At 38.6% G+C, this 288,358-nt stretch overlaps 4 protein-coding genes across 4 annotated transcripts in view; 2 read left to right on the forward strand and 2 right to left on the reverse strand.

Annotated features, from left to right (window-relative positions):
* The first annotated feature begins 303 nt into the window (after positions 1–303).
* Positions 304–27,225, forward strand: WDR36 (WD repeat domain 36). The gene is made up of 23 exons (XM_088530800.1): positions 304–450; positions 641–668; positions 3,148–3,248; positions 3,672–3,789; positions 4,645–4,777; positions 6,333–6,387; positions 7,227–7,359; positions 8,907–9,082; positions 9,633–9,753; positions 10,344–10,409; positions 11,936–12,019; positions 12,731–12,885; positions 14,008–14,122; positions 14,519–14,684; positions 15,006–15,114; positions 15,939–16,018; positions 19,504–19,611; positions 20,747–20,844; positions 22,011–22,150; positions 22,828–22,944; positions 23,108–23,189; positions 25,108–25,295; positions 26,731–27,225. The coding sequence occupies exons 1-23, from the start codon at positions 304–306 to the stop codon at positions 26,878–26,880; spliced, it is 2,670 nt and encodes an 889-aa protein (XP_088386926.1). The 3' UTR covers positions 26,881–27,225.
* A 22,080-nt stretch (positions 27,226–49,305) lies between these two features.
* On the forward strand, positions 49,306–203,755 carry CAMK4 (calcium/calmodulin dependent protein kinase IV). The gene is made up of 11 exons (XM_088530801.1): positions 49,306–49,582; positions 114,836–114,914; positions 132,467–132,529; positions 133,148–133,230; positions 144,641–144,713; positions 181,603–181,693; positions 183,830–183,904; positions 190,149–190,224; positions 197,112–197,238; positions 199,356–199,508; positions 202,312–203,755. The coding sequence occupies exons 1-11, from the start codon at positions 49,395–49,397 to the stop codon at positions 202,474–202,476; spliced, it is 1,173 nt and encodes a 390-aa protein (XP_088386927.1). The 5' UTR covers positions 49,306–49,394; the 3' UTR covers positions 202,477–203,755.
* A 13,692-nt stretch (positions 203,756–217,447) lies between these two features.
* On the reverse strand, positions 217,448–224,017 carry STARD4 (StAR related lipid transfer domain containing 4). The gene is made up of 6 exons (XM_010223237.2): positions 223,998–224,017; positions 223,760–223,880; positions 221,254–221,303; positions 219,624–219,750; positions 218,245–218,359; positions 217,448–217,682 (listed from the first exon to the last, which is right to left on the reverse strand). The coding sequence occupies exons 2-6, from the start codon at positions 223,862–223,864 to the stop codon at positions 217,456–217,458; spliced, it is 624 nt and encodes a 207-aa protein (XP_010221539.1). The 5' UTR covers positions 223,865–223,880; positions 223,998–224,017; the 3' UTR covers positions 217,448–217,455.
* A 46,513-nt stretch (positions 224,018–270,530) lies between these two features.
* Positions 270,531–288,358, reverse strand: part of NREP (neuronal regeneration related protein) — a 20,340-nt gene continuing 2,512 nt past the window's right edge. Inside the window, exons 4-5 of the mRNA XM_088530802.1 lie at positions 275,885–275,962; positions 270,531–272,224 (exon numbers count right to left, since the gene is read on the reverse strand). Coding sequence (XP_088386928.1) covers positions 272,099–272,224; positions 275,885–275,962 — 204 coding nt within the window. The 3' untranslated portion in view covers positions 270,531–272,098. The remainder of the gene's footprint in view (positions 272,225–275,884; positions 275,963–288,358) is intronic.

Here is a 288,358-nt window from a genome sequence, read left to right on the forward strand (position 1 = left end):
GAGTTAAATTAAAAAAAAAAAAAAAAAAAAAAAAAAAAAAAAGGAGGGGAAGGTCAGAAAAAGGAGACCGGGGGGCGCCCTAGCGGGGCGAGGCTGCAGCCGGCGGGGACTTGGCGCCTGCCCCGCCGTGTCCCCGCGGCCGGTGGCAACGAGAGAGCGGCCAGGGCAGGACCCGACGGCGCCCGGGGCGGCGGAACCTTGAGCGCTGCCCGCGCGATCCGGGGGGAAGGCTAAGGCGTTCCGAGGGCGGGGAGCGCAGTCGCGGCCGGCTTCCGCGGCGCGGCGGAAGCGGCGGGCGGCAGCATGGCGCGGCAGGGCGGCGGGCTCTTCGCGGGCTTCCGCGCGCTCGGCCGCTACTCGGGGCCCGTCGCGCACGTGCTGCGCTACCACGGCCGCCACCGGTGCTTCTACGTGGCCGCGGCGGCCGGCGCCAGCGTGCACACGTACAACGTGAGTGCGGCGGCCGCGCTGGGCGCTGCTGCGGCCCGGGGCGCGCGCTGTGCTCGCTGCGGCCGCCGTTGGCTGAGTGCTGTGTCTGGGCAGGATCCCCGAGTTTCTGTTGGAAGTAGTTTCGGAGCCACAAACAAGGAAAAACGCATTTTCATCTCATTAATCTTCTTTTTTTTTTCTGTCTTCTTAGGTGAACAAGCTTGGTATTGTTGCCGTGAGTAAGTATACGCAGCTCGTTCGAACTCTTTTTGTTTGTTTGTTTGTTCAGGTTAAAAATATGTGTAGGCAACCTTGAATTCAAAAAACGAGAGTTGAATTGTCTATATAAATACATACCCTGAAGTATGTGGAAAAGAGCCTTAGAATGAAATATGAGGATTGGTAATGCCAGTTTGGAAGTAAGGTTGTATTTTATGACCGTAACTTAGTTCTCTTAGCGGTATACTTTGTGGGCTTTTTCCCATCTTACAAAAAAAAAAAAAAAAAAAGGTTTTAGGAAGGGGTGGTGAATAAAACAGTTAGTTCCAGATCTCTCTCTCTTTTTCTTTTTCTTTTTTTTTCTGTTGCACTTATTGGAAGCCTTTGTAATAAGAGGAAGGTTTGAGTCTCAGAAGGCTTTACAGGGGGTTAGAGATGGGCTGTGTTGCTGGACAGAGAACAGGATCTGCTGGCTGGATGTGGTGCCCTGCATGTTGCAGAGACGCCCGTGTCGCTCGGTTCTTCCCTGCCGCTGGGGCACGAGCCCCACGGTGCTGCCAGGCAGAGGCTCCAGGCAGCACCACCCACAGCCTTGGGAAGGCAGGAACGTCACGGAGTGCCAAGCTGCTCCGCTGGGGAGCAAGGGGCTGTGCTCGAAGCTGGAGCGGACCCGGAGCCCCCAGGACAGGCGAGGTGATCCCCGTTCCCGGCCTCCCGGGAGCGGTGTGGGCAGCAGGTCCAGGACTGTTGTGGCTCCCTGCCTGGCTGGCGCACCCAGCTGTCACCTCCTTCCTTGTGGGGAAGCTGGAGGGGATGAGGGCCGTACTGCACATGGCTGGAATAACTTGGCTTGTCTGGTCTTGTGAAGGCTAAGAGACAGCCTAAAACCAACCCATCTCTGCCCAAAGAGCAGTTACCAGGGTGTCAGAGGGGGCTTTGGGGATAGTGGCAGACAGTAACGAGAGACCACAACTGCAGGCTGCAGCTGCAGAAGGGAAACTGGGGAAAAGACTTTTCCCAGGAGAGAACTGCCATGCAGCAGAGGTGGGATCTGCCTTGTGTGGGACCTGGCTGAGTGCACCGTGGCAGCCACCCTCACTGACAGCAGGGACCATCCAGTTTCTGGGGCTGGTGGGATGCTGCGCAGGTGACATCCAGCCAGCGGTCTGCAAGGTGTACACTGCCTTCAAAAGTTGGATTTTACTTCTGTGTTCCACAAAATTCCTGCACAGATCTTGAAAAATAGATACTCTTGGTAGCTGAGCATCTGGAAGCTTAAGAATAGTCACTGTTACAGAACAGACACTAGATTTAGAAGTACTTAGTGAATGCTTAACTTATTGTTGTAGACAGATTAATAGAAGTTCTATTTTGACAATACAGTCATGAAAATGATGCATATTCCGTTAAATCTTAAGCCTTTTGAAGAATGAAGACACTGAAATGCAAAATCTCGGTTGAAAAAAAAATGATGTTCTTTTCTATGTGATGTTACGAGTTTAGTGATGATATGATTAGTGCTCTGAATTTTAATCTGGACTAGTCTGTAACTGTCTATCTTAAGCAGGCTTGCACAGCAGTTATGTGCAGTATCAGACTTGAGTACTGTGATTTTTTAGACATAAGTCCCTTCAGAGGTGTTATCAGAAGAACTCCTAACATGTATAAACAAATGAAATCTCTCAAAGTGCAGCTTTTCTTATTTTGTTTAATTCTTCCCCTTGAAGATGTATTGCAGTATAGGATTCGTTGTATCACATAATTCATGTTACAAAGCAATATCGAAATGCATCCTGTGTGATCGTGCAAGTTTGCAGGTGAATGACTTAAAGTTGCACAGATGATTCTTGGTCTGATACTTTTCAGACAACGTACAATCCCCAAGTACTGTGCTTTTTATTCGTGTACTTTCCTAGGTGTAGGAGTGTTCTTCCAGGTTTCGATCTCATGAAACCGTATCAGTGTCTCAGTGTGGTTTGGAGCTTGGATCTGTAAAATGCTCTTTTACTACTTGAGCTAGTTCAGTAGCTGATTGCAGGAGTGGATTTACTTTCTCAGTCAGTCACTGGGTGGGAGATTATATTTGTTCTTAAAGCAGTAAGTTTGCTGTCCTGAAAAAGAAACAGATGTGGCAGTGATTTCCCAGCTTGTGGAATGGCGTAATCTAACAGGCATTTGCTAATTCTCTGTTTATCATCTGTTTCAAATCCAGTAGGCTGTGGGGCGAAGTATTTGTCTTTAGAAGTGTTATTTTGTAAAGTTTAGGAAATTAATATTTGCCTTTACTTACAGTGTAAGTTAAGTATTTTATTATTAAGTGTTTCTCAGAAGAAGATCCACATTCTGTTTTATCAATGTGTTTTTCTAAAATGTACACATTTCTTCTTTCAACAAAACAGCTTTTTTAGTTGATTACTGTGCTAGAAAAATACACTGATAGGCTTACTCTTTGACTGTGAACTGGAAATGTTTTTAACCTCACTGTCTTTTCATTAACAGGTAATGCTTTGCCACAAGACATTACATGTTTGGCCGCAGATCGGATGTTGGTTTTTGCTTCATATGAGAATGTTTTCCATGCTCTTGCCAGGAACAAAGAGGTTTATATCGTTTTGAGCTTGTTGCTTGGTGTAATATGAAACAGATGAGTAGTTTGTAGTTGTTTTCTAGGCAATCTTCCACACTTAAGTTTCCATGGATGTTTTATACACTAAATTTTAGGAAAAAATAAACAAACAACAACAACAGCTTCTGCAGAAAGACCAATACAAACTTAAAATAGGAAAATGTAAGGACAAATTCTGTAATGTCTGACCTGTGTTTTTATGTATTAATCAAAGTAACTTGCAAACACCTTTTAATAACAAAGAAAACATATTTTTTTCTTTGAAAGATTTGTCATCTTTCCCTGTATTTCACTTAAATTTATTTTTAAGGGTGTATTGGCAGCCGTTGATCGGTAGGATAACATGGTATGCCATCTGAACAGATTATATTGAAAAAATGTCTATTTGAAATTCTAGGTAGTTCATACCTATGAAGGTCACAAGGGAAGGATACACCTTCTACTGCCTTTTGGTGACCATGTCATCTCTGTGGATACTGCTAATGTTCTTATTGTTTGGGATGTACAATCAGAAGGTGAGACATTTTATTGTTACAAGTCTAATGTCATGTGTTGTAAAACAATAAGTAATTTAAGAAGGGTTCCTTAGTGTGCATATTAGAGATTAGTTTACTCTAAAAGAAGACTTAAACAATGTTACTTAAACAGTAATTTGAATTTGTAATGCCGCAATAATTTTTCATGCATGAGTTCTGCACTGCGTGTAAAGCCACAGTGAAGATCCAGATGGGCCTACAGAAGTCTGCTGCTACAGAAATTATGTATTAAAACTCCTTTTCCTGGTAAAAAGTGTGTTACAGCAGTTTTGGCATCATCCCTAAAATCCTGTAATTCTTTGATTGTTATTAGTCTGGGTAAAATTAAGTTCCTATGAATAATGTTTGTCGTGTCAGCATCTTCTCATGCCATTGGAAAGTGTCTTATGGGATCTTGTATTGGTAGCCTGAGTCTTCTTTAGAAAGCATTCTCAGACCGTCATTTTCTGCATGCTGGCTCCACATGTGGCTGCAAACTGGCATTAGTGATTGGAAGTTGCTACTGCAGGCAAATGGTATGCTGATCAGATGAGGTGTTTTGCTCAGGCAGGAACAGGAATCTTTCAGAAAAATAAATCACTACAGTTTTGACAGCATTGTTGTAATCAGTAGGTTTATAGGGGAAAAATATACCTTCAGGCAAACAGATGTTATAATGCAAACACATTTGGCCTGTCCTGCTATATGTTAGCTAATCCTTTCATGTAAGTAACCCCAGTTATGGGATTCATACAAAGTAAACATCAGTTCTGCCTTTTGCACTTGCCAAGGGATCATGAGCCTGCAGATTTGTAGAGGTGGCCAAGACTAACGTTATTTGTAACTTTTTTGCAGAGGAATATCTTCGACTGGATTTTGATAAGGCTGTTTTTGCAGTTTCTGCAATCCTGCATCCAAGCACCTATTTGAATAAAATTCTCCTTGGTAGTGAACAAGGGAGCTTGCAGCTGTGGAATATAAGATCCAAGTAAGGTTCTTAATAACTCAGATATACTTTGTACTCCAAGTAGTTTTGTTTGCAGCAGCTGGTATTTTTACGCATGGTAATTTTCAAATGTGGAATCTTTTACTGAATCCTTTGGCAGAAGTTTTCAGTTGGTCCGTCTCCAGAACACAAGAATGCTGCTGCACCCTTAATGCTGATCTCTTTCAAGTTGTGTGTTGTTTTTCCTCTTTCTTCTGTCAGGGAACGTGCAGGAATTTTTTTATTATGTTATCTTTTTTTTTACTATTTCTTGGAATCACTTAGCTTTCCCATGAAAATAATTAAAATGATACTAAGTGCATGTTCAGGCCTTCTGATTCTCTTTTCCAAGTTTGATTTTATGGTTGGTGCTGGTCCAAGGAAGTGGCAGCAGGTAACGTGGAGGCAGTTAGTATCTGATACTTAGAGTTTGTTGAGAAGTGTGTTGGTATGCGGTTGTCTCTGAGCATATCCTAGTAAAGCAGAGTCTGTAATGACAGTATTTCGTGCTTACTGCCATCTGCTGTTTTTTAACTCCTAAAAGTTGGGGGAAATTCGCTATTGCTGTATATAAATATACATAATGCAAATATGCGTTGGTACAGATTGCATAGTTAAGTGTATTATTCTCTTAACTGCTGTTAAGAGTTATTCTCTTAACTTTCAGTGATGCCACGGACTTTTTTTGTTGTATATTTAATATATCGGGTGCACTGTATACATACAGAAAGTAAGAATGACGTAGTGTAAAATACAAACGCAGAAGAAGTATATGCCTGTACTTACCCTACCCTTGTTTCAATCTTGAATGCCTGCCACAGCATCTCAGATGCAGTACTTCAGAGACATTAGGTAATCTTCCTTCGGTGGCTTAGGTTTTTCCTTAAGAAGAACTTAGGACATTGTTGCTACCCCCTTGTTACGTAATTTCTCCAGTGTCTTTCCTCTGCGTGGTATCACAGATAGATGTGAGAACAATCTGCCAAGAAAAAAAAATAGGAAAAGAAACAAACAAACAAAGACAGAATGGGGGAAAGGGTTGATAACCTGTGGCGAGAAAGGAAAGTGAGAGGAGGGAGCAGATTGTTATTGTCAGTCTTGTAAGAATAGCAACTTATATCTGTGGCTGATGGAATTTTTTTTTAATTGCATCTGTTCTTGAATACCATTTTCTTATTTACACCCTTCATTAGCATCTGAAGTACTGTGTGACTACTTTGATGACTTTGTGACCATTCTTGCATTACATTTTGGCTGTTAACACCTTTTTGAAGAAGAAAGAAGAAAGAGTATACTTCAAAGACAATTAGTGTCTTTGTGCAGTGAAGTTACTCTGCAAATAAGGAACTTATTAGTTGAACCACCTTGTTGTGTGGACAGTGAAAGTTCTGAAGAGGTCTGCTTAGAGTAGAAATGCATAGGGAGCAACTGGCTTGGAATGAGTTTTTCTCCCTGTTTAAATTATGTAGCTATGTAAACTTTATTAATTTTGAAGTATTAATGCATGATACTAACTTCTTTTTTCTTTTTTTTTTTCTTTTAATTTCCCCCCCTCCAGTAAACTCCTATACTCATTTGCAGGATGGGGCTTAGGAGTCACGACTCTTCAACAAGTTAGTAATTTTTTAGTATCTTAACTATCTTATGTAACTGGTTGAGAATAGCAGGGAAAATATTCTTGTTTAACCGTATAGCCATAAAGTTTATATTCTTTTAAGTCATGTTAATAAGCCTCCCTAGATTTTCACACATTGAAAAGATAAGACTTGAAAGGCTTGAGGCCTTTGCCCTAGTCCTGTCAGTTCTATCATACTTTGCATCTTAGCCATGTGCTATTTGTTACTTCTGTAATCTCTATTTGCTGAGTGACGTAATGATTTCACAGAAACAATCTATTTGCAAGATGCAGATCTTATGATGTGTGACATTTGTTACACTGATTGTTTGTTGCTGTTTAAAATTATTTTTCCTTGGACATTTAGAAAATGTAGGTTTGATGATATAAGAAGAGATTTTATTATTGTGTTTAGTTTTATTAAAATATTGATAATAAAAAATGAAAACTAACTGGTAGCATTTCAGACATTGGTGACAGCTCATAATGGTCTGCAGTTGTCCTTGATAAAACTTGTAGATGTGAATGTGTGAGACAGGGGTGTATAATGGTCCGCCAGAAATACTGGTGGACTGTTTTTCTGGGAAGTTCAGTCTTCTGAAAAACAGAATAGTTTTATTCTGTGAAGAGTAAATGCAACTTTTTGCGTGTCTCTGTTTTTTTGTTTAGATTTATCAAATGGTAAAATGTAGATGGCTTGCAAGGAACCTTATTTGATTATTCTGAACAAATTGTGTTCAACTTGTCCCTAGACTTAGATGTGTTGCCTTGTACCTACCAGTTTGCTAGTGTAGCTTCTTGTTCTTCTCTTTAGCTACCATGTAATGTTTCTTGCAGGCCCCAGCAGTGGATGTTGTTGCAGTGGGTCTGGTATCTGGTCACATCATTGTACATAATATTAAGTTCGATGAAACTCTGATGAAATTTCAGCAAGACTGGGGTCCCATCACAGCAATATCTTTTCGGACAGGTAAATCTTTGCACTTTCAGTGAAAATACTTACGTAATTAAAATACAGTAATGCTTTCGTAAAAGCATTTCAGACCCAAAGTTTGGGGGCAGTGTTGAGAGTTTTAGTTGTCAAAGGCTATAAATAATCTAGAAAAGTTGCCAAAAAGTTAGAGAGCTTGTGCATCTTTACCATGCTTGTTGTTTTATAGTGTTTTCTTGTGTGCACACTCGCAGTGCACAGGAATCATGAGGCATGGTGTTTCTTTTTCACATTGAAGTGAGTCAGTTAGTATTTATAGCATGCCAAGGGCTGTCACCACAGGAGTTAGTACAATCAGTACCCTCTGTGTTTGTACCAGGCTTACTTTTCAGCAGTGTCTTCCCAGTTAAAACAAGTCAGAATATTGATATATTCTGGTTTCTTTTATGTAGATGGATTATTCCTGAATGGGTGTTACTGAGGATTAGTGAATATACATGTGTGTGTATATATATATATATATATAAATATATATATATACACACACACACACATACACACACATATATATATACATATATATGATCCTATTCTACAGCATTGTGATCCTGAATCTCATTTCTCATTAGTTAAGACTAACTTTAATATCTTAACAGAATATAGATTCTCCCTCCAATCTGTTTGTCTCTCTTCTTGTCTTTACTTTTGTGAAATATAATATAACAATGATTGGTCCAAAGAATCATTTTAGTTGTTTTGAATTCATGTACTCATTTCAGGCTTTAAGTAAATTACTATCTATTAAAACTAAAATGAGCTATTGACCAATTTCACAGCACTACAGAAGAAAGCGGCCCTGAGGCTGTCTATTTTAGATGTCCATGGTGTATATAATCATAAATTGGAAGCTGGCCTTTTCTTTTCTTACATCTAAAGCAATTTGTCAGTTACCTAGGAAATGGACAACTGTTTAACCTTGACATAATGTCTCACTTACCTGAGTGTTTGTAGTACATTTATGGAAGCTATTATGACATGTTAATCTCCTTAATATTAGATGAAATAGAAAAGTAGAGCAAAAATTAGAAAGCCTGTGAAATGTGAATTTTAATTATTAATTCAATAAATGTGATCAGTTTTAGAATTTTTTGCCAGATGTTGAGCCACAAACCTAACAGGATTAAAAATAGAGAGAGTTAGCTTCTAAAGTGGTGTTAAAGTAGCTGTTATATTCTGAAACATGAAGACTTATACATTTTGGGGAAAAAGAAGCAGAATAGAGATTTTTCTAAAAATGTTGTAGCAAAATTTTAAGTCTTATCTATTGTATCAGAATGCTGCAGTTCAGCATACCTGGTGTCATCTGTTACGAAGATTCCTGTTTTTATTGTCGGTTACCTTTATTTCTTTTCTGTTTGAAAGATTGGAATATTTTGCTAAAGCATATTTTTAGAGTTAGCTTGAGAATTTTTTTCTTCTTCACATTTGTGATGTATATCACTTTCTTGCATTGGTTTTAGCCTAAGAGAAATAAATATGGTTGTATTGAAAGTCGAGAAACGAGCATTGTTTTATTTTGTGAGTAGATGGACACCCAGTAATGGCAGCTGGTAGCCCTGTTGGACACATTGCCCTATGGGACCTAGAGGAGAAGAAAATAATTAGTCAGATGCGAAATGCCCATTCCACAGCAGTAGCTGGTATGTCGTTTGTCCCCGGGGAGCCGCTTCTTATTACTAATGGTGCTGATAATGCCATAAGGGTAAGTTGTTGCTGCCTGCTTTTTAATTTTCTTTTTCCCTCCCATAGTCATCCAAAGTGTGAGTATTTAGTTTAGGTTGAAGCAGTCATTTTTAAAATGAAACAAGACTTAAGATAGCTGAACGTACTCTCTCTCCGTTTCTGTTGATTTGTAGTGAAGTGAATGAAGGGTCTGCTGCTGCGATGAGAACATGGTAGCCTTGAAGAACTAAGTTCTGGATCCACTCTTCTGGAACAGCAATTTATAGCCTAGTTCACTAACCCAAATCTTCATCTAGTTAGATTTTGTTAGTGTTTAGGGCTATAAAGTGTTGTGTCTGAGAAATACCGCTTGTGTCATGGGTTCTCTGATGCCAGTAACCTCAGGTAAAGGGGCAGAATGAATACCTGGGGAAAATCAAGTGCTCTGGCACCTATGAAGATTTAGGATCAAGAGTAACAGCCCACGTGTGGATTTTTTGCTGGCTGCTAGTTTACCATGCTGCGAAGAGCTGTTGTTATTGTCACGGTGGTGTTTAGGAGTTTCATTTTTCTTCATTGTCTGGGTCCAGGTGTGGATTTTTGATGGACCTGGTGGAACTGGTCGTCTGCTGAGGAGCCGAATGGGACATAGTGCACCTCCAACAAAAATCAGATACCATGGGCAAAATGGAGAGCAAATTCTTAGTGCAGGTATGAATTCTTGTTAATGTTCTTCAGCTGATCTTCTACTAGGATGGTGAAACGTGCAGAAGTCAATGTTTTTGTTTTGTTCATGTAGTAATTTATACTTCATGTATTACAGATTACGTGTTTTTGTGAAACACAGGAAGTAATTAATCTAGCTAGTGTCATTATTGTTGTAGCAAACTCCTTCACAGTTGCCCTTTGTTACCCTAAGGAATGCACCTTTTGTTTCAGACCAAAAAATGGTTACAAACTGACAGGCTTAGGAGTTGCTTTTGCTGTACATACTCATTTTATCTGCTTTATTTTAAAGCAGACAATAGAGAATTGAAGTGTTTTAGGAGAAGAAGAATATGAGAAAGAGATGTCACTATTATCTCTGTGGGGCAAAATAGAGGGAATGGGATATAGGCCATAGAAATCTAGGCTTCATTAGTTTCATAGTTTATAGTGTATCTGCATTTATCCTTGGAACAGAATTTTTATTAAATATTTATTGTAATTTTGTGGTTTCTGAGTACTTATGTTTCTTGTTTGGTAAGATTGTGCATAATATAAAGGTGTTTGTTTTATGCCCTTCTCTGATATTTCATCAGGTCAAGATGGAACATTACAGTCATTTTCAACAGTGCATGAAAGATTCAATAAAAGTTTAGGACGTGGTAAGTATGTTGGTGAAAGTACAAATAGTTGTGACAGAACTTGAGGAAATACTTATGTAGAAAGGTGCTAAAATATTGGGCCTTATTTTCATTAAAACTGTTGCATGAGAGCTCTGCACCTCAGTTGCTCAATAAATGTAATTGTTTCTGATGTGTAAAGTACACTCTGATATGCTTGCCTTGTTAAAATATCTAAGCAAGCTAATTTCTCTAGCCCAAGAAGTTAGTTTACTTTGAGAGTAAACTCGAGTGACTAGAGAAACTAGTTAGTTATTCTAACTGATGTGTTAGTTTACTTCGGGAGAAGCTGAGTGTGGTTTTTATATTAAGAGGGTGTAAAACAGTAGGTGACATTTTATTTCATTTTACATACTTGACTCTTTTTCTGTATGCTCTTCTACTGAATTAGCTAAATTAACACAACTAGGGCATTTTTCTTGTCTCCAGTACCTTGGATTTAATCACAAAGCTTAATTAAAAAAATATGTTCCAAGCACTGCCATTGTTATGGGGCATTTTCTTACCCAGTTCAGACAAACTGAACAGAATAACTTCTGTTTTTAGATATCTATATATATGGAAATCTAGGTATTTCAGCAGATTCAAGAAGACAGGTGTAGTTTACTTCATCTTTTACATACTTTGGACATTGAATTTCGAAGTCCTGAGTTTTTGATAATAAAAGGTGTGTGTTAATATATTGCTTTATGTAGTCATGCCTGCATGACCATCTTTTTATTTCTGATGGTGGCATCTCTGCTTCAGGATGTCAGCACCAGATCCTGGAAGAAAAGTTAGCTATGTGACAGGAACTCTTATTTATGCTCTTAACTCCTCAAACCCTTGGAAATAACAGTATTATTTCACTGTAGAGATAAATATTTTCCATTGATGGATCATCCTGGACTTAAGATCTGTTACACAGAAGCTTGTCAATTAAGCTAAAATAGTAATCGATTTCCTTTTCTTTCTTATTCATGGATTTGTCACATATTCTACTAGAGAGATGTTTGGATAGTTCCCATAAAACAAGGGGATGTTTAGATAGTGAAGATGACAGATTGTGTTTCAGGAATGAGTATATATTAGCCATTGACTTAGTATGACAAATGCAAATATTTTCCTTTTTTTAAAAATTCTGTTTAAAAAAAGAGAAAAAAGACAAATCCATGACACTAACACAATCCACTTGCTCTTTACATTACTGATAATTTTCAGAAACTTAAATCACATTATGGGGAAGCTATAATTTATTATTTGGAAATTTCTGTAAGTTTATTTGAATGTATTATTATAACCTGAAGCTTGTGTTAAAAGCACCTGTAAAGAGACCATGAGGACTGAGTAGTGAAAAGCTTAGTTTCAGTTAGTTAATGAGTCTGTTACATAGAATAATAGTTTCAAAATATATGTCAGTTTCAAAAAAAAATAGGCCAGAGTTTTCTAAGTTTTATAGAAACTTTGTTTAGCGAATTGACCATTTTAAAGCAATACTCATTGTTTTGTTTTTTACTTTTTATTTTAAGGTTCAATTAATAAAAAGAAATCAAAAAGGAAAGGTCTTAAGAATGATACAATGGCACTTCCACCCATTACAGCCTTTGCTTCAGGTAAGCAATCTTATGGCAGAGCTCATCATGTTTTCATTACTATCTCTTCAAAAAAATGATGGGTTGAAAGTCTGCATTGTACTGATGAGATGACTGGGATTCTGTGACCCTTCGAGAGCTGTGGAGTGTCCGTTTAAAATGACATTTTACATAACAAATTCTTTTCTTACAAAAAAGCTTATAATATATATATATATATATTTACATTTCCAGTAAGAACATTTCACTTCACATTCCTTTAAATTCAACCAGCTTTTGGCTGAAAAAACTACAATATGGGAATGAGAGTGTTCTATCATACATTTTGTTCCAGGCTGGAGGATCAGCAATAAGGTGTTGAAGATCTTAAGTTGCTGAGGAAAGTTAGTTATAGAGGATGACTGATTCCTAAATACTGCTAATTTAAGTGTAAATATGTTTTTCAAACCACATTGACTCAAGTATACATAGATATCAAATGTATCGTCATGTACCAGAGAAGTATTATTTGGTTTTCTTTGGAATTTCAGTTGCAGCAGCAACTGGAATTGTATTAGTGTTTGCCAGGTATGCTTTTTTTTTTTAATGTTAGCTCCTTGACTCTGTCCAAAATAAATCATCGATGTAAATTGTTTGAGTAAGGTTGTTCAAAAATGCTGCTACTTTCATGTAAGAGAAGTTTATTTCCCTTCGGAATTACTGTTTCTAAAGTGAATATATGTTGCACTGCAGAAATAGCACATCAGAATGACTGGGATGGTATCATTGCCTGCCATCAAGGGTATATAACCTGTACAACGTGGAACTATCAGAGATGTTCTATGGGAGCTCATAAACTGATGCCGGAGGAATTTAGCAATTATAAGCCTCTTGATATATATGCAACAGTAAGTTTTTTTTCATGCCAGTGTTTCTTCAGAATTACAGTGTATGTCATTTTGGTTTGTTGTATAGAAACAGAATTTAGATGTAGAAAGTACGTTCTAGAGATGTTTTATTTAGTTGCTTTGCAGTTTTTTCTTCAAGTTTCAAGAGTGTCCTACTTACTTTTTTGTAATGTGAATGGTTTTAAGAAAAATGCTGAATGTGCAAGTGAACTGCAAGTTCTCTTTTATGATTCGGTCACTTAGTATTCCATGTTTACATTTAATTTTTTTTAATGGTGTCAAAATGATTATATGCCTCCAATGGCAAACTCTCATACTTGCTCATGTGGGCAAATTGCTGCTTTGTTTTTTAATAGGAAAAGTGTATTTTCAAATTCCCTTTAAAATGTCTTGCAAGCTAAGCACACAGTGAAGTCAAGCACTCTCTTAAAAGAGGTTTAAATGTTTGCTGTAACTTAAGAGCTTGCAACACAAGTATTTACTGTGCCACAGCTGTTATGCTATGAGTTATTATTTTATTTTGTGATAACTTCTTTTATCTTATGCTTAGCACTTTGGTAAATTCGTAAGTTCTCTTGCAAATATGTGGTTTCTCTTAACAGATTGTTCAGATTTTACATTTTCAAAAACACCTAGACCATCGTTTCTCTGTTTCTTAGAACTTAAGCTCTGTGTGAACTTGCAGTGTTATGGTGCCATTGGCAGTACTGGCACATAAGGGGAGTGGTAGCAGGCAATTTTAGCTTTTATCTTAGGGATTGAATTCATAGAACTCACAGTTTTAGGAATATAGGCTATTTAAGTTATAGGAGTTACATTATTACAGGAATTAAATGTTAGTAGTCCGGAATTTCATTACTTGCGAGCTTGTGTTGTCCCTTTTTTTGTTTGTTGCCAATTTCCTCATTTTAAAGTCTTCTTTCTCTGCTTTTCTTTTTTTTTTTTCAGAATGATAAACTGTTTATTTTGTGCTGCTTTGCTTTAAGAAGTTTAATAAGTTTTTTTTTAAAAAAAAAAAAAACAATTGTATTCTTTAGATGAATAGTTTGTATTTTAACATCTTTCCTAATGAGGAATATACTTTTAAGATTTTTTTCTTGTTTGTGTTTTTCTTCTCCAAAGGCAGTTGATATTACCACATGTGGAAACTTTGCTGTAATTGGGATGTCAACGGGGCAGGTAGATGTGTATAATATGCAGTCTGGCCTTCACAGAGGGTGTTACGGCAAGGAAAGAGGTAAGGATATCACCTTTTATTAGAACAGCAACCAAGTAGTAGTCCAGTAATCCAGTTATTTGCAACAATTAAATAACAGTGTATGCAAACAGAGCTCTTGAACATAAGTGATGGTGTTCATGCTTTCTCTCCAAATAATTATGTGAGTGTGTATTTTATGTCATGTATCCTCATGTGCTATGTTTGTTGCTGCTTTGTAAGTCTTGCATGCTGTGAACTTGCAAGCAGCGTGCTTTGTGGATTTGGTTTCTCTGCTCATAAATTAACTGAGCTTGAATCTTACAAGTTTATTAGGTGGTTTTGTAATTTTTGTCATATTCTTTACTGCTCATGTAATAAACTACGCTTATGGAACAGTATGTTTGAATTCTGAAATACAAATCCTTTTGCCTTTAGCACATGAAGGGGCTGTTAGAGGGGTGGCAGTAGATGGATTAAACCAACTGACAATCACAGCTGGAAAAGAAGGATTAGTTAAATTTTGGAAATTCAAAACTAAAGACCTGGTTCACTCCACTGATCTTTCTTCTTCTCCAAGTGGAATTCTGCTTCATAGAGATAGGTAAGAAACTAAAGCTTTGGTTATGTGTTTTGTTTTGCTGTAATCGTCTAAGCTGAGTTCAGCAATCAAAGATACCTAAAGATACTAACATCTAGTTCAGCAACCAAAGATACCTAAAGATACTAACATAGCTTAGACTTCTGATGCTTCAAAGTACAGCTGTCTTATTAGGTTGATAAAATTTCTTGTAAAAGTAGTAGACAGTTGCACTTCAATCCTGTTTCTCTGAGATTATCTCAGGATAAAAGTCTTTGAGCAAGGTTAGGACGTTTTCCTTTGTCTTTGAATGCTCTTTGTCAAATGTGCTATTGGTTTTGGCAGCGGTATTCTGGGAATTGCCTCTGATGACTTCAGTATTAGTATTTTGGATATAGAAACCAGGAAGATTGTCAGGAGATTCTCAGGACACCATGGACAAATTAACGACATGGTAATTGTTAACTTTTCACAATAGAAAGTGATGTATACAAATACTTAATTATTTTTAAAGAAGATAAAATTGCGTAGATATACTATTTCACTAAGTATTGTGTTCAGCTATGAACAATAAAAGTACTATGTCAACTCTGTTGCAGCAGCGATTTGTCAGTTTGCAACTTAAGATGTACGGTACTGAAAAGATAACGTTTTTAGCATGATTTGGGATTTTATTAAAATTTTACAACAAACTATAATTTTAGGTTTAACACAAAAACCTAAGTATTAGGAAAACTTAAAGTCACACTGAGGTGTAAAGTTGTGCAGCAGTCTTAAAACTGTTTATGTAGATAAAACATGTCAGTTAAATACAAGAAGGAAGCACTTCTGAAGTTGTGTAACACACTTGTGATTTCTTTACATCTTGTTAAATAACACTTTGCAGTGGTCATTGACATACTCTATTTACTTAATACTCTGATTTATAGTTTCTGACTTAGATTTAAGTACTAGGAAATTAGTATTTTGGGGATTCGGGTTTTTTTTTATTGTTTTTCAGTTTTATGTTTCATGCTTTAATCATAAATGCATACACTAGGCCTAAAATGTGTACCCTAGAACCGTATGTAATCTTTGTTAGAATATGCAGACTTATTCTGGAATAGCTTGTGTTTTTTGACTTTTTTTGTCTAATAGTAAAATATTGTTAGGTTTCTTTTTATGGCCATTCATTTTATCCTGATCTTAGAGAACAATTTATTCTTGGACCATGTAACACAAGACTTACTGTATTGACTTGCCAGTCTTGACTTTAAATTGAGTTTTTTTTTTTAATAGACATTCAGTCCTGATGGTCGTTGGCTAATAACCTCATCAATGGATTGTACCATAAAGACTTGGGACCTTCCTTCTGGATGGTGAGTCAATTTAAAAAGCTATTGCACAGAGCTCTTTTAATTCCCATTCTATGTGTTAAGTGGTGAAAAGCCCCTGGCTTTATCATCTGTCAAGAACTTGTAGTACACAAAATTTGAAGTAGGATGTAGCCGGTGTTGTGTGATGCTAGCAACAGGAGCTTTTTGCTGAAAATATGGAATCTTGGACAAGTGGTGTCCTGCAGGTCTGATGATGAAATATGGAGTAAAAGTGTGAATTCATTCTTAAGCAAGAAGCAGCACTGTAATATAAATGGCAAGAGGTCACTGAAAGAGGTATCTTGTGATAAATAGAAAATGTGCAAATAGAAAAATAGAAACCATCATCTCAATTGCTTTTGTATTAGGAACACAGTAGGGTTTTAGTTCAGTTATATTTTTAATTTGTGCTTGCTTGTAACTGCCAAAAATGATGCTTCCTGCTTCCTGGTGTACTATTTTTGCATGCTGTGACAGCTTTCATTTTACTACGAAGTGTGTGATGTATGTCATCTAGCACTTGACCTATATTTGCACGAGGCATGGCAGTAGTCTGAAATGGAACGGGATGAGAGGAGACTGTCATCCAGCCAGTCTGAATGGGGGGAGAGTTTACATTCCACTAGGTCTTCTTGGTATTTGTTAACATATTTTTCAGTTTCATTTGTTTCACTCTATTTTTATTTTGTTGTTCGAACAACCTAATCCTATGTTAAAGCAATTTCTGTAATGTGTATCCAACAGTATTATCAAACTCTTGCGAGCATACAAGAATTCACTTTTTAAAGCAAATGGAAATTTTTTTTTGAGGTTGAAATAACAGGATCAGGTGAAGATATATAGTGCATATCTGTTATGGAAGAAGTTTTATATGGTATATTTAAGGTTATTTAAAGAAGCTAAGTAGAAATCAAGTTTGTCCAAGAAATACTCGTGTTCATTTTCTAAGGAAGATGGGAACTCTAGGAAGTTAGCTCTAAAATAATGTTAAAAATCATTGTATTCTTTCATTTATATTTCGACTTGAGTTTTAGTGTTGTTTGAGTAAGAAAAGAATTTGGGTATTGGGTGTAGTGTTATAGTTCATACATATTAGACTTAATTTTTTATTATGGTGCATTCATATCAGGGTGCATGGTACAAACACACATAGTTGAAGAGAAATTTGGCATAATGGTTAGGAAATTTGTGTACATGGTTTGCTTCTGAGTTTCCATGTTTGCTTAAGTATATCTTCTAAATGCTAAAAATGTATTATTGAAAAAATGTCTTCTATATTCATACAAATGCACATCAGTGTGTTTGCAGCAAGAGAAATCTGTAATTCTTGTTCTTTAAGAAGACATCGCATAAACGTTCTTGAAATTATGTTATGAAAGTTTGTTTCAAACCCAAAGAAAGGAAAAGACAGCCAAAAGTTCCCGGCCAACATAACTTTTCTTTCCTGCCTTATTTGTGCCTATTGTAATGTAACGTTCAGTTGCACAATAGCAATTTTTTTCCTTCCAGCAGCACGCCTGTTCTGTGTGTGAGATGAACAGTACTAAGAAGAGGAAAAAGCAGTTGGTTCCATCTATTAGTTTATCTCCTTAGTGACCCTTTTTCCTCTGACTTAACAATTACAACATTTTCTTTTTCTCTTTTTCATTACTACCTGGATGATAATACTAAGTTCGCTAACAGTGAAAATAGTACTGGAATGTGCAGAAATGTAGCATTGCCAATTCACAGAGTAACTGATGCAGAGTATCTCAGATATTTAGCATTTCCTCGGCTGCTGACTGTGCGTGGCCAATGAGTTGAAAAGAAGTAGAGAATGATCATTTATTACGAAAAAGCAATGCAAGGATGGTGAAGATGAGTGAGGTTAAAAGAGAATGCTGGATACCTGTCTTTCTAAAGCCTTTCAGTTTATGCTTTGGATGAACGTCTTGAGACAGAGTTAAAAAGGAAAACCTTTTGCCATTCCTATAACCTGGTAGTGAAAACATACTTTATTTTCCAGCAGCCTCTTATTTTATCCTTTCCATGGTCCTATTTTTTAAGTCAGTGTAAACATGAACAACTTCAGTCTAGGCAGGGTTCATTTAGCAAGTATTGTACATTTTTGCATGAGAATCACAGGCATATGTCTCGTTGTTCTTCCATTAATTTTTTTTTAAATCTGTAATTCAAACCATGGTTTAAGATCAGTAAATAGGAAAAGTTGGTTTATTTCGACTTTTAATGTTGCATTTGTTCTTCATGGTTACTTTAGTGAACAATAGTTCTCACTTTATCAGTAAGATGGATTTACAAAAAACAACAACAGAAAACAAAACAAAACAGCCATCCTTCTGGTAAATTTTTTAGGCAGCATACCCTACATTAATGCATGTTCAGGCATTTATGGCTTTAGTGTTCATTTATTTTACACTGGAAGTGGTGAATTGTGTACCTATTACTTTACCTTTTAACTTTTAACTTGTAATTTACATCTGACAGCATTCATAAGGAATTTTTTAAATCTTTTTGATGCGTAAAGGTGGGACATTTAACTTCATTTGGCAAATCTTTGCAAGATTGCTGAGTGCCATTAAAATGGGAATATATTTTAACTGCTTTATGAAATTAACATTTTTCTCTGTAGTTTGAATGGAATAAATTGTTATTGTTCTGTCCTCCATAATTGTAGCACTAACTGCAGTTAGCCCTTCTCACTTTACTTTTGATTTTCGTCTGTAATTAAGACCAAACCATTCATACTTCGCCTTTTCTTTCCGCTGTTTCTGTTAATGACCTGGTCATCTAAATCAACTAGCTTGAAGATTAGAAGTAACTGAAATGTATGTGTAAGCAAGTGACAAGAAGTGCTAAGAATTGTAGATTAGAAGGAGGTCTCCTGTGGTGTGCATCACCCAGGGCTTTCAACAAAGACTGGAACTCAAAAGTGACTTACTCTGACTCGGTAGTCATAGACTTCAATATATTGTATGTTTTTATTTCTTAATTTGTCTTTTCTTTTCAGTAGTGAAAGGATTGATCAGGGAATGGTATATCATGCTGGAGATGCCAGCTTGATGTACACCAAGACAAACTCCTGCAGATAATCAGATTTTGTAGGGTACATTTCATTTTGCGCTTTAGGATCACACTTGGCGCCGAGTGCATATGAAATGTCTTGAGGGAGCTGACAAGTAATGGTAGAGAATTAACAGATGAGATCACAACAGCTTGGGGCTTGTTGGAAGTGTAAGATCTGTTGCCACTAAAGAGGTTAGTGCTGGGCCTGAATGTGGACAGGCGAGTCATTGTATTTTCCACACAACATCCATGCTAAGGAGGTAACCTGGATGTACCAGTTCTAGCTGATTTTAGAGAGTTCCAGAGAGGTTAGTGAGTAACTGATTGGCCAGTGCTATTCATTTGTTAAGTTTACATATGTAGTATTTGAACACTTTCAGTGTTTTGGTTGGATTCATTTTCTGTGTTGTGCTTTCTCTCCGTAGCCTCATAGATTGCTTTTTGGTAGACTCTGCAGCTGTGAGCATTACTATGTCACCTACAGGAGATTTTCTAGCTTCGGCACATGTGGATGAGCTTGGAATTTATTTGTGGTGAGTATACGTTTATTTCTATAGAGAATTTGTGAACTGCAGAGCAGTTCTTGTAGAGAACTCAATGGCAAATAAAGAATCATATAAAGTGTCGCCCTCTAGAGTTTTGTCTTCTCTCTTTCTAAATAAGACTGAGGTACCGTCTGCTGCTGAGATCTGCAAACCTTGAAATCTCTTATGATTAGGACTTTTTCTTATAATTAACTGAACCCTTTTTTTCCTAAGTGCTTCTCTCACTCTGAAGAATTCCTGTTATAACATTGCTGAAATATTTTTGTTTGACTCTACTAATAGTATTTTTGCCCTTCAGAATCTTTGTCACTAATATAGTATTACTTTCTGAAAGCTCCTCTTTTTGTCCTGCTGTACAATGTTATGTAAGACTTTTGCGTGTAATTTGGAAACTGCTCAAGATCAGCATAGATGAAAACAAAAATGCATTTTAGCTCAATCTACTGATATGGCTTTGAAACAAATGACTGATTAGGTTTCGGATGGAAGTAAGATGATTTGATTTAATTGGTCTGATTTTGTTCTTCGTAATAATAGATTTTTCAGTTTATGGTTATTGGCAGTGAACTTTTGTTAAGTTCAGGTTTTGTTCAGTTTTCAAACCTCTCTATGTTTAAGTAAAATGTGCTTCCTTGTCCGTAAGACAGATGGTTTTAGCTATCTCTGGTTAATATTGACAAACAGTCATTTGGCAACATGATTTGTGTGCATTCTCTTTACAGAAAACTTCCTAGTGGTTCCAACCTACAAGGAAGTTTTCCAAGAGTACCCTTCTGAAATTCTGTGAAAGAAGAATAAATCATTTTTATTTGAATAATGCATAGTATATATTGAGTATATAGCAAACTTTCTTGGTAGGCAATTTTGCCATTTCAAATAAGCAATAAATCTTACTTCATAGTGGCATAAATATTAAATTTTGACAGTAATGCTTGAGCATAATTTTCATGTTTTAGACTTTTAGAAAACGTATAATCACATTTCGTTTCTTGTTTGCCTTGCAGATAAGGAAATCTAATTTTGAATAGAACTTGGTGATTTGTCATAGTGTGGTAGTATCAGACTGCAGTAAAATCTTTTTCTACCTGAAAATTGCTTTTAAAACGTCCATCTTATTTTTCAGGTCAAATCGTTCTCTGTATTCGCTTGTCTCTTTACGGCCCCTTCCAGCAGATTATGAACCTGCTACAGTAATGCTTCCTGGAACGAGACCTGTGCAAGGTAACCTTCAGACTAAGAGTATTTTTGTACTGAAATTCTATTAGAAGACACACAGCTTTCTCCGTGAAAAATCAGTGGGGGAATTGTTTTTATTCCTCTTTCCTCTGACTTTTTTCCTGCTTGTATTCCATAGGAGGTTTGGTAGTGGGTATTGTCATTGTGGCAAGACAACTGGGTTCAGCCTGCCTTGCTTGAATTCTTGTTGGATTCCCGGTGGGAAAAAAAGGTCTAAATTGTATTTCTGAGACAATAGAAATAATTGTGCTTTTGAAAGCCTCTAGAGGGAGATCTTGTCTGCTCAAGTCTAGCAGCTCTAAGATAAGTGCCTAGTCAAGAAATTAATTAGCCATGACTGCTTCATTAAGCATATGTTTAATTCAGATCCCTGAATTAGGGAGAGAAGAGTTCATCCCAATACTTTGAATGGTCTAATCCTGTAAGCAGTGCCTGGTTCTGCCAAACACATGAATTCACTTCTTGTCTTCAGCATATGTTAAGCAGTGCCTGGTTCTGCCAAACACATGAATTCACTTCTTGTCTTCAGCATATGTTAAGCAGTGCCTGGTTCTGCCAAACACATGAATTCACTTCTTGTCTTCAGCATATGTAAGGCTTCTGTCTGGCTGCTCTAAGCTTTTAATGTTTTAAGTTTCTTTGTGGCATTAGGCTTTTCTGTGGTATTCGTAGTTTCAGCCATGTGTAAACTAGTTAATTTTGCAGATAAGGGGAAAGTGAAAATGGTCAAGACCACATAGAATTCTAGAGCAGATTTAAGGGCAGAATCCAGATTTTTACTGTGTGACATCGTGCTATAATATTATGATTTTCATCATTTTTATATGCAGCTTCAGTCACAGCTGTGAACAGGTTATGAATATTGTGCATACATGAGTACCACAGAACTAAGATCGCTCCATACATATTTTAAAATCATTCGGTAACAATTCTTTTAAGTATTTTATTATTCTTCCTGTTGGCCTTTATTATCTAGGTGAAGTAATTTATTTAAGATTCTGTAGTTTACCCACTGTATGTTGTGCTAACACCAATTCATATGTCTGTTGTGATACACATTTTTAAAAAATCGCAGAAGAAATGTCATGTTTTAATTAAAAAAAAAAAAAAAGTGAAGTACATATGTTAACAAAGATACTTGTTCTTGAAAGATGAAGAAGCAGGAGATGAAGAAACATTTGATAAAATGATAGAATATGATTCACCTGAGCAGCTGGGGGAGCAGCTGGTAACCCTCTCCTTATTACCTGAGTCACGGTGGAAGAATCTCCTCAATCTTGATATCATCAAGGTAATAATATAGGCATGCTATCACTTACCTGGTGTAGTATGTGGGGTGTGTGCGTGCATGCATGCGTGAGTGCTTTTTATTGTTTGGTTTGCTTTGGTTTTTCAAAGTAAGTTAAAAAAAAAAGTTATTTCTCCTATAATGTAAAACAGATGTCTCGACTGTTTCTATAATACTCAAAAAGTGCTTAAGAAGGAAGGACTGTTCAGTATTTTTGTATATTATTCTACAAGGCTTAAATAGCTATCTGAAGGAACATATTTCAGTGTCAACGTAGTTTAATAAGTTCCTGTGAGGTTGTTTTTGGTTGTGCTTCCAAACCACTGTCAGGCATTCCCATAACTTAGATGAGGATGGGAAAAAAACATGGCGTACAGCCAGATATATTTGGCCATATGAGTTGCATTTTTCTGTTCAAGACTGTATCCCGCCTTTCTTCTGTTGTTTAGGATTTTGCAGTAGAAGACTTGCTTTTCACAGTTTCTGGGGTTAGGGTGGGGAGTTGTTCAACTAAATATCTTCATAGTAAGTGGTAAAATGTTTTTCCTATCTTTTAACTTTTCAGTCAGTCCTTTCACTTTTCACAATACAGATTTTAAAAGTAATTCTTTTAATAACAGCAAAAATCCTGTTTTTTCTTACTATGACGATGAGTTCTAATTCATGTTTCTAACTAACAGAAAAAAAATAAGCCAAAAGAGCCACCGAAAGTTCCCAAATCTGCTCCCTTCTTCATCCCAACCATTCCTGGTCTTATACCACGGTATGCTACTCCAGAACAAGAAAATGATATTCAGGTAAAAACAGGACTTTATGTGATACTGAATGCCTTGTGTATTCTTCCAAAGTAATTTTGACATTTGATGTCTTCAAATCTCTTGTTCTGTCAGTAAGAAAATAATTGGTATATAAAATTATGTTGCATATTCATATACACTCTGTTATACTTTCACAATCTAGTCAAAGGTAGTAAACCTGGGAGTACTGGCACAGAAATCTGATTTCTGCATTCATCTTGAAGAAGCCCTGAGCACTAATGAGTGTAAGTTAACAAGTTATTTCACTGAAAATGTATTTCACTAGTATTGTGATGAATATTTGTTTTTAAAGGCAGAGTTGAGGGAAAAAAATGCACAGTACAGTAGCAAAAGCAAAGAAAATGAGTTGTTATGCATAGAACTGAATAATGTGTATATAGCCAAACTAGATCAAAGAGTGGTGTTTGTCCAGCTTGCCAGCAGTGTGAAGCCTAGCTCAAATGAAAAAATGTGTAGAGAAAGCAGATAACATTCCTGAGATAGACATTTTTGAGATTGTGATGATGTTGCCCAGAAAAGGTGCTGTGAATTATCTGTAGAGTCAGAAAGGAAGGGAAACATCTGAGAAGTCATAAACTGGTGGTCTAGTGAAACATGAAAAAGGTAGTTTTCCTAAAAAGTTCTGTTTCAAAGGCTATTTCTCTAAAGTTTCAGGAAGACTGTGCATTTTGATTGTAATTGCTTTACAATTTAAATCCTAAAAAGAAATAATTAATTATAATTACCATGTGCTGGATTTCTTGATTTCTTTGAAGTTTGGTCTCTTAAACTGCCTGTGGAAATGTATATACTTGCTATTAATATAATAACTAATATAATTTAAAAATCTGTATGTATTTAACAATCAATGGCTGTCCCTCTGGGGAGCAGGTCTACCCAGGCACCATGTGTTGGGCTTCCCAGGGCTGCCCTCAGGCCAACTCTGCTGCAAGGGGGATGTGCTCCAGACTCTGTGCTCTGGTCCCAGGCCCAAGCACGTTGGTCCAGACCCAGGAAGCTGCTGGTTGCAATACAGCTCTGAGCTGCCCAGTTTACAAACAGCTCTTCAAAGGCCGCTAGACATAAACAGATAACGTAGTCAAAGCCATGCTGGTGGGGCACCATTGGGGTGGAAGCATGGTTTGCATCTAGGAGCAGGACAGTGGGACGTAGATTGTGCTGGAGACATTTCCCGTGTTTCAATTCCCATGTGTATTAATTCCACAGTGTGTTCCCTATTTTTTTAATCTCCTGTGGTACAGAAATTTAAAAAATGAGTATTATCAGTACTATTAATGTTTCAGTGGCACTAATGATTTTCTCAGCAATCAAATATTCAGAGGTAGAATTGAATATATCGCCTAAGGAATATGCGTCAACATCCAGTGCTGTTAGTTACAGTTTCTTCTTAGCAACCCCAGAAACTGAAGTGCTAATCAGAAGATAGGTTTTGAAAACATTACAAACAGCTGCGTTTGTGACCATGCAAAATTTCATTTCTGTGTTTATAAAGTACATGAATGTAATTCTCAAAGTGCATGCGGGATTGGAGAAATACTGAATAATATGTTTACAAAGCAAAAGAAAGAGTTATTTGTAAATTGTGCCTATTTCTACAAGGAAAATATTTTTTTCCAGGGAAGACTAGAGAAATGTATTTAATAATACCAGTTGTGCCTTAGAAGGGCCAGATTATTCTTAAATGAAGCTTGATACTAAGAGCATTAAGTTTAAAAAGGTTCTTGGCAGAAGTACTAAGCAGTTTTTCTCTTCTGATAATAATAACAGCTTGAAGTCCAAGTGAATCAATTTTTTTTTGCTAAGGAGCAATGCAACATGACTGTTATATGGTTAATTAGAAATTTTGTACAACTTAAAACACAGAATTAATAAAAGGAATACAGATTTGAAGATGTTGATTGTATTTTTTGAGCAAACTTGTAAATAGAATACATCTATCTTACTAGAGCTACGCTTCTTTGTAGTATGAGATGAGGAAGTAAAAATAGGATGGCATTTGGGGTAAAAATAAAGTAGGGAAACAAAATGGATTTGAGACATGTTGTTTCCAAATAACTGCTGAAGAATCGTTGGCACGAAGAGTTTCTGGGGTGCTTTTCTGCAAACATTGCCAACTGTTTATCCTTCAATACTTTAACATAGATACAGCTCCACTTAATTTACTGAAAGACCTGGGACCGTCCAACATTGAGGTAGAACTCAGGGGCCTGGCCCCGGAAGGCGGCGGCTCTGTGGAGGTGATGCTGAGTTTCTTGAGGATGATCGGCATGATGCTGACCAAGAAGTACAACTTTGAACTTGCTCAAGCATATCTTGCACTGTTTTTAAAGGTAATGTTTTTCTATTAAAATTTGGTGTCGGTCACAAAATGATCATTCCCCAGTAACAGGATATAAATTGCCTGTGCAGATTTTCCACTTTGAGGAATTATCTTAAATGTCTTTTTGGTCAGAGTCGTTTAAAAAAAAAAAAAATCCTAAAAAAAAATCTAAAATGTCTAAAGACTAAAAAAGTCTAAAAGTCTAAAGTCTAAAAAACAGATGTGGTAAAAAGAACAAGCTTTATTCTAGTATTGGTTACCAGTGATGATATGATTGTTATTTTCTTTTTTGTAACATATTTGGCATTCTGACATACTCTAGTGCATGAAACTGTAGGAGAAGATAACTACAACTTAATAGGAAAAGTAGTGATAAGCATTGAGACACATGTGATAATGTCTGATTAATGTACACTTACTAATAGTGCTACTGCAGGAATTGGTTTTGAAAGTATAGGGAGTGTGATGCCAAACAAATATGACTATTATTGTCCTTTTTTCCTCTCTTTGGGTTGGGCAGAGTCCCTGGTCTGTGTCCATAGAGCAAGTAGTTCAGAGCAATAGGAGTAGATTTGTAAAGCGAAACAGTTGTGACTGAGAGGTCCTGATACCTACAGTGATTTTTTTTTAATTTTTTTTTAATATAGATTATCTCTAGACCATTAGTAGCTGAAACCTTAGGTGCCAGGGTTCATCTTGTGGATTAGTTTCATACTGAGAGATACACTGCTGCTCTGAAGTACTAATATAAACTTAAACTCCTGGAATACCTGAGCACAGATAGCTTTTGTTGTAGCAAAATTCCTAGATTTGAGTTGAGGCAAAGGAAATAACTAGTTGATCCATTAAGTGGTAAAAAGTATTGCTTCTAATAAGAGTTTTTTTTTAATTATGCTTTTTTGCAAGATTTTTATTCTTTGGAGGCATCTTCTCCCTGTATCAATTTAGAGTATGCTGGCATCATCCTCCTTGCATTATGCAACACAAGTTATTTAAATAATGAATTTTGGTGACCTCAGGGCATATGTTTAGCCTTTCTAGTCTGAAGAGATATTCATTATGCAAATTAGAAAAAATGGAAAGTTGCTCTCTGGAGAAGTGTGTGATGAGGATACATTTAGTGGCAGAAGTGTAACTAGTAGTTACTAGTTACTGCTGCATTACTTCAGCAGCAATGTGCTAAAGACAACTTGCTGCTGTATCCTATGTAGTTATACATGTTGGAGTAAAATGATTAAAAAAGTCTTCTGGTAAACTGATGGCAGCATTAAATGGAGGGAATCAATTGCAAGTAAATAGTCTGTCTTTTTTGGGGGGATTACTGAAGGCAAACCTGTGGAAGTAAACGAGGAAGCTGATGCTCTAAATTTTGATCATCTGAATTTATTTCACAAACTTCTTGTTTTTGTCTGAATTTTTCACTTACTCCTCCTTTTTATTTTCAGTTGCATCTTAAGATCCTCTCATCAGAGCCAAAGCTGCTAGAAGAAATATCCAGATTGTCAACACAGCTTGAGGAAACTTGGATTCATTTACGGACTCTTTTCAATCAGAGTCTGTGTGTGTTAAAATATGTGAAAAGTGCATTGCTGTAAAATACATTTTCTAAGCATTTTCCCTGCATTGAAATCTCCTTGGATTAATAGTACCATTTATTGTTGAAAAGAGTAGGTTCCAAGAATTATACTTGGAGTTTGGATGCTGTATTTTACAGTTTACAGCAAAGTATTGTAGCCAGTGCATAACAATACTTAAATTCATTTTGGTATGAGAGAAAATATGTGCAAGTTAAATGTGCATATTGTATTTACAATATCTTGTTATTAATGAACAAACAGTTAAAAGACTGTATGCAATACACCTTGCTATTTTATGCTTTCAGGACCAAAGATGTGTATCAGAACAAAGAAGTGAGCAAAGTTGAGTAAGAATGTGTTTTCTGAGAGGAGACAGAAACCTATATTGTGCTTAATAAATGAGTGTTTTTGACTTAAAAATAAAACACAGAAAGCAACTGAATTAACAAGTTATTAATATCGTCTTAAAGCAAGTAATATAAAAGTTGTATTTCTCTGACATCAGAAGCTGTTCCATATAAACTGTTTATAAAAGGTAGTTTTCTTCTCTCTTTGGCAAACTGTTCACTATTTTGCCCTTATCTCTAAAAGCAAGGATTTCTATCTGCACTGCACATCATGAAATTAATTTTTTCCAACCAAGTTTTCTTACTTTAAATTTGGAGACATTATTTCCAAAGAAAGTGAGCGTTTTGTTCTGCTTTTTCATAAAGAAAATATTTTAGAAATAAAGTTTTGAACTGCTGGGAATTTATGTGAGTTGAATATTATTTTTATGAATTGGTATTTACATTTGGAATAATAGGGCTTGGGAGAAGTTGGGAACTCATGAAAGGAGTTATCTTAAAATTTCATTTTTGCTGGTTGAGAATACTGCTTTACAGAAGAAAAATCCATTGAATAAGAAAGATGCTTTTTGTATTTCATATGCATTAGCCTTTTTGTATTTCATATGCATTAGCTGGAGGCATCGATTGACAGAGTGAGTGATACATTTTGAATAGAATACTTGAAAGATGGGTTTTCATTTCGCAGAAGGCTGAAGCAATAAGGTGCTAGTTTTGTTACACTGTCTGCATAATTCTTTCAGTGGAGCTGCATCCTGGAACACTTTTTAGTGAGTGATGTATCCTGAAACAATTTATCTGCCTACATGTAAATGTAGCATAGAGTGTTGAAATGTCCGAAATGTCCACACGTGGCCTGAGATCATCATCATTTGAGCTACTCAAATGTACAGGAAAGGTTCTTAGGTTTATTAGAGGTGTGCAGGGGTGATGAAAAATCAGCTTTTTTAACATCTCTGTGTTGTTCTGGCTGTTCTTTCTGCATAGCTTTGAATCCTATTAAATATTGAAGAGAAAGGAGAATATTGCAGTTTATACTCTCCTTCACTGTAGCAAATAAGTTTTGAGAATACTAAGTCAGTGGGAGTCAGTCATGTGCACCTGAGTGTGCGTATTTACTTTTTCTCTAAATCTACTACGCCTTCCTCAGTGAAGGAAGGGGCAATGCCAAATTCTATAGAAAAGGGACTTTCCTCCTGAGTCAGAACAAAGATCCCTCTAGCCGTCTGTCTTCCCTCCTGCTGGAGCAAGGAATGGATGCAAATCCTGCCATCAGGTCGTGTACCAAGTGATGGTTTTCCAAGCACAGCACGCCTGCTTTCAGCAGCCAGCTGTTCAGATACTTCCTGAGCCAGTTGTATTCTAAGAAATATGTTTAATAACATGTGACAGACCTGTACCCTGTGCATTCCTCTAATCGCTTGTAGTAAGCACTTACTCTCGACAGTGTCCTGTGACAGTGGATTCTATAATTTAATTAGTGGTTATCAAGAAAATATATTTCTCTGTGTATATACCTGACCTGCTGCCTGCTAATGTTGTATGCCTTTCCTGTTTTTTGAATGTGAGACATAACTGGTTTCCTGCCTCTCTGCAACAAAGAAACTGAAATGTTTTTCTGTTGGTGAGGAAGAGTCCTAATAAACATTCACTGGAATCCTTTTTATTTCAAGCAAAAGTAGAATTGTTAAGAGCAAAAAGATGCAAATGTGAAGTGAGAATAAATTAATGTCAATGTTTGTGCATTCGCCTGCGTTCACTGTAGAGCACTGACTTGGAGTATCGTGAAGCACTTTGTATATCTCAGGGTTATTAATTTTTGCTTCTTGAATTGTAAGGAAAGGTCACATGTCAGTGCAAATTACTGTAACGGAAGTGTCATTGTACCAGACTAAGGCAGTTGGAAAATGCTTGTGTGCGTTTTCTACTCTTATGTGAAGCATAAGAAGATGTAAAATGTTTGTTGGCCTGTGGGCTTTGTTGCTGAAGCAGTTTAGAATTGTTTAAAGATCACCAAGGTATAATAGTTTCCCCTCTTGTCTTTTGACATCGTCCTTGACAAGCATCCCTTCGGTGTCATTGGATTTGAAGTCGTCACCTGTCGTAAAGTAGCATAGTCCTGACTTATGTGGGGCCCGTTTTAAAGCCCAGGTTTTATTCTGAGAGTGGCAGGTTACATTTGTTGCTTCTGAGGCTTGATTACACACATAGGGTTATGCGGCTAATTGTCATTTGCATTTGAGATTAACCTATACATTAGCTGATAGCTTTGGGTTGGTGAAAGGATGAGGAACAACTGCCCCATTCTGTTTGAAGGATACTATTCTGATGGGATCAAAATAAATATAAGACAATAAATGTAATAAGTTATTCTGGCAGTGCTTACATGAGTATTTTGTCCAGAAGCTTTATTCAAAGTAGTCGAATAAAACATCCTCTGTCCAGAAATCTTCAGCTGCCCTCAAAAGATAGAGGGGCTTGAGTTTAGTTTCTTTGGCTGTTGTTGAGGGTCAGTAATTCAAGGAATCTGTAAGAAGCAGAAGTCCTGGCGAAGCATCCCTGAAGGGAAGGGTGCCTAGCATTCCTAGTTTTAAAACTTGATGAGAACCCAGGAATGAACAATTCTGTTATGCAAGAAAATGAGTGATTTTTGTGTGAGAGAGTGCTTGACTTAAGAAAGAAGCTTCTCAATGAATTAAGATGGAAAAAGAGAACATACAAAAGACAGAAACAGAAGTGGGCAGTAGTGGAGAAATATAAAATTGTTGCTCCAGTACTTAGGGGCAAAATCAGAAGGACCAAAATCCCATAAGAACTAAGACCGTCAAGAAATGTAAGCAACAATATGAAGGTATTTTAAAGTTAAATGAGTTACGAAAGGAAGTTCAGATAAAACGTGATGATGGTAGAGGAAGAGCTTTTGTGGTAAATGTGGAGTAGGTGGAACTCTTGATGCTTTGGGGTTTCTTGGCTATCAGTCTTCACAGGCAAAGCCTGCATCCACTCCTCTGTACGTACCAGCAGCCTTTGGGTAAAAGAGGAGCAGCTGCCACCAGGGGAGCAATATGTTAGAGAGACTTTGAAGAACTGAGTGTATTCAGATCCTTGGGACTGCATAGGATTCACTTAACCATGCTAGAAGAACTGGTCAGTGTGATAGCAATGCCTGTTAGCTATGAAGACAAGAATCTGGAGAACTTGTACCCATCTTCAGAACAATTGTGGACCATGTGCTCTTGGGATCTACCTCCAGGCATGCGAAGGAGAAGGTGATACTGGCAGTTGCCAGTAAATATTCACAAGGACAATTCAGGCTTGACCAGCTGCATTGCGTTTTAGGGTAAAATGACTGGTCATGTGGATGAGGGAAAAGCAGTAAATGTAGTAATACAATTCATTATAGTAGTATTTAATTACTTAATAGTCTATTAAGTATTGCCAATTACTGGGATTAATGACATGTATGCTGTCAATCAAGACTTTGCAAAGTCTGAAAGCTTGTCCATTGTGCGATGTAACCTATATACTGTTAGTTGGCTTGTGGGTGACATGGTCTGCAGGCTAGAGTTGTGAATTATTTTTGCAATAACTCAGTAAAACTGGCATTACCAAGATTTGTCAAGTTCTAATCATGTCCAATGCATGATGTTACTTTTATCCCATAGCAAAGAAGTTCAATGTAGCAACAATGCTACTAGCATTAGGAAAATTTCAACGAGGCTTGGAAAAATCTAACTACAAAGCAAGTGCAAAGTATTTCAAGTGAATATCCGATAAGAAAAATGATTCTAAAATTGGTGAGTGTCAAAGCACCCATGACCATCTTATAAATTGTTGCCCTTTATTGCTGGAGGTGATCTGATAATAGAAAATATAGAGGAATTGGTTTTCAATCTCATGCATCATCACCAGATTATGCCTTCTGTTTGCAGCAGCAGGACTTATTCTTTTTATGATTTGAGCTTCTACAGCCTGAATACTTCCTGGCCATTTGATAACAAAATAAATGCTCGAGCAAAACATTCTTCCTAGCAAACAAGGCACTTTGGGAATGGTATTCTGAGAAGTACCAAAAGAGGCTGTAAAAGCTGGAAGAGGGTATCTAGAGAAGACTTGCTGTGCCCCTTAGGCCTGTGGGCAGAAAAGAGACTGGGATGAATCTGTTAAGGAGCTAGAGAATTGCTGCAATTAAATCTCACCTCTTGGCAAGAAAAAGCCCAAGATTTTGTAAAGCAATGTGCACAGCCAGAAGTGAGAAACATTGTCAGCCCTTGGGATGGGAATGGGCTCCTAATGCAGTGGTACCTGACCCGAGAAAGGATGTTCTCTTAATGATGCTGTCCTCTTTGCAGCATATCCCTCATGCTCTAATGAAAATATCAGAGCAGAAAGAGGTTTTGTCTGGAACCCTTTCTGCTCTAGATGAATTTCCTACCATTTTTCTGTAGTAAAAATGCTGTGTTATTTTGAACGGTTTCAGAGAAAAGCCTTAAGTGAGATTTTTTGGTAACTTAATGAAGATGACCAAATAAGCCCTTGAATTTTAATCATGATTGAGAAAAACATCCAGAAAAGCTAAGTGAACATTTTACATGCATTGGAAAATATTAAATGAAATAGGCAATTTCCTGTAAATAGAAAGGGAGACTGACAGAATTCTGTGTAATGTTCCAATCCCTGTTGTTCTCCTGAAATGAGACTGACTGGCTGTGGGCTTTGCACAACTCAAAGTAGAAACAGGACTTGCAAGGAAATAACTGCCTTCTTTCATAAATCTTAACCTAACTAGGTATCAGAAATAAGCATAGGTAGTAACAGTCAGATGAAAAGAGATTTTTAAATACTGTAAAATGCAAATATTTGTACTTAAAAGAGTTACTATTTTTCCCTGTTTCTTACTGGCTTTTAATATATTCTCTCTCTCTCTTTTTTTTTTTTTCCAAAAGATCTCCCTGTGTCTGTCTTGACAGAGAAGATGTCTGTCAAGATCTTCCTCTTAGTTATAGTTATGATATTCCTAAAGCCTGTAAAGCAAAATTGTAAAACTGAGGAGCTTTCCAATTGTTTCTTCCAATCCCCTTTCAATTTCTGTGAAATTGTTCGTGCAGCATTCACCTCAGTGTTTCGATATATCAGGTACAGAAATTGTAAGAATAGTTGAATAAAAGCTGAATAAAACAGTGTGAGAACATCTGGTCAGTTCAGCATTTTCTGATCTATGTTCCAAGTTTCTAAGCAAGACTCCCCTTTTGTGTTGCTCAGTTAGGCTTTTCTCCTTTAAATAAAAGACAGACAATATCTTACTAAAACAGGGATTATTCCTCAGACTGTAAAGTGATAAAGGAAAAATCATACTCTTCCATTAAGCTTTTTAGTTTCCACTCTAGGATTCAAACTGTAACAATTATCCTTTGTTACAGACTTCCTCTGTTTCTGTTAGAGACTAAGTTGAAAGACAGATGCTTATTTTCCCATTATTATTTGGTTAGCAACCAAGTTAGGAAGAGTCAGTTCCCAGCCTAAGCAGCACACACTTATTCTGTAATGGTGGTAATTTCCACTTGCTCAGGCAGCAGCAAACTGGAAACAGAAGAGTCCCATCTCTTGGCTCCCCATCCTACCACTCAGCGTTACTCCTCTTTAGTGGGGCAAGGGTGGGAGTGAAGAAGAGGTGCTCTGTACACACGGTAAGCTTGACAGTAAAATACCCCATCGTTTAGTTTCTGTGTTGTAATCCATGGTTCTGAGGTGCTGCTCAGGCATTTATTGTTCCCATTTGTCTTCTCGATCTCTGGCAAAAACCTCTAGTGCTCACCTGTGTTAACTGCAAGCAGCATTCTGAGTTTATAAAGAAAATGGAGATTACTGTAAGAGCATTAGGCAAAATAAGTTACTAGACCAGCCAAATGCTTACAACCTTTAACTTAAGCCAGTTTTGCTAGAAACAAAATGCTTAAGTTAGGCTCCTAGTAAAGCAAGTATGTATAATAGCATCCATGCTGGTAGGTGGATGGATGATAATTTCTGTATTTGATTCTTCCCACAAATGAAATTAATGACAAGTTGGTCTAGGATTTCAGATCGCTTCAAATGTGTGAGTTTGTGTCGTGTGAGTTCTGACAGATCTAGGTGTAACACTGTCCTCCTCCTCCTCCATCCATGTCACTATCTGCATAGCTAAGGCGGTAGAAAAGAATGTGTTTGTATCTGCCAGCCAATCCAGGGTGGCGCTTTTTTGTGTGATAAAGGAAGTTAGTATTCAAACACCTTCAGATTGAGAACTGAAGTTGAAGTGTAGGCATGCGTTTGCTTTACTGGCTGTGCTGTGGGGCAGGAATGAGAGCTGCAGGGTAATAATACCTTAAATTGCCCAGCTCGCTTCAGAGTACCCATATCATATACCTGCTAGAAGGTATGTCTCTGTCATATCTGACCTTTTAGCGTCGTTGCGTTTTCAGGACACTCATTATCTGTAGAGCTCTTCGTGTGATGTATTACTGAAGTGGCCTAGCTTTCTGGTTTTACTTGCAGATGACTTTAGCCATACGCAACTTTAACCATGGCATTAGAAACCCGCATGCAACTTGTAAGCCACAATAAGGCACCATATGGAGTTCGAAATTTGATGGGTCTCAGGATATGTGCATAAACAATTAGTAGCTTCCTAAATAGCCGTGCAAATGCCTTACAGTGACTCAAAAACAACAGTCTCCACAAGTGCCCACGTATATCAGCAGATCGTCTTGGCCCAGACATTTATGTCACAATGAACTGGAGAAGTTATTTAGGAAAATAGTGGAAAAAATACCTCAGTGAGATCATATTTTTCTCCAGGCTTGCTATATAAGTTTTAATTTAAGCTAACATGAAATTAAAAAGGAGAGCTGCAAAGATGATCTTGTAATGTAAAACAAAAGCTTCTACCTAAGCAATGTAGACAGAGGCATATCTAAAAGTTGAGAGCAGTGTAGATGTTCTCATTTTGAAAATGAAAAATAATTTCTATGTAACTTCATATTCTGGTTCTCAGAAAAACATGAGAACTACGATTTATTTTATTTTATTTTATTTTATTTTATTTTATTTTATTTTATTTTATTTTATTTTATTTTATTTTATTTTATTTTATTTTATTTTATTTTATTTTTTGAGTTGTAAGCAGCTTGGGACAACTGAAGCATCATCGAATACACCACCAGATGTGGTAACCCTGTTAGCTAACTGGCACTCTTGGAACGTAAATGCAGATAAAATTCAGCAAAGGTCTAGGTAAACAAAAGTGAAGTCCTATCCTTGCTTCTAAATGTATCTCAAAAATTAATTAACGAAGCAACAAATTGGAGACAAAGCATATGGACAGCAAAATAATACAGCTGTTTTTGGATGCTTAGTAAATGAAAAAGTTCCCCTTCTCAAAAAAAAAAAAGAGAAAAAAAAAATCTGAATCAATCAACACTTTGTCAGTAATATGTCCTAGCTTGTCAAACTCTAAAATCTCCATTTCATTTCGTTTGCGGGAAAGAGCATTTCACAATAACGTTGGCATTCCTTGGGTGTTTTATAGTAAACAATGCTTTGGATGAGCTCCTGGCCCAAGGGGGCATGCCTTCGTGTTGCACAGACCCTCTGAAAGAGGAAGACTGTGTCTTTGTGCAGGCAGTTTGCAGTGCACGGAGTCATTACCAGTAATGGTGGATAGTCCCATCTGGAATACAGTGATTAAAGCACTCTCTGCCTTGGCGTTTCCGCACTGCAGAGGAGTCAGCTCTCCTAAGTGGCTGCTGATGAAACGCGTTTGGAGCACCAGTCCTATAACATAATGCTTAACACTCGGACAGACAGAGAAATCACTGAGAAAATAAGTAATTTATTGTATTGTCTTTTACATACACGTTTAAATATTTTGTTATCTTAATGGCATCATTTAGAGCATTAGAGAATCCAGTAACTTCTCTGCTGCTATACAGAAATTATAAAAAGCACGTTAAATCAAGTACAGTCAATACTGGATATTGATAAACTACCTATGACATTTATTATGCTGGATTCTGTGCCATGGAAGCAGAGCTGGTGGAAGATGCATCTGTTTTGTGTCAGAGCACAGAATATGGCTTTTATTTGTATTTGTTCCTATGAAGGGTGCTGGTTCACAATGCACTTCTGCCTGTTCTCATCTGATCTTTTTGCTTGTTCAGGGGTTTGAGCTGTCTAAAGTTTTTCTAATTTCCATGATCAGTCCCAGTCCTGAAAGGACAAATCCACCAGTAGGGATCAGTATGCTTTAGTTCCTTCAGCAGTGAGGCAATGCTCCGTGTGTTACTGTTACCAGAAATTCAAAGGAAATTTCAAAAAGTGAGCAAAACAAAGTGGCAGACTAGAAAGGAACATCCTGCTCAACACGCAAGTAGTACTTTGGCACCTAAAGCCTGCGGCCTGCTCCGTGCCAGAGTATCATATTGTGCTTATACATGTCTTGTTAGAACAGTTGCATTTAGCTTTCACAAAATCTTTCCAGCAGTTGGCCTCTCATAACCGTCAGAATGATTGAGTAATTTGGATGCCTTCCAAGATGCGTCCTTTCCCAATAGCCTAGATTATTTCAGATTGAGTGTGTTGTGGAGACAAGCATTTGCCAAGAATTTCTGTTACAGGAACCAGTGGAAACCTCACTGGAGTTGACTGAAACCAGGCAACCATATGGTTTGCTGTGAGTTTGTCTTGGTAGCTCTTATTCATGCATCAAATATAGCAGTGTTAAGATTCCTGAACACTTGTTTTTGTTCATTTGTTTGTTTTGTTTTGGCCTTTTGCATTATGGACAGTGAAATAATCCCTCTGTGAAGTAAAGCTAAAAACATATGATAGCAAGTGGTTGAGAGACTGGCGTCACATGCCTGTGGGCAGAACATGAAAGAAAATTGAAATTCAGTTCAAATATGGAGAGAAAGTGATGGTCCTAGCCATGCGAGGTGACTATGGGAGCTGCCAGCCTAATGGCCAGAGAGAGGTGTGAGTGTAAGAAAGATGTGAAGGGTCAGTAGAGGCATGTAATTTTTGTTTGATGTAATACATGCTTCAACTGGAGAAGACATACAAACAAAGCAACAGTCTGGGGCAAAACAATCCTATCAGCACTATTTTGAGTAGAACTACATTGTATTTGTCAAAGCCCAGGAAAAATACTTAGGTTAAAGTTTTGGTTGCATAGATAGATAGGAAAAATACTGTCAGAAACAGACTGTCTGGGAAGAATCTGAAAGACTTGGATACAGCCTGGTTTCTGACTGGGGAGATCAGTCACAACTGAGACCCAGATGGCAGACAGATGTGACAGGGATATTGAAAGAAGGTATTTGAGAGTCGGACTCGGCTTAAATGCTTTGATCAGTAGAAATCAGATGACTAAAAATCATGGCCACTTCCTAAGCCAGCTGTTAAAAATGTCTTTTTCTTTTTTTAAAATCAGAACATATTTCCAGGAACTTTGCTACTTCAGGCTCTTGAATAATTTTTGCTAATTTTCTGTGGTCTGTTATTTGGTCCTCGTTTGGGAATAGAACTCCTTGATGGCTAGCACTCCTACAAAATGAGGGTGTGCTGTCTATGGTAGCAATGATGTGAGCATTAAATGTATGTTTTACAGATTCTCTGAGGTTAAGCAGGCTGGAAATACAAATATGTAAATTCGCTGAAGATTATCAGATTTTATTGATAAAATATGTGTGTGATAAATTCATCAGAAAGCTCCAGAAAGGGAAGAAAAAAAAATAAAAGGAAATATTTATTGCATATAACTAGTGATACCCTCCTTGCCTTGCCAGGAGGCAACAGATAGTTTTGACCTACCATTTAATGAGAAAATGAGATGTTAGTGAAAGATAATTTAGTAACTCATACATATTCATTGGTATCCTGCTTTCATCTGCTAGTTTGCATTCTGGTTGTGTAATTCTTGGAGGTATTAAGAGTAGTTTAAGAGAAAACGAGGGAGAGGGACACTGGGAGTTGCTGCCAGGGATGAGTGTGGCCCAATAAGAGGACAGCAGGGCCCAGCTTTGCTCTGTCATGTTAACAGTTTTGTCTCTCAGGTCCCTGGTGAATAATGCTCCTCTGGAGCTCATGGAAAGGGCTGTGGGATCTCAGCCACAGTCCTAAGGCCGGTGCCCATTTACAGCTTCTCCAAGGAAGAAGCCCTCCCTCCAGCCATGTGGAGGCCTCCTTCCCAAGCTTTCAATCTATATCCATCCATTAAGTCTGCAGAGTAGTAGCCTTCTAAATTAAAATGCAGTCGATGTGGCCCACACAATGTATCACATCACCACTATGACTGCAAAGAAAAAGAATTGTTTTGTACTAATGTGCTGAAAACACCACACTACATTTGGCACCATCCCTCAGTTTTCAATAATAAACACAAATGACTCAGCTGCAGAAGCAACTTTCTATTTGCCAATTTTTTTTTAATGGAAAAAAATCAAACTTGCCTGATCTTCAAACATGTGGATTGGGGTTGATTGTTCGTAAACATAATTTATTAGTCTACTCTGAAGTAATTAAATCATATTGTGTAGAACTTCTGTCTAGCAAATGTCTGATAGGTTGTAGAGCAAATCCCTGGAGCACTTCTTCACTACAGTTTATCTGCTGCTGCTGCTGTCCTATTTAGGGGCTGACAGTTCCTTCATTTTAAGATCAGTCATTTAAGAATTCTGTATTTAGGTAAGATTGTGGCTAAGAGATGGGTTATATAGAGATGATCTAGGCAGAGGAGCTTTTTCTTCGTCTCTGGATTTCAAAAAATATATGCCTATCCCTCCCCGTTTTTTTATTTTAGGTTAAGAAAATACAGTAGAGACAGCTGGTTGTGGGTGATGCTATTTGTAATCTACGAGTAAAAACTTACTGTTTGTATAGCTTTTGTTTAAAAAAATCTGGGTTTTTTTTTTATGAGTTTACTGAGGGAACCTAGGTGATCCAGTAGTATGGAGCCAAATCTTGTTTATCAAAATCTGAAAATTTTGTTACTAACTTCTCTAAGGATCAAGTTTGTATTCACTAATCGGCTTACTCTTTGTCTTTGTTCAGCAGAATGTGCACATGCACTTTATTTCCCCTAAAATCAACAGCATGAGTTGAAGCCTGCTTTTTATGACTCTCTAAAGGAAGATATCAAATCTTAGAATCAGAGTCAGTTTACCAGGACGAGTAAGCAGATGTGAACTGGAATCAAAAAGGATCTCCTTTTTGCACTATTCTTGCTGTGGTACATGCTATTTACACACCTATAATGATTCAGAAGCAATTGAAAAAAAAATGGTTTCCTGTTTTTTCATGAAGAATTTTAAAGAAACATTTCTGAGAAGGCTGGGTCATTGTGCATTTACCTGCATTTACAAGGTAATTGCACTCTTCCCATATACAGAGCTGCGATCCAGTTTCAACAGAATTGAATAAATATTGGTTCAATAAGTTAGTACAGTCTCTTGCAGTGCCCTGATAAACCTGAAAGTAGGTGGGCTGTTCACAAGAGCTAGACACATGATCTCTGTTTATGAAACTGTGCCTTGTTTGTGTGTATACCCTCTCTGTGTGTCATTGTGGTGTTAGCCCATGGCAATAAATTCCACTGACGTGAGTGGGGCCAGGTATTCAGCATCACCGTAGCCAGTTTGTGCATGTAATTTGTCATGAGGATCCATTGAATGTGGTGTTTGAGAAGCTCTCTTTATCTTTGTTATGTCCGTATTTCCAGTCTCAACTTGCCTCTGCTTCCAGCTCTTTGTTTTTAACCTTTGTTGATATTTTTTTTCTAGATTCATCCAAGTAGTATAAAATGTATTTTATACTTAGGAGATGATTCTTGGACTTAAAGGAAACATTGTTACTCTGAATATTTATTACTAGTCTAATGTCAGTGGTCACAAATATCTTTAAAAATATATATATCATGCTGACTAGAATTCTAGAGGGGTAAAAAAGGCTTAAGATGAAGGAGAGTTTGGGTTCAAACTGCTGGGTTTTGCCAAGATCTAAAAAACCTTTGAGTTCTGCAGAGATGTATTGCTACAGGTGTAAAAACTCTATACTAAGTTACTCTATAAAAACAATGTGTTTAATGACCAAATTGTTAGTGTTTTACTAATCAGACACTAGTATCACACAGTAATTAAATGCTTTAAGAGAAGCCAATCAAAAACACAGTAGGCATTTAAATATGCATTTAAAACTGTATCTTAAAGCTGCTTACCACCATGATCCAGTTATATATTAAATAAAGATTATCCTATTCTTCAGGCCTGACTTTTTGCTTAGCTTAAAACATTATCCAAATGTCATATTGACTTTCTAAAGAAACTTCCGTTGTGGTGCACTAGATACAAGAAGCTCAGCCTTCAGTTTGGAGGTTTGGGAAAAACATCCAGTGTAGGACTGACAGAGTTGCTCTAAAGCCCAAGATGCCTAATTTTGAAAGTCTAATTTGCCTAGCTCTTTTGCTTCTAACAACCAGGTGGCTGATGTGGCCTCTAAGTTATTAAATTTTAATTTTCTCTTTTTCCCATTCCCATCATTTACATACAGCTAGGGAAAGTGCAGGCCAGCAATTGTAGAAATTATTTTTCATGAAAAAGCTGCACATAGAATCACTGTGAAAGAGATCTCCTGCAAATACTTTAATTTTAGCTAGGAATGATAGCAGCGCCATCAACTGTATAGATAAAACTGAAATAATTTATAATGTCATTAGCAACCAGTGTAAAATCACAGATTAAAGACCATGTTTCTTATGAAGACCATGACTTTTTATTAGATCTAAAGAAGAGTCTGCATGTTTTATAAACCCATGGCAGTAGCATTAATAAAATGAGATAGTGTTTGTTACATGTGAAAATAATTCAAGCAGTGGGCAGTTTTAAAAGAGCAAAGGAGATACTGTTTTATGCAGAGGATAGAGGAAGAAAAATATTATGGATAAGAATACTGACAGTTATACTGTTTGTTGTTTGCCTGCACGTGGTGTTACTTGGCCAAATCTTCATTGTTTCTATAACTGCAAGAGTAAGAGATGCACAATGAACAGTCACGTGCCTTTATATTCCGATAAAGGGAGATGGAAGGAGAATGGATAGAGGAGTGCACCATGAGACTTCCTTTCTATGCAGATCCATTAGGTGCATCAGACATACTTGCCCCACAGTCTCTGTCTTTTCATGTGTTTTTCATGTATCAGATCCCATGGGGCATTAGATCCCAAGAGAGGCTATTGAAGATTGGTATAAGGAGAAATATACAATTTAAATGCAGATTTCTGAGAATGAAAACTCTTCCTGCTGTCAGTGTATTTCAGATGTGCCTGTAAGGACTTCAAGATTTGGTTTGAAAATTTGAATATTGTTTCTCCTGTAGAGGCAGAGGCAGACTTGAAGGTGTAAACAGCAGGCCAGGATATAGATGACCTGCGCCATTTCCAATATATGAAACCAATCTCCAACTTAATAACTGCAGATCTATTGAGAAAAATAATATTTGAGGAAATGGCATTTATGATGATACTTTAGCATTTGCTTTACGGAGTCTCTCTCAACACAAGGTGCTAACTTAGCTGTGATGTCCTTTCTGAAGCACACGACTTTTGAAAAATATTCACATAGCAGTGCTTGTATCTGTGTTTTTTTTTTCTTTTATTAATTCTATTTATTTGAATGTTCCTGTTATGGATGGTGGCTTTCTTGGTCTTTCTTTACTCCTGATGATATTCTGACATGGAAGAAGTACCAAGAAAAGAGTTGCAAATGCTAACCAAAAGCATGTTGTGTTTTACCATGGTAAGCTGACAGATGTAACTCTGATAGATGTTACTCTGATAGATGTAAAAAGCTATAGCAAAGATAGATGTACTGAACAGATGGTTCTTTTTTTTCCTGCCTTTTAAGCTCTACATTGCTGAGAACAGGGATGCTTTTTGTTGTTCGTACTACTGCTTGTCTGTTGTAAAGGTGGGGATTTTTTTAACTAAGAGCTTCTTCGAAGAAAAAGGCATATTTGGTAGGAATCCAATGTACTCTCTGAGTGAAACTCAGCAAATAATTTTGTCTAAAAAATACTAGAAAGAATCAAATGTTTTGTATAAGCATTTTTAGTTAAACCTTTTGCTTCAAAATTAACTTTTATTCTAAAAGTCTCATTCAAATAGATATCAGGACTAAATGAAGCACAGCATTTTGTGGACCTGCAATAAGTTACTTGCATTTCAGTGCAAAATCCCAAAATGCTAATTTCAAGTTGAACTAGTTTGTGTAGGGTTCAGTCAAACAGCTAAAAAGTCTCTTGCACAGCTACTCTCTTAGACAAAGAGCAAACACACGCGCTGGCTTTGCTCTTTACTGTTACTTTGCTCTTTTTGTTACTTCTTGTTTTCTCTTCTTTCGAAATGAAAGTACATCTTTCCAAATGCAGGCAGCAAAACTTAATGAGCTCTGCTGTTCTTTGGCTTGCTTTAGATAACACATTTCCTTCCCCATATAAGAGAAGATGCTTATCTGCATAACTGCAGACATTTCATAAAAGCATCCCCTAAAAGTCCCAGAAAAATTTAAACATGGCAAGTAATTGTAAGCATTTAATGCTGTCAGAGCACTCATTTTTTGGAAACTTTGAGTTTAAAATATATATATATATTGTTTGGCAGATATGTATAAAAATGTTTTCAACTGGTATTTGTAGAAAAGTAGTTCTTCAGTTTTGTCCTATAACGTAAGATGGCTTTCCAAGTATTGTTTCATTTACTTTTGCACAAAGAGTTCATTATTCTTCCACCTGAGCAATGCCAGACCAGAGCAATACTTTCTCTGTAGTCAAATTAGACATTTCATCGGCTAACCCTTTACAAGACAAAAGAAAAAAAAAAGTATATATTTAGTTTCAGAATCCTCAATGTAAGAGCAGAAGGCAAGAAACATGGAGAAACATGTAGAAGGAATAGTTTAGAGAATGCTTTATTATTTTGATTTAGTAATTTTAACCTATGCCTTCCTGCACAGGAGTTCTGTGGAAGCAAAAGGATTATTTTGTATGTACTAAAGCTTGGTGTACATGTACAATACTTGTGTGCAGATCAGAATTCAAATTATGCCTTAATTTGTGCATATACAAATCTTGTCATTTATTCTTACTAGTGTTAAAGGATCATTTTTATTCTCTTGGTGTATTCATCTTCACCATCAATACCTAGCACTATGACTCTTTTTTTTTCCTTCTTTTTGAACATCAATGAATATTTCTGAAAAAAAAGAATATTTGAACAGTATACTGATTTATAATCATAACGTTTTGTTTTAGTGCATAGGTCTTCAATGAATTCTTCAGTATTCAATATTTGCTGACTGCATTTGAGTTTAAACTGTAAAGAAGTACAACTCTGAGGAAAACAGAATGCTCCTCATTATGTCTGCAAATTTGTAATGTCAACAAAAAGAATTTGTGAATCTGTAGAAGTGATTTTTAACAGGTTGGATGTTACCAAAGCTTTTAGATACATTACATAAATCAAAGGCCTAAACTATGCTAAGGATATATATAGTAGCAAGCCTCCCAAGTGAGAAATAAACAATGAAAACTGTTTACATAACCAGTGAAAGTGTTCTGCTTTTTTGCTTGTGACATACAGAGGGTCATATTGGGACATGAAGGTGGAGATATTGAAATACAGTCTATATACATGACAACCACCTAGTTTTAGCAGAAATTCTACCAGATTGCTTTATAATCCTTCCTTTAATCCCTATGCAATTTTACTGGAAAAACAGTAGTTTAAAGAACCAGTATAATAATAGAATCATACATTCTCTCAGTCTGCACATGTGGATATCATTGTTAATTCCCACTACTGTAATTAGTAATTAGGGACAGATTTTTTAAATTTCATTCATCCAAGAAGGTGAAATTACCTGTAGGTGATTTTCAGAATTAATGGACAAATGCAACTCATCACATGTTCTTGAAAATTCACAGTTGTGTTGGTGAAAAAAGCCCTTATATGGATGCTTACCAGAAAACAGATGAGGTGTTGTTAGTTCTTTTCTTTCTATATCTAAGAGTAAGATTACTTGTTCTTAAGAATTAAATTAATTAGTAAACGTTTAGGAATCAAAAATGAATGGTTTTGAATATTTTTTAACAGTGAGGGTGACAGAGCACTGGAGAGGTTGTGGAGTCTCCTTCTCTGGAGATCTTCAAAACCCGCTTGGATGCAGTCCTGTGCCACGTGCTCTAGGTGACCCTGCGTGTGCAGGGGGTTGGACTAGATGACCTCTAGAGGTCCCTTCCAACCTTAAGCATTCTGTGATTCTATGATTCTATGTCCAAGGTGAAGCAGATAGTGAAGGTGATGATAGTGAAGAAAACTTCATCCTGAAGCCCCAGACCTTTTGCATGGGAATGGTTAAAGAGCTGAGAAGTATCTAAGTCTCTGAGGAAACAAAGTAGAGGTGATATGGAGTCAGTCTCTCTCTATTGACTCGAAGCCAGCACCATGTTTAGGTGGGACAATATGACTTTATGATTGTATTGTCCTAAACCTTTCCTCTGCACTTATCTGGAGATAACTTAGAAGCAGTGCGCTGTGCCACTAAGATGATCTTCTGCTGTGTATCTCTGGTCAAATCACATCAGAGAGAAATCAATAGCAGCATCTAGGGCCAAATGGATCCAAAGAGTCAAGGGACTTGCAAAGAAGAGGAGGCCATGGGCATAGCTGATTGTCTAAAGGGGAGTAAATGGGGGAATTCCTCTCTGAGGAGTGCAGGCAGAAATTTAACAAGACATTTTGGATTCTTTTGGCTTCCTTGCATTAGCTTTTTTTCCACCACTACCATCTCATTCCTCCTTGTCGAAGCCCTGAACACAAGCAATGAGTATGACACTTGAAATTGTCTTGTGAAGGTCAAAGGCTGAGTTTGGTGCTGGACTATAATACATATCTAATTAGTTCACTTTTAAATGGAAAGGTGTTGTAATGTTTGCTATTTTTTTCTCCAGAGTTCAATCTTTTCTAGATAGATTTTAGCTAAGAAATAACAAGTCTGTTATCTTCAACGTCTGGCAGAGCACTCTTAGAAATCAGACTGCAATTAAGCAAGGCCAAAACTGTTTGTTTAATTGGAAAGATGTATGAAACAACAAACCACAGCTATTTCCTTGCTTATAAAAGCTGCAATTTTCCAGAATTTGCAGAATTGGCAACTACCCAATCAAAAATTGCTGAAGCAAATTAAGATGGCCATTTTTCTGCTATGCACCACATCCTGGGTAAAAGTAGTTCCTGTTTGCCACTCATTAACACTAACACCACAAGAGACCTCATCAGAGCTACAAAGCAAGGGCAGCTCGGTCAACTTTTAGCTACTCAAATATGAGGCAAATGACTAAAATGGAAAAAAAATCTATTTCATACTGGACAGCAACAACCAGAACTGACGGGTTGATATTTTTTTTCCACAACTGCACCGTTTTGTCTATTTTGCTTGATATGACAGGAGTTTGAGATGTGTAGGAAGCAGAACTTCTAGAAAGGCAAGCGTTCTGTGATTATTGGCTAGATGCTGATGGGTGTCTATCTATAAGAAGCTCCTGTTCAAGCGATAAGCCTTGAATTATGGCCATGTAATTATAGCCATGGTTATTAACTTCTCTGTTAATGAACCAGCTATGGAACTCACTTTACTGGTGGATGAGATGCTGAAATTCTGAGAAAGGAGAGTCATGGGTTTCCTTTACACCCCTAGCAAGGAACTGGCACTACTGAATCCAGAAAGAGGTAAATAGGAAAACCAAGCAGTTAGATTAGATTGCTTCTCTCTGATCAGCAGTGTAACAAAGATGGGTCTGCTGAATTCCCTTTGTGATGAATTTGCTTTAAAGTTGACCAAAATAAAAACTACAGCATCTAGAAAAGCTTTTTTTCCCCAGGTTTCCCAGTTCTTCTTTCTTTGCATATCCAGCTAAACTAATAATGCTCCTGTGCTCCTTCTAACTTTCCTCCAAAACAACTGCTTTGCTACTGCATAGATTCCAGCCAACCCCGTGAAAGTGAGTTTGCCTCGAACAAATGGCCATTTCTCAGAAACTGCTGCCTTACCCTTCCTCTTAGTTTTTCATAACAATTTCCCATATCTGGATATCTTTTCCCAAGTGTGGTAATGATGATGAATTTGGCTCTGCCTTCTTGAAGGAAAAGCATGGAGACTTTGCATCTCTTCTTTTAATAACCTTTTCAGTCTTTCATCTTTCCATAATGCCAGGCATGACCTTAGGCCCCAGTGGAAAGTTTGTTTTTCTGTTCTTACTAGAGTTTGCTACTTTTTTTTTTTTTTAACCATCTAGTGACCTAGCGTGTTTAACCTGCATTCTGAAAAGGGTAAAAACAAAACAAACCAAAAAAAATCCTGTGTTAAGAAACAAGTTAGAAAGGCAGCTAACTGAGCTTTATTCAGGGAGGTTGATGTGGAATTTCTGTGAGTTCTACTGGCTGGCTTTTGGTTTGTGAATTCTGTTAGCAAGTGGTTGGTTTGTTTATATTTAATGACTCACAAGGGCTTATGGATCAGCTTTATTTTCTTTAGAAAACCAGAGGGATGCTCTTTGATCCTGAAAGTGAAAGAGAACACTTCAAGAATGCTTCTCTGCTCCAGAAATCAAAGGTTTGATTGAATCACTTAAAGGGGGACAGGAAAGATATGTGTCATGCCTCAGCTGCAAAGATGTTGTTCTGTGTATGCTCCTACAATGACTCTGAAATGATCCAGTTGATACCTGTGGTCCACATAATGTGGTCCAGGGATGGCTGGATCACATTGTTTTCTAATAGCCCTTTTTCAGGCAATTACTCTTTTTATCTCTACTTGTGCATTTGCTTTTCCCAGACATCGGTAAAAATTGGTCTCCACTGTAAAGTATGTTTTACAGTTCCAGGAAGAAGGGCATCTTGCTACTGAGTCTTTTCCTTCCCTGCTGCCACTCTCAAAGGATCTCATGAGACTTTTTTCACCTTCTTTGTTCTCCCACACAAATACAGGTCCTCTCACCATAACTACTTTTCAGGTGCCCTCTCCCTGTACCCAGTGCTCATTCTTTTCCAATTCAATCTTTTCAGATGCAGCTGATGAAAGAATCCATCTTTATCCAGCAGCTCTATAAATCACTGAGAAGGCTCAGATTTACATTTAAAACAGCATGAAATATGATAAGTTAAGAGACTGTGATGAACTTGATATGAGTCATAAAACTTTCTCTACACAAATACAGAAATTAGCAGAGGTTTTGGCATTCTTAATGGATGGACATTCACTGGAGGCTTGCATAATTTGCTGGAGGTACTGGAAGTTGAGTGCAAGAAGGAAGAAGTTGCAGGAAATTAAATGTAATGCAAAGCTTGGCATTCAGTTGGGAAAAGCAGTTTCAGGGAAAGGAAGCAAAAACTTCTGGCATTTGCCACGATCTGAACTTTCTTGACTTGTGAATGACATGGTTTGAATAACTTCTGTCTCAAAAGATTTGATTTACATTACACACATAGCACATAAGGCCCAGATCTAGGGAGTGTGCACATGTGGAATACATGCTGTACTGTCTACGCAGAGGCATGCTAGTCCAAGGCATTGAATCCAAGAAGAAATAGCAGCCTGACCTGGCAAGGGATCATCATATTATTTTTTTTCAAATGATGCCCATAAATTATGACATATTTATGCAAAATTCTGAACCAAATTTGCTTTTTCTGAAGTTTGTACCCAAGGTTCTGACTTCTAGAATTGTATGGAAATGGCAGAAGCTACTCTTGCAAGGTTCTCATCCCGCCTCATCCTAGATTTGATTTTTTTATTTTTTTTTTAAGAAAATACCAGAATGTGTGGGTGGACTGCTTGTATCTGTTGCAGTGATGATGGTGTAAAAGGAAAAGCGCATTTATGAAACGAGACTGCAGCCACTAGGACACAAAGATTACCAATCCCATTTTCACCAACACAGCGGATGAGCTCCCTGCTCTGGGTTTTAATTTATGGATGACATATGAGTGAGATGCGCAGGAGGTTGGACATCTCTTGCCTGGGCTTTTATCATTATAAAAAACCTAGTTTGCAAGAGCTGGATGCCTTCTTGACCTGTGTTTTCCCTCTGAGTTTGTAACCCGTGTTTGGTAGAGAGAAAAGTATAGTAGTTGTGACTTCAAGATAAAATTTCACATGTAGTTTTGTCACACATACATTTATACTATGAACCTTTCAGTTTCAAAATTAAGTTTTACCTGTGACAGTGGTTCTGTCTCATGTCCAATAACGACCGTGCAAATCTTCACGCTGCTCATGTGGATCAGGTGCAAGCCGAGCAGCGCATGCTCCCAACGCTGCCTTTGGCCCTCTGGTTCATGCGCTCGTTACGTACAAAGCTGCCTGGAAGATTTTCCATGATTTCACATGGCAATCCCTGGATATGGCACTTTAATTTTCCAGGGAAGTGAAGCTTCTGGGGAAAGAGGTGCTAGTCAGTCCTACAGAACCAGGTTGTCACCATGGTGTGAACCAGTCCACACTGAGACAGGGTTTTAAGGGAGAGACTAATGCACTTCAGATAGATAGGTGAAAAGTATGCACGCGTGAAAAAAAATCTACTGTATGCTGTGTCATATAGCAAGGAGCACACAGAGGCCTGTGATAAGTCTGACTGAAATATTTGAGGGGAGAATCCGATTATATCAATTATATCCAATATATATTATAATCAGGAGTATCTGGATAAACTTGATTTTATCAGAAGTAACGTAAAGGAATGTATGCAACCTTTGGGTTACAGAGTGCATCAGATGCCTCACCAAACCAGGCTATAGTGTGTGAAGTGCCACTGTCTCCTGTGTGCACTGCGCGGCTTTGCGTGCCTCCTCCCAGGAGAAGGGCTCACAAGGAGGAGGAGAACATCAGCTGGCGCTGGAAGCTTGGGGCAGAAAACTTCTGAAGTCTCCTGGAGAAGGAGCGTGGCTGGAGCGGAGGCAGGAGGCTGGGCAGGCACTGGGATGGCTGCTTGTCCAGGAGGCGCATCCTGAGCCCGTAGGAGCCCCGCGCGGGGGACCTGTCCCAGGGGGTGCTCAGGGCCTCTCTTCACAGAGCCCAGGTTACAGAATTGGTCTGGGGGTCACTTCTGCTGTGACTTTCTGATTTGAATTGGAAAGATCTTAAAATGCAGATTCCCCACCATGCTTTAATTTAAAAACAGCAAAAAAGTAAACTTCTGAGGAAAAGGCACTATTCCTCTTCTATCTATATCATTTATCTCTTTCATCCCTTCCCACTATGAGCAAAGGCTAAATCCGTAGCTTTTCCTTCCTTTATCTGGTTGAGCAGAGAGAGACACTTTATTTTTCACCTATGTTTTTGAGGCGCGAGGGGCCCAGAGCAGAGGTTACCGCCCCGGCTCCCCAAGGCAGGGGGCAGCAGGAAGCCCAGTCCCTAGGAACGGGAATGCGGAGGGGGCTCGGGGAACACCCCTACCCCAAGCCCTGCAGAGGAAGGCGCGCAGGGCTCTCGCGCAGCGGGGCCGGCGGGGTGCGCGAGCCCGCAGCGCGCGCTTTGCCGCTTTTCCCGTTCGCCGGCCTCTCTTCCCGGGAGCTCCTCCGTCCCCGCCGGGATCGCGACGCCCCCGGCGCGGAGCCCCCGCCGCCCGCGCGCGCGCCCCGCCCCGCTCGCTGCCTTATGACGTCATAGCGAGGAGCCCCGGGGCGGTGGCGCGGGGGGGGCGGGGCCGGCGGGCGCACGTGCGCGCGCGGCGCGGGGCTCCCGCGGCGGGGCCGCCCGCCCACGGCGGAGGAGCCGCTCGCGCAGGTGCGTGGGGACGGGACGGGCGCGGGGACGGGGAGGGGACGGGACGGGACGGGACGGGCGTGGGTGGGCGGTGCGCGCGGCCATGGCGGCGGGTGTCGCTGCGGCGCCGCCCCGCCCCCCCGGAGCGTCCCCGGGCGCCGCCGCCGCCCCCCGCCCCGTCAGACGGCGCCGCCGCCGCCGCGCTGGGGGAGCCGCCGCTGCGGCGGGGCGGGAGGCGCGAGGGAGGCGCGGAGCCGCCGGCAGCGCCGCTCCAGCGCCGCTCGCTCTGCTCCCCGCAGCGCGCGCCGAGGAGGGCGCAGCCCCCGGGCGGCGTCCCGACATGCTGAAAGTCACCATGCCCTCCTCGTCCTCCTCCTCCTCCTCCTCATCGTCCTCCTCCGCCGCCTCCTCCGCCGGCCCGGCGGCCGCCGCCCGCGCCGCCGCTGCCGCCGCGCCCGACTACTGGATCGACGGCTCCAACAAGGACACGCTGGCGCACTACTACGAGCTGGAGGGCGAGCTGGGACGGTGAGGGCGCGCGGGGGGCTGCGCGGGCGGCGGCGCGCGGGGGCTGCGCGGGCGGCCGCGCGCGTCCCGGAGCGGGTCCCGGTACAGGTGCCGCCGCGGCCCTGGGGCGGGTCTCGGTGCCGGTCCCCGCGCGCTCCCCTCCCAGCGCGGGTCCCCTCCATCCCTGCCGCTGCGTCCGCGGGATGCTCCGCGCCGCCCCGGTGGCACCAAAACGTCCCTAATTCTCTGCCTCACTTTTGTGCAAGGCCTCCTGCCGCCCCCCGGGTGCCAGCGCCGCGTGGGCAGAGCCCCTGTGAAGAGAGCGGGAGCCCCGAAAGGCCTCCCCGCGCGGCACCTGTCCCCTGGCGCGCGTGAATCGGGCAGGTTCATTCATGAATCTTACACTGATGCTGCTGCCAGGTAACTTAAAGGTCCCAAGGGTCCTTTTCCTTCTTCCTTTTTTTTTTTTTTTTTTTCCCACCACCTGTCAAGCTGCAACCCAGTACCAAATGGCTTCACCTTTATCTAATGTGTAGTTTTTGCTCTCCAGATACAAAGGCTCATTCATATTGAATCCATGGGTAGAAAATAGCATATAAAAAGAAGAAAAAGGTCTTGCAATAGATGACTTTACAGATAGCGAAGTTAATAATAGTTGTTAACTTTAACAGCAATAGACTGTTAAAATGATGGCTAGTAGTGAGAAATTTGCAGATAATAACATGGTTGCCTTGGTACAGTATTTTTGCAGAAAGGACATGTGCGATGAAAGATACTGCTACAAAGCATACCTGTGCTTGCTGTGCTATAAGGGCAGGAAAGGCTGCAGAAATAAAGCAGTATCAGTCTTGGTTCGCCAGCTTGGTCCAAAGCATCTACTACTACCTATTTGCAGTGATTTACATATCCTTACTACATTTATGTTTTACTTTAGTGTACACCTACACAGACATGTAAAAAAGCATAATGCAGGAAATATTGCCAGGTATAATGTCCAGAATTGGCACAGAAGTGTGTACTGATGACCCAAACCAGTTGTTATCAACTCTATCACCTGTATTTATGCTGCTTTTTTTTTTCTCTGTAATGTCACTCAGCGTTTATGTTAGTGACTGTAGGCTTAGTTTGCTAATGGTCTGTATTGAAGGTACATGATATATTTTTTACATTGCCTGGAAAAGGGCTTTAAAGCATGTGCTGTCCTGCGTGAGGAAGGAGAGGTGCAGTGTAGTTGGGTATGCTGCCTTGCAAGGCAGGACAGTGGGGGATGCTGAAACCCAGAAAAACCTTTGAGTAGGAGGGATAACCACATGCAGCTAGTGCAGAGATGCGATCACCAAGGCTGCGCTGCCGTTGGGTAGAACTAGGAAATCAGGTTAAAAATAAAAGCAGAAGTAAGGTAGGAGATAGGAGCCATCTTGAACAAAGACCCTGTGGTAGGGAAGGGGGAGAGAAAACCTCAGAGAGGAGAGTGCATGAAAGGATATAGCAGTGAGGTCTTGGTCCTTGGCTCCCAAGACTCATGCTTTGAGATGAGTTCAGGGGTGCTGATGGGTCTCTCAGCCTCCCTTTCATAGCTTTGACATGTCTTAGCAAATTGTCAGAGAGAGACAGCAAACGTTTTTCTTTAACAAGGATCATGTAAAACTGCATACTGTGTTTTGTTTTAACTTGGTAACCTCATCTTCGTTCTGTCAGTTTTGGAGATGACTTTGAGTACCTCTGTAAGATATATTCCTGGCCTAACTTGGTGGTGAAGATGTATGAATTAAGCCGAAAAAGGCTGAATAGATGCAGGAAGCCCAAATAACACTAAAGGAAATGCCAGGAGACTTTACCCTAAAATATGTTTAACAAACACAGATATTGGAAGAGGCCTTTTATCAGAGTGGAAAGACCTGTATATGATGGACAGCGGTTGTATAGGAGTTCCCTTTGGAAGAAATGCCTTTCCTGCAAAGCGTGCCTGACAGTTCCCTCAACATTATAGTCAGTAATTCCTGTTTGTATGACCAACTGTGGTGCCATTGGGAAGGGAGGGAAAGACCTCTAACAAAATAAAATGTCTAAAAGCTTGGCTAGCAGTAAGCAGTTTTCAACACTGGAGTTCCACGGGGATCTGTATAGAGGTCCATACAAATGTATGCAAAGGTAAAGGGGTTGCATAGTGAAATTTGCTGGCTTTACCAAATTGCCGAGGGTTTGAAAGACAGTGTTGCCCATGAAGAATTGCAGGGCCAATTCTGGGCTGAATGGGCATTTAAGCTGCAGGTGCAATTCAGGTTAGGTGAATAAATGCCCATTGGGGTGGGGGAAAAACCCTGTGTTGCACATAAACTAATGAAATCTGATTGAATCTTTAGGTCTGTGAAGATACCAACTCACTGCACGCTAGTGCTCAAAAATCACCCAAATAAAATGTTAGCCTGTTTTCCTTTCCTACAGCGAATCCCATAGCAGGGTTAAGAGGGAGATCTCTGAAGTCGTGTGAGGTGCAGGACACCTTGTGAAGGGTGTCCAATCTGCTGTGTCATCTTTGATGCATGCTCTACAGGGCATCAAGTGAAGCTAGCAAGTTCAAAAATGAACATCAGGAGATAAGACTTTATTTTCTTTTGTACTGTGGGGAACTGTTCAATGGGGTAGAACTCCTGGCTGCAATATATTAAGGGTGGTAGAAGCTAAGATGGGTTTAAGGGACAAGTGGGCAAGTTCACATGAGGAAATCGAGTAAGACTAATAAAATACAAAGATGCTAATTCTTGAACCAGAAATTCTTGAATCTTCTGAGCATATTCTTTAACAGTATTGCTTTAGGTTTGCTCTCTCCTTGTATTCTTAAGACACAGGGTTTGGTCACTGTTAGAGACCGTTCTGGGCTTGGCAGACCCGGTGGAGCTGCTTGGTTAATTCACCTTGCTTTTAGTCCATTTCTGACTGGATGATTTCTCTGCATGCCATATTGGAGTTCAAAATGCTGTAAAGATGAAATGTTGGTCATCTTTGTTTTACCAACTGTATTTTTTACTTCTCTGAAGGTGGCAGCATTGGTGAGTTGTGAATTTTTAATCTTGTTCTGAATGAATTTCAACTAAAAGCTTATTTTTCACACGATCTTGAAAAAAGGATTTTTAATAATATTAGGTATTAAACTTAAATATCCCTTAAAGCTTATGATTCTTTGTTAGCCTTATATATCTTCCTCTTATATATATTTTGATAAAGATTAGTATAGTGTAGTGATGTTTTTTGAGGTGAGGAGGAATGTCAATAACATTTTTTTTGATATTTGGCAACATCACTAAAAAGGACTTTTACTTTGCTGAAATTTTAGCAAATGTTTTACTTAATTTCATGCAGTACCTTGTGTCTGACTGTGCCAAAATGCAGAATGGTATGAGTTGAAACTGTCCGAAGTAATTATTGTAGGTATATTGCAAATCCATTAAATGGGCAAGAGGAGGTAGTAATATTTTCTACCAAATCCTTAGGGCTTATTTCCATTTTCCAAAAACAATAACAACAACAACAAAAACAACAAAAAATACAGGCTTTTTTTTTTCTTTCTTTTTTTTTTCCTTTTTTTTTTCTTCTTTTTTTTTTTGGTATGAGGATGATCAAGGGTTTTACAAGGTTACTTTTTCCATTCTGGATCCATCTTTCAACTATGTGGTCCTTGTTGAAGACCTGAAACTGAAAGATCCTTGGAACTTTCGTCTTACCTTGACCAGACAGTGTGAGCTGAATCATAGGGGATTCCTCTCCTTGAGGAGTTCTTATCTCAAAGAGTTTGAATTTGAAGTGTGGTTCGAACTCACAGTCTCTGTGCAAAATGGTATTTCTTACCCTGTCAACGCTATTTAGAAGTGCTGCCATAATATTGTTTACTTTTAGCAGTAAGTGAAATTGGTAGCAGTAGATGAAATTGGGTAATTACTAGTTACAAGTGTTGTTTTATAGAAATTGATTAGTTTTGCATACTAGACTTTAAAGTTCAAACTGTTTTTACTTTGAAAGTATGTCAGTTATTTTCTCTTCCATTCCTCCATATTAAAAAAGAGCCTTTTTTTTTTCTTAAATGTATATCTAAATAATAATTTGTCATACAAAATGTTTGCCATTTTTGCTTTGCGGCACATTTGAAGTAGGTCGCTCCCTTCTTTAACATAGCATTTACTTGCATGCATGTGTCTTTTAATGCTGGGCCTGAGCATTTCCCAGGCGGCTACGTGCATGCTGCTGATGGTGCATAGTGTTATCTGCTTAAATGTGAGTGTGGGTGCTTAGCTGAGCTGAAGCGAGTAATTCCACATGGAAGATGATCTTTGAATGGTAAGTGCCTGCATAGTTTGCCTGTCTCCAGATCGTGTGGTGCCACCAATTTCTCCATGCTGCGTTCCCCAGCAGCTCAGCTCACAGACCCACAGGCAGTGTTCTTGTACAGACAGTTCCTGCTGATCAGCTGAAGGGGAGGTGGATGAAGGGGTGGGTCTGAGGTCTCATTTGGGGCAGTTTGTGCTATGTTGGGTTTTTGCTTGAGGTAGGAAGATAGGAGTCAGAGGGTGCCCTTGTGTGGGCTTGGCCAAAGCGTTCAGAGGTAGTCGGACATAGTCCACCTGTCTCCTTCCTTCACTGCACCCGCTGGCAAAGGTCTAGGTGAGCCTTTTTCGTTCCATTTTTTTGGTAGAAGGAGTGTTGTTCATCTCATCTTCACCCCAGGAAAAAACGTCCTAAGTGTCTGGCCACAGGTTCCTCTGTGGTAAGCATGTTCTTTGTTCCTCTCTTGAATCTGTGATGTTATGAGAAGACAATTCCATGTTTGCTTATCCAGAAAGAGGAAATCGGAAAGAGTTTGGTAAGTAGGGCATCCACCTATGAGAGGATCTGCATGTCACTCCTCATTAAAATGCATGTCCTTCTACAAAGAATCTTAAATAGAAACTAATGCCAAGCAGTGATATTTTTTGATGTGGAAGTTGTATATCTTCACAGCCCACTGCTCTGGAAGAAATTTCTGGCTTGGATACTAGGAACCAGAACTTGTCAATGTAATAATCCAGCTTTTGACAACTAAAGCTTCTATACTCAGTGTAGATTTTTTTTTTCCATTTCTGTTTGGTTCAGTTCCACAACTGCTCTATTTAGAGCTGAAAAACTAGGTGTTGGAAAAAGCAAGTGAAGAAATTTTCCTCTACCATTCTGTACATAGAAAATGGGCCTAGACAAACCATTTCACTTGAAGCTGCCTAATTGTGGAGAGAGGTGGACTTGTAAGGTAGGTACTCTGAACCTTGCCATGAAGGATTATGTTGACTATGTTGTTCAGGTACTATGTTGAACACTAAGTTACTTGCCTAAAGAGTGACTCTGCATGCACATTTTCTTAGGGAAAGAAGAGGCTCTTTTTGGAGCATCCGTTGGCTTATTTGTTGCTTCATTCTTATTTTCATCATAAAAGGTATTTAATTTTTTTTCAGACAGTTGTTTAAATTCCTTTGTAGCCGGGATTTGTGGCAAAACACTTGTTCCATTGCAGCCAGTTTTGTACTGAGCTGCAAGCTTGGCATCTGCATCACTGAGGGTCATAAAACATATGCCAGAATATTTTTCGCAATGGCTTATGCTTGTATCTGATTCATGTAAATACCGTGATTGAGGCATTGCTTCGTGTTTTATAACTGGTAGAAAAGAGGATTGTTGATTCGTTCTTGTGTTGGCAAGGGAGATTAGATGTCAAAGGTTGCGGACAGTCACAACAGAGAACCTAACGCCCCAGTAGTCATCTTCTTTCAGATACGTGCTTGCCGCTCTTTTTATGGAAGAAACTGCTCTGCAAACTTTGTAAATAAGCAGGTAATTTGTTTTTTAGTACAATACCTTATCTAAGTCTGTGGTGTATTATGGCAGAAAAGGTTTATTTGAAGCAAGTGTTTTATCTTCTACATAGGAATCAAATCTAGATAGATTCCTGGTAAAGGCCATACATCTACATATTGTCAATTACAGAAGCATTTTGATTTTATCTATAACATTATATTACACCATATCTATTTTCAAAGGGTGAATTATGAGTGTACCTACACTGAAATTTAAATCAGGAGTGAGAATTTTCTGAATGTGAATATCCCAATTACCCTCTTGCTGTGCTTTGCTTTGAATCAAGGAGTGATTGATCTGCACAGAGCAGACTGAATGAAATCGAATCAGAAGATACAGTTCAGATGCACCCCTAATCCACTCTAATCTGTTGTGAATGTTCATTTCAAAGGACCAGATTAGAGCTACTCTGAAATAAAACTTGCAAAAAGTTTCTATGTTGATATTGGCTTGTTAACACCATCTGTTCTGCAGGTGGGCTCCTATTGCACTGCAGTGTTTGCTTGTGTATACGTAGCCTGCATACCCAAGTGATAATACATTTAAATCTATCTGTATTTGATCTGCAAGATAGTAGCCAGATGCTTACAATGTCACGCATTCAACATAATGCCAGGTTAATGTCTGTCTACTCAAGTTTTAATTAACTTGTAAGCTAGAGTGAATATGTATATATATTATGCTAATAAAAATTTAGGACTAACAATGGGCAATGAAAGAGTAGTTGCTTGCAAAGTATCACGGTGTCTCTGTATCCTTATTAGTCTGTACCCCGAGAATAATAAATGGACACTTTTTTCCTACTAGATGATTGCTGAGATAGCTTTGAATAGCTGTAATGAAAAGGTGATAATTTTATGTAATTTTCACAACTTGCCAGCATTTAAGGCAGAGCTATAAATAATGAAAAATACGATGCTACAGAATGGTTATTTCTTTATTTCGAAAGTATTATTTCTGCCAACTGTTATGCGTTTTGCGGTTGAGTGTTTTTTAAATTTTAAAGATCACATTTCTATTGAAACAACTGAAAGAGGAGCTCTTGAGGTAAATGCTGAAAATGTTTGAATTTTTAGGAGTTGAAAGCAGTGGTATCAGTTGTGTCAACACAAAAAATGCCATATTTGAGTAACATTGTATTAGCTTGCAAGAGGCTGAATTAAATTAAGTTCAAGCTCAGTTGAGAGCATTTCTAAGTGTGGCTGTGCAATAAGCTTTTATGATTGTGTATGGAGGGCAGGTAAGTTTACCGAAGCCTTGTGGTACAAGAAGTAAATACCTACTCCTTGTTCCACCACCTTGCTGTAATTGTGTGTCTGTGCAGGCATGCATGCTATTGTGTAAGGTGTTTAATGACCACAGCTACATGAAGAGAAATAGGCAGAATTCTAGGAGTAACAGATGTTTAAATTGTTGCTTTCACAGAAAACCCCAGTGTTTGAAAACACCACAAATTATGACTGGTGGTCAGTGAAGGAATACTCACTGTTTGCTGTAACACAAACCCCATCTGTGGAAGTCTAAATACTTGCTAGGGAAGCCTCATTATCTTCTTCAGTGATTGAAAGGCAATCAGGGAAATTTTATCTGAATGTTGTTTCAGAAGGTCAATCAGGAAATGAAAACTAGGCATCCCCAGCTCTTGCTTTGTGCATAGCCCAATGAATTGAACCGGCTTTACCACAGCAAACTGGAATGATCTTTTTTCTGTGGTAGCCTGTTAGCCAGAAGGTTGATCTGTCTTTATAACAGTAAATTGTAGACACTAAATGTTCTGTGGAAGAAAAAGTACAAAGACTTGAATATGGTTTTTGTCTATGTATACGCAATACTTATGAACCATAAGTAGAAGTTAAGAATGTGTGAAAGAACTAATATATATTCCCTTGTGCCTGCATAATGAGGCAGAATTTAAGCATATAAACTTACACTTTTACTGCCAGAAAGGTATTTAGGAATTTTTATTGGTTCTGCATTCTGACTTCACAATAAGTGGACTTCTATTTGAATAGTCGTTAACTTCACAAGAATATGCATGTGTATATTTAATGCAGGGATGCTTATTTTGAGTAAAGTTAATCAAATATGCCATTTGCTTCCAAAAAGTGTTGTTGTTTTTGGTTCTTGCTTTGTCTAATGTGATATATGTATTTTCCATGTCTACCCCATTTTAAAAATAAATAAGAATGGCAGCAAATAGCTGCCAATACTGTGAAAATACTATTGCATTCATTGTTAATAATTCTTTCTATGTCCTTGCACTGTCAGCATTTTAAGCCACTCAATAATCACCAGAAAATGCATTTCAATTACTGGTTCCAGCTTTAAGAAGCAATAACTTTGTTTCATATATAAGTTCGTTTCCTTGTTCTTTGGAGTCTGAGCTAGTAGCTCTGTGAATCTTCGAGATTATTAATTAATAATCGAATTCAGGTATTTTTGTGTAGTAGATGCATGTGGTCTCTGTATTGTTACCTTCACCTTACCCTTTTACCTCAGCAGAGTGAAAAAGTGACCTTTCTTTTGGCAAAAGGGCGGAGGCTGTGTTTTCCAAGAGTCTTTCATGTTGCTTCTTAAACTTTGAGAAACTCATCGTGACCCTGTACCCCGTGCTCTAGGTGTCCCTGCTTGAGCAGGGGAGTTGGACTAGATGATCTCTAGAGGTCCCTTCCAACCTCAGCCATTCTGTGATTCTGTGCGATTTAAACATGGCAAGAAAAGAATACTTCTGCTTTTCTCCATTCCAAGATGCTAAATTGTTGATGGTAAATCTTTCCCAGCTCAAGAGGAAGATAGGGAATAAGATCTTTGTTAGAGGTCAATTTTTTTTTATTTAACTTTAACCTGTCTGAGTGGAGAGGGTTTGTCTAGGACGATCCCTTGGAAGAACACTTTGGACCAGTCCCAGTGTAGTGCACTACTGAAGATTATACATCTTCACGTCGGAATACCTGAATTTCACCTGAGTAAACACAGAGCAGGAAAGTGATGGTTGTCTCCTTTCGATTTTCCGTGTGGTTGTGGTTTTTAAGATTTATCAGTATAATGCAATAGAAAAGTTCATAGAGCATGAGATGTCTGAGACTGGTTTCAAGTAGAGGATGTTTGATAAATATATATTGAATTATATCACCTTAATTTCTTAGACGATGTAATTTTAAAAATGGAAAGATGGGGTTCTGATGGCACACTATACCAAAAAATATAGCAAATGTACATTTTTGTGATTGAGGTAAAGCAAAAATGTTATAGCTATTGTCATTGGTGGCAATTGCTTAAAACACACTAGCTTTTGAGGAATGGATCCTCAGTGTTTTATCTGTTCCTCTATTACCAGATTTGTGAGGTAGTGTTGCTTTTCTTGTAAAATCATTCTAAATTAGGAGACACTAAAACTCTACAATGTTGGAAAAGACCTTTAGTCATGGCAGATGATATATTCTCTTTCAGTTTCCTCTGCAGGAGATAACAGAAGAGAAATTGTTTCACACACTAAATTATATGCTCAGAATAATTTATTAATTCTAAACACAACTAAAATAATTTTCTGAACAACTTGCTACTGTAACTAATGTTGTCCACTTTTCACGTGAACAGCTGTACCTGCTGGAATTTCAAAACCCACAAAACATCAATTAAAAGACAAGGAAATGTAAATCCATGGGAGGAAAAAAAGCTCTCAAGTATACTGCCCTTTAACAGTTTATCTACTTTGTCTTTTGGGGATAAAATAGCACAGAAACAAGCTCAAGATTCACAATGCACAGTCTCAAAAATAATATGAAAATTTAAGCATCCATTCTACTCTCCATTCAGACACCTACCTCACTGTGAGCACCTGTGTGACACAAATGAGAGATGCCAGAATTGCAGCTTTACCTCAGAACTGACGTAATCTCTGCACTCCTTTTTCCCTAAACTCCCTCCCCCAGAAATATGTGATGCATCTCTTCTGTACTCATTTTCCAGAATTTGTGAAGAAGGGGAAAAAAAAAAAAGAAAAAAGAAAAAAAGTTTTTCAGCTTTACGCAGGAGGGAAGAGGCAGCCTTCAAAAACTGTGGGTTTTTTGTTTATTTGTTTGTTTTTCCTCCCCACTCAGTAATTCTTCCTTTTTTGCAAGTATTCACACACTTTCTTCTGGATTGAGACATGTTTGTTACCGTACATCTATCAATACTATTGCTTATTCTTTTTCTTTAACATATAGTCATATCTGTAGTCATATCTATCAAAATATTAATGAATATCCATGGAATTCTAAGCCTTGTATTATTTTAAAGTACTTTCAAAATAATATTGATTTCCTTTAGAATAATCCTGGTTAGCAGAAGCACGCTGCCAGTATCAAGGAATATTGCTATCATTTTATTTTGTGTTTAGTTGGAAAAAAAAAAGCCTTGCTCTGAAATGCATCTTCAGACCTCTTCTGTGGTAAACTGGACATCACTCACACAACCTCAGTAGAGTATTGAAGCATATTAGGTATTTGTACTTTATGTAGACAGTTTTGAATTTTATTCAAATGTCAGCATGTTTTCAAATTATCTAAATGTGCAAAATGGTGGTTGCCATTTCTAATTTGTTAGGTGCTCTGCACCTGTGTAACATTGTGATCTGGTGAGAGTATTTTAAAAACATACTTCGGGCCAGAAATTATTAAAAAAAAATCACATAATTAAAAAAAAGCTGCTCTTTCATACCTTTTGATGTGTTTTATAGATTAACAAATCACTGTTCTGCCCTGTATTATATCAGTACAATACCCTGCAGTTGCATGTTTTCGTGGTGTTGAACATTCGCTTGCCAGCTTTCCATGTTGTGTCATAATGATTAGCTTATGAAGTTTAGCAACAAGACACGCTGAGGACCCTTAATGACATTATCATAAACTGAGTTGTAAGGTATGGGTGCATGGAAACGTTACCTGCCAGCTTTAGTTGATGCTCCCTGCTTTTTGTGCTGTAAGGGAACTGAACAGTCCAGCTCTATGTACTGCTTTCAGATCTTCATGCTTTTCTGGCTGATTAATTTGATAAAATTAAGAAGAGGAAAGCCACAAAGTTGATTTTGTAATGAGAAGCAGCAGTTTCATGCTGGAGATATGGGTGACTGGTTAGAAAATACATCTTTTTCAGTGACTTCAGGTTTTCAGTATTCGGGTTAACAAACGTGGTAGCTTGTTTTTTCTGGGTCCCTTTGGTGTAAATTGCAGATGCTTATCGAGTGTGGCATTCATTTGTCTGTTAGCTAATTGACAGGGAATTAATTTGAGTTGGAAGCATTATAGACCCAGTAATATTATTGCAGTACCTCGACACTATAAATCTTGAAACTAGAAAAGAAATATTTAGTTTGCTTGGAGCAGAAGGCAAGTAAATTTATTGGGCCTGATTCTCCTTTTTCAGCAACTTATTTCAAGAATATCTCAACTGCAAAGAAGAACAGTTTTGGATTTGTATTTGAAGTTAATAATTTGTGACTGCTCAATAAAATCAGCAATCCATGTCCAGATAGAATCAACATGAATTGCAAAATTGTGATATCATAAAATTCAGTGGCATGTTTTCTGCTCTTATAGTGACAAAGCCCTTCTCCAGCATAATCAAGATGCAGAATAAATATTTTATGTCATAGATATTCAAAAGTAGGTGGAACAGGAGTAAAACTGAGGGGAAAAATGCATTTTATTCATTATTATAAAGATGTGTTCATAGAATTGTTTTGATCAGCGCTGCTATAAAGAGAATATGCTTTTATTTCCAGAGGATCATTCATTTCATGTGGCACAGCAACCTTGGTCATCTCCTCCTCTGCCACCTCCTTCACAGAAAATGATCTTTTTGACCATTTTGTATCTTTGGCTTGGCCAGCGGAAAGACAATAACCCATATTTCTGTAAAGTAGTTCCAGTTGACTTAAGCTATGCTAGTCTATTTCTGTTGTTGTAGCAACATTTACATATATGTTTTAATATCTTCATTTTTTTAAACATAGGCTTGTGTGAGATTAAATACCTTTTTGAGGGAGTAATGGTGTGTGTGTATATATATATATATATATATATATGTATTTTTTTTTTTCCAGATGGCTGTCTAAATTGCTAAATTGAGCGGGTGAAATTTATTTTATAAATAAGTTGCCCAACAGATCTTTGCTTCTTTCTCTTGTCAGTCTATGTTTTGTAAATAAGCTACATTCATTGTTGCAAATAACAAATATTTACCATATGGCATGTTTACATAGTTTTCCGTGGTGTTTCTTATGAGCCATGTACTTTTAACTGGTCTTAGTATCTTAAAATAATATTTCATTGCTTTTCTTCACCGTAGTTGCAGCTGTCATGAACATATGAAGCAGAATGATAACAAATAGCAAGATGCACAAAGGCGTGTGGCCATCAAAAGAATATATTTCACCTTGAATAGCCATGTATATTGGAGCTTGTTTTATGAAGACATTCACATCCCTACAGTAGTGAATGCCTAGACCTGAGAAACAACAGAATTTCCATTCCATGATTGATTTCAATGTTTCAGCATTTGTTTTTGCCTTGAATTGGAATGAGTAGTTGATGGACAGTTTTACAGCATGGAATTTTTTAGTAATTTTGACTTAAAATTCACAAACTTTTTAACACTCCAAATTTAGTTTTGATTGAAAGCATTCCTGAGTCAAAACAACAACTAACTTTCAAGAACAACTGTTTCAAGAACAACAGACACCATGACTCATGGTGTCGAATGACAATTTTGATGCAGCTTCCTTCTTTTCCTCTTTTCCCTTTCTGTCTGTGGCCTTGCTTGGGCTGTATTTTACATACTGTACCAAAAGTGGTGCAGTTTGCATGTGATGTATTCTCCTACTGGAACAGAGTGAGGCTGCAAAGGCTGCATTTATTCTCTGAAAGAAAATGACTCCAGTTTAAAATTCTCGGCCTTTTCTAATACAGAAGATAAACATTATTGAATGGGACAGGATCAAATTTGCCTCTTTAACAGCTGTTACCTCAGTAGCTGTTACCTCAGGTCTATTCATTTGCTGCCTAAACTGCATGTGTTCCATTTTCCTTCCCTGTTTGCATTTGATGAGACTCCTAATTTATACCAACTGATATTTGTCTATAATGCATGACCTTGCATTTAATGCAGCTGAACCCTTTTATGTGTTATTCCAGTTCTTCAGCAGTTCTTCCTTTCTGATATTGCAGCCTTCTTCTCTGTTGCCAGTGCCTCCCACCTTTGTCATCAGCAAATTTAATTAACGCAGGCTCAAGTTTGTGCTGAAGCCATTAATGAAAACATTAAGTAGGACGTCTAACAAATGAAAGAGATGCTGTTCAAACACACATGTCAGAACAAACTAGATAAACTGAAATAGAGAGGAGCAGTATGCTTCTGGCAAGCTTTTGAAGGTAAAGACTACACAGGCAAATTGCCTTGAGGAAGAGCATACTTTTCCTAAAAAGAATACTTTTCCTAAAAAAGTATGTTTTATAGAACTGCTTCTCTTTTTACCGCTTTCTCACTTAAAAATGAGCTATTTGCAAAGTAGAATTCTTGTAAGATTTCCCATATACTAAATCTATGAGTTTTTTTTCCATCTTTGGGGACTCCTTGCTCTAAAGGCTAAGGAAGTCTGGGACTTTTCCCCTGTCTATCCCACACCTTGTACTTCTTTCAGAAAATAGTCCCAGTGGCCATTAAGCAAAGTGAAGAAATACTGAATTCTTCACTGCATTTTACTGGTACCTTTTCAGACCCTGAGACGATTGGGCTTTCTACACCTTTCTTTTTATGATATTTGCTGTGCTAGTCAGAAAACGACAGAGGTTTTGATGTTTTGGGGGAAGTGAGGGATTAAATTTAATTATGCAGATAGTGCATAATGCAAATAGCTGGTGTCTACCAGCCTCCCATCTTCCTCCTCTCATTTTTGGAATGTGGACTAAATGATAAGTTTAATGATTCTTGAATGCAGAAAGAGTCAGCTCCAGTAATGCTCTGAAACAAAAATGAAAAATAGTGTGTTTTTAAATCACACTTGAAATTTATATGGGTCTATGAAATATAGATCCTGATTTGTCATCACCTTTTATTCATAATAATAATTGCATCTGTGAAAAATGACTGCAACTGTAGAAGAAAGTGCCATCCTTTATATATCTATAGGGTATAAAAATCATTTAAACTCATTTGCAGATTTGATCATCTCTAGAATATAATCCCAGTAATTAAAGGAATAGTGACTGATCTAAAGCTGATTAGGTGGGGAATATTAAAAAGTTTGTGATAATTATCCCAGTTATTAATAAAGATGACAAACACAAGTAGTTTTGTATATTTTTTGAAAAAAAATATGTGAAAGATATCCAAAGTAGTATTGGTTCAGCTAAAGGCCTACTGGTTTTTAATTTGGTGGATAAATGGGTAAGCAATTTAAATAACAATAGCTCAATACTTTGGGTTACCAATTTGGAAATTGAATAAATACATTAGTTGAGATATTTACAACGTATGTAGAGAAATACTAATGCCCTTGCACAAGGCTTTGAACTACGAAGTCTGCGAGGAATACTGTGTTTGGTTCTAAAGCCTACATCCTATAAAGTCAAGCTTTTAGTGGGAGCTCTTACTACCAGAGAAGGGGCCTTGGGATGATCAACACTGTCTTCCCAGTATGTGCTAGGGGCCTGTTTATAGAGATGTTGGCTTCTCTGTCCATACATTGCTCAGGTTGCGTGTCAGCTACCTTGTGTTCAGAATCATTTTGCTCTGAGTTTGCTGGTTCAGGCATAGCACTAGGGTCTCTCTGCAGTGTGGCTCCTGGGTGCAAGCTGGCAGGGACTCTACCCCAGTGTGGGCAGAGTAACGTCGCACTTGTGCAGACGTAGCGTGCAGGAGTTGGTTTTCTTTCCTTTAACAAAATGATGCTGGGGAGAGGAGAGGAGACAATAGTTCCCCAGCAGTATATCAAAGGGATAATAATCTGTGCAGTGGAATAATTTATGTAAATTTAAGGACTGTTCCTTCATGCAAAGAAGCAGTGGGGATTGCTTGGTCATGCTTACAGTAAGAATGTAATTTAGAAGAAAATATCTAACCATCTGCAGTTATAACAGACTCTTCAGTAGGAGCGGCAGAGACAAGAAAAGGGCTAAAATTGGTATGTGATCATTTTGCAAAAGAGACTGTATGACGTGGTTCCCCATGATATCAGGGGACTGTTTTGATGCCTCAAGAGAGATCCTCCCACTTACATTCAGAATAACTGCATTGATTTTTCAGGTTCTACTTATTGATAGCAGCAGGTTCAATATGAATCTGCTGCCTTCTGTACAGGATCGGCCTACTTTTAGTCATGTTCTTACCTTGAATTGAAATCAAAATCTCATTGGAGGCCCATGGTATTGCACTCTTTTACATTGTCCTGGTCTTGAGTAGCAGAAAATGGGTCTAAATGGAGGCTGTGCTCATCAGCAGTTAGTATGTAATGCACTGAATATGTGTTTAATGGTGTTCAAAGGAAACGTAAATTTGTCTTACAGTGAGTAATTCTGGAATAATAGAATGGATAAATTTTGTTCTCCGCTTGGTGGTGAATATTCACTGAGGCATCTTGTTTGGAAGCACTGGGCATGTGTTTTCAGAACTTTCGGCCTTTCAAAATTTCAGAACATAACATGTAAGAATACTTATTTTGTATATATTGAGTAATGCATTCATATATACTTGCTGTGCAACATATTGACAATTTGCAGATTGGCAATCCTAAACAATTTGAGTCTTTAAGATGTATGAATGTTTGCACTGGGTCAAATCAAAGGTGCGTTTGGGCTAATACTCCATCTCCAGCTGTAGCAAGAGGCAAAGACTGGGAAGGCAGTATAAGAACAGGACAAGCGTGTACAGACACTTGCCAGGAATAGTCCCTCAGGCTTCAGAAATCTAAGCTTCAGCTCTGTTTCTTCCAACAGAATAAGAATAATAATGTAGATTTGCATGCAGTACTTAAGATGTAACACAGTGCATTTATACAGGGGTATAATGCTTAACAATTCACAGCAGTTGTTTTGATTGAGACTGGGCATTCAGCTGATACTTCACGGAACTATTGCTTAGATTTCAGGATGTCATAGCTTGTGCTAATAGGTAATTGATCTTTCTTTTGTATGTGAAAATAGAATTGTGTTTTCCTGTGTGCATAATTCTATACTTTTTACAGTGAATTTAATTTAATTGAATGCCACATAGTACCACTTCTTGTAGAGTCCTTTTTCAGTTAACCATCTAGACAGCACCCTTACGATCCTGAAGAAATTTGATGGCCAAAAAACTTCGTCACTTCATTTCTCAACTCAGCTCCTGTAAGAGCTCGTTTACAAATATCCTGAGCAGCAAACATGGCCAGCTCTGGTCCCTGTCAAACTGCACTGATGACCTCAGTGCACTGTGAGGACTGAACAGTTGTTCTTTCCCTGTATCTCTTAGACAGCTCTTAATACGTTTCCTCTTTCCATGGCATCTGTAAATGCCTTTCCAGAGACACTTTGCCAAATTTTGGAAATCTAATGGCACAGCAGCTCTTCACTGTGCTATGGCTGTTCAAGGCTGCAGGATGCTGTAGAGATTTTCTCCAGAGCAGAAAATCTTCATTCGGTGAAATACAAGAAAAAGGTGCCTCTCTTGCCCCTTGTGGGAAATGGCTGTACATATTAAATCTGAGGGGAATGTGAAGCAAAAACAGATGATATCTGTCTGTCTTCGTGAAATTCCATCCTATGCATCTTTCCTTACTTGCAATGCAGTTCAGCACAGCTTGGGCAAAGTGAAGCCCTTTACATGTATTTATGATCTTGCTTCTTAGGTTCATATGACATTAGTTCCTACGACTTCAGGCAAGTAGAAATCAATATGACTAAAGATATGCAGAGACTTTGTGAAATTATTATACTACATCCCCATGCTGTGTCTGATTAGTTCATTTGTCTTTTTGATGAACTGCTCAAGGGATAGCACAGATTGGGAACTTGAAAGTTAGAAATTGAATTCTTAGTTGTTAGAATGAGAAAGTGTATTTGCTGTTACCTGCTTATTTTTTGGTACAGGAAATAGTGAATAAGAAGTCTTGCATAAAATCTGTTTTTCAGTGGTACTGGAAATGATTCAGGTAATTTTTTTTTTTTTTCTTTTTGGTATAGTGTATCAAAGACCTGTGTGTCTGAACGCTGGAAGAAAATCCTATCATTACTGAAGAATATAATTCAAGCTTAAATTACCACCATTTATCTTGGCTAAATTGGGGAGGGGGAGTTTCAGTGTTTACTAGTTTGAGATTGCTAGCTTTTTAGCATGTCAGTTCCTTCTGTCAGCTTCAATTCTGTCAGTAGTCATTTGTGACCCTACATTATAATACCATTTTTGTTGCAGAAAAAAACTCATTTTTTTTAACTGATTGAAAATAAAAAAATGATAGTGTTGACTGAAGCTAATAGTGCAAGACTTCTTGACATTGTCTCTAATAACTTAACAATTGCAATTGTAAACTCAGTACAATTCATGTAAGTGCCTTAAAGAAATACACACACATTCCTCACAGGCATGAGAAGATAACTTGCCAGTTTTTCATGTGTAATGACTTTCATGGTTCCCATGTCACATCAGTGAGAACCACCAGAGACTTTGCACTATTGAAAATGAAATGAATGACATGTATCAAAAAGCCTGTTATAAGAAATAACTTTCTTTTGAAATGTTGGTCCCAGCTTATATCAGCAAGGAAATATGAAGCATTCTGTATTTAGGTTAAAAAAAATCTACAAAAAAGTGCCTGAAACTGTAGGTCATAACAGTCCCAAGTTCCCTTAGAGATGATAGAAGGAGCATTTGCCTAGAGAACAGTTCTGATACAAGCCTTCTTGTACCAGCCTTTGGGAGATGCTTGTGTTTCCTTCAAAGGCCTGTGGCCAAGGGCCTCATCGTTTGGAGTGCTCTGAAGATACATTGAGCTCAAAGGAGCATGCATGTCAGCCTCTCGCACTGTCTTCTATACTTTATCTCATACCTAGGATATTTCAGGCATCAGAAATTCCAGTGGCACTGTCATCTGTCCCTCTGCTCCTCTGGGTACTACCTTTATCACCTGATACGGAGCTGTTGTGATATTTAGAAAGAGATATTTAGAGAGTTAATTAACTCCTCCTTTAATGTCTGTGCGTTTTGCTGACTTCGCATTTTTGTTCACACACTGAAATTTGTATCCACTGCAGTTGCATGTAATTGCTAGGAAATATAAGTTATGTGCTTATTTGACTATTTCTCATATTTTTCCAATCAAACTCTCCTTTGGTGTTTCTTCTTAGAGTCCCACTTCTATTAACAGGCTCTAGAAGAAAAGTCCTCCTTTCCTGGTTTTCGCAAGATATTTCTAGGTTGTTGAGACTGAGGAAAAGAGTGCAGCTCCATGGAATGTAAGTGGACAAGTCCAAAGAAGAGTTATTCATGTAAATGAACTACATTGACTTCAAAAACGTGGGCATCTGGCAGACGCAGTCAAAACATCCTCTGGCTGTCAGTGCTTGACCATATGTATACAGAAAATAATAATCATGTAAGTTATGTGTGCATGCATACGTATACCATATTCCCCCCTCACACATACTGAAGTGCTATTAAATACAGTATTATTTCAATGTTTTTTTTGCACCCCACCTGCAAGGTTATAATTCTGTAGAGCTGTACAGTGCAGAGGAAGGCCACTGAAGGGGTATTGCTCCTTTCTCACTTTAAGTTGTATAAAGAAATTTAAGAAGTCCGCTATGCCTGATTTTGCCTTTTCTGCATTGCCTTGAATTTTGCTAGAACTTTCTGCTACTGAGAAATGATGCATTTCGATGTGATCCCTTAGTTATTCAGAAACAAACATTTCTTTTCACTCAGAAAAAAAGTTCTTCCTGTGAAATGAATTGACCTCAAAAATTTGAAGAGGAGACTGGAAAACAAAACAGGCATTACATAACTCAGAAAGTGTTCACTTATGGTGTGGTGTCAGACTTCCTAGAGGACTCTATCTTGCCTGGGCACTCGTGTCAGGATTTGCCCTGTAATGTAATTAGAGTGAGATAATGGTATTGCGTCCTGGTGATGGCTTGAATTCAATCTCCAGAGCAAAATGAATTTTGATAATGTACCTTTCTTTCATATGGCTCTCATGTTTCAGGCTCTCTACCAAAGCTGAACTTGAAGCCTAGAGTGAATATGAAAATTACTATGCCATGCAGCGTTTTGCATCTGGATTTCGCAAGGCTGAACTTGGACAAGATAAGGGTGACTAATATGATTGCTGTTCATTGATCTCCCCTACTCTACAGTATTATTTTCTGAAATTTAAGTCTGAAAAGTAATGGGTAGCAAAATATTCTTTCATCTACAAAGAGAGAGCTTTTCATGCCATACCAGACATCATTAGAACCGTCAGGGAGGAAAGAGATTTATTTTAAATTATAAAGTCATTTAGCATGAAAACTGATATATTTAAAAATGCAAGAGGGAATCTTCTGTAAGAAAACAGCTTTTGGTTTCTGTTTAAGAAATTTTGCCTACAATGCAATAAGCAAAGTTTTGCCATAGCAAAAGCAAATTTTGCCATAGCAAAATTAACATAATGTAGTAAAACAGTCATCACCACATAACATCAACTTTTCTAAATACAATTCTCTGCAAACTGGCCTCAGCCTGCTTTTTCCTTCCTTCCCCATGAGGGAGTGAAATAAATGTTAGATTGGAAGTGTTCTTGAGTTAGTTCAAATGATTGCCTGGGTAGGCACAGTGGTTTTAGTTAGTTGCTTAAATGGAGTTATAGTAGTACAGCCCATTTTTTTTCGTAATCATAATGCAGTTAATCTACAGTAAGTTCATTGCTCACCACTTCAGCAAATATGGATTTTATTGTACTGTCTGCATGTCAAAATTATGAAGTTTTTTCTTTTCTGGGCATTGTTTCTGTTGCAATGTTCTGGGAATTGCTTTCCTCTGTCTTAGCAAATTTTCCTTCAGAAATGAACACTGAATTTGGAGAACCAAGTTAGTCTACAGCACAAATACAAACGTGAGTATAGTGCAACAAGGATAGCAGTGATAATTCCAGGGAAAAAAAAAAAAGAGTAAGGACAGAGTAAGGTGAAGTAAGGTGAAGCTCCCACTGTTTTATGATTGGCAAAGAGCTACAGTCATCCTGGAGCCTGTGAACATCTCTGTGGATAGCTGTCTTTCACTGAAGTCATTCCTGTTACATTACCCTCGTAGTAGCTACCTTCTTAAGTTAAATTAAAGCTGTCATCAGTGTGTCCATGCATGCTTTGCTCACATCTACTTAGAGATCCAAAGATGCACGTATGAGGCTGCACTAGACCTCTTTTTGCAATGTGGTTTGCATGTCTGTTGGTTTTGTTTATGTTAGCGGTGGTGGTTTTTAAGTGAACAAGTATGTATTGTCATTTGTATGGAACTAATGAAGTCAGATCTTTAACTCGTCTTTATAGCTTAACAACATAAAAGGTCTAAAGAAATCTGTAGCACCTTTCCATGAACTATGCTGTAAAACATGTCTGGTTGGATGAGTTCAGTTTACTTGGCTAGAGCATATGTATGAGTGCAGTTTATGGATCTGTTTCTAAGAATATCAATAAAAACAAATCAGGCTAGCTCACCTGGGTTATTGTTTCATCTTGAATAATATAACAGATTGTACTTAATAGGATAAAAGACCTAAATAAGCTATTATGGTTGAAAATGAAGGATTAGCATTAAATTATTGAATAATAGAGCTTACATAATGTTTTTTATGTAGATTGTGTGGCTTGGCTTGCTACCAAACAGATGAGTTTCTGCTTAGAAAGTGGTGTTGAATCATTTAAATCTGACCAGAGAAGTCTTTTAGTGGATCTATTTTTAATGAACTTTTTCTATTTCTAAATTATTTTTTATTAAATACATGTTTCCAACTCTATCAAAAATTTGTCATTCATAATGAAAGAAGCTGGAAAGCCCTAATAAAGCACTTAAGTGTGGGCTTGAAGTTCAGCATCTGAGTAATCCAGGTGATTACACTTCTGACTAAGTTTCTTAGAAATGGCTTTTGAAACCCCAATTAGGAAATATACAAATCCTAATGCATTAGGTAGATTAAAGTAACAGTAGAGAGGCACTATTGCAGTTGCTATTTTTCTTACAGCAGATCTGCAGTTAAATATATCCACATCAAAACACCAACCAGAAATTGAATTAAAATGTCAAAATTTGTCTAGCTCCAGCAAAGTGTCTTTTTTTATTATTATTGTTCAGACTTGAATTTAAGCATATATGTGGAGTAAGTGACAACTTCTATTCTTTTCCAAATAGTTTGATTTGGTAAGGGATCAAAGAGCTTTTCAACTTCATGTGTGTTTCTACATACAAAAATATATTACCCAGAAAGTATTTTTGCAAATACCACTAACAGCAGTTTCATTCCCTCATTTGAAATGTCTCGAGGAAGCAATTTTCAAAATATAGCAGACCCTCAGAATGGAATACACATACACTGTACACTTTGTTCTTTTTTTTTTTTTTTTTCCTCCCTGTTAGCTTTCAGGTAAGTGAATTTTCAGATATTTGTCATAGGAAATGTTTTCAACCTCCTTTCAAACTTACTCATTTAAGTCATGATCAGGTAAATCTTGCAGGTTATTTTGTTGCCATACATCCAGATCCTTATGGAGATGACTCCTTATCATTTCCCTCTGCAATCAGTAGATATGTAATAATAAACAAAAGCTGATTGCAAGAAGCAGGATAAATAATTTGTTTAACTTACAGTAAAGAAGATTTAAATGAGCTATTAAGAAAGCATTTCTTGATATGGATGTGGATATGTTTCATGAAGAGGTCCAGGGATACAGGTCATATACCTCTGCTGGAATGATCCTGGTGGACCTGTCTGCTGCTTATCATCTCCTCCTCCTGCTCTTGCTTCTTTTGTTTGCTGTCCCCCACATCCCTCAGCCTTTTTCTCCTTGGAGTATTCTTCAGCCTTTGGATTCCCGACCACTTTTCGTCCACTTACATGACTTAGGAGGGGGCTTTTATTGCTCCTCTCCTCCTTCTCTTCCTGTCAGTGTCAGGAATAGGAGCTCTGGGGGTTTGAAGACTGACTGGGAGAGCACTACTTGAACCAAACTTGATTAAGAAAAATAAAACCTTTAAGTTTGTGAGGATTACTCTTTATGACTCTTATAAATATAAAAAAGTTCAATCTAGAACAAACATCTGAAAAGTTGATTGTAAATTCAAGGCTAAGACAGGCATGGTCTTGAAGAAGGTAAGAAACATAATCTTCACTGTCCGCAGTGCTACTTAATATTAGTTGGTATTCTGAGCAAATATCTTGGTATTTTTGGCAAAGAAGAAAACTGCAATAACACTTTTCTTCTTCAGTTTGGCAGGATTTTTGAGGACTACTCTAATTATGGAGATAAGCTCTAAAGAACTTTAAGTGCAGTTTTTAATTTAAAACTTTTTCATTGGTATGCTTCTGTAAGCAATTCCTGTCAGGTCCTTACTCTCTCAGACTTTTGCAGACCTTTCTATAATGTAAGCAACTGGGGTTTCATAGGGGCCTCTCTGATTTTCTGCATACAATTTAATTTATCAGGCTGTCGTATGCAGTCCTTTGCAACAGTACATCTTCTGTCTATCTCATTGCAATTCCAGGAATTTTTAATTATTATGAAAAGCACTTGTGGTTTTCAATAATGTTATGTTTCATGTAGGTTACTGTAGCTGCGCAGGTGCACAGGTAAGCCTCTTTTACATTCTGTTTTGCATAACTACAGTTTAAGTGATGTTGAGGATGAAAGGATCCTCTGCTCTGCCTTACAAGCTTGACAAAATGGCATTTAATCAGGTTGTCTGTTGAGAGCCTCAGTAGTTAAGTGATGTTTTGCATCGTGATGTTTTGTCCACTTTAGAGAGGCAAAGGGGTATGCTGTTATTGCCTCTCAGTAGTGTTTTGCTTCTCCATCAGCAGCAGGAACTTGAACGCTCCTTGTATGCACATGCTTTAAGATGCACTTATCGAATATTCGAATATATAACTTTGGATATATATATTTTGGCAACCCATAGTGTTTGCGATATTTATCAAATATTATGTTTGCGATAATTATCAAATAACTTAAATAATTATTTTTGAGTGAAACAGCGTCATACAGGCATGTTTGCTTGTTAAATACTCCAAGTTTGAAACATCCAGGATATGGTCCCTGCTATTGTCTTCTCATGGTTGGAAATAATTTTTCATGGTGCGTCTAGGTGTAGTGGTTGTCCTAGAGTACTTCAGAAACATAAGACCGTTTTTCTTTTCTGGAGTAGCTTGCACTGTGATATGTGTGACAATTTTCATGAGAACCTTGTACCAAAGCCTACAAGATATTTGCATTTACTTCTTGAATGCATGGTCTGTTTCTGTTTGTTTTTTTTATACTGTTGTTTATCTCCTCCTGAGAGGAGACCTGATCAGTGTCTATAAGTACCTCAAGGTGAATGAGGAGGATGGTGCTGGCCTCTTTTCAGTGGTGGCCACTGATAGAATAGACAGAGGAAACGGCCAGAAACTAAAGCATCAAAAGTTCCACAGAAACTTAAGGAAAAAATTCTTAACAGTGAGGGTGACAGAGCACTGGAACAAGCTCTAAACCAGAGAGGTTGTGGAGTCTCCTTCTCTGGAGATCTTCAAAACCCACTTGGACGCAGTCCTGTGCCACGTGCTTTAGGTGACCCTGCGTGTGCAGGGGGGTTGGACTAGATGACCTCTAGAGGTCCCTTCCAACCTTAAGCATTCTATTCTATTCTATTCTATTCTATTCTATTCTATTCTATTCTATTCTATTCTATTCTATTCTACATTAATTAAAGCAAGCATGATCCTTGAGGTATCATATTATTTGAGTCTCCTCCTTAAACTTTTTTATACTGTTATTTGGGTCTCCTTCTAGCATTTCTGTTAGAGGGAGATTTTTTCAAGATGTATGCTTCCCAGGCCTACATTCACAGAATCACAGAATGGTTAAGGTTGGAAGGGATCTCTAGAGATCATCTAGTCCAACTAGACTCAAGCAGGGTCAAGCAGGGACACCTAGAGCACGGGGCCCAGGGTGGCATTCATGTGGGTTTGGAAGATCTCCAGAGAAGGAGATCTTCAGAACCTTTCTGGGCAGCCTGTTCCAGGATTTTGTCACCCAGTTCCCTAGCTCTTTAGCAGTAATTTTTATTCAGTTGTTAACATTTATATATATTTACAAGTACTGAAGAACAAAAGCCAAAGTGATCACATGTATCCTCAGATATGCGTACAGGTTTGGTTGGAGACAAGGGCTTTACAGAAAAAAAACATTTGAATTTCACTAGGTGAAAAGCATTTGTAGTAGAGCTGCACTACTTTAAATCAGTTGAGTACTGTGTTTTTGCTGGCCAATTGTCTCTAATGGGCCAAACTATTCTATACTGTGGCTCCAATGGTTCAGCAAGTTGCTTATGAAGAGTGTATGTGTAGTGCCAGTGACAACATCTAAGCTCCATTCTTTAAAGAATGTAAATATCTGTCCTCAGATGGGTCTTACTATGAACAAGGGGATAGGAAAATATTAATTGCCCCTTCAGAATTAATTTCTGACACAATCAATAAATCATGTTCAGCAGTCTGCTTTGGATCCCTTTTCAGATGCTTGTTCAGGAAGAAGAAAAAGCGTGTTGCTGTATGCCCGGGAGACTTAACTGATTTCTAGAGAATAAGGGATAAATAGGAGCAGTGTAGAGTTCTTGGAGCTCAAAGAGCATGAGTATACAGCATCAAATATTCTCTCTGGTTATTTTGCAGATTTCTGATAGGAAAATACATTTTGCAGGGAGCTCTTGAGAAAAAGGTAAATGTAGATGTTGTGGGACATATTTTTCCTCTCTAGGTGTGAACTAACAGGAAGTGTGTTCACATGCGTCCATATTTGTGAGGATTTGTTGATGAAACAGGCATGTGGAGGTAGAGAGGCTGACTGGGTAAGGGAACTCAACGTGGAGAACAAGGATTAGCTTTGGATCATGGCAATGTCTGTGCCTTTTAATGTTAGTAATTTTGGAAGGGGTCATCTTGGCTGAGTTTCCCCAGTTTGTTAACATTAATTTTAATTGTTGTGTATCCTTCAGTGTACATTCCCACTTTTGTCACCTCCATATTAAAAAGGCATATGTTTTCACAGCACCTAGCAGTACCAGATCTAGGAGCAATTCTATTAGGAATTAGTGGTAATATGTCTGTACATGTGGGCAAATGATATCCGTGCTTAAGTATCAAACTATTGATGGGTATTTTTCAATACATTTATTGAACTTATTCTAGATCATTTCCCTACATTATTTCCGAGAATGTCATTTGAGAGCATGTCATAAGCTTCACTAAAATGCCTATGATAAGACTCTCACTAGTAGCCTGGGTTTTTCTGAAGTTGTCCATTTAAGCTCTTGCTCTTCTTTCACACTCATTCTTCTTCAGAGGTGGCAGGGAAATAAAGGTTTTGGCTTTTCTTGTTTTGATATTTTTCAGTTCTATTTTGTTTCAGTGTGGTCAATGAAAATGCTTGATTTAGCCATGTTGTTATACTTCACACTCCTGTGAACTCCTGTTCTGCATTGCAGTAGTTTTGCTGCTCCATATAGCTGTGTTTTCTTGTCAACTCTCCTAAATGCTTTTCTTCTTTAGATTTGCCTGCCTTAGGTCTAGCTTACCAGTTCTGTGCTTAACTTCCAAACAGCATATCTAATATTCAGCTTGTGATTTATTATAACCTGTCCCATAGGATTATATAAAGTATACCTTTTTTGAGAGAGAGATTTTTTTTTCCGAAAACCATGCAAAATTCATCAGTGAACTAATGTGGGTTGCAGACAAAATGCTCTAGTGTTTATTTCTCTTCTGTGCTCCTCTCTCTTAAGTTCACACACTATTTTTGTGTGGTGTTCCTGTCAGAAATACTGGATACAGTAGTAATTAAGTTACGTAGTATTTGTGATTCATAGCTCTCAAAGGTTTTTATCAGGAAAAGCATGAGGTGCAATTCCTATTTTTCATCAAGAGATGGTGGGGACCAAAAGTAAATCTTGGTCATCTCCTGGGGAAAGTCAGTGATAGAGGCTTGAGCAGCCCTTGGGTTTCCCGACTTTTACAGTTGTTCATTGCTGACCCATTCCTACTGCACCACCTCTGTGTGCTTGGAATTGTTCAAACTCACAGACTACAGGGTTTTGACTGCTTTTGCTAAAGTGCTATTTTTATTATTCGCTGGAGTTTGCTGATAAAGCAAAGGGTCACAGAGTATCCTTGAAAATTGCACAAATGTGCTATGTTGCAAAACTACAAATATCAGTAATGTTAAAAAGGCTTTTATTTAGTCATGTACATTCTGTACCTTCTCTCAGAAGTGGGAAAGACACTGATTATAAATATGGTGCTTCATGTGGTACAGCTATAAATGGCAAATAGATTATGTATTAGCTGGATTAATTTACCGGGAATAGCTTTTGATTGTAATGCCTAGATAATTAGTAGTGAAGATTTCTTGTAAATGTTTCTCATGACTGAACAAATTCAGAGTTGGTGAGGATTTTTCATTCACAAACGGCAGAGTGCAGCTCTGACGACTTTAGAAACGCCCTTTTCCATTTATGATGTCTTTTATTGTTTTTGTATTTGTATTGTTTTATTAGTTCAGTTCAGCCTCAACAACCTTATGTTTCTTTACCACATGATATTGGGTGCAAATGTATTGCTTTCCCGAATGGAGACATGGACAGATTTCTTTGGATCTGTTAAAAAATAATTCCTTAGGCAGTATTGGGGGGAGAGGAGTACACAAGCAATTTTACCCAGCAGTGTTTAGAATAGTAGCAGATCTTTCTACTAGCTCAAAACGAAGAAAAATCTGAATGAAAGCCTAACATGAAACTGGGTTCATCTGGAGCTTACCAGGTATAACTGTATTTTGTTTCATAGTTCATTCATGTCCTCTTCAAGGTGTTCTTATAAGCATTGGTGTTTAGTGTGTCTTAATAGCAAATTGCTGTTTTCAACTAATATCCAGCTTGGGGATACTTAAAAGCCAGAACTGTGAGGCACTGAGCCAGATCTGCTCAAAGTAAACATGCCAACTAATAGCTAGCATTCTCGTCTTACAGTCTCTAACCTTTTTCCATCCTTATTAATTGATGTAAGCATTTGTGTTTGCTGTTTCTTCAATGGCAAGAGGAAACATAGAAATATAATGTTGATAGTGTCTGCTTTCATACAAAATGCATCATTTTTGGGGAGGGGAAGAGAGAGGGAGGGAACAGGTAGCAACTTTTAACATCTCAGAATGGACATAGAATTAGTAATCTGAGTTTTTTAGTTTATCTGTTGCTTCTGAATATTAGATTTTTTTGATCCCTATCCTATATACTATCTGGAAAATGATTTCATTTCTGTTTGTTTCACTACCTTGAGATCAGTCCATTTAAAGTTTTGTGAGTCTTCCTTCTTTTTAAGTATGCACTGTCTCGCAACTCCTCAGGAGATCCTGTGTCAGAAATGACAAGATGACCTTTGAAGTTTCACACTTTTTGAATGAGAGACAAACTATCCAAATATCATTTCATAGTGGTGTCTGTTCTTAGAGTTCACATACAAATTTACCATGACTTTCAGAATATTTATTAGTGATTTTGATTTAAATTTGTCTAATGAGTTGTTAACTTTTCTTCTAGATATTAGGTGGAGGGAGAATCGTGTATTTTTTTTTTTTAGTAAAAGTTGATTAAAAACACTACTCTGCTTGGCAATAGTTTATTGTCTCATTTGCATTTCTAGAGGAGAGGAAAATCCTCAGTACTGAAAATAATTGCTTTCTGAAGAAGCTATATCCTCCAAAATATGATATAATAATTTTGATATGGTCATTAGAAGTTTTTGCTTTGATTTAAGGCAATGTTTCTATCTCAGCCTTTAAATTTAAGGTTTGGGTTTCTTGAACTTTTAATACAACTTTTCCTCAGTCGATCCAATTCCCTGGATATTGAAACAAACATGCTGTTTGTAATTCAGAGTAAGCAAGCCTTTCCTGATTTTTTCCTGTTTTAAATGTTAGGAAGGAAAAAAAATCCAGGTTGTTATTCAGTAGCATTTCTGCATTAAATCTAAATGAAAAAAAATCTTAACAAAGAAATAAAAAAGAAGAGCTGGGTTACCTTCAATGTTTAAAGGAAAATACTCATGTGGAAGCACATTAGGAAACAGCAAGTGATCCTAATGACAGAGCAGTGGAGGTGCTGTATTAGCTGTGAAGTTCACAAACACATTATGAAGTTGCTAATGCAGTGGTTGCCAAAATGAAGCTATCATTGTGTCTTAAGTATATTAACCTTAAAGGTCACTTTTGTTCATTTATCTTTCTGTGATTTATATTGCTGCTTTGCAATATAGTTTCCAAAGAAAAGGCTATTTGAAGTCTGGAGAGCATGTTCACTAGTCCTATATAACTTTATTATTTGGCGTGTGTCAGTGATTCTGCTTCCATCAAGAATGAATTCAACATAGTAAAATAGTGTCTGCTTGTACCAACTTCTAAGAGCTAACTTTCTGGCCTGTGGGTATCATTTCTATTACTCAAAGCTTACACTTCCATATGAAAAGCACCACAGAAGTTCATTATATCAACTTTCAACTTCAGCAGTTTCTGGTTATGTCTTATGCAGCAATAAAACCTCACTGGTTTATAATAGTAGAGTTCATTTTTTGATAAATTGCTGAGACCTGAGTAACAGTCTAAATTTGATTCCAGGTAGTACCTTCTGTTTTTTTTTGTCATATTTCTCACCTTACTGGTAAGATTCAGTTACAAATTAATGACTACACTCTGAAGTAAGTTCTGCCAAACTGCATGTGTTTGCACATCCAGCATTTTCCTCAGGAAAATAATTTCTTTAATCTTGCTAAGTCTTGCAAGTTATTAAAATTATTAAAGTTATAAAAAGTTTTAAAAGTTATTAAAATTTATTTACTTGCAAGTAAATAAATAATAGCAACTATGAGCTAGAAGGGTTGTTTTGTCTCTTTCCCATTCCATGATCAGTCTGTGGCAGTTGCTGTGATGCCTGGAACTTATCAAGCATGCCTGGAACAAATTAAATGTAAAGCCAGCATCTGTTGCAAGGTCTACTGATGGCCGAGGCACAGAGTAGGTGCCCTTTATCCAACAGCCAAGTCATCTGAGATGAGGTGTGGTATGCAATAGAAGTGTTTAGAAATTTGGATGGTGATACCTTAAGATGTAGTTTTTCCTTTGTTTTTATAAAAAGTATAGCACCAAAAAGATGAGATATACACTTTAAGCATTTCAATAAAATAAATGATGGTGGTGAAGCAAAAGAGCTAATTCAAACTATAAATGAAATACAAGAGTAATCCCTAGTGACTGTCCAGTTTTGCTGATACAAAAAGCAGCTAGCTACACAATGAAAATTACCTTCTAGGAGAGCATCAGGAGCACATTTCTTCAAAGAACAAAAAGCTCTAAAACATCCTGAATTTATACTGAGTATTTTTTTTCAAATAAACCCAATAATCAAAGCAAAAAATACTAAATACTCTAGGATTACAGTTGTCCATTTAATGAGAGTCTCATCTTAATTGTGAGAAGGAGGTATATAACTCTTTATTGTTCCCATTCCACACTTAAAGAATGTTCAGAAAGCACAGTTAGCAAATAGGAAAGCAAGTTAGCAAATGACAGACATTTGCTCTCAAAATGCACTTCTTTCTTTGGACCAGGATACTGAATATGGCTTTAGTAAGATCATCAGTGTTCTCAGTTTGTATTTTCCTTATAATGATCTGAAAATGTTTGGAGCAGAGTAACCCCAGATGGCAAAGGATTAAGAAAGGGTTTACTTAGAGCCTAAGCCAGTTCATGTTCACACCATCAAATTTATCCAGATTTACTTTCAAGCAGGTTTTGAACTTAACTTGAAAAGAGATGGGTTGTAGGAAAGATACAGGACTGTAGTGTTTTTCAGACTCCGTGTAGCCTAGAAAATATAGAAAATACTTCTCTCTCTGAGTAGTTGTATGGCGAGTGGGGAGCTTTTTCTAAAATAAGATTTGGAGCAGACTCTGAAATATTTTTCTGCAAATGAATCTTTTTTCCTCCCCTCCTTTAAATCCTATTTGATTTATTAGAAGTTTATGTAAGTGTTCTTAACTGCTCTAAATTTGCAACAAAGGAAAAAAGGTTTCAGATTGATCATGGTTGTGAAAATTACCGGTTTGCTGTGAACCAATACTACTTAGTTGAGGAAATTATGGAGATTTGGGGGATTTAAATGACAAAATAAGCTTCTTTATAAGAGTGAAAGGCTTTGCAGATAGGAGGATAGTATAAAAATAGAAACCTGCAAGAAAAGAGAGAGAACAAAAAGATGTGTTCTTCTCTGAAAAGCAGTACTGTGAATAGCATTGCTAAGTTTATATACAGAGAAAAAATCTTTTTGTAGTCTGTAGACGCACTGCTTAGATGTCATGATTTTATAAAAGAGATTTTTTCCTGCCCTTTTGATAATGTGGACCAGTAATGAAGATTTCGCAGCCTGAACTGAAACCTCACTGGAAGGCTGAGCTTCATGCTTTTGTCCCTGAGTTTAAAATTAAGCCGAGGTTTAAAGGCTTTACTAGGTCATGCTGATATGTGCGGCTGATGCTCACGTGGAGAAGTAAGAGCTCGCTGTCCCTTCTGTTCTGACTTGCACTGCAAAACTAGCATGTAAAAATGCACTCTTTCCTTGAATCCAATAAATTCCTTGAATCTAAGCACAATCTCCAGTGTCAGCACCTCTATGTGGTGAATTATGTGCAAGAAGAGTGGCCTCAGGTATCGGTTTCGTTAAAGTCTGTAAGATGCTATAATGTTTAGTAAAATGTAGTGAAGTAAGCCTGTTTTTCAACACAGAAGAGTAGCACATAGGTATCTGATTGGTAAGTGCAGCTCACATAATTCGTGTACAGGATGTACAGAATGAGGTGCCACTCAAGCAATTGCTACTATCTGATCAGACAATGAATTTGGAAAATTTGAGGCCTCTGCTGTGTGAAAAGCTGTAATCATATTTCCAAAACTATGCTTTATTTTAGAAGCATGTTATTTTTGTTTTCAGAAAAACTTTAAATGGAAGTCTTTTAAATACATGTCAGCTGGAGCTGGAGCTACAACTTGTGATTTTGCTGACTGGAAATTTAACTATTTGTTTCTGTGCATTATTTTTTTTGCCTAAAGAAGAAAGATAATTTCCCTTATTTGTGAACTCAATTCTAGGTCTTAAAATAGGCAAGAAAATTAAAAAGCCAGAGTAACTGCAGATGTGTCTTGCTGACAGAACAGTTATTTTAGAAAGCTGCATGGAGGAGGGCTGGAGGCTGAGTAGCAACTGAGGTCCAGAAAATGTGTTATCTGAAACATAGCAGCATTTATATACCTGTCATTCAGAAACCATGCAACCTTACTAAATCTGAATACATCACCAAAGATAACTGTTAAAGTTGCCTACGTTTTTCTTTTAATAAAACAAGAGGGAGTAGGATGTATTAATGCAAGTTTTTGCTGCCTATTGAATGGCTTTCTTTCCGATGTTATTAATTGAAGTTGTGCAAAAATCAGCTTTGGCAGAAGTAAGGCTTCCCTCCATAAAAGGCAATGTCAGCAATTTGTGTTTGAACTAGAGAGTGATCTGATTATTAATTATTACTATAACATAGTATATAACATTGTACTTACATAACAATTTGTACATTCATATACAATATAAATATACATTCACATATCTGGAACAGATGGTTCTAGGCTCTCCAGATGCTTTTCCCAGGGGGATTGTTTTTAGAGTGTAATGAAATTTGAACATATCTTGGAAAAACAGAGACTGCAAATAATTACAGCTATGCGCAACCGAGGTCAGTAGTTGCTTGTCTGCGGCATCATTTTATAGAGCAGTTCCTGCTTATAAAAAACATTTCCCCTGGAAAATTTTCTTACTGTGTACTGTGGTGTCGTTCAGTAGCAGGAACAGTTACTTTGAAGGAACACAGCACTGGGGCACCAGTATCTTATTAATGAGCGTTTTCTCTACCAGCAAAGAAACAGAAGGCAAAGACAAATGATTTCCTTTTGATATCACTATTTCATTAGGGCAGACCTCCTCCTTGCATCCACAAAGTATCTGCTAACTGGACAGTCGCTGGTGTAAAACTGTTAGGAGAGAGCAGCTAAGGTCCTGCTTGGGGACTGATGGTGGAATTATTCTGTGCAAGAGCTCTCTCTTAACTTAAAAAAAAAAAAAAAAAAAAAAAAGGTGGTTGGACCTCTTTGTAATTAGCATGTTCACAATATTATGAATTCCTGATGGGCCAGGGCATGACTGGCACTGTCCAGGGTGCTGAGTGCTGAGTGCCAGGGCTGGAGCAAAAGGAAAATCACAGTTTTTGCTAGGTGAAAACCAGGAAAGGTGACTATAGTGAAGAAAATGAGAAAGACGTCAAAAGATGACTTTATTTTTCTTTTCCTTTGTAGTGTACTTAAAGATAGAAGTGCTATGCAGAAGAATTCAGAATCGGAAAACTGGAAGGACTTTGTTAAACTTTATGGGCAAAAAAAACTTCATTTAAATTTATACTATGTTTTGATCAGGCTTGCTATGGAATTATTAGTGTGATAATCTTGACTGTGACCTGCATGGTTACTAATGGCAGAAGGAATCAGTGGAAACTGAGAAGAGTCACGGAATTTCACCTAGTTAGGTAGCGTGAAGTGCTGAACTTCTTGAAGCACTTGCAGTTTTGTACTCCTTCATAGGCTGGAGAACAAATTTATTATGATTTTTTCAAATTAAATATCAAAATGACATCCATTAACACCTTTTTTTCCTGCTTTCCTAGAAAATTTAAACAGTCCTCTATGCTGACCTGTTTTGTTTGTAAATCAAAGGCAGTTTTCTTTCTCACTGTGAAGCGTTAGGGGCCAACAAGTTTGTTGGTGATAAGAAATTCTGTATTCTCTTTAACAAAATAAAAAAACATTTTGTTTTTCCTCCCCCTTGCATGAGAAGGCTCATCTTAAAAGTTAAGCTTTTACTTGCTCTGCAGCATTTGGAGAAGTCCCATTTCATTGCATCTGCACATTGCTTGAACAGACAGGTTCAAGCATTTTGGAAGAACTTACCCTAGCAACATGTCTGCACTTGCCAAGACTGCACTTAATTTCTCCCGCATGAGTGAATTAGTAGTCAACATTATTTTTTGATATCCATCTCTGCAGCCAGCCATCTGTGGTAGAAGTCCTCCCCCTTCAAAGCTGCTCCAAATTGCTTTTCTGTTTATATTAGAAGATCTGGATGATCAAGGCTTTTTTTTTTTTTTTTTTTTTTTTTTTTAACTCTAGGTTTATTTTTTTGGTGTTGTAGCTATTAGCAAATCTCTTCTTTGTGAAATTAGAAAACAATTGATTTGGATAAGCCACAATGAATTATTCATTTTCTTTGGTTAAGTTTTGAGAAGCAGAATGATTTTCATGAATGTGTCAAATTAAAAATCAATTGCAGAGAGTTGTTCGGTTAACTGTTCTGCACTGGTTAGTTTTGATTGTATTATTGATAGCTTTAATACAGGGGAAGGCCACAAGGTATTATTACATTATCTAATCTGACCTCCTGGCTAATCCAGATCATTAAATATCAAGGAGGTACTGAGCCCTATATTGAAGAAACTTTAAACATTACTTATGACATTGAAATTGTATATATGTCTTTAAATGGACTAGCAGGACCTAGGATGTGGAAAATACTAATTTCATTTCAAATGCAGGAATCACAGCTAGTGTCGGATTCTGTCATCCTTACTTTCAGGAAGCAATGTTGCTGAGTCCCTTGCTGAGATGAAATACGCATGTACTGCTGACCATGAGCAAAGTAGCACAAATTGTCAACAGTAAGTATTGTTTCAAGTACACACTGACTATTTCAAGATATTTTTGAAAGCTCTATAATGTTCAATGGGAAAGATTTGGAAAATCCTATTTCCCTATTAGAAAAATAATTTCATATTTTTACTTGCCACAGAGCTTGCAAGTGTACAAATTGACTAGTTTTCTTTTTTCATGAAAATACTTATCAGTTTCTACGCAGCTGGAAAAGATGCTCATGATTCATGGCAAATCTTCTAACATTCCCTGTGTAGATGCAAAAATATAACCGCTGATCTCTACAGGAATCACAAGTGAACAGTCCCTGTATTAAGACAGAAAGGCCAGTGTTTTCTGGAGTGGGGGGATAGTTTGTTTTGTTTTTTATTTTAAGCGTGCAAATATTTAAGAGTGATATAGAGTTAGATAATCAGCTTGAAGATGGAAGGATTAGTTTTGTATATAAAATCTGATGGACTGTTATGAAAAACCATTCACACAGAGAATGTAGAAAAGTGAACACATGATCTCCTCTGGTTCTGGTAGTTTTAGTTATTTCAAGGTATCTAAAGTGTGACTGCATTTGGAAAAAACAAATGATAGAGTCAAACTTTGGAGATTTTGTTTTGTTCCAGTGAACCAGGGAAATCTGGATGAGCTTTCAGAGAAGAAACAGTGCTTGTGAAGCTGTGAGCCTCCTTCCAGTGAACAACTAAGTGAGGAGATTGGTGAAATCATTTACTTGCTTATTGACTACATGAAAATGTCACAGAATGGCCAGGGCAGGCAGAGAGAAAAAAATCTGTCGTGTTTTGTTTCTCTGCCTGTACATAGATTTACAATGAAGTTAAAGAGAGAAAAATTATCTAGGAAACAGCTGAGTTCCAGGAACTGCAGGGTATCCACGTCATGATGGATGGATGAAGAGTCAGAACCTGAAAAGGAAGAAGCATCTGGAAGAGCAGATAGGAAAAATGCTCTTTTAAGCGATTCTTGGAAACAAAGACTAGATTTTCAGAGAGGATGAATACAAAATAATGTTGAGAAAAGAAGTATCCTAATAACTAATTTGCTTAATAGCTTGAGCTATAGTAATATATTCTGTCACACTGATGTGCATTGCATAAGAACAATTCTGTTCTTATGCAATAGAATGGAACAGAGCATCATTAGATCTCACTGTTTTGGTATTTTGAGTTTTCTGAGAGTGTTGAAAAATGCTGACCTCTGGAGCTCTAGACCCTTTTCTTTGGATGTAACAGACGTTTTGTTAGCAGGAAAGCCAAATAATAGTCCTAGTTGTGAGCAATTGTCATATATACCTTTAAATTTTCTTATAGAGATAATGTTTTGTTAGATGCTGTCTTGAAGTGATATGCAAAGTAGTATTAATGTTACTAGTTTGTGAAAAAAAAGAAATGGTTTCTATTCTATTGGTGATATATTCATCCATTGATTTAACTGAGATTAGATCTCATTCAAAAAGTGCAACCAGAGATGATGAATGAAATCCAGTGTGCTATGAAGAAGAATAAACTAGGTAATACGCTCAGTCTGCTATAAGGTCCTCCTACTCCACTCTTCATTTTTCTAAAGAGTTTCCATAAGGAATGTGTTTTATCTTTACCTTTCTTTATATCTTAGTTTTGAATAAACCCATCTGCAGATAAGGTCACTCATCACTTCACTGTTGACAAGTAATACATCTAGCTCTTTACTTCAAGTTGTTTGTCACATTACCTCTCTTCTAGTCTCCTCTTGCTTACTTGTTTTTGCTTTTAAGGACCTTAGTTGCTTATTTTGATCATAGCTAGCAGGATGTCAGCTCAGGCCTCTGACTGCTCTGTGAGGTTACTCTCCTTTGCCTACTTCTCTTACATTCAATCAGTTAACCTTAGTGGCTTTTCTCATGCTTTCTTAAAATTAACTCTATAATGAAATGATATATATTTTTCCCTAACATCTCTTTCAATTCTTTTCTCATGTAACTAAATTGCTGTTTCTCTGAGATTGGCCTCCAGTCATTTTCTTATTCTTCTTCATGAATTGCTCACTACTGTCTGGTTTTATCAACTTTCTTCTGTCTCATTCTGGAAACTGAATTCAGCTATGAGACAGGGACTATGCTTCTGTGTATGTGCAGCATGTTTTTGAAAGCTGATGAATGATGGCTAGTTAAGGTGATATATAGTAATACAAATAATTAGACTATTATCCCCTTTAGAATACAGTTAGAATACATGAAAGCAAAGTTCACAATCTAGAGAGAGATCTCAGGACACTAAGTGATAGTGAAGGAAGGACAAAATTAAGGCCCCCTGAAGTTCATTGCAAAATTACAACCTTCAGGATATGTGAGAAAGAAATCTGAAAGCTGGAATGCAATCTGGGAAGGAATGTTTCCTATTGTTTTCTCAGCCTTGCAGGTCCTCCTTCTACCTTCACACACCATCTTGCATTTTGAATTTGAAGTCAGCTTGAGTGGGCTTGAGGTTAGAGACAGATTTCAAATGGTGTTCTTCATCAGCAAACAAAATGTAGTAAGGCTTTATTACACAAACAGAAGCACTTTAAGATTGCTTTGGTTCTGCTCTTTCTCCTCTGGAGTTGCTTTCCTCTTTCCGTTTTTACTCAGAGAGAACATTTTCAGAGCGCTTATTGAAATAAAGTCTGCTTTCTTTCTCTAATGCTTATCTGATTGCAAACACCGCTAATGTCCAAATGTTCAGTTTCATCTGGCAGCAGCAAAATCAATTACTGATTCCAGATCCAATATACTGGGCACTGTAAGATTAAAAACATCTTGTCTTCAGAAATATATTTTTACACATCAATCTAAGCCTTTTCCCATCTTGCCTTTTCACAACAGTAAAAATGGGAAAATCATTGTAAGGGTATGAAATCTTTCAAATACCCGTAGAATAAACAGTAAATCCTTCTTGCTTTTGAATATACATATGCATATGCAGATGATGCAGAGAGGAAATTTCAGTGTTGACAGAGAAATTTAATCTTGCAAGTTGTTTATGTCTTTCTGAAAACAGTTATTTACAGCACTTACATGGTAGAGTCTTTGCACTCTGAATGTGCCCATATTGGGATCAGAACACAAACTTCTCTTGGCAAGTTAGGAGATTTGTCAAGAGGAGAAACAGATTTGGCTGCTACTGTTTTAATTTGGATTTACTTCATTAACACAATCAGGAAAATATATCTTTGCCTCATTGGGACATTATTTGAATATGAGACTTTCAATTTAGGAGAGTTTTGTTCTTTTTCAAGTGTATCTTGTATCTATAAAGTCGTGTATTACTTTCTCTCTGGAATGCTTTTTTTTTATTCTTTTACACTAGTCATTTGGTATGTCAGTTGCTCCGCTATAGATGATTAATATCTACCTATGTGTATTCAGTGAATTTTCACCCTTTCAGTTTAAGGATATATGGTTTCTTCTAATCTCTTTTCTGAAATTCATCAGGTGCTAAGTTGACATAATTATTTCTGATGCAAGCTCATTTGTGTTTGCATAACTGTGAAAGAAAATCTAAGGAATGTTACTGTTTTGCATTATCATCCAGAGTATATCTGATTTATTTATTTCCCTGGTGTTTTTACTTGTCTGTGTTTATTATTCTGTGCATCTATAATAGATGAATAGGAAATACAATAAAATGACATCTATCCCAATTCTCAAACTGCGTCACTTTTCCTTGAGGGAAGGTTAAGTGAAACCACCTCCTGTTGATGTCAAGTACCATACCCTACTGTTCTTATTTTTGTGACTAGCTTTTGACACGGCTTTCCTAAAATTCGCGTTTTTTTGAGGTTGACTTTTGAGGGCTTTTTGTGGAGGATTTTGCACGCACTTTTTTTTTTCTTTCTTTCTTTTCTTTTTTTTTCATACAGGCTATGATGGTTGTTTGAATCCTTACAAAATACGTGTTGTAATCAACTGTCCAAAGCATTTGTAACTACAGGGCATGTGGCTATGTAACATGTGGCTATGTAACAGCTTCATGACTGCCTGTATCCTCTGAATTTCTGCTTCATAAAACAACTACTTTTTCCTATGGATTTCCTATCTCTCAGAATCTGAATGCACTGTTCATGACTTCAGTGGGTTTTTTTCTGCCATAAGTGATTGTTAAGCAGAATCTGTCAGATTGTCAAAATATGTGTTACCTTTATACTTTAAATAGGTTTCATGTCATCATATTGGAAAATGGCATCTGGAAAGTGTTACGTTGTCAGATCTACTAATTGAATTAGTATTAAATAGTATCCGCAGATCTTTTTGAGGGGTGGGGAAAGACATGTTGAATCTGTAAAAGCTTATTGATGAGGTGAACTTGTAGAAGAATGGTGTGTAAAAAAAGAAAAACATTCAACATTTTGGAAAAAAACAACAGATTAATACAACAGGTATTAATCCAGTATCTTTATATTATAATTACTCACTGACAAAGTTACAATCATATACTGTTCCAAATGTAGAACACATTTAAAGGGACTTTAAAGCATTACAAGACAGCTGGGAAACTAGCTGGCTCAGAGAACTGACAATGTGATCTCAGTCCTGTTACCTTTAACTTCTTAATTAAATCCTGCTGAGTTCTGGGCGTGTTTGAAAGTGCTAATCATCTGGTGCTTTTGACTGCCTGTTTTTTTGCTGCTTCAGTCTGTTGTCCTCCATAAAGAGTACACTTATTTGGAAAACATTAACTGTATTAAAAATGAGATTTGATAACGTTGCTGAGCTTTGTGGATTTTATTGGACTGATAAAAAAGCTTTTGGCTTGAGAATGCCATATTCTTTTTTGAATCTCTATTAAAAATAAACCCTGTTAAAAATGAACATCAGATTATAAAGTCTAATGATTCTTTTTTTTTTTCGTACATTGTCTGGGACAAAAAATGTAAAAAAGTGTCAGTTATTGCTAAAATCCCTAATGTTTAGGAAAGATGCATCCTATCTCAATCACAGATGCTACATAATATGCTCCTCGTTGAGTGTGTTGAATCATTTTGTTCAGAAATGGATGATTTCTGATAACAATTGAGCAGTGACCTGGACTTGACTTTATTAGAAACAGAGTGTAAATAGGGGAGAGACTATGAATATGAAAGAAAGCTTATTTAAAAACAGGTTCCTGCACTCAAAAAGGAGCCTCATAAAAGCTACTTTCTGCAGACTGGGAGTTGTAATGCTATCTCACATGATGATGGTTTCCAGAAGCTTTACGAACTTTCTTTTTAAAAGAAATTTACCCATGAAGAATCCTTATAAGTAGGTTCCTAAGCTAGAAAGTATTGTGACATTAAGGAAACATTAAGGAAAAACTGACTGAATTAAAATCTTTTACCTACTTCTGTGTTACAATTTTCTTGAGTCTGTGGATGGTAGATTGTCAAATCTGAACAATTCATGTTTATAAAACTATATAATCTAAGGGAACTGTAAAATCTTGCAAGTTTAGCTTCAAAATGGAGGAAAAAGGATAAATGCTGATAGCTTACAATTGTCAGATTGCCTATGAAATGTATCCAGAGAGTTTGGATAATGATACATTCTGTAAGTCTTGGTAGTTCTAAGCGTTGTACATAAATATGATGTCATATATCTGAGCAAGCATCCTTATTGTATTTTATTTGCAAGCTCTTTTAACATCCCAGATAATTATATTGAGCACAGGTACATGCAGAAATAAACACTACAGTTCTTCCTAGTGATGAGAGAAATTTGTTTTGCTGAATCAGAAAAGATGACTGTACTATTTAGATCCGACAACCCGCACTGGATAGCTCATGGAGTTTCACCAAGGCTTTCCTTTATTTACTTCAATAACATATGATGAAACCACAGAATATGTCCTAGAAAGGTGTGATTTAAATATTCTTACAGGAAAATGTGACAAAATGAAGGAGAGAGAGAATTAAAATATCTCAGAGCCAGCTTCTTTGAACTGGAATTAAAAATCTGATGTCGATATAGGCTTTTAGTCAAATTAGCTGCACACCTGGGTGGTAATATCTTATTGTATCCTTCAAGTATTTTCGTGGATTTTGTTTCATACTGTTACATATAACACAACAGGAGGAAGATGACTGCTGCTAAGAAGCAGGTATAAGCAGTGTGAGAAAGGAGACAGAGTCTGCCCTGGAGCTGCTGGAAAGCAGCACCCACAAGCACATTTATGTTCTTCAGACATTCTGTTTTAAGTGACCTATGACATGTAATTCAGCAGCTTCTATTCTAAGTTAAATGTAAGTTTCTTGCAAGCCATTCATATGTTCCAGCTTTAAAACTGTAAATGGCACCCGGGAGTCTGTTCTTAGAATAGTAAAATTAATAAGTCCATGCTTAGAGTTAGCAACTGTGGCTTGTTTACCCCTGGAAAGCATGTGTAATTGGATTGGAGATACAGGATTGTTTCATCTTTTCCAGACCTTCGTGTAACTTCAAGGTAAAAGTGCTTGACTCCCGTAGCCAAATGTGAAACTGCTGTTCTTTTCCCATGTCAAGCACAAGACTAAGTTCCAAACCTGAGACTTGGTATAATTTATATTTGCTTCACATCTTTTGTAGAACAGTCATCATCTGAAGTGATAGACCATATCTTAAATGACGTGCAAAAACATATGTTCTGTAAAAGACTTCTGTGTCTCCATCCAATGCTCTGCCATTTTTTTTCATTCACATCATATAACCTTTCCCACTAGATAGCTGCCAAGGAGAGCATCCTTTCAGTGCTCTCTATTTCTGGATCTTGTTTGTCTGGTAACACTGATCTTGTAATTTCTACTAATCCTTATACTCTCACAATTAACTAATAATTTTCAATGAATTCTAATTCTTCATTGAAGTCTGTAGAGTTAAATCTGCTGTATTTCTTGCATCTGGATAATTATGTACCTCAAAATAGAAAAGCGTTAGCCCTTATTAAATTTAAATTACATTTTATTCCATGCTTCACTGAGTACTATGTCTTTAATTATTCTTTCCTTCAGAATGCTGCAGAATATATATACAGATATATACAGGCAAAGATGCATTTGTCTAATGAGTGTACTGAAGTATTATTAAAAAGAAGATGGTTAATAAATTCCTTTTGATGGCATACCTGCAGTTAATGTGCTATTTTTACCTAAATATGTTGAGTTATCTTTTAGATTCAGAGACTAAATAGTAACTATTTAAATGCTACTGAAATGACTGAGCTTAATGTAATTGGAAGGATGCTTATACTGTCATTTCAGTGAGTGACAGTTATGGACCTTAAGAAACAGTACAGGTCTGTTTCATCTGTGTTAGGTAGTAGGTAGTTAAAGGAATAGGACAATATTCTTAAAATAAATGACTGCTTTTTACCATTGACAGGAAATTTCTGTTTTCTTTACTACTGAGTTACATAAAACTTCCAGTACTATAGAGTATACGGAAGCAAGAGAAACACTGACCTTTGTCTGAAAACATAGCAAAACTCCAGTCTCATGTCAGGAGTTGTTGTACAGTTGGAATCTCGTGTCATTCATAAGAAATGCAATGGATCTAAATAAGGATTTGGTATAGTATTTATTAATTTATTATGTTTAAAACAGAGGTATGATTAATATGTCATTGAATTCAAATGTAGACTCTATTTATTTCTTAGATGCCTGATGCCATCAACAAGGAATTTTAATAATATGTTAAACAAAGTTTAAATACGAAGTGGGCGACAACCTCAAATAGATTTTGAAGAAAAATTGTTTAGCACTAGACTCCAAGTAATATATAAGAAGGTTGGTCATTTTTGTTAACCCACCCTCACCGCCCCCCACCAAGAAAGATTAAAAACAAAATGTTTCTTCTGAAGTCTAAGAATCCTTGTGTTTGAAGAATGATCTGAAACACAGGCTCCTAAATTTGTGAATTTACTGGGTACCATTTCTTGGCATTTTTCCAGTTGCTCTGCAATATCCTTTCTGAAGCAGAAAGACTCTGCTTGGACTATGGAATTGAATTCTATCTTGTTGCATTTTCATGGTGTTCTGTCAACCTGCATGTATCAGTGCCCCTGCTGGAATTCTCCCCTAAAAACTCTGCACAACTGCTTGAGACATGCAGAGAATTTATAACCTAGTGGATAAGAGGTTGCAAACACTCATCAGTCATCTAATTAGCAATGAACAACATTCATTTAAAAAATGTGTTCTGATGATCTGGTTCAATTCTGCTCTTAAATATCAGAGAATGGTTATGGAAGAAGCCCTCAGAAACTATAACTACTATCGCGGTAAATATTTCTTTCTGGTTGGTTTGTTTTGTTTTGTAATGAGAAAAACACGAGAAAAATTGATTGCTATAGAGAATACTATTTTCTATTTAAAGTGGATCCAACAATCAGAGCAATCTGACAGCTAATCTTTTAAAAGTACTTTACTTTTAAATGGCTAGATGTCAAATTTGAAAAAGATGGAAAATGTTTCTGAGAGAATAGTTATTATGGATATAAGAAAGCTATACATCAAGAATTCTTTCTTAACTGGAAAGCAAATGCATATATAAAATTTTGCATACTATTAATTACTTAAGAGACTGATGTGTCTTTGTGCTGCTTTCTATGTATTATGTTTGCCATGAGTAAATAAATGAATAGCAAAAGTGTGTTTTTCACTGTTTTCTTTTCCTATGGCCTTTTCCACACTTCAGTTTAATAATGGTGAGTTGTTAAAATAAGCTTCTGTCTAAAAAGAAAATTATCTGGAAAAGAGTAGGTCAGTAGAAATACAGTGCTTTTCCTGTTGAATTGGGGAAGGCTAATGAGTTGACTAATGAGTTTGTGAATTTAGTGACAGAAGAGAATTATGTGTCAGGCAAAATAATGCTGATTTAGTAAGTAAAGACTTAACTGGTAGCAAAGCATGGAAACCATGTAATAGTGATATTATTTACTAGGTGATTCAGTGACTTGCCTCTGCATTGAATGACTTGTGCATTGAAAAAGAAATAGAGAATTCTGGTGTTTTTCTCCCTATCCAGCTTGGGGAAAATGGTTTCTTGCTCAGGTAGCAAGCCTCATCTTCTAGCTACAGTAGCTAGAGTTGAGAAAGAAGAGTAGGTGGTTTGTCAGAATAAATCAGGTCTTCCCTTTTTCCTATGAAATAGTAAGCATAAATATGCATAACAGGAAAACACATAATGAATTACTCTATTTTTTTTAAATATATTGTGAATTGTAATATGTGGTTGAAGTAGAGATGGAGCAATTTTGAAGTTTCTATGCAACAGGTTAAAATCTTTGTTGGTATCTTAGCAGCTTGTAATTTTATACATGGAATTTTGCTATTCTAACAACCAGTATTATGCTTATTTAGGTCTATTGCATGGTGTTTTTCAAGCAGCAACTTCCTGGTTTCCAAATTAGCTGTTTGTACTTTCTATCAGCCTATTAGTATGTTGGGTTAACTCACAAAAAACGTCAGGAGTATATTCAAATGACTTGCTGATAAGTCTAGGTTTGTCCAGAATATTTCAGATCTCCAAGAGTGCAATTAGAGTGTTCCCAATTAGCTTTAACCACGGAAAGCTTAGCACATATCCTGCCAGCAAGCTGGCACTGCAAAGAAATATGGAGAGCTACAGTATATTTTTCTAACTGTGTGCTTAAAGCTAAATCCATGTTTTCCCATCTGTGATAAATAACTAGTGTTTTTATTTTATTTTATTTTATTTTATTTTATTTTATTTTATTTTATTTTATTTTATTTTATTTTATTTTATTTTATTTTATTTTATGTATGAGTTTGGCGTACTCTGCATATTCCCCCTGAGGTCATCTATTAATGAATTAACTAGAAGATAGTATGTAGGTAGCGAGTATGTAGCTTTTGACTGGGGTTACTGTATTTATTTCTGGAAATACAAGTCAAAGTAAAACAATGTGAATAGAGATAATCCTTCTTTAAACATGGTATCTGTCATTGAGCTACATTAATAGAACAACCACAAAATGAAAATGTGGATGTTCTGCTGCTTTGCAGCCTTTATTCACCTAGTGCTAAACTGGTAGTGCCTGATTCTGAAAGTTTTTCAAATCTAGTCATTTTGAAATTGCTTCCCTCCACAATTTTTTTTTTGTAATTTCTTTCCTTTTTCTTTTTCTTTAGCTTATTTTTCAAAAATTGATCCCACTTCACTCTAAAAGCACAAAACTGAGTTCTGATACTCTCTAATAACTATTTCCTTGTGTAACAAGTTTCTTGAACCTTTAATAATTACCGGAACATTAGAAATGTTTATATCCCACTGTAAGAAGTGGTAGAAAAAATAATATCCTTTACCTGCCATTCAGTTCTTGTATAAGTCATTCTTTAACGCTTTGGTGAACTTTGTATCTACAATATATATTTTACTGTTAGGAAGGGCAGTATTTTTACTAGGATTAAGAAGTATTAAGTTTCAGCAGTGACATAGGCCCACAACTGGGCCTGCTAAGAAAGAATGAAAGTACTTCCAAAATACCTACCTAACGGATTGGCTCAGTGACGAATGGATGTCTTTTTAATAAACCAGTGCAATTTAATTTTGTATGTTTACCCTGTAAAAACTCAGAGCTGTCTTAATTTATCCAGGTGTTGTGCAATTTCAGTATAATTTTTCAAAATTCATGACACTTTATACTTAGGTTTCTGTTATAAAAATGAACTATTTTTTTTTAAGTAGAAAGATTTGAATAGTGCACAATTTTATTCCAGACTTTGTCTCTAGATTATTTGTCTTGTGCTTCAAAGATTTACCCAGAATCACTTGACTTTAGTCTTCCAGTCATGTCAGGAATTAGCAGAAAAAATGTTCTTTCATTACTATGGTAGGAAAGCTGTAATTGAGCAAGAACAACAGTAACACTTGTAACAGCAGTTACCTTTCTATTTAAATGCTAAGTGTTATGCTATAAGTGCCCTTGAAACTAAATCGTAAAGTTGATATAAAAAGCTGACATTTATGAAATGCCAGTAAGTGGGTAAAGACAATGCACAAGGACAAAGTTTGATAACAAAGTCAATTGTTAGTAATTAGAATATCAAATTAAAATCATTTCTTTCTGTTTTACATTTGTATTTGGGAGCACAGGAAAACTGTGGTAGTTCTACAAGACAGGATGGGTTTGAGGGGCAAGAGGAGATGCAGTCTGTTAAAGACAGATTAGTAACACTGCTTCTTACAGTGCTCTGTAGCAGTTGGGTTTTGCAGCTTACAGGATGTGTTTACTTCTGTGTGAAGAGCAGGTGGCCTTTTCTAAGGATGATTTTCAGGCTTGTTGATTGAGACATATCTGGCTTAAAGAAACTTGTCTGCTTTAAATTAGCCACAGTAGCATCTGCGAGGCCTCAGACTGCGAGGCTGTACAACAGAGACATAGAAATGGTTTGTAAATCGACATCATTCCGTTTAGACCGTGTTTTTGGTCAACATGCCAGTAGTTATGCTCACAGCCTGAGGTTTGATACTTGAACTGGATGCAGGTGTCACAGGGAACAGTTTGTATGAAAATTTGTTTTCCAGTTGCTCTATGTGGAAGGGTTGAAAGAGCGTTACTGTTTAACAAGTCTATGGCACTATTTTAACAACACTTTTGCTGATGCACAGAGCTTTTAAAAATTGGCATAACAACACATTCCCTACTGAATATTCTCTACCATATTGATGATTGAGTTAAATTGGAAAAAAAGCAAGCAAGCAGAATAGAAAGTGATTTCTTCCTTTATTCCTTGCTTCTCTTTTTGGCTTCAGCTGTTTATCCATTCTTCATTTTATTCTTTCCTTTCTCGTCTTCGTTTTCTGAACTTGAAAACTAATACAATTGTTTCTATCATACTCTGCAATTTTCTTTCTCACTCTTGTTTCCCTCCATACTTGGTTATCGCATATTCTGAAACCACAGATCTTATCTACATCTCTTCTGTTTGCCCCTACCACCCACTCCTCTCACCACTGTATCCCCATTCTCCTCTCACTGCTTCATTCTTTCTTCAGACTGTCACTCTCCTGGTATGTCTCCTCTCCAGATACAAATCCCTGTCTTTCCCCATGCAGGAATGGCTTCTCCTTTGCTTTCAAAGGGATTCTTTCCCAGTGTTCGTTCACCTTCTGCTTTGAACGCTATTTTGCTGTGAAGTGATTCCCAGTTGCATGTTCTGCTGCTTCTTTATTCTGGTTTCATGGCTTGCGTTGGGCTGCACTGGTCAGGGTCAAGCTCAGGGGAGGGAGCAGATGAAGAAACGGAGGAAGTTGTTGGTGCTGGTTATGTCAGAATAGTCCAAAATACTGTTCTCTGATGAGAAACTGGGGATTTGTAGTGAGGTTTCTGCTGCTGCCAAGAGTCTTTCACCATGGTGCTGCAGTACAGGCTGCAGTACTTATACGGGGGGTGGCATGATCTCTCCTAACCACAGACAGTTACTATTACAGCTGCCTGTATAAAGCTTCGTTGGTGGTCAGAGAACTTAAGTGCTTTCAGAGTGTGTTTCATCTGACACCTGTCAAATGTCTTTAGACTGAATAGAATTGTGCTATAGAATTGTCCATTTCTCACTGTTATCTGTAAAGACAATTTAGAAGATTATCTTGAAAGGAAATGCCAACATTTGATCAAAAGAGATTCACTCACTGTTTTTGTACAGACTCAGACAGAAAGAAGAAAATTGTATCTTGAGGCAGACAAGTAGTTTGACAGTTGAGGAAAGGTTTTCAGCATCACAGACTGTTCAACAAATGGGGAGATAAAGCCAAGGTAGAGCAAAGCTGTTCGTGCTAATGAGACACTGATGAGTCCACTGATAAGGACACATCACACTAAATTCTGCATTTTAACAACAGGTAATGTAGCGGGAAAAACAGCTAGAGAGGTTTTTTAAACCTCATGTCTCAGCTCACAGTTTTACTCTTCAATGGCACGTCTGTCTGCCTGCATTAGCTGGATGCATACGAAAAGGGAACCATGTTGTCCCACAGTTTTGAAGACCCCAGTTTTAAAATGCAGTTTCTTTTGCTAGCCTTTTACAGTAAGTGATTAAGAGGATCTTTAGATTGCAAGATGGTGTTTGCTGTTTGTCATGACCACCTTGACCTTCAATTCCGTATTCATGCACTTCTGGAAATATCCACTTATTAAAAGATTTTCATCTCTTCAAGTTCCACTTTGGAGTTTTGCTCCCTTCTTGCTGTGTGTTTATTTTTTTTGTCCAATGTAAATTCCCTTGAACTGACATTATTCACTTACTGCTCTTATCGTGCTCTTTGAAGAGAAATAATTCCCTCAGTGAAACATCCTTTAAATGAGGTTGGAGGAAAATTTATCTCAAAAGAGTACAGCTAACTTTGAGGAAATTCCATTGATACTCATTAAATTTTTTTAAGGATCTGTCAGAATATATTGTGCTGATGGCTGTCATCTTAGGTGCTTTGGGCCACATTCTTCCCTGTTGTATAACCTCTTCAATCCCTTTGACTCAATGAGAAAGTTAAAAGTTGGTTCATTCCACAACTAAAATGCACTGGAAAAGTAAACTCTTTAAAAATCAGTAGGCCAGCCAATTCAAAAATGTTGATGTGTGCTGAGTTCTTTCCAGTATTCAGCAAAATAGTTTATCAGTCTTTATTAGGAAACTGGGCATTTCCCTCACACACTCAGACCGTGTGTGATGGTTACAAAGAAAGAACTGAAAGCTTGTTCACTTTTCCAAAATATCAGTACACCTAATAAGATAGCTTGCCCTATTGTCTTAGACTATCATGGCTGTAATGAAGTTGTTATTGTTATGGTCATTGGAAGGGGTATGACATGCTTACTTTACTGTATAAACATTACTTGAAGTAGCTATGCAGTGATTTATTTTTTTAATGCTTCTGTGTATAATATTTTGAAGTGGAATCAGAACAACAATTTAGATTATTGTGCTCTTAAGCACTCCAGCAATATTTGAATAAATGGAAATGATTCAAAATTACTCTAGTGTATTGCCCATTTCTAGTACTGTGGAGTATGTGGACTTTTCTTGTCCATTCAAAATAATCCTTAGGAAATGAAGTGAGGTAAATTGCAAAAGCAAAACCTTACAAATGCTGAAAAAGAAAAAGACTACACTAAAAGCCGAAAAGCCTGTTATAAATGACTGTATCTCCAGTAGTTATGTTTACTATGGTTTCTGTAACTGAAGTGATTGTGTTTACAAAAAGATAACTGAAGCAGTAAACGTTTAGTAATATCAAGAAGTTATCCTTTGGAGATTTCTAGTATAATGCTTCATTATTTTATTTTACTGCTATATTCTGCATTTTAAACTTTTAAAAATGTCCTTTATTCAAGGCACTGTACATCTTATCATCATATTTTGCAGGTTTCTATCCCTGTTGGCCTGTTGGAATTAGATATTTTGAGTACTAATCATCCTGTGTCTCTGGCTGTGGTTACGGGAATAAAAGGATACCACTTGTCATCACTCATGGTAACTACATCCCGTCTCGTAAAGAAATGAAGTCCTTGAGGTCTACACATTGCATAAACATAAGGTTATCTGTCACACTCCTGTGCTTTCCAGCTCCCCAAGGTTCATAACTGTTAAACCACACAATCATTTTATTCTCCTCTTCTCTGCATTGGGGACTGATGAGGTTTGCTTGCCAGATGAGCTTGCCCTCCTTTTCAAATGTGATATGCTAGGCAGCGCTTACATCTCAGAGTAATGGGTGGATCTTTCTGATCATGGAGTAATGCAATTACAAAACCAGATGTCTCTTATTACTAACCTCCTTTCTTTTACTTAGCTAGAGACAAGGGGCTTTCATTTATCTCAGCCAGTGTTTTCCATTATTGAACAAACTGCATTGTTAGGAACTAAGCAGCCAGTAATCTTTATTTATGGATAATGACTGTTCACTCATTGCAAATTAAATTCGCTGTGATGGACAAACTATGAAACATCGTTAAAGTTGATGGGAGTAAAATGGAAACTTAAGGGGATTATGTCAGAGTTCCAAGCTCTAGTCAAGTAGAGTAATGGAGCAAACTTGGAGAAAACAGAGGTTAGCTGTTGAGCTTATCGATGAGACTGTCATTGGACCTTTCTGATAACCTTTAAAAATGCGTTGAATGCTGATTTATGCCTTTGCAAAAAAAATGTGGTGTCCTTACAAAGTTGCAGAGGGTTTTGGTGGGATAAGGGGCATGCAGATGGAGTTAGGATGGATTAGTTGATGTGCTAAATGGGAAGTTTGATTTGGTTTATTTTTTATTACTTATCAAAATAAAGTTATGTTGCATAGAGGGTTGGCAGTAGATTGTTAACTTCAACGAACAGCTACATACTTTTTTTGAGATATTAGAAATAAGAAATTGTTAACATCTTTCTTTCCAAACACAGTTTACTTAAAAAAAAAATTTAAAAAAATCACAGAAACGATGCCATTTCCCAACAAATTACAAGTGAGTCTAGAGATTCCTCCTAACACAGGATAAGTTTTGCTGTGTCCATTACTACAATGAATGTGTACATTCAACCAGTAGGTATATTGAGCCATACCGTTACTAATTTAGGATAGTTTCTATAGCTGTTGTTACAAGTAAATCCATATAAAATGCACCATATATGCAAATGCAAATACTAATCCATGTGCTTTCCATTTTCTCTTCTTGACATCCATTGTTTATTAAAATAACTTTTTGGTAGCTTTATAATGAGTATTATCTGAATGGCTAATGGATTTTCTTAAAGGATGTCTTCTTGCTTACTTGGTTTCTTAGTAGTCAAAAATGTGTTAATGTCAACTCTGAATAAGTTACTGAGGTGCTCTGGCCTCAGAGAGCCCTGCAGCTGTCTAGTCGTGAGGGTAGCCTGGGTTTGGCAATAGGTTTCTCATTTTCCATTTCATACACAGGCAAAAAGCAAACAAAAATGAGAACATGATATGACTGATAATTACATTTTACACAATCCCAGAAGGGTTGGGGTTGGAAGGGACCTCTAGAGATCATCTAGTCCAACCCCCTGCTCAAGCAGGGACACCTAGAACAGAGGGCACAGGGTCACAGCCAGGTGGATTTGGAAGATCTCCAGAGAAGGAGACTCCATGGCTTCTTTGGGCAGCCTGTTCCAGGGCTCTGTCACCCTCACAGGAAAGAAGTTCTTCCTCACATGGAGGTAGAACTTTCTATGTTTCAACTTACACCTGTTACCACTCGTCCTGTCACTGTCCACCATGGAGAAGAGCCTGGCTCCATTCCCCCTACATTCTCCCCTCAAGTACTTACATTTATTGATCAAATCTCCTCTCGGTCTTCTCCAGGCTAAACAGGCCCAGCTCGCTTAGGCTTTCCTCGTACAATAGATGCTCCAGGCCCTTAATCATCTTTGTTGCTCTCCACTGGACTTTCTCTACAAGCTCCACATCCCTCTTGTGCTGGGTAGCCCAGAACTGCACCCCATACTCCAGGTGCGGCCTCACCAGAGCTGAGCAGAGGGGCAGGATCCCCTCCCTTGACCTGGCAACGCTCCTCCTCATACAGACCTGGATCCTATTCGCCTTCTTTGCCACAAGGGCACATTGCTGCTTCATGGTTAACCTGTTGTCAACCAGGACTCCCAAATCCCATGTCCTGTCCAGGTCCCTCTGAATGGCAGCACTTGCCCTTGGGAGTGTCGATCACTCCTCCCAGTTGGGTATTGTCTGCAAACTTGCTGAGGTTGTTTAGCTACAATAGAAGTAATTCAGTTGATTATAAACTGCACTCACAGCAAGCACTTGTATGCAGAATACTTATTCTTTTGCAAATATTTGATACAGTAGATAAGGAAATTTTAGAGAAGATGAGGAATAATCCACAAACAGTTACCAGATGTAAAAGGGAGGTTTTTAAGCATAAATTCAAATCTGTTAAGTAGGAGGCAGTGGGCTGTGGGAATTGCCAGCATCGAGGATACCAATTGGATTCCTAGAAATAAGGGCAGTTGGGAGATACTAACTAACCTCTCACTAAACCGAATGGAAAACTTGCTGTAGATTATTTTTGAGGAAGAATTTGCCAGCATTTAAAAGTATAAATGAAGTAAGTGCATAATATACACTTTGGGTAAGTCACACATTTTTATGTTTCTATTAAAAACTACTAGCCTGTTCTGTTTCCCTCTTGTGGTACACACTACCATTTTTGTTCCAAATAGTAGCTGATGACGCAATGTAACATTCGTTGCATTCTGCTAAATGCAGGATAAGAGATAGTCTGGCACCTAGGTTTTACAGTGCTGCCTCCACTCTTTCTGTGTTGTGAGTTGTTTTAATTTTCACACTACAGTGAAGAAAGAATTCGGTTTCTTGCAGGGTCTGGAATTAGCTGTTGTATTTTATGCTCTTAACTATATGTCAGTGAAGTGAAAGGATTCATTTAAGCTTATGAGCAGTGAATGATGTAGTGGAACCTCATGAAGCTCAGCAGATTAATAATACAGCCCCATAGAGGAAATATGGTAAGGGACCATTTAACAAAGTAGTAATCTGACTTGATAGAGAGGCTGCGGTTCAACCTTCAATGATGTGGACTGTTGAAAGAGATGTTTGAAAACATACCTCGATTTTCCTGCTAATAACTCGTGCTGATAAATGCACCAAGAATATCCTAATTCCAGCTGTCCATTTGCTTTCTTCCTTCTGAGAAAAGGGCAAACATTTGTAATAAATATTAAGAACATTGTTTGGAATGGCTACTAGGTGAAGTGTTGCTGAGTTGTAACCTTGTAGTACTTGCCCTGCACACTTTTCACTTGAGAGTAATCCAGTGATCAAAACTAAGAGCAGTTTCAATACCCAGATCAATTTGGCAGAGAAATGTTGGTCTTCTGAGTCAGGGTGACCTTTTCAGAATTTCCTTCCCTCCTTCTCTGCATAGAGTTTCACCATATGGCCAGGCTATCTGAGTATTTCTGCAGTAACGACGTTTTATTTCTCTACCCATAACCAGCCCACCCTGCTGAAAAACTAACAGATGGACTCTGTCAGTAGCTAGTGATTTACACTGGTGATGCTATGCATGTATTTTTGGTGATATTTAAAAACCTTGGTTTTACCTTTCAGAAAGGCAGGTATGCCATTTCTAAAATGTTGACGTAACTTGCCTTCCACTAAGGATGGAAATGAAAGAATAATATAGCACTTGCAAGTCAGTCTCTCGGATAATCATGTTCCCGACAAAGACTAGCTGTTCCTGGCACAAAATATTTAAATTTTAACAAGAGGAAGAGATTTTGCCTTTGGGGAATTCTTCAGCTCATTTACTTAATTTAGATAACTTGTGTTCTGCTATGGTATCTCAATGCTACAAAACAGCACAGTAGTCTCAGGTTTGATTGGGGCTATTTGTGATGCCTGTGATGGGTTTTTCAACCTTTGATAAAAGCTAAGAGGTATCTGAACTACATGACTGATATCTTTTCCATTTCTCCCTCCCATTATTTTTTTTAAATGCATCAACAATTCCATGTTAGAAGAATGATTCTGTTAGAGAAAGACAGCTTTTGGTTTTTGCTTTTAGAGAAAAGAAAGCAAATTTAATGCTGCAATTAGCCATCTCCACAGTTAGGTCTTAATCCTGCTCTGATTGCTGTTGATGGTGAGTTTGCCTTGCAGGCAAATTTTGCATTTATGCTGTTTCAGAAAGGCTTATCAAGGATATGAGATTTCAAAAAAGTGCTTTAATTGGCTAAATGCAGCAGTAGGATAAAATCTAGAGATACTGGAGAAAAATGTAGGATAGCAGCATATTGTATGGGTACAGGGCTTTTTTTTTATCCTAAAGGATTGGACCCAGTGGTTTTGAAAGATCCTAACCGGAAATGAAAAATATATAAAAATGAAGTAATTATTTTGAAATACATGATCTGACCTTAAGGGACTTGTGGTAGCATGTTACTAGCTTTAGCCAAGAACAAGAATGTATAACGGCCAGCAACATTTTTTTATTACATTTATTTTGAAGTGAATTTATTGCTTATAAATATGAAAGGCTAATAAACACACCTAGACAGATGTGGCATACTTTGCTACACTCTGGTATGTGAGTTTTGGCTCTTGAGCATTAGGCTGCTTTGACTGAGTTTTGCACTTTAACTGACATATTTTTTCCAAATTGTGTGATCATTGTCTATATGTATAACTGCATGACATCATTGCCATATCCCACTTTTGACCCAAACTATGTTTCAGACCTACATCACATGTCCACTGAAAGGCTGTTGTATAACTCACCTGTTCTTCAGTCTTATATCCTCACTCAGCTTTCTGCTGTCTTTGAATAGAAATATGCAGTGTTTCTAACCTTTTAGAGCAGCAGTAGAGTAGGATATGTTTGAGGTTGTCCGTAACTCTGAATACTTAAACTTTTTTACTGGAAAAAGAGTGTCTGAGAAAATTGCTCATATTTAAGCTTGTGCTTACTTGAAATTACTAGAGTAACATCTTTGCAATGTCCTCCTGAAGGTTCTCTGTTGGTTGTTTTTGTTTGCATGATATTTGTTGGTGTTACTGGCCTCAGGGTAGTATAGCATTACTCAGCCTAGCTCAGAATCAGCACTTCTAGTGGATTTACTGGGGAAGGAAGACAGCTAAAACTTTATTACTGCCAGCTTATATATTGTGCCTGTTCCACTATCAGTCACAACTGAAGGACTGTGTAGTCCCACTGCATCCCTCAGGTGCTATTGTGGATACGTTCAATGCTTCCTCTTGCAAGGGTTAAACATCTTCAGGTATGGGAATTAGTTTATAGACATATTCCAGCTTCCTCAGTCTGAACCATATCTTTGATATAGGGAAACCACACCTTTGACAGAGAAATAATAAAGATTTTTTTAGGTATAACCTGAAGTTGTAACATTTTTTCAATGAGGCATTTGGTGTTTTAAGTTTTGTCTACTTATTTTTCATTGGCCCTGAACGGGAATAGAATAGTAGCTGAGATGAAATGATGTACAGTCATTTCCAAAATATGGAGGTTTGTAGTGGATAAAAATGTAAACCATAGGTCGTAAGATACAGAATTGATGACATGCAAATCTTCTGTAGGAAAATAGAAAAAGCAAGGGACTGTAGGGAAGCAAGGACCAAGAGCACAGCCTTGAATGTCCTTTGGAATGTGTTAGACATTGTGTACAACACTTTGTGGATCCTTGAAAATGTAGTATGAATTACTCATGCCAAAGGGGAAGGCTGTGTTAGGTATGATCATTAATATTTTGTCAGCCACTTCCCTTTATTATCAAGACAAGACATATTCCTCCACCAAATTTTGTAGTCTGTCTGCTTGCAACAATTTTTCAAGTTTGTGAGCATATTTTCAGTGTGTAAAAAACATCAGTGTTGCTTCATTAAAAATACCAGCTTTCTGACTGAATTCCCAAATTTGCCATTTTGAACAAGTTTATTATAGAGTAATAAACTGGTGGGGGAGAGAGACTAAGAAGAAAAGAAAAAATCTGAGAATGTAAAAACACATAAACTTCTCTGTCAGCATTAGTAGCGAACCTTAAGGAATATGCTTTTTTTTTTTTTTTCTCAGAGATAAAACAAATCCTTTAAATTTATAACATACTTTGTCCTTCTTTTGAAGCCAAAGCTTAGGCAGTTTGACCTTACTGAAGGTCCTTAGGTAATTGACATATGCTTATATATATATATATATATATATATTCAAGAGAGAAGTATTGTTAACTAAATACTTATGAAAACTTACACATATGAAAATATCATAAATTCATAAAGCAAGCAATCTGGATGCATGACCTATTGTTCACAATAAGAACTAAACATACTTTCTTAAATCTTTAAGAAAGAATTGTTTATCAGTTTTAGTCCAGTCTTAGTAAATCAGGCTCACAAAAACTCATTCCAGATGTTGCAGTTCAGAACTTGTGAACTCCACCGAGTTTGCTGAAAAAAGGGCTTCACATGTTTGACACACTGATATCTTTGAGCTCACTCAGGATATCTGTTTTTCAAACATCAAGAAAATTAATGGTAGGAGACAGTGGCAGGAATATGTGATACCTTTTCATAGGCTGGTTCTCATTCTTGAGCCCATCTCTGAGATTATACTTTTCTGCAGTGTAAGATCATGAAAAATCTCTCCTTCCTCTTTGGTTTCTTCTACCTGATGTGCTTAACAGCAAGATTTGTTTGCTATATAGAACAGTCTGTGATGAGAGGCCCGCACTGGATACTGTTGATAGAGCCATTCTTTTGTTGGTGGTTGCTGTTCAAAGACTTCCTTGAGATGTGGAGGTACAATTGGCCTTTGCACACTTTTTCTGTCCATGTTCAGCTGTGTAAGTGGCCCTGTGATGCCTGGTAGCAGAGTTGGAATTAGCTGGGCCTGTTTGTTGTAGTAAGTTCCTTCTCCTTGGTCTCACTTTTCTCCATGTGCATAGGGACACAGTGCTAGACATGTGCTAGACACACAGTACCATAACCTTGCTCCCTGACAGGCCTTACCGTGAGTTATAAAACTGAACAGTAATTCTACTTTGAGGATACACTGGTAGAACAGTTATTTCTTCCTGTTATTGTAAGATGCTTAAATAATCTCACATATCTAGGCTAAGTGAGGAAAATGCTATAAATGCCAAGGGAGTGCCTGATCTTCTCACTTTGAGATACCAATTGTTGTACAACTTTGCTAAACAGCCCTTAATACCTGCTTATCTGGCAGCAGCCATCAGAAGCATGTATAGGTCTCTGACGAAGACTTTCCTGTGCATCACGGCTCATAGCATCAAGCTGTGGGCAGATAGGCATGCTGAAGCCCAGGCTCAGAGTGTACTTTCCAAGCAGTGTCATCAGCTGTCAACATGCACAAAGAACTAATGGTATTGTCATAATCCGCCAGAGCCTGTAAGTGCATGAACTGGTACATGGGCATAAGTGAGTTCATATTTCATTCCAAGTCTTCCTCTGAAAGTATTAGGCAAACATTTTTATTTTGTTTTTAAGTATATTTGTATATTGTATATGGGGTATGTTGCAAGCACTGCTTAAGTGTGATTTTATTTTGCGTTGTACTGAAGACTGAAAATACCAGTCTTTAAATGTTTCATTAGCATATTCCGTCCTTGAAGTTTCAGTACTTTAGGGAGAACATGGAAGAATTAATTTAGTTTTAAATCTGTAATGCACGATAGTGCTACATTCTTTCTATATAGCAGTAGAGACCTACCCATATTAGATTAGAAGTGTTGTCCTGTATTACATCACATCTCTAACATCTAAACCCCTTCAGTCCTTTAAAAATGGAAATTGCAATCACTGGAAACTACAATCTTTCCTTTACATAGCCCAGTAAACATTGCTTACTCACAGTGGCTGATTCAGGAAGCTTTAAGAAAACAATATGTAGAGATATTTATGGGGAGGATCTGGAATCTTCCCCTAGAAAACAGTAATTTTATTTTTGTATTTACAAAATCTTCTTCATTTCAAGCGATGAATAGCAATGACAGATTCTTGAAAATATAATTTGTTGACATGCACTTGCTTGTGTCTGTAGGATTGTCAGTTATCTCGATCACTAAGGTTGGATTCTATAATGTTCCGAATGTCCTTTTAGTTCCTGTTAGAGTATGTGTCTGCACTGAAAGCAATTAGACAATATGGAGATTAAAAAAGGGAATGTCACAAAAAGCAGGAAAAAACAATGCAGAACAGAGGACACAGCATTAATTCTGGGAATAAGAAAAGCTGAGGGTGTAAAGTTGATAATGTTTTCTAAAGAATAGATCTACGAAGAGGAGGAGGAGGGAAAAAAGTTATTTATGTAATAGGGAAGACAAGCAAATAAAAGATTAGGCAGAGAAGGATGAGGCCTTCATGAAAGGTTAACAGTAGCCAGGTACATTTTTAACACATTTTTGCAGTGAAGTAAGTGCAGGCACATATACAACAGATAAAAGAATATTTAGGTAACTGAGAAGTGCTCATGTTAGTAAGAAGTGGGTCATGTTCACCCCAAATGCTGAAGAAACTCTCTGGAACATATCCCAATACTTAGCTGGTATCTGTGTGAATAGAGAACATGCAAGAGAACTCCCACATGACTAGTAAAAAGGCAAATGCATAGGAGGGAAAAGGGGATGCAGATGATGATCAGTAAGTCTTTGAATTGTAAATCTGATAAGGCTGTCATCAATACCTAGAAAAATACTAAAACAAATTATTAAATGAATAGTTTTTTAGAGCTTAGAGGGCAATAAAGGAGAAGCAGACAATATTGGTATGACTTGCTTATTTATTTATTTATTTATTGTGTATGATAAATGAGTGTTTTTGGCTTGTTTTGGTTTGCAGAGGGTCAGTGGCCCAAGAAGTGATATGGAAGCGGTGAATAACGTGTTTTGAATTCTATTTTCAGCCCATCATGTGTGACCATCTTGTGATTACAGTTGAGACGAATGGGTGAAGGACAACACATACAGGAAATCCAGCATGTGGGGAAGTGCTAGATCACTTAGCAGTGTTGCCTTTCCGAGAGCCCCTGGGTGCAACATCTGCCTGGTTGGAAAGCTTGGGCAGTAGTAGCAGACCTGGCCTGTGATTTTAGTTTATCATTTTACTTCAAGAATATAGTATTTCTAAAGGAGAGTATAGCATTAATAAAATGTAATGAATTGCTTCTAATTCTTTCATATTACGCAGCTTACACTCTTCTCTCTTAGTCTGAAAAAGGCTGTCCCACTTAATTCAATGAAGAAAATAAACCGAGGAGACCCGAAGAACTTTAAATTATGTCACGTTAAAGTTTTGTGTGTCCTGTCGTGGTAAAAGAATCATGGGTTGACATCATACATAAACATCTTGGGGAAAAATAAGCAGACAAACCAAAAATCAACTTATTTCACAGAAGCGTTGATACAGCACAAGGTGCAGAGTGTGGTATAACTTAACTAAATGAGGGCTGCTTGTGCCCTTCAAATCAGCATGGGCACCAGAGTTTGCAGTTTTCCAGAAATGCTTTAGCCTGAATTAGCTGGTGAAAAACTTTGTTCAAAGCTTGGTTTAGACGTGCAGCGATGACTAACAATTTTCTATGTGATTTCAAAAGGTTTTGTTTGTTTGATTGTTTTTGTGTTTGTTTGTTTATTTTCTTCAGAGAGAAAGCTGCTAATAATCAGACTTCTGTAACTCCTTTTCTGGTTCTCTTCCTAGTCCAGGAAAATTTGTTAGCCTTTAAGAACTACTGGGTTGTATGAAGCTGTTTATGCTATCATTTTGTTGTCATTTAGTGCAAATATTGACCTGTATTATGTACCTGGAGAACATAATGAATCAGTGATGCTGACTCCTATTCAAAATAAACACTGTTTAAAGCACTTCCTGGAACATTTTCCAGAGTAATGAAAGAGTTTGAGGGAGAAAGAACAACAGGCTGTTCTGAAACGGTCCATGAAGAAAGGTCTTGCAAAGCATTTTGGAAGCCTTTAAAAAGTTTTTGTTGCTATCTCTTCTTGACCATGCTACTTCATGAAGATTAAATAAACGACAAGAGTGGAATAGTTACGCATTTATGCTTCATTAATGCCTCTTAAGAGGAGGGAAACATGAAGGAAAGGGCTGCTTCTGAGATAATGGATTAAACATTGTTTAAAACATGGTGTAGAAGCCATGTTCATTGAAATATTGCAAGTTATGATGGCTTCATACACTGTTCAGAGAGGAATGACAGCAGCATCATGCGTTACAGAGGTAGCAAGTACATACCAGAGAACCAGTAGCCATGAGAATATATATATGAGGAGATATATATATATATGTTATGCAGAGATTTGGTGCATCTGGTTTTGAAAATTTGCTCTGGAGTTTTCAAAGTTCAATATTTAAAATGAAACCTGCATTTTGTTGGAAGCATTGGGAGCTCAGTGGTTCAGCTTTTACCTCCTATTTCTGGTTCTGCCTTTTTCATTGAGTTGCTTAAAAATGAGTAGATAAGTCTGTCCCTGAAAAGGGAAGAAAAGTTTCAAAGGGAAACTGTTTTAAATAAAATATTCAAAATCATTTCCTCATTCTATTGAACTTAAAGCTTCATGTGGAAAAGTAAATTTGACACTATTGCTACTTGGTTTTCAGGCACCTATTTTTTTTTCCCAGGCAGCTTTCAGTTGAAAATATTTTTCAGACTGGATAGAAAGAAATTGTTTTACTTCCTATTATAAAGCTTCCCTGCTGTTTTAGAAATAGAGCTGTTCTTATGTGAAGTCTAACCCAAATATTTGAAAGGGGCCAAATGAGATAGGAGAAAGAATGATCCCCTCTATTATTTTCTGTATGTTTTTCTTCTAAAGTGCTGTATGGCTTAAGCGCACTAGCCTTCACCTCCCATCTGCATTTCAGAATCTTACTAAATGTGTTGCTCAGGAAGCACCTTTATAAACGTGAGTGACACCAGGCCCCTGAGTGAGTAACATAGCCCTTAATAAAGTGGTAACCTCTGATAGTCACACCAGTTAAGATTTTGCTTACATGCTTTCAAATGAAGGTATGAGATGAGATACTGTTAAAGACATTTCTGCCAAGTTGAAATACAGGAACTTTAGCCTCCACATGAGGAAGATTTTGAGACTGACAGAGCATTGGACATAGCCCTGGAACAACCCGCCCGGATGCCACCCTGTGCCACGTGCTCTAGGTGTCCCTGCTGGAGCAGAGGGGTTGGACTAGATGGTCTCTAGAGGTCCCTTCCAACCTCAGCCACTCTGTGATTCTGTGTGAATGGCAGTGAAGCCACTTATTCAAATTTCCTCCACTTCATAATGTGAAGGGAGAGTCCCACTGGACAAATGAGCCACTGCAGCCCCCTCAAGGTGCTGCAAGGTCAGCCCAGACTCTACTCCCTGCTCCTTCTCCATGCAGATCCTGGTCCATTCCTAGTGCTTCGTGCTGCTGCATTTTGGTTAGCCTTTCACCAGCAGACCTAACCCACATCGAAGGCATTACAGTTCTATAAATTGTTATATGTAGAAGATATTAAATGTATTGTTAAACATTCTTAAGAATATTGGCAAAAGCTAGTTTGATTGCTGTTCATTTACTGATAACATAGGCCTTTTACAGGGAGTATTAGGAAGATGCAGCTGCTTAAAATGTTAGAAAAAAAGTGTATGTTTCTTTTAAGAAACTTGTTTGACTTCCTTTTTTATCCAGGTGCTTCTGTTAGGGTCCTTTGCATTTGTCTGTACAGCACAGTGAAAAGTCTGCATACCTATACTACCTTATTGGTCTATTGCCTTTACAGACCAAGATAAATAGGAGTAGATTTCTATAATATCCTGTCACATCAGATGCTAGAAAATTAATGCGGAAAGTAGAAATCATGGAATGAAATTCTGAAAGGGCATCAAATTTCTTTCTTGTCAAAATCAAACCAGATAAAACTCTGAAATATTATGAAATTACATTTTTTCCTTAAATTATCTATGTTTTTCTATCATCAACTTTGCCTTCTTAAAATAGTGACTTTATATTTTCTAGAATGTTGCCTTCTTCAAATAATGATTTTATATTTATATAAATTATTTTATTTAAGATTTCAAGCTGTTTTTTACAATAACTTGTTCGTTTTGCAGAATTTTCTAATTTATTTACTACTTGCAATATAGTGAGTGGGGAGGGCTGCAGTTCCACAGAATTGCATGTAACTCACAACATGAAGTGACTAATGTTTAGAAGCTTTTAGGAATTGTTGAAGTTTTTTCTAAAGAATTGGCATTAAATTGGAAGAGGAGGAAGAATAACAAGGAGGAATAACATCCACTTATATAGTCTATACTTTCTTTAAAACTCTCTTCGTGCTTGTATTTAGGAAAGCAGATTGTATAATACTTTAAAAATTGCTTATGAGTTCACAGTAGAAAAGAAACTTTGTTCTGACAAACTTTCTGCTTTCTCACGATAGGTGTAAGAATTTCTGAATTTGCACATATGTGTCTTTTAAAATGAAAGTATGCTAATACCATGGAATATGTATTTTTTTCAAATGTAATTTTCATTTGTATGGGGATCAGTGTTTTTTTTTTTTTTAATAAGTTTTCTTGTTCTTTCTAAAAACAGTCATTTTGTTGCTTTAAATCCATTTTAACCTCTGAGTGTGAATGTAAGAGAGTGGTATGTTTTATTATGGTACTTCTATAAACTGTATAAACATTGAATTTTTTTTTATGGAAACCAATATTGGATTCATGCCTTTAATCCAAGAGCAGAGATTTCTGTGGCTGTGTGCTGTGCTCAGTCTTCTTGGGCCCATTCACTTTGTGCGTGATTTCATTGGACAAACTAGATTGTGTAAGAAGTCTGTGACTACTTGAAGCACAAACTAATTTATTTTAAAAAAATCAATTCAGGACTTAAGGAATTTAATCTAAATGAAATTTAGATGAGATTATATTGAGGAGGTATTTGTACTGAGTTGATTTGAAAGGCATTATAAGCTGGGATGAGTGAACATGGTATGGAGATGCTGTGACCTACTTTTGTGAAAGGCCCGATTTCTCTACTTGTAGAGAAAGTGCTGTCAGTGACTGCTTTAAATATTTTATTACAGAAACTGTAGCTCCAAGATTTCACTCCTCCTGCCTACCAGTGACCAGATAATGTGTGACTGTGTTTCATTTTTGTTCCCCTTCTTGTTCTTGCACTTGTTCTTGTTCTTCTCGTGGGAGTGAGGGAGAAGACACTCCTTCCAACCGAGCATCATTTCTTGCCTTGGCTCTTCACTCTCTCTCTCTGTCCATTTCCACAGTGGCTCCATGCCTGATTCTGCAGATTCCATTTTGTTCTGCATTGCCTTTATTTACAAATTCACAGTATCGCTTCCATCTCCTTATGGACGTTCCTGCCTTCATTCCATCTGTGCTGACACCCTTATTTTTGACTTCATGTTCTCGAAGTGTGAACCTCCCTTTTCCCTTGCCTTTGCAGTCTTGGCTCCTTAGCATGAGCAGAACTTATCATGTTTTCTTCCTCTGCATGCAGGGAAATTCAGCTCCATTGTCTGCTGATCACACAGGTCTACCTGACATGGTTGGTCCTGTTTTACCTCAGATACTCAGGTAGTGCATCTTTTCTGCAATGTGCAACTGCAATATCTTTGAACTTTAAAATGCAAGTGTCATTCTCTTTAAATACCATTTTTTTTTCTGACTCCTTGTTAATTTTAGGATCCATCTACATTGTTCTCTTCATTTTTACCAACATGGATACACATTTTGCACTGCTTTTTACTCTTGTCTCCCTCTGTGCCTTATCTGCAGATGCTGTGAATCTTTCATAGCTTGCAGCTATGGAAGCAGCGTCTTCAGCTTACCACTCATGTTTCTTGTTTGGAAAATCCCTGTGCAGTTCATGGTGTCAGCACAGATGTCTGCTTGGCTCTCTCATTTTAGTTCACATCATTTGTGAGCATTTACTAAAATACTGTCTGTAAGCTGCTTGTTATTTGGTATGTTTATATTCAATGTAGTATACAAGTAATGCTCTGCTGATCTTCTGATCTGCTTTTTTAAAATATTTAAAATACTTCCTTCTCTAAACTAGTGTCCTAAAATCAGTCAGTAGAAGTCAGTAAAGCACTGTAAGCAGAAGAAACATCAAAATGTTCAGCAAAGTGCATATTAAAGGACAAAAAATTTGCACATACACATTTCTGTTTAAAAAGGTCTTTCAAATTTACATTTAGAGCAACACATGCAGAGATCAATGATCGGAAATTAGTCTGATTTAATGTATTAAGCAGTTTTAATACTTCTAATACTTTTTAATACTTTTAATAATTTTTATTGTTGTTATTTTTTAGTATATTCTCAATTACTTGTGGACTTATAAAAATAAATCTTAACAGAATCATTAAGCATTTTTCTGACAGAAAAACCTAACATATCTCTGTGAAAACCTTCCCAAATCTTGTTTTGTCACTTGTTTTTTTTTGACAGGAGAGCAATTTGTCCCCAAATTATGGCTCTGGGGGTTCTTTATCATGGAGGATAATTTCTAAATTAGACTTTCCAAGTGCATTTTGAATGGTGACTAACAAACCTAATTGCATACTGCTCATCTGGACATTCCTTCTTAAATTCCTTTCTCTGGGTGCAGTCACATACCTCTTTCTAGGACTGTGCTGCCCCTTTTCCACTGGTGCCATGCTAACCAGCCCTGCATAATGAGCTCTTCATTTCATCATTAAGACAATTCTGTAAAATCATTGAAAATGTTGTAATGTTTGGGATTTTTGTTCATACGGAAAACTTCTCAATTCCAAATTTCAAACTGGTAAAGCAAACACTGCAAACAGAATTACTGAGACAGTGACAGCCTTGCATCTACTATAACTCATTTGGTTGTGTTCTCAGTTAAATAAAACTGTAAAATATTGTTTGTGTAATAATTTCAAGAAAGTTTGATACTTACTTAACAAAAACATATGTAGACTAATTAGTTTAACTGCTTGTATTCCACTCTGAGAATGTGAAGCACAATAGAGAAATGATTTGTAGTTCAGGATGTTCCCGCTTGCAATACTGTAGTGAAATAGGGACCTGCAATGATAAGGTTTTTACCTATCTTTTAGCATTTTCTGTTGTGTGTAAAAGATGGGTATTTTGTTGCTTGTTTGTTTGTTTTCATGCATGTGGTAGGGTTTTTGGCCTAGGAGAAGAAATCTAATTAAATTTGTGTAATGATTCTGGGACTTACTGAGGCTTCCAATACTCCCACACATTTTTCACTATGCTATTGTACGAGACAAATCATTTTTGCGTTTGAGCTGAAGAGTACTGTGTTTGCGTTTGATGCACACTAGCCCTTGGGTGACTGAGCCTTTTGGGCCTTGCTGTAGGTGCTGTCAGTAACATTTCCTGATGAAGAAGTCTTTCTGTAATGTATATTCTCAGTCAAGTACCAGTTCTTGTGCTCACTCAGGTATTCTGAAGAGTAAGGGCATATCTGCATAGGGTACCATGCATCGTGTCTGGTGGTGCTGAGGAGAGGCAAGTGCAGAACATGCATGCAGGCCATGCATAAACCAGTTTTGTACTGTTCTGCAGCCCAAATAATCAGCCTTGTAGCATGATTGAATGTATGTATGCAAACTTGGCTAAATGATTCTTTTGTTAAAAAACAAGGAACATGCCACAGCCTGTGAGTGTTTCTTACAGGCAGAGCAGCTTGGGTGTCCTCTGATTCAGAGGTGTCTGCAGTGCATTTACCTGTGTGGTGCATACGGCAGTCTTTCACTGCACAACTACCATCTCTGTTGTTCAAAGTATACAATAATGGCAGTTCCTTTATCATGAAGATCTGTAGCTATTCAGAATTGCTAAGTCCTAAAGTAAGTGAAGGAAATGGAAATCTCCTGAGGACAGATTTGCCTGCTATGTTCCACATGCTTACTGCTGTTGCTCAGTTCAGAAGTGTCTTAAACTCAGTGCTCATTTGCAGCATTTAGTGCATCTGTTGATGGTGGCTGGCTAGCCTAGATGACTAGGATACTCAAAGACATCTAACAGTAAATGTGATGGAAACTACCTGGATTGATTGTAACCTTTACAATTTTGTCAGATATTTTTCATTCTTTTAGCTATTTCTTATAGAACCTTCCTCGCAAGTACCAAACAGTGCATAGTGAGTTACCCGAGCAGCAGTGATTTATATTAGGTGGCTGGAGGTCATCTAGTCCAACCACCCACTCAGAGAAGTGCCTTACACCCAGCAGTTCTGTATTTCTACATTATTAGTGCTCAACCCTGCTGCATTCAAATGAGAGCAGCATGAAGGCAGCTGGGAAATGTGAGCCCACTGCAGTGAACAAGCTGTGAACGAGCACCACCAGTTCCCATGGAATTAAACAGGTTCTGCTTGCTTGGGCTGGTGTTGAATTTGGGCATTTGGGCACTTGGGACTCTGTCCTCCTCTCCATTACCGCCACAAACGTTATTTAAGAAAACTCACCTAATGGTTGCAAATGAATTGCATTAGCAGGGGAAGATAGGTTGGTATGGATTTGGGGCCAGTTTATTTCCCTCACTGTCTTGAAGTGACTTCCAGAAGGTGTGAGGAGCCAAAAAAAGATATGACCCAAAAAGTATCTGGACCTTTTGCAGTTTCTGTTGGCTGAATAACCACTGCAGTTCACTATTTTTCGTTGCCCTCTGTGGGGAGAAATTGAGATCTCTTTGCTTCCAAATAGGAAAGTAGGAAATGTAATTCCAGCTGTGACCATATAAAGAAGTGTGTATGTACAACTATTCTTCCTTTTTTTTTTTTTTTTTCATTTAGTGGGGCTACATCCATTGTCTACAGATGCAGGCAGAAAGGGACCCAGAAACCTTACGCCGTCAAAATGTTGAAGAAGACAGTAAGTTTTCCTTATTTTTGTTTGGGGATGTGGTACAGGGGTGTGGGGGGTCTCCTTTTCTTTGGATGTGGTTTCTTTGTTGGGAGGGGGCAGATTAGACTGAGGACACCTCTGAGATTTGTATTTCTGCAGCTGAACTTTTTGTGTTCCTCAAGGTTAAAATAGCTTAGAGGTAGCAGCACTCTGTTGACAATGTCTTATCCCTGTGAATCTTGCTTGTACCTTCATCTGGCATCTTCTGTATAGACCTGGATTTGGGCAAAATGTTCATTTGGAAAAAAAATTATTTTATTTTTGCCAAAGAAAAATGCAGAATTGTATTTATTTAAACATTCTGTAAATTCTTTTCACTTTAGTACATTCTTTTCATCAAAAATATGATTACTTGACTTGACTTTTTCAGAAACTCTTTAAAGCATCAATTCAGAAAGTAAATTCATTTGGACATTTGTTTCAGTTCTACCCCAAAGTATTTTTTTAGACTCCAGTAGAATTAAATATTTTTAGAGGTACTTTTTTTTCTTCTCTTACAAAACTCATAAGAGAACCAGTTGAGATGTCAGTTATTTTTGCAGCTCTGTATATATCGCGCTTCTACCACAGTTATTTCTGTGTGTGCTGTGAAATGGTTAGTGAAAAGCATGAAGACAGCCTCAAGAGGAAAGGCTGGTACTGGCCTGAGAGACCTTAAGCAGCAGGAGAAAGAGGCAGCTAGGGAAGAGCAATTCCTGTTTCTAAATTGAAGGGAACAAAAATTTGAGAGGAAGCTGGCAAGTAGTGAGGCATGGACATAATTTTTATTCATGAGTCATATTGATTCAGTTTATTCTAATGGTAAATTATCCATTATTGCATAAAGTTCGGCAGTGTTCACATGTAGCAACGTAATGATGGATGGGTAGGCGTAAACATGTCTAAATGTTGAATGGTCTCTGTGCAAGACATAATGAGCAGGTTCCACATGAGTAAAATGTTAGCATTAATTTGTCATCTTTGAAAATAAGCCAAATTTTAAACTAGCTAAGAAATTTAGTTCTGTATGTTGCTTTTGAATCTGCATCTGGTGCATTGGAGGAAGCAGAGTATATGTGAGGAGTTTGCATTGCTTCTGCCTAAATTCTGTTATCCCTATGGAAATGCAGAGAACTTCAGTTTCAAGCTTTTGTGTGTTCCCTATGCCAGTGATTCCCATATTGTTTTAGGAACATGCTCCGATGATTCTCACTCTGAAAGACACTAAGAAAAACGATATTATTTAAAAATATATCTTTGCCATTTTTTGTCTTTGTAGAGAGATTAATTCACGTTCATAATGGGCATATTCATACTAGATCCAACTGTTTGTTTTGGGGAACTATTTAATTCAGATTTTTAGCGTATTTTTGGAGCATATGAGTTACGAGTTTAATGATAAAAGTGTAGGAAAAGTGATGAACAAGGACATAAGAATATGCCTATGGAAATTGTTTGCACAGCAACAGTAAAAAAACTCAGTTGGGCCTTGATTGTATCAGTAATATGGGTAGTGTGAGCACAGTGTGTATAAGCAGTGTGCTACCCAGTGAGTATAGTTCATGAAATAGGATGTTTGGGATATTTTGCTGCCTGTTGAGAACAAGAGATACTACAGCAATAACGGTGTTAAACAGTGCTCTCATAGCAGATATATCATCTTTGCACCGTTACTCAGTATAAAGTGTGGGCTTAATCATGTACTAACATTTTGATTAGTTTAAGTTTCTTGTTATTTTAAACATCAGTTATAAAGAACAGAATGACCCAATAGTGGGAAAAAAATAATGGAGAAAAAAAAGAGGAAGAGGAGTTGACTGTTTATTTTTGATGCACACAGTCCCACTTCTATGGTTCCTGTTTCCAAATGCACATGCAAGAGATCTGGAGCGCAAAGAGAAATTAAGAAGAGAAGACTAAGTAAAATAGTGAAAGAGCAAATTCCTCTGATTTTCCCTTAAAACTGTCTATCTTTCCATGCTGCTTAGGACAAGACTAACTGGGGGAGGAAGAATGTCTATAGAAACATGAGAGGGTCAGGGAAAGAGACAGCTAGTTCTGGGGAAGGTTACAAGTCATCTGTGAAGAACAGTCTGGTACTGACAGACAGCTCCAGATCTGTCCTTGCTGGTCACTGTGGTGCTATGGTTTGAAGAAAAGCCTCAGGAGTCATTATTTTTGTCCCTTGGGAACAGCTTAGCCAAGAAACAAAACGTCCTTTGTGAGTTGAACTAAGTAATATATGAGGAACAGATTGCAAAGAACATAAAATGCCTATCAATGCTCTTTTTATTTAGATAATAGGACTAATTTTTCATTTTGGCTGACCAACGTTTTGTCATTTAAAAGAAAATATAATTTTGGATAAGACATATTAGCCATTTCTGAGAACAAATGAGAAATCTGGGTTCCTAGGAATTCCTGTAACAGCTCTCATATTATCTAAGTTTTTAAAAATAATATTCTTAGATTATTTGCACAATTCTGTTTGTTTTTTCTAACTAAGTGCTTCAACAAAAAAATGAGGGAAAACTTGGATAGAAAATACAGTTTTATAAGTGAAATGAAGTAATAATTTGGGAATATTTTATTTCAGGTTAGAGGTGTAATCGTTTGTAACTGTTAAGTAAAACTGTATATTGTTTCCAAAGGAGAAAACTCCACCATCTTTTTTATTTGTCTGGAACAGATGAAATAGAATGCTTCGTTTTCCTCCTCTGTTTTGTTTTCCTTAAATTCAGCCCCTTCTGATGAATAAAGTATAGATCAAGATTCACATATATTACTGAAATTCCTTACTGTAAAATGCAGCAAACAAAATCAGGACCATAATTTCCAAAGCACCTGAAAGAGGATAAGAAAGAATGTTCTGTTAGAAAGGCTAAAGAAGCTAAAAGAAAACTTGATATGCCTAGTATTGGAAAAAAAAAGAGATAATATATAATAAGTTAGATCTGTGACTGTTCTTAATGTATGTAAAAAGAAATATGTTTATAGAACTATGTTTATGGAACCAGGTAGCTGAATATGTTAAGTCATTTGTCTTTGGTTTGTGCATATAACTTACCAAACTGTCATGCTCTGTCTCTCCTGAGAAAACATAATGTTGTATATTATATATTCATTATTTGATCTTTCCTGTGTTTGTTTATCATATCTCTTTAGTTCTGTACAGATAATATATTTAAGGGATTGAATCCTCCTTATGGGGAGGTCCATTTCATTAGACAACAACAACAAAAAAAAGCAGAAGCAGGCAGTTCCATTTGGCACTTCAGAAAAACTCATTAAATAAGCTAAATGCAATAAGGAACTGGTAACTGCTTGCTATACATTTGCAGTTGCAAATATAAGGCTATTTAGCTTTTCACTGCAGAATTTACTTCTGCATGATGACTCAGTATTCAAAAAGTATGAAGTCTCTTTAGGATAAACTTTACAGAATGATTATTGCTACCCTAAGGAGGGAGTTATTATGTGAAATTTATAATCAGTCATTCTAGAATGTAAGGCAAAAAACATACATGACATTGGTCCTATGAGAAAATTTTCCTTAATTTCCTGTGGAACTTTTGATCCTTCAGTTTCTGGCCATTTCCTCTAGTTCTGAAAAGAGGCCAGCACCATCCTCCTCACTCCCTCCCTTGAGGTACTTATAGACACTGATCAGATCCCCTCTCAGCCTTCTCTTCTCCAGGCTGAACAGGCGCAGCTCCCTCAGCCTCTCCTCATAGGGCAGATGTTCCAGGCCCCTGATCATCCTTGTGGCCCTGCGCTGGACTCTCTCCAGCAGCTCCACATCCCTCTTGTACTGTGGGGCCCAGAACTGGACACAATACTCCAGATGTGGCCTCACCAGGGCTGAGTAGAGGGGCAGGATCCCCTCCCTCGACCTGCTGGAGACGCTGTTCTTAATGCACCCCAGGATCCCATTGGCCTTCTTGGCCACGAGGGCACACTGCTGCCTCATGGTCAACTTGTCCACCATGACACCCGGGTCTTTCTCTGCAGAGCTGCTCTCCAGAAGGTCAGTCCCCAGCCTGTCCTGGTGTCTGGGGTTATATTAAATAGAGCAAATGATGCTATTTATGGAATGAAGCCAAAGATATACAGCCCTTTGCCTCTTCTGGCTGCATGGTAAGAAGGCTGAGTAACATGAATTAAACCTAGTCTGGAGATCATCTTGGGCAGGTAAATGCCATCTTTTAAAATTAAATCCACCCCTGCCTTAAATTTCCTGCATGAGTCTGGAAAAGTTGTTTAAAATATATGTTAATGAGTGTCACTGTTGAATAGAGTAGATGGCCTCTGTTCTGTGGTTTCCAAACTGAGATACTGAGGGCCTACGTCTTAGATCTACCAAGTGCTAACAATTGTATCTGACATAATTTGGGAGCTGTTGTTGCAATAAAACTTTGAAGGAGGGAGCATGAGACTGTGAGTCAGATGATCTAGATTTGCATCCTACTGTATTCCTACTTCACTGTGCCATTGGCACAATGTAGTCTTTTAAGAGAAAGTTATTTACTCTTTTTGTTTCAACTTCTTCACCCATAAAATTGAGAGTATTTACTCATTTTGCTTTACAGCAGTGCTCTGAAGGATAGACTGCTTAAAATTCCAAGTTTTAATTAATATATATTTTCCCATAAGTGTTATTAACTATGATGAAACATTAGGCCCCCTGTGTATGAGTCAATGAGGCATCCAAATACAAAAATTATTTTGGAGAATTCTCATTTTGACTTCATTATTTTTTCCCTATGTGAGCATCCTCCCTCACAGGATTTGTAATGTTTAATTAATATCTGTGAGGCACTTTAATTAAAATCAATCTTTATGAAGTAGCATTCTTTTTGAAGACTAGTTGATGTAGTTCAAAATCAGACAAACTTTTTATCAGATCAGAAACAAAACAGCTGTTTTCAGGCTATGCATATGTTGAAAATAGTATGCAAATGTTGAAAATAATTATAGTAATTAGTTAGACAATTTGAGAACACAAACTAGTTTACACCTGTGGAGCGGAGAGAAGGATGAGTAAAGGAAAAGGTAAAGAACTTCTGTCCCTTCCTCCTGGACCTGTGTATGATATCTACAGGTAGGGTCTGAAGGAAATTATAGTAGGCTGTGGAAACTTATATAAAAAGTCTAAACTGAGTGCATGCTTTTCAGTGTTCAGTAGAAAACTAAAAGTGACTTTCTAACCATAACAGGAATGAGAGGTGTGGGGGCATCTAAGGCGAATGATTATTTTTGTTGTGAGGGACATTGACTGTGGCTATTTGAAACATTAGGGTAGCAAATGTTTAACTCTGCAAGGGCCCATCCATCTGCTGTTTATTGGTAAGTTTCTTACTGGTCATGAGGATCAGAGGGTCTTTGAGGCTCTTGACCATCACTTTGTACTACAACTCACCGCAATGCAAAATGAAAAGACCAGTCAACCCTGCTTGTCATATAATATCCACTAAAGAAAAGCATTGAAAAATGACTATCTACATCAGCAGCTAATTATGCATTGGGGAAAAAAGAAATTGTTCGAATTTCAAAGACCTTCTGATCCTGTTTAACTGTTAATCAGTTTTGGAAGAGTGTTGCTCTTGGCTTAAGCTTGCAGTTGACTGAGGAGGCAAGTGTCACAGATACTTGCTCTGAAAAGTGTCCAGGGACTGTGTATCATTTAGTGATAATCACTATTAGAATTAATAAAATGGGACCTTTGATTTTTCGAGAAAAAACTGTGGCTTTTTGTGGCTATGAAATGAAAAAAATTATCTTCTGGCCTTACGGGAGCTACAGTTTGAATATCCCTGAATCCATGTTCCTCTATGTTCTATCTATGTTCTATCTATGGGCTCTCTAACTAGACCATGTGATACTGTAATTGTGAGTACTCTTTCTAGACTGCTATATGAGGGAGAGGAAGTTTAGCTGAGAAATGTGGTCCACAGAGCAAAAAGAAAGCTTGAGATAAAAGCTCTTATTTGCAGGAAGTACTATGGCAGTAGTTCTTTTTTTTTCAGTTTTATAATGTTGGAATATCTCTCTAAATACATATATGTGTATATGTATATTTAAAGTAATTGTTTCTCACAAAACTGGCAGTCTTCATTAAAAAAACCACAACAAAAAATTTAGTTCTCAATTAAAAAAATATATCAGTTCTTAACTGTTATGCACAACTGCAATGTAGCAAATAGGTTTGAGTAAGCAGTCACATTTTTCATGGTTAGTATTTTCTGCGTACTCTTATTTGCAGTTTTGGTAGTTATTTCAAGCTACTTCTAAATAAAAATTAAATCCATCAAATGTACAGTGTACAAAGAAGCACAGAAATGTTTCTTTATATTTACACAGGAAAAGAATAGTCAACTAAAAGGATATTTGTTCTGCAGCAAGATACCAGTAGTTTTTGTCTTATAAACTGTCAAATTAGAACCCATTTAATGAAAGTGGAAATGTTAATGAAAAAAAAAAATCTTTGTAATATGCTATTGCAGACCTTGGAAAGCAAAAAAACAGTTTCTGTCTATATTTCATCGTTCAGAAAAAGAAAAAAAGAATCTTATTATGCATCTGAAAGAAGTGTTCTGTGTACAAAAGGTTATTTAGCAGTTTATTAGTTATTTAGTAATTTAGTTATCATAACTGGCACTACAATGTAGTGTACTGTATTTCATTACAATGCAGATGATGCTTAAAAATCCTTAATGTAGAAGATTTTTTATCTGTCACCACTTAGATGAAATGTTCTTCATGAGTAAGTCATCCCTTAGGGGAAGTCAAAAGTAGAGAGTATGTATTATGTCTCCCTTTTTTTTGCACTGCATTTAATTTACAGGTAACTAGCCAATTCATTTCTGGCTTTCACATATTACATTTCAGGAGTAGAAAGGCAGATTTCTAAAAAGAGGATGATAAAAAGCTCAACACCCTGTGCAGTTCAAGGAAGCTTAGCCTACTGCGTACTTTGCATTGCTGAGCAAGTCCTGAGAGGCTACATAATATCCTTTAGATTATTACTTCAGTAAAAAATGAAATAATTGTCACATGCACATGTTTAGGTTTGAATAACTTCAGGAGAACTTTGTTGTAACAATATGAGCTGCATTTCTTCCTTCATCATTGCTATTTTACTCTTGACTACAATGTTTTTTTCTCCATGGATTTAAGCATGTCTAGAGGAGCTGTGGATGTCTGGTTTCTGCATAACTGTAGAGCAACAAGAGTGGGAAATGGCATGAAAGATGTTAGTGCATGATGGCATATTTAACACCAAAACCAAAGCTTCAGTCCTGCAAAAGGGCAGAGGTAAATATTAGTCTCTCCAAAGCACAGGCAAATATTAGTCTATCCTGAGATTATAGTCCTTTTCTTTAGAAACCCTTCACTATTTACAGCGTATTAAAGACAGTATAGTAAAATGCCTTTGGAGCTGTTCTTCAGGGAAGACTCTGTTCATGTGTAGGCAGCCTCTCCACAGGATTTGCTCTGGGGAGGGAATCTGAGAACATCTAGAATGTGTCCTCCTCTCGCTTTTGAGGATGACATAGTTTTTGAGAAGTATGTGCTTCCTGTAGAATGGATTACTATTAATATTAGGGAAGAGAGACTGAGTTTCCTTGTTCTACACCATCAACCAAATAAAAAAAAATAAGGGAAAACTAGATGCATGCATAAAAATGAAGAGAAAAGAGCAGAAGATAAATGACAGCATTCTCTACTGCTGGAAGTTCTGTCACTGGAGTAAAACAAGGACAGCATATGACTTGCATCCTGGATTCATTCCCCTATCCTGCAGTCAAGTCCTTCTCTAGTCCCTCAGAGAGTCAAATTGAGTGCAGTTTTATAAGACAGCAATTATTTTAATAAGAACTCCGTAATCATCATTTACTTATTTTTCAAACTGATCGAACACACTGGTATATTTCAAGATAAAATATATCATCTTTGGCTTAGCTGGACTTCTTTTATTTTGTGTCCTGTAAAAAAAAAAAGAGCATAGGTAGGCAGGAATAGAAATGTGGAGGTGGAAGTTGAAACAACAGTACAGACAGCAAGACTTGTGGGTACAAGTAACAAAAGAGCCTTCAAAAAATAATGAAGCCAGCATCACTCTCTGATCTCTGTGGTGTGTGTCATGTGGTCAAAGCATCTCTTAAGACTGGAACAAAAGTTCAGTACAAGCTGAATATTTGATGGTGTTGGCTGGATGGCTGCAGGGTTACAACATATGGGTGAGGATTATCATAACTTTTTGCCAAACTGAACTAGTTCTCCATTTGAATTAACTAGTACTTGCCTACGAAAAAATTAAAAAATGAATAAATAAATGGTTTTCCATGAATATATTTCTTTTTAAAAAAGATTCCTTCCCTTTCTTTGTAAGCAGTCTCCTAATACTATTGTTTGTTTGCAACAAACTATTCCATTATACCTTGCATATTTTGCATGAACAGACGTTTGAAACTTCAACTGGGCTTTTTTTAAAGAACCAGAATGCGCTAATGCAAGTACTGTTGAAACCAGCTGGAAGCCTTTCCATAAAAAATAAGTAACCTAAATAAGATTCTTTGTTTCGCTTGTTAGTCCTGTGATATTCAAAGTTGCATTGATTTATAAGGCTTTTGAGAGAATTCTGAATTGAAGTTTACTTAAGCAATTGCAGAATGAAAAAAAAAGACATGCCAGTATCTGAGAGACTTCTAAGCAGTACTTATTACTTTCAGTAATATAAACCTACAGAAATTTAAATTATCTGCAAGATGTGTAACTCATATTCTTTTTTAGCTATTTAGACCCCAATAAAGCAATAATGATAAAAGAAGAAATAGTGTGAAAAGTAATTGTGATTTTTTAGACTGAGTAGCACCTGTATTAAGCATCTACTTAACTGTAAAAACGTGGGAGCATACAAAATCCGATGTACTAAGTGGTGTGGCTTTCAAAAATTTATGGGAAAAAATCTAATTCCTGAAGGACAAGAAAAATGAGAAGCCAAAAATCTGTTTAACTGCACTCTAGGGAAATAATTCCTGTTACTGTTATGACTCATTTCCTTTGTTCTTTTTGAGCTATTACTATCTTAAGAGATGTGACACCAGTGAGAGAATCCAGTAACAGGTCTGTTTTATGGATGGGGAGAACATGTGATGCTAAGGCAAAGGGCTAGTCCATAAGAGATTTGTATTCAGCCAAGCCGTTTTTGTTATTTTGTACATCTTCTGCATGCTCGTCTTTACAGATAAATGCATATGGGTAAATTAAGCATGGGCAAGGCTTTGGGGAAGGCTATCTGCCTCTTGCTTTGGTTGATTAAGAGAACCAGAACAGAGGGCTGAGCAGTAATGTTGTGTGTTATAGCTCAGCTTTTCTCCAGGAGGCAGATGTCAATCACTGGTGCAAGGAGCAGATAAAGGAAATCTTCAGAGACAAGAGTTTATAGTTAAAAGATCTAAGAGAGCTGAAGTCAGTTCTTTCAAAGACGGACAAGGATTGAGATGCTGGTGACCCCAGTGCACTTCTGTGTGTTAGTTCTGTGATAAAACACCCTTTCAGGAATAGGAGATCTTGTTTACTGCCCTCCGTTTCATGGGAGATTTGAACCAAAGCAGAAGGTCTACAGTACCAGAAGAATGTCATTATCAGCTATAAGCTCTTCCAACCACTCTCCTTCCTATGAAAATGGTGCTAGCAGGTAGAAACAACACTGAGAAAAGAACACCAAAGAAGGCATGACTTTGCATTCAATTGATAGTTCTTCATTCTTTCTGATTCTTCATTTTGTTTGTGGATATTATATAATCAATGGAGAAAAAGGTATAGCATTGGTGGACATATAAACTGTGTATTATGAGCCAGGTTGTCTTCCTTCCATGTGGTGGATATGTGAAAGTGTCCAGAGGAGGACAGTTTTATTAGCTCTGAGCTTCATGTAGTGTTTGTTAGTCACAAAACTTACGGGAGCATGTTTGGAGTATAACTGTTTGTAATGGTGACCTCAAATGGAATAGTCCCAAATGGAAACTTAGTTTGATGGCCTCCATTAGTTCTCAGCCCTGACCAGTTGAATCTCTCAAAGCTAAATTGGCCAAAGTAACGTAAGAACTGAAGGAGTCTTCAGGGTTTGCGTTCTTTGGTTTAGGTACTAAAATTCCATTCCAAAACACACTTCATGTGACAGAGAGATTTTAGCTCCAGCTCTATGCGAGCTGCCAAATCTACATGTGAATTTGGTATTAAGAAAGAGGGGTAGCTGGATCTCCTGCAGTTCAAATATTTCTCTGCTGTGGTTCAGCTCACACAGGTTGTGCTTGTCTGCTTTCAACTTAATCTTCTTCATCTGCTGCAAAGCTGTACAAAGCATCAGGAAACACAGCATTAAATATGGAAGACACTCTGTGGCACTCATGATCAGAAATCACAGGATAGGTTTTAGTGCAGGCTACACCATGTTCTTCTGCCTGATCTGTTGGAAATGGAAGTCACTGTTACTGCAACTCGCAGCCTACTCCGTCTCTGTCCCCTTTTCCAGCGTGGATCATAGATCCTGCAGAGGAGGCACATTAATGTGTTGTCATGGATGGAGTTGGAACATCTTCCATAGGGAGTGGAGAAATGTAATAACAAAAATAGACTCATAAATTCTCATGTTATTTACTGATGTATGGTACTAACAGCTCAACTCAGTTTTTATTCTATGAAACAAGCTCTCTGAATTAGCCTTAGCTCCTTTCCTTCTATCTGTCTGTTTGATCATTTCACCATCTCTGTTTATCTGTCTGTTTGATCATTTCTGTCTTCTTCCAATCAAGCATTTTTCACTGTCCATCTGTGAAAAGTTTCTAGCAAGTGATTCATTCCCTGTTCTCCTTTGAGGATCTAAGGTTTCTGTTACTCAAGTTATAAAGTATATAGCTTGCATGTTTAAGCAGTTTTGGGGACAAAGCCTCACCTAATCACTAACCGTAGATGTAGCGTTACTATCAAATGATACCAAAGCAACTTTGGGAACACTTCATTACCATGAACTGAGGCTATGTATGTCTCAGAAGACTAACCTAGTAGGCCTAAGATCAGGACATTACAAAGCATCTTGTCTAAATGTCTTTTAAAAGAACCAGTCCTGAAATCTTGAGTGGTTCATTAGAGGACATGTACAAGACTCGTAATCCATACATGAAATTCTCAGGATTTCATCTTGCCTGATGTATATTGAGCAAATCAATTTCAGCTGGTCACCAGATTTGCAGACAGGCCTTCCTCAATTGTTATCTATGTTATTACTTAGATAATGGAGTGGTAGAGCATGTGTGTGATTGCCTGACATAATTTGGTATCGAGGATAAAATTTCCCATACTAATGATGGCACTGGTGTATCAGACTTTCACTGGGTAACATTGAAGGATTGTATGAATGTGTGTGTTAATACAGATAGGGATGTGTGCATTAGCTTAGCATTTCTGTAGTTACTTAAGTATCAGCAAGCATCACTTTTGGCTGCAAGTAAGCATACCATATGTATGCTTACTTATGACTCATTTGAGGATACACATTAGGGTAGTTTAAGATAAGGAAAGGTCCTATCACCTAACAGTTCTTGGTTTCTAGAGAAACTGCTACTAAACTAGACACTTGGGAGAAGTGGCAGTATGGTTTATAGCATGGGATGCAACCTTTACACAGAATGTCAGATATCTAAAAATGGTTGCATGGGTTAGATTGTGAGCTGGCTTAATAAATTTTTAGTTGGAAGTAAGTTAAGTTTTAAATGTGTAAGTATATAAAGTAAAGGCAAGAATGGACAAGAAAATGGCAAGGACAGTTTTATAAAAAATCTTGCAAACAAGGGTATTTGAGAATGGAAAATTATGCTTGCCTTTTGATCTATTTGATCTATCATTATTCTTCTGCTTTAAAATATCTCCACCTCCACCTGGCCCTGAGAACTGCAACAATACCAGTGTCACACTATAAATAATAAATAGCTGAAATGAACAGTGCATGAATACCTAATAGCCTGAAATCTGCTTACATAAAATACTCAACATTTATCAAATATATTTGCAGAAATCTGTATATAAATGAGTCAGGACCAGAAATAAGAACCAAATCAGTGCAACAGTTAGACCACAATGTATAATAAGGTCAGCTCATTGAACATGTAACTTCTTTTGAACCCAACTTAAAAATGTGTTATTGCAAATCGCCAGCATTGTCCAAGCTATAAATGCCACAGGATCCATTCTTCATCCTTTTGTGATACCGCTAAGCTAGCGTTGGTGTGGGTGAATCAACCCACAAAGGTACAGGTGCCTTTGGATAATACTATGTGAGTCTGACGAGCTTTACCATTAAAACCTTCTGTTATAGTACTTGAGCAAGCAATTTACTATGCTGAAGTCTGTCCTTCAATCCTGCAAATCACCTCCATCTATCTGATGGCATGCCTGCCAAAGTGAAGTGCCTTGGTATATAACTGCAGTTTGATAAATGGACATTCAACAGAGTTCTCATACACTATCATAGGCAGATACTACATTTCTCTTTCCTTTCATCTAGCACCTAAAGACAGAAAACATATTTTTTTTCTAATAAATAGTCTGTGCTTTTGCATTAATAATACAAGTTGGCTTACCATGTCTCTATAAAAATTCTCAGCAAAACTCCCTGTGGAGTTTATATAAGATACTGCCGGAATGTGCAATTACCTCTGTGCTTTATTGTACTGTTTTAATTTTTTTTTTCCTCAGGGACCTCACATACAGCTTGAATGGAGATACAGCCAGAATAGTCTGCCAAGGTTTAAAGGCAAAAAAAAAAAAAGAACTTTTATTTAAAAAGAAATGTTACACCACTATGATTACAAAGATTGCTGCCCTACAAAGAGAGAGCTGCTGACCTTGCTGAGGAGGCCAAGCAAGAAGGGCCACTAAAACAAAGGAGGAAGTCTTTGTTTCTGAAACTTGTTTGTGTCCAACCAAAGCTAACCCAAAGAAGCAAATTACCTGAGGTTGATGTTAAATGCCCCATTTAGAACAAAGAGGTAATCCTTTGTTTCAGAAGCGTCAGGTTTCTTATTACAGGATTTACCCTCTGTCTCCTGCTTCACTGGTTACTAAATTGCAACAGAATAGATTATAAAGATATCTTGGATCAAAGCATCTATTTTATTTTTTTCTTTTTTTTTTTTCCCCGTTATACCACTTTTTGTATCCCCATGATATTTTTTTTGTTATTAAAATGAAAGCTGACATCCAGATCTTCCACTGTTAGTAAACCAACTCAGATGCACCTGTTTCAATGGTATTACCCAGTTTTGTACGGGTTAGGAAAAAACACACTGTGTGTCTACATGGAGTCATAGCACAGACATTCAAAAATTTTCTTTAGAATCTTTTTAATCCTGAAGTCTGAAAGGCATTTGGGGAAGATACGTGTATGAGTGTCTCTGGAGCTGGCTAGAATTAAAGTGGAATTTCTTGTTACACAGAGTATTTGACAATAACACAGAAAATGCATATTTAAAATCCTTGGCTTAGGAAGGAATTCTAATTTTTATTTAAGTTCAAAGTTGGCATCTTAATTTCTCCTTTCTTGACATTTCAAGAGAAGGTAGGAAACCCAGTGGCCCATTGCATAGTCATGAGAACTGGGTAATAGACATTTTAGACCAGCAGAAAATAAGCAACACTCCTTCTGGGTAGTATGTATGTGCACAGTCTTTAATATTTCAGTTAAACTGTAAGAAGGCAAAATAATAGTAAAATAAAAAGGATTAGAGAGTGTCCACATTCTTTCTTTAAGATATTTCAGCACTTTCCATTGCTGAAGTAATCTGAGGATTACAAATCAGGACAATTGACTATAGGTCTGCTGCTGCTTCACAGAGCAGCATCAGGTTTCAAAGATCCAGTATTTTTAAAACTGTATCTATAAAACATGTAATTTGCTAGTACAAGAGAAGTGAAATAACTGCAGAGAAAAATGCTAACACATTCAGAAATAATGACATTTCTATGGAGATATCTTAATGTAAATGGAGAGGATGGATAGTTTCATTCACCCACACTCTCAGATGTTGCCCAAACTTTCTGAGCCTTGGCTTCATAATGTATAAACTAATCTATGAAAACTGTTAATCCCATGTCTGTCTGGAAACAGGACGTATGATCACTGTTTTGAGTGTGCGTATTATGCCACCATCTACCTAGTGAACTTGGGTCACAGTGAGGCTGTGGCTACTTTAGCTGATTACTTTAAAGCCAGCATGCATATGCCTACCTGTGCTGCAGTCACAGCCTTTTGTTTACTTATTGGCAAAAACATTTTTGCCAATGCTTTGCTAAGGGGACAGAGGGACACTCCAAGCAAGAGAACTAGGCCGCACCGTATCACTGCTCAAAGCCATTCTTGTAGGTTGTTGTGTTTTAGCACTTCATGAAGATGGCTGCACAGATAAGCCATAAGTAGAAGCCTCTAAATGTAAGTTTTAATAATCACAGACCATTCTTATGGTCTTATGAATTCTTATGAATTTGTATTTATGGGCAGTGTCAACTTCATGCCTGAGGTCACTGGTGAGGAACAGATTAAATAACTGTGCCAAGGTGACCTGAAAAGGCACCTCTAAAATTGAAGTGGACGTACCACAGCAGAAACACAGAATGCTGTTTCTTAGGGCCGTCACAGAAAATGCCTTTTGATTGTTTGCAAATGGAAAATACAGTTCTGCAGAATTTCACCAGTGTTAAAATCACTCAAATGTGGCATTTTCACAACATGGTACAGACCTAATATACAAGTTCTTCACACAGAGAAAAGCTATCTCGTAAGTCAGAATCAAGTCATAATTCGTCCATTTAGCATAGATTAAAACCGAAGAACAAAGAAAGCTTGTAGAAGAATAATTGCTGATCGGGTAGAACCAAGGAATATGTGAAATTTAAAACAAAAGAAAAAAAGGAAGAGACAAAAATAAATAGTTTGCAGGTCAGATATTAAATCCTCACAAATCGTACTGCAGTATTTGATCTGTACAAGCATACTTGCTTTTCCCAAAGGTTTGTAGCACTTTTTTTATTAATGTGGTCCTGCACAAGTATCACATGTAGCAGAATGAAATGTGTGATTGTCACCCTAGGAAATGATTTATCTCAGGAATACTAGTGCCTTAATACTTGTCCCCCATGTAAGTGTCTAAGACAAGTTCGGAGCTGATACATGTAGGTACATTTTGTTGGAAGGAGCTCAAACAAGGAAAATATTGATATAGTTCTGTGCTTTGTGTAAGAGAAAAGCATAAAAGTAAATGAAAAACAGGTTCTATATAATAAAATAGACTAGATACAGTGCTGCTTTTACTATAAAACGATTCAGTCACCTACACATAAATGCTTCTGTTGTAGTAACTATCCCAATGGCTATTTTGTAGGATGCTTATAAGTATTTAGTATTGTGAAACATTTATATATGGCCAGTTTGCTATTGCATCTTAACATCCCAAAGTTTTAGATAAAATTTCCCTATACCACTTGGAAGAAGTTCTATAAGAGTTATTCTTTGTCTGTCAGGTCAAGTACTCAGAAACAGAGGGCCTTGCCTGTGGTCATAGAGTAAATCTGTAGGAAGGCAAGGAATTGAAGCTGAGTCTCCCATCACTCCTTTTTGCTTAATTTGTTGCCACCAGCTATAGAAGAGGAAGCCGTTATCATTTCTCAGTAATACTGCCTTAGAGCCAAAAGGAAACATCTTCAGAATTTGGACAGCATATTACATGCTTGTTGCCAGATATTCTTGATGCATGAACATTTTCAAAACAAGGGAAAACAAACTGTAGCTTGTTCAGTTTGTATGAGTCCTTCTGGGGGAGGTAAATTGCTCAAACCTAAACAGTTTTCATGGAGGGATAACTGTCCATGCAGTACCACGTTAGTTTTTCTGATCCTGTATGAGACAGACAAGCCTTGCACAAAGCATATGAGTCCAATTATTCTCTACATCATATGAATCTTGTGATTCTGAAGGAACCAGGGAAAGCTTTCAGAGCCCCTGGCTACACGTTTTCACTCAAGCAAGTGATGCAGAGATGAAAAGCCACACTGATGTTAAGGGGATTTTGAACCCAAGGGAGACCTCTTCACATGAGTCAAAATGAGTAGGCTGGTGATCATAGCATTTTAAGAAAATTGTGTGGGAAACACACCACTGGGGCTTTTTCCCGTACAGTGTGCTCTGCAAGTGCTGAGAGATTTAGTTACTGAGCTTGTTTTTTCTCTCCAGTAAGATATTCAAAAAATGGGTTGTTTCAGTCCTCTTTGATATTTGTTTCCTACTACTTCTCTGATTCATCATATCTGCTCAAAGTTGATTTTTCTTTCTTCTTGCTTCCTGCTAAAGTCACTCAAAACAGATAAATGTCAGTCAGTTTCAAGAAAGCCCGAAGTGTCTAATTACTCATTTCCACCATTTTCACAGCACTGTAGAACTACTATCTTGGAACTGCTTCTGATTTACACATGCTTACCCAAGGGGTGAATCACATTTTCTTTCACTAATTATGTCTGTGATCCTGAATGTTATTAACTTTTGTTATCTCTGGAAAACCAAAATACTGAAATGTGCTTTTCAACTTTCAGGAAATTAAAAAAAATGTTTTTTTGGAAGCATATGTCTTCCTCTTTGAGAATTTGAATTATTTTTATATCCCTTTTAGAGTTTTATGTAGTGTAACAGTTAATTTCGTACATGCTGTAAAAAAAAAAAAAAGAGAGAGAGAGACTTGTGTTTGCTGGAAACCTTTAATTAGCAAAACAAAGAAAAAAGCATATTCAATTTAGGTTCATCTGTGTCAGCAATTTGGACGAAGTTAGTCCCTTAACTTGCTCATTTTGCTTCAGTTAGTAACGCCTGAGATGAAGAGTGCTGTGGAAGAAATACATTAATGATTTTCATCAGTGTAGGATTTCTCTTGTGTTTGTGGGTGTTTGTCACCAAGATAAGTTTCATAAATGTATTGATTGCCTAATGATTCTTTCATGCTTAAGCACTCGAGTTATATACTTACTATACTTACTATACTTACTTATAATGTATATACATTATATCAGGTGCTGGTAAAAAAGACTTGTCTCTTAGACTATCTAATAGAGCTGTTGATCACGGTGCGCTGGAAAGATTCAAACCCGGTGTAAATCGCACCAAATGAAATACAGGTGTGCAGGGCAAGGGCAAAATTTAAATAAAATATAGGAAATTTGGTCTTTTTTTCAGTTGTCTTTCCTGTATTTTTTGTGCATTATTTATGTATACATTTGGGAATGTTTTGCTAGAATCACAGGTGTTTTTCCTGTTCTAGTAACTGTCTTGCAATAAAGGAAAATTGCTTCTTACAATATATTTGTTTTTTGTATCTTACGTGACTTTTTCCACTCAAAAGGTCTTATAAAATAGATGCATTCCTGTGATGCAGTTGAAAGTTTTTATGATGAATAGATAAATCAATTTTTCACCTTTCCCCCTCCCTACTTTTAACCAGGTAGACAAGAAAATTGTCCGCACAGAAATAGGAGTTCTACTTCGTCTTTCACATCCAAACATTGTAAGTTTAACCATGTTCCACTTCGCATTCCTTTTAAAAATTCTTTCTGTTCCTAAGAGCTCTATATTGACTACTGTAGTTTGCATATACAGACTTGTGAGAACCTTGAGTTAAAATTTACAATTTTCCTCATATGCATATTAGGCTTGTTATGCAAGACTGTAAAATCATATTTATTCTTTAAAACAAAGTGTTGATATTCTGGCAGAATAAAATGAAAAGCTGTGCAAAACAAATTCTGTAAATGAAGGAGTGCTGGTGTTGTCAGTCCGTGGAGGGTGGGGAAGGTTTTACATTCAGCTTACTCTGAAGGATTGTCAGACAGGTGTTGACAGGCACTAAAGAAAGCAGTTTCTAAACCTCATGCATTACAGAGAGTTTGCTGAGGTATGAAGAGTATGGCCACAACAGAAAGAAAATGCAGAATAGACCAAATTAGCAAAATAAAAGAACTTTATCAATTAACTGCTGAACTGAAGTTAAATGACACACTAGTTTCAGTTGGTCATGGTCACATCTTTTGCTCTACCTGATGTAGTCTGTTTCCTTCAATAAGTTCTATGGTATCTATGCTCAGCAAGCGCATAAATTAATCATTTTTGTTTTCTTTTTTTCCAGATAAAACTGAAGGAGATATTTGAGACCCCTACAGAAATCAGCCTTGTTCTAGAATTGGTCACAGGTGGAGAGCTGTTTGACAGGTGAGTGGTTGGTGTGCACCTTGTTTTGCACAAGGCTTCTCCTTTGCGCACAATCCCTATGTTACTAATTACTGGCGTTATTTCATCAACATATGGTTTATTCGCATGCATAAATAGCTGCAGGAGTTGGCTTCAAATACATGTGGGGAAATGTTAGGACTAGGAGATCTTTCTGAAGGGCAAAATGAGTTGAAAATGGAGGAAACTGTTTGCAAATTCTAAAGAGCATGTACTGTTAAAGGAAGGTGCATAGTGTCAGGATGTGCTGGACCAAGCAAAAAGAAGGAAAAATGGCAAAATCACACTGGCTAGTCAGCATAAAATGTGGGATGTCGCAATCAGCCAGCCAGGAGAGCAACACTACGTCAGATTAAAAAGATGGTAAGCAGGAGTGGCAAAAAAAGAGAAAGACTGTTTGGCATTAATTGTATTTATAAGAATTCTGCTTTTGTTAGAAGCATTCTGCAAGATAGCTATTAAGTTCTGAAGGTAATTTACTCATAAATCTGCACATTCTTGTGGTATAGCTGCATATGTATAAAATGAAAAAATCTAATAGTTGGAGACAATATTTTAATGTTAGGCATTTGTTAGGCATTAGAACAAATGAAAATATAAAAATTAATATTTATATATATATAAAAGCATTTAATACTGGCTTGGGTAAGTCAGTTAATTCACTGAAGTAATCTAAGGAAGCTATAGTGCTTACCAAATCATTCAAGGATGGGTTATTTAATCTTCTTTCTTCTATAATTAAGTTTTTAGTATTGCAACAGATTGTTACATAAACACGCATTGAAGAAATGGTCTGAAAGGCTCTTTGAGAAAACAAAAATGTACCTTTCTTTGTATTATGCTCCTAGCTTCAACCTTGAGATGAGCTGTTTCTGAAATGTACCAACAGAAGTAACTCATTCTCTAACATCTTTAATTCAAACTGAAGAAAGGTGCCCACGGACTCAGGGCAGTGGAAACAAAAGAAGAGAGGTACTGCAGGCAAAACAATAAGTTCCCAGTCCTCAGTCAGAGAGGACCCTTTTCAAGCTGTCTTACTTTCACATAGCCCTCAGTATGTGCATGCACATGGTTTCAGATAAGCTGTTTTTCAGGAAAGCTGGGTACTGTACAGGAGTCTGATGTGAAGTGTTTGCCAAGGCAAAATTAAAAATATGCCAGTGAAAGGACTGGTTTCTGAGCATGGACCATATGTTTGGTAGAAGAGCTGGAAATGGAACCTTGCATATGATCCAGGATGGGGAGCTGCATTATTTTATGGAGCTCGGATTTAGCATTATGACATTTTCAACATTCTGTAATCTTCTGCTTGGGCTGGGATTATAGGATTTGAATCCTCTGGATTTATCGGTCCCCAAAATTGTGCATATAATCCATGAGTTCCAGATGTGACAAACTCGGGACGTGCCTAGAACAGAAGCAGAGCTATTTAGTCGCTTCCTAGAATTGCGGTGCCCCCTTGTGATGCTAGGAACAAACACTAATGCCATGGAGCTCCTCTCAATTAAGCACACTCTATTCAATAGAAGTGAAAATTCTGGCAATATATGCTTATCTGATTTGTGATTTGGAAAAACAAAAAAGTTATTTTCAGCTGCTAAAGACAGCAATAGGGAAATGACTTCACTATTCAACTTTAGTGTGAAAATAATTTAATAGAACTATGCAGTCAGGATTTTTTTGCATTGATAAGATGAACTAAATGTTAGCTGTCCCTTTCCTATCTTTCAGTGGGGCTGAAAGATTAATGCTGTCACTGTGCCAAACAGTGACTGACTTCTGAGTTTTAGTGAGGGATTATTCAGCCTTTCTCCTCACATCTGGTCTTTTTATTTCGTACGTCTTTCTCTCATGCCTGAGAGAAACATTCTGATGTTCCAAGAGCCCTTACAGGTTCTCTCCTCTTTGTTTAGGGGTCTGCTCAGGGTTTTATGCAGGCAGCAAAGTAACTTATGTATTTTGAAGGAGTTACTCTCATGTCTCTTATAAATTAGTTGTCAGCAAGTGACAACAAGAGACCTGTTGCACAAGTGCATCTGGTTTCCTTACTCTAATATGCAGTTACTTTCTACATCAACTATTTTACTGCTCTTTCTGCTACTCAAGGTTTCTTGCATAGTATTTGATTTGCAGGCGAGCAACTTGTTTCACGTATGCTTTCCTCTTGTTGTGAAGATGACTTTATAAATGACTCTATAAAGATCTGATTAGTTTTGTGGAATCAGATTAGCATTATTTATGCACTGCTAGTTTCAAACCCCTCTAACATAAAAGTTCTGGGTAACAAAGTTATTCACTTCCTTCACCATATTTAATATTTCCATGAAATCATCCATGTTACAACTAAAATGAGTTTTCATTGTGACACTTTTTCAATTGTTATCCAAAAGGAGATATATTCAACCAAAAGTATCCATTCTATGTCTCAATTAACAGAGCTCAAATAAGGCTGATTTTCTAAAGATTATTTTTCTAAAAGAAATCTGTTTTGCCGACCTTATAAATGCCATTCTAGATCATAAGCTAACCCGCAATGTTCCACTGTCCCAAACATAACAAATTTAACACTACCCCCAATTTGAAAAGTTTTATAAAAGAGAATGTTTGTGTAATGACTTTTGTTATCCTATTAAGTGAGCAATAACAAAGGACTTTTGAGGACAAATCCGTATGCAAAATGAATACAAAACTTAGAGAAAGGTGTGGTAGCTCTGAGTGAACTGAGACTTCAGCTATTGCCTAATACCCTCTCGCCAGCCCTAGGCACTAAGACTTTGGCATTTATTTGGCCCTGCTGTTTCAGTACTGTGTGTTTAGGACAGCCACGCAGGCTGTAGGTGCATTTAAACCAGCGGTGTTTTGGCAGGGTCCCGAAGGACGATTCTCCTGCACGGTGCTGAGCGACCCAGCTGCAGTGTGTCAGGCAGCATACGGCAGTGTTTCACACACTGCCAAAATACTGAGGTCAGGCTGCTGTCACATAGATCCTGGCTGGGGCGTGTCCGTAGTAAAAAGGTTAAAACATAACAAAAGTAGCATATCAGTTCAAGTGCATGACAGAATGGTCACACATAGTTTTCCTCTGCTTTCTCTGTCTACCAGCATGGTCTTTTAAGGACCTTTAAGAAGCAGTTTTAGTGAAAGGAAAGCTAAAGTTGCTGCAGTCTCTGCTAAAGGTTGTTTGAAGTATCCTTGTGGATAGGAAATTGCAAGACTGGAGAAAAAGAGGCAGCCAAAGGTAGATTTTCACCTCGCATTCACATCTTCCTTACCAATTTATAATCATAACCAAGCATGCCATGGAGCCATAGTTGAGAACATACGCATTTTTTTGTTGTTGTTATGAGAATTTTGTTATGAGTGGTAGTAAGAAAGAGGAAAATGTGTTTTATTAGGTTTTTGGATGACTTCATATTATGCAGTATCGATTGATTTGAAACAATAAAGTAATACAAAACAACATGCGTAGTTTTAAAAGGCAGATTTATAATCAGAAATCTGTAACATTTCACCTTCTCTCCATGTAACAGGAGAAAGCTAAGGGCAGAGTTGACTGCATTAACTCTCAGATGTCACTGAATTATCGGAATTTGAGCTCATTTTAATATGAGTCAAAAATCACAGTGGAAAAAAATGTTAAATTCAATGACTTTAAGGGAATTCAGGATTCCCTTGGCACAAAAACTTCTGGGGAAAAGCTGACCCTGAAGTTGCATCTCATTTGTATAGGTAAATGGTCTGTCAAAATAGTTCCCTTTTAAAGCATTTCTACTGATAAAATAAATCTTAGACTATTCAAAAGTCTGATTAGATAAGTACTCAGTAGCCTCTTCTCATTTTGTTTTATTAACCCCTTTGGCTGTGGTTATACCCTAATTTTTCCCTGTAGTTCTTCCATTTTGGAATAATGATTTCCTCTATGATTATTTCAGTTACATTTTTTCTTGTCTGTTCTCTTTTCCCTTCTGTGCCTTCACTATTCTTTTCCTTTTCAAGGAAATTCCTTCCTTTTCAAGTATAATTTCTTGATACTCTTAAATTTGCATGTCTTTTGCATCATGTGGCATATTTCTTCAGATTTTTTTTAAATCATTTTGTTGATCTGGCTTTGCTGCAACCAGTTAACTTACTTATTACCACAAACAAGTACAGGTCTTGCAACGCAAACGAATTCTGATTTCTCTTTTTTATTACCTATCTATCCCCTTTTCGAAACTGATCTTTTTTTTTTTGTTCAGATTTTATCGATGCTTATTGTTTTTTGATTGAATCCCTGATATATTCCTTTTTGAAATACTGATTTCAGAGGGAAAAAGCGAAAACCAAAAAACCTCACCATTACTGTAACTTCATTTTGCTCAGAATACCTGAAGATTAGTAAGAATATTTTTCATTAGTCTTTTTTTTCTTCAGTTTGAAGCTATTATGGCAGTCATATGTTCTCCTTAGGTGAACTTTGTTGCCTTGACCACAGACTATCATCTTGTTTCTTCATTTGCCTGTTAACTAAGCGCAATGAAAGCCATCTAAAAATACTGCTACTGACCTACTCTTGACTTAGTTTTGCTTCAGATTTCTTATCATTTCCTCTGAGACATAGGTTTAAGCTGATACTCCCTTTCAAAAATTTCCTGACGCCTCCAGGCACACTGCTGAGAGATATCAAAAGTAATAAAGGAATTCAACAGTCACTGAAATATGCGCTTTTTAGTAAAGTGGTAGCAGAGAGCATCATCTCCTTCATTTTGAGCGCTTGTTTTATTCTGTGGTGGCATCTTGTCTCTTGAACATGAGTTAGAAGAGTCTTTGAATGCTTGCTCTTTTTTTCACATGAGCAAGACATAGTCCCTAAGTCTGGACTGGGAAAAAAGAGCTGTGACTTGACACTCCGTTCCCTGAGTAATGGAAGGCAAACTTAACGCATAAGTATCTGTGATAAAAGTTTCTCTTGGTGTCATAGTAACACATTCAGTGTCTTTTGATTTCATCTGCAGCAATGTTATAAACTAGTAATTTACAGAATAAAGAAAGGCTCGTTTTTAGTCTTTCTGTTGCTTTTTGATGTTTCTTTCCTGTACAGTGTCTTTAATAATGTCTTTATGGTGTTTATGAGCAGGATTTTATTTTCTAACACTGGATAGAATTACTCTAAACAGATATCTACTTGCCTGTAATGTTCTTTCAATATGAGAAATAGTCAAATACAAACATTTTTTGAATGTTTGTATGTAATATAGTGTTTAGAGTATGACCGATGCTTTCATTTAGCATAAGGTCAAACACCAAGCACCAGAACACACATACTTGCAACCTTATGAATGAAGAAACAACGCAAGTACTGATGATAATGCAATTGCAGTACTTCTAGACTTTTGAGAAGCGAATATACCTCTGCTTTCTTCTGAGAGAAGTATCTCCTCTGAGTGTTTTGCTGGCTGCCTGCTGCTTTCTAAGTGTGAACTGATGTAATATAAAGCTTGTTAGTTCTTAACTTGGGAAACTTTTAATTTAAAGCATTTTCACTTAAGATGTGCTGTTGGATTATGTTGGTATTGCTTAGGATGATGTTGCGGGAGCTGTGAGTGGAGGTATGTTCTAGCTGGGTCCAAGTCACTAATGTCACTAATCCGCTCTGGGAAGTGGGCAAGGCTTTTAAAGAGAAGCCAGGTCGGTGCCTGTGGAGCCCTGGAGTTTAGCTAAAGGTGTTAATACCAAGACACCTTGTGATTGCAGCGTCTTTGAGAAATGCATTCTCTTTTTTCTGCCAAGGCCTTATTGTCAGGATATGGATGTGACCCATCTGCCAGAGAAACAGGAAGATAGATACATCTGTTAATGTAATTAGTAACTGGACCAACCTTAGCTGTGATTTCCACAATTTCTAATAAATTTAACTTTTTGGTGGGGGAAAGTTGGGTGGAGTGGGGTAGGGGAAAAGGGGAATGTGAAGAACTGTTGGCAGCTTTGTGCAGGTGCCAAGCTGTGATATATACCTACAGCCATTTGGGAAGTCTGTACTTGAGCCAAGAGATATTTGTTGCAACTTTGGTTGTGATTCAGTGCCTTTCCTATAATTGTAAAACCAGTGAATATATGAACGTTTCATAAATTTTGTGCATCTATTTGTTTGCTTTTTCCTGTTTCCGTCATGGCAGGAACATAAGAGGAAACCATGTTTTAGGAAGCAAGATAGTTATTGAAATATTCAGAGCATTAAAATGTTTGTTCAGAACTTGCTGGCCATTTATCTATCTTTTACCATTGTTGGAAGTAAATGATGTCCCAGAACGAGCTCTAGGGCAATATGTTTGAAATGTGTGACACCAAAGCTGTGCTGTTCTGGCGGGCAGAGCTGGCATGGGCAGATTTTTCATCTGTGTTCAGGCACCATTCTCAAACATCTTCCCACATCAGGCAGGGAGTCAGATTTAGCATTGATATTAAGAAAAAAATTCTTTTAGGAAATTTAGACGATTCTTTTTCTATAACAAATTTTGACACCTCGAAGATCCCTAGCCTCTTGCTTTTCTATAATGTAGTTCCTTCAACTTTTCAACCTTGTTCATGTTTTCTGTGTCACAGTTTGTTACTTTCCTTTGAAATTCCTCCTCAACACCTAATTACTACTCAATACCTTTTCTTTTATTCTTTTTGTACTAGTAATAAAGTTTCAGTAGAATAAATGTGGCCATTACATTCATCCTTTGGTTATGAGATGCATTACTTTCAGTGGCTTCATACACATTACAAGTTAAAGTGTACTACCAAGCTCTAAAAAAGATGTTCCAAAATAAAATTCAGTGCATGAGCTTTCCTATCTATCTACATTGCAGGTTGCGGAAGTAGAGTAAAAAAGTTTGCAAGAATTTGTTACTATTTGGTGTAGAGCCTGAAAAAAAAATCATAATGTCATGATTAGTGAAAACTTGAGCAGCAGAGAAACCTTCCAGCTTTTGTAGCAGAATAGCATAGCAGATGACCAGTAGCTGCGCTAACCCGCCTCCCACCCCAGAAAACTGAATAACTTATTTTGTCAGAAACCTTCCAGTATTCAGAGAGAAGCGAAACAGTAGAAAGATTGGATGGGAACTGGGAAGCAGTACTGCAGATTGTTACATGTCTGAACATTGCATGGAAGCTGCTAATTTCAACTGCCCACTCTCTGTGAGAGAACTGACTACAGGAAATACATTATACCAGCTCCAGAGACTGACTTTCCCCTTGTTTGGTAGTGAAGGTCTTCTAGATTCATTTTCCATCTCTGGCCTTAGGAGCTGTGTTGGCTTGACAGGGTAGCCTAAGCCCAGGGTCCACTTGTCCCACTGTCCTGGGCTGCCAAGGAGGGCGATTCTGTCCACAGCAGCAGTGAAAAGGAAATATGACAAGGACAATCTCTTTCTTTCTCTTTCTGTAAGGATACAAGTATGTCTCAAATATGTTTGTGCATGCTTGGAAAGGTGGGATTAATTTTTTTTTTAATTTTGTTTTAAAAGTCCTGGTGCTTGATGTCATGGCCCCAAAGAATGGACTGTGTGCTATGTGACACAAAATCACTTACTTACACAATATTCTCTTAATCTGCAGCTAAACAGCATATTTACATTCACCTAAAATGCAAACTAACGTCTATTGAGTATCCAAGTAGCAGTAACATCACTCTGGAAATGTTTTATAGTACCTTCTTTGGAGTTTTGTTTTGAAATGTTGAATAACTAAAACATTCTGATGCTATATCCTTTCAAAAATGAAATTTAAATATAATCCGTGATAGAAAAAAGTTAAAAGAACAAATTCTGCAAAAAATGAAAGGCATTTGTACCATGCAATCCTAATGTCATGCATATAAATATGTGAAATATTAATACTTTCATCAGTATGTACTTTTTGAGGTTTTTGGCTGTGTACAACGTAAGGATCTGAATCAGCGTATTTTGATAAATGCACTTATGAAGCTGTAACAATATGATTATACACAAATGTGATTAGAATGTGAATAGCCATATGCTTGTTTATTTGACTGTCATCTTCGATTTGAATCTCCATCTTGACCTAGTTGGTTGTGATCCCAAATATAGCTTTTTGGTCTATATCTGGCTCTTTCGTTTATGTGTCGAAGACACTATTTAATTAGCTCCTTATTCTTTTCTTTATTGTGAACTCTCAATGAAGAGTTAGTCTTTCTTATTCATGCTTTTGTTAAGGGTCATTCTGTAAGGAAGGTATAATTATGTTTCTTTTTCATGATGGCAAAATACAATATGCCTATAGCTCATGTAGCCCATTTTTGTCATGGAAAAAGGGGCGATGAGGCAGTGAACACTAGCACTCATTAGCATCCGCAGGTTAAAACTGAAAAAATCTTGTGAACGAGAAGTTTTATTAGTCTCAGGTAGGAGGGCTGTTATAATAATCAAATTGGCACACATACCACTTGCCTCCTGTAAACTATCACAGATGCAAAAATACTTATGCAAATGACCTGCCAGGATTATTACTAGATATAAACTGCAGTCCTCTTTATTGACACCTTGCATAGAGCTAGTTAGGAGTTTTACAGCAGACTGCTCTTAAAAATAAGTTTGCATCTTTAGCAAGTCATATGTGTTGCCTCACATTATTGCTGTTACAGAAGATTAGGCATTCTATTTGCTGGAGTAATGTTATTTAAGAATAGATATGTCTAGTTTCTAGACCTCCGAAAAAATATAAGGTAAAAAATAAGGTATATTTTATGTAACGTAAGGTGTGTGTGTATTATTCATGTATAACAAAATGTGATGAGTTGTGTGCAAAATATTATTTTCTACAGTTGTTTTTTAAGGCTCTCCTGAAGCACTACTGCATATGTCATTATACTGTTCATTTAAAGTGTAAATTTACAAACGCTTTAATGTCTATGTACTCCTTCTATTGTGTATTTAAAGGGCACACAATCAATCTTATCAATAATGACATATAGTTGTCTGAATCAGGATGCCAGTTTTGAGCATCTCTTTGATCTCTATTGTTTCAAGGAGTCAGGTAATTGGTAGTTCCCCTTCCACATTGGCAGAAAGCTGGGAACTTCTTTGATTTTAGTGAGTGGAGGGGAATACAAAAAAAGAAGTTGCAGGTGGGCGATGTCTTTTTATTATTATTATTTTGAAGTTGTATCTCTTTTGAGAGGGGAGAAAAGAATGAGTGTGGGTTTTAGACTACATGGTAACATTAGAAATTCAGCTCCAGAGAGAAATGTAAATTAAATCATTACTGCATTGCCATGTTTTGCTCTGATTTTAGTCATGTACATGGGAAAAATCAGAGAACTTTAAATGCTGCTGCTTAAAAGAAACCCACCCTGGTGCCCGCTACGTTTCTGAGGTTACGTGCAGAGGGTGACCTGGGGGATCCCTCTGCAAGGGGGATCTTGCTGCCAGGGAGACCTTGCTGCCATTCTGGTCTCCTTGCTTAAGGCTGGAAGAGACGGCCCATTTTCCCCACCCATGAGTTGGGGGCTATCCTTGCTTGTGATGCCACCGAGCTATGGAATATTGGAATGAAACCCCAAGCACTCTTAGCAGGTCAGATTCATGCAATAATCTCACATGCAGCCCTGTGCTTTGTGATTTTTTTTTCCTGCAGTGCATTGTGGAATATATTTTTAAAAATAAACTAATGTGGAAGCTGGGGAAACTAACATATCCCCCATCATTGAGGGGAAAGAAACTACTGGTGGCACTGTAGAGTGCAGGAAGACAGGTTGGTGGTTTCACTGTGGAGCTTCCTGATCAATATAGACTACTGTCTAGAGTACCATGCTTGCGAGATATGTCTCTGGTGCATGCAATTCATTCATAGTGCACTAAAGGTCCTAAAGAGTAAGTAGTAACGGTTTTCTTATGCATATTAGTCAAAACTTTTTTTTTGTCATCATAGTAAAACTGAAGGGGACTTCTTCAGAGGTAGCTCAGTATGAGTTTAGCAATTAACAGAAGAGAAGTGGTGAAAAAAATACTGGAAAAGGGGAGCGGAGTCAGAAGAGTTCTGTCCTGGACAGTGGGGCAGAAGGTTTCTAGAGGCACTGAAGACTGTTGACTTCAAGCATTACAGGGTTGTTCTTTCCTGGTTCATGGACTCTTCCTGCATTGTTTTGTAAAATTAGCTGGTGTGCCTGTGGTAACACTTTATAAGTCTTTATATATACTTTATAAAATGTATAACTAGGCACCACAAATGCTGCCTGTAGACAACAGCTGTGTGTGTTTTCTTGAGCTTTGTAAAATCAATATGGTATAAAATCAAAACTTCAAGTGAAAGGTATCTGTGACATAACTTTCTGAGGGAGAATTATTGCAGTTCAAAATTACTGATGTACTTGTAAAAATACTGCTGAGTTTCTTAACTGAAGCATTTTTAAGTTTTAATTCTGTTTAAGTTTAACTTTAAACTTCAAGTTTTACTTATGGTTTGCTTGACAGATCAGTGCGGTTCAGTGCAACTGAACTGTGCATTTATATTTGGGTTCATTTTGTAATGCCAGTTTGTATTCTGGAGGAAGATCAAATTCTGAATTGGCCTCCAAAGTCTGCGTCACTGCCAACATTGTTCTGAAGGAACCTGGACTTTGGAAGGAAAACTACATTACCTTTGCTGCCTGTTACGGATATTTCTGAAATACCACACTGGGTTAATGTTTTATCATCATAAGGTTCCAAGGAAATAACATTATTAAGGAAGAAAGTTGGATTTTTCTCCTTTTTTGGTTATATGCAGTTGAAAAGCAGATTATTGGAAATCTTTGGCACTGATAAATATTGTTGAACTCACCAGAAGCTACATATGCTCAACACGTTTGTCAAATCAAACTATTAAGTATCATCTATACAAAATAAATACAGTATACTGGAGATTTACATTAAGAAGAAAAAAGTGGATTTGATTAAACCATGAGTGTGTCTGTTGACTACAGAGCCCCCAGTTTTATACCAGTGGGAAACTAAAGACAATTGTTCAGCTCATTAATAGCTGGGGTTTTTTAGGGGTGAGGAATAAAGGAGCACTTAAACACAGCTTAAGTTAGCTATAACTGCAAAAAAGCAGCTCCTAAGGATACTTCAGGGATACTTGGTTCATCTGAGGGTAACTGCTACTCCCAGAAGTTTATTATCTATTGAATCCAAAAATATTTCAACTGAAAGTACATACATTGTTAATTCTGTACAGAATTGGTATTTAAACTCCAGTTTTTCATTTAACTGTGAAATACAGATAACCTGGGATATTTTTGTTCTTTAGGGACTCTCAGGAGTGCTTAAATTTGATTATTTTCTTGTTCACTTTTCAAAATAAGCTTTTACTTGCAGCTTATTTACTTTACTCCTTAACACAATTTCTCTTGTTGCCTTTTCTGTAGGATTGTGGAAAAGGGTTATTACAGTGAACGAGATGCTGCTGATGCTGTTAAACAAATCCTGGAGGCGGTTGCTGTGAGTATTATCTAGCGTCATATGCTCAGCACCTAATCTTTCATTGGTAATAGCTCAATGAATACACAGATGTGAAAAAAGCGGAGAAGTTCACTGAGGAATAGTTCACACAGGTTGCCTTCCGTAATTATGTTTATATTGATTTTCTTTGTTAAGATAGTGATGCTGGAAAAAAATGACCTTGGATGGCAGGCAGCAGTAGAGTTAGTGCTCATCTGTTAGAGTTGAGTGAATGTTCTTGCCTCTATTCAGTGTCAAAAACCTGTGGAGTTCTGCACTGATGTGTTAGCTCCAAAAACAACTTGAAATCACTGGCACTTAGGTAGTCTGCCATTCATTTTCTGATGAGTACATAGCAGTAATTTATGTGGAACCGTAAACAAAAGAGAGTACATTACTCGCCCTCTTGCCTTAAATGGATAATAGATTGTTTGAATGCAGTAGACGGCACAGAGGGTTGCATGAATTCAAGTTAGAGATTCCTGTAGAGTATTACCATGAAAATAGTTATGCTTCATTTGCAGTTGTTGCCTGAAAATGAACCTTCACACTTTTTGATGCTATGCAGAAGCATTCAGAGAAACAATCTTCAAGGAAACAGAGCAAGAAAGTGGACTCCTGGGAAGGTGGATAGTATATGGGCTAAAATGTATTTAATCAAAAAATAGTTTTCAGAGCTCTCCAAATTACACATGCTTAGAATTGCAGTAGTATTGTTAAGTTTCTGGCCAGTAGGTTGTGCAGTGTCTCGTGCAACCTCTTCCCCTTCATCATGTGTCATTTTAAAAAATGACAAGTTTTGTACAATTCTTTCACATTCAGAAAAGAGAGAAACAGTCTTCCATGGCACAGCATAGCTTAGAGGAAAGTTCAGAAGTCTTTTGAGGTGAGGCAAAATCTCCTAAGAACTGCACTTCATATTACTGTACATTATCAATATTTTTAGTTGGTTGTAACTGTCTCATCTGATTTCACACCAGAGTTTCCTAGACCAGCAGTCAGATACTAAAAAGGTGCATAAGAAATTAATTAGTTTACACACTAGCATCAGTCACTTCCAGTGTGAAAGAGATGGACAGTGAAAACCAGGCCAGTTTGGATACTCAGAGGACTTTAGACAAATAGTAATGCAAAGACTCTTCTACTTTGTGCAAATACAATATTAGCTAAGTACAAGGAGATACATGCTAAAGATTTTGCCTGGTAGTTTAACTTCAGAGTCAATGAATATATTTTGGTTTACGCAGTAGCACTGTGTAGTTGTCTATACAGCAGATGTTTGGGGTGGTCAAGTAGGAGAAAGGTTGTGAAGGCCTTGGGTACTCAGGGGAGCGCAAATAGTGCAGGTCAGAAGCTGACAAACTTCGGGTGTATTCCAAGAGTACCTGACTCTTCAAACAAGATCCCACTGTCAATATCACACAGAAGGGAGGTGCCCTCTGGAGGGCTTTTCCATAGTATAGTGATGACCCAAGCAGGATCTGTACAGATTGCCCAGGTAAGTGCAGAATGTGAAGGGAACTATCTTGAGGATAGAATTGGTGATGGTGGTGAGTAGCCTCCATTGGAGCTACCCCATGATGAGGAAAATATGATATTGAGTGTGTATATATATATACGGGTACAGAGTTGATATGAAGTCTATGTAGGGAGCGACAATGTGTTTATTCAGAAAGAAGAAACTGACTCCAGTCTACACTGGGGACCAGGGATGGGAATGAACTATCTCATTGTGGAAAAATTCCCTATAAATCATGTTTGGTGTCATTTGTAAGTCCATTCACAATAATTTAGAAACTAAAACAGGTAATTACTGCAGCAATGCGACACACTGCAAGACCATCATGTTAGCTTCATGCTGCTTTCTGAATTATTCTGACTGCAAACTGAGTCATCCTCATGCGAAGTATGTGTTTAAATTTGGTGCACAGCATAATGAATTTGTATAAGCTTCTTAAATTTAGATCAGATTATTATTTTATGACTAAATTGTTCTTTCAGTAGGAGTGTACCAATTAAGATGGTTCTACATTATTTACCATTCTTTTGCCAAAAAAAAAAAATTTTGCTAAAGAATGTTTCAGCTCTTCATTTTTAAAACTGGGAACCAGGTAAGATCTTCAACTTGTAAGAAATTCAATAGTTTTGTTCAAATCAACAGAACACAGGTGGAGAAAGATGACTTTTTATATGAGCATACAATATTTCAATTTTGGACTATTATATATGCCATTATTAGATCAGTAGGGACTTATGTTCTTACAGCTGACATTGAACATCCAAGCCATAGCTGTGAAAACTGTGGTTATGGCTGCTGCCAAATTGGGATTTTGGCAGCTGTGTGTGTATTTCAATTCCAACAGAAATATTGTGGCAGAATGAGGTTTGTGGGCAGCCCTGGAGTTAATTCTAGAAACTGTCTTTAAATACTGCTGAAGAACAATCTTTCCAGAATGAAATAAATAATACATTTCACTCAGCAAACTATGCCAACTAATACCCTACTGACTTTAGGTAGGTGTTCTCGAAATTTGTAAGAAGCAAAGCATTCAGCTTTAATTTTCTTAAACTCCTGTATTAATCTGTCTGCTTGCTTTATAAAGCCCTCGTTATAATTTTGTAGTAATGAATCTGTCCTTGCAATATATCATTTACATGGGAAGGTATTATGCCTTTATTTAATAGAGGGCTAGATTTTCAGAGAGACTTAAAAGGATATAATCAATAGTGTAGTACAGTTTTCAAAATACCTAAGCATTTTTGCTTAATTCCCTTTGAAATTATTAAACTGAATATTCTTTTTAAAAAGAATAAGCTATATTCTTTTTAAAAAATCACATCAAGTTTCTAGTTATATCTGTTTCTTGTAATAGCTGACTACCAAGCTATAACTGGCTTAGTGAAATTAGACAAGAAGGCAGAGAGCAGCACAAAAAAAAAAAAAAAGAATCGTGGTCCTCTAGGTCATAGAACAGCATGAAAATTACCAAAGTGTTTCTTCCCAAAAGCAAAGGGACCAACAAAAACTGTACTGTCACTGCTGCCTGAAGACTGCGGAATCCATTTTGTCTTTTTCTATGATTTTCTATGATTTTTCTTTCTGTGGGTTTTTGCATCTTATTTGTTGTTCTAAGTCCGTGCTCTAATGCAGCATTTTGCTCTAACCAAGAAGAAATTACCCTTTTTTTTCTCTCTCCCACACCTTCAATTTTTCTCTCGTTCTTCCCTTGTTCTTTAACCAAAGGGAATGCTTCATTCATATAATAAAAGCTTTGGTGAAACTAGGGCAGACCAACATTCATCTTTATAGCTCTTTGGCTGCACGTTCCAGGAAGGGAGGTTTTATTCCTATCCAATCTCAGAAGAGAATGAATTTCTTTCTTTAAAGAGGATGTATTTGAAGACAGTCTCTCTCAGGATATCATTGTTATTTCTCACTTTCTCAGAGGATCAGATATATATAGTGAGGTCTCTTTTTTGAACTTATTCTGGAAGCAGTCTTTCTAAGTGTGTGCTTTTCTATGAGTTTCAGTATGCAGATATCCTGGGGTCTGATCTTCACTGCCTGGCATGCAGGAGAAATTACTTATGTTTGGAAAATTAAAACATTACTGAGCTGTTACTCAAAAGAAGATGCTGAAACATTTGCTTGTAAAAGACATGCTACTTTTTAACTTTAGTATTTAATTTACTTTTTTGATTAAACTTAAGAAAATTATTCTGATTCCTTTTAATGTGTACTTTCAAAATCCTATGTTTGTCATTAATAATAAACCACAATCCTTCTTGCCTAGTCTGCATTAGTGTCAAAGTGATAATTTTCTGCTTGAGAGTTAAATTATTCTTTTCATTATATTTAAATTTGAAATTATTTTTAATGATTTACCTTTTGTAAATAAGACAGTTAGTGACATATCCTTTATATTTATTTTTGAAGTCATTTACTTTGATTTCCCATCACATTTTATAAAAGGTTGTTTTCTTCACATTGGCTATTATCTTGTCTAGATACAAACATTTTCCTGAAGACACATGCAGGCCTCTCTCCATTTTCATTTCTATTTTTTATTGCAAGTTTCTGCCATTTAAAATGGCAAGTTTTATTGCAAGTTTCTGCCATCATTATATCCCTGAACTTTTATATTATTCCTTGTCAGCTTAAATTCATAGGGAATATGCTGAATTTTCAACTGTCATGACAACGACTGAGGGCACTTGCAGGTTTGAGAGTGAAAATGTAGATTAAATGTTTATATTCATTTCAGTGAACTTGGATCTCGTGTATAATAAGTTCTATGGTCATAGGTAAGAACCAAACACAGATATGCAGCTTGCAAGAATATTTTACAGACCCTGCGGCCTTAGTATCTCTAAGGAGTAGATCTTAAACCAAATGAGATAATCAAACTTTAAAAGATTAGATCAGATCAGGAAATTTGATTAAAATATTTGGGGATTATAACACTCAAATAGTAGTGAATTCTAGGTAGAAATTCAGAAACAGTTTTGTTTCTTCCATACAATCATTAAGTTAGTGCTTGTCACGGAGGTAGGTCGTTGATGGATTTTAGTTTTAGAAACTGACTATAAGGTTGAATCTATCCAAGCTGAAGTTGTCATAAAGCTCAGGAGTGCACATGGCAAAAATGTTGCATTATTGATACATACTTTTGCAGGCCTAAACAGACACACTGTCCAGAGGGGTAAGTGTGTTGAAACAAATCAGGAAAAAAAAAAAAAAGGTTTACTTCTATTTGAAGTGAAGTCGCCACAAGACAAATTCCACAGAGTTAATGGAAGGAACAGCTATATATCACATTGTAGGATAAAAACAGATATAAAACAGCAATAAAATCATAGAATCATAGTATGTGTGAAAACTCTATGTAAGAAGACTCTATGTCTTGTGCATAATTGTAGATATTGAAGGATTCTTACTTCCTCTGCTTACAAGATTTTGCAAAGGGTTTCCACTTTAACACAAGTGGAAGTTTATACTTGTAAAATCTTTCCCTTCTGGATGTGAGTGTGTTCTGCGCTCTCTCTGTCAAGTGCATTCTCTCTGCACTCTCTCAAGTCACTTTCTGAGATAAATGTTGTGGAAGTTACCATTAGAAAGCAGCAATTATTCTGGTCTAATTCAATCAGAAACCAGCCATCCCTGCAACTTCCAGGTGAAGGACAAAACATGTTTAGGCACAGCCCAAGCGGAAAGAGAAAGTTCTGACAAATTTTCCCCATTTGCTCAAAATTGGTATTTTAGTGACTTGGCCCCTTGAGGGTGTGTGGTGTTGTGAGTACAAGGAACAGTTTTGTAATCATGACTGTGATTTTGTGCTAAGGAGAATGAGATTGTAGCATGTTCTTTTTCAGCACAGTGTACTTTTTTTTTTTTTTTTATAACCCGCCAACTGGAAGAAAAGCACACCAATGGTTAGTTTTCAGATTTAACACTAGCACTCTACTTTTTCAGCATATCGTTTTGATAAACTTCTGTGGCAACATTTTGAAAAAGGAGGCAGATGAATATTGAGTTCAGAAGCAATACAACAGCTATTTATAGTTAAAAACATTTGTGAAGTAATCTGGAGAAATAATGATGAGCACGCTTGTAATCATCCCTTTTTTAGAAAAGTAACAACAACAAAAAGATTATCAGTATGTAGGAAGAAGTCTATGTAACCTTTATTTGTGCCAGATAAAATAAAATATAGAAAATTTGGGCAATAAATCTCTGCTTTCTTTGCCCTAATTGCTCAACTCTCTCACATTCCTGAGCTAGCCTGCAGCTTTGTTAGCCTTAAGCTTGCTTGTGAGGAATGGACTGATCACGGAGATTCACTTTGAAGCCATCGCAAGGTGAGATGTCGATACCTGTGACCATGAGCCGGGAGTGGGTGCTCTGCAGTGCCCCAAGGGGCCCTGGCATTCAAGAGGCACTGTTTTCCCTTTGCTTTTGAAACAAAGCAGACCTTGGGATAACCTGTGCTATTTTTTATGGATGAGACACAAACCTGAAGTCTCTTCTTAGAAGAGTATCGCCTGTGATGTCCTTGAGAACTGACTGTGTAAATGTAATGTTCTCTGCCTGACAGATTTCTCCATATTTGATGGCTTTTTTGTTTCTTTTAAACTTTATTTTATAACATTCTAGGCGGTTCTGTCACATCAAACTGCGGATGGAGAATACACAAGGCTTGTCATTTTGTGTGCCTTAATGTCAGGGGAGATCTTCCTAGGGCCACAGTATGTACCTTGTCTCCTGACCAGTTCTCCGTAATGTGACCTCTGTCTTTGGCTGCTGCTACTTTGCTTCTGATTCAGCAACTATGGGAAACTCCTGCTGGCATAATTTTCCCCAGGGGTAGCCCTTGTGCCCCAGTATCCCTCTGTCAACAGACCTTATTCAGCTTGTTCCCAAGTTGTCGTTCGAGTCTCGTGAAACTTTGGCCTCTGAAAAAAATAGCAAGAGAGTATGTGCAAAATTGTGCATATTTCTTGGCCTCTTCATTAGCTACTAGTATTCCAGATGCCTTCCTATTCTTGGGAGCAGAACTGAGAGAAAAAATCTTCCTTGTATGCTCTTGCAGGAGTTGGGAAAATAATTTTGCGTGCATCTCATGCAATAAAAATCTGTTCCAACTGGAGCACTCCTCCTTTGGGGTCCCATCAATTTAAAGAATTAAAAGCAAAACACGCCATCTGCTCTTTGAAACTGGGTGCTATTTTCTCTTGGCAGCTTGAGAAGGACCACGGAGGAGGACATGCTCCTCTGTGGAGGCAGGATAGCTGGGCTTGCAGTGGTTGTAGTGCCAGCCTTTCAGCCTGCACCACCAGGGCAGTGTCTAGCAGAAGCCTGTCAATTTTAATAAAGAGCTCTTCTTCCAAGGAGTGCTGTAATTCCATCACTCCTGTCCCATCCTTGTTCAAGATAAACCTCAGGAGGGAAGACTTGTCAAAATAGCCTTCCAAGGTCAGGGCTTCTGCTTGCTTTAGTGTTGGATGGTGATGCAGTGCAGTGCTTTTAATCTTGGGAACTCAGTAGTGCTAGTGTAAACATCCCGGTGCATTCAGACCTGAGGTATTTTTCGTTTTCTAGAGGGGTATAACTAGAGAAGAAAGCAGATGTGTCCAGCAATCTCTAATAAGTCCCAGCATGTTTATTTAGAAATGTCTCATGAAAATGAGACTATGTCTCTATTCATATCTTTTGAAGACCAGTGATCCAGTAGCCTAGAGTCTTGTTTTGGGAATCCGCACATGTGAGGAGCTTTCTTTTTAACTTCTGTTATATTTGGATTAGTATTTTGTCCTTGTGAGCTTATCAGGCTAATGTGACCTCTACTGCATTTAGTGGGTTAGTGGGTTTAATAAAACCCTAAATGTAAATGATGCCAGGAGCATCAGCTCTTTTTCAGAGCTTTTAAGGACAAATGAGTTTATATTAAATAATTTTGCAAAAAAATTTTGGTTAATATTAAGGAATTCTTTTCCATTTTTACCAAATGTCACTGAATGATGACATTGGCATGGCTGTATGTGTATGAAGTGTGTAGTGTTAAATAAATACAATTCATTTTACTCACTTCTGACAATCTTGCCCAAAGGATTATTAAAACACGTTTTGCAGTAGTTTCACGCTACTGAACTGTCCAGCATTTGAGGATAATGGGCCCATCACTGCAAAATGTCCCCTCTAAAGGAAGTTAGCAAGATGTGTAGTGTGAATTAGGCATGCTGCTTGTTGCAGAAATCTGTCCTGAAGTAAGGCATTGGCATTTTTCAAGTCTCTTCCTTTTCTTGTTGTCTTTTCTGGGTACTTTGTGGTCTGTTTGCAGACATAAAAAATACACCTTCTCAATATTTGCTCATTGTTACAGAAGAACAGGAGAGTACTGAATTTTTTACTTTGAGATTAGGTTAGATGTCAAATGTTATGGTGCTGTCCATCTGAAGAACTATGACCTGAACAGTAATTGAAGCAATATTTGTGCATTTATCTGTTATATTTCATTATCATTAACATACATCTTCAGTAATGATCATTCTTAGAAGAATCCTTGAACTCAAAAAACAGTTTTTTTTTTTTTTTTGTAAAATACTGTGCTTGTTTGGGTAATGTCAAAAATTTCATGTTAACGATATCTGAATGGCTTGTGGCTAAACAGCTCACACAAATGGTGCATATGAAGCTTTTCAAAGAGTAATGTAGAAATCAGATGCTTTTATATATTTCCCATTAAATGCCTAACTGCAGTTATATTTAAGTGGGTAACAGATTTGCATGTGTACATGAAATGCAAGCATGCAGTACATAAATCTAAGTGCAATTTGAAATTATACTGAGAACATCTGCTTTTTATTTAAATAAATTTACCAAAATATTTGTAAACCTCTAATTACGAATTAGGTTTTGTCACCTATAAAAGAAGTGAGATTATTGCTATTCTTTGTTTTTGTTTTGTTTTGCTTTGCTTAAGTGAAAGATGGTTTGTTTTCTGAATACTAAAATGAATATAGATCTTTAAACTTTGCAAATCTGTCTGACCTGGGCAGTCGTAGTAACCTCTGTTTCCCCTAAGTGGTTACCCCATATTCAGGGGCATAGCTGCGTAATTACATAATTTTATTCTCTGAGGGCAAACAGATTCAGCATCAGTGCTGCCAGGCCTCTTTGTACCCCATGCATCTGTTGCTGCTTCCCACCAAGGCAGCGCCCAATCCTTGATTCTGCAATGGGCAACTTTCCCAGTGCTGCCTCGCATGCAATATGCCAAGCTGCTGCCTGCCCCCTGCATCCACACAGGGCAAGCTTTTATCAAGTGACCTCTATTTTTTCCAGCTAGCTCTCTCAGTTAGAAATAAAAACCCTTAATTGCTTTTGTGTTGCATCTTTTTTGGCCTCGAAGAGGTCTATTTAGCACCTGGACTACCTTTGACTTGCACTTGATTGACACTATAATGGCATGGCCTGAAGAATATATTTTAACATGTAAGACTTTGTAATGAGTTTTGCCTAAATCTTGTTTTTTAATGTGAGAAAATCAAGTGTGCTGAAATTATGTAAACTTCAAATGCCAGTAGTCAAACTGATTAGAGCAGTCTAACCATCATTTGTAAGCTATGAATTAGAAACAAATGTCTGACCCAAAGATGGGAATACAAGTCATACAACTTTCAGGAGGTTTCAACACATCATTCCTTTGTAATGCAAATTAACACAGGAAATGTCAAGACAGGTACCCCAGTTGTACTAACTGATTTAACAGAGTTTGAGTAATTGACAGGTATTCTAAATTCTATGTGAAGTCTTGTTCTGAAATAAGACAAAAGGCAATAACTAAATAGGATCCTCTTAAAAAGGTGGTTTGTCATCCTTACTGTGAATGATTTTACAGTGCACCTGAAGTCAAAGCGGGAGAAGGTAACTTAATATACATAATTTTACTGTTTATAACATTGTTTGCCTATCACAGTGCAAGGAAAGTATGGGTCATTTGAGACATCTAATGTCAAATGCCCAGTATGATCTTGTTTGTAGACTCTTGAAATCACATAAATACCTTCTTTAATATTCATTGCATTAGATTGCAAAATAAGAAAGTTCTGGCAATGCTTAAAAAAGAGTTTCCACTTCTTATGCATAATAAACTTTGTATTTCAAGGCAGTGTGGACCAAACAGAGAGGAGAGCTGAAATGAGGGGAGAATCAAGCTGTATTTTGCAGGACAAGTGTATATATTGTTCATTTGAATCTGAGCTGAGCGTACTGCATGGATATGGCATATGACATAATTATTTATAATTGGGATCTAATGGGATCCACCCTAGGGGATTTTGCTTTTTTTTTTTTTTTAGTAATTGTCATTGTACGTATTCCAGGAACAAACTGTTCATTTCCTCAGAATTTGTTTGTGAGGCTTAAGGGTGAATTCCCGCAGAGAGGGGTGACGTATCCCATCACCTCCAGAGACGCCTCCATAGACGCAGCGAAACTGTCTCGGCCTTTCTTTCCATTTGGTGACAACATTTTAACAAAGGTTTCATGAGCGATCCCAGGAGATCTTTATAACACGTTGCTGTTGAGAACAAATAAGCAAGTAAGTAAACTGTCAAATTACATAAGAAACCTATTTAAGCTCTGCTGCTGCCTAGGAGAGGAATGCATGTGTGTCCTAAATATGCTACTTCTGAGGCAGCATCAAATAACAAGTGGTCTCATAACAAGATAATCTATTTAGGGAGTGGAATATTTTGAATGAGTAGCTTCATCATTTTGCTGGTTTACGTTCATTTGTTTCTCATTTGCTTCGTGTTTTAATAACATGATCTAAATAATAGGTTGGAAGAGTGAGTTTTGTTATCACACCTATCAGCACCTGAATTCGGAATTATTTTGTCAAAGGCATTTTGGGGACCTGTTTTGAGCTTTATGTGAAGCTCCCTTTGCAGCACACAGAGAAAAGATTTACGGTGAAAGAGTCTGGCATTGCTGTCATCAGCAATAAGGAAATGGGGGTATTGTATTTGCTATTATCTCTAATGGAGGAAATGGAACAAGCACTAATGATTATACTGCACATCTACTGTATTACAGTTAATGTCCAGTGCAGCAAAAATTCAAGGTCATATTTGCTAAGTTGTTAGTATCTTAAATTATGCTTTTAACTGACAAATCTGCCCTCTTACATTGGAAATAAGTAACCGCAATATTATTTTTGAAAAATATGTGGAAATAAAAGAAGAAAATGATTAATTAGCAATAGTTTTAAATTACAACGCACTTCAAGCAAAGTGTCAAATACTGCTGTTCCTGAGCCAGTGCCCGCAGTTGATTCTTATTCAAAGAAAGTAGCTTTTACATTATAACTATTGCCTAAGAACTGACTAAGGGTTTGAGAATTTGATCTGTTTCCTGGTCATCTCAGGTAAATGAATTATTTTCTGTGCCTTTATTTTCCACACAAGTTATCGAATGTATATGCGAGGAAGGTGGTAACCAGTCCAAAGGCCAGGCCTGTTTATTTGATTAACTGATCTTTAAGCATCCTTTGGGGATAACCTACTGTCCCCACTAGTGGGTTCCCGTGTGGAATTTGGGCACTCTTAGAAGAGAAAGTGTTTGAGATGGAAGAGCACTGTTTCAGCAAACGCTGAGCATTGGTGTGGGCCTCAGCGCCAGAAGGCCACTCTCTTTTCTGTACAGTGTCACTGCTCATAACCCACAAGTAAAGATGGCAGGCTGTCCTTAGCTCAGCAGTGCTGCCTTCCAGGAAACACTACTTTATTCTTTCATATTACGTGTTGTGCAAACCATCATGCAGGGACATGGGGTCCAAATATCCATCCAAATATCTCCACAAAAAGTACATGCCACAGTAGGATCCTGGCAGGGTTCTGATGGCCTCAGAGTCAGAGAACCCTCTGAAGCACATGAAGAGCCTTCCAGGCTCTTCAAAGAGAGCTGTAGACACCATCACTAGAGATCTAAAGCTACAGAAGGTGGTAAGAATGATTCATGGTAGATCACAGAAGACAGTTTTGCTTCAGAAGTTGCTCTATAGGAAATTGCAAAGCAGAAAACCACCTAGCTATATACAAAGAAAGCACAAACTGACATTGTATAAGTGTCAGCATTAATTGCTGCTCTTCACACGTAGCTTGCAACCCTGATAAAAAGGGATAGCCATGTGGGCAGATACTACTTATTTGTCTACAGGGCATATAGATGTCCTGTTGAATGTTCCATTAAATTCCCTATTTTTTTTCTAAGGCTTCAAAAAACATCTCGATTTAATGATTTTTACAGAGCTATTGTGTGGATTTTTTTTAAAATATAGGCACAGTCATTCAAAACACAAGATCCAGTACATCCCTTGTCAAACACCTGGACCTGCAGGAAAGACACTGACATCACTAGGACTGTGTGGCCTTGTCTGACCAATGTCAATACATTGATTGTCTGAGCAGTGGGTGCAGAGATACCCTCCGGCCGGACCCATGCTGCGTGTTGCCCCTTCGCGGGGGCAGGATGTGAGCGTCTTTCCCGCGCATTCCCTCATCTCCGAGAGCTCCTTGTCTGCCCGTGATGGGAGCGACGCTGGGGCGGCGGAGCGCAGCGTGCCGGAGGAGCGTTCCCGCCCGGAGCGGTGCTGTGCTCCGCTGCCGCAGGCGTCACACGGGTCTGTGCAGCCTGGGGCTAGGGCAGATGTCCCATGTACTGAAAGCAGAGCAGTTCAGCGCACACTCTGCCTGTTAATTTTCTGGAAGCTCAAATACCTAAGTGTGACAAGTTAGACACAGTGCAGCTCAGGCATTTCCAGTATCCCCTACATGTGTCATAAATTTTCCCACAGTCAAGAGATCAAATTGGGCTGAATGAAAGAAATAGCAAGTCGAGGTTTTAATGTCTCTGCAGATCGTGGGAAGGCCTCCTATTCAGAGACATCAGCCCCTCATATCAGCAGCTGAGGAATATTCCAAAGTCTTTTCCAGAAACCATGGGACTCGTGAGCAGTGACCTCTGCGGGAGCTGTAGCAGCAAAATGTTGGGAGAGTCGTAATGGTTATAGGACCAAGAGCCTGAATATATGTGTGTATGAGAAGCCTCTCTCCAGTTTTCTCTGTAGACTCCAGGACCCTTGTAAAAGCCACTGCTTTCCCCTTCAAAGGGTTCACTAAAGCATAAGGAGGCCTCTGTCTTCACATATTGCCAGTCACAGGGTTATGGTAACAGCATAACAGCTGTTACCCTGTCTCCCAAGTCTTCTCTGCCTGCAGAAGCACGTGTGGTATTTTTTGTTCTTGCAACAGTAATCAAGGTAAGGAGAAGAATACATTGATTACAGAGAAATAAAATGCAAGTAATGCACGATGCATTTGGGAAAAAAAAATCTTGACTGAACTAGCCTTTTGCAACTTTTAGTCTTCAGATTCATAGAACTATACTGACTAGATAGCAAGCAGACAGCAAAATGGCCACTTACAAAATTGCTCTTTTTCACTAGGTATTATTTCACTAGGTACCCAAGCACTTGTGCTTGTGATATGAAGAAATGCTAAGATCATCTCTGTCTTCTTCAGGAATAGTTTCTGAAGTGCCAAGGGGATGGCACAAGTTGGCTTACTGACACTGATCACTTTTAAACAGACTCTGCTCTAATTTAGCAGTCATTGTTTCAGATAAATGCATCAATTTCTGTGATCCCAACAGTAGGAGTGAAAAAAGCATTTTCCAGATTCTTTACGTGTCTTCCAAAATGGGAACAAATGATCATTGTAGATCATTTAGGAACTTGCACTGAGTTCATTTCTCCCATTTTTCTCCTGCCTCTTTCCTGATACTTTTTATGTCCCTTTGCCAGTGACTCAACACAATATTCTCAGTAGTAGATGTGGGGTGCTTCTTTTCAGGTACTCATATGGAATATGTAAAAATGTGTAAAAAAGCAAAATGTAATTGTGTGTGTGTGTGTGTGTGAGAGAGAGATTGTGTGTGTATAAACAGACCTATGTATCTCCTTGATTCAGATAATGGATGACTGAAGGGTTTTCAGGAACACCAATCATCCAGGTTTATTACACAGTGCCTGACCATAGGTTTTTTTTTTTTGTATCTTTATTCATGGTACATCAATGTATGTTTTTATGTTGCCAAAAGAACTTTAAAAGGCATATAGTAAAATGTCTCAATTTTGAAGTCTTAAAACTATCTTTCTTAATTTAAAAAATAGATTTAAAATTTCATTATAAAGTAAAAAGATATATTGTGGAAGATTTTTTTTCCTTAGCAAAAAAAAAAAGATCAACCTGGTTATCTGTGCAGCTGCAAATCCCTAGAATAGCTTGGTACATGTGGTTGTCTAGAAAGACAAATAATTGAAAAAACTCACTAATTAGAACTTAACAGCTCCTTGTCTCTTTTAAGTAAGAATTCTCTCTTCCTGCAAAAATGCCTTATCAAAGTATCCTTAATTTGAGCACCACATGGACATTCAGATGTATCCTGAAGGCCCATCTTCTGTTGCAGTCTTTACCTTAGTGACAGCACTAAAAAATCTATTTTCTCTTCCTAGCTTCTTGTTTTTCTCAATTTAGGTAGAGGGAGGACAAATTAAGTCTCCTGTTAACTTAAGTTCCTGTAAGAGGCAGTTTAAATTACTCAACAGACTGAAAAGTAGTGGTGGAAGAGAGACAGGCAGATTCTTTATATATCTGTCTCCAAGAAACAAAGGCTAAAAGAGAGAAATATTGTGCATGTTAGTGTTTTGTAGGGCAGGGTCTCCATTCCCTACTGTCCGTACTGTAGCATGATATCACCACATATTCTTCCCCATTTGGTTTTTTTAAGCATGTTTGCAGAGGCTGGTGTAGAATATACAACTGGTTTTTGATGTCCTACCAGGGAAAATAACCCCTCGAGGGTGAGGCATGTGGTGTGGTTGTGGCACAGCAGTTTGCACTCAGTGCATGTGTGGTAAATGGTGTGTCTGCCATTCAAATGAAGCAAACCTGTGTGGTTGCACTCACAGGAAAAGAAAAAGGGCTCAACTCCCCAAATACAATTAAAAGCATGGAGTAACTTTTTGCTGTAACCCATCTGGGATGGGACACATCAGGTGCAAAGGATCAGTTTTCCATCACTTGTTCCCTGAATGGACTAAATGGCAAAACTGATGAGGAAAAGTTATGAAAGAGATGTTCATCTTCTCAAAATGGATTGAAATATATAGGGGAGGATGGCCAGTTATTCAGTGTCCATTCAGAAGGGGAATTCTTGGCAGGATCTATTTCACGAAGCATGGTGTCTGCTGTTCAGTTATTAAGCAGCTGGTAAATCAACCAGGTGAATCTAAGCCAAACTTTGGTTGTAGGAACAATATAGTTTTAGACAAACTGTGCTAACAAGTGAGAGGTGATCTTACTATTTGAAAATATTTATCTGCTTTTCTGTGCCAACATGACTGCCTACAATAAATCTGTATCCATGATTGTTTAGAAGGACAAACCAGTAAAAAAATAATTAAAGTCACAAATAAAATTAAATGCTTAGCAGCACCAGTCTCTAGCAAGCTGTGAATGCCCTTTTCCTGAAAGGATTCTGCTAAGGAATCCTTTCTTGAGGAAGGGAAAGATTGAAGAAAAAATTTCTCTGGGCACTCCTGTTTTTATGTTGTGATTTACATTGGGAGATATTTATGACTGTGTTTCAATAATATAAAGAAATAATTAATATATTTTTTTTTCCAAAATATAAGGTAAGTTAAGCAGAAAGAGGAATTCTATAGTTGGATTAGCATGGATTCAGGAGCATTTTTTAAGAAACAGCTACTGAAATAGCTAGGAAAACATGGCCCTTTTCTGGGCTTTCGTTGATCAGATGAGGATAACCAAATAAAGGAAGTCAAGGGCCAGGTGCTGAAACTGTTTTCAGGAGTGCTGTGTGCTGAGGGTGCTTTGTGATTAGCAGTGTGCATCACACTTTGTAGGATAACGTGGCTATTGGGCTTGTGATGTCCCCAGCTGTGGCACAGGCCCGAGGCGCAGGCGTCCCCAGCCTCCTCATTGAGCAGTGCCAGAGCCAGAGCTCAATTTAGATAAGCAAACTCTGCTAACTCTCCGTCTTCCTCGGAAAGCCTTGAATTTAGGAAAGCAAAGATTTATGAAATGCTGCGACCCTTCAAGTTTAATATATTCGATATGAGGTAATCAAACTGCTGCACAAAATGGACGTGCAGCTTTTTAAAAGTAGATTATTCATCTCTAACAATGTTACTTTCTACTTAATGTTTTTCTTGGGAAGGGGAGCCTCTGCCATGACCTTTTCTTTTTATTGATTCCTAGACTTTTCTTTTTATTGATTCCTAGAATTATTCAGAAAGAAGTATAGTTCAATATACCTAAACAGTGAAAAGACATAGGCTGCTTTACAGAGATCTGTAGTTTTTTGGTGTTTGATTAGTATTTTTATGCTTAATGTGCTTGATTTAGAAAAGGAAAATTCAAACTTTTAATATGGCAAGGGACAGGTGAGCAAAAAAAAAAAAAAAAACAAAAAAAGAAAGAATTCATTGGACTGTCATTTTCAAACACAAACAGCCCTCTTTGGAGGGCTGGGGGTTTATTTCAGAGCTCTATCCAACGTGTTGCGTACTTGGCAAGAGTCTTTGGCTAAGGTCCTTCCATGTGGCTTTACAAATGTGAGAAGAAACTACACAGGCCAAATAAGGTATCTCCTTATGCTCCCCAGCTGGCTCCACACCAAGATAGAAGGAACAAAAGCCACCTTCATAGCCCTTCCCCAAAGACCAACTAAAATCCTCTCTGATACAGCCCATCCCCAAAGTCTCATATAAAGCCATCAAAAGAGCCTAGCAGCCCTTCATAACTGAGACCTCAATACCACAAAAGCCTACTCATGAAAAATGGCATAAGAAGCACTGTGTACACACAAATGTGCCAGCAGAGATGGAAGTCATTTGCCTTCTTCATTGGGTTTCTTGTTCTCCTGTTCTGGCTTAATGCTGTGCTACTAACCCCGTAGCACTGAGGGAACTGAAAAGTTCTTTCAGATTTGAAGATTTGAAAACACACCCTTTTTTTTTTTTTTTCCTATGAATATGCTGAGTCCTGAAATGGATGTGGGAAGGAGGTTTTCTGACAGGGGCAGGAAGCCTTACCTCTTTTACCAGGATCCTCTACCTGGGTGCTTGGAGCATGAGGTACCATGTGGAGCTTCTCTGTGATTCCTCCTGTGATCCTGAGCTGGCATTCATGGCAAGGAGTTGAGTGAGGAGTTGATCCTTGACTCCAAACAAATGCAGGAGGGCTGAAAATGCTCTGCCATTTCCACAAAAGTGGACTCTCCCACACACATGGCCAGCAGAGAACTACAACAAGATGTGTATGAAATGTAGGAAGATAAAAGAGCCAGCTTCAGGCCCATTGCTATCTTTTCTATAGCATCTTATATAGTGTAGTTTTCTTCAACTGCTAATTATTTTCATTTCCTTTTGATCTTGTACTTAAATATTTCAAAGTTCAAAGTTATTCTAAATTACCAAAAAGTACATGAAAGTGAAATATTCAAGCAGAAATGCTCTTGATAAGCTGTCGAGCTACTGCCTTTCCTGGATTCTCAATAGCCTGGTAATGCCAGCATTTGTGTTTAACATTCATTTCTGAAATGATACAGATTTACAGGACCTTATGTTTAGAGCAACTGGCTGATTTTCATAGTATGCCTTAACAAAATAATGATGTGCTAATGCACAGGGTCTGAGTAATATGTGATATGTGTGATTTCAATTTTCTTTAATAATTTAATAAAAATTAATTAATTAATAATTTAATAAAAATTGGGCCAACTCCCACCTCCCTGAGGTGGGAAGCCTCGTGCGGGACCGGCAGCCTTGTGGTGGGAGGTGATGCCGGCAGCTGCTGCCACATCAAGGCCGTGCATTCGCTCCCTGCAGAAAGAGGTACCCAGGCAGAGCATCCCAAGTAGCAGCCTTCCCTACTGCCTCGTCAGGAGCCACGGGTGCCTCTGCTTTGCCCGTCAGTTGATGGAGGGAAAAGAAAGCATTTGAATTGTTTGATGTTTTGCTTTTGTCATTTCTCATGAAAAGAAGTAGCTCTTTTAGAGAAATTGATTAAGGTATTGCACATTCATGTATTCTAATGCGCAGTAAACAGAGACATATAGTCAGTTCTTGTACTATGTGTAGCCTCAAATATTGTATACCAATAGATTCTAACTGAGGCAGGTAGAACTGCCTCCAAGACGGAGGCTCTTTAGATCAGTTTTCAGGTGCCGCCTTGATTTTTAGAGCACTTTGGGTTTTGGCAAGGGTGTTTTCCTAAAGCTGCTTTTTCCTAGGAATTTTTTTTAACACATTGTGCCTGGCACATGTTCATGGCACATAATTGTAGCCCTGCAGTCTCTCCCTCTCTTGATTTCATAAAGAGTTATGCAAAGGGAAGGAAGGAATTATGCTCTGACTATAGAAAAACAAACCTGTTTGCCAGCTCACCAGCCAAGGAATAAAAATAAGCCTCAGATGAAATCCTGAATATTCTGTTTCCAGACTTTTCTAAAAAAAAATACAGTCAATGCCAGTGAATGCTAAAACTACCACATAATACTTTCCTGGGGTACTCAGTAGTCACCCTTACTTCCTCTTTGCTTTTACAATTCTACATAGATCAGCCCTATGAGAAGCAGCAAGGTAGCATCCATACCTTTCCATAATGATTGCTTTAACAACTTGTCATGTAGAGCTCTTAAAATAGTTATGGAGATTGTTGGCTCTCAGCTGTAGCAGAAAATAAGGTGCATACAGCTTCACATGGATGCAACGTCTCTGTGCTGTGCAGCTCTGAAATTTGCACTACTGTTTAATACGTTGTTTGTGTGGGCTTTCCACTAAAATATATGTCTGTCTTAACTTAGTGTGCTGGTATGTGTTTATAGACACCCAGTCATCTGTATAATTTGATAGTTGGTAAATTAACATTCCTGACTACTGTTAGTAGGCTCTGTAATATTTTTGCATGGAAAATAACCAGCTATTGCACACAGTTTTATGCGTTTTGTTAAAATTCCATGATAAAAGCTTCCAAAATTTGGGGTAAGACAGCTTAAACCAACTCCCACTAAGAAATAATCTAGCAGATGTCATTCTAATGTTGAAAACATCAGCATCTTCATCAGTGTTATATTTCTGAGCTCTTGCTGCTGAATGTCACCTGTAACAGTATGCCTGATAGTGTCTCTTTCCTTGTTCAGAAACAGCATTGCTTTATCTGAAAATTGTTCTGTCTTTGTTTAATCCTTGCAAGCTGACAGGAGCTGAGCACTGACTGCTGCGGGCCATCAGGAGAAGCCTCAGCCTTTTTGTTTACTGAGTGAACCAGAAAAAAAAAAAAAAAAACATGCCTGTACTGAAACCTGAGTACAGGTTACATAAATCAGTGCTTTTCCTCTGGCTGCCTGGTGTGCTGTGTGTGAGTCATCAGTGCTCCACCACGGTCCGTGGAGCAAAGGCACCAGCCGCATGTCTGTCCCGTTGACTCACCGCCACGGAAAAGAGCATCCTGCCTTTGTGGGGCTGCTGCCTTTCGGAGCCCATCGAGGATGCTTGAATCTGAAATTCAGACATTTGCTTCCACCTTCTCCAGGGTTCACATTCATATGCTTTTATTCTGCAATGATGTGTTTCCTTTAGAAGTTAGAAACACAAAGTTGAAACACTGGGAACATCCAAGCTACTGATATCATGTATAAAGCTTCTCACATAGTCCAATAGTCTCACATGGGTCCAATAAGGAAAGCAATCAGACCAGCCAGTCTTGGTTCTGAGATTCTGTTGGGAAGTTTTTTCAGTGGTTAGGGAGCAACTTGAGATTTTTTCGTTTATTCTTCAATATTTCCCTTTGCAGATGCTTATCTAGTATCTTGAGAAATGGCAAGCATTTCTCCTCCACACCTCTTAGGCTCAATAAATCCTTATGTTTAGTCTTGTAATCCCAAGGGCTTCGACATTAATAGAGTTCTCACTGGGAGGACTGAACCTGATTTCAGCCACCCTGTGAGACTTTATTGCCAGATGCCATTGTAGGCGCTTATGTTCAAGAAAAAATAACGGAAAATAGAGTAAATTCTCCTGATCATTCTGCTAGCCCTTTTCTCTGTGTGCATCCTTTTATTTATTTAAGAGATGAATTTTTTCCTGGATAAAATGAGAATTTTCGTGTTCTCCTAAAATCCCTGCTTGCCAATCAATCCAGAAAAGTTTCAGCATATAGGTTTGATGTTGCAGCATATGGTAATCAGGCTTTTTGGTGTCTGGTGTAACTGGAGCCTGGTCCAGCATCATCTCTCTGCACAAAGTAATTCTAAAGACGTACATCCTGGAGTTAGATCTACTACATCCAAGGATATATATTGCAAAAATGGCATTGCACTACAGGTTCCTTCATCTCTTGAGGTATTCAAATATTACTAAGTCTCTCTCTCCTGCTCCAGTATTTCCAGCTGATGAATCCCCATCTATGTGCTTGACAGCATTACACAGATGTCCAGCAGCAGAAATGATTACTACCCTTGGGTGATGCTGATATTTCACAGAGCTCAGTGGACTTGCCGATGCTGAGCGCTGTTCGTCTCCAGCAGTCATGTGAAACAATTTTCCTTGTCTGTGCAAGGGAAATGGCAGAGCTGTGTGTGTTACAGGATGAGTTGTCAGCTTGCTGAGGGGTGCACAGAGGTGGATGTGACCTGATATTTAACAGATTTTGGAGAGAATATCTGAGTAATAGCAGCAGTGCAAGAGGGCTGAAGAGGGGGATGTGGACAGGGTGTAATGGAGGCAGCATGATGGCAGAGGAAGGGGAAAAGCCCCTAGATAACTAGGAAAATAAAAGAAGTGACCTGAACATTTAGGCCTCAGAGGAGGAGCAAGAGTGAGAAGCAATGTACCTGAAAACTGATTTTAAAAATAGCAGCAATAGAAACCAAGATGTGTTATAGGCAATCTATTAGCAGAATTATGAAGGCTAAGTAGAAGAATGTTAATTAAATGTAGTAACATATGCAAAAGAATCTGTGTAAACTGGAGGCCTTTTAATGAGACTGCACAGAATCTCAGCTTCATCTTCTGCAATGCTGTCTTTGCTGTAAGTCTGATAGTGTGCTTGCCAGGTCTCTCTGAGCCTCCCAAACTCAAAGCAGTATTTTTCAGCAGCAACTTCCCCTTTTATCACTACCGCAGAGCTTCGAAATCTCTGTGCTCCACTGTCCACCCTGAACTGCTGCTGCAGCCCCTTAAATCATTCCTCTCTGACATGCTGTTAACAGCCTTGCAGCCTGAGCCACTCTTGCCTGACAAAAGACCTTTCTCATCTGAAATTCTTCCACTGTGCTGCTGATAGACAGAGGAGTCATTTCCCCAGACTTGCTTACAGCATCATGTATAAATGCTGCCTTGGCTGAGGGGAGACTATTCCTTGGTAGGACATTCTAGGTAGAGATCGAATTGCGATCGATACCAAAATAAGGATGCACTGGGCATTTCTGGTTCACTGATGAACCAAAGTCCTTCTATCTCCTTGCTTCTCTTCTGGCCTTCCTGCTTTTGATTTGTGTCCAGCTCTAATTCTATTTGTGGTCCTGCGGGTGTAATCCCACCACAAAAGTGTCAGAACCCTGTTCCTGTCTGAGAGGTAGGACTTGATGCATGGTTTGAGATTCCTCAACATTGTCTTTTAAGCAGCACAGCCCACAGAAGCAGCTGGGAATGGGGGCTTTAAGATATCCAAAAAGCTATAAGAAGAAAGAAAAAAAAATATATCCAATGCACTGTAAAATAGGTATTAATGTGGAAAATGATGATGTTCAGAAAAACACTACTGCACTCTAACCTTTGGCTAAAACACAATTTACATCCTTTTGCAGATAAAAACATGAGATATTAGTGTTAGCTTGTCATTTTTTTAAGAAAAAATATGTAACGTAGTCATTTTTTTCTCTTCCCAACCATCAAAAAGGTGCCTAAGTGTGAGGGGTCAGACAGTGTAAGTACAGAGTAATGCTTCAAGTACCATAAATAGCAATTTTATTTTTAAGGAATAATACCAGTGTCATTTTTCTGTGTGTAGATTTGGAGCAGTACTGGACTACAGAGGTGCAGCATGAGGTCTCTGTACCCTAGATGAGACCCTTGGCCTCCTGCCCTGATATCACTGTTCCTATTCCCATCCCTTCCCTCCCTGCTCCTTGGTGTCAGAGAGGGATGAGCAGGACGGGGATGAGCAGAGGCACTGCAGGGAGGATGAGCATGAGAGTGGAGGAAGGCAGCAGGCTTAAGCAAATTGCTGCCTCCCCCAGGAGCAGGGCCAGGGCCTCTGCCTCTCCCTGCCTCAGAGCAGAGACCCCTACCCACGACCCTTCCCTAGAGACTGAATGGGAAACCAGTTGATTTTCCCCACTGCTCGCTTTAAGAGAGGTCAGCTAACTGTGGTTGGAAAATTCACACAAATTCTCCCCCAAAAAGATAAGTTTCCCTCCACAGGGGCACAACACCAGACAGCACAAATCTCCTTAGCTCTCTGCAGCAGTCTCTGCCCTAATGGGAACCACACCGTGTAGCCTTCTTTATAAATGTACAGAGCATCTTCTTATTCGTAATTCAGGTTTTGACCTTCACACACTTCTTGGAAGGTTGCCCTTAAATACTCACTGCTTTCACAGTCAGGAGCCTTTTTTTCATTTCTAGCCTAAAGATAGTCATAGCGAACTTCTTGCTGATTTTGTGTGCCAAGAATCCTTTAGCTTAAACTTCTCCCTTCCAACCTCCCTGGTGGCCATAATGCTGTTCTAGACAGCAGTCAAATCTTCTTTTGAGCCATGGCTTTCTGTTTCTGAATAAGATGAGATTGGTGCAGTCCCACTCGTACTTCTCCTGATCCCTGTAGTCCTTCTCAGCACTTTGACAGGAGCCTTTACTAAGTGTGGGGGACAGGAGCGATGTGCAGTCCTCTAGACATTTCCCCAAATACTGTTGCCTAAATTCTTCCATTCTCCTCCTGGGATTCTTCGCCCTTGGACTGTGCTCATCTCCTTCCCAGCTGTAGCTCACGGATGGCCCATAGCCTGCAAGCAAGCAGAGGTGTTGAGTTTTACGTGTGTGTTCCAGCCAAGAAGCTGACGGTTAGTACCAGACAATCTCACCTTGTTGCAAACGTACCTCGTTGAACCTGGCACTTCTTAATACCGACTTTTCCAAGATCTCAGGGTTGTTTGTGTTCTTTTTCCCTGAGCAGCATTTCCTGCATATACTGAAAATGCCCTCCTAACTGGTGTCATATTTTTGTGAAAGCTAAAACAAACAAGTGGTATTGCCAAAGAGGAATAGTTCCTTCAGCCTTCTTCAGCTTCATAATTCATTTTCAACTCTGTCATCTCTAACTGAGCCACCTTTCTCTCTAGTTTACTTTTCTGTTGATAATCTCCATTTTCTTCAGTAACTGCTAGCCAAACCAGTAATCCTTCTGAAGTAATATCGCATAGCTTACTGAAATCTACACATACTCATGCCTCTGGCTGTTGCATGAAATTTAGGTGATCAAAACCTCTGAAGACAGTAACTTTTTTTACTGCATATGATCCATAGGTAGAGTGTTTTGTCCTTCAGCATTCACATTAGCTGTGATGTTCATCAAAGTTGTGGTATCATGATGCCGAGCTTATCCAGGATGGAAATATTCAGAAACACATTGAAATCAACACTGATTAATCTTCCATGAGTGCTTTTCAGTCTAGCAATTCTACTTTAACCATAGCTTGCAAAGGCTAAAATGAGCTTAAGAAAAGGACCAAGAGGGAGCTTTCAACTTTCATGAGCATGTTCCTTCACTGGATTTCACATTCACGAGTCCAAGTAAGTAAGAAGTCTCTGCAGGGAGCAGAAATGCTCATAAATTATAACATTGTAAAGAACAAGATGGTGAGCGTTGAGATGTTCACCTGACAAATGTCTATCTTCAGTGAAATCTTTTCCTCAATCTAATGAATAGTAGTATAGCCACTGACTTGAAAGAACCCAAAATAGCTTGTTTTTGTTAACACTGATTTAATTTTAGATAGTGAGATTTGAAGGAGAAAATATTTCATCCTAGTTGATATACTTGTCTCTCATTACGCATTTTAATTTTATTTACTGAGATTTTGGATATAAAGCTTTCTATAAGGAAGGTCTTAGTACTCTCATCCCCTCATTGAAAAGTTACTCTGTAATAATAAATATATTTATTTCTCATAGGAATTATCAAACTAATCAGCAAAAACAGATTATGTATTCCTGGTTATCCTGTCATTATTTTCTTGTGTAGAAATAAATTGAATCCTGTGCCTAACCTTTAAGCCTCCGGTATTTATTTTAAAAAGCACAATCCTAAATGTAAATGGAAAAATAAAAAAAAAAAAATGACCATCTTAAATTCTTTTTCATCTCCCAAAGCATGGTGATAGCATGCAACTGACTACTGGGCATTGCATTTAATTCCTCATTTTTAAAAGGGAAATCCTCAGTTCTCTAAGATAGATAGCGTTGGCTGTAGGCTGTTCAAGGTCACTGAGGCCTTTGAAATATGATGTCAGAGGGACTAAAGGACCAAAACTAGCTTTTTTACTTTGCTTTCATTGAAGGTAGCAGAAACATTCACTGGTTTCATATGATTCTTTGCAGTTTATCATGTGTAGCTGATTTTTTTTTTTTTTGGTAGCTATACATTCTAATTGAAAATGGTTGTTTACCAGTGACCCTGAAGACATACATTTAAGTTTATTTTGCATTGCACTGTCCTCTGTTGTGAGAAGCTTTTCTCACTTTAGAGCCTTGGGAGGAGGTCGGAGATGACAGGGAGAGGTCTTGTGGCTGTGTTTTATCACAGTTTTCTGCAGAAATGCTTACGTTGTATGAGTTTGTGACAAGGCTATTGTTGCTTTTGTTCAGAAATAGTCCTGATGGCTGCAGATTGGAAAAGGTTGACTTATTTGCAGTGGGAATACCATCTGTCCCCAAAACGAAGTCAAAGCACCGACATTTTCTTTTCAGTTCTGCAACTATGAATATTGGAAAAATATGTTGCCTAGCACAATATTTTTATTTCCTTCAACTGTTTTTACAAGGATTTTTTTGAGAGCTGAGAATAGTACGGCACACTAACTAAGAAACAGAAATTTAGCTTTTCTAGGCCCTTTGGGAGATCTCTGTTTTTATAGCAAAAATTGGCATTAAATGAAGATAGATTATTGTAGAAACCAGAGAAGAAAGTATGGAAAGGTGACTCAGAAAAATTTTCACTGAAGAAAGTAGTGTTCGAGTTAAAATCTATTACAGTGTTTTCCAGCATTAGGGTGTCTCATCAAGGAGATATTTTTTTTGCCTTCTGTGCACCAGATGTTGGATGGTTCTATATGTTAGATGGAAAGATTTAAAAATCTGTTGTATTGTCTGAATTTCTGGAATAGAGAACAAAACTCAAAGGAAGATTTCTTCATTAAACAGGAGTTAAGCGTCTTGTGGTAATCTATTGTAGATTTTTCTGAAAATAGATGAATTGATGGCAAATCCAGGTTTAAAACTCAGGTTTTTGTAGGGTGGTAATTGATATTCCAGTCTCATCTTTTACCCTTTTAGAATTCAAGTTGTGCAGCCTCAGGCATGCAAGGGAAGAAGTTAATAAGGCTGTCATATTTTTCAACAGAATCTGTATTGTTCTCTTGTATTCAGGAGCCTGCACCAATTCAATATATTCATTTCAAAAAAACACGTAATTATATTCACATGCAATCTGAGATATCTTTCCAAAGGAGCCATAATAGCTGTATCTAGAGCCCTATCATCCTGACCTCTTCCTCTTTCTAGTAAATAAGAATTTCTTAATTCCTTCTAAATATGATTTTGCAGACATAGGCCATTTCTACAGTTTTGATTTTATAAAATGAATGATTTGTTTACAAATAAATGCTGGAATATTGGTGTGTGCAACAGAAAGATTTGTTCTTCACATCATATAGAGACAAAATCAAGCTTGACAAATTAGAATGGAATTGAATCTTACAAGTTCCAGCTGTTTGGACAGTGGTAATCCTAAATAACAGTCCGTGAAGATACTTTCTTCAAATGAAGAGTCTGCTGAGTGACCATGATAGAACTATAGTAGACTTCTGTGTCTGAACCTAAATTATGCTCTGCAAAAGAATGAAAAGAGCAGATAGTTTACAGATCTCCAAGAGTACCCCTCAGTGAAGGATTTGCTGAAGTAGAAGGGAGGTGCTGGTGCAGCATCTTGTCTTCCTTCCTCCCTTCGGAATATGGGTTGTACTATGTCAAGAGGATGGGATCCATCTGAGAGGATTGCACTTCATCTGCGTGTGAGGGTACCCTGAAGAGTGAAAAGGCCATTTTCATTGCAAAGGCTAATGCTTTGCCTCTAGAGGATGCTTCAAAATATTTGTGTCCATGCTGACCTTGAGGGTTGTACCATTTAGAACTAACCTTTGTGAAATGTCCTAAGCAAAAGAAGGCCTCCTAGTAATTTTAATAACAGCTTTTAAGGCATATGATATAGACATTCCCTTTTCTAAGTATGTGATCAAAACAAGGCTTGGAAAGTGATGCTATCATTTGTAGGCCAAACTTCCTAATGCAAGGCAAGCAGTGTAGTTAACACAAAACAACATCTGCATGTTGTTTATGCATAAATGGCGATTCAAATACTAAAATACAATATTTATTAGCTATATTGAATTGTTAAAATTACTGACTTCATATAGTTCAGGTGGAGAGCTTCACAGATAGGTAAGAGAAATATATTCAAAGATTTGTTACCCTGGAATTGCACCTTGAAAACAAGTGTAAAACTGACCACACTAAAATATCCATATATTTGTTTTCTTTATCACACGAAAGCTAAAATACCTTGGTGTTGAATGAACTCAGCTGCATCCACTGGCAGTTAGGGCACTGTGCTGTGGCTCTGGTTGAGGCATACTCTATCTGTGGTCAGTAAATCCGTGTGCTTAGTATACTTGTCAGTGTTGGGGATAGTTCTTTCTTAAGTATGTGATTCTTTAATGCTGGAGGCTGCTGGAATCTGAGCTAGCACCAGCTATTACTGACAGACCTATTCTAGACTGTGGGAATTTTTATTTTTTTAACTTTCTAAAATCAAAATGAAAGACATTACTGACTTGCAAATACATTAATTGTTCTGTGGTAGTCTGCTCTTAATGCAGAATTTTGAGTCAAAACTCTGTTGTTTCAGCTATACTTGGATTAGTGCCATTGCCTTAAATAAACATACTTGATTTTGCAGAATCCCTTACCCCCTTCCTTTTAAATGTACTATAATTTACAAAGTTCGGGGATTTTCTCTTGTAGGTAACACTTGGCTTGCTTTTAAAATAATTGCGTACTACTTTTAAAATGTTTTTCAGATTTCAAAATGAATTAAAAATGTTGCTTCTTATGGATGTTTTTACTTGTTTGTGATGTGACACTGGTTTGCTATAGTAAAAAATGCTCGAAGTGCAGAGCGACTGGAGCAAAATGATGGCAATGCTTAATATGTATCCTACCTATTTTCTTCAGAGCGCTGTGCAGTGAGACCTCAGCATTCTTTGGAAGGTGGTGTGGGCTACTGTGAGCAAAGAGTTGTGCAAGGTTTAGAGGAGATGGTCCAGCTAGTTCCTTGCGTGTGTGTTTTGGTGCAGGGCTGCTGTACGGTAGGTGAGGAGACTTATGCAAGACAGTTGCTCTGGGCAAGGGCTCTGGGCCATGCCTGATGTGTCAAGCGTGTCCTGTTGCAGAAGAATAAACATCTCCTCATTTCCTGCATCCCACACATGCAGAAAAAGAGCAGAGAGAAAGGTAAAGTGGATTGAGGAGGAACCTTTTATTTCAGGCTAGGTTAATTCCTTGCTTCATTCTCACAGTCTGCAAGTGGGTGGCTCTTCTCGATGGGTTTAAGAAGCCACTCTAGCAAAACTGTTCTTCCTACCGCAATCCTGTGGCCTACTTACAGTTTAAAAGGAGAATTTCATTCCATTGCAGACAGCTCCCTGCACAAAGCACGGTTGTTTGGGATTTGTGTGGGAAGGTGCCAGTATTATCGTCTCCTACATCTGTTAGACTGCACAGAAATGGATGCATATGGTTTGCTCTGATCCATGTAATTCTGTACCACTTGATGCAGCATTGCTACCTGTCAGGCTGCTTCACACTACAAAAACCCACCTGGATGCAACCCTGTGCCTCATGCATAGGTGTCCCTGCTTGAGCAGGAGGGGTTGAACTAGATGATCTCTAGAGGTCCCTTCCAACCTTAACCATGCTGTGATTCTGTGATTCTGTGATCTAAGAAATAAAACTGTTTGCAAATGTAAAGGAAAATACTCGTGATGTTTACAGTTAAACCAACTAACTAAACTACAGTTAAACTAAACTAAACTAACTGCTTAATTTAGAACTTGCCATCTAAGTTATTTCATATCTTTGAAAATAGAAGATTTATGCTGTTGTACAGATGCATTGCATCTTACTTTTTAATATACCCAGGTTCAGTGATTTCATAAATCAAATTAGCTGAGTATATATAATGTGTATTTATAAAAGTGTAAGGGCAAATATGTTTTGTTATGCAAAATAACATTCTCTTGGATTAGTTTAATCAAAGTTTTATAAAAATTTTTGGAAGTCAGTGCGAAAGTGATTAAGAACTCAGTAAGTATTGCTGTACTAGAAATTCCCAGAGCAAGTAATAAAAGTAAAACATCTTCAAAGAATAGGATTTCTGCTATGTTTGGAGAAGCTTTCATTATTTGGTGCCTTTCCAAACCTGTTTTATTGTCACCCAGATACAGAATTCCAAAATCTCCTGAAATGTACCCAGAAGTGAAATCAGTGTTAATTTCTGCAGTGATAAAATTGTCTTCTCTTTGGTCCCAGAGCCAATGTGACTGCAATAAGGAAGTAGTGGAGGAGTGACAATTATGCTGCATATGTATAATTTGATGTGTTATCATTTTACACTTTTACTACCGCTACTTCTGGCTCCTGTGGAGTTGGGTTCTGTAATGTACAACAAAAACTTGGACTTGTAAGTAAGAGCAATGATCTTAAATCAAAGGACAGTACCTTTTTAAAAGGCTTTTTGAGCAAGAATTCTCAAATACTGTATCACATCTCAAAACAACCCCTGCATTTACAAAATAATTTCAACTATAGTTTTCTATTCTAGGAATCGAATTTTTAAAAATGTAGTATTAAATAAGTAAGTCAGCCTTTACACTGGAAGCAAGCAAATAAAATAAATGCACCTTTCTACAATCAACAGAAATTATACTATCCAACTCATAAAGCCCAAGCCCCTCCATATTTCAGGTCCAAATTGCCTAGGGTCTGAGAGATAAACGAAAATAAAAAACCAAACCATTCATATTAGCCATATTACCTTGGTTTTTGGAGTTTCCAGTTCAGTGGAGAAAGCACAGTTTTGATAACAGATCATTATGCACCCTCCCTGGGTGCACTTGCCAGACATCTGAAATACAACCAAAGCATCAAACAGCTTTAAAGATGTGGAATCTAAGGTGTAACGAAAATATATAATTTGCTCTAGGATAAAAGACTGCAGCAGATCCAGGTCATATACCATGTCCTCATATCAATCTCTTTATCTTCATATCAGTCTGTAAATGCTATGCAGTTACTGGAAATGTGAATTATAAATCAGCTAGCACACAGATTATGACAGGATATAGTTACTTGCTAACTGTGAAATTTTATATTTCTCTTCATTCCCCAAAATTTGATTATCAAATCCCTATGTGCCATCTTTTCTAAAGCCTACACTGATGTGAAGTGTGTGACCAAAGTGTATATGTGTGTCTCTCTGTATACAGTAAGATCTGTGCTGAATGGTTATTTTAGACACAAATTATCTGGAGACTGGCTTTGGCATTCTTGGATATGAAGTGATTACAGGAGAGCCCGTGAGAATTGCTCATTCAATCTTCTTCTTCACAAAGAAGGGAAGAGAAAATAGAAATGTGTATTTTTTCTTTAATGAATAGTTCCTCTTTGTCCTGCTGGATTATTAAATGGTTATTTGATCTTAGCTGCTTCAGAAACAATTAACCACATCACTATGTACTGTATCAAACAGTACATAGGTGTAATTAAACTAAATTGCTGCATGGTAGCATTCATTACACAATGACAAGCTTTCGTTAGGGATGTAGAAAGAGCTCAATTACAAGTCTAGACACCCCTGAAAGGGACTTAAAAAAAAAAAAAAGGCATATTCCTTTCAATTTTTTAAAGATTTCGTCTCTACATTTTTCACTGAAGATGTACAGTACTGAACTTGAACCTCTGGCTTTTGTTCTGCTTCCAGCACCCTACAGGCTTGATTTCATAACAGATTACGCAGCAAAATCCTAAAAGCATCCTGTGTAGTAATAAAAGTCATTAAAAAATCTTATTTTAGAAACACGAGTGAATCTAGTATTCGTGGACATGCCAGTCATATTATTATGGTCATACTCAACAGCTTTGCCACATACCTTAACATAAAGTAATGTTTAATATAATAGTGTAGTGCTAATATTGCAATGATAAAACCACTGCACCAGCCATGGAAGACTGTGAGCTCCTCCCCTGAACTGCATCACTGCTCACTGAAAACTGTCATCTCTACTGAGCAGAGAAAGGAGCAGTGAGTCTGCAGCCTGGTGTGCACAAGGGTCCACATGGAGCTCCTTGAATCACTTCTTTGGTTTTTTTGTCACCCAGGGTGACAAACCATGGGTTTAGCATGGAAACTGGGCCCCTCTGCAGCCAGGGGTCTATGATCCAGGCACCCAGGAACAGCCAGGAGCCAGTGAGCAGCAGGGCAGGGAGCAAAGGGAGTTTTTCAAGGGATTATAGCATGCACAGAGGGCACGTGCTAGCACCAGAGCTGCCTCTGCTGTAAGACCTTCTGCAGTTTGTAACACTAGAAATCATGCCCAGAGCTGAGAGCCAGGATCTCATGGGACTAAGACATGTTTCTGCCTGTTATTGAGGGCAAAAAGGAGATGTTTAGTGGTGGTCTTGCTGAGGAAGTAAGTAAAAGTGGTGTAGGAGGAAGCACACCATGATCTTATGCAGCAACAACAGGATGAGTATGGAGATCTGGGACAAGACACTGAAATAGCTGGAGAAAGCTACAAAACAGGAGAAACAGAGGAGGGTCTGGCATTTATTTGGAGAAGAAGCTGAAGACAGATACTTTTCCTCTGCTTGAAAACCACCTACTGCCATCAGGAGTATTCACTGATCTGTCAGTCAATGAACATCAAACTCCATCAGTTAATAAGGAGAAGCCACAAGCTATGAAGCCCACAGGCAGAAACAAAAGACGTTTGGAGACTTTTCTTAGCAGGTTTCCTGGAGGTGACCAAATAAGAGTCAATAAGATGCTATTGGGTTGAAAAAGTTATTATTAAGGTTTGCTCAAGCCAGACCCTTCCAGTAGCCCCCGTGTCACACAGCAGAAGTAAGGGGGAGCCTGCAGTGGCCAGCGTGGGCAGTGTGCAGGGCACTGCAGCACAGCAGGGTGGTCGTGGCTGATGGTTTCCCATCCACCCACTTGAATGAAGGGACTGGGGACTGCCTTATACCCTGGAGTTAAACACAATCAGGAAATATACAGAAAATGGAAAATTGGTGAGGCTATTTAAGCTTGAGTAATAAGAGTGGCTTGGGTGTGAAAGATAAAACTGGAAAGACAAGGACACAAAATGAGATGCATAAGATAAAAGGGGTAGCAAAATTAATGATTCTTATAACAAGAAATACAGGCGAAGGAAATCTACTAGAAGATCTCTTACAAGAAGACTGCACTGTTTTTGTGGCTTTTTTTTGCATTAGTTTTCATTAAAAGTTATGCTATAACTAGATGCTTAGCACAAATAACAAGCCTAGAACAAAGGAATAGGGTTGAAGAGTAATTACATCGTTTAGATCTTTTTTAATTGGCTGTACCCAGTAACCTTCTCAGTATGATCTTTCTTTAAAGAGCAAGTTTTTTAAGTTGGAAACAGACTGTTAACAACAGTCATTTCTGATGAAGGCTAGGCCAAATGCTTCAGGAGGAAAGAAAGGAGGAATAAGAGAGTAACTGGCTTCATTTCACTTCCCAGGGGAAAAAAAAAAAAAAAACTGTAGTAAATAAAGAAGCAAACTAATTTTAGGCACCTGGAAGGCAACAAAGCAGAGATGTCAGCAGGAAGTCCATTTTTTGTTAAGATCAAGTCATTCCAAGTCTAATTTTTCCTCTTGTAGGGTGAGAGGTATGGTTAAAGGAGAGGAGCAGGCTTGATGTGTGTGGACCTTTTGATACATTTCTCTCCTGACAGTCTCACAGTAAATGAGGGAAATGCGATCATGATTACTTGATTTTACGCTGTGTGCAGTACAGCTTGGTTATCTGTATCCAGAGATGGGTTATCAATGTGTCAGAATATATCAAGGGAGGATGTTCAAGAAAAAGCCTTCTTGGATGTGATGCTTTCAGTATTTTGTTAACCGGGGCAGGTGGAATAGAGATTATTCTTTAAAAAAAAAAAAAGGATAATGTAAAACTGGAAGAGACTACAAGTATTTTGGAGAACAGCATTAGAAATAAAATAACTTTGGTAAAAATTGAAGATCTATCAGCAGTGTCAAGTACAAGATTGTATATGGGCTTGAATGGTCAACAGTAAAAACACAGGAGTGGGAACACATCCAGAAGGTTATACTGGATCAAAAGACAAACAAAAGAAGTGTGATAGGTTGTAAAATAGGTAAATATATATACAAATATATTCTGTGAGATGTTTCAGGCCTTGACTGGAACACTTTTTTTGAACAAATTGATGCAGCTTGATATAGCCCAGGGGAGAGTAACAAAAAAGGACCATGTGTCTAGAAAATTTAGTCTGTTAATAAAGAAAGAGAGAGAGAGAGGAAGAGAGAGAAAGAGATATGGAGACTTCTAGTCTTAAGCAAGAAGTCTGGTAGTAGACACATCAGGACAATACACAAAAGGCTGCTACAGAAAAGGAGGTAATTGCTTTCTTCATCTAAGGTATATATGACACAAAGTAATGAGCTTCATCTGCCCTTGTGGAGGTCCAGGTGAGACATAGGGGAGTGTTTCCAACTGTCAAGATAACACAGACCCATAATAAATGGCTTGGGAAGACTACAGAGTAGTATCTAGTCTGTAGGTACTCTACAGAGAGAGTATCTACTATCAGAGGTTGTTGGGTTGTAAGGAATGGGGAAACAGCTGTTGTAGATGTAAGTGATCTTGCCTGTGAGCATAGGGAGACACAGATGATTTAGGTTAATTTCAGCCGTGCTTCTCTGCAATTCTGTTTAATAGCTACTATAAATAAAAATAAGAAAGACTAGAGTTTTAAGCAGCTCTCATTAATCCTCTTGTCATAAAATCTTTCAAGTTAGATAAGAGCCTGAATTATTAAAGGACAAAACAACAAGAGCAACAACAATAAAATCTCATGCAGCTATTAGAAAGAAACTCTAAAAAGGAAGAGAAAAACAAGGAAAAAGCCCTTCTTCTGCAGTGTCACTTAAAGGGTCATAGCAATTGTACAAACAAGAACTGATGTTGTGTACCATGCGAATAAAGACCTAGGTGAAGGCAGCCTCTATTTTAGATGGTAAGTGTTTCTCAAGAGTCTATATATTATTCCCATCTGGTGTCATGCTGGGCTTGTCCTCAGAGTTTATCAAATAGTAATCAAACTATCACACTCCTTTTTTTTCTAGAATGTGTCTGTAGCAGATTATCTGTGAGATGACATACACGAATAATGCAGTAGCCTACTGTGTTCCTGAAGCATAGCTGATTTCTCACGCTTGGCCTACATGTGTCTCACTGGGCAAAACAATTGAAAAATAAGTGTGATCGGAGAACATTCAAGGCCCTGTTCTTAACAGATTTTTTTTTCATGTGTATATTATTCCATTTGCATTGTGTTTGGCTCAGCTAATAGAGACTGCTCAGAGGCTCAAAATGTTTCTGTTTAGTTTCCATTTTATTTTTTCTTCTTGTTCTCTTTCACTGAGTAAAATAGCCGTATGTTCCTGAAAATCAGTAGCAGTGCTATTTATAGCACCTGGCTTGATATCCTGCTAAAAAAGAACAGAAGCACAAATATGTGGGAAAATATAATTTATTTTCTCTGTACTATTGGCCAATTTGTCTGATTGAACTGCCAATGCTTGCAGAATGATTTTTTCCACATGGGCTTCATGCATAAGCCATACTACAAAATTTATGGTGTCCTCTCTTCTGTATACATCTCATGAAACCATATCAAGTGTTGTTACCCTACATATGTTCTGCTTATATAAATTGAAATGTGTTATACAAAAGGGTTTTTATTAGTTTAATTAAATCTGTTTCTAAATCAAGATAGGAAAATGTAGAGTGTTGTCCACATCTATACAAGACATTGTTATTATCAAGTAATCTTCAATACCAGGCACCATTACATTACATGAGGAACAGAGCTGGACAGCTATTTTGCTCGGCCTTTTTGGACAGGTAAAAATGGCCAGGGTATAAGAACAGTGTGGAAAATGGGCACGGTCTTGGAAGGCCCCTTTGGCAGTGGGTCGTGGAGCAGGAAAAGTGCTGTGTGAATGGCACATGGCTGTGACTGCAGAGCAGAGGAGATGGAGCTGCAGTAGATGGATGCACTGGAGATCATCGGTAACAAGGCTGACGGGATGCAGGCACGTTTTACAGAAGTGAAGTCATAGGTTTTCCCTCTTGCAAGGCTGGGGGCACAGGAAGCCAGCTGGCACTTTTGTGGTAATAAAGAGCACAATTTTTGTGTCAGTGACAATAATATATCTTTTTAAAAATAACCTAGCCGTATACATATGATCATGCTCTCTGTCCTTTTGTATATCTGCTGCATAATTATTGACTCTCTTGGCCAGCTTCAACAAAACTCGGCAGAAGGAAGATCTCAAAGATGTAAAATGCAGTCAGTAAGCTTGTTAAAAATATGACTTGGCGGCTTTCAGCCCTAAACATATGCTTTAGTTTTGGCATAGGGAAAAGTCAGAAGGTGTGAGGTATCCACAGTGGCTGGGTGCAGCAGAAGGCGGAAGGGGAGCTGTGGGTACTGGGATGCAGGGATGCACGATTTGCTGTGGTTTTGAAAGATGTGCATTCTGTTTTGGGGGAGAAGAGTTCAGACAACACTGAAAAAAGTGTGTGTCTCTTAGAGACATTTACAAGGCATCTGAGTAGAGCCTATTTTCTGCAAATGGTTGACTGGATGGAGAAAGAAGATTTTCCAGCCTGGACTCTCTAGTATATAATAAAACAGAGGTTGTTGTGCAGTCTCAGTATAACTCTGCTAAGAAGTCAGTCTGTCATGAGACACAGGCATAGTTACAAGCACCATCAGTTAGGATTCTTGTTTATCTGTGAGGAGTCTGAGAACCATGTTTGCTTCTCAGACTAAAGAGTCGAACAGTTTTTGCCAGATTTCTCACCCACAAAAACGCACTTCTAGAGAAAGAAGAAAGTTTGGATGTTTACAGCCTCACACTGTAAAATGTTATAAGAATATGAATGTGTGGGAAAAAAGGACCTGCTGAAAGACTTCCTGCAAATTTAGGTGGAATTTGGCTCTGCATAAATTTGGTCTATGGTATGTCACACAAATGAATCAAAACTGTCTGCTTTCACTGGGTGATCATGAAATATATGTGCCTTCTCACTCCTACAGAGACAGCTAAACTGATTTTTAGCAAAAGAATTTGGATCAGTTCAGACACCCCTCTCTGTCCACTCTAACTTGATTGCTTTTGGCATATTTGCTGTGTGCTGCTATTACCTCTGCATGTCAAACGTATCAGTGCTAGGCTGTGAGAGCAACTTTGTTACAATTTTGCCTTTCATTGACAAATAAAAAAAATAGTACAATCCAGAATAGACGCAGGCTCATTCAGTGCAGACACACAGATGTGACCACATCAAATGATGTAGGAGAAAGCAATCCATTACCCTCTCCATAAAGTGTTGCCTGTTTTTACACTGGATAGCTAATTAGCGATCTCATCCTACAACACACAGCTGGGACAATCTCTTTGGCTGATGAAAGTCTTTGACTGATCTCCTCGAGCAATGTCATTATAAATACGGCTGCTTTGGGGTTTTACAGAAAGAGACTGCATTTAGTGCACTGTAAGAGATGCTTAAAAGAGCACTGGAAACAGCCGGTAAAACCATGCCTAAAGGAAAAGGTATATATTCTTGCTGAATGTCATTTAATGGCTAGTCACACAAACTAAAATCCCAGTGGAAGGTTCACAGACAAGAGTTGATCTCAGATGCTAACTCAAGTGAACACTGTAGCTTTGCTTTCCTGACTGGTATTCTCTAATGTATTATTTGTGGAATAGTAGATTGTGCATGTGTTTTTATACTGTGAAAACAGGGCTGAGAGACATTCTATTAAAATGTACATCAAGACTCATTCAAATAAGATACTCCGCGCCTGTCTTTGTGTGTCTTTTTTTCCAAGGCTGCAGATTTTACCAGCAAGAAATACAGAATTGTTTCACTAGCTTCTACTTTTTGTCAGTCTATATATTATAGTTTTTTCTCCACCCATTTCTAATACCTTAGATACCAGAAATTTGGTTTTCTTTTTGTGCATGACAGGAATTTGGTGATCAGTAAATTTACATGTACTGCATGAGCTTCATCAAGATAGTTGGAATTTTCAGACTGTAGGACTGTGTGATATTACCATCCCTGAGTAGGCTGCTAAAGATTATACAGTTAATCCAGGACACATACTGCATCCTCTGTTGCACTTTTTATCTAATCAAAGCTGCCTGTTTAATAGTTTAATACTTGTAAAACCATTTTCTTACCCCTCAGAAAGTTGTAATGTGCAAAAGTGCCTTCCTCTGAGCCTGACTTTGGCATCTCAACATCTCCTCAATTGCGTCCTAGAAATTACTGTTGTATTAAAAGAATCAGTAATCATCTCTGAGATGTTTTTCTTTTCACATGGGCCTGATGCTCTCTTTGCCTTCCCAATTTTCAGTTTCCTATTCAGATCACAGTGTGCACCCAGGCAGCTTTACAGAAAAAAAAGCTGCAGAGAATTAGTCAAGTGACTCTATGTTTCAAAGGTAGCAGTCTGCACACTACTGCTATTGGTTATTACAAAGACATAAACTTATGCTGGACCATACTATATCTAATACTCAGATATTTTGACTTTCTGTCTTTCTAGTACCTGCATGCAAATGGGATTGTGCATCGTGACTTGAAGCCGGAGAATCTGCTCTATGCAACACCAGCACCAGATGCACCATTAAAAATTGGTGAGCAGCATTAAACATATGCTGAATACATTCTTTTGTATCACAAGTATCTGTTTCACATCATCATCTTTTTCGATGCTACTGCTGATATTCAGATGAAGTTACTACTTGTTCAGCTGCACAATTGTATATAGTTCTTCAAAGACAAATACAAAACTAAATTCCTCCTATGAGGAATTTACAGCAAGGAATAAACAACATAGGAGTAATAAGGAGTATCATGAGACTGACTTAAAGTTGCATCACTTCTGTGTCCCTTTTTTGTTAAAACTAACATACTAAAAGTGAGAGATTTATTGACATGAAAGTGCAAATGTGAAGGTAAGCAGTAGGTGCAGATAAGCAGTAGAAGGCAAAGTAAGCAAGGCTGACCTCAGTTTTGAAGGGAGATTTGAAGGATAAGAAGGAGTATTCTGTAAAAGAGAATACAGAAGATCTTTGAGGCACAATCAGCATGCACAGAAGAGTGAGGAGACGCACGCTGCAATCAGGTGCCATCAGGCTAGCCTGGGATATGTCCTGTCAGTCCCATCAGGAATGACAGCTGCTTTCCTGGGACCTGACCTTCAGAAATGCCTGGTGCTTCCCCTGCTTGCTGCGTCAAAATGAGTTTCAAGATCCAGATTTCCAGGAACTAGATATTAGCAATTTCGTATTTAAATTTGTAGGAAGGACTTGCATCTGGGGATAACAGTACCTTAATTTTCACAATATCTTCATGTCCCCCTTTTCCGCAGGGTTTCTAATAGTTGTAGCATGTAATGGGTTAATGTGCCAACTATGAGCCTTGGTTTGGTGGGCAGTGGTTTGAGGGTTCCTGAAGCATTTCTCTCCATAAATAGAGGCTCCCTAATGAGAAACATGAGAATATAGCTGCAAAGGTTTTAGATACAGAGAGTAGGCTAGTTTGGAATAAAAAGGGAGCCTTTTCAAGTCTTTTGACAGACAGAGCAGTCCCAAGGGCATGCATTTTGATATACGTCCTGTGTATCTTGCACATTCTAAGCCAATTAGGGTTAGAATTATAATGTGTTATTTTTTTTCTTAAATGCTGTGCTTCCTTATCTTTTGACTGGCATGACTGCCATGTTTAAATTGTCTTCTGATGTACATAGAATGGTAATGTTTATAAAATTAAAGTGTGTTTCTGTTTAGATAAATAATACATAAGTGATAAAGAGCTAGGTACACATCAACTCTAACTATGCATATCCAAATAAAATGCAACCTGCTTTTGTCCTGATCTTAGGTCAAAATATTCATTTTTACATTCATATTGAAAAAACAGGAGCATTTTTATTAGGTACTTTTTAAGGCCAGTTTGTTGTCACCTAAGCAGAAATTTTTAGAATCTGGGTTTATTCACAGTGAAAATGGAACAAGCACTCAAGACCTGAGCTTTTCTGTCTTTCAAAAGATAAAATGTGCAAGCACCAGGTGTGACATGAAGAATGTTCTTGCTGTCCAGGCAGCGATTCAGTGGGGAAGTGCTGCAAACCCGTGGGATGATCAGGGCCTCTACTGACTAAACCTCAGCACTGCTAGAAGCCTGTATTAAAATACTGATGGGATTTTTAGCTTGCAGGGCACTTGGTCTGCTGTTCCTGATGCACGTTTTTTTAACACAAAAGTTGTTCTGCTGATTTACCGATTACTATTGATTACACACAAAGTAAACCTGAATATATACTTAAAATGAATTTCCAGATCACGCTTTCAGTGGTGAAAGGTAAAACATATTCCAGGCAATTTTCAGTTTAGCTCATATGTTCACATAAGCCCTTCACAAGTCCAAGACTTCTGTTTATTAAATACATATTCTCTACTTTTTAAAATTATTTTATGTCCTAAACCTGCTTTTCATGCCTGAGGCATCCAAGAGCATTTGCTGTATGTGTCCTTCACATAGAAAAATAGCTTCATTTTTAAAATATTTGGGTCAGTTAAGAGCCAGTGATGCTCAGTTGTGTGGACAAATTTTGCTTCTGGACAACCATACGGATGGATTTGTTTCATCTGCACCTTTGGAAATAGCAGTACTGTTCATTTAAATATTCATTTAATTACACATACAGTGTAAGAAAAATGCTTTTATAAATAAGTGAAAACATTAATATTTCTTTAAAATCTTGACAGCTGATTTTGGACTTTCCAAGATAGTGGAAGATCAGGTGACCATGAAGACAGTTTGTGGAACTCCAGGGTACTGTGGTATGTTACTTGATTATTTACAGTATGCTGAACTTAGCATATGGATGTTACATTTTTTGTTTCCTCGATAAGATGCTTCTTACCAACTTGAAAATTCAGAAACCTTTCATAAAGCAGAACTACAATTCAGAACTGGCACTAGGTAAAGTTTTTCTAAGCTCATACTCTAGAGCACTGAAGCTTAATAATCAAAACATATGTTATGGTGTAAGTTCATCACTTGCATCAAAGTAAGTAAAAATGATTAAATTAGTAAAGTAGAACTGGAGAGGAACCAGCAGAAATGAGGGTTATGCAAAGTTTCATGGAAGCATTAAAATTTATAGAAGTGATACTCAATATAAACATTTGACATCATTACACTAAATTTATTTTAAAAAGATATATTTTAACACAGAAGGAGTTGAATAATTCCATACAGTTGGATCATAATGTCAGCTACATAAACCAAGCCATTTCAGTAAATGCATGTTTTTATACGTAGGTTTAAATCTTGACTTAAACAGACCATTCTGTTCAGTGCTGTGGTTGGACCTGAATCATGGAGGATTATAACAGCAAGGAGAACTCCGTGACCGACCCTGTCAGCCAGGGCAGGTGCAGACATCTGTTTGTCTCCTTTTGCAGTAAAAAGGCTCTGGAGCTTTTAATTGATACATTTTTCTCCAAAACAAAACTGGAGTGAAATCATAGGTTGGATTCGGTTTTGCTGTGACAGAGACTGAGTCCAGACTGTTTTTTGCCAAATTGACTAGTTTGCCTGTGCAATCACAGTACCTGAACAAACATCATTTTAGGAATAGCTTCAGAGGAAACACAGGACTCTTGGGGTTAGCTAAAGGAGTGTAATATATAAGTACAGTCATTTTAACCCCTTGACTAATTTAGAAATTAGGGTATTGAATATTTGTTTGTGTTGGTTTTATATTTTTTTGATAGATGGCCTTTAAAGGTAGTTCTAGCTCATTTTATCATAGGAAATGTGCACACACTTTACACATTGTGCCTTGTCTTATTTTTTCTCTTCTTGTGTGTTTATGGGTTGTTTTTGTTTTTTTTCCAAAATGGAATGTGCAAAATTTTGTACCATAAATGAAACAGTTGTCTATCTACCTTTGATTTGCTTGTGAACATGTGGGTGCAATCATATCTTTCTCTTATGGGAAGCCATCCTGTCAGTCTGAAAAGCCCATCTTAGTGCTATTTTTATTAGAGAAAAGAGCTTAGAAATTTCTGAAATGCTAAATCCTGTATCCCTTGAAATCAGAGACAAATTCCTATAGATTTGCTGGTAAATTAATCCTGACCGAAGATTTATAGCATTTAACAATTATAGCAAAACTATTGAAGATAGAAGATTACAGTAATACAAGCTAGACTGATTAGAGTATATATTATCAGTGCTTACAACTTTTGCTTTATGTTACTTTATTTACCTGAAGTGATTTTAGTGTAACTTCGTATTGCATTCATAATTCATATTAAATAATTTCCTTGGAAGTGAAATCACAGCTTATTCTTATATCTCAGTCTTTGTGGTTGTTAATAATATAAGGTTGTTAATAATATAATAATCTAATTTGAATGCAGAAGAAATATCCATGAATACTTGACAATCATAGAATCATAGAATGCTTAAGGTTGGAAGGGACCTCTAGGGATCATCTAGTCCAACCCCCCTACACACGCAGGGTCACCTAGAGCACAGGGCACAGGACTGCGTCCAAGCGGCCCTTGGAGATCTCCAGAGACGGAGACTCCACAGCCTCTCTGGGCGGCCTGTTCCAGGGCTCTGTCACCCTCACTGCTAATACGTTTTTCCTCAAGTTCCTGTGAAACTTTCGGTGTTTCTGTTTGCGGCCGTTTCCTCTCGCTCTGTCGCTGCCACCACTGGACAGAGGCCGCCTCCGCGCCCCAGGAGCGGCGCCGCCACGAATCATGTTTAGGCAGAAATATGTTCCCATGCTGTCATACAGGAGAAAGTTGTTTGATAAGCAAGCTGAAAGAAACATAGTACCAGTTGCATCATGAGTAATGGGCAAGGTGGTCTTTTCCTCCATTGCTGTGGGGAGAAAGAGGCACATTAGCCTGCACATCTCCTGTGGGAGCCACGGTGCATGTGGCCCCTCGGTGCTGGTGGAATCAGGCAGGGTTGAGAAGCTGAGCAGGCACATGAATGTTCCAGGTTGCCTGCAGCTCTGAGCAGCCATCTCCGCAAGCCCCTGGTGATCTCCACAGCACCGTTATCAGCAGGGGGATGGCCACCTCCCAGACATGACCTTGGGGCTTGCCTGGATTTCAGGGGCCAGAAGATATGTGAGATGTGTGTCCTTCAGTGCCAGAACATGCACAAGAAGCAGGCTCCTGGGCAAGATTGCATCTGCCTCAGCAAACTGCTTGCCCTGCATCATCCTAGGCAAGGCACTTTCATGTCAGCAAACCAGCTAATTGCTGGGGAAATTGGTGATGTGCAGGCAAGTCTACTGGGATGGTACATGTTCCTGTCCCACAGCCAAGGTGATCTTATGAAGAAACCTATTTCAGGACATCCTACTCCTGAATGGGCTCATAAAAAAAAAAAAGACTATTTCAATCTCAGGCATACTTCTACATGAGCTAGTATACAGATCAATAAGCATCTCAGGTAGTTTTGGACACAACTGAGCTGAATCATGCAGAAGCTAAAGACAATCACATAGAAATGAAAGGTTAAATGCTGAGCTTTAATGACTGCACAGCGGTCCCCTGTAGTGAGTAGAAAATGAAAAATCTATTGAATTTTAGTGTGAATTATGAATACATGTGTATTGTGTATCTGAATATCACTGCCTGTGCAGTGGATTAGATACATGAGTGAGTCTGTTAGGCGTGTTTTACCCTAGCAGAGGACAAAAGGTCACTGTTTGTCATGCTCACCATGACAGAGACTCAAACATCAGCTTCTGAAAGTGGCTGATGACAGCTGGGTAACAAATCAACCAGAAGCTAGCAGTGTAGAGATACCTTGGATTTACAAAACATTTTAACTCCCAGGCCGGTATGGGGAGTTCACAGGAAGAAATGTGTTCAGTACTGGCTGGGTTTCTCCTAAAAGTAGTAAGCAGTTTATCCTGTAGTATGGATTCATTTAACGGAAACTTCTGCTTCTGCAAAGAAATAGATCTGGGAAGTGAACCTGGCTTGTAAACTTGCATGTTTTCCTGCCTCTAGATGTGAATTTGCAAATGCTGAATAGAGGGAAAGACCTCTGCTCTGGGCCTGCTTGCTGTTTGCTTTTTAGTACAGCCCTGGTCCTTCTCTGGTGTAAGAACACGCTGTTGACCTGTATTAAACTTCCTCAGACATCCTCAAACCTTCGTCAGACCTCCTCAGCCAGGCATCCTACAGCCTGCTCTGTTGCATGGGGTTAGTCTGTCCCAAAACTTTGTACTTGCTTTTGTTACTTTTGGAGAAAAGGGTAGAAGATTTTGGTGAAGGCAGTAAGATTGCTGTTTTAGCTGTGCTATGATGTGCTAATACTGTGACGCAGATGACATGGCCATTAGATTGTACACAGTTGTCCAACATGCCTTGGAACAGAACATAGTCCTAGTCTTTTCAGTTTCGTAACATTGTATTTTAGTATTAATTACTCAAGTCCTTGCTGCCTTCATGGTTGTTATACTACACGTGCTATTAAATTGCAGTTAGTGCTTAGTCCTTCTTATGCCTGTGCTTGTGTACTGTAAAAAGTAGGTTAAAGATTACTCTTAAAAGTGATCTTTATTCTAATCCCAAGATTAGAGCTCATAGTTGTGTTGATTTGGCTGGGAGCATTGAGGATGAATGTTTGTGCTGAGAAGAGAAGAAAGTAGGAGCTTTGTGCCTACTGATGTGGATTTGCAATCCTTGCTTTACCAGAGGAGTTGATTGACTAGCCAGCATTCCTGGTGCTTGGAAAATATTCAAAAGTTACTTTCCAGAAGTGGAGGAAGCACAGGAGGAACACATCTGAAATGCCAAATTAAGTTATGAATAATTGATAGGCTCCCAACCAGGCTACCAACTCCAGTATCCTGCCCGCCCATCTTTCAACAGCTTCTCCACAAAGGACAGAGCAAGGGGAAAAGTACATGGGTGTCTGGATATTTTGCCATGAAAATATCACCTTTTCAATCTGAAGTTCCTGGAACATGCAAAGGGATGCAGAAGACTGAAAGCAAAAAGATAGTCACCAAAAAAAATCATGTGCATGAAACATCTTCTTTTGAATGAAACTAAGGAGGGCACAGGTCATTGGTTATAGTACCACATACAAACAGGCCAATACAGAACTATGATTCATGATTGCTCTTTGGCAGACAACATCCCAACTAGTAATAATGCTTTAGCACAATCCCTTCACGAAGAGAAAACTCTTGGATTAAAAAGAAAAATGTTTGCTATTTAGCTAACTGCACAGTCCAGATAGCAAAGGTAGCTGCTGTGTTGTGCGAATTTACATAGCTGGTGTGTACTCTTTTTTTTCTTTTTTTCTTTTTTTGGTCTGTTTTATGGCCGTTTTACAGTACTGAGGAAGAAGATGGAGAAAAATGAAATAAAGACATTAAGAACGTATCTCCTGCTCTTATTCAAAGCAAGAAACACTGCGTGCTCTAGAAGATAAAGCGTGTCAGCCATAAAACGTTTCCCCGTTTACTTTGTTAACCTGCATGTTGTTAACAGACATTGAAGCAGAGCTCAAAATCTCCTTTCCTGGCCCCCCTGCCTCTCTCCCTCTGAGGCCTTCGGTTGTTTCACCTCTCAGATGTCCTGGTTCGCTACAAGATGGTCTGAATTAAATTCACTTGGTATCTGGAATCCTTTCTCTAAACATCCTCTCTCTTCACCACTTTATTCAGTAGCAGAATAAGGCAATGGCGAAAGCCTGTGTTTAGACAAGCTTCCACATGCAGCAGTGAAATGTGGAGAACTTAGTGATTAGTGCCGTTTGCCTTTTACATTAATACTTTGTAAAAATGCTTGGTATGTGTAAATCCTTATGGTAAACTGAAGAAATTTAAGGCACTATCCCTATCGCCCAGGTGAAAATCAGAGCTTGGCTGCTGGTGGCAGACAGTGGGTTTGGGATGCCTGAGCAGGACACACACGTGCCACAGCATTGGTATAGGTAGGCACGGCAAGTCTACCGTGCCGGAGAAATACAGCAGTCATCACACATGCAGTGTAGAGCGGGTGGTTTCAGGAGCCAGGATGCCCTGATGTAGGTTTGATAATACTGATAGAGTGTTTTTTTTTTTTAAGAAAGACGGTTCGTACATGGAAGTATGGCTCAGCACACAGTGTCTTTTAAAATAATTTTTTTTTAAATTAGTTGTTGTTTTTTTTTTCCCCTGCAGCAATGGTATCAGCAAATGTTGTCCGAAGGATGAACCAGTCTGCTGAGCTTTCCTTGAGGTGTGCCTGTCAAGCTGCTAGGGCAGAGATTAACTCCCTTCCATTACAGATCCAAAGTCCCCGGAGTCCTTCCTTTTTACCTCTTCTCCACTATAGCAAAAGCAATTGCCTGAAATGGTCTTGTTTTTCCTCAGGGCTGAGCTACTTTGTCAGGAGTTAAAGAAAAGCTTCATTTCTGAAGCAATGTATCTTGTACTCCAACACAGCCCAGATACTCAGCTTCACTGAAATCTCTTCAGTGTGGACTAACGCAAAGAGAAAAAACAGGAGTAAAAGATTTGGGGAATGAAGGAATAGGATAGGAGGAGAGGGAAAGGAAAATCTGAGGCCAGTTGGAATGGTGATTCAGGAATAAAACATGTTCACAAACTTAATTAACCTTGACATCACAATTAAATATATTTCTGTAATTAAAATACCAAAAAGCATCTAATGAGGAACCGAAAGAAAAAAAAAAGTAAATACCAAACTGAAGAAATAATCTCCTTTGCGAGACTGCAGCTCCAGTGCTAGTGAAACTCTCCCTGGTTCCTTTCACAAATTTGAACCTAAGAAGTGATTTAAAAGTTTTCCTTTCACTTTACACATTTTCTGGTTCTACTCAGACTTGGTTTCTGTGGCTTTGTGCTCAGTTAATGGGACTCATTTGCCTAATTAAGGGCTTAAAGGAGCAGGTCACGACTGTTCTTAAAAATTGTTGCAGAAGCACACTGAATTTAAGTCGTGCTCATTTGAGATTCCTGACTTTTGTGACTGTTATTTCTGCATTCAACTTTTGTCTTAGTAACAAGGGTTTTGTCATCTGCAGCACCAGAAATCCTGCGCGGATGTGCCTATGGCCCCGAGGTGGACATGTGGTCTTTGGGGATTATCACCTACATCCTGTAAGTGCAGGCGGTGCCACAGAGTGGTATGCGGGTGTTTCATTTGCAAGCACATTCAGGTTTTTATGGCATTACAAGCTGTGCTTTTGGAAAATGAAGAGATCCTGAACTTGAATTATGATATTCTAAGTGCTATTTAAATAAGTCCAATGCTAAAGGAGCACAGGAAAAGAGTCATATTGTGTATTTCATAAATGTAATGTTTATTAGTCAATGGCAGTAATCTGTGCAGAATCGTGCTATTAGTGCGCACAAATCACACTGAATCTACTCAGACAAACTGTGCAGAAGATGTAACCACAGTCATCTTCACATAGTGAAAAGTCAGAAGCGTGGCAGAAGAAAGCGGAAGCAAATTCTATTTTGTTGCAGACCAGGTATGCATACGAATGGCTGCTTCTGCATAGGTGGCACAAACAGAAATTAAGTATATGCAGTAATTCTGATGGCCTCTGCATATCAGCAAGCATAGCTGCCCACCTCTGTCAGCCACATGCAGACCTAGAGCTGTGGAGGTTCACGTTCAACTCGGTTCAGCCCTTCAGAATAAATAAGATTGCTGGCTTAAATGATTTAATGTTCAAGGTGGAATGTTCCATGTTTCACAAAATAGCTAGATATCCTTTTGGCAAAAGCACTGTAACCAGTGCTGGTCATGCATGTTTTACATATTTGAAATTGCAATTGTAGACCAAAACAGTGTTCAAACACTTTTGTCTAAAGGTAGGCATTTATATCTGCACTATAGTCTGGGTAGTTCTAATTTCATTGGTAAGGATCACAATTGTTTTATTGTATCAATAGTTTCTCTGAAAGGCAGACTTTTGAGAAGGGAAAATCACTCTATATCTGTACTTTTGACACCTTTCTTTATGGGAAAACAAATAATCTTATTTATTTCCTTGGCAACACTGATGCTAAGCTGACTTGTGTAGTTGTATAAAGTATTTGCTGGATGCCTGTTTTGGAAGAAAACAGGATTTTATACATATACATAAAAATAAGGCTACGTATTACTATTCCAATAGTACTATTCCATTTCTTTCACTGTCTAGGACTCGACTTTCAGTCAAGGACCTAGAGAGAGTCCTTGAGACCATGCTTTGTATCTTTGTCATCATTTCGTTGTCATTTTGTTATCGTCTCCTTTTCAAATGTGATTCCTCTTCTCAAGGTCTGGCTAGTCTGTAGAGGATCACATATCAAATATTGGCTGCTTTTGTAACCTGTATCTGATAGTGCCAACTTCAGTATCATCCCACTCATGCTTTTATTTCAGTGTATAGTTTATTTGTCAACAGATCAAAGAGACTTTTTCAGGGCTATACATGCACCCAGTGGCTCCAATCTACCAGTCCATCTATTATCCTCCTGTGCTGATACTGGGTGGTCGCATCAGACTGTTGCAAGCAGTGGCTAAAATTGTTTCACTGCTGTTTCAAAGGCTAGGAGAAGAATGGGTTGTTTGCCAAAGTTAATTCATTTCTGATTATTTCTTAAAGCAGTTCTAGTGGCCCAGGCTCAGCAGAGAGATTTCAAATATGCCAGTAGGGCTGGTGGTGAGATTGGAGGGACACCTTTGGTTGACAAGAATGTCTAGACTGAGCCATGGGCTTGCCTCGATATTGAATGATTCAAGGATGGGTCAGGTAACTGGAATTCACAGCCTCATTTAGTCTGAACTTGCTGTCAAGTGTTGGCAAATTCCAAATAAGAACATACTGCGAGCTCCTATTTAAATGTAGGGAGCGTTATTAGCCATATACAATTTCCTTGTATTGGCAGTTGCATCTTTTCCAAACCTTCCAACATGCCATGTTCACCTGCCACCCTGCTATAGATATGAACATACAAGCTAACATTTTGGGTGGGACAGATGCTCCTTGAAGTCTTCCTCTTCTTGTTCTCCTTCTCCTCCTCCTCCTCCTCCCCTGTCAAAATCCATTTCATCTACAAGGATAAGCCAGACAAAATAGGTCCCACTATCTTCCACTTAGCTGTCTCTTCCATTTAGCTTTAATAATGCTGCCCATTTAAACCCCTTTATTGAGTGTAATGCTTTGTAGGTCAACATTTGTTATGGATTAAAAGCTAAGATCAAAAAGGGATCTGTAATGTAACCGCTTCATTAATCCTGCAGCCGCAAGGGCAGTATTGCATGTCTCAGCCTCATATTTTAGTAGAGAGAATGTGTGTATGTAATCTCAAAATATATAGCTGTATGTACTCCAAAAATAAAGTGGGTTTAAGAATTAACTACCATGCTGCAGAATATATGTGTGTAAAGCAGCATCTTCTCACCAAGACTTCCCATTAATATAAGAACTTTGACAAACTGTAATAGCACAGTTACTATTCTTGGTGCAAATTATATTAAGACATACTGATGTAAATTGTCATAATTCCAGGAAAATTATTTTTTACAGTTGCATGAGAAGAAAGGAGCAGTCCTCTTGTATTTCAAGCTAGAAATACTATTGCACATTTAAGATGCAGCTAGTAATCAGCAAGTCTAGAGGTCTTGCCTCTGGTCAAAATAGCATGGATTTAATTAAAGGTGTTTTTTTACCAACTTACTTAAAAGGTTACAAAACACTGTCTGGTCACTTCTAATTGAATTTTAAACCTGTTTACATTGATTTTTCTTTATTCAATTTCTAATTGAATTTAAATGAATCAGCAATAATCTAATTTAAAAGAAATCAAGAGCAGCTACACTTGGTTTTACCCTAGTTTAAGTTACCTAATTTGAAAATTGCAGATGTAGTTTTATTTATCTAAGGTTTCGTATAGATGAAAATCTGTCTTTTGAAATGAAAAAAAAATACTTTTTAGGTAGAGGCAGATCCATAGAAATTGTTTCTAAAATTCTCCATTATGTGATAGTAGTGAGTTATAATAAAAATATTTTTAGGAGTAAGCTGAAAATCACTTAGTTGAGCCTTAGTTAGTATGACTGCCACAGACAAAATAAGTAGATATTTCTTCAACATTTATAAACACCCACAAGAAAGCAAGCAGATTTCAAATTCATGAGGCTGCATGCAATATAGTCTGTGTGTAATTCCATTTTTTCCATACTATGTCTACAGGGACAGGTACTATTTTATTGCAAAGCTAACCATCATTGTAGTGATGCTCCACCAGAATTCTGTCTAATGCATAGATCCTGCAAAGTTCTGAATGGAGTTAAATTCAAAATGGATATAGATTTGAAAAAAAAAACTTATTTTGCCTGTTTAACCTGATGCCTTTAATATGTTTCCTTGTTGATCAATCTTCTTGTAATTAATTTTTCAGCCCAGTGAGAACTTCAGGATTTCTTCCCACAGCTTACATTTAATATTTCACTTGCTATGCATTTGCTACTCAAATGGTAGCTAAGGGACCTAATATACAGATTCAAACAAAGTACTGAGAGTAAAGGCGTGATTCCATCCCAGGTTAAGCACTTTGTGGTTACAAGAAGCAAGTTGCCAGATCTCTAACATGATGGGAAGAAAACTCTATTTTACTGCTTGTGCATTTAGTGCAAGGATTAGAAAAATCTTGAGCTCAGGTAGTTTTCTAGTGCTGAACTTGTATTCTGCTTCTGGGATTATTGCCTGTGATGTGTCTTCAAATGCAAAGGGAGATGATAATGGGAAGCCATGTAGTTTTGTGACTGCACACAGCTCTACATCCTGCAGGCTTCAGTGCTGAGGGCAGGTGGCATTGGATTTCAAACCCCCTCAGTATTGGCTTTAGATGCTGTGCTGATTTCAGGTACAGAAGATGCACTAGTACAGAGCATGAAGAAGTGAAGGATTAAGAGGAAACAGAGCCATGAGATATCCCATGTGGTGATTTTGAAATCACACATAGAGCACTGCAAATTTAAGGCTGCCGAAAGTCACAGACAGCAAGTGCAACATGTAGAAAAGGATCTACTCTAAAAAATTCATCTGGAAGCACTTTTCATAATGAAGCTTTCCAATAGTCAATGCAAGCCTTAAACATAGTCTCTCTATATGTAATCAGTTACCTAGTAACCAGAAGATACTTTGGCTGAAGCAGTTAGTGGTCTGGCAGCCCTGCTCAGCAAATGTATTTCGGGGGAACAGAGCCTACTTGAAAAATGCTCAAAAAAGGTGGAGAGAGAAGCCTAGCCAGGGAAATGAGAAGGGTGAGCATGGCCCTCTCTCACCTGTTTGGCCACTGTATTTGGAGACTGGATCCCTGTATTTTAACCCATTTCTGCCAGACTTGGAATGGATGTGCTCACACTGTACTTCTCGTTTCTCTGTAGCGCTATGCATAACATGGTGTAGCCATTCCACCCACAGACTACACCCCATGAAAGCAAAAAAGTATTTGTTCCTTGAACATCTGTTCCCATTTCAGGGCCTTTTGTTTTTTAAAAAATAGGAAGGTGTTAAAATGTAGGTTTGCATTTGCCAGAATGGTATTCTTCTTCACAGTTTGCTGTTGTTTTCCTGTTATCATCTTGGTGTTCCCTGTTGCATTTTCCTGAAACAGATCAGCAGAGATTTTTTTTTAACTGGGTAGTATTTATTGGTTAAATAGGAAAGCACTGATTACATGTGCAGGTGTGATTAAAGTGCATTGAAGCAGCAGGAAAGATACTACGTAAGTGGAAAACATTTCTATATATTTGCATTTCCCACAAAGTTTTGTGGAAGATATTTAATCTGTAAATTATATCTTCACTCAGATCATTTGCAAGGTGTCATTTAAAAAAAAATGCTCTGCACTCTGTCTAGAGAGACTTCAGATAGAAGAAGCTCCCTATAGAGTTTGCAGAGTTAATGACAAGTTTGGTGTGAAATGGAGCTCAGAGAAGATAAGGTCATAGATGAAATACTAAATTCATGCTTTTTACCTGCCTTGAAAGTGGAAGACTCTTCTGGAAGGGAAGGCATCACAAGACCTGTGGCAAGGGATCAAAAGGATAAGATAGTAGTACCCACTAACCCCATAATCTCAATGAATTCAAGGGTGAAATAACTCCTAATAGAGGCATGCAACCTCTCATTATTTTCCATGTCCTCTCACACCTTATCACTGGATGAAAGGTAGAAAACAGAGTGAGAGTGAATGGTTGGCCTTGCTCTTTGGGAGTGAGATTGGGGGATTCTGATAATAAATCTATGAAAATTTTAACTCACTATTCAAAAAAAAAAAACCTCAAAAAAAGTGCAAACTAGTGATAGGAATTATTAGCAAAGAAATGGAGACTAAAATAAAAAACATCATTATGCCTATATGCAACTTCATCGTGTGTGCACACTGACCAGTCTTCCCCACTTCACCTACTTTACCCACTTCAAAAAGACATAGAATTGGAAAAGACTCAGGGAAGAGGGCAGGGATGAGCACAGGTTTCAGGATGAGAAGTAATTGAAGTTTCTGACATAGAATCATAGAATCACAGACTGGTTAAGGTTGGAAGAGACTGTCAGAGATCATCTAGTCCAACCGCCCTGCACACACAGGGTCACCTAGAGCACGTGGCACAGGGTGGCATCCAGGCAGGTTTTGAAGATCTCCAGAGAACGAGGCTCCACAACCTCTCTGGGCAGCCTGTTCCAGTGCTCTGTCACCCTCACTGTCAAGAAATTTTTCCTTAAGTTCCTGTGGAACTTTTGGTACTTCAGTTTGTGGCCATTACCTTTGTCCTACCAGTGGCCACCGCTGAGGAGAGGCCAGCCCCATCCTCCTCACTCCCTCCCTTGAGGTACTTATAGACACTGATCAGGTCCCCTCTCAGCCTTCTCTTCTCCAGGCTGAACAGGCCCAGCTCCCTCAGTCTTTCCTCACAGTGCAGATGTTCCAGGCCCCTGCTCATCCTGGAACATCATCCAGCCCTGCGCTGGACTCTCTCCAGCAGCTCCACATCCCTCTTGTACTGTGGAGCCCAGAACTGGACACAATACTCCAGATGTGGCCTCACCAGGGCTGAGTAGAGGGGCAGGATCACCTCCCTCGACCTGCTGGAGACGCTCTTCTTAATGCACCCCAGGATCCCATTGGCCTTCTTGGCCACGAGGGCACACTGCTGCCTCATGGTCAACTTGTCGTCCACCATGACACCCAGGTCCCTCTCCGCAGAGCTGCTCTCCAGAAGGTCAGTCCCCAGCCTGTCCTGCTGTCTGGGGTTATTCCTTCCCAGATGCAGAACCTTGCACTTGGCATACTCCTCCCAGTTACATGTGGAAGGTAAATGGAGATGAACCGTTTGCTGGTTCTCCAGAAGAAGCTCTAGATTCATCAAACAGACCTGTCAAGTGGCAGGTTTCTGGCAAAGCCCTGAAGGTAGCTGCTTGCACCCTGTGCAATGGGGCTGTTCAGCACCACCCACAAGCTGATGTGTCTACTAGAATTCTATATCCACTCAAAACAGGTTTTAAAAAAATTCATGAAGAAAAATGTCTGTGAAAGTTTATTAGATGTAAATATGTAATTTTTGGTTCAAAAAGTCCCTGAGCCATAGATGGGTGTTTTTCTGCTCTTCCCAAGTTGTCTGCATTTAGCTAGTCAGTGGATGAAAATCTTAATGATCTTAAGAAGAGTTTTTGAGTTGACTTTGTAACATCCTTATGCAAAATCCTTCCATAAGTAGTTCTAATTGGAGATAAGTGATAACAGAAAATTTACAGTTTCATCAGCCTTTTCTAGTGCTTGTGAATGCTTATAGCCAATATTTTAGTTTGCTGTATTGTAGAGCTAATAGTTGAGTGTGAAATTTAGGTGTGCATCCAGATTCTGTTTCCTAAACAGGTGGGCTGGATGTGAATTGCGGCAACATCTTACTGGGAACTGTTTCTCACAGCCTGAAACCAATTAATCTTCAATAAACTTGTCTATTGCTTTTTTTATCCTTGCAGACTTTGTGGCTTTGAACCATTCTATGATGAAAGGGGAGATCAGTACATGTTTAAGAGGATCCTGAACTGTGAATATGACTTTGTTTCCCCCTGGTGGGATGATGTGTCTCTGAATGCCAAGGACTTAGTAAGTGCAGCAAAAATGAGAGCATAATATCTTTGCTAATATATATTTTGTTAGCATCTCCTTCACTGACAAAGGCAGTGGACATTTGGAGGGGGGGAGAGTCTTGCGTGGGGGGAATTGGTTATTTAAATGTTCATGCGACTCCCAGGGGATGTTATGCGGTTGTAAAACATCCCCTGGGAATTCAGTGCTGTAATTTTGCAAGGTCACTGGACACTCAAAACTGTGGATGTCCAGGTCTTCTTGTGAAGTAATCCACAGCCTGTTGGCAGTTATCACAGTATTCAAATATTTCCGCTTTCCTGCAAGCTCTGAGGTGTGTTTTATCATTCCTTTTTGTGGGGCATCCGCCTTCAAGGAAAGGAGAACCAAGTGTTGTGCCGTTTTCAAGTCTGAACTTCAGAAGAAGACTAAGAAAATACATTGGAAAGTGGAGACCCCTCTTCTTGCTGTGTCTTTCTGTCCATTTAAGTTCTTTCTCAATACATGAGGGAAGACTCATTACCATTAAGTACGGTCTATTAATAAAAGGCAAGGGTTGGTTTGGTATCTACACTTTATTCTTTTTTTACTAGATGAAGTAAATTGGATCCCAAAGGCAGTGATCTACAAAGATGAGTATGTTTGATTCTTGTCAACAATACCTGGGCAATTCAGTTATTAACATTGAAGAAAAAATTGCTCAGTTTGTGAAACAATTGCTTATACAAACTGTCCCATAAAATACCACACTAATTAATGATTGTAAAGAACTTAAAGATGCCTCAGATCAAAAACACTGTAGAACTTAGAAGTATTTTTTGTTGTTGTTGTATTTGATTTTAAGCTTTTCTAGGCTCAAGGAAATATCATTTGGTGCCGTGCATCATCCAAAGTCAGATAAACAGCAGTCCACAGCAAAGCCGCATCCGTGCTCCCTGTGTGTAGAGAGGTTTCATCCAGGCTGGTCTCTACCATTTTGCTACAGTAAAGCTCAGCTGGTTTGGAAGATTTGATATCAAGTTCTAGGCCATTATGAAGCCTGTGGCTCTGAAGACACAACTCATACTGTGGCCACTTTTGCTGTTGTGATTTTTTGCTGCTGTGATTCATTTAGATTCTTTGGTGGTCTCACAGCAGTGTGACTGCACATTGCAGTATCAGCTCTTCAGGGTAATGTCTTTCTTTGAAGGGACTCTGTGGAGGATTTTTAGACAGTCCTGCCCTTGCACTTGGGCTGTGGGGCAGTGGAGGAGCCCTGCACTGTCACTTGTCACTCTCAGCAGGTGCATAGCCACAAGAACAGCATAACTGAGCTATGCTCTGTGTACTTCTTCGTTCCATCCTGAGCCCTTCTTCTAAAGCATCTCTTGTTTGAATGTAGAGGTATCCTCATGACATACAGGTTGGCTGGGCACCCCTACACACCCAGCAGTCCACTGCAGCTCTGCATCAATGATACATCTGCAGTGCCACATTGCCAAAAGTTCCCTGTGTTGTGCTTGGAGAGGTGCAGCTGGTTCTACCATTGGAGTGGTAGGAGCAATGATTCAGATAGCACTAGTTTCAGAGTGGGCTAAGGAAGAAATATTTGTGCAGTACTTCATAGTTCATATGTACAGTAGGTTATGCAGCAACTGAAAGAGACATTTGATTTTTTTTTTCTCTGTCTAGCAGTGATTGCATGGTACAAGTCCATAAAGCTATTAAAGAAACTAGAATTTAAGCTTTATAATCCAGTTTAAACCCTGTTTGCCTCCAAGAGAGAGGTACTAAAAGAACTGATTGAGCAGGGGTAGTCTTAGAATGTGTTAATGTTTATGTGACACTTTAGATGTAAAATAGTCTATGTAAATATAGCCCAACTGCACTTGCCAATATTCTTTCCAATAGTGGTAACCATTTGATTCTTTTTCCCCTCTTTCCCTGGTACTGGCTCTTTTTTTCAGATGTTATTTACATAGTACTAAAAATATCAAAATAAAAACACACCCACAGAATTGAATGTAAATTCCTATTGGTTTCTAGAACACCTTTCACTCAACTCAGGGAAACTAAGACCAAAACACCAAAATGCAAAATCTGGTAAATGTCACTGGACAGTAATAGTCATCTTCATTTCTTCACCTCTGATGCAGGTTAAGAAGCTGATTGTTTTGGACCCCAAGAAACGCCTCACCACTCTGCAGGCTTTGCAGCACCCATGGGTCACAGGGAAGGCAGCAAATTTTGCACATATGGACAATGCACAAAAGAAACTGCAAGAATTCAATGCTCGGCGTAAACTTAAGGCAAGTCTGTGAACTTAATTTCTGTGTTGGGTACAAAAAATGCAACAAAATTAGTGACCTTCAGAAGCCTTGCACAGTGTTCCGTAACAATATAGAACCTTTTTATTTAAGATGACTGATGAAGAACTTGAAGCTAATATTGTTGTTTTCTTCAGAGACAAACACATGTGAGGTTGATTAAAAACTGTGAACAGATAAAACTGCTGAGAATGAACACAGCTTTCACATACCCTTTCCTCCCTTTCATCTGTCTGTCCTGTTTAGTACTTCTTGCTGCATCCCTAAGGTGCAGAAGAGAAGCACCAGATTTCTGAATAGTTTCCTCACAAGGTTATATATCCATTAATTGAGAAGAAATCTAATCTATCATTTTGTATTTTAGTTTGTAAGCTACCTACAATTTCTTTACCAATCGATACAAAGCAGCAACTTAAGGCATTCTTCTTTATGATTTTGAGTCAGCATTTCAGATGCTTTATAAAATGTATGAGTTGAGAATAACAGCTCCAAAACATGCATTTCCAAGTACCTCTGAAAGCAAATGAGCGATTGCATTCCTCCTCTGGAAACTGAGCATTGCTTGGCAGGAATGTATGTGGTGCCTGCAATGAAAATTGAAACAGATCTTGAGCCTCCAGATTGTTCCTCCACCATCTAAACTATGTAGCTACCATGGGAAGATGCAGGAAAAAAATAATAGGTGCAAACAGCAGGCAGTTAGGTTTCTAATTGATGTGACAGCAGGAAAATTCTTTTTCCCCTGTTTCCTTCTTCAGTTGTTCAAGATTTGTATCTGCTTAGAAGAGATTTCAGGGTTACTTTTGCACAGAGCTTATCAACATCTGCAATGAAGCAGCCTTTGTAGTCCAGGAGAATAAGGAAAAAAAAAATCTTGTCTGGGAGCTATACAATCCAATGCAAAACAAAATTCACTAGTAATAAATGACCCTCAGCTGTTTGTTTTTGCTCATTTTTTTCAATAATGTCAGGGAACTGTGACTGAAAATCTCCACAGGGCAAAAGAACACAGTTTTGTCATTTACAAAAGTCCTGGGCACTGCACACATAATTCACAGTGACACTTTGCAGTGCAGAACTGCCTAAGTATGTCTGTTAACATTGTTCTCTTCAGAATGACTTCTGTAGCCTTAGAGCAAGATTGCCCTGTGCTTACTGAAGATGCCATGGAGCATCATTATATCAAAATGATTTCAGAGCATGAACAGTCATAAAATTCATTATTTCTGAGTGAGCTGTTAGATTTACTGCCCAGAAGGTTAGAAGGAACTGTGTACCCTTTCTGCATGTTTTGATTTCAATTCTGTGTTTTATTTTCACACCTTTGAAATGCCAAATAAAATTTTTTAAGCCCAGTTTATTTAAACCCATGTATTTAAACAATTCATGCTCTTGAGTTTAAAGCCTGTTGCTCTTTTGTGTTTATTTCTTTACTGCATTTCTGTCAAAGTGACCACATCTCTAATTATTAGTTAATAATAATTAACTAGAGTTAGTAATTGTTGTACATGTAGTTAGCAGTATTGTACTTTATATATATATATATATATATACACACATAGATACATATATATGGTTAATAAAAAATCTGTAAGTTTTTAGGTAATTACTTCTCTATAAAAATAAAAACAGAAAATTAGCTAGTGAATACATGATTTAATTGATGTTCTATTAGAATAATACCCTCTTCAGCCCACTCTACAAGACTAGCCTAATACTTTTCCCTTACATGTAAGAACATATTTGTGTAGAGTAACTCTAAACCTCAAAACATGAATTCAGTCATGATTTGTTCTGTCATATCCTGTGCTGCAGTTGTTTTGCATACAGCCACATAGCAGTCAAGAGTAAGGGCATTACAGATATGTTTGTTCCATATAAGTGAATGGCTTATTCTATTTCTAGTGTTTTCCCAGATCCTGTCACTGTTGGTGTGATGCGTGTGACAGGCCCAAGATTTCTGACATCAGAATTATCGCTACCACTTTTGACTGATGCCTTTAACTTCACATTCTACATAAGCTGGTTTTAATTTGATGACAGCTATTATATAGTTCTTTTTTTTTATTTGCGTCTTTGCACTTTTTGCACTTTTGTGTGTGTATGTGTTGGGCTGCCTCTCCAAGCCATGCACAAAACTTGCTAAATTCATTCTCATTCTTTTTGCAGGCCTTTAGGCCAGTCAACAATAGCAAGGGTTGTGCCATACACAGATTAGTGGTTCTTTTCCTCACCTCCATATTTTCTTTCAGACAATAAACTTTCCAAAGCAAGAGCTAATTTATCCATCTTAATGAGTAGCTTCAATTTGTGATGTTTTATGAGATACAAAAGCTAGTTCCCAACATCTCTGTTTATCCAGGCAGTTGCCAATATGTTCTATGCCACAGTACTTGACATATGCAGTGTTGGTAAATATTCGTTCTCTTTATTATTTTTCCTAGAATAATGAATGACAATCACATTACTGAGATGGAAGCACCGTGTCATTGCCGTCTATCTTAAATGGAGGTGGTCAGTGGTAGTTTTTAAAAATAAAACAGGCATATATGCATCTGAAAGAGGGGTTGGTTTGTGTTGGCCAAGTTTGAGACCTCAGGAAAGTGGCACTTTTAAATCTCCATACAGCATTTCAAATGTCACTTTCATTCTGACTGGACCCTGGCAAGTCCCAGTGTGACATTACCCATGAAGACTAAACAGGGTAGCGTTCACTGGCTGCCTGATACTAAGGCTATAGTACTGTGTCCTTTAAGGAACATCTGTTTGATCCTTTCCTTCTCAGGCTGCAGTAAAAGCCGTGGTGGCCTCAACTCGCCTTGGCAGTGCAAGCGGTCACGGTGTCCACGAGAGCAACAAGCCCAGCCGCAATCCATCTCCAGTCCACGACGGCCAGGCTGAAGAGAAACCCACTCAGGAAGCAGAACCCGCTCCCGAAGAAATGTCTTAAGTCATTTGCTTCCTTGTTTCAGCTGAGATCTATCATTTCATACACCAGCTAATTTGTCATTCAGCAAGAGAGATTCATAAGCTTGGCCACTGTGGTTCTGCTTTGGGGTGCCGAATGCCCTGGCTGGTGACTCTACCTTCAATGCATGTGACTGCTTATGAAAATAGTAAACTGTTCCATAAGGCATGTCATGGAAACAGTGTTATTTGCAGTAATACCAACAGGTGAAAACATGAGAATGAATAACTACCTACCATAATGCGTATACTTCATAAACATCTATACAGTGTTTCTAGATGGCATTTGAAACAAAGCCTATTTAATTTGGTTTTACAGAAGTAGATGTCTTCTGTATGTCATGACATTTCTTTGAACAGCTTCCTTCCAGAATCGTAGTCCTGCAGTAGATGAAATGGAAGGAAACACCAAGCCAATGCTTTTAAAACTGATGTATGAAATAATGCTTTTTATCTGTAATATTTAAAAATCGTTTGGAGATTTATATGCAAAAAACATTCCACTACTTCTGAGAAGAAATTGAAATGTTAGTTCCACTGGGCATGAAAATGTACATTCCTCGAGCTTGTGTTGAGAATGCCTTACTCGGACTTTACCAGTTTATATACAGTATTTTAACAACAACCAAAATTACTCAGATTTCTGCCATTTCATTCTCTAGTAAAATGTTAGCAAATAAAAAGTATAGAGTAGAAGAGGATTAGAGTAGATGCAAATTTTTGAAATTCCATTGTATTTATTCATGACTTTCTAAACTGTGCAGCTAGAATATGTTTTTATGGAGCCTAGGGGAATAATCTGCAATTACACAGGTTTTAAATGCTTGAAGGAAGCTACTCCACAGCCTAATGATTTTACTCTGGGGATATACTCTTAAACAAGTCTGGGAGCCAGTAGTATAATCTGATTGCTTCCCAGATAATTTAACCTCGTAAGTAACCGGTTTCCACTTGTCAACCTAATTAGTCCAGATTTTCTTAACAAAGGACTCATCCTGTAAAGTGATTCATCATCGTAGGTCTTACATCCACCTAGAGCTGCTCTGATTTCAGTTACAAGCTGTGTGCATGGATCGGCTTACAAAATTAGGGCCAGGCTCTGGAGCCATCGTGATTGTTTGTCAAACATAATGTATAAGAATTGGAAAATTACCTGCATCAGTATATATGACCGTTTACATTTGTTTGTTATTACTTTGATAGCACGTGAATTTCATAATGTATTAGTAGATTTCAGAAATGAAGAACCTGATGTACAACAATGATGTCATTCGTGTTTGTTAAAATTTTTAATACTGATAGTTACCTAAAACCCTAATACACTCAGCATTCCTCTCTTGTGCTAATTGTTTTCATTTGCCATTGTTTGGCCTTGCACAACTTGCCTTGCCAAAATGTATCAGCTACTGAAAAAAGCCAGTCACCAATAAAACATTCAGTAGCTATACTTCCTGTTGAAATTACGTAAAAGATAATAGAATAATATTTACATGGCAGGTTTGCTAAATAGTACAAAAAAGATTTAAGATACTGCTTTCACTAGGTGAGAATGCATGCTTATGAATGTATTGTCCTTGATATTTATATCCATTTCTTACAACTCTTTGAACATGTAGAAAAAAAAAATGATGACTGAGGACAGTTGAAATTCAGAGTATGTGTATCCATTCTTTCCCCAGGTGATGTGCTTTCAGGTAAAATAAGGCTATAAACTGAGAGGAGTTGTCAGCTGTGTAATGACTACAACAGTAGCAAGAATTCATCTCCATTTTATAGTACTGACTGGGAGCAGGTTGTTACAAAGCTTTTGCAGGTTTTTCCTCAGGAAAAAAGTACTAATAGAGTAATCACTGGGGAGAAGCTGATAGGTATACTCACCCAAATAATATATTCCCAGCAGATTCTTAAAATTATTCTGTACTAGAGTACACCTTAGCATATCATAAATACCAACTAATGCTGTGCAACTAGAGATCTCTGGGACATCATGAACTTGGAGGCAGGTCTTGTGCATAAAGGTTCTGGGCCTTAAAATGTCTTTGCTTAGTTTTCTTTTGTTGTGTTCAATATAAAACAATTAGGATGACTTTGATGGATGGATTGTCGGTACGTGACTCAGCAAAGCAGTATCATAGAATCATAGAATCCTTAAGGTTGGACCTCTAAAGATCATCTAGTCCAACCCCCCTGCACACGCAGGGTCACCTAGAGCACGGGGCACAGGGCGGCATCCAAGCGGGTTTTGAAGATCTCCAGAGAAGGAGACTCCACAACCTCTCTGGGCAGCCTGTTCCAGGGCTCTGTCACCCTCACTGTCAAGAAATGTTTCATGGGTTATGCACAGCAGTCTCATATAGAAGGGACTACAGCATTAGGAAGTGTGCATGTTGCTGAAGAAAGGAACATCTCATGCATTCCCTCCTCCCGGCCCCCTCTGCTCCCGCCCCCCCCCCCCCCCCAAAAAAAAATCACATCCCATTGATATCTGCCATAATCCAGGCTTAGGAGTGCAACCCTGATGCCTTTTTTGTGGCTAGAAAGTATGAATGCAGTACCTCCATCCAAAGCCATTGGAGGGTGCCAGTTCCTGTTTGGTAGTTATTAAGTAGCTAGGAAATTAGCAATGTTCTTTCCTGTTGAAATTCTAAGCTTTAAAATTTTTAAATATTAAACATATCAGCAAAGTTATTCAAGTATAAAAGGGAGGGCCTTGTCATCTTTTTGAAGTATTTGAACTTAGTAAAACTGTAGAGGCAAACTACAGTGTTAACCAATTAAAGGAAAGTATTTGAGAATTAAACTGAGGATCTGGTGGCTAAAAATTGTCCAGGGATTTCCTGCCTTTGCAGAATAACTTCTTTAAAAAATATATGGTACTATATGTGTATATATGGAGATGAGTGACAAAATACATCCAGCATCCACCTTCCCAGGACCTTTACCTGTGAGAATTGAGCAATGTGCTGGGAAAAAGCCAGTGGTGCTTGAGTAGGATGCAGGTGGCAACCAAAAAGTTCTGAGCAGAGTCTTGGCTCCCAGCTTGAGCACAGTTTGTGTATTTTCTTGGGGATAATTTTGATTCTGTGCAGCCGTGTCTTGCCTTGTTACTGGTGAGATAACCAGTGTACACAGCTTATCTTGGTGTTGCGTTCAAGTAACAAAAACTGTCTTCTTGTAAAGGGGAAAGGAGCAATGAGATTGCTGCCATGGGGTGCACATCTGGACCTGTGCAGGGGGACACTGCAGGACACTGTGAGCATGCAGGTCCTGCACATAGCAAGGGTATGATGAGACAGCTCGGACTGTTCTTAAAGTTACAATAAAAATAAAGAACAATAATTGCACAGAGAATCTCCTTTCTACCTTTTAGAATTGTAAAAAACAGCTATTAGAACCACAATGGTAAAAGTAAATTCTGCTTTTATACAAAGAAAGACATTTGGTTTCCCTGATGAGCCCTGTACGAAAATCTCCAGCTGCTTTGGAAACCAAGGACAAGAGAGTGATAAGGAACTAAAAGAAGAAAAATAGGAATAAAACAATTACTTAGCCTAGTTATAGCTGGAATTTAAATATGTTAATTCCAGGAAATGTGTCAGCCTGTACTGACAAGATTGAAACCCCCACATCAGCAAACTTGTGCTTCATGTGTAGGAAGTAAACTTTATGACCAGAAGATTCAACAAAGATTGGTGGAAAGTTAGGACAACATGGAATGACTTTCTTGGAGCAGGAGTATATTTTAGCATATGTTTATGTAATTAAAAAATACAGCAAAAAAAAAAAGTGCATTGCTTGCTCTTCTGCCCTTCTGGAGTGGAAAAGAGAACAAAAATATCTGCCAGAACTGGGTCGTTGCTGGCAGGTGATGAGTTGGATGCTGCGAGCAGGGACCTAGAAACAACAGAGGAGCAAAACAGACAAAGCAGCCCAGTTCTGAGCACATGTATAAAATTAACTTCACAGACATATATAAAAGTACATACACACACACACATATAGATTTACCAAAAGAGAAAGCGTAGCAGAGAATGGTCTATCAGAGCCACATCTGCAATGAGGATTGCAGTAGCTTTTTAAGCCCTCTTCTGCAACTGCCAGCATCACTCAGCTGGAGCTGATACCATCATGTTTCAAGCATAGATAGCTAAGCTAAAGAGAAATCCATCTGTCCATTTGCGTCTCCGGTTTCAGCAAAGATTAGCCTGCATTCAGGGTGGAATATCTCATTTTCCTTCCCCTTTCTGCTTCATCTTTTCTCCTGGCTTCCAACCCCATGGGCACAGGGGGTCCCGTCAGCTGCCAGTGAATAGAAGAGACGCCAGGTGCTTGGCAGGTCTCTGCTGCCCTGCAGTGCCACCCTGGCCCTCACAGACTGCTTCTCTGCTGCTCTCTGAGCTTCTCCACTCTCCAGAAAGACTTGGGGTTTCACAGGTGCGTACATGGCACAGCCGAAGCCACTCTTGGCATGCGGCATCACTGACTTCTTCCTCCTTTCCTTGCCTGATTCCAAGATTCATGCTGCTCTGGTACCTTCTTCATCAAAAGCATATACCAAAAAGGTGTGGTTTTAATCATTATCAAAAAGAATATCAAGCTTAGGACCTTTGATAAGTGCCACACCTGCTAGAACCAGTGATCGACCTGGTATTTAATACCAGTTTGTCTGCTTAATATCATTTTTAGTACAGCCTTGCCATTTGAAGCATTGACAGAAGAAATAGCACAGTCAGCTCCTGTGTCCAAAACTGTAAATAACAATCTGTTTTATAACATAAAATGGGTTGGAATCAATCACTGCAGCTACATACAGATATGTTAGGGAAAGCCTGTTGGGCGGAAAATACTGTAACCTTACTGCTGTATTGACTCTCCTAAACAAAGATCACATCATGAGGACTTCAGACAGGATTCTGGTAACTCAAAGGCAAGCCCTTTGGTGTGATTTCAGCTGGGAATGGCCCATGATCTCGCCTAGGGGTGACGTGCTCCAGTAGCCACCAAGTTATGTTCATCTATTCATTGCCCCATTCACAGGGATCAGCTTCATCACATCGCCCCTCAGCATCATCTGCCACATCCTTGAGAGCAACTTCTTCCAAAGCAAAGCGTGCTTCTTCAGGAAAATTAAATTTGCTGTGCATAGAGCCAGGAGCTGCTCGCATCCCCGTGGCATGGAGCCCCGAGGCAGGCAATCCCTTTTGGAGCAGCAGCATCAATGTCCACATTAGCTGTGCTGAGACAATGTTATTTTGGTGACACCAAAGAATCATCTCTCCTCATGGACAAGCCTGAGGGGATCCAGATTTGCAAATATAATTCAATTACCATTTCAAACCATGCTTAACTAGCTGAAGTGGGTGTCTGAAGGGCAAAGCGCAAAAAATGCATGGCTGTTCGGGAGCCACATGTCTGAGATATCACTGCTAAGACCCATCTTTCACTTCTGCTTCATGTTAACCAAGAGGACTTGGCCCACTTAGGCCAACTGACCTCATCACAGCAGTAGAAGCACCTGCACAGGAGCAGCTTTGCAGAATGAGACATGTGTGAGAAATACAGCAAGAAAAATCCAAAATGTTAGCTCTGAATACTCACTTCACTACACCATGAAACACTACAGCTACCATACCTGCAGGAACTCACATATCCAGAGTGGGGATCTCCCCATGACACAATTGTGGTGCTCAGATACATTAACTGCAAATCCCCAAGTACCTACCAATTAATTTTATATATGATCCATAACAAAAACATGGGAGGATTTTGCTAGGGAGCTCAGCTAAGTTCTCACTCTCAGCTGTGTCCAGACAAAGACAAAGGGAAAAAAAAAAATCCCTGTACGCCTTCCTTCGAAGTCTCAGGGTCTTTGATTTCTGCTGTTGCACCAGGCCCCACCATCAGGCTTGCCACCAAGCCCTCTGCTTACTTACATAAGCCAGCCCTGCTTTGGCTCACTATGAATGCGGCTCCCAGCCTTGCCCTCAGCCCCTTGCTGTAGCACAGGTCTTCTCCAGCAATGCTCTGCTGCCTGGGGGTCTTAAAGCATTTTTGAACAGTGAGAGGGAATATGCTGGAGCAAAACAGACCAAGTGAGACCATATACAGACTTAAATAATGCTCTTTGTACAGTTTACTAAATCCTGCTGCAGGGGTCTCCTCCCCGACAATGGCCCCCAGGAGTCTGTGTAGGGTCCTGAGAGGTGCCAGCACCATCCCCCTGCCCTCACATTTTGCTCAGCTCAGATCTCCACATCCTGGCTGCAGGGAAACAGTAATTACACACTAACGAGGAACAGCTACGCTACTGGCTGCCAAGAACAACCCCCAGCCACCACTCGACACTAGCATGCACGACAGAGACCACACACTTATGCTAAGACATGCTAACGCTTCTGCTCAAATGGCCAAGATTTTATGTAATGTGCTTGTAAGGGGGCAAGATGCAGGTTTTGTGGATTTTTTTTTTTTTCCAGGAAGAAGCTGTGTTAGGACTGTGGCTTGTGAGAAATTAACTCTGGAATGGTTAGGGACTCTGGGAAGAGGAAGAATGGGGATGAGTGTGAATCCTAGTCCTTAAGATAAACAGTGTGGTCTTTAAGAGCAGCGAGGGAGGCCCAGGCTCTGGGGTGGGCTGAGTGTCAGCTAGTCTGGAGGCACCAAGCAGGTTCAAGCCCGCCTGCTCCAGGCCTGTGCTGAGGAGCTCGCAGCCTGGAATAGCCTTTCCAAATCATAGCCTGAAGAAACGAGATACTTAAAAGTGCTTGTATCTGCTGGCTTTGAGGCTGGGTGAGGACTGGACTGTAGGCAGGAAGCTTTGCGCTTCCTTTGGCTCAAGAGCTGCACATGTCACAGTGCTGGGGTGCACGGTGATGGTGATGCTTCCAGGCAAATGGTGCTATTGGCTTGAAATACAAAGCGTTTTATAAGTCTGTTATAGAAGCTCATTGATCTCAGAGCAATGCGAACTGAGCTCTTACTAATAATAAGAAAGAATGTCATATGTCTAATGGGCTTTTCCAAATTTCTTGTTTTACCACTTAATGTGCAAAAAATCCTGTTCTGTCAGCGCTGCTCTCTCATACTAGCAGAGATGTCAATGACTACACAGAGGTATGTGGACTGTTTGTTTAATGTACACGCTTACTTAAGACTAAGTTCGCTTGTGTAGTAACTCTTCTGTTGCTGTGTAAATGAACCAGAGAGAAAATGGAATGAGAAAGAATTGCCCGTTTTGTTGTTTTGGTGTATTATGTTTGGGGCCAATGTAATTGCTTGTGTGGAAATGCTAACAAGATATGAGAACATGCTCTGATGGTAGGAAGTTTATTTTTAAAGAGTGGATTGCATGATCAATCTGATGCTAAATAAACCAGTTAATCTAGAAATGCTTGCATCTGTTATTTGGTGACAGCTAGTGCTCAGTACAGAAAAAAGAATGCTAGTCAGCCTTCAGGTAGGAGGGTGTGACGATGTGCTGCTCTTTGTTTCAGCATTGTCTTGAATGAATTTCAACCTGATGTAGTATTTTCACTTTTCCTTTTCTCTCAAAAGATCAGCAGGTGGATAACAAGCTAGATCAGTGGCAGGACATAGAGGCCCAGGGCTGGAAAGAGCTTTGTGAAGTTACCCTGCCCATCTCTGTGGCCTGGGGTGTGCTTGTCTAACCTGTTCTTAAAGACCTCTTGCAGAGAAGATGCTCTACTTCCTTGGGCAATCTACTGCCACACTTCAATGTTCTTACACCTAGGAAATATTTCATAAATTTCAGTCTTTTTTGGCTGTAGTTCACAACTTATCTATCATGGAGATTTTTTTTTTCAATTGCTTCTAATGAATCCAAGGCTTTTAAGGTGCTCCTGCCTTAAGCATCCTCTCTCAGCAGCACAAGGCGGATGTTTCCCTGAAGTCTACCTACCTGTGCTCTTTGACTGTTCTCCTTGCCCTCCTGTGGATTTTTCCTTCTTTAGCTGACTCCTGTCTTTCTCAAGCGATACGGCTCGAAGCTACATGCATTCCTCAAGCAGAGGCCTTGAAGGGTGAGGTGGTGGGAGGGTTGTTTTGCTCTGCCTCTCAGCAGTGTTCCTGTGCCCCCGCCTGATGTTTGGTGCCTTCAGTGACTTTTGCTCCAGCTCAGCTGTGGGCTGTATCTGCCAGCTCCTTGGCCACTGCCTTGCCCTGGTGCAGCTCATTATTTTTGCCCACCTGCAGCTCCTTAGGTCTGTGAGCTGCCTGATGCAGAGCCCCTCTGACCCTGCTGCAGGAGGCAGTTTTCAGTATCTGAGAGCTGGAAGAAAGATGATTAGAAACAACCACAAGAATTCCCTCTACAAGACTTTCTGCATGGCAGCAGTGCTCCAGAAAATCTGCCTGCTTGGGCACTTCTGCTGCTTAGCTTCTTTCCAAGCTGACGTAGGGGATATTCCTCATTACTAAGTTAGTAATAAGATAGTTCTTATTACTAACCTCCTCCTTCCATCTCCATAGTAAAGTGAAAAAGAGCAATGAAATGTGTGACAATCATAATGAAAAAAAAGAGAGTATTTATAGGAGCTGGGCCTTATGAAATAAGGATTCTAGCTGGAGCTCAAGATTTTTATGCTTTGGACTCAATTGGTAGTTACAAGTAGAGCATCAAAGCACAGTGTGGAACCTTGTGTTGTAGTGTGAAGCTACACTGGTTTCATAGTGAACTTGAGACAAATAAAACTATATATAAGATAAAACCAACAAGTTTGCAACATGGGGACAGTTCACAAGCCAGGCTATCTGGGAGGTTGAACAAGCCCATTCTGCCTCAATTTTTTTAAAAATGATTGTGCTCCTTTGTTCATACCAGGTGCACTTCACTCCTTTATATATCCTAAGTTTCCTGTAATTCTCATGCCCTTTGAGTAGTTAAATGACACTTTCTCTTCAGTGTTCTCCACATATGCAAATACTTTGTCTAAAATATTGATGGATGCAGATGGCTTGAGGAATGATTCAATATTTTTACCTGTCTTGCGAATTCTCTGCACTTAAAAGATTGGTTTTATTTGACATTTGAAAAAAAAAAAAAAAGACTTGAAACTTCTTTGCTCCTCCTCATTTCTTGCCTCGTTGTCACACTTTAAATCCTCCAGGTAGGAGGCATTTAAAAGGGCTTGGCATATGGTGGGAGTGAAGCTTCCACAGTTTCTCAGCTTCTCTTCCCAAATGCTCAGTTTCTGCAATATGGGCAGAGGCGGACCAGAAAGGGTGTTTAGCCCATGTAGAGCATGTACAAAACTTGATTCCTCATCTTGCCTGCTGGACTTGGATAACTTTCAGGGCTTCAGTTGCATGGGCCGTGTTCTTGAATTAGCCTGATGGGTTACGACAGGGACACCATGAATTACATACAAATGGTTCTGGCCATGGAAGGTACAATGCTGCATGTGTAGGAGAGGCTGGCTGGCCAGGCATGATTCTTCCTGCTGAGGTGGACAGACATTCTCTGATTTCTTTCCTTCTCTTTCAAAATAGCAAGGAACTCAAAATCCCACCAAGCATGTAACAGAACGGGGTAGGATTGATTCCAAATAGCAAAGCACTTCTGCTTGTATCTGCTCAGAGACGCTCCCTTGAGCGCTGGCCTGTGTCACCCCATGGCATAAATGAGTGACAGCAACGTGTCAGCCTTAATGCTGTGTGGTTGGAACCTGAATTAAAAGCAGCATTGGGTTCTGCTGCCTTAGCCAAGGCAGGGAGCCTTGCTTAGGATAGTGACTTCTTGTCTTGCCCCCCGGGGCTGTCCTCGGCCCAGCAGCTGTTCCTGCACAGGCAGACAGGCGGGCAGCCCCAGGCGCAGGGCTCGGGAATGTTTTGTGACAAGGGCACGGCCAAACCAGTCCTTGGCGAGCCGCAGAGGGCATGAGCACCTTGAATTCCTACTCATGCCTCAGGCTGCAACTCATCAGCTAGTAGCTGTGTGTCCACTCTGCCCGTGTCACAGAGACCTTTTGAACTTTCATCATGTGCTTGCATTGCCTTGACTCACCAAAAGAGAAAATCTGAGTAAAATCACTTAGAAAAAGAGAGAGACTCTGGAGAAGGTGTTGCGACTTGGGGCACCGTAACCCAGCTGCCAAGCAAGGGTAGGGGAAGTCCCTTGCAGTGTGGGACAGCATGCACAGAGCTCTGGGGTCGTGCGCTGCTGCTGCTGCTGCTGCTGCTGCTGCTGCAGCGGGGCTTCGGCCGGCCAGCAGCATGTCCAGAGAAGGTGGAAGGTGGAAGGATGATAGGAAAAGGGGCAGGATGCAGCACTAAGCTTCACTTGCTGTCTAGGGCTCCTGATTTTTTTTTTTTTTCCTACTGGTTGTTTCATCTCTAGCACAAGTTTTGTTATTAATCTTTCACCTAGCCAGCCTTCTCTTGAAAGAAGTCATCCATCTTCTCACACCAGGGTATGTGTTTAAATTAGGATTAAATGCTATAGTTTTTCTTAATAACCCTATTTAATGTCCTTAATCCTTTTACAAAGGTCTGATGCAAACTCTGCTTCTCTTCCTACCTCTCTTCGCAGGGGCAGATATGACATGTTCCCTAAGAAAAGGTGCAGTTGCTTTTCTCAGCAGCAGAAGAGGGCTGGAACGCCTTGTTCTGAAGTCAAATTTCACAAAAAAAACCTTCTGCTTTTGTGCTGGCATAGCTGCAAAAACAAGGAAAGGATCCAGGCATATGACAGGCATTTTCTTTCTCTGTGGTTCCAATTAAATTGCCAAAATAGATGCTGTAGAGCGCTTTAGGACCCTCATGCACATATATATGCCTTTAGCAAAGTTCTACATCTCCATATGTTTAGGCTGAATTTAATGCTGGCGATTAAGAAATCATTTCTTAAACATTGCAGGAGATAAGATAAAGGCATTTACAGCATTGGAGATGGCCATGCAGCTGAAGATAAGCTACATTGTAGGGAGTTATGCTTGATTATGTAACTGAATACTACATCTGCCGGTGCAAGCGTTGAAAACAGTGTCACGAGTTTGCTGGAGTTCATATTTTAATTTATTCTGCAATCTCATTCAAAATATAAATACAATTTTATTCAGCACTAAACACAATCATTTAAAACCACTGTTAAGATAGATTAACATTGATTTTTTTAAACATAGGCACAACTTGACCGGTTTCGGGAGAACTATGGTTATTTGGTCAGCAAGATCGAATCACTTGCAGATTGAATCAATAGCTTAAAGCAGTTCAGGATCTCCATTCTTGGTTATTGCTGATTACTGGAAAAATTATGCACCCTTGTAACATTTCAGTCACCAACAGGCATTACAAACCTATCAATATTTGGGTCAAAGCTGTGCTTTTCCCAGAGTATCCACCTAAAGCACCACTCCCCCTCCCAGCAGGCTGCAGTAAACAGAGGATGGTGCAAGCGGGGGCAGTTCAAACCGCTGCACTTGCAAAACAGGCAGCACAACTAAAGGCAGGATTCTATTACCATGGAAAAAAAGAAGCTAAACACAAAAATAGTCTCATATTTAGGTGTCCTTCTCACCCGCAAAAAGGACTTAGATAAAGTGCCAAGGAACAGACTACATTAAAAGATAATTTTTTAAAAAATATATTGATCATATAAAAATAAATCTGACGTGTCTATAATGCATGCCCTCTGCCTAGCAAAAACTGGTCTCAGCTACTTCAGTGTGCCAAGTTTGACTTCTGCTTATTGAGAAGCTGCTTTCAGATGACACTATCCCATATTCTAATTTATCTGAAATTCTCTAAAATAAAGTACCACAGTAACCTTGTGTCCACCCTGACAATGAAAAGTATTGCTAAACCTCACAAACTTGTGCAAATTCACTACTATGAGCATGACAGAAATCTAGGCCAAGTCATTTACTTTGGTCCCCCCACCTATCCCTCCCCCCACCTATCCCCCCCCCACTTTCCCCTCTCAACCCCTTCTGGTTTGTGCTGCTTTGGTTCCCACACTGATCACAATCTCAGCATACTCTGGTTTGCAAGAGAGGTTTGGGTAGAAATTGGAATGAAAGGAATAGCTCTGTTTAAAGGTCTGGCATTCCTCACAATCCCTAGCTATGAAAAGAAAATAAGATTTGGTTTCAAACAACTATAACACATTTTATGAAACTGAACACATTCATTGTAACTCTTTAACTGGAATAACAACTCTGTGGGTACCAGCTGTGCTTTGCTTCAGCAACATAATTGGCATACTTGGTCACTCATCATTATACTCGTAATATATATTTTAAGACCGTAAAAAGTCTCAAAATAAATCCTTAAAACCTGTTAGTACCTTTGATTTCGCCTAATCTGAAACTGAAGAATTAAAGAATTGAATGGTATTTTCTGTTCGTTTGTTTAAAAAGAAAAAAAAAAAACACCCTCTTATCTGCCTCCTGTAGTCTCTACTGAGTTGTTGATTTGAATGTTTAAACTCACTGGCAGAGGCAATACTGCATGTCTGTTAGAACATACAATAATCAGTGCTTAAAAAACAAATTACTGTAGTGCAACACAGGAGACCTACTTTGCTTCTGGAAATTCTGCCCTTATTCACAACTTTTTTTCCATATTGAGGTCTATACTGAAAACATTTCTGTTGGTTATAAAGGAAAGCTGCATGAGAAAAAAATGCTTTTAAACATAATACATAAAATACGCTACAAACTTTTTTCGATTTAAACACAAGTGTTTTTCTTCTTTGCCACTTCTCTAAAGACTAAATAAGACTAGATACCTTGAGGAGTTAGATCAAGGCCTTACTTTGGCCATTTGGAACAGGGACTTCTTAAAACTTTTCTGCAGTGCTTATCATGGTACAAACATCCTCCTATAAAAGTGTCTTGTGCTCCTTTTGACCTGCTTCTCTGGCACAGATTTGTCTCTATCTAAGATTTAAACTGTGTTCTTTACGGACTGTGTGTATATATATAAACATACAAACACAGATACATATATGTATGCATGCATGTATAATGCAATTGCAGAATATACATATCCAACAAGGAGATAACATTTTCCTGCCTGGAAAGACACAGCCATGATCTTGATGCCACTGTCCTTAAGTGTCTTAAACTAAATTATTTGGTGCATTACCAAATGCTTTACTAGGTGAAGCAAACTGGAAAAGCTGTTGATAATACATAATGCCCTATACCTGTTCTCCCTATCCCTTTCCTTGAACAGTAAGAACAAAAAGCCCAGCCACTGTGGCCTGTGTTTAAAGAGCCAATATTGCAGGGTAAACAACTTTATTCGACACTGTCTGAACCATGTCTGCTCACAAAAGCTGGGCAGAGGGAGAGGGGAAGGGAGAACAACAGGGCTCTGAAAGTGTAAGAACGGCAAAGCTGCAATTCAAAATAATGCAATTCAAAACTTCATCTGGTTCATTCCGACCAGTCCTTGATCTGGGAAATAAATATTAGGAGCACTAAGATTCAAAGAGTTCCTTAGCCTTTCTGGACATATGAATAAACCACCAAGTAGACACAGCTTCCTGTAGTCCCTTAGGAATAAATGTATACAACACATCTCTGAAACATTAGGGCTCCAAGGTATTTTCCCTAACCTGCTATGCAGCTAAGCTCTTTTCTATTAGCACTGGGAAAACACAGGGATAATTACACCTTTCTCTTGAACAAATGATGGGTACAAACATTAAACTCTCCACATAAGGTTTTAAAGAGAATTAGGCTCCCTAGCAGTGCCGATAGAAAGCTTTTGAGTCTTTCCACAATGTACCTATTGGCACCATTAGCTGGATAATTATCCTGAAAAGTTTGACCTGCAGCTTCCAATGGCTCTGAGCAGCTCTGCAGCTTGAGTTTTTAGCCTTCAAGTGCTCGTGTTTTAAAATATTTTGCCTAATGCAAAGTTTTGATACATCCTCATACGTTACACCAGCACAAGCACACTTGAGGTAGCTGGGCCTGGCTACCTGCACAGGTATGCAGCAAGTCTCTCATGTTTTGGCTACGGCGCTGCCTGTGGAGAAATCAGCTAGTGAACAGGGCTGCAGTTTCTATAGTGCCATTTTGTTCTTTTTTTTTTTTTTTGGCCTGTTAAGAAAGGCAAAATTTAAACTGGAAACAACAATTGCATGCAAATCTAAGCAAAAACTACTTCGGAGTGTGAAGTACCACAGAGGAACCTCGGGAGGTTTTCTATTTTGATGATTAAGCATATGATTAAAAGCCCACTGAATATGATGGAAAGACACCTGAGGACTTCCATGAGCTTGTGTTACCTATGCACTGAGACTATTGCATATAACAGCTAACTAAGTTATAGTTGCAACACTGAGGAAATGCCAATAATGAATACTTACTTTTGCTAACATAAGCAAATAGTTTTCTAATGAATAGTATCATTTAAAAATTCAGCTATAACATTCATACGATAAATCAAAGCAGATTGCTAAACCCAAGATTAAAAAGTAATAAACTAAATTGTATAGAAATTACAGATGTGCCTGCATACACCATATAGTTCAAATATCCAAACTAAAAACTAAAAAAGATAGATATTATAAAATTAAATATTCAATGAGATGCAGCCTGCACATGAATCTGCACCCACTGAAAATCCTGAGTCAACTACCATCTGTTGGTGAGAGCTGTCTTCATGTTGCATTTATCAAGCCCAGGCTTGCATCTTGCATTATCCTTCTAGGAAGTAGAGGGCTTATATATTCAGACTATATTTCACACAATATACAGTGCTGAACAGGAAAAAAAAGAGATCTTGTGCTGCGAGTTAGGAATGTGTGTAGTCCTGCTAGGTATCAGATCAAAAAGTACTTGGTAAAGTTGTTTCGATGTCTCTACATAAAGCTTCAGGTATCATTCAGGAATAACAGTACTTGTCTCTAAAACGAGCACCTAACCTATACTAAACTGTATAATGCAGTTTGATTGCAAGAAACGCATGGACTTTTGGTCAAACATTTTGACTATGTTTTCAGTGCCTTTTTGAGGTCAGAGTAGAAATTGGTCAGGGTACTAGCCATGGCAGTATCAACTGCAGATTGTGGTAGCATCCCTCTCAGTTCAGTCTGAATATAACCTGTCAGAAGACTGTGGTGAGGGTGGTCCTTAAGGGGGACGCAGAACCATCCACAAGGGTGGTTGAATCCACGGACAAAATTAGGTCTCACTTCTCCATAGTCTAGGCTTATACCTGTTGAAGAAAACAAGAACATAAATTCATTTAAGGCAGATGAAAAATAAAGGCACAGTAAATTTAAAAGCACAAGTTTCTGCTTGGAGAATTCAGTAGTAGTGACAAATGCACACATTTGGTGGTACTTTCATGCAAGCAGGTTGTCTATTCTTCATTCAAACTTCTTCGCAAATGAACATAGCTCGATAGTCTGAAATTCTGACATTAAAGAGATGCTATAGCTAAAGCTATTTCACCCAATTTGCTGTACAGGCTGGAGCACACCACTCAACTCGTCTTTACCACTCCTGTTTCTTCAGCTGGTGTAAATGGTACTTTAATATATAGAATAGCTACTAGAATGGCTGGTACTTGCACACAGATCTGTAAAATGTCCAAATACCTTTGAAATACTTCTTGCAAACCATCTTATGCAGTTTTTGAATGCTGAAGTATAGAAGCAATACAGAACTAAACCTAAACTTAGAATAGAACATAAACAGAACTAAACCTAGAATCAGATCTTACACCAAGCAGCTGTTGCAAAGTAAGAAACAGTCAGAGCTGAGTGGTGCCTTACCGCATGATAGAAGTCCATCTTCATAACTTGTAGTGTAAGAGAAATCAACAAACTCTCTTGGAGCTATGATGTTGAAGAGCTGTCCCGCAGTGGTGTAGCGCATCACACAGCAGTTCTTGTCGGGTAACACAAGAAAAGGATAGAAAAACAAAAAGAGCTAAGTACAATGGAAATGAAATTTATGCTTGCATAGATTTTTCCACAAAGGCCAGCACCTCCACTGGTAGCCTCCCTCCTCTACTACACACTGCACAGACGACTCCAGTGAGGTCTCAATGAAGCTGTCATCTTCCAGTCTAAATGCTGAAAGGTTGTAAGGATTTGCAGTTTGCAACTGACAGCTGCAGGAGCTGAGAATATCTGGCACCTTTCAACCACACTGACTGAAACTAGAAAATTTTAAGTCAAGGACTGGGAGCTAAAAGCCATGTGGCTTTATGTGGCTTACCTACTACTCAGCACAAGGTAGGACTACTTAGGACAAGGAATAAACCCCAGAAAGCCACTCTCACTACTAGGAGCCTCTGTAAAGCACTTGTAATCCACAAAGTGAGTAACAAAAGAGATTGCAAACAAGTCTCCAGAAAGGCATTCTTAAGAGACATTTAGTGTTTCTGCAAGTATTACTAAATCACACAAAAATTGTTTCTGTAAATAATTAGCAAAAAACCTCTGCCATATAATTCTTCCTTATGAGCCAAAGCAAAAGATGACTAACAACTTTTGAAGTCAGAAGCCCACAGGCTTTTGAAATTCTGTACTGAATGTCCCTAGCAACCAAACTGGAGCTACCAGCTGTCACGTAATCAGCTTCAAACCTACCTTTCTTTTGCAGTTCCTGCCCCTCAGTATGAACTATTCTAGCTCCCAGAAAAAACAACAAAAGAAGTTGCATAGTAAAGTCAGCCTTTTGGAAATAGGGAGAGGCTATACTTTCTTAGTTTCTGTAAAAGTATGTGTAGAATTTTGTACAGTTATGTACGTTGAGAAATAGAAGAAACCAAGCTGTAGGAAAAATGTTTGAGATATAAAATACTTCTCTATAGTTCTCTTTGTATGCGATTTTTTTCCAGAGAGTAGCAGAGCTCCAAGACCTGAGAGAATCATAACCTTCCTAGTTTTACTTCATATTTTCCTTAGTATCCTCATTTATAGCCTTGATGGAAAACTGAACTTGAGGCTTCAGAACAGAACTGTGAAGATAATCCTCCGATCCAAGCTTACCCACAACATGTATACACAAAATCATGTGCATATATAGAAAATATCTAACTCCTTTGGCTAATATTTCTGTTTGTTGGTACAACTGCTCTGCTGCACAGTTGAATTTACACAGACATCCACATATCTTTTCTTTATGAAGCTAATCAAATCTTTACCTCTTCAAATGTTTCTACAATGTCCATTGAAGTCATTAAGCTGTCCCAGTCTAGCCTGTAAGGCCCAGGTCGAATATGATCCACTATTCTGTTAGTAACATCTTCCACAACTCCTTGAGCTTTGTAGCTAGAGAAACATAAATTTACATTCAATGGTGAGAAACTCTTTCCAAGCATCCTACTAGTTTGCAACAACAGGTCTACTGTAATAACTTGCTATCTGGGGTTATAATCAGCATACAACTCTGTCAGAGAGGTAGTATGCAGAAAGATCTACTGGTGTATCAACCCCTTTTCACTGCAATAAATGGTATTCAGAGACACTGTCTGCTTAAGCTGCAACTGTATTTCTCAAATGGCAAATTCTTTCCTCATCATGTTTATTTCTAAAACAACTTGTCATTTTACTGCTGTCTCACAGGAAGCAAATGAGTCCTCCACGGAAAACTGAAACTAAAAGCAAACAGAATACAAGGTACAAGGATATGTGGGAAAAACAATTTTCATAAAGTAAGAACAACAGTAGTAAAGCCAAAACAATAAGAAACTAAGTTATGCTTTGGCATCCTATTAGAATACCATAGAAAATAATTCAGTGTAAGTTACTAGACATTAGAGTTTTCTTATTTGAGTTGCCTGGCCCTCAAGAGGGAAAAATAGATCAGAATCATTAGTTTCAAGACATTTCTTACTCATTTAGCTATTATTATTAATAGCCGTTAATTATTCAGAAAACACATTATTCACTCACATAGTTCATCCATATTCTCTCATAGTTACAAGGTTGGAGCAGAAGCAGTGAGGCCAACCACACTCACATGGTCAGAAGTGGAGGACAACATTGACATGAGGCAGCTCCCTCAAAAGATTCTTTATTTGATCAGGTGTATATGCCTCTGTAAATAGAAGCCACTGCCCTCCTGGCTGTGGTTTAAGTTACAACACCTGTTGCTGATGCCAATGTGCACTGATGGATTCAGCAGTCTTTGTATCTGGGCTAAAAGTTCTTATAGATTCAACAGGCCTTGCAGTCCCCAGAGTGTATCAGTCCTTGAGATACTTTCAAACACTACCATTTCACAATATTTTTTTTTCTTCTTGATGTTTTCTAGTTATTATTTCACTGCCTAAACCTACAGTTACTTATAGAACCCAATCACAGAAGGTCACAAAGGAAAGGCCTTTGTTGGCACACATCTTTCCCACAATTATGGGTTTGATGCCTCGTCTACTGTTGTTGCATGGGCTGTGACAGTACAAGCACTGTAAAAGATAAGCTGTCACTCATTAATGCCTGGGAGCTATTGAATCTGGGCTTAATTGTGTGGTTTACAGATCATCTTTCTAAAACGTCTGGAAATATGATGTTGCCAGCTTAAGCCTATGGGAGTTTTGTGGTATATTCCGTAGTATTCACCTTTAGTTATTCCAGGCAACATGCAAGAATAAAGCATTGCAATACAAAACTAAAAAGAAATGGTACAGGCCTTTGCATAGCAAAGAAGTATATTAGATAATCCAGCTAGCTTCTTCACATCCTAAATTCTCTAAAGCATATTTGTGGAACCACAAAAATTTCCACACAAAATTATTTCCACAAAATATGTGTCTGTTCTGAAGACTAACTTACAGGTATCCACTGAATTCTTCTGATGGTTTACGCCACACAGTAGCATCTTTCTGAAAAGAGGAAAAAAAAAAAAGAAGAGAAGTTAGGGTATTAACTGTTATTCACAGACAATTCTAAAATGTCCAGAAAACTACATTATTTCTGAAGAACAAAATATTCACTATTAACTATTGCACTTCTCGAAGTGCTCACTGACCTGGGAACTTTTATATGTTTTTCTTAAGAACAGAAGTATATGTTCCTGGCATCTTTTACTGATAATCTTCTATTCTTTCAAAAAAAAAGAAAATCACTCAAGTGACTTTCTCACTATCAATTTCTAGAAGCCTCTCCAAAAATAGCACCTGGCAGAGTATAATAATAGATTCCAGTTTACCAGGAATGCAAAGAGCGTAATGGCATCACATTATTACATAAAGCCTTCCTTCCAAACAAAAGATGACTGGAAAGTCACTGTCTGGACACTGGTCAGACAGGAAGACTGTACAGATAATGTTTGCATTTCTGTAACATTTGACCAAGCACATGTGTGGCAGGAGGTGCTGACAGTGGCTGACAAAGAAACTTAGGTTATCCCGCTCTGCCTGACTAGAAACAGCCTGCAAGCAGCAGTCAATTCATTTTAGAGTTTGCCACAAGAAATAAAGACATGACATAGTGTCCTCCTTTTTTTTAATCCAACTGTAAAAAGGAACCTTGGTATAAATTTTTTATATGTAAGTGGTATAGAAGTGTCCTTCTGGATTTTCTTTATTTGGTATTATGGATATACAAACACTAATGATGAAATACCCTAAAGAATAGTACTGTAAGAACCACATCCTGTGGTTAAACATATTGTGGGGAAAAGTAATTTCCCCCTCAATAAAATCTCCCCAAAGAATCTTCCTTGCAGATCATTAAAGCTCTAAATTGCTTTTACATGGCAGAATACCAAAATGAAAGAAGGGAGGAAGGCACAAAGTCCAACGGGGAATTTTACAGGAGTGAAATAGGGGGATTAGGGTGATCTGAACAGTAAGATTCAGGTATCTTTCTAGCGGAAAATAATGATGCGATATATATCATTTAGGAAAAGCAGCGCTGAGGTAGGTGTTTTGTAAGAGACTTGGGGGCTCCTTCCTCCCTTTCAAGAAGTGAAATTTGTTACTTCTGGAAATAACTAGTTACATTTAGAAAATCTGACCCTGCCTAACCAAAGTGTACTCACAGATACAAGTATAATTTGTCTGTAGCAAGCCTCCTTTAGGTCCCTGTGGTATGGCTAAAGAGATCTTTCCTAGAACTATCTGGAGTTACCACTTTACATCAGGCTGTAATTAGTTAGCAGTCTGCCTCCCATGACTCAAACCCCAAAAGAGAGGATGTCAAGACTTTTGAGATAAGGCTTGCCTGGGCATCAGGACCCTCTGACCCAGACCTTGATAGAAAAAGTCTTTTCTCACCCTGGAACAGTGATAACCGTTGCAGTCTGGCCTATCTATTCCTTGTCAAGGCCTTAGGAGACAAGGACAGATCACAAGCAAGAACAAGAAAACCCCAGACACAATTATAAATATTGGTCTGAACCACTGCATGAAGGGTGAGAAATTTAGATTGTAAGGCTACAGCTGCCCAGGGATTTATTTGTTCAGGGTCCGTCTTTGCAGGCACCCATCCTGAGCTGTAATTACTGCACGTGTCATTATAATTTTGTTCTGACTTGACTTTACACTTCTGCTCAGTAGGAACCTTGGGTCAGACTCGGTCATGGTGGCTGGCAAAAGTTAGCCTTCTACAACAAAAACTCTCCAAAAGCACTGCAACAAAAAGGCAAAGATAGAAATTTACTATACTATTAAATACCTAGGACTGAGGCACCTGGGAACTTTATTTAACTTGATGGAATGGGACTCACAACTGTCAAGCAGCTAAAAAGAAGTGTATGACAAACTGCTTGGGGAAAGCAGAGGCTGGGAAAAAAATGGGGCCACTGATATGCTGGTGAGGCTTGAAGGCAATAGACATATAAGAAGAGATGTGAAAGGAAGAACCAAAGATGATCTCACACTTTAGAAACAGGAGCATGATGAGTTCAGGCATTACAGACAAATGGGATTCCAAATGGGATTCTGACAACTTGTCAGACCTTGCCTGAAAGCTGTGACTGGACAGTTAGAAAGTACAAGAGAGCATCTCACAATGCTAGTAACAGCATTTCAAATTTTCCTTCAAAGAAAGCCCATAACCCTACATAGGTAAGATTCCCCTGTGAGACACTTCCTTGAAAACTCCTATGAAGAATGGCAGAGTATGTCCACAAAGGGAGGAAAAACTCATTGTTATCTAGGATAACCGTACTGTCCTAGAGTTCTTGCTTTCCAGAGCCTCTCCCCTGAGAGTCCTGTAAGAATGTGCCAAATGTTTGACACTAGTGGCACCCAGCACATTTCCCGCCACGGGATCTTCCACCTGCTTGACACAACACACCGTGCCACACGCAGGAAGCTCCAGCTAGGTCACTTACAGTTCTCTTAGCAATGCGCCATTCGCTGTCTCTGATGCTGTGGTACTGAATCAGAGTGTTCTGCAGCTTTGTAGCCAGGGGTGCTGAATCTGGCAGGAGATCCATCTTCTCTTCCCCTCTCCTGTGTTCACGATAAATAAATAAATAAAAGTGAAATCAGAGTAGAACTTAAATAAAAGCATTACTCATTTAAGCCCGATGACGTCCGTTTCCTCCGAGCAACGAGGGCGGAAATTACCAGTCTCACGGCAGACTCCCACAGATCGACGCTTGCAGACGGACACCCGCAGCGAGGAGGGAGGCGCAGACCAACGTCCTAACGGCCGCCCCGCGCCGCCGCGACGACCCCCGGCCCCGCTCTCACCTGCGGCCGCTCCTCCCGCCGCCAGCGGTGCTGCCCCAACGGCCGATGCCGGCAGCCAATGAGGGTGCAGCCGGTTTCCGACGCAGCCAATGAGAGCGCAGCCGGCTTCCGGTGCAGCCAATGAGGGCGCAGCCGCTCTCCGGTGTTGCGGCGCGGCCGCCTCGGCCGAGCGCGGAATCAGGCAGGGGGCGGGGAGCGGGCGTGGTCCGGGGGCTAATCCCCGCCCACGCCCGCCGCCTCCTCGTATCACGCGAGCTTTCGACCGCTCAGCGGCGGGTGTGAGTGGCGGGAGGCAGGAGGCTGCCCTCCCATTCGCTGCCGCGCGGCAGCCGGGCAGCCTGATTGGACGCAGGCAGTGGAGCGATGGGAGAGGGGCGGGCCAAAGAGCCGCGGATGCGGCCGTTGGGGCTGGCGGCTGCTGCGCGGGTGGTGCCCGCGCGGGGCGGGCGGCGGGGGCGGCTGCGCCCCGCCATGGCGCCGGCGGGAGGCCTCGTGTCCTCCCGGCTGCCGCGCTATATTACATTTATTAGAGTTTGTCCAGTGTGGCAGGTGCGGTGACGTCGTTGCGTCTCGGTTGAGGCGTTGTGTAGGCCGTCCTGCCCGCCGTGGCCGCTCAGATGGGGTCTGCTCTGCTAGTTCAGATAATTGGGGCCTGTCCTGCTAGCTCGGCTGCGGCCAGCAAGGGTGGTGGAGGCCTTCAGGACCTCCCAAGTCAGCCACGACTTTGTCACAGCAACAGAGATTGTAAACAAAACATCTGTCCCAGCTGTGGAGGATTTTCAGACTGTGCGAGTAGCATGTTGCAGTGAGAAAACGAGGGGCGCTGCATTACTTTTGGTCAGTTCTGTGTATTATATACACATATATATACACATATATGTGTATATATATGCTTATGTGTGTATATACACATGCATATATATGCATATATATAGACACACTATGTATATAGTGTATATATATACATATGTATATAGTGTATATATATACATGTGCAGTATATAGTGTGTGTGTGTATATATAGTAGTTTACCAAACATAATCTACACATAACACACATTTGTGTATGTATACACACACATATATATATATACACATATATAAAAGTTTACCATAGTTGACCAAATTCTGCTATTCTGTTTTTTTTTTTTTTTTTTTTTAGCAAAGGGTATTGAATTATTTGCATTTAGTAGAGTTTTTTATTTACAAGTATTCCTACATGATGTGTAGAAGGCTGGCTACATGCTAGAGAGGTGCTGAATTGTTTTATAGGATCAAAGTCAGAAGTCTGGCTATTGGAAAACAGAGAAAAGCCGGCATGCTGTTGCTTCGTTAGACTGCTGCTGACCAGTGTATTTGTCTTGACTCTGAAGGCCCCGAAATCAAATGATGCTCTTTTTCAGATAGAAAACGAACTGTCTGCCCTTACTAGTATACTTAGTCGTCAGAGATACAGTTTGAACCTGTGCACACAAGAGAATTCTAAGGAAAGTCATTGAGTAAGGCTTTTCTGTTAAACAGGTGCTTTAAAACTTATTTCATCCTCCTGAGGCTGGTTGCTCCTTGCTTGTCAAGCTAGAGCGAATATACAGCGATATAGCATCTACCTTTAGAATTAAAAATAATAGAACTCCTTATAATCAAAACCCAAGATATGGCAGTAGAAAAGCAGTAGAAAAGCCAAACCAAGATCAGGCTTCCAGCTTTACGCCAGCTATAAATAGCTACAGATAACTGAAAAGGCTGCATTTACCCCCCTCTAATCTACTGTTTCATTGGGAGCTTTCTGTTTCCTACAAATAAAACTTCCACAATCACAGGTGTCAGAGAATTCGCATGCAGAAGTCTGGAAATACAGTGGTGCCTGACATGCTTTGGAGCCTCTGCATTCCTTTTGCCTGATAGCTTGACAAAAGCAGACTCTGCAGCCTTTGAGAAGGAAGATGAAACTGAGAGACTAGATATATATGCTTAACATTTTTTTTTGGCAAAAAGTTGGATCTTCACACTGAATTATTAATCTATTTTCTGGTAAATAGACTGCAGTATATCAGTGCAGGATGATCACCAAAGTATTCTTTTTTAGTTATTGTGCACATGAAATCTAGCTGCATTTCTTATGTCAGTGATTGCTGCAGTACAATTTCAGATATCTCTAATGAGTGCTACTTTTCTCTGATTAGTATTTCTGTGGGATACTAATTTAAAGAGAGCTTTTATTGATTGATTGATCTGTTCCTAGACCAGTGCTCAATCTAATGGTCACAAACATTGTATTTTTCCATTAATCTCTTCTGCCTGCTGAGTTTTTCTGACCTCGTTATTGTGCTCAGTGTCACTAGGACATTGGTCTCAAACCTACAAATAACTGCTTGTGTGAAGTCCTTAATTTCAAGGAAGGTACTTATTAATGTGAGCAAAGTATAAACCTGGCCCTTTTACTTTAAAGAAAATGATAATCATAAAAGATAGAAAGCCCGCCACGTGTGTTAGGGAATGGCAAGAGCTCAGCCTTTGCACAAACATGAAACATCACGGAAAGATTCAGACTGTCTGTGCTGTGACCTTGGGTCTCCCACAAAACAGACAGACTTCATAATCCTTTAAAACTGTTGTTTTCTTAAGGTATATCCAGCAGTTCTTTTCTTCCCGTGGAGTTGACTTCTAAGATATTATTTCACTGCTAAGCACCTGACTTTCATTCTCTGTCAAGAAAATAAAATATCAGTATTCAGGTTTGTAACTCAGCTGCAAGTACAGAAACAGTTGAAAGCTGAACTTCCGGAAGAAGCTTCTTTGGAAAATCAATGTCTTGACCTATCCCAGAGCATTCTGTGTTTACACAGCTGCATTGATATCTAGGTAGAAGCAGCATTTTGAAACTCACTGCCATCTTATCCAAAATTATACAGTCCCCGAAATTACTCTGTAAATAATCAGCCTGTTGAAGTGTTTTACCCTTGGCCACTCCCGTTGTTTCCACAGTCAGACTAGTGTAGCATTTCATCTGGCCAGAAGACTACTGGAGAATTCCAATTTGTCTTGGAACATCAGCCAGCAAAATCTTGGCTCTTAGGGGTTTTATTTCTTGCTGACAACATGCACAAATATTATTCCCACTAGTTGTCAAATGATCCACTAAATCCAACAGACTGTAAGTCCCTGTTGACGGCCCTCTCCAATCCAGGATGAGAGAAAATGGTGTGGGTATTTTTCTTTTGTTGTTGTTTTCCTTCTAGGGAAATATGTCACAAGTATCATGTAAACAAAGAACTTCTTTGTTGTTGTTTTTTTTCTTTCCTGTCATTCAGGCAGTTCAGTCAGTTGAGCTATGCTAAACAGACAATTAGCTAGTGAATCTTGCAATATTGTTAAAAAAAAAGCCTTGACAAGAACACACACACACAAACTCTTTAGAAAACCTCCAATATTCCTCATGTCTGACTTTTAAACAGTTCCTATGTTTTGTTTGTCTGGATTCGAGTAAATGTATGTTTTGTTCTTGTTGGCCCACATATAACTGCAAAAGTGGCATTAGGATTTCATGTTAATTTGCCTAAAGCAATCAATCAGCTGTATTAAATCTTAACCATTGCTTATAAATGCAAAATAAGTCTGAAAGACTATGGTTGGCTTCTGAACACTCATACGTGTTCAGGAGGGCAGTTTTCCAGGTGGGCAGAAGCAAAAGCTTGTCTGTTTCAGCAGCATTCGTTTTCTAGTACTTGGCTCTGCCTTAATGAGCCAGCATGGAATTAGCTCCCTTCACACATAATCACTTTAAAACTAGTGTATTTATATAAGAAGTATGAATGAAGTAAGGCGATAACTGCCTGACTGAGACTTGAGTCAAAGGGAACAGTCTCTGCAAGGCAGAATGCTGCATGATCACCTCTGTGGTGAGATCTGGACTGTCCAACTCACCTTCTTTGTACTGGATCAAGTCATCTGAGGACCTTACTGGGTCCTAAAGGTCGACACAGCTGTAAGCTACATTGCTGTAAAGGGGTGGTAATGTTTGGTTTGGAGCACAAGTTAGGCTAAATAGTATTAAAGGAGCAACGTCGTGACAAACCAGCATTTGTACTCTTTTTTTTTTTTTTTTTTTTTTTTTTTTTTTTTGATTAAGTGTGTTTTGCAGCTAAGCCACAAGATGGCAGGAAAGCAGTTGAAAGAAATGTCTAGAAACAAGTATGATCAAGAAAGGAGGTAATTTTCCTCATGAAGGCCTTATAAAGTTTTGGTATCTATGGATAGACTTTTAAATAATGTGATCTAACTGTAACTTGTTGTAAACCCTCATACCATGTTTTCCTTTAATCTCCTGCTTGTGGGTGAGAACAAATGCTGCCTTTTCTTTTGCTATAGACTGTAGGGAAACAATTAGCCCTAGTTATTTCCTCTTTGGAGCACAATGGAATATGGAATCAAGAAGATTTTTCGGATTATACTTAATCCTTGTTTTATATATTTTAGTAATATACAGCCTTAACTTTGCAATTGAAAAAAATTTAACTCCGCTTTATCCTCAAAGCTGAGTGCAAAACCAGTTAGGAGACTCAAATGCTGACTTGGTTCAGAAGATGTTTTGATTTGAAGAACAAAAGGTAGAAGTTTCATAAAATTATCTTTGTTCTCTATCTGCTTGCATCACATAGTATGAAGAATCTGCCATACATCTTTGCTAAAAGAGAATTTCAAATGAACTCTATTCTTCTGCTGCCTAGTCAGTGCAATCTAAAGAGATTGCCTGACTTTTGAAGGACCCTATCTCCATTTTCAAAAGCAACAGTCACAATTGCATCATTAGCGTAAGTAATAGTAACGTATGATAACAGTGTACAGTAATAACATCAGTAATAGCAGTGTAAATTGAGTCTTACTATCGGTCGTCAATTACTTGAATAATCCTGTCTCATGAACGCTCTAAGTGTCCCTCTTCTAGTGCTGGCTCTAACCAAGAAAAGATGCTGTCTGGCATAGCAATAAAGAGTATTTTTTTAGCATTTTGTGTAGCAACGTGAGTAAAATATCCAATGACATACATTGTTTTAAATTTCTCTTATTTAAGTCGTTTTCTTCAATAGAGTCACTACCCACACCTCCCTTCAAAAAATTCCAGCTTATTTTGGTAGTGGATCTTCAAATTTGTACATGTTCTGAAGTGCCAGTCCCTCCTCCATAGACCCAAACATCTTGTTTTGGTGGACCAGGAACCCCCTCACTTAACAAGTCCTTATAAACAGCCTTTTGTGTCTCCAAAATTTTGTTGAACATTATCTTCGCCAGACTTCAGTGACACGATCAGGGTCATCTTTAGCTTTGTCTGTTTGTGATCTTATTGTACCCCCATTCTGTCCCTAATGTACTTAGCAGCCTTCCCAGCTGTTTGCCTTCTAACAGGGATGCCTTTTATTCCTAGGACAGACTGCCTTGGTTGTGTGCCAGTTGCAAAGAGACTTCCTTACCATGACCGTGGAGAAGTGCACCATTCTGCAGGTGCAATAGCTGTGTCTTGGCCATAGACCAAAAACACAGATAATGCATTATGAGGTAGCACACAGAACCTTATCCCGTGCAGGAAACAAGTAGCACTTCGTGGATTTGCAAATTTATTTAAATAATTGTGGTCAGCTTGAAAATAGTTGCCCATATTAAGTCTCTCCTAATAAAGGGAGAAAAACTGTAGCTGAAAAAAAAAACAAACTTCTCCATATTGTTAAGTCATGTTTCTATATACCACACACTTGTTTGTCTGGGAACTACCCGTACAGCCTTTTCTGACAAGTTGTTTCATGGTGAGTGTACCAGTTTTTATTCCTTCCACACTTAGGTTGCCACTCTAAAGCAATCTCTTCATATAAAGCAGTTGCTTCCAAGTTTGTTCTCTGGATTGTCCATACTTAGAGCAGTGTCTTGGAGTAATATCAGCAAGGCATAACTGTTGGATATGTGCCTGTTATAACTCATTATCTTGAGCATTTCCTAGTTGCCGTAGATAGAAACTCGTTGATGAATAATGAAAGTATCGTCTTAATGTTTAGTGTTTCAGACTCCATCGGGACTGAGGCACACATTCCCTGAAAAGAAAGCAGTCTTGCTCAGGTCCCTGCCAGGTGATAAAATTCAGATTTAGAAAAGCAAATTGTTTTTTTTTTCCATGGCAAGAAAAAACAAAAATGGAAAGCCAGGATTGGACTTCTATGAAAGGCAAATTTTGGAGCAAAGGATGGAGTCTATATTGTGTATTAAGATGCCACGGATATTAGATTTTGACTGGAAGAATTAGAGCATTGATTAGTATTGTCTGTTTAGAAATCTTTTTTTTTTTTTCTTAGAAATATGCTATGCTGAAAATTTTCAGGAATATACACTTTCTAGAAATGGAAACATGGAAAAGTTTCTTATTAACCTGAGATTTCCAACTTGGGGGATTTCTGCGGCAACACCTTGTTTTTAATTATATCGTCAAAATCTTTGCACACCAGAAGGGGTGCAACCGGAATAATAAGGAAATAAGACAGAGACTTTTGCAGAGAATGGGCATGAGGAATTCAGAGTCACAGGTGCACAGTGGCAGAGCTGAACACGCAGTGGCAGCTAGCAGTCCTTTCATTGCCCTCACACTAGGTGCAGAGATTGCCCATGTTCGCCCTGCCCAGCCATGCTGCCTACAAATTGAACTGCAGTAGGTTTAAGGAGCAGTGTCCCTGGTCAGGCAAAAAGGGAAACAGTAATGAATAACTAACAGATATTTTACTTTCCCTGTGGGCTTTTTTTAACTTACTCTGCCCATTGGCAACACCGTATGCTTTTGTATGTATGTCTTTTCCCATACACATCTTTTTAAAACTCCTTTGGCCATGCTCTCTTCTGCTTTACTAAGATCATGACACTGGCAGAACTGGAAACCTTGTTCCTGCTGCATTTGCTTCTACAGTGTTTCTATTCTTTTGTAAGTCAAATTATTTAAATATGCTAAATTTGCCGTCACTTTTACCATTATAACTTTGTTTGCGTATGGGGATACCATTGTCATCAAGATTATTTTTTGGACCACAATTACACTTACTAACAAGGTACAGGTGAGTTCTTGTAACTTGTATCATTTCCAGGGTAAACTGAAATGCTTGTTTTTAGTATTTTTTTCCATACATTATATGCTCTGAAATACTTAATTCTGTTGCATTTGCTTCCCACAAACAGATTTGTGGCTGTATTCATTTTCTCTATATTTTCTTCTATCCTGATTTGTGTGATGACAAAACAGCATGGCACATAGTCCTTTATGGTACTCCCAGTCCATTTTTTTTTAAGTAAGAACACTCCCTGTTTTATTTTATCCTTTTTTTTTTCTTCTTTTTTCATAGAAAAGAAGCTAGCTTATCGGAAGCCAGTCATACAGTAGAAACTGCTTGCAGTACTTCCAAGCTGAGAACTTGCAGCTTTAAGACCTTAAAGCCTGGTTGGCAACTTTTCAGTTAGTGAAATATGTTTATCTTATATTTCGGAGCCATTTCCTTTGAGAAAACAGTATTAGTATTTGAAAATAAATAAACTTTTTGACTAATGAATTGAACATGATGTAATTGTTTTCAGACACCTTCTGTTTTAATCAGCTAATGATATGGACTGACTGATTATCTCAGTCAGTCCAGAACCTACTCGACATCATGGATTTTATCTTCACTAAAGTATAGCTATAAACTATAAACTAGGTATAAACTACTACGTTATATTGTGAGTGAATATTGGGTAAAGAGACTAATAGAGTAAGATATTTCTGTTTGAGGCTTCTGGGTAGGTTCAAGGAATCTTAAACTATTTTTCAGATGTAACATATTGCATTATGTATGATAACAATATGAGACTGAACCTGACTATCTTAAAAGCTTCCTTCAATTTTATGGCATGTTGTTCTGTTAGCTGTGATAATACCTTGTGATATATTCTAAATAATGAATGTGATAATTCTTTCTCTGTACCAAGGAGGCGAGGCTTGGGTTTGAAGGTGATTGTTATTAAAGCGTTTCTAAAGATTCATTATAGGTGGAGAATAACAGCAGAGCAAGGAAATACTGCACAATAGTCTTTAACGTACTGGATTCAGTCATTTTTTACAGAAGGAGAGACCCCTTAAGGTGGCATCAAATGAGACTGAGATGGCTGGTAGAATGTTTGTGGGAGAGGGTTTGTTTGTAGGGGGAGGAGCACCGCTGACCTGGCATGAAATCTTGAAAGATCGCCTCAAGGGGCAAAAAGCTCAAAAGGTCACCCTGTGGCAGTCTGCTAGGATGCAGGAGTGAATGTATGTGGAAAGTCTTTGTGCAAGCGACCATGTTTCCACAGAGGCAAAACAAGGTTAGAGCTCAGGGAAACTGTATACGCAAGCAATTAGGAGAAGTGGGAGGTTTCTCAATGATTTGAGGAGTGTAGATCATCTGATAAAGGATCTAATTCTGTCAGACAGTAACACAAACTGTATCACAGGGGTCAGAGAGAGTCTGTTCGGTGTCCAGGACTCAGGAAAGCTTAAGTGGCTTTTGGTCACTTTTGGTTTTTTTTGGCTTCCTGTGGTTTCAGCAAGGAAGAGCCTGAGTAAGGCTCTAATAAGAGTTTAAGGAGATTTAATATGTTTGAAGGATGCTGTGAAACATGCTTTTATGCAGTGCTTCTGAAATAAGAGGCTGAAGCTGCATCAAGAGGGCAATGTTCTTTGAAGCAACAGTATTTTAAAATACGGGATATGTTAAAAGACCAAAATAGGCTCTTCCTTCCCTAAGAGGTCTGGAAAATTAACTATGTTTTAATGAGAGTTTCCTATAATTAATGCTGTCTGCTTTGTCCATTTCTGTGTCCAAATGTTGGACGTTGGATAGGGTATCTGGGAATAATGCTGGATAGATTATCTAGGGAGAAATAGTTTGCATTAATTTGCTTCTCATTTAAGTCTTTTAAAGCAGGAAGAAGTAGGTAGATCCATTGATTTCTAGTATACTGTAAATATGATGTGTGGCTATATATATATGTATAATCTATTTTAATAACAAATCTTGCCTTTGACTCAAGGCCCAATAACAGGTAGCTCCCTAAACATTGTATCGGCATATCAAGGAATTTAATATTTGCCTATATGTGAATAGCAGCAAAGTTCAGGAGGCTAAAACAAGGTCACTTTTTTGTGTAGCTTTAAGAATCATTCCTAGGAATCAACACCAAAAGTATTTCTTGTTAAAATACATAAGTTATCACTAAGTCTTTAGAAAAACATTGCAGTGTACATCTTATCTGTATCTAGGCAGTTTTAGCTTATGTAAACATATAAGTCAAAGTTAATCAAGAGCATACCAAAAGCCTTTGCTGAAGTGTGACTGAATTCTTGTTCTGTTTGCTTGAGATACGGTTGGAATTCCTGAAAGTCTTACTAATGGACTATTGTCAGATTTTACTTCATTTTTCTTTATCATACCAAATTGCAATTTCCATAACTTTACACTCTTCTCCCCCCCTACCCCTTATCTTCATTCTTCATGTCCTAGGTTCAGATAACTTCCATTGCCTTCATTCTCCCCTTCTTCTCTTCCCTGCTACCCCTAATTTGGTTGTATGACAAATGCTATTTTGTTCCTGGTGAATGTTCAGCAGTTGACTAAAGCAGATGTATCAGGGAGAGTAGTAGAGCAGGTAGCACTTGTAGCTGACGTGGATTCACACTGTCAAATATTTAAGTTAGCTAGATCAACTTTGGTTATGTTACTTCAGTTCCTATTTTGAATACTAAATAATTAAGACAGGAAGGGACCTATGTTTTGCTTGCAATGCATATTCTGCTCTGTTAACTGTCCATATCTCCTCTGTACTCCAAGAGAGGGCCCTGTGTGTGTGAAGTAGAGCAGGCATGTAGGGTTTGTTCAGTGCGCACAACCATTCCAGCCTGGAGTGACTTAGTAATGCATTGGCAAGAAGCCCTCAGATCCTTTGGGGCAGTCCCTTCAGTCTCTCCCCTAGGCAGTCCAGCTGCTGGACAGTGTTACTGGTCGGATAATTCAACCACACAGTAAAAGTTAGAAATACCAAATGCTTTTGTGTGGCTTCCTCTTGAAGGGATCAAACTTCAAAATCACGTTTCACGAAAAGCTTTGATTTGCAGAAGCCTGTAGTCCACAATCACAGATGTATCAGGTAGGCTTAAAGTGGCATATGAACTGACAGCCACTGCTAACATTAAGCAATTAAACAGTTGAATAAAATTAAAAACTTCAAAGACCAACATAAAACTAAATCTGAAATGTGTTGTCAAAAGAGCTGTTCCAGCCAAAGTTACTGTTCTTGTAGGTTCTATAGGTTTGCATACTTTTTAGTATTTGATTCTGTCAGGTTTCTACTAGGTAGCTAGTAGACAGCTATTAATGGAGAGATATTGTGAAGAGAAAAAAAATGCAAGTAAACTCTACAAGGGTATTTTATGTGGGGCTGGAATACTTAACAGTGCCACTGGCCAAATAATTTCAAAGCTAGTGCCTTGAAAGAAACCATCTGCACCAGTCACATGGGGGATGGAGGTAGTTGGAGTAAGTTACATTATGTGTAAACATTCAGCTATTTGGACTTGAATAGAAGGAACTACATGGTTATGTTACTTTTATAAGCAGTTTACCTCAAGTACATGGACAAAGCCTAGAAGCATTGTGACATTTCTATGACTGTCTGAAATAAAAGCACATTCCCAAAGAATTTTCCTGTCCATTTTCTAGAGTCCTAACATCCATTTCTACAAAATGCCTACATAACAAGTGTATTTTGAACATTAGAAGGTCTGATAGCTTGTTTTCAATCTCTTTCTACAGTTTAATATCCTATTGTGTTTTTGCAGCTGTTTATAGAAGAGTGGAGATTTTAATGGGTGTAAGACCTGTTAATACCTGCTTTTTAAAAGATGTGTGACATAATGATGTGATTTGAAATGCATTTATTCTTGCGTATCTACATATTCCTCAAAAATAAGTATTGATTTAAGTATATCAATCTAATTTATTTCCTAGCTCTATCAATTAATTCCTAGCTCTATGTAGCTCACCTTGCTGAAAATAACTCACTCAAATTCTGTAAGTGATACTTCCATCCACACATACAGTTACTCTGGGTAGTGGAATGGTTGCCAACATGATACAAAGGCTCCAGCTTCCCTTTGTGCAGTATAAGTTAAGGTGCATTTATAGGTATTTCTACAGTAGCCTTCTCCATCTTAGAAACATTTAAGAGCAACTGATACCTTTAACTGTGGCCTACAGTATTTTTTGCTCTTAACACAATATGTCTTTCTAGTGAATGGAATGGAACCTCTTGGAAATACAAATTCCTAAGTCATAGCAGATCTTGTGACTTGTAGTTTGGTTTGGTTTGGGTTTTTTTTTTTTTTCTTTTTTTGAGTTGTAGCTGTTGAGTTTTAATCAGCTCTGGATTTGAGAGTATTTTTTAAAGTCAACTCAAGCCATCCACAAACAGGGAAAATTTGAGGAACTTGCTTCCAGCAGGAAGTGGTTGGCAACATTACTAATGAAAGTTTAAGTTACATCCAGAGAAATGAGAAGGATTTTAGAATTTAAAGGGACCCAGATAGTTATGTTCCAGTATGGCACAATATCTGAGTAGCTCATACTGAAAGTGCCACTTTACAGAGGCCAGCAGATGACATTACATTCATTCATATTAAAAAGCAATATGGGTTTATATAATATATTTTCATCCACCTTTTCTGTATTGCCATTCTTGCATCCTTGTTTTCATTCTGCCCTTTGTTTCTTTTTTTGCTAATTGATGAAGGAAAAATTACATTACTAAGTGATTGATCCTGTACAATACTATGGAATTGCTGCATTTTGTGGAGTTTGTTTTTGTTTTTTTAGGAGGTAGGGTTAAGTGAGGGACAAGACCCAAAATATTTTAAGGACTAAGTTCAGCTGGAGCCCATTGGCTAGAGAATTGCAAGTCAAGAAAAAAATGACAGCGTCTCTATAGATTGTTTCTTTGCCCTAGCTACAAGCATAAGATCATAAGCTTGTGAACAATATTGGCATCTGTGAAGACCTGAGATAAGAGAAAGAGTGATTGCAGATTGTTATCTCACATCCTGCTCAAATTTCTTTTGCCTGGTAGGAAAGAAAAAGAGAAAATGTGTAACTCATACCTCAAGGGAAACATGACATGTATGCCACAGTGTACCTTATACCTCAGAAATAGTACTCTACTCTTAGAAAATGTTGAATTTAAAATGATTAACCTTATTGAGTGTTTAGCATTCATTAAAGTACCCAGAATTTCATAGTACACTATGAAAATACAAGAATACCTCTCTCAGTGGCCAAAAGCAGTGCCTATACAAGAATACAAGAACAAGATAGTCATATATGAAGTTTCCCACACATATTTTCCCAACACTTGACCACTTGAAAATAGACATTACGTGGTTTAAGTTAATAACTGTGATGGATAGTCACTTTTTGAACCCATTTAAAATATATCTGTCCAAAACTTGACCATACGTTGTGTGGAAATTTGCTTCCTTTCACTAGTCTTGAATCTGCCTTCCTTTGGTTTCCTTTGTGTCCTCTGCCCCCAGCTCCTGCACTGGAGCACACAGTGAACAATAAATCCCTGTTAACTATCTCCATGTCACTCAGATTTTATTTACATCTGCTAAATTCAATTGCCTCTTTTTCCAGGCCGAGGAGTCCTGACTTAAGACTCTTCACTGAAGTGTCTTCATTTAATTATTCCTTCTGAACATTCTCTGCTTTCTGGTCATGTTTGTTGCCTTTCTGCTAACATTTTATGTATTTTCAGTGTGATTTGCATAAAATATTCCAGCACACTTGCGTGGATTAAAGCTTACATCTTCTGAGAAATGCTTCCAGCATTTATTTAAAATTGTATCTGCTATAAAAATGCTGTATTCCTTGCCACTTGTTCCAAGTACCCTTACGTTTGAACCTTAGGTGAAGCCAGATCAATGTGAACATCAGTTTGCAAGAATTAGGTCTTGGTAGATCCCTGTTGATGTAGAGACAGACAATCTCCTTTTGACTGGTTCTGTTCAGCCATGAGTCAGTCTGGGGCCTTCTGCAGGAACAAGATGTGTCATTGGTTACTTGAGAGACTTTGTTTCCTACACTGTTCCTCTGTGAGTTTTTTTTCTCTCAGCTATCTTCTCCCTATGTAGTTAAGCATAACTCTTGAAATTATTCTCCAAAATGTTTTACTCAATTCTTTACCTTATAAATTGGACACCAGAAGAGAAGACAGATGGTGTTTTTCTTTGCTTAACATGGAGGAGTTGTTTGTGCTGGCATTGGGTAAATGGTATTTCATTGCTTCTCAATGATTACATGCAGTTTTGAATAAGAAGAAAGAGAAAATGGCCCTCAGGGTGGTTCACAGCTCCCTTAAAACTGTGCTGCTCATGCATACTGCAGCCATCTCAGGAAATTCTTGAGGAGTTCTTCTTTTCAACTCCACCTCCCTCCTCCTCCAAGATGTTGAAGGCAGGGTGAGCAGGCCGATAACAAATATCAGAGGTCATAGATTAACCCTGACAATTCATAATGGTTTTGCTCTGAAGTTAAGATACTTCTATTGTGACAGAAAATCTTGGAATTGTTGTTAACAGTTTGTCTAAACTTGAATCTAAGATGTTTAGAATGGTCTATGTAAAATTAAACTAGTCCATCTTCCATAGCTCTAGATTAAGTCTCCTTCACTGAAGATGTTCATAATTCTCAAAGTTTCTTAATGATATGCCATGCTATCTGTTGCCTGGTTGTCTGGCACCATTGCAGCTTGAGGCTGCTACTCCTTAGAAGGCAGAAAGTTAACAGACAGAATTGCCATGAAATTTCTCCTCTTCACTTATTTTGTCAGTCCTCTTAAATGATGCAAATGCAACAGTTTGTACCAGTTGCACTTCCATGTCCCAGGAATCCTTATCATTAACACAGATGTACTCCTGCTGTTTAACTGAAGGAGGCGCTAGTGCCACCACAAGAGCAGATGAAGATGCAGTGAGACTGATTTACGGTTGAAGTTCTGTGTCTAGAAATGATGAAAAAAAGGTAATAGAAGAACTGGTGGAAGGCTGAAAGCAAGAGAGAAAAGAGGATATGAGATCTTAAGAAAGGGGTGCATGATTCAGGAAAGAAACTCCTAGTGTATATAGCCTTGTATCTTAATTCATTAAAGTTAACGCAGAATATGGACTTTCATTCTTAAACTCACTGATGCCCTAATATACTCTCGCAATATACTCTTACAAGGTATCCTTCTTTTAACATTAGTACTTCATTATGGAACTTATTGTCTTCTGTGATCAGTGACTACTCACTGATATGCCCTAGTCAATATGCCCTATCCTTTGAACATTTAATTATCACTATATCACACTGTTTGTCTCTAATTCATTGGTATTACTTTGAAGCTGTCCTTTCCCTTTTTTTCAGGTTATCCATCCCCGTCCATCAACCTAATTCTGGAAGACGTTTCACATTTTATCCCCTAAATCACACCTTTGTCAGAGATGCAAGCGCTGTGACATAATACACTTCTCCTGAGGCAAAAGACAAGGAGATAAATGAGTTAGTCCTCGTCATCATTGGGCTTTGCCAATAATGGTTGTTGCACTTACACAGATCGAAATATCCATGGGAAATGCTTTACCTACTGGAAGGAATTGCTTTGGACTTCCAAGGTCACAAAACATAGGGACTTCAGTTTGGGAAATGCTTTACCTACTGTAAGGAACTGCTTTGGACTTCCAAGGTCACAAAACATAGGGACTTCAGTTTGCACAGGACCTTTGTATCTTGAGTCAGTCTTCGGTATGACCTGAATGTTCAGCGATACTGGGTGGAGAGCAAGAGTGCCACACAGTGCAGTCTGTACCAGTCTGTGGGTGGCAGCAGAAATTCCTAGAACTAGTTCATAGACTGTTCTCTAAGGGAGTGGTCTCTAAGGGATGGACAGTGTGAGAATGTCATCATTTATTGTGTCTGTAGGTACTTATAGTCAGCAAACGTGTGAGGTTATTAGTCCTTGCTTCCAACAAAATATGATTAAGAGGTCTCTGTCCCATTGTAGCTATGAACTACTGAGTTCATACATAAAGTTTTCCTTCCATTTTTTTTTCAAACAGTAACCAGTGAATTCTCCAAGGTAGCCTTCAGAGAAAAAAAAAGTGCTTTTTTTCAAAGGTTAAAATTGAATATAAACTTTGAATATTCAAAAATATAATTTCACACTGCCTAGTTCAATAGAAAATAGAGATAAACTAAATAACCTATTTACCTTTTCGGGTAATGAAAGGTTATTCCAGAGATGCATATTCAAGTCCTATCCGTTACCTCACATAGAACATGCTTTCATAAAAAGCATCTCAGTAGCTCAGCATGTTTCAGAATTCTAAATATCCCCCTGCTCCTCGTTTCTGCTTGTTTATTTGTTTTGCTTTCTCTAGGAGTGTTTCACAGAATCACAGAATGGTTGAGGTTGGAAGGGACCTTTAGAGATCATCTAGTCCAACCCCCCTGCTCCAGCAGGGACACCTAGAGCACATGGCACAGGGTGGCATCCAGGTCTCCAAAGAAGGAGACTCCACAACCGCTCTGGGCAGCCTGTTCCAGGGCTTGGTCACCCTCACAGGAAAGAAGTTCTTCCTCACATGGAAATGGAAGTTCCTGTGTTTCAATTTACGCCCATTACCCCTTGTCCTATCACTGGCCACGACCAAGAAGAGTTTGGCCCCATCCTCTTTACATTCACCCCTCACATATTTGTAGATGTTGATCAGATTCCCTCTCTATCTTCCCTTCTCCAGGCTAAACAGCCCCCCCTCGCTTAGTCTTTCCTCGTACAATAGGTGCTCCAGGCCCTTAATCATCTTTGTGGCTCTACGCTCACCCCTCTCTAGAAGCTCCACGTCCCTCTTGTCCTGGGTAGCCCAGAACTGCACCCAATACTCCAGGTGCGGCCTCACCAGAGCTGAGCAGAGGGGCAGGATCCCCTCCCTTGACCTGCTGGCAACACTTCTCCTGATGCAGGTCAGGATCCCATGGGCCTTCTTGGCCATGAGGGCACACTGCTGACTCATGGTTAACTTGTTGTCAGCCAGAACTCCACGGAGCTGCTTTCCAGCAGGTCAACCCCTACTCTGTCCTGGTGCCTGGGGTTATTCCTCCCCGGCCAGGTGCAGGATCCTGCACTTGTCTGTGTTGAACCTCATGAGGTTCCTCTCTGCCCAGCTCTCCAACCTGTCCAGGTCTCTCTGAATGGCAGCGCAGCCCTCGGGAGTGTCAGCCACTCCTCCCAGTTTTCTGTCATCTGCAAACTTGCTGAGGGTGCACTCTGTGCCCTCGCCCAAGTCATTGATGAACAAGTTGAGCAGCCCTGGGCCAACTACTGACCCCTGGGGTACACCACTGGCCACAGGCTTCCCACTAAACTTGACCCCATTTATCATTGCCCTCTGGGCTCTACCATCCAGCCAGGTCTCAATCTACCTCACTGTCCTCTTATCCAGTCCACATTCCTGAGCTTGCCCATGGGGATGGTATTGAAAGCCTTGCTGAAGTCAAAGTACAAGAACCACAGCTCTCCCATTGTCCATCCAGCCAGTCATTCCATCACAGAAGGCTATCAGGTTCGTCAAACATGACTTCCCCTTGGTGAATCCATGCTGACTACTCCTGATCACTTTCTTTTCCTTGCCTAGAGATAGTCCATCACCTTTTCAAAGATGGAGGTGAGGCTGACTGGCCTGTAGTTTCCCAGCTCCTCCCTCTCGCCCTTTTTGAGGACTGGAGTGATGTTGTTTTCTTCCAGTCCTCAGGCATCTCCCCTGCTCTCCATGACCTCTCGAAGATGATGGTGGGCAGCTGAGCAATGATCCCCCCCAGTTCCCTCGGCACTCTTGGGTGTATCCCATCTGAACTCATAGATTTACGGGTGTCCAGTTTGCCTAAATAATCCCTAACCCACTCCTCCTTGACCAGCAGAAAGTCCTCCTCTCTCCTGGTTATCTCTCCTGTCTCTGGGCTCTGTATTTCTTTCACATTATGTGTGTGCTCTTTTTCTCCTTAAGTTTACCCATCCGCTCAAGTCCCCTGCCCCCGATATTTCTCTTGTCAAATATTTTGATCTACACACTATTGATCTACAGGTGCTGTGGGACACTGAAGATGACTTTGCAAGATGTCAGAGAAGTTAGTTATAACTCATTTATAGTTAATAGATATAATTAATTTATAACCATACTAGAGGTCTTTGAACTTCCCATAGCAGCACCAAAGAAGAGTTACAAATCCCACAAATGTGTTATATATCTCATCTGAAAAAAGTGTTGTTTTTGAAAATAAATATCATTCTGATAATTACTAGTCACTGCCTAATTTCCACTCTTGATGGAAAGGTCTGCAGCTTAAAAAGAGAGATGTTGATGCAAATCTTCTCCTATACCCTTAGCTACTGAATTCCTATTATTATGCAGCCAGGTTAACTACTGCTTTCAAATGAATAATTACAAGATTTTTTTTCTTTCTTAATTTGGTTGCATTAGACTGTACCTTTCTAGCAAAACTGAAGCATTAATTTACAGTCAGCAGGACGATGTAACGGCAAAGTGAAAGTATAACAGAAAGTGGCAAATGGCGATAACATGATGTGGCAACAACACTCAAGCGTAGTATTCAAAAGGTCTTCTCTGCCAGTGGCACATCTGAACAGTAGCCAGGTGAGACTGCAGCATGTAGCGTTACATCCAAGGTGGCAGAGATCTAGATGTGTTGATGCAATTAATGAGAAGAACTATCATGCAAAGACTTGTGTGCCTGCAGATTGCATAAGCACATAGCTAGCTAGCCCATGCTGAAGGCCCTGCTGCTGACACTGCTTCAGGTTAGGCTGCAGGTGTATGGCATTGCGTGTCAGCATATGCATGACTCCAATGTAACTTCCAAGAGAACTACTACTAATATGGTAATGTTATGATAACTACAGAATTGAAAATGCTGGCTGGATTTTCAGGTGTTTTGCTTAACAGTATGTCTTTTAAATGGCTATTTTCCTAATTTCATTACTTATGGAATTTCATGCAGATCATTATGCAAACTGTAAGGGTTGCCAGATGAACCTCTTAAATGGAATTTAAAAGAACTATTAAATCATTTACTCATTAACTGGTTTGAGAGGAGTTTTCTGTTTTGTACTGATGGATGTAGGGAACATCTAAAGACTAAAAGCATTCATGGCTTACAGATAAAGTCTATGAAATGCCAGTAGATGCTGCTGTATGACCTGGAGTGAGAAAGCCGTTCTAGACTGGGGACTAGGCAGGAGAAGAGGAGATAGAGATTTAAAATCCCACTAGAAATAAAAGAGGTCACTGTTGCAAAAGCAGCCATAGAAGAAGAGCTCAGGGAGGAATCAGCCAGTGTGCAGGATTTCCTTGCTGGAGTCCATATCTCCAAGGGAATTCAGTCTTGGAGAACTTGGAGGCAAGGAATGCCAGGTGCACTAGAGCCTTGACATGTAGGCAAGGCCAATGAGTGATCTAATCTACCTGATCCTACATGCATCGCTCGCACTGCGTGTATGAAGATTCAGAAGGAAATCTCTCCATCTGTGCAGGATAACTCTAGCTGGGGCTAGCACCTCTTTTTGTGTTTTGCATGGATGCAATGGCGATCCTGTCCTGAGAAGAATGAGCAAACTATCAGGTGATGGGAGCTTTTGGCAAGAGCACTTTTTGCTGCTGCTGTACAGCCTCTCTAAAGAAAAAAAATGCAAAACCCCATACACCCAGGAAAAAAAAAAAAAGACCGAATGAAGTTTCAGTCTGCCCTTGTGATTAGGATACTTTGCAGATTGAGAAGATGATAAGGAACAAATCTGTTTCTTCTCTCTACTTCAAAGATCTCTCTTTATTTTGATGGACTAAAGGAAGCCATGTTCACTTTGCAAGGAGCTGAGTATGGAGACCTAGTTCAGCTGGGGAGAGATGGAGTGTGTTCTTGCTATGGAAGCAGTATAATTTGTTGGTTAGGATTGGTAGTGAAATAACTGACACCATGGTTCCTCAGTCCTTGTTAGAGAAGAATTTTATTTCTGAAATAAGCTCTAGACATTAATGCCCTCCTCTGATTTGACTTTTTACTGGTCTTGAATGGAGTTATCACAGAATCACGGAGTGGTTGATCTTGGAAGGAATTGCTGGACATCTTGCTCAAGTAGGTCACCTAGAGCACGTTGTCCAGGACTGTGTCTAGACACTTCTGAATATCTCCAGTGTAGGAGACCACAACCTCTCTAGAAAATCTTCTCCACAGAGCTACTTTCCAGCAGCTCAACCCCTAACCTTTCCTGGTGCATGGGGTTAATTCCTGTGAGATGTAGGACACTGCACCTGCCTTTGTTTAACTTCATGAGATACCTCTTCACTCATCTCTCTAGTTTGTCCACATCCCTCTGAATAGCAAGGCAGCTATTGTTACGTGGATGTATCAGACAGTTTTGTATCATCTGTGACCTTGTTGTGGGCACTTTCTGGTACCCTCATCCAGGTCACTTATGAACAAGTTGAGTAAGATCGGATCCAGTACTGACTTTGAGGGATATCACTAGCTACAGGTCTCCAACTAGACTTTGTGCCACCAGTCACAGCCCTCTGGCCATTCAGGCAGTTCTCAGACCATGTCACTATCCATTCATCTAACTCACTCTTGCAGAGCTTGCCTATGATAAAGTTATGGGAGGCAGTGTCTAAAAACCTTTCTGAAGTCAAGGTAGATAACATCCAATCCTGATATGACTCATCCTCATCAAACTGTGATTACAGTCCTACTTTAAGTGTTACACATCAAATCCTCCAAAAAAAATCCATCTTTTTACTCTATTCAGGCCAGACTACAGGACATGTCAGCTATTTGTTTTCAATCATTTCATTGTGCTCTGTGGCAATCAGGGACAATGTACAGGGAAACTTACCCTTGGGCAGCAACTCAGGATGTTTTAAGTGAATTACTTTTATCCATTTTAAACTAGTCCTTATTAGGGGTTTGTTTTTAATGCACTGAGAAGAATTTAAATGGAATTTAAGGCATTACAAAATTGAGACCTCAGATTAACTACCATCAGAACTGATGCACACAAAACATCACCTTTATTTTTTGAGGATAGACTTTTAGAACAGAAGTTCAAGTTTAGAAGTTCCAGTCTGTGGCGTGTTTGTTTCTTGGGAAACATCCCAAGAACTAGTAAGACCATCTTATCCACAATAATTATATCCAGAAATGATGTCGAAGAAGATATATACCTCAGCCACAGAGCCGCAGACTTTCACCTCTGCCATTTTAGGTCCTCTAAACTGAGACTGTTATATAGAATCATAGAATCATAGAATGCTTAGGGTTGGAAGGGATCTCTAGAGATCATCTAGTCCAACCCCCCTGCACACGCAGGGTCACCTAGAGCACGTGGCACAGGATGCGTCCAAGCGGGTTTTGAAGATCTCCAGAGAAGGAGACTCCACAACCTTTTTTGGCAGCCTGTTCCAATCTCTTGTCGCCCTCACTGTTAAGAAATTTTTCCTTAAGTTCCTGTGAAGATGGTGCAGACAGAGAGCACACTTTGTCCTGGCTCATTGTAACTTGATTTTCTTTCTTCACTTTTCCTGCATTAGATACTTTTCTTAATTTCCCTGCTAACTAATGTTGCTTTGTCAAAACCCATATAGATAGTGGAAAGGTGTGCCACACATAATTAAGTTCTTCTGCCAATAAGTGAGAGCAGAGGTACATCACTAAAAATCAAGGTCCTAGGTAGCATAATGATCCCAAAGATACCATAAACACCTTCACTGCTCCTACATGTCTGCAGGAGGTGTAATGACAGCACATAGGTTCAAATATTTTGACAAATCTAACAGATATTAGAGCTACCTCTTAGAGGAAGAACTTAGCTTGATTTCTTTTTGGAGTAGCATCCAATAACTTGCATTTATGTGACTGTAATTCTAAATTAAGATTTATTTAAAAGATCAAGTGAGAAATAAAGAGGGCAAAAAGAAGGCAAGGGTGTGTAAAAACAATGCAAGTATTGGCCTGAAAGTTATCAGGTTGTAAGCCCTGAACACGCGATGTGTGACAGGCCTCTCTCTCCTACTTGCTGCGGCTAAGGATTGCCTATAGCTTTTGTGGAATCATAGAAACAATAATTTAAGCAGAAAGAATATAATTTCTCTGAAAACCTGTTCAAGTGCATAAAATCTCACACTTGTGGTGAAAAAGAATTTGCTTGTATCTAGTTAGAGCTGTTCTTTCTTCATAGTAATGTAAATTGTCACCTATTCTTCCTTTCTCTACTGAAGACAGGAACAATTTAGTGCACTTGCTTCATACAACTTAGTGCCATTTTTCCCTTGCCTCTGTCTTTGATTTTAAGTAAACAATCTTCCCTCTAATCAGCAGAAAGCTTGGGTAGGCATGGAGGAGCACAAGCCTTTCAAAGCCAAGTGATGACTTTGACTTTGATCAAATTATGAGCTTCAAAAACACATGTAGGACCTTCACAAATCCAATTTTACAGATAGGAAGTAGGAATAGTTTGTTCCCAACATAAGCTTCACAGTGATTAATTCTGACATGAACTATGAATCTATTCCATATTAATTCTTACTCTGGTTAGCGTAAGAGCAAGGATTTATCTATCTTCCGTGGAAGTTCCTTTGTTTCTTGTCTTGTATAAGCTTGATGACTGAAACCCAGCTGACCTCCTGGTGCTGAATACTGGAGGCAGAGATGTTTCTATGTGCTCTATCATTTTTGTGCATAGGTATATTTCTGCTCTGGCTGGAGCAGAAAGCACTGCAAAAAGACCTTAGCTGCTGCCAAGTAATCCTGCCCTAGAAAAGACATAACCTTGTTAGCCTTGCTCTGATCCTGAGCTAAGGAGCCTTCCAGGGAAGGCTAATAAGATTAGGCATGGTAGGATACTGACATGGCTTCCAGATTCAACTTTGTATTTTCTTTGCTGTACCTGGATATACCATTTTATGAACTTCAGGACTGTAGTGTCTATCCTGGTGTATAGAGGAGAATTATCTCTTTCATATTTAGAAATAATTTTTAAAAAACATTCCTTGCAATTCTGTTTTAGAGTCCTCTCTTCTGAAATCCATTTGACTCATTTGTTTGGTGTTCAGCATGGCTCATCTCTTTTGCTGAGGTCAAAAGGTGATACCTACACTGCCGTCTCTTCATAAATCCCAATCCAGGAGAATATCCTATCCAAATGTACACTGTAGGCCTTGAAGGTGACACCCAGATGGGGCCAACTATACCCATACAGTGCACATGGGGTGTTCTTAGACAGCACAGTTATCCCACCAGGCCCTCCACATACTCTCCCTACTTCTGACTTACTTGCACCAGGCACTTCTTACCTGTTTCAAAGAGAACCATCACAGATCCTTACCGGTGATCCTCAAAATCCTCCAGAAAAGCAGGAAAGGCTCAGCATGAGCCGCCCATACCTTTCTCAGCAATTGGCTTTTGTAGTCCTCATAAGGAGAAGAGACAGACACCTTCCCCTACAGGCCCAGCCTTCTTGGAGAAGGTTACTGGGGACAGGGCTCAGCAGGGCTTTGAGAGCCTCACTAAGTAAAAGGGATGGACAACAGCCATAGGATAGATACTGTTCTGCTCATGTTGTTTGTCCAAAGCTGCTGCTGAGGCTTTGAGAAGCAAGCATGGTGTGGATTCAGCCCTCTGTTTTACCTCATCTCACACAGCCTGGTTGGCTCACTGATATATCACTTGGTAGAGGTGTCCCTGTGGGTGCTGGGAAGGGGAAAGGCCTTATCCAGCTTGCCTTGGAAAGTGGCCTGAGAGTATTGCAAAGGCTGGGCTATGCTGTGGCCATACCCAGCATACATGCTGACTGGGAAACTCGCCAGGTGAGCACACTGCAACAGGACACTGAAGTTGCAATCATTGTTTCTCTAACATGACCAATATCTAAAGATTTTCCAAACTCCTCTTTGCAAAACTTCCATTTTGCAGACAAGAAATTGATTTTAAAAGCTATTCTTCCCCTTTTCCTGTCTTCTCTCACCCTCATGCCATGCCATATTAAGGACATCTGCTTGGTCAGATTGCAAGAAAAGCTGCTTAGCAGGGCTAACTTGGTGGTATAGTGAAGAACATGAATGCTAGAATTCATATAGCGCCACAACTGTACTCTACTCAGAGCTGGTTCACTTGCTCAAATTAGACTGTCTTCATGCAGCTCTGCTCTTGGGGTTGCTTTTGCCTCATACCTGTCTAGTAAAAAATACCTAAAGAGTGCTGAGATGATCTGAGCCCTCCTCAGTTCCACCCGTAGGCTGCTCTCTTTCTCTGTTTGCTCTCCTGGTGGAAACTCTAGACTACAGTGGAAGAAGAATTCAGGTTTAACAAGGTACTGGAGAATGGGCTTACTCAGTGCATCTCTTAATGTAAATATGAGAGAGTACTTGCCTGAGAGTTGGGACACTGAGGCCTAGAACTTCCATCTCACATTATGGGGCAAGTGCACTATGCAACAGGCAATGTCATACCCCTTAATTGACCCAGAGTGCCTTCCATGTCTGCCAGGTGAGAGGATCCAAAGTAGTGTGCAAAAGCCTGCCCTCAGACATTCAAGGAACTAACGGAAAAAAAATATTTTCAGGTGCCTTCTCAGGAATGAGAATTATTTTTAGGGGACAATGAGTTTTCTTAAGCATCAGCGGTTCTGGCTTAAGCAGTCTAAACTGTAGTATTTTCATTTGGGCAACTCTTTATTCATCCCAGTGAGGCAAGTTAGCCTTCTGGATTGCCCTTCATGCTCTCCCGACTGGCTTGAAGGAAGCATGTCCACAGCCCCTAGAGCTGTTCTGTTTGGACAAGGCTCCTGTTCTGGAGGTGCTTTTTGGAGTGTTGTTGCAAAGTAAGCTTATGTATCTCATTGTTCTCATGGAGAAGCATATATTTACTTACAAATATTAAAAAGCCAAGGTAAAATAATAATTTACAGAGAACACAGAAAGATAGCAAATATTTTGCTTAAGTAAAGACTTAAGTAATACCTCATGATTAAAACTGGGGATATTTCTTAGTGTAGCTGGGAAGAAATAAATCAATCTACATTTCACCCTGGCTTATCAGCATAGTTACTGGATAATCAATTCAAACATTACCTTATTAGTAAACAGAAATATTCTCTAGTCACCCTCTAGTGCATTCTAAGCCAGATACTACTGAGATAGCATTTGCCATTTTGCAATATTGTGTTTAAAAGAGAAACAATTTTTTTTTTCATAACTGGAAAGAAGTGCTGCATTCTGCTTCTTACTATCGATCAAGAAAAATGAAAAGAGAGTCGTTTCAAGGACAATGCGACTTAGACAGAACTGACACTGAAAAATGTTTGTTTGTTTGTTTTATTTTAGTATTTATTTTTTTGCTATTTAAGTACCTGTCCTAAAAAGTTTTCGGGCAGATTTTGAGACTTTTGAATAGTGTCTCTCAGAAATCTCTTACTTCACACTGTATATAACATCTAAAAATGTGACACTTAGATATGAAATTAATTGAATATTTATTTAAATTTTCAAATTGCAGCAATTCCTTGCTGTGATAATATTGTGTTTGCTTTCATAAACTTTATACAATCGTTGCAAAACCAGTCAAAGTTGTCTGTTTAGAGAAATGCTGAAAAAGGCAATAGACAACTAAGCCAATATGTAGATTTTGCTATCTCTCATCTAGGTTGCTATTTACACATCTGGTTTTCTGCAGTCATAAAAATTATTAATTTGATAATGCTATCTGACTGGTTCAAGTTAGACAGCTTAACCTATGGCCAGTGAACATGATACTTGCTCTAGATTAACATTTCTAATTTTTGTCCTGCTTAAACCAGAACTTGCAGGACGGTATAAAAAGTTTCTACAATGGCCCTGTAAAACATTCAACAAGTAAAACATTCAACACAGTGGAGTCAGATGATGGGGGAAACTCAAGTCTGTTCTTAGGTTGTGACTTGTTTATCAGGCTGCATGTGCTAACTGCAAAATTGATTGTACATTAACTTCAAATTCTACTTTTCCTCCTGGAGAGTGAATATGGGCTGCATGACGTGGTGGAATGTTACTTTCTACAGTTTCTCTGCTATACAGGTTAAATACTGCTCCTGATGATGATGGTTTTTGCCTTACTGTTTGCTTATTACAGATTTCTTTTGTTTTGTTAATGTTGTGTGTTGAAGTAAATGCAGACAAAAAACTTGCAGCAGCAAGCATTCTTTATAAAATTATTTTATCTTTTTTTTTCTATGATTACTTTGCAGTTGTATCTTTTCCTCGTGTATTACTTTATTATTACAGTTCGTGTGCTTGCAGTTACATAAAGTTCACCTCTAAATCTGAGAAAAGAAATGACAGAATTAAAACCCTGTAGTTTTAGCTCCCTGACTTCCCAGCAGAATTCTGTGTGCATTTGCTGTTCAAAACCTAGTGTGCCTAAACGTGACAGGCTTGCGCGAGCAGCCTGTCTGTGTGGCACTTGGGGCAGTGTCTGTACAGTACAAGAGCAGTAGTTCCTACGTGCAGTTTTGATTTGCTTATTCATGCAAGATATTTGTCCAGGATTCCTGGACATCTGCAGCTTATGCTCAAACCAGACTGTCTGAGTTCCCTGCCAGAAGGTCAAAATCCTTTTGTTCCTAGACATAATTTCCGAGCAAGAAACAACATACACGTAAGGAAATTTGAAATGTGATAGATGTAAACGCACTTTTCTGATGGCTGCATACTAAAACGGGGAACAAAATTTCAAATGGTAGAAGTATTTTTTTTTTCTGTTTCAAGTATTTTCTCTTTGACCTGTAGTCTGTTTGCAGGCAACAGCTCACGCAGCTTTTTCTGTATGTAGAGCCTTTCTCTTGCAAACACAGCACAGCTGTATCCAAACAGCCTGCACTGGAACTGGTTATTTTAAATAGTTATGTGAGTAAGTTCTTTGCTGGATTGCAGCCAGAACATTTGGAGAACTGCAGAAATGAGTCCTTCTCTTTGATTTGATATTTTGTCTGATTCAAATCTGCCAGTCATGTATCAAGTTAATACAATTGAATATGAAGTAACCGGTAATTGTCAGACATTTTCAGTGGGGGTATTCAGAGGCTGATTAATAACTTGATATGAAAGCCGGCCTAATGTTCTAATGAGCAGTTTAAGCAAGTAAGTGACATGTGCTTTAGACCACTTGTAGACATCTAATACAGCTTGTGACCATCTTTTTTTTAACTATTTTTTGAGGTGATTAAAAATAATATTTCTTTCTTCCTGATAGCAAAACTTACTCTCCGATTTTTAGATGACGTATATGATCCCATAAACATTTGTGATATTTTGGCATTTGGAAAACATTGTTAACCAGGAAAACCTGAAGCACTGATGCTTACAACTTGTAATGTAATTTTATTTAAATCAGTTTGCATGACTCTTTAGATAGGAAGGCCTGAAAACAAATAAAACTTGGAACTAGTCATGCATACCTGCATTATAGAACCAAGCGAGCAAGTGGGTTTTAGCCCCCAAAATAAATATTTTTGCAGTCCTCTGCTTTTGTTTTCCTAGCATAACTAGGGGAGGTCTGAAAAACAAAACCTCTCTCTTCTTCATTGCAGCTAAAAGTAGAATGGCTGTTCCTCAGCCTTGAACTCATGTGAACCTGAAAGCTGACTTACTAGATGTCTGACAGTAGCTAAAGTAATATTTACAGTCCCATTATTCAAAACCTGTGACATTTGTTTAGTTTTCATTTCAGGTTGTAGTAGTGGGAGCTGGTAGAAGAACTTTCACCATGTGAAGTAGACTTGAAAGTCTAATGAAAAGTCTGTTTTAAGTAAGGCTTAGCATAGCAACCAAAAACAAAACCAAAATCTGGTCAGCTAGAATGACTGCAGATGCATTGTGCTCATGATGTAAGAAAAGTGGCTAGTTCTTATCTCTGATTTCCCGAATGGAAACTTGCAAAGACATATTATACTCTTGATGTTGGCAAATCAGATTGGATTTTGACATCTTTTTATCACACACTTGCCAAGCTGGACAACTTCCTACATAACTGTTGCCTTTTTGGAAAATACTTAAACTATTTCTTGGAAAGTGGTTGAAGGTCAGGCAGAGTTTGTTCTGGGTTTTACAGTATTTATTATTGCATAAGAAGGTTGTATCCCACTTCTCATAGAGGTCTGGCTAAAGAATACTGATGTGATCCCATCTCCCAGCCCCAGCCGCGCGCTGGCTGCTGAGCTTTAGGAGACGCTGGAGGAAGAAGCTTGGAAGACGCTGTTGAGCTTGACTTTGCTCTGGCACTGTAAAGAGACTTAAGAAGTGTAGGATAAATTGCAGGTCCTACACACGTAGAAGATGTGCTGCAGCCTGAGCACAGATGAAATACCACTGCTTTGATCACTTTTTCTCTTACTTGGTGAGGCATGGGATATGGTAGGGGAAAACTTTGAAGGACCCTTGTTTTCAGTGTTAAGTGCACAGAGCATCCTGGGTACGATCCGTTCCTGGGACAGCATAAGCTGGGGAGCTTGAATGGGGAGATGCACCTGTGAAACCATAATGCAGGTGAAGTAGAAAACTACTACAGACTCCTAAGGTGAGTCACTTTCAAGAAGAGACTTTGGACTTTGTTAGGCAAAGACCATCTCTGCAAGGCATATGCAACTGAAAAAATAATCTCCGCAAAGACATTGGGAGCTTGCTCTGTCTTCTCTACTGCTCTGTTTCCCTTCAGCCCTGCTCCCTTTGTGGTGGATCTTACACGTGGAGTGTCAGATGTGGCCCCAAATGACACGTATTCCCTTATGAGGAAATACTAAGCGAGCTGGGTCTGTTTAGCCTGGAGAAGAGAAGATAGAGAGGGAATCTGATCAGCATCTACAAATACGTGAGGGGTGAATGTTAAGAGGATGGGGCCAAACTCTTCTTGGTGGTGGCCAGTGATAGGACAAGGGGTAATGCGTACAAATTGAAACACAGGAAGTTCCATCTCCATGTGAAGAATTTCTTTCCTGTGAGGGTGACAGAGCCCTGAAAGAGGCTTCCCAGAGAGATTGTGGAGTCTCCTTCTCTGGAGATCTTTAAAAACCCCTGTCTGTGACCCTGTGCCCCGTGCTCTAGCTGTCTGTTGCAGATAGTTAGGGAACGGCGGCCGGAAGATATCGTGCTGTATGGAAAGATAGGGCCCCTAGTAGCCAATAGTGTTTAGTCTATGGTGTAAGCAGACGGATGTGACTTTGTAACCTAGATATATAACACCTTGTTTCCCATCAATAAACGCCATTTGCCGTCCACCACATTGCTGTCAACTAGCTGATAGCCCGAGTGGCTTGGGGGTGGTCGCCGTGCCGTCCCTGAACCAGGTCGCTGCAGCCATTTGAACTGCAACAGCTGTCCCTGCTGGAGCAGGGGGGTTGGACTAGATCATCTCTAGGGGTCCCTTCCAAACTCAACCATTCTGGGATTTTGTGATGGATTCATGCTCCCTGACACACAAGAAATTCTACTGTAGACAGTGAGTAGCATGACCAGTCCAGGTGAGTACACGTCACACATTCATATTTACACCTGGCAAATATGTACTCTAAAATGATCTTTAAAATCCTTTAAATATATCTAAACTGCAGAGAGGAAGGGCTCTAGCCTCAGTAGCAGAGGCCTTGAGAATACAGGCACAGAGTGTAACTGGAAACACATTTAACAAATGGTAAGCTCCTGGTTGCTAAAGGAGAACAACTATGGGAGCTGGGTAAAAATGGCTTTAAAGTCCAACAAGAAACATGTATCCTACATGTAAAAATTCCATATATGATCAAATGCGAGGGTTAGCAAAGAAACATAAAAGATGGTGACAGCCCCTACAAGAATGGGAACAAAGGAAGAACAAAGACAGAGGAATTGCTCCGGTGTTTTCTTCCTCAATTAAGGACACCACTGCCTCTTTACCACTACAAGTTTGCACGAGTTTTGGTAGACAGAGCACTGCTTTTTAGATTGCTATTCATCTATGACATTGTGCTATTTGTAAAGCACCTTTTACTATATCATTGGATTGAGTTAGAATTCTATAGAGCACTTTGTGTCTGTATGTGTGTGTGCATGTGCACACACGTTTTCTACTCCAACTTCCCACGCAAAGAAGTGATGGATACCACAGCACTGAGTCAGAATAAACTCAGATGCAACAGCTAAATTAAATGAAAACGAGAATTTCAGACCACCTCTCCACTCCCTCCCCCAGTTTCTTTGGTCTACTCTTAGATCTCAGCCCATCAAAACATGAATGCACGTATGCATTTGTGCACACAAACAGTCCCAGCAAAGACAAAGGAGTTGAAGGAGTGCTTACTCTGTCATTGGCACATTTGATGGAAGGCAGAAATCTCCCTCTCTCTGAACTTTTTATTCCTGCCTTTTTTGTCTTGTATGCTTTGGATTTGTTCCTTGCTTGCTGGTTCCTGCCTTACAAGTTGCACAGAACACTGGAATTCCAGTATGAGAAAACTGGCATTAATTGAACAGCTGGAGAAGCGTCTGAATCAAAAAGGATGGGGTCTGGTATAGAGGAAAACAAACATTTAGGATACAGAAGAAAAGTACTACGCTATGTATGGGATTTTTTTCTTTTTTTGTGGAAGAAGGTTTTAGATTTCATCAAACTTTTTTTTCTATTTGCTATAGAATTAGAAAAGTTGTGGGTAGAGGAAAAATAGTCCCTACAATGATGTGTGCAGACTGTGTTATCCTTGTATTTTGGCAAAAAATTGGAAATTAGTTGAAATTTTACCCGAAGAAATACTATGATTAGGATTTAAAACTGAAAGATAAGATATTTATTAGGAAATTACTGAATTGTCCATTTCAAAAGGCAAAAAAATAGCTTTTTGATTCTAAAAAGTAGGTTGCATGCTTGCATGCTAGCTGGTCTTCTGCCTCATCACACTTCAATAGAATGATAAGGCTGCAATTCTTGCAATTCAGTGCATACACACTCTGAGTTTGTCTCAGTGATTTATTTACATTACAACTCATTTACAACTCACTTTAGAAGTCCGAATTAGGCTCTGCCTTTCTCAGAACTCAGTCTGGATAGGCTGTCAGTAAATTCATGGTTAAAAACCTAACTTGCTACATTTACTCAACGTTATGTCATTAGCAAAGCACAAATTGGTATTTCCAAACTATTAGAGAAGTATCACAGAATATATACCACCCAGCTGGAGGTGGTGTCCCCCTTGCTCTTCAAATTATCATTGCTAACAGTGGAAAACAGGAGGCATGAACCACAGGAGACATGAATGACCATGAATGTGCTAAAGCCACTCAGTTAAATGGCCTTGCTTCACACACTCCCCAGAGGCAAGGTTTGAGAAACAGATCATTGCAGAATTGGACATGTTTCCATCTTTTCCATTACCTTCCTGTTCTCAGCAGAATCCAGGTGATTTTGTGATTTGCAGAAGATTATCAGATTTGGCAGTGGTTTTGGATTAAAACAAATAAGCAAACAAACCAACGAAAAAAAAATTGCTGGGAAACATAACTATTGGGGCTTTTCATTTACATACATCTCAGAATTATTGGCTTCTTTACTAGAAATTCACTTCATCATTTTAAACAGCATTGAGATTTTAGCTAAAAATCATGCACTTGATTATAAACTAACAAATATTAAAATAAAAGTTTATAAAAAGGATGAAATAGCTGAAAATGAAGGAAGTTCAATGAAATGTGATTTCCTATCTGAACACAAAAGAAAAAAAAAAGTCTTCTCAGAGCTAGCTTGAAAACAACATTTTTTAGATTTTTCATTCAAAATGTTCCACTTCTGCTGCAGCATCTGTATACCAAGCCCATGTTGAAAATATGCTTACTCAACACCTGAGGGGCCGCTGATGTAAGGGGATTACACAGTGGACTCTGTGTATTAGCAATCCATTTTCTTTTTTTGAGTTTAACATAACATCCAACCAGGCTGTTGGGAAAACGAATCTTTCTAAAACTGTGCTTCCTACCAGCTTTCCCAAAAATAATACAGTAATGTTCATGTTTACCTCTTACTTTTAGTAGTAAAGTATTCTATATGAATAATATCTTTAAGGAATAATTTCACATATTGTCATATCCTTGAGTAGGAGTTACTCCTCTTTTGCCTCCTGTATTTATTTATTAACTGTAACAGATGTGGCCCTCAAATCAATATGGTTTCATAAAGGATTTCCAGAGAAAAAATGGGCATGTCCTACTTCCACAAATGTAACTGGGGAATAAGAAACAGCATGTCTCTCAATGACTAGTTAAAATTGAACTTTACTTTTCACATCTGGCTGTATGACTGCATATTTAGTTGGAAACATCTAGAAACACCAGGCAAATTATATTCATACAAACAGCAGCATACAAAATCCATTTAGAAACTTAGGGCAGGCTTACTCCCTGACAGCCTTGCTCATTTTCTCCCTTAAATGTCTGTGCTGTAGACTTTCTTCATCTCTGCCTCTTAGATCTGCTCTTTGTACCACCTGTAGCATTAAACAAAGAAGAGAGAACAACTTGTCTTGACTGTAAAAATGGAAGTAAAACTTTTTTTTGACCTTTCCTGTAATTTAGCAGTAACTGCTGGGAAAAAGCAGAGTTTAGTGTTGCCCTTACAGATTCTAAACAACCTGTAATGTTTGCCTTTGGCCAAATCATTATATAAAAACATGTGCAAAGTATACCTGTCATACATTTGTTCAGGTCTTTTCAGTTCTGATTTAGCCCAAAGATCTGTGATAAAATACAGTGTTTGTGCTTACTGTATGGTTCAACAGAAGTACTGCACTGGAAACCTGTTCCAACAGAATCACAGAATCACAGAATGATTAGGGTTGGAAGGGACCTCTAGAGATCATTTAGTCCAAACCCTCTGCTCAAGCAGGGACACCTAGAACACATGGCACAGAGTGGCAGCCAGGCGGGTTTGAAGATCTCCAGAGAAGGAGACTCCACAACCTCTCTGGGCAGCCTGTTCCAGGGCTCTGTCACCCTCACAGGAAAGGAGTTCTTCTTCACATAGAGATGGAACTTCCTATGTTTCAGCTTGCACCCGTTACCCCTTATCGTGTCACCGGCCACCACAGAGAACAGCCTGGCCTTGTCCTCTCTACATTCTCCCCTCAAGTACTTGTACATATTGATCTAATCTCCTCTCGGTCTTCTCTTCTCCAGGCTAAACAGGCCCACCTCGCTTAGTCTTTCCTCATATGATCGATGCTCCAGGCCCTTATCATATTCATGGCTCTATACTGGGCCCTCTCTACAAGCTCCACGTCCCTCTTGTCCTGGGGAACCCAGAACTGCACCCAATACTCCAAGTGTGGCCTCACCAGAGCTGAGCAGAGGGGCAGGATCCCCTCCCTCCACCTGCTGGCAACGCTCCTCCTGGTGCAGGCCAGGATCCCATGGGCCTTCTTGGGCACAAGGTCACCCTGCTGCCTCATGGTTGACCTGTTGTCAACCAGGACTCCCAAATCCCTCTCCACTGGAGAGGTCCCTAACTTATGTTGCAGCTTATTTTGATGGAATACCTTAAAACTATAGGCACATTCATGAAGAGAACCCTATGAGATTTTGGAAAATTCCTTTCATAATTATGAATTGATTTTTAGCATTTCATTCACATAGTAGTAGAAGCAGTTAAGTTAGCTTTGTGCTATTATGAAGCCTGTGTCCTGGATAAGATTTGAGGCCCCATTAGCTGAGTACACCGCCTGTTAAAGTGGTGAGATTAAAATGGGTTTGCTAACTATGCAAAGGCAGGCTAATGTGAGGAAAAAATATCCTCCATTTATTATCTCCCCTTTTATCACCAATAACTAAAGTTTATTGAACTCATAAAGTGATATTAAAATTTAAAGAGGGGTGTTCGATGGTGGTCCTCTTATCTGTATAAAAGTTGGTTCTCTTAGCCTTCCTAAATTCTTGGCTTCACCTCTGAAGCAGAATGTTTACAAAACTTTCTTTAATGAGGTTCAGTAATAACCAAGTTGAGTCTGAAACAAAGAAATCCATGCAGAAGACTGTAAACTCTGTAAAATTCAAAAAATAAGAAACAGTTAATAAACTGATGTAAAATTATTTTCTTGTAGTGTAGAAGATGCAGATAATTCTCCACTTAATTTTTTTTTTTGTGTCATGTCTGTAGGAAAAGAAAAGATGTTTCTCTCTCGCTCCTAGAGTAAGAACATTTTTAATTCAGTACATTCCAGGACTCAATGTGAAATTTCACACCCATGGTTTAGTACTGACCCCTTAACCAAGGGCCAAGTATCCGGAGTTAAGAAAGAATTAATTAACGCTTCTAAGAAAAAAGGCTCTATGCAACTAAGAGAGTCTATAGGCAGCCTCATTGCAACTCTATATGCAGTGGAAAGTGTAATAAATTATATTTTAATTATACATGAATTAAAAAATTTATCTAGATGATAAGATAATAATGAGCACCTGATGTGCCAAAGCTAATGACAGAGTGTAAATGTTATTGGTGTATTACTGAGACATGTTCTGAATGCTAAAAATGAAAGCAAAATTTGCTTTTGGACACATATTCTACCAGAATGGCCTAGTAAAGTATGTTTCAACAAAGCATTCAGCAGCTTGAACAATATCAGTAGAGCCCAAATAAATCATCTTTAGCCTGCGCGTGCCTTTCTCTGTGGTTAGATGCAGGTATGCAGGCACAGACATCCTCCCACACCCCTTCTTTAAAGGTAACACATTTATTACCCGTATGTTATGTGTGTTTCCATACACCAGCCTACCCAGCCTAGGAGCCCTTGGAAAGGCTAAGAATGTGTGTGCTAATAAAGTAGTTAGGAGCTTCAGCTCCAAATGAACAATAATTTTTGTACGTAATTTACGTTCATCTTGCCTGTCAAAATCTTAAAGGGTTTTACAAGATTTTGGTAGATGGTAAGGCCATGAAACTGCAACAGCAAGTTCTGCCTTTTACAGCTGTAATCCTCAGCGGGCAGCTCTGCACAGTGGTCCTTCCTTTACAGGCCCAAACCAAACCCATGTCTACATTGGGGGCTCTTGCAGAGCCTCATGAGGCCAACATGCCACTGAAAAAAAAACAACTGTGATTCCTGCCAGGCCAATTTGATACCCCAGATTTCAGCTGCCTCCAAGAGAGGGGCAGGGAGCGCCCTGCGTGGGCAGAGGCTGCCACGATCTTGGCTGTAGGGCGAGTGAGAGACCGCAGGGAACTGCTACACTGCTTGGCAGTGCTTAAGTCAGAGAGTTTTGAGGGGAAAGCTGTCTCTTTATATGAGTCGGTGTCTCAGAAGAAGTTAAGCTCCGTAGATTTAAATAATTGGTTTCTTAAGGCAATGGGCTAAAGTGAAAAAATAGTAATCACTGACATGACATAAAAGCAGTAGGTTGTGGAAATACTACAAACTGGATGTAGCAAGCTCGATCCTGCCAAACTTACCGTTTGTCTTCCTCCTGTTTGTTACAGGTACTGAATCATATTTTATTAAGCTGTGGGGTATCTGGGCTAGAGATTGCAGACTGTGACTGCTTCTTCTGGTGCTGTTCTGTGAACTTTGATAGGTTAAAGCCACTGAAGTACTATTTTTAACACAGCCCTATCAGTGTGACAAACAAACAGTCATGGTTCAAAGTTTTATATACTTGTCTGCTTAGACCCCTGGAAAACACTGCACTTACTTAAAAATACTTACAAGGTGTTTTAAGGGTACAGCAAGAGAAGGAAGATGGTAAAAATATTTTAAGTAGAAAGCACTGAAGCCCTTGATTTGTTAATTGGATATAAAATTCCCATCATCTATTTTTCCTTTTAGGTACAGAGAGACTTATATAAAGAAAAATCTCTCAAAATGTGTCCTTTCAACTCATTAAATATATCTCAAATTGCAGCTGGACACCACATTTTTAGTTGACTACAGCTAGAGGGAGTGAGAGACAAGAGAGGAGGTAGAAGAGGGACACGTGCTCTGCAGGACATACACCTGCTCTTCTCTGTAGCCCTTGCTGGAACCTCTCTGGTATCCACTGCACATGTCAAGCAGAGCAACAACTGGATCCAAATATTCTGTTTCTGTCTCCAAATGGCTGCCCAAAGGATGGAAAGTAAGGTGTGTAACTCATGTTTAATTCTCATTTATGTGCCCCGTTCTTCTGGCCTATTCTTTGAGACCAATAAGTGTAGTGGTGTCAGGGTAGATGCCAGGATCCCAGGAGACATCACAGTTGGAAATCATGGTATTAATGTCAGGAGTTTGAGATCTTTAATTCTTTGGACATTTTATGTTTCCTATCACTTAATCTTTTAAATTACTGCCAAGTGGAATGGAGGTCTGAAAAACTCATCCCTCTCTTTATTTATCAGCAGGGTCTAAAATATTCCATTCATCCATTGTTTTCTTTTCCTTTTGTTTACCATACATGAAATGTATTTATTTCTTGGCAATATCTAGTCTGGAAAGGTCTCCCTTCTAGAAAGGTTCACCCTTCTAAAACAGGACAATCTGCCTGCATATCTTTTATTTCCGAGAGAGCATTTTGCCTGTTTTTTTCTTGGATCTGAAATTTTTCACCATGTTGTGCAGCAATATTCTGGCCATTAGAAAATGGCCTCCTAAGCTAGAGACTCCTGCGAGCATTTGGGTCCTTTGTTTCCTCTCCTAAGGAAAGGAGGAGCCCTCCTCGTTGGGCTTGAAACCAGTTTATTCCCTTCCCTTTTGCAGCTGCCTCCTGTGCACATTTAAAAATGTTGTCACCTTGGTGTTCTTTTCTTTAAACTAAACAGCCCTATTTCTTCAGTCTTTTCTCACTCAGAACATTTTTCGAGATCTCTGGCAATTCTCACTGCTTGCCTCTGGACCCCATCCAGTTCCTCCCCATCTTGCAGGAAGTGCCTTGCCCAAAACTGGATGCAGCAGTCCAGCTGAGGTTTCACTAATGCTGACTAGAGTGGAATTAGCACTTTGTGAGTCTTGCAGGTTATACTTCTATTTATATTTTCCAGTACAGTGTTTGCTTTTTTAGTAACAACAGCAGATTAACTCCTGTTAGCTTTACAGACCATCAAGTCCCTTTCTACAGATGGACTACCAAAATTGAATATGCTTAGTGTTGACTAACTTTGTCTGCATGTATTATTCTTATTGAAAAATACATGTTATATATATAATATATATATAATTTCTCAAATTTTTCAAATAAGCTTTAGTGTTAAAGTTTGCTCTCCAGTGTCACTTCCAGTACCACTAACTCAATGACTACAGTTTAATGGGGTTACTATCTATCCCAGTAGCTTAATTTGCTGAAAATACTGGTTTGCACAAAGCCCAAGGCAGAACTCAGTCCATCCGTGTCTTTTTGCAGAAAATGGTTGAGCACTTTTCTGGGATGAATCTCCAGTTTTGTATTTGCCCTAACCTGTTTCATCTTGACCTGATTTACTTGGTTTGCTTATGGAAAGATCACATCAGCCAATGTCAAAAGCAAAACAAAAGGTAAGATTTATGACTTTTATTGTTTATTCAAACAACTTTTACCTTATTGCAGTGGAAATGAGATTGGTTGGATGTGATTTGTCCTTGAATCTTTGTTGGCAGTTTAAAAATAGTTCGCTATAGTATTAATAAGTTCTTTTGTTGGAAATAAAATCATAGATTTTCTTAAAAAATTTTGCTGACATTTATAAAAATGTATTTTATTGGGTAAGGAAAACCTCTGCTTTGTACAACTTAAAGTACAGACCTCTGAACAGTACATTTCAGTATAGATGAGAATTTGGAAATCTAAGGTCCATTGCAAGGCATCATTGCACTTAGAGGAAGATCAAACTATCTGAATGATTTTAAGGGATGGTTTAGGAGAAATAAAATGAAACCAAGAGCCAAGCCACTGAAGGGACAAAAATAACAATATATTCCTACTCTGTTAGCAAACAGGTCTTCTGGTGAGAATAAGAAAGGCACAGAATGTCATGGCTGTATTAGTATAATTACTGTGAGGTTTTAATACTGGTAGTGATTATTGTTATTAAAATCTGTGATCAGATTTTTAAAAGGATATCTTGGAAATTCGTGAGCCTTTTCATAAACTCCTTACATGGTCAAGCAGTAGAGAATTTAGGTTAAGAGTTAAGCTAGAGGAGCCTGATTTTGTCAGCCTAACAAAACCTATACAACAAGCATATTGTTATTCCTGATAAATATGTCAGGATTGAACATATAGGGAGGCGGAAGAACTAATGATGATCATAGAAAATGTTATCACTAGAATAAAATAATACAATTCAGAGAAAACCTATGGGCTATTGCAAGTACTCTTAATTAGAGCAGATATTTCAAAATTGTACAGATCAAAATTATCAGTCTTATGAATCATTGCAGTATAAGGGGAAGAAAGGAATAACAGCAACTGTTGTATTGATCTCTCATGCTTACATGAATCACATCACCATGGTTTTTGTGTTTCACAATCACTGTAGCACCACTGTGAAGGGCGAAAGTGGTATTTTATAGAGAAGGTATGGCAAAAATGAGCCTTGAAGCAGGATAGGGAAGTTATGTTTGGACTACATGAAAGCAAGGCCCAAGACTGAATCTGGAGATGCTTTTTATTATCTTTTTTTTAATAGGACACAGAGAGTCTTAGTTTGCATAAGAAATTAGTGAACTTGATAGGTTTCCCATATTTATTACACCCATGCTGTGGCCTATGGTCTATTTTTAAAGCTCGGTGTTAGTTTGCTCTCAAAAAACTCTGCAATAAACCCTCTGTGAATGTCCTCCTGAAGCGGTGCTGGTGTGTGGGCCTCCACCTCAGGGGCTGAACACTGTCACCAGTTACCCATTTTCTGAAAATCCTCCTTTCTGTGCAGACAGCATCAATGGCAGCAAGTGCAGTGTGGGCATGGCAATGCGGGGGGATGCTCACGGCTGCATTAATGAGCCTCTGCCGTGCACAGCCCCAGGGCTTGTGCTAATGATCCTTTGCCAGAGAGGGCCCTGGGGCTCCTGCTGCTCCAGCCCTCTGTGGCTCTCTGCTTCCCTGCCCCAAGGTGGCAACAGGAGCACGTCCTTTGGGTGCTCCTGGAGCAAACGGTGCATGAGTGTTAGCATGGGGAATGGCTCTCCTGCTGCAGCCACTAACCTTCTCCTTCAGGGATTTTACCCGTAGCATTGCAGCTGCTTATTTTGATTACACCTAATAATTTTGTAAATGCTCAGAGTGTTGTGTGGGTCGCATATTACCTCAGGATAGGTAACTCATTCACTGCTAGTCTTTCAGTCTGCTGCTTTTTATGAGAGCCAGAGAATGCAGCAATAAATTAGGGAAGTATCACAACACTGGACATACATGACAGTTCGGCTTGGCAACGTGAGGCCCATCCCATTCCCTGTCATGATGGAAGAGACTGGCGTGTAGCTTTGCTTCATGGCAAACAAAATAGAGGTTTTTAGCAACTAGCAGAAAATAAGAAAGTCAGAGTGCATTGGATAAGATAGTTTTTATGATGTACTAATTCCTCTTTGTTTTCTTTTTTGTTTTCTTTTCACATCATTCTTTCCATAATTAAACCAGGAAAACAGTTTGTGACACAAGCCAGGCATGGAATTAGTATAGCTTTGGGTAGTTGAAAGTCAGCATGCAAGTCAAGACCTGTCAGATCAAATATGAATAACATATACCAGTTAACAACAAATAGCCACCTTTAAAATAACCTCAGTAAAAAGCTGATTGCTACTCAGAGCCATTTCAGAAGCCACCACTCTCTCAGGAACAAATAAAATGCATCTGTTGCTTTCCCTTAAGTTGCTTTGCCTTGAGTTGCTTTGACCATCTGGCATATGGAAGGAGAGCACGCTAGTTTGCATAGCATAAAATCCCAAATTGACCAAAATTACCTGTTTTGTAGCACAAGAATTGTTTGCAGTGCATAGGAAATTGTGACCTCTCTAGTGACTTTCACATTTTTTGCTTCAGAGGCTGCCTTAACACTACCAGCACAACAACAGCTTTTCCCATACTGTTCCTTTGTATTATGTCTGCACTGTAAAAGCAAACTGTTGGCTCAGAAATAGGTGACATGAGGCCCTTAATCCTCTTTACTCTTCCACACTGAACTTGCATAATCCACATGAGAGCCAGGCCAAATCTAGTTATTTATAATCCAGGAAAATTCTGGCGTGCTGTTTGCATTGCCCCAGAAAGGGTTTCCCAAAGCGCAGGAGTGTGCTGTTCACCATCTTTACTTTGGGTAGTTTGCTTTAAGACTGTTAGTACTAAAGGTACAAAATGTAGTGGTGTATTTTATTTCAAGTACGTGTTTTGTCTCAAATATACCTACCACCCTGAGCACAGCTAGTTGTGTTTATTGCCATGTCATAAATGATTGAGTGCTATTATTCTATGAATTAATTTAGAATATGGAAGTCATGTGTTCTGAAATGAACATCTCTGCCTATCCACAATAGTTTATTCTTCCTCTGAGGCCTCTGGGGAATTTTGTTGTTGTTGTTTTTGCATGATATTTCTAATCTATTGCATTTTTTACTATTTCCTGGATTTTAAGGCTTTAAGGCTCTTTTTAAAATTTTTGTTTGTTTGTTTGTTTTTAAGGTTTTAAAGCAAAACAGAAGATGATGTGTTATTTCTAAAAGAAAAGGAAGAGAAAAAAACAAAAAAGACAAATAAGAAGTGGTATTTTACCAGTCAAATAATTCCAGTCCCTTAAAACTGCTATGTTGTCTTGAGGGTGGTTGTCTTTATGTCCTAGACATGGAGAGTGTGGTATTCAATTCTTTACGCATCATTTCAGAAGATATAAGGAAGACCAGGCTTTTTGAAATGGGTTCACATGTAGCAATCTGAAGGAAAAACAGATAGCATGATTTTCAAAAGTATGAACAAAACTTAGCTGCTGCTGGGTGCAATACTACTGTATCACCCACTAATGAAATAACAACTTTTTTGTGGTACAGAGCTTCAACTGTTGTTCATATTCCTGAGATTAGTGTTTATAAGTACAACAGGAAGAAGGGTAGATTAAACGGTACTAACTTTGCCACAAGCAAGATTTAACTGTGAGAGAAGAGAGTTGTTTTCCTCTTGTGCCTTTTCTGTGGACTAGCAGAAGAAAGATCATTTCTTGACCCTGATCCCAGCTCATCTTCATCCCTCAATAAATTACAGCAGTGTAAAGTAACCGGGGTAAAGTAACCAAGTAAGTTTTCAGGAAATATGTGTTATTGCTCATTTCCATGGTCCGTATGTGCTAGGCTAATATCCGACAATTGGATATATGGATCCAACAATTACCCATACCAGATTAAGTGTGGTTTAAATACGTTTTGCTAGGGGAGAATGGTGTCTTCTGAAGACTGTTGGAAGACGTAGTCACTCTTAAGAACCCCCCCTAACCCCAATCATGGCTCTGATAATAACAGAAACATGTTAAACATGGTTTAAAGTGGTACTCTTGCAGAGAAAGCAGAAAAAAATTCAGGTTTGACTTTCAGACAAAAAGAGGAAAAGGTAGGGACAACCTGACAGTATCCAAAGTGAGAGCTAAGTTACTGAATTTCAAGTGAAGTGTCTATTTACACGTACATTAAAAGATCTGAATCAACCCTGCAAATATAGTTTTGAGCTGGTTTATTCAGCCTGGTATCTCCGGTGGAATAACTCAAGATTTAGAGTTGTGTGAGATTTAAATCATGGCTTGCTGTTTCAAAATCTGTGGTGTTTTGGCATATAATTTAGGCATACAGTGTTGTTGAGTTCTCCTTCCACCAAATTTCCTGGAATTGCGATAGATAACATTAAATTTTAGAAAAGAATTTAATTAAGGTCCCTCTTTTTTTTGTACCAGTGGGAGATCATTCCCTGTTTCCCCGTTCTTTGCCTATCTGGTTTTCAAGGACTGGGGTGACCCCGAGCCTCTCATTTCCTTTAAAAATTTTTCCACAGCCTTAGGACATTGCGTGCTATATTTTCATGTGAACAAATACACCTGCAGTTTTTTAATATATATTTTTATCAGATACTTGGCTTATGCAGCTGCTAGACATGAAATCCTGCTGCTAGAAGATGATGCTATGTCGGTCCCTGAGGGCAGTTGGAGAGGGGAAGAAGTGTCATGGGGTCCTGGACATGAAGGGGCTGCGCTCAGCACTGCCAGTGTCCAGCTTCTCTCTTGTGCCTTGAGATATTCAGGTCATTCGGTAAAGGGTTGGGCAGCAAATGAAACTTGCAGCGAGACTGCCGTGGCTTTTCCTCTGCTGTCTTGGGAGCTTCACCACGCAAAGCCAGTTGCAAGCCTGCTAACTTGGGGCTCCCTGCTTTCGTTTCACAGTGAAAAACATGAAATAGATCTCTTCTTACTTTGTTGATCAAAGCGAACTTTTAAATAGAAACAATTCTGCATTTTACATAATCATTTCCTGCCATGGCTAACATTACAGAATCCAGCAGGAACGTTTCCTGCTGCTAGAGCTAACTTACTGATAACTTGCTGCTGTTTATTTACAAATGCAGTGCTCAGGCATCCTATTTATGCCCTCCCCTCCTCTTAATTTTTGGGAGTGAAGGGGTTATCTTGGGAGTAGTTTTGTCCCATACAGCCCTGTCCTCCCCCAACTTTTTTGTGATTGATACCGCCAGCTTACATGTGCTGCCAAGGAAGGCTTGAGAATTTGTTGGAATGAGAACTGCTGAAAGGATACAGGTGGTTTTGAGCAGCTCACTGAGGCCTGTGGAGCTGGAGTCTGGAGACAGGACGTCTCCTAGGGCTCCCGGTGGATTTGAGCAGACAGGGATACACAGTCAAGTGAGTAATGGGCAGAAACTCACCTCCGAGCAAACAGTAGTGAGGGAAAAGTGACCAAGCCAGGATGACTCAAAGGGAAATAAACCTGCAGAGAAAGACAGCTTTGACAGCTCGCTAGCAGACCTAGTGTGAGCAGCAGCTGTACAGCTGTCAGTGCAGTCAGTGAGGCAGTGGGTTGCATAACCGGCGGGAACGTAAAGCCAGATAGAGCAAGAAACCTGTGGCAGCGTGCTCCTAAACTTAGCAAGCTCTGCTGCCTGCTCTGCAGCCATTCTGCTCTAGGAAGCTGAATGATCAGTCGTGAATTTTGAGTGGCTGCATATAGAGAATTTTATTGGGTGCTTAAAACATTCCGAAATTTTTAACTAGGAAATGTAAGTTTTGGGATGATGAAGTACTGAAAAGCAGAAATTAGGGCACAAAGAGCATCCTAAGTTATTTTTATGTGCTTGTTAATTTGTTATTTCTAAGTATTCGTTAATGGGGATTTGTTGAGATAAACTGAGGACATGAGACTGCAAAAAAATACACAAGAATACATGCAAAAAAATGTCTGAGAAACCTGCTCAGCATTTTCATCTTCAAGGTATGACTTGGAAGAAAGGAGCTCTTACTGCTATGACTTACTGAGGCTTTCGTGATCTGTTCTGAGTTACATAAAGTAGATTTCCCAAGAATACAATTATCTGTCTGGACAGATTCATGGGGTTTAACTTTGAACACGTGCAACATGAATCTGAAACAGTGCTGTGCAAACAGGATACTCTTTCTTTATATAAAACATCAGCTGCTGGGTCACATCTCTTCCTCTGGAATCGGCAGCTGGAAAATATTAGATGAGTCACAAGGAGTGAGAGCTTTGAAAAGCAGCCTGTACCAAGTGACATATAGGATGATGCCTTTAAATACAAGGAAAACCCAAATTAGAGCCTGCAAAGCAAAAAGAGGGTTAAGCTGCTTTGAAGGTAATTTAAGTTACAAATTGACAAAAGGGTTGAAGTTGGTGCCACTAAGACAACCTCAGAAAGGGCAAAGTGGAAACGAATGTGCAGAGTTTAAGCACCCTTTTACTTATTTTATTTTTTCTTTAAGCAGCCCTTATTTTGCACTTACACTACTTCCTGAGATAATTTACACCAGCCTACACAGCACTTCGAGCTGCGGCCATACCCTGACAGACAGATGGTAGCTCAAAACGCCGAATGCGCTCACAAAGCTGTCGAGATGAATCAGCGTAGGCAGCATACATTGTCAGTATGCTAGTAGGTTACCTGGGGATTTTAGGTTATGTTTACATCCCAGGCGAAAGATAAATGCAGGGTGTATCTTCTGCTTTATTCTGCAGAAGAGAGGCAGTATTCCAGTGTCCAAATATTGGGCAGCGGAGGCATCGGTGTGTGCCTTTCCTCCTCGTCACCCAGCTAGCAAAGGGGTTTCATGCTGCTCTTCCTGCTGGCTGGTACCCAGCCCCGCTCCCCAGCCCAGGGAGGCACAGGTATCAGTGCCTGGGTCCTAAAGTCAAGTTTGCTTTTGGGGCATTCCCAGCAGGCTATTTCAGACGAAAAAGAAAAAAAAATATCCAAAGCAAAATATATCTATCGCAAATTGGAATATTTGGGTCTGCAAACCCCAAGCTCTTTTTTCAGCTATAGATCAGAGAAGCCTGGCTGCTGCTGGATCCCTCCTGCCTCATAAGTTTTTGCTAGTCTTTTCTCTTTTCCTTTTCCTCCTGCGCTCTCCTTGCTCTCGGCTGGAGTGTAAGTCACATATGTTTTCATTCCTACGACAGCAGAGCCCCTTTAAGTTGCTATTTGCGGAGTCCATTTATGTTCCTATATTGCCTTATTTCACTACAATTCAAAGTAATCTTAGGAAACCGGGAGGTGAGGGGACATCTGAAACACAGCTGCTGCTTTAGCACATTGCTCACAGCCCTTTTTAGACTCAGTCTGCAGAATCGGTAAGAGGTGAGTGGGGAAAGGAACTCTCATATGGTGATGAGAGATACGTATGGGCCCATACTGTATTTGCTAGAGAAGTTTTTAGGAAGCCATTAAAAAAAACATGGCAGAAAGTCCCAGTTCTAGTCTATCATTACTTCATGATCATCTGGGTGTGAATAACAGGTAATACAAGTAATAACAGCTATTTGCCAACCTGTTCTTAGATGTCTTGGAAAACAAACTTCCCACATTTTTCCTGTAGCAATCCACTTCTGCATGGATTCAGTATTCTTCCCTTAGAAATTGTTTTCTAAACTTTTAAATTTTACTTAAATCTCTTCCATGACGCTGAAGGCTACTTCATCTTGCCCTACTCCATAAAGAGCAGCTCTGTACCTACACTTTGGACTAAGCAAACCCAATTTTTTCGGTCACGCCTTACCAAACGCCCCTTCTGCGGTCGCTGTCTTACGTTCGCCTGGCCTCTTGCCACTGGGTGCGCACCCTCTCTGAAGAGGGATGCCCAAATAAGATGTCTTACTCCAGCTGTAGACTTGCCAGCGCTGAGCAGAGCTGAACTATTATTTCACTTGGTTCACTGGCTATGCTCCAGGTTATTCCAGTATCATGTTTGCTTTTTTTTTTTTTTTTTTTTTTTTTTCCACAAAGGCCTGGTGGTGTTGAGACAGAGCTGGGCTCATTTTTATTCTGCTTAATTTTGCTTTTGGGGTTTGAACTGCTTCCTGGTTTATTGGTTTCTGATTTTGTGATGTGGTAATACAACTTTAACCTTGGAAGGTGCTTTTTATCAAGAATAAACCTGCCTACTTGTTTGGGTTTTATAGCCACGCAGCCATACATTAGCAGACCTCCACTGAATAATGTCGTGTTAACTGATGTCCTTAGTGGTCTAACTCCAAGCTATAAGGGTTAATGTTTTTTTCATTTAATAGTTAACCATACTTTTTTTTTCCCATATTGTAATTTAACCCATAATACAAGCAGTTCTGAGCTCCTTTTTGTTAAAATACTGAATGCTGATGTAATAGGCTAAATATGCTCTTCGTATTTAGGAAGTCTCCGTCAGCCTGTGTATAAAATTAGCCTTGACAAGTTTCAGTTTCTAGGAAATTAGTATATGAAAAGATGTATACAGTAAAGAGTCTCTCACATTTATTATTAACAAAAAACATGTTCTCTGTAATACTCAAGAGTCATCGTCAGTTGTCCTGTAGTTTGATTGACAACCCTAATTCACTGATCCTTATGTCTTTATTAAAACATGGATTGATGCTGCAAAGATTAAAAAATATTGCCCAAGGTCAAGCAGCCCTTATTTCAGCAGTTACAGGTTCAGAAGTGACTGTGTGCAATCCTTTTAGATTTTCCCAAAGCTTTAAGAGAATTTTTAGGTTTCTTTTTAATCACCTTTCATAGCTCTTTTGGAAATGATTCACTTATTTCCCGAAGTCAGTGACCGCACGGATTAAAAAACAAAACAAAAAAGAATTAATCAATAAAGAGTGCTCCGTTAACTGTTTCTTACCATTAAAAATCCATACATATGTATCTGTATTCATATTGTGTTTATATTGTGCACACGCACACACACACACACACATATTACATATGTGTGTATAAGTAAAATTGCTTTCTGGCCACAGAGCCAACTCCAGGTTCAATCCACAGCAGCCTGCTGTCCTCCTTCCTGCAGTTGAACCGGTGGCTATTTGGATCAGCAAGCGGTGGTGCCTTGTGTGCATGGCTGCCTATGCTACGACCCAGCCCAAATCAGCAGGACAAACTCAATCCCTGGGCAGATTCACATAGTGGGGTAAGAAGTTGAGGCACATGGAGCTGCACTCGTTGCATCTTGTGACTGGAAGACATCAGGGGCAGACTCACATCTGGGGTTAACTGGTAGATCACTGCTGCTGTTTTTAAAAAGCAATCCTATTTTTTTCTTCTATGCTAAAATGAAACCAATATATATTATAAGCTCTACAAATACAGATATTATTTCCTCTGCCCCCGCCCCTCCCCCCCCCCTTTAAAACTGCTTTTAGGAGAGTAAATATCTATTCTATAAAACTAACTTACACAGGCTACCAAAGTGGTTGCCCAGGACAGTTTCTTTCACCAGAGCCTGAAAATGAAATGTTTTGTATTTAGCATGCATATAAAGCCCTCCATCTCTTCCTGACATTCTTAGTAATGATAGACCCAGGCTCTCAGGAATCTTAAAAGAGAAGTATATGGCCTCAGTTGTTGGGCAGCCTGTCATCGCCCAGCTCCAGAGCTGGTACTTAGGTTATCACAGCAGCTATTGTTTAGCAGACAACAATTCCAAAGGAATCAATTTTTACGTCACCAGGTATTTCTGAAATGAACTCTGAAGTCACATAAAAAACAGGTGCAATGATACAATTAGGGAAGGCCTTCCCTTACAGTAAGAAACAGAGACATCATGGCTACCCTTAGAGCTTGCATATTTATTGAACAAATCCTACTAAAATAGCTAAAATACATTGGGTACTTGTAGTGCATTATTAAAGATCACATTGTTACAAAAGCCTGCATTTTCAGCAGTACACAACTGCAACTATACATAAATGCCACAACTGCTGAATATTATTTCTTGCTCTATGTACAGCACAGTAGACGTATCTAATCTATTGGAAAATAAAATGTACAAGAAAAGGGATACAGAAAGTGGGGAAAGGAAAGAAATTTAGGAAGTGCAGTGCATGCATTGGTATTTAACAGTCAGAAGCTAAAACAGTTCAGAACAAGGTCTGCCCTGTAAAAGGAAGAGCTAAAAGACAGAGTTATATAAAAAATTAAGGTGGGCTTTCAGACTGTGTCTAACACAACAACATTCCATGAGTAGATGATACTGTTTAGTTTTGTGTTTTGTGTTGTTTGGTATTGTTAATCCTCTGGGAGCAAAAACAAAAATGTAAAATCCACATGTTGACAGTATTGTGGCAATGTACTCTTTCCCCTTGAGGAGGTCTCCTTCTAGAAATGTATTTTATTGTTATGAATATATCCCCTCTTTATGGATTTGAACAGGACATTAAAACTTGTCCCTTCTTTCCAAAAAAAAAAAAAAAGAAAAGAAAAAGGCAAAATCAAAGGGACTTTGAAAGATTGGTGGAAAATTATTGCTCGTCTTTCTCCAAGTTAGATGGATAGGAGTTAGAAAGGAGATTTTAAGTAAATTACAGTTTTGTGATTGCTCCCACTGTAACTGCATGTTTGTAAGTGGACCCTGGTAGGGAATCAGTTCCTCACTTTACGCTATAAGTAGTAACTCACCTACGGCACTGAATAAGAAAGCCACACTGAAGACACAAGTAAACAAGTCAGTCCAGTCTAAAGAACAACATTCAGAAAACAAAGTACCAACACCTTCTCAGAACATGGAAATAAAAAATAACTCCATCAGAGCTACCTTGCCAAGGAGCATATTTAAAGTCCAAAATAGCACCATTCATCAGTGTCTCAAATCCCGTGGCAGCATCACAATCACTTACCACAAGGAAACCATGAGTTTCATACTACTTCTATACATCAAAAGAGTACATGGATAAAATATAGAGATATACAGACAATTGATGAAAATAAACTACTTGGCTTGTTACATCTAAATGAAAAAAAAAGGGGGACTCTCAGCCTCTGCAAGATGCAGTCAGGGATGGTGGAAATGGAGAGAGAGCAGTTAACCAGTTGCATGTGAGCAGTGGAGTTTGAGTAGTGGAAGACATTGCTGTGGTAGAACCAGGCCTGAAGGCCCACCTGTAATGTTTGTAAACATGGATTCACAGTGTGAAATTCTGAGAGCTTTCGCTTGAGTCAGAATGTTAAAAACTATTTTTATGGTACACATTTGTCCACTGTTATTCTCTAAAGCAAGGCTCAGAGTCCCATAGTTTCTTCTTACACTTGATGATATACATAGAAACAATTCCCGATATATGACACCATGACCTCATCAAACCCATACACCATATGTAATACAAATGGAGGAATTATGATTAAAAAGAGTAGAGGTAATTGATTTTGGTGAAATGGTGTCCATAACCATTTACTGGAGTCAGGAGCGCCACTTCAGCCTCACTTTTCTTCTTGCGATTTACTTCCTTTGAGATGGGAAGATATCCCTGCAGAGATGAAAAACAGCATTAGCTGGGCTTCCACAAAGACTCTTCGATGGAGTCCACTCTCCCTTTTCACATCCTAAAGCTTTTATAATTCTCTAACGGTAGTTTAGAAGTAAACACCTACTAAACATGTCCCAATCTACTGTAATTGTACTAATGCCATGGAGAGGAAAAGGGTGTTTAAAGACTTAGCAAAAGCATCTAAGGAAATGTCTTTATTTGAGCTGAACCCGCTCACTACGGCGTGTCCTGCACACACAAGATATGTCGTGCAGGCATGGCATCGGGGATGTACAGCTCACAGACACAGATCTGAAGAAGGCACTGAGCTCCTCTTAAAAACGTAACTCAGTTCTGACAACCAAACCATTAAGGGGTTACTATACCACTGGATTGCTTTGCTTGTTTTTTTTTTTTTTTTTAAACTCTCACGTCTCCACCATGGGAAGGGTCTCTTGAATATGAAAATCTGTCTCAGTATTAAAGAGAACCTTTTAGAGCTTGGGCCTCCCATCTTTTAAATGCCATATCCATTTAAAAACTGGCATACACTAATAAGTGACTTTCCTGTAATACTTCACTGTAAAGAGCATTTATTCTTTTCCTACTGATACTTTAAATATATTGTATTGTATTATCATTGTCCCTGGAGAAGTAAAGAAATGGTGTCATGTTAGCCAGCTATCGCAGATAGCCTTCTGTTGACTATCCTTAAACATTGCACCCATGGTCTTAAGTCTATGTCTATTTAGAAAAGCACTTAAATATACATTGTACTTGAAGCATTAACAACAGGATTGAAGGATAGCCATATGTTTAAATATTTTGATGATTGTATGTTACAATGGATCTTAAACTAGCAATACGCTTAATATAATAATAATATATTTAACTAGTAATAAAAGCAATTAAAAAAATATGGGTTTTTTTGTGCTTAAGAGATCAGAATTATAAAGGTGAAGTACTGGCTTTGGTGCTTAGGAGTTTTTCAACAAAGATTGCTTCTTTTTGAAGTTTAAGAAATTAAAGCTCTCTTTTCTGAGTTCCATGTTTCTGACAAGAAAATCATGAATTTCTGAATGACAAAATAAACTCACTGTAGTCTTGCACAACTACCAAGGAAGTGCAGTTTTCAGGGTCTTTTCCTCTCTGGGCTCTTCTGAGGTATGATTTTTTACCGGAGTGCCCATATTAGCTACATTTACTTGTGCTGAGATTACAACCAGGCTGTGACTTTCCCACTGTTTTTGTCAGCATTTATAGGTAAAACTCTGCTTTCTGGTTCACGAACCACAACTTCTGCCCTGCACATGGGGAAGAGGAGTTCTTAGGCTGAACACAGACTGAACTCCTTTTCTAGGGGAAAACTGCCTCTCCTTGAGGGGTACTAGAAATGGAGAAACTGAGCAGATATGCCTGTGAAGACATATGCAGAAGAGCCAGACTGGAGATTTTGCCCAAGACAGAATTTCAGCATGAAGAGATATTGTTTAAATTTCAGAGACTGCATAAACATGCTCTTTTACAGGTCTCCAGAAAATTCCATCCTTGCAATAATATTTTTGTTTTTTTGTTGATTAAATTTGCTGCTACTTGTGTATCATTACAGGATATGTGGGGAAAATGAGAAACTTGCACATGCAAACAGGCACACCACACAGACCAAAGAGCTGGGCAAATGTCCAGCAGCATTGTGTTGGGCAGTTCCTTTTCAGCTGTGAAAACAATCTCAATCCTGAAATTTTGCCATACAATCATAAGATAAAAAGTCCCATATGACCCTTCTAGGTCTGGAAATATGATGTCTTTAATAAATATATCCTTTTATACTTGCTGCTTGCATGAGAAAGAAAAGGTCTTTTATCTGAAATTAAGAGGTTTTTTTTTATCTGTTCATTTAATTTTATTCTTTCTTTAGTCCAATCTGTTTAGGATTAGCAGTGAGTTCATAAACCTGTTGAACTGAAGGTCTGAGCACTTTAGCAGTCTTCTTTGCAATTTCTCCTGATTAATTTTATAAGCCTGATGAATATTAAGATTCCAAAGACAGTTGCTGTTAAGGCTCATATTCTGCTGGACTCTGTGAAACTCATATTCAGGTTGCTTTTAAAATTTGAACATGAAAGAAAATTTGCAGCTAGTTCCCAAAATTAGTCCTCCTATGCATATGCCAAATAGCTTTTGAAAAATTACATAAAAGCTAGAACAAATGCATGGAACTTGCAAAGCAGGAATCTAATCCCTGTAAAGAAAAAAAGTAAAATATTTTTCTGACCAGTTCAGAAACTATGCTCCCTTTTGATATAGTTGCCTTTTTTTAAGCTATGTTTAACACTAAAGCATGGCTATTCATAACTGTAGTATAATGCAGTATTGTTGTTAACTAAGCTGCACATAATTCACAGCTTTATTTCTGTGTTCCAGGAGCAATTTTGTGTAATGACAAATGGTAACTTAGGAAACACTGCTAACTTAAAAAGTATGAATAAAATTCATCTAGTTAACACACAGCTGATTCATAAAATTAGCAGTTTCATTTAATATAAATGTGATCATATATAGCACATTCATCTTAATCTAGCATTGCTATCAGCTTATTTAGCTGAACTTTTGAAATATTTTGAATGTCAGGAATGGCAGAACTGCCATATACGTTACTTTAAAAATAGACACCATCACATATGAGTCTGCAAATCTGATGCACTCAAATGCAGCCCAGCTATGAATTTTAGAACTCCCTTTATAAAGAAAAAACGTGGAAAATGCAGTACTATCCAGATGGAATAGCAGAAATTTTTTAGCAGGGAACTGCAGTCTAGATAGTAATAGAAATTTGATCAAAGCAGTTACAGATTTCCATATATTCTATCCTTAGCATCTGCGTTTTGTTTTTCTTTTGGTCCAGATTTTTGAGTCATTAGTGAAAGAGAATATGAGGCCGAAACACATACATCCTGTGTTTCTGAGCAACTGCTTTATTTTATGTTCAAATTTCATATCCAATTTCAGGTTTATAGAATCAGTAAAGGTGCTAAAACTCGTCAGAAATGCTACATCTTCTGCATTTATGTTAACAGGGTACTTATTCCTTGTCAAATTCAAATGAAGACTGCCATCTTTGTATGCTTTAACTCAAACAAGGTAAAACACAAGCACAAAACTTAAAATGAGAGAGAGAGAAAAAAAAGGAGGGATAGAACAGGGAGGGAAGGCATGGGAAAGCTCCTTTCCCTCTCCCTGCATTGACTTTTTTTTCCCCTCTATATTGCCAAGTGAAAAAAGCTGAAATCAAATATTCAAAATCAGATGTCAAGCTTGCAAAATCATGACAGGCTTAAGAAACATAAACTTTTGAAAATTATTATATTTTCTTTCTGGTTTGTAAGCCAGCAAGAGTCCATGTTTTCTGCAGCCCAGAAGGCTAAAAAGATGGTTTTAAAATGAAAACTGAAATCCTCTCTTAACTGCTTGGCTTAAAGAATTGAGTCTTTAAGAAAAACAGAATACCACGAGACTCGTGATGAAATCATGACAGCTGGCTACTTGAAACAGTCATAAATTCAAATTGTAGGAACTTTCACAATGCCTTTTAAAGAAAACTTTCATCTTCAACTTACTAGAATGTATGTTAGATGAAAGAAATTACATAAACAACTTTACCTTTGGAAATCCCCCATCCCCTCGGCTGGTTGGGAAGAGTTCCTGGCTAACCCAAATCGTTAACCTTGGTTGATAAACCTGTAGTGACACAAATATATACAATTTCTTACTAACAAAGAGAGATTCATTAAATGCAATCAAATGGTGTTCATATTGTGTTCATGGTGGGCTGACAACCCACATTGCTAAAACCAAAGTCTAGTGTAAGTTGAGCTTGGCCCACAGACCTAGAGCTGCAGTTTATGCTCAACACACATTTTTTTTAAGTGCCGGTAACATTGAGATCTGTCCCCGGAGCATTCCAACCACGCTGCAGGTAGTGCTCTGTATTTCACAGCCTTTCCTAAAGGGCACAGGATGTATCTTTTCTAAGTGGGCTTTCAGGCCCACTTCAAGAAAATCTGTAATATGGCAGGCCTTAGGCATCAGTTTTGGGATTTTCGTGATACCATGCACAAGAGCACTCTCTTCCATCTCCAAATCATCACACGGCATCCCTGGCAAAGGACATTGCAGACAACGGACGAGGGGGAATACCTGGGAGGAAGAGGTCCCACCATGCGCCCTCGAGGTACAGCTCTGCCCAGCACCACTAGCAGCCCCAACTCTCTGGCAAAAGCCTAAGCAATGCAGATTATTACTTTTGCTGATGCCTGCAGAAGGCAATGGGAATGCACTTTTGGTAGTCCTTTCACAAGGAACTGCAGACAGGAACTGTCTGAGGTAACGGAGCACAGCTATAGTCCTGCGTTAGTGTTCTGTTTTTTTTGGTTTTGTTGTTGTTAGTTTTGGACATCAAAGGAATTCCAACACTTTATAAGTTGTAAACTACACTGAAGTTCTTAACCTTATTTGCCTACTGAATTTTCCTTCTGAGCCTTTGGTCAGTAAATTAAACTCTTCCTGCACAGTTTTAAACTGAATGCCCTTATCACATCCTTCAAATTTCTTTGCACTTTGGAACTCAAAAATGTGGACTTGCATGTTGACATTGGTAGTCACTGCTGAACCAGATGCAGCTTGAGAATATTATTAGTGAATTATTTAGATCAACTTTCTAAGAAAAAGTCCTGAACTGTACTGTACAGTAGGAAACATAGGAGATAAATTTGAAGTACAGAATCTAAGGCAGCCTTGCTGTGTACTGACAAAAGCATCTTTTTTTCAGGTTACTATGGGATTTCAAAAAAGCCAGTTAAAGCTCCCTGGTTATACACCTGATATAGGGATATTTAATATACAGCTGGGTATTCATCAGTTAATGTTCACATTGACAGACATTAATGAAAGATACTAAGTAACCCCTAAGTTCTCTTGTTATTTTTAATCGCTGATTACCTGTCTTGTTACTATGCCTTCACTTTGTTGTATAGCCATAGCCTTTGTATAAAAGTCCTCAATGTGAACCAGCAAGAGGGGTTCAAATCTATTGCAGAAAACACTCAAATGGCCAAGTACACAAAGATGCATAATTTCTTGTGCAAGCAAGGAATAAGCAATGGCATACAGTATTATTGTCATGGTGTATATCAGTTTCTGTATTCTGCAGTCTGAGATGGATTAAAGTTAGTCTATAGACACAGTCATCCTCAAGTGTTCATAATTTAGCAGAAATGAAATAAACACTTGCATTTAGGTGACAAAAAGGAATATTCACTTAACCTTATATCTGCAAGGCTCAAGAGCCAGGCCATCAGCTGAGGTGATAGTGAGCTCAGCAACTCACTAAACCATAGGAGGCTCAGGAGTGGAAAGAAAGATCCGGATAGAGAAAAATCCACATGAGACTTACTGTTTCACAAGGCTTTTAATTTTTTTTTTTTTTAAAGACATATCTGGCCTTGCTACTTTGTTTGTAAAATGCTACTTGGATGTTTAGCTGTGTTGGCTGCTAGAGTGCTGTAAATACAAAGCAAGAGCTTTTAGCCAATCACAGCAGCTCAAAACAACTGATATTAATGTTTCAAGATGAGCTGTCCGGAGAGCAAGCGCAGAGAGCTGCTCCGTGGCAGCGGAGGGTGTAAGGTGTGCGGCACCCCAGCTGCTGGCAAACCCTTCTGGATGAATGCTGCCATCGATACACAGCACGCTGTCAGCCTCGGTACCTCCTGCATGATTACTATGGGAGCGCAGGGTTGACTTAAACAACGGAAATATGAGGCTTCACAACACAAGTACAGAGCTGTGGAGTGGACTGAAAACTTGAGCTCCTGCTAGTCTAGATAATGTGTCGGAGCCGTAGGCTGACTCAAACTGAGCGCCTCACTGTTTGATATTCTTCAGTGAGGAAAACAAGCTAGTAAACTTCAGCCACAAGCTGCCAGGATGGGTGACCCCCAAGCATCTGACTAACAACATTACATGCCTTGGAAGTGCTATTTTCTGACACAACACCATTCACTCCCACACTGCTCCATCAGGAGAAGAAAATCCCACCGACCAGGGGAGCGCTGTGTGAGACAGTGTCCTGCAACACCGCAGCAAACTTCCCTGACGCCAGCTCCCCACGCAGAATTATGAGCTGCAAAGCAGATATCTTCCAACCTCTTTAGCCTAAAATTTTTATTTAAAAATAAAAGACCGAAAAATCAGCAAAATAATGGTGGAAAATAAATATTTAATTCTATTTACCTGTTACCACAGCACTGGGACTACAATGATATTTAGGGCTTTTTTTTTTTTTTTTTTTTTTTTGAAACAGGCGTTAGTTCTGAGTCCAGACTCTTCTCCTCTGCTCAACAAACTTGGAATCTTCTTTTTACTGCTGCAATGGCTCCATCTAACCAGCAAGTCAAAATATGTGCACCTACTCTTTCATTTTTAGCTACTGCTTCTCATAAATTTAGCTCCTTGCTCCTTAAAAGCAACAGCAAAGGAGCATATTTTTTTCCAACTTCAGATACACCAAAGAATTTTAAAACAGTTGAACTAAATCTACAGCATCAGTCACAGCAAGGTGCTCAGAGAAGTTTCTTGCTGCCTGATCCTAATTCCTACACGTGAAGAACACCTTTCAAAAACTCAAGACATATCTACCAGGACAGGCTCAAGACATCTCAAAGGTAGGATTTAGTACAATGAGCACATTCCTGAGCTTTCTATATTTGAGAAACAAGCATGGAAAGCCTCCAGAGGCACTTCATCTGTCTTTTCCTCTTTCCGTGTGGGCAATGACTGCATTCCTGGTCCTCACGTCTCGCTCTGGCACGGAGGAGTTCAACTTTGCTGTGGCCCGTAATGCTGATCCAAGACTTGATGAATAAAACCGTCACTCCAAGTGCAATGGAAAACACCTTCTGACACATTTCAGAAGACTTTTGTCATGTAAACTAACTCTGGAGAGGAAAAAGGAAGCCCTCTAGAAATTCCTAATTCCAAAGAAAAGAGCGCCAACTCACGAGTCCTTCACTGAAGCATGGAGGGGCATGTGCTGATGTACACAGGGGTAAAGGGAGCTGTGTAACTGTTGAAGGAAAGAAAGACAGTAGTAGTGCACCTCTCAAGGCACATTTTTCCAGTCTGTATTTTCCCCAATGCAGTCCTGAGGACTGAGGACCCACAAACCTGCAGCAGGGCCTAAGGCAGATCAGAGGGAGGCCATCCTTGCAACATACTGCCCTGGAGCTAGAAGGGCTCCTACACTCCTTTAAATTAATTCAGGGATTTTTTCAACACCGTTTCTTCATGTTGCAATGATGCAAATCAATGACACTATGGCTACTAAAGGAAAGATTGCAGATTATTTCCGTTCTGCCTGATCCCTGCATCTCTGTCTGGCAGGTTTTCTTTTCCAATTAAGTTGTTTCCAGTTGCATTTTCTTTTGCAAAAAAATATAACACAGTTATTGCTAAGTGGAAACAGTTATTACTGGGCAGTATCTGAAGTTTCTTAGTTACCAGGCAGTTTGAGCTGCAGAGACTTTTCCCAGCATAGGCTACCATCCACTTCTAAACCCCCACAACGCCCCACACTGCAGTAAAAAGTTCTGCTTAAAACCCATGGCCACTGTCACCAACCAGATACATCAAGAGCCCCACTGAAAATCTTATTATTCTACCTGATCAAGTAACAATCACTGCTACTTGAATATCTGATTAAATTCCATTAAAAAAATACACTGGAAGAAAAGCTTGTGGTAGCATCAATGCATGTTTTATCAATGGCTTCAGTGGAAGCGGTAATCTTGTGCTCCCATCTGCAGGAGTTTATATTTAACAGAGAGGGGAACATTGTGAGAGCATATGATATTAACGTCCACCATGTTCCAAAGCTGGTACACAAGATTTAATACATATAGCAACTGTCAGCTGAATGGTTGCTGCTTGTCAGAGTTTAGTTGGATGGTAGTCTGCCATCAATCAGTTTGCCTTCTGAATCTTCAGGAGAGGAAAACATCCAGAGTGCTCCTCATTACTCCTTATTTCAAGGACTGAAGCTTTCATGAATCTTTACTATATTTAAGAAGCTGCAGTCACGATTAAATAGGCCATTGCTGACTTGATAGGCTGGCTCAGAAACAGGCTTGGTATTGAAGCTTTCCATATTAAGATATCAGCAACCACAAGTCTCCAAAGTTAAAATGCAACCTTAACTATGCATTTAAAAGTATCATGAATGTTGTCACAGATGTTAGGTCTCTCAACTTGATGGACTTGACTGCTTATCTTCTAGGGCTCTCCATCACAGGCTTGAGTCTCTTGCACCTCTCTCTTCACCTTCTCAATGCAACACAGGATGGCAGGTATTTCTAGCAATGCTGCTTTGCAGATCAGTGCCATGAACGGTCTAGAACCATCAAAAGGAATCACTTTGCATCTGGTGGCTTCCACACAACAGGCAGATGGAGAAACATGGTTTGAGAGATGCAAGCAACAATTTCACACCAGTTCTCCTCCTTGCTGGGCCTGCTCTAGCCAGCCCGCTTCTCGCTAGCTTCACCTCTGCAGGAGGAAGACCTGGTACACGGCAGAGGGCAGGACAACCGCACACCTGAGCTTCCCGACGCCTCTGTGCATCAGCATCCTTTGCTGGCACTGCCTTTTCACAGGCAAGATATTATTCCTCCCCATCGGATGACTCACAACCACGAAGATGAAAAAGTCTAAATGAGACAAGCAAGCTTTTTCTTGCATCCACCTCTCCACGCTCTCGATGAATTAACACGCTTATTCATTAGTTTTTTTTTTTTTGAGTCCTTATTCATCACTTCTTCAATTTCTGTCACTTTCACAAAATAGGATGTCATCTGTTCCCTCTTTATACAACATCAGGAAGTGACCTTGGAAGTAACCTTCCAAGATTTCAAACACAAAACTTCTCATATAAATCCATTTTCTTCCACAAATTATTCTTCTTCAAGCCTGTATTTTCCAAGTGACTTGGAAATATCTGCCCATGTAGTCTTCTGCATTGGCTCATACACTTCAGCTTTCTCAAAGAACTTGCCCTTATTTTCATCTTTTATGTATGTATTTACACCTTTCTACAACATGTATAAGCAACAGCTGTACAAAATTTACTAAAAACATGTTTTTAAGGTTGATATACTCCAAGGCTGCAGAGCCTCCTGCTGCCAGAAAGGATCCTGGTGAAGACTAGGTACCTAGAGTAGCCACATTTTTCCACCAAGGGGTCTCTTAAGTGACCACTGGCCTCCAAGATTGAGCAATTATGGTCCCAAGAAGGCCAAAGCACAAGCTAAACTGGCTTGGACATAGTCAGCACATTCCCACCAAATTCTTTGTCTGGTAAGAACCCTTCGACACAAACTTTAGTTGTCTTCTGGCATACATGACCAAATGGGTTAGTTATAGAATACAATTCACTCTTCTCTGGAGAGAAAGCCTCCCTATACCACAGAGTGTAATGCAATTTTTCTGGTACAAAGTTCTATTTACCCTTTTCCTTACTACTCTGGATGAATCTAGCCTGTGTGTTACAAGTGCTGTCAGGCTCGTCTTTTTCGTCATTGAGCATGCAAAAGCCACTGCAAAGCAATGTTAATATTTACTGCACATATGAAGAATAAGAGAAGAAGTAAATAAATGCTACACTCTGAACACTCTCATAATTGCTCATCTAGCTTCTGACTGAATTTATGAATTTAACAAAGTTTCCAGTCACTAGAGTATCACACCCCCTGAAAAGAAAAGAATCACTTTTTTTTTTTAATAAGCAGACAGAATAAGGATATACTACATGGAAACATCAATTAACCAGTAATATAATTTTATATATCTTTTTTGAGGGGGGGCTGCTGCTGGTGGTGAAATAATCAGTGCATGAACCCTGAAAGTATAAAGCCTTGCAGAAATTGAAATAAGTAAACAAGCCCTACAGAAAAGGAAACTCAAAAACCCATGCAACCCATCAAATTCCTGTCTTAATTTTGCTTGCTTGTATATTAACATGCACACACAGAAATCCATCTATAACAGGGATGAAAATTAGAATGGGATTTGAGTTTTCAGGCACATGCACATGGACTCTTGGACATGGACTCACGGACAGTTTATCATGGACTCTTCAAGCACAAGTGGGTAGTGACATGTTTAATTAGCAGCTACACTTGACAGTAGCTGCAGAAGCAAAAGCAAGTCTCTGTTAGGGGAATGCACAGTACGGCAGCAAAATTTAAGACCAAAGGCTGGATGCTCAGCAGTCCAGGCAACTTCATACCCAGCACTGACCAAGTACTGCAAGGAAAAGGGCAGCAAGAACCGGGGCCACTATGGGAATCTTGAAGGAAGAATAAGAAGAAAGCAAGTGCATGAGGATGCTTCTCCTACACACTTTCCCAGATCCCTACTTCCAATTTTGGGAGACACAAAAGTTATATATCAAGCTGCATCCAAAAGCTTTTTTTTTTTTTTTCCTCTCTCCTCTCTCCTATAAATTTGCTAAATGAGTGGTCTACACTCTGCCACTTACAAGAATACAAGGTACAACACCTTGGATTTTTTCCTTTGTTTAAATTTTTCGCTTCAGAGATAGGACTGGAAATCCACACTGATGTTCTCCAAGGGCATTGCCTGTGCTGACCCCTTTCCAGCGGAGCGCAGCAATGAAAGCCTTACCCCTTACAGGACACCAGCCTCTCGACCAGCCAGCACATTTCAGGCAAATATTGAAGGCCCCACTGGTGCTCTTGGAAATGAGCAAGAGACAAAGGCAGGTTGTACGGACAGCACTTACCTCATTAAAAGAGATGTAATGGCTACAGCTGATGAAACTGTGGCAGGTGCTTCGAGGAATTAGGGTACGTCTGCCTGCACAGTCACCTACATCTACCATTATTTAATGTTTACTGCTCTTCTGTTACTCCAAATGTGAAAGCATATCCTAAACTGTATCATAAATGCTGTGCATGCTGTGAATAATCAAGTACATATGAGTTTGGAAATTTATCTGATCAGTAGACATGCAGTAAAGCAACCTGGCTTAACAAGTTTTTTTGTTTTGTTTTCCCTACTTCTTTATTAAATTAGTTAGCTGAGAAATTAATGGTAAGAAAATGTACCCACTTCCACAGGATTTTCTTTTGCCAACAGCAATACTGTTATTTAAACTCATGTCCTTTCATGATCGAAGATTCATCACTGCTATATTCATGTCAAAATAAAAAAGGAAAATTTGTTCCTTTCTAACTTAATCTTTTTGGGTAGCTGTACAATGGTAATATGTGCTTTCTGAACATCAATATTTTAAGAATTCAAGAGTTCTTCTGGTAATGTGCATATTAAACCTTGGCTTACATTACCTTCAGGGAGAATATACACAATTTCTTTGAACATTTTTAAGCATATCCGCACCAAACTATGCTAGGCAAGTAGACAAGAAAGTTAGTGTTAAAAAAATTAATCCAGAAAAAACATTTCTTCTTGCAGGATGTAAAAAAAAAGTTGCATATTTTGAGGGTTGATGCTTTTTAAAAATTCATTATTTACAGAAGGAAACCAGCAACCCTCACAGGAACATCTACATAGGGACTCATTCAGTAGCACTAGAGTGAATTTGCCAAACCAGCCGCCTAAATTGAATTTCATGTAACACTCAAACAATGATTCATAGTATCATTCCACATTAAACATCTGAAAAGAACATTTTTGCACCTTTCCAGATTTCACCCTCAGCCAATATGATTTAATGAGGTATCAGAGTGAATAAGTCTGAAATAAAAACAAAATAAAAATATTTTAAAATATTTTTATTAGGCTATTCTGTCCTAGGCAATGATGTGGTCTAACAAAACTATTCTATTAAGTTGTTTTGGGGCTGCTAGGGGTAGTTTCTCTCCTCTGTTTAGCCACACAAACTGATTAGAGCTCAGATGTCAGGCAACAGCATTATGATGAAAAAAAAAATCTATTAATTGGTGAGGGCTTTTGCTCCTTACCTTAAAAAGCAAGTGTCAAAAGTGTGTAATATTACATGTGGTATGTGGTTTTGGTTTTTCAAAAATTTCAGCCCTTGAAAAAAGACAAAGCTTTACTTGACAGGTAAAGACAAATCATTACTTGAACTTCGAATGCACTTGTCTGCACAGCCCTGCTCAGATGCAGTATGTTGGTGCATAGCTCTAAAATTTTAGTAGGCTGACTGTGGATGATTGTGACTATGTAGACACACACACACATAATTCTTTTGTTTTTAAATGCACATATCAATTGTACTTATGAAATAACCACAGTATCTGCTTTGCACAAAAACTATTTACCTCCAATTTGAATTGCTCTAGCCCTAGTCAAGTAGATGTTCTGTCTACACAACTGAGCAGCTGAACTAGCAAAAGCACTGAAAAGGCTGTTTTGTTTTTGTTTCACTTATTTATTTTATAAGATGGAAAGGCCTTAACTCTTCTGAAGTTCTCGGTAATCAAGTGTGGTAGCACAAACTGCATCAATGTATCCTTCATATACAACACACAAGCATATTAGAAAAGCACAATACCCATTTGGACGGCCAAAACTGCTTAACTCCCATCCCTCTCAGTAACCTCTCCTGGCTAAATTCTCCCCCACCTACAAACAAACAGAACCAGATCCCATTTATTCCTGCAACTTTATACAATCCTGACCTACCATAAAGGGGAACAAAGGAGAACTCAAACCCATCTCCAGGTATAAGAAACAGGAAAAATTATCTCATGCCAGAACCAGGGGCTACCCTCATCCCATGTGCATTAGCATTAGGCTGGACTCAGCCTTTTCAGGCCTTATCCTTGTACCCTGTTCCTCCTATTCCTTGGAGCATATAAAAAGCACACTGTAATGTCTGCTTCTGTCATACAAATCCCAGCCTCCAGTTTCCATAGATTATCCTAAAGCTATCAACAGTAGCTCTAACAAAAACAAAGTTATTTTATGAAAACAGAAAATTACAGAATGTGTAAACAAATCTGCAGATCACCCACTGGAGAAACATTCTTAATGGGCAAGTCGAGCTGAAACCTAAATATAATCTTTCTCAAAAACTCATATGAACCTAACTTAAATTAGGTTATACATAGCTATTTTTTCCCTTCATCAAATACAGGTTATCATTTCTTTCTCCCTAACTTAATGAGAAAACCTTTTCCCCACTTGTTTTTCCTCTCCAAGATCCCATTTTTCCTTCTTGTTTTCCCTCCACCTTCCCCATCCCCCCAAGCAAGACTGTAGAATGCAGAGAATACAAATTATAAAGCAGGTTCAAACAGATCCAATTGGGATAAGAATATATTACAGGAAGTGTTCAGCCCACTAACCTCCCTTTGGGGTCTTTTGCTCTGGGAGGATGTAGCCATATGGCACGATATCCTTGCAGTTTCACGGTGCTAGAGTTTTAGAAGCAAGCCCCACATCAGAATCAAAACAAGGAGCTGCACTAGATCTTTTTTTGACTATTTTATTTTCAAGTAGGCCAAAATTAGATTATAAAAGATATATCCATTTACTAATACACACTTGTATTTAAATTCCTTAGCACTAGCACTGCGAACTCTTGGTACTGGATTTGTAGTGCAGAAGTGAACTGCAGAAGGAATAGCAGGGGTAAAAGGACACATCTGAGTGCTTTTGAAAGCAAACAGACCACTTTGGGAAGTGGAGGGAAAAAAAAAAAAAAAAAGATGCGAGGGGAGAGGGGAGGGATTTTTTTTTTTTTAAGTAAATACAGAAAAAAAGATTACCTTAAAAATTTGCATTTTCTGGTTTTGCTAGAAGTCTTCTTTGGAGGTCACAGACAACTGGGCTTAGGATATTTCCTTACTCTATTTCTTCCCTCAAAAGCTTTTATTTCAATGTCTGCATTACATAGGCTAGGCTATAGCATATTTTTTTAAATTAGAATTTTTCTTTTCTTAATTAGCAGTGAAATCTCACTTCATATGTTATGACACACAGTATTTTCCAGGAAGGTGGTCCATTGAATTTCTAATATGTCAAATAAAATTTCACTTAAAAAAATCTAAGGACTTTTTACACCACAAAGAAATAGAAAAGGTTCTTTCTTCCTTCAGGAGTCACTTTGTAAGGAAATATTTTTTACACTAGGAAGGATCCTTAGGTGTCAGGTGTTACTGTGTAAAACGCTCAAAATATCCACCAGTTAAAACTTTCATAAGAAAACCATGTAGAGTCTTTTCTCTTTTATTTCTCTTTATATTACTACAATTTAAATATTATACAGATCCAAAAGAGATTCATTAACCAGGTGTGAGCAGACTATAATTCCAAGTCTAGAAAAAGGAGAAGCAGCAGTAGAAACTAATTTTCTAAGGGGGTTGTTTTTACTGGCAAACCTTTAATTGACACTTTATGGATAAGAAAGATTAAGAAAGAGAGAATTTGAAATAGTGGGGTTAAATCAAGAAAAAAGTTGTTCTCATCGAACAAGTTTATTCTAATCATTCTTTAATTTTACTGTAAGCTTACCTAAATCATTAATAGAACTTCATTTTAGCAAAACAATAAATAGTACATTTTACCCCCCCTTTTTTAAAGTTTAGCTAAGCCTGGTGAACTGTAACTGCTAAATTCTCCCTAACTCTAGGGAAAGTGAAATAGAGCCCCTTGCACATGCTGATACATTAAAAACAAACTAAACACTTCGACACTTACAGTTTTTAGTGTAGAGGGTACTGATTATGTAAATATGTAAAGAAGAATTTTTCCTGCCAATAAGAATGGGCCAAGGAGAGACTTAAAATAAACACAAGAACTATGCCAAAGTCAAGTATGTCCAGTCCTGCAAGGAAAGTATGTCAGTGGTCTGACTTCATTGCATTCAGTGTTACTATGCCAAAAGTTTTGAGGGAGGGAGGAAAGGGGGAGGAAAGGGTGATGGCAGGAGAAGCTCTGCCAAGCCCCACTACTTAAGTGACCCTGTAAGTTCGGGAAAAATCTAGTCTTTCTTAGATGCAAATTCCGATCAATACCCCAAATAAAATAAATGGCATGGAATTAAGGATTTTTAGAACAAATGCAAAACTTTTCAAGAACTGCCAAATTAAATTTTAATTTATCTTACACTGCAGAACTAACAATAGAAAGAGTAAACAGATGGGCAATTACATATGATTTTCTGCATTTGGATGATTCTAAGTTGTATTTTATGTTCTGTCCCACAAGCTGGCTTTACAAAAACTGATTTCACTGACTACTACAGGAACCTTGCTGGATTTATAGAACCATCTGCTGTTTGTTTATTTATTTATTTATTTAAAGGGCTATTTTATGCCTAAGAACACTTAAAATAATCTTTTGTTCCATACATAGTCATATGTTGCACAGAACAGCCTGCATACTATCCCAAAATGTGGGCTGATCATCACATTGGTGTTGGTAGGAAAACAGTTGCCTTCTTTTCCAATATTCCACCATTGTGTGAACAGAATGTATTTTAACTTGATTTCTATTCACAGCTTAAATGAATCATTTCCCTTTTAATTCCCCACCCCCAGCTACTCATTTATATACAGATGAGCAAAGCATTTTGATAAAAGTAGCTTCCAGAATAGACTAAAACTCCACAAATTTGCAAAATTACTTCTGCAGATAGGAATGATATAAGACAAGGAGCCAAACAGGAGAAAAAAAGTTTTATGAGAGATTACATTTTTTCTTACTTCTTTGCTTCACTCCCTCCCCTTCCTCCCCTTTAAAAACAAACAAACGAACACACACTCGGACAAGTATACAACACAGGCAAGTATAAAATAATTCATGAAATTACATCAACCCCACCTTTATAACAACATGTCCTTGAGAGCCTCGCACCAGAAAATATTTTGTGCCCATGTACTCCTCATGCAAAGCTAGTTCAGAATAGCTATGCTGATTGAACAAATTAGCAGATTTTTGTCTATGAAAGTGGTATGATGTAGCATCCAATGTATATCATATTTATGTGAATGTGTATTCAGACTTAGTTCAGTAATAGCTGCATCTTCAATCAAAAATGCTGCATGTTTGCATATAATCAACTCTAGTTCT

This window comes from Tinamus guttatus, unplaced genomic scaffold, assembly GCF_059628265.1.
Source record: "Tinamus guttatus ecotype Peru unplaced genomic scaffold, ASM5962826v1 Tinamus_guttatus_pri_ptg000388l, whole genome shotgun sequence".
NCBI lineage: Eukaryota > Metazoa > Chordata > Aves > Tinamiformes > Tinamidae > Tinamus > Tinamus guttatus.

Coding starts and splice junctions, on each gene's coding strand:
- WDR36 (XM_088530800.1), top strand. CDS start 304: ATGGCGCGGCAGGGCGGCGGGCTCTTCGCGGGCTTCCGCGCGCTCGGC. Junction 19,612..20,746: donor GAGCTTGGAATTTATTTGTG/GTGAGTATACGT, acceptor CTTATTTTTCAG/GTCAAATCGTTCTCTGTATT. Junction 25,296..26,730: donor ATCTTGCACTGTTTTTAAAG/GTAATGTTTTTC, acceptor TTTTATTTTCAG/TTGCATCTTAAGATCCTCTC.
- CAMK4 (XM_088530801.1), top strand. CDS start 49,395: ATGCTGAAAGTCACCATGCCCTCCTCGTCCTCCTCCTCCTCCTCCTCA. Junction 49,583..114,835: donor CTGGAGGGCGAGCTGGGACG/GTGAGGGCGCGC, acceptor TTTTTCATTTAG/TGGGGCTACATCCATTGTCT. Junction 183,905..190,148: donor TGGAACTCCAGGGTACTGTG/GTATGTTACTTG, acceptor TGTCATCTGCAG/CACCAGAAATCCTGCGCGGA.
- STARD4 (XM_010223237.2), bottom strand. CDS start 223,864: ATGGATCTCCTGCCAGATTCAGCACCCCTGGCTACAAAGCTGCAGAAC. Junction 221,304..223,759: donor GGCGCATTGCTAAGAGAACT/GTAAGTGACCTA, acceptor TCCTCTTTTCAG/AAAGATGCTACTGTGTGGCG. Junction 217,683..218,244: donor AGATGGACTTCTATCATGCG/GTAAGGCACCAC, acceptor TTTCTTCAACAG/GTATAAGCCTAGACTATGGA.